Below are 227,192 nucleotides of genomic sequence, written 5' to 3' on the forward strand. Positions count from 1 at the left end.
GTTGAGTGAAAGCAGCCAGACCCGAAAGAGTATTTAATGTATGGTTTCACGTACATGAAGTTCAAGAACAGAGAGATTATTATAAACCAGGTCAGTGGTACACAGATTCATCATACCCGCATGGTGCAGGTACCCTGAGCAGAGAAAACCACCTAGACTCTGATCTGAAAACCTGTGAGTCCTGGCTGAGGCCAAGGCCAAATTGCCCTGTGGAAACCCAGCCTCATGCAGAAGAGCCTCCAGCCTTAGCCATCCCAACAGAAAGAAAGCCACTCAGATGAACCCCTCCCTTGGTCCAGCCCCTAAGGCCACCAAACAGTGAACAGGACCCAGATGCAGTGTTCACGTGTGGCTCAGGTGGAGAGAAGCTGATCAAGACACAGTATGCCCCAGTTAATGTAGCTGTGTCACAAATGACCCCAGAACTCAGTGGTGACCATTATTTATGTTCATGAGTCCTGTGGGTCAGGAATTCAGACAGGGACCAGCAGGGACAGCTGTTGTCCACTCCGTGATGCCCAAGCCTCAGCCAGAAGACTCAGATTCTGTGGCGGGGTCATCCGAGGCTCCTCACTCCACGTCTGGCACCTGGGCTGGGGGCTGCAATGGTGGGGGCTCCTTGAGCATCTGTCTCTATCTCCACGTGGTCTCCAACATGGCAGCTCAGGCTCCAGAAGGGGCATGTTCTGAGAGACAGAAAGAGAGAGAGAACGGCGGGTGGAAACTATCACCTTTTCCCAATCCAGCCTCAGAAGTCAAACAGCATGACTTCTGCCACATCCTAGTCACTAAAGGTGAGTCACTAAGGCCAGCTCACATCTGGGGAAGGGAAATTAGACTCCAGCTTTTGCAGGGGGGAGTGTTGTGGAGTTTGCGGGTGTTTTAAAGCCACCACACAGAAGAGAGCTGAGAGTCATCCATATTATAGGAAAAAAAAGTGGGAAAGAAAAGGCAGACCCAACTTGGAAGACAGCACAAGTCAGCAAACTCTAAACACTTTTGCCTGCAGGGCGACTTACCAGGAGACATGGGTCCCAGCATGTCAGTCCTTACAATAAACATAAAAGGACCACACCACCAAAAGACTGAGAGTCACACGTCAGATGCTAAGAGAAGGAAAACACAAACATTTGCTGCTTACTAGAGATGCACTAAAACACAAAGACACAATATGATTAAAAATAAAAAAGGAGGGGCTGGCCCCATGGCCTGATGGTTAAGTTTGGCGCGCTCTGCTTTGGCAACCTGGGTTTGGTTCCCATGGACACCACTCGTCAGCAGCCATGCTGTGGCAGCAACCCACATACAAAATATGTGGAAGAGGAAGATTGGCACAGATGTTAGCTCAGGACAAATCTTCCTCAGCAAAAAATGAATGAATGAATGAATTTTTTAAAAGGGAAAAATATATGCCAGGCATCTACCACCCAAAAACAAATAAATAAATGCTGACATAGCAATATTAACGTAAGACAACCTAGAGTTTAGGGCCAAAAACCCCCCACAGAATAAATAGGACCAGGAAGGAACACTACTTAATGAAAAAGGGTTTTTCAAACTTTTTTGACCGGGATTTGCAACTAACATTTCCCAAAGTAGTAATTTTAATACACGTGACACACTCTGAAATTTCTATTCTATTCTGTTCTACTACATTCTGTTTTGTTCTATTGTATTCTATTCCTCCATGTTTAAGAAAACACTCTCTTCTAAACTGGTTTTACAACCCACTAAATTGTGTTACCACTGTTTGAAAAACACTATCCAAGAAACTAGATAAACCATTAACATGTATATACCTAATAACCTAACCTTAAAATATAGAAAGCACCCAACTTCATCTATAGATTCAATGCAATCCCAATCAAAATCCCAGCAAGTTCTTTTGAGGATATACACAAACTGATTCTAAAGTTTATATGGAGAGCCAAAAGACCCAGAAAAGCCAAAATAATATTGAAGCAGAAGAACAAAGTTGGAGGACTGACACTACCTGACTTCGAGACTTATTACTCAGTAATCAAGACGGTGTGGTATTTGTGAAAGATAGAAAAATAGACCAATGGCACAGAATGGAGAGCCCAGAAATAGACTCCCATAAATACAATCAACTAGTCTTTGACAAAGGAGCAAATCAATTCAATGAAGAAAGGACAATCGTTTCAACAAATGGTACTGGAAAACTGGACATCCACATGCACAAAAATGAGTCTAAACACAGACCTTACATACTTCATAAAAATTAACTCAAATGGATCATAGACCTAAACGCAAAATGCAACACCATAAAACACCTAGAAGATAATAGAGGAGGAAACCTAGATGACCTTGGGTTTGGTGAGGACTTTTTAGATACAACGCCAAAGCCATAATCCATGAAAGAAAGAATTGATAAACTGGACTTCATTAAAATTAAAAACTTCTACTCTGCAAGATGCTGTCAAGAGAAGGAGAAGACAAGTCACAGACTAGGGGAAAATATTTATAAAAGACATTACCTGATATAGTTCTGTTATCCAAAATATACAAAGAACTATCAAAACTCAACAATAAGAAAGCTAAAAACCTGTTTAAAAAATGGGCAAAAGACCTGAACAGATATCTCACCAAAAAAGATATACAGATGGCAAATAAGCACATGAAAAGACACTCCACGTCATATGTCATCAAGGAAATGCAAATTAAAACAACAGTGAGATACCACCACTACATATCTATTAGAATGGCCAAAACCTGGAAGACTGACACCAAATGCTGGTGGGGATGTGGAGCAACAGGAAATCTCATTTGTTGCAGGTGGGAATGCAAAATGATACAGCCACCTTGGAAGACAGTTTGGTGGTTTCTTACAAAACTAAACCTATTCTTACCATACGATCCAGTAATCATGCTCCTTGGTATTTATCCAAAGGAGTTAAAAACTTATGTCCACACAAAAACCTTCACACAGATGTTTATAAGCAGCTTTACTCATAATTGCCAAAACTGGAGATGTCCTTCAAGGTGAATGAATAAATAAACTTCAAGACGAATTCCAGAAAATGGAATATTATTCAGTGATGAAAAGAAATGAGCCGTCAAGCCATGAAAAGACGTGGAGGAAACTTAAATGCGTATCACTAAGTGAAAGAAGCCAATCTGAAAAGGCTACATGCTGCATGATTCCAACTATAAGATATTCTGGAAAAGGGAAAACTATGGAGACAATAAAAAGATGAGAGGTTGCCTGGGAGTAGCGGGAGGGATGAAGGTAGAGCAGAGGATGGTTAGGGCAGCGAAACTACTCTGTGTGATACTATAAGGATGGATGCACGTCCTCGAACATTTGTGCAAAGCCACAGAATGCACAACAGCAAGAGTGAACCCTTCTGTAAACGATGGACTCTGGGTGATTCTGATGTGTAACGCAGGTTCTTCAACTGTGACAAATGCACCATCAGGTGGGGGATGTTGATATGGAGGAGGCTATGATGTGTGGGGCAGAGGGTATATGGGAAATCTCTGTACCTGCCTCTCAGTTTTGCTATGAACCTAAAACTGCTCTTAAAGTAAATATAAATAAATGATAATAAATAAAGCAATAAATAATAAAATTTTAAGTCTATTTTCTTTAAGAGATGTCAAACAAATTCACCACCCCAAAGAGAGATTGTAACTCACCTCTCTCAGAAACTGAGAGGTCAAGCTGACCAATAAGTAAATATAAATATAGAAATGCCCAGGGCCGGCCCTGTGGCCTAGCGGTTAAGTTCAGCACATTCTGCTTGGGCAGCCTGACTCCAGTTCCCAGGCATGGACCTACACCATTTGTCAGTGGTTATGCTGTGGCAGCGACCCACATACAAAAAAGAAGATTGGCACAGATGTTACCTCAGGGAGAATCTTCCTCAGCGAAAAAAACCAAAACCAAAACAAAAAAACAGGAAAGAAAGAAAGAAAGAAACGCCCAACAAGTCAGTGAGCTTGATCCAATAGAAAATGTAGGAACGCACGCGGCCCAGAGAAAACACACATTTTGTTTTCAAGCACACATGGCCATTTACAAGAATTGATGTGGTTCCAGGGCAGTGTCTCCACAACAGGGAAAGAGGCAAGGACCCAGCCTCTGATCCGGGGGAAGGGGGCACGAGGCCCACGAGGCTTTGGGGACGGAGTGGAGGTTTAGGTCTTAGATCAGACTGCAGCTGACAGGTGTTGAAGTGGGAGACCAGTTAGAGAGTGGCCTTGGCAAGCCGACTCTGCCGGCCTGTTCAGGGACAGGAGAGATGGAGAGGAGAGGTGAGGGGCTCTCCCGAGCCAGGGCCCCTAACACTGAGGGTGGGGGTGGGGAATCGACTCCTTTCCAGCCCAGGCGCCTGACTGGGTGCCGGTGCCCCTCCTGAGACAGAAGATGGGGGGAGGCAGGTGTGGCCACAGGGCAGGGCTCTGTGCGGGGTCTGGTGGGATATTGGGAGATGCAGACCACACGGGAGAGGGCTGAGGCTGGGGGTCAGGGAGCCGTGGGCGAACCCTGGACACAGAGTGGAGGACAAGGTCTAGAGCCCCCTGCTCCCTCTCGAGGAGACTGGGCATCAGGATGTCCGACACGCATGTGGTGAGCGCCTGCGGCATACACATGGCTCTTCCTGAGCGCAAATTCCTAGCCCAGCCATGCCCAACATGCAAGGGGGCTGAGCACGAGGAGTGCCCAGTGCAGCCTCGAGGAGGAACGTGTAGACAGACCACACTCTCTCCAGTATGCAAGGACTCAGGCTTTGCTCCCAGCAGACCTGCGGCCAGCCCGTGGGGAGGAGCAGGGGTCCCTCTGTCTGCCCTGTGGGCTGTGTTAAGAGGCTGCACCCATGCTCTTTGACCCTCTTTAATATGCTTTCAATAATCAAAGAACCGGGTTTTGAGAGTGTTATGCAAGTCGCTGCAGGATAAAAGTTGAGACTGAAGGGGAACCTTGACCCAAGGCTGGAACAAAACAGCCTCCACCAGTGGGAGCTCCACAAACTCCCCGCCTGCAAGAACTCCCACCTTCCCCAGAGCTTGGTTCTGGATCCTTCTCTTCACCAGCACTGCTCCTCCCGGCGTTAATGTCCAGGCCAAGGCTGCAGGAACCAGTGCACACGACGTGGCCAGAGGCCGCCACAGAGTCCATACCGTGCAACTCCACTATCACGGTTTGGAACGTCGGAGGAAACAACATGGGCTTTGAGAGTCAGGGTCCTTGTTGCCCTTGGTCCAGGTGCTGGGTGCAGGGGTCCCCGCTGGGAACTCACCCTTCTGAGTGACGGGTGCTTCTCCGTGCACATCCTCTGTTGCAATAAATAGGGAGCTAAGGAGTGTGCTGCCATACCCTTCCTGTGGGGTCTCACCTGGGGCCACTCCTGCCACGGTATCTGTGGGCAGCTCAGATCTGATGGCCCAGGACACAATTCTAGGGGGCACCACCATCCACCCAGCTGCTCAGGCCAGCCTCCTGAGCTCCCCTTTCCCAAGACAGGTCCCCTCCACCCGTCTTGGGCCATGGTGACCACACTGCTCTGGCCCTGGGCCCTCTTCGGTCCTCCTACTGCCCGCTCCATGCTGTGATCTCCAGCTCGCTGAAGCACTGACACCACCCGGCCCTCTCGTGCTCTCTGTCCCTGGACAGGGCTGTGCCGTCACTACTAGCCCGACACCGTCTACTCCTGAGACTGCTTGTTGGCTGGTTCACAGGCCCCGGAGCAGGAGTCTTGTGCCTTGCTCAGAGGAGTCAGCTCCACATGCCACAGAGTCTCCAGCCCCAGCCGCTCCACAGCTGAGGACATGGGAGTGGGGAGCAGCCATCCACCAGGTTTGCAGCGCCCCTGAGTGTCCCCGCAGAAGGCAGTGGCGGCAGAGCCTCCACCAAAAACACAGGTGAGGAAGAGCCACAGCGTGGCTGAGGGCTTTCCTCCTGACGGGTGTAGGGAGCTTCAAGGCATCGTTAGCAGAGGTATGGCAGACAAGTGACCCCTAGAAAGAGCTGTGTGGAGCCCGAGGCACAATGGATCCACAGCCTCTGCTCTCGGTCTGGACGGTCAAGGCCCTGTCACCAACAGCAGTCCCCACAGCTGTCCTGCTTCCAACTCGGGACCAACCAGAGAAAGCCGCATGTGCTCCCCACACAACTCTGGGACGCCCATCTCCTGCGGGCCGCCCGCCATCCCTCTTCCCCACAGGCCTCCCCGCCACCCGCCCTTGCCCGAAACAGCTGCCCCACCCCACAGGGAGCACCTCTGCTTGTTCTCCACCAGGGACTTGAGGGTGACAATCCCGCAGGCAGGGAACAGCTGCTGGAGACGTGGCAGGAAGACCCCCAGCTCTGGGCACCAGCAGGAGCTCCCACCGGGGACAGGAGCAGGGTGGAGAGAGGGCAGGCAGCCCCAGCCAGATGTCGGGGAAGGTTCACATCCCGACTGTGCCACCCTCTCCTGCCCGGCTGCCCCAGCTCAGCGGTATGCACAGGGGTTGGCCCTTCACACATCAGCACAGCAGCCCCACACGCCGTCTCAGGACCCAGTGTCTCAGCACTGCCACGTTACAAGTTAAGTCCGACCGCACGCAGAGACGTGAGGACCTGCAGCACATGCTCCACGGGCCGTGGCCACAGGTCAGGGCGACGACATGCCTTGGCCTCTGGAAGACGCTGCACACAGGAGAAAGAGGACGCCAGCAGAACCTCTGCTGTTAAAAACAGCTGTGACCTCGGGGCCCCCAGAGCACTTTCTCCAGGGCAGATGTCGGAGTGTGAGCACACGTGAGCCAACACTGCAGGCAGTGGGCACGCACTTACACGTGACTGGAGCATGAGCACACGTGAGCCGGCACTGCAGGGAGCGGGCATGTGCTTACATGTGACTGGAGCGTGAGCACATGTGAGCCAGCACTGCAGGCAGCGGGCAGGCGTTTACATGTGATTTGACCCCCCTACAACCTGTCATCACAAGAAACAAATTATGAAAAACGTTTTTATTTTAAATCAAAGTACCGAGCGGATACTTGCAAAACAACATACAAAGTAGAACTCAGATGCTTCCCTTCCCCAGGCTGCCTCTGAGCACCGACGGGAAAAACCAAACCTGACCCTGCCTTCCCAGCATTCAATGCACAGGCACTGGGACAGCCTGTCGCTCTGCCCCAAGGAGACTGGAGGTGGGGCGCGGGCTGGCGCCCACAGAGCGCACTGACCCCGTCCCCAGTGGCTGTTTCCTCGAGGACGGCGGACCCCTCCCCGCAGCCTGGGGCTTGAGCCCTGCCAGACACGGATGTCCACGAGTGAGCGGACCTAGGGAGTACTGGACACAGCCTCCCAGCCCTGCATCCGAACGTCCCAGGATGGAGTAAGGGGCTGGGTGTTGATTCTGAAGCTGTGTGTGATTCCGTGTAGATGGCTCTGAAGTGAACTTTCCGTCCAGCACTCCCGGTACAAGCGGGCTCCTCCAACTCTGACAAAGGCTCCACGGGCAAGACAGTTTTATCAGCGACATGGTATTAATACAGTCTGAGCTGGTGTGGACGGGTGGGCGGGCCAGGGGTACCCACACACAGGGTCACACTCCACGTGTAACAGGATTCATGACTCAGTGAAGATGAGCTTAAAAAAGGAGTATGTACACCGACGAGTAAAGAGCACGCTGCAACCAGCTGGCCCATGACAACAGCAGACAAAACATAACAAAGAAAACAAAACAACAACCTCAGTAGCTTGACGTGGGGCGAGGCCCTCTGAGGGGGTTCTGGGGCACTTGATGGGCGGAAGGACGGACAGAAGGAGCCCAGTTCTCTTCAGAGCATGAGGTGGGGTGGTGGCTTTTCTCGGGGGCCCCTCCCCCACTGTGGGTGGCAGCGGTGACAGAGCTGGCAGGTCGTCTAGGGGTGGCCGGGGACCCTGCTGGCGACAGCTTAAGGCCTACAGAGCGGCCCCTGCCTGGTCTTCCTGAGTCCAAAATGAGAACTGCAGATGCCCAGGAACAGCCCTTCCCAGGAGCACCCAGGTCCCCACCTTGAGGGGAATGGCCCGGCCGAGCCTGCCAGGCAGCCGCCTCACACATGCTGGGGCACCGGTGTCAGCCAGCAGGGTGCAGCCGCCTCCAGGTGGGGAGGCGTGGGGGGTCCCAGGCTGAGGCTGCTATGCTGGCCCCACCAGCAGGTTGAGCACAGGGGGCGACGATGAGCCCGTGATCTGAAGGGGCATCTCCACCCTGTGGGAACCCTCCACAGCTCCTGTCTTGTGCTAGTTAGGCTCCCACCCCCAGGACCAAAGCCCCAGGAGCACACCCGCCATCACACTCCCCTGGGGGGGCCAGTTCAGTGCTGGGGCCTCATAGGGGAGAACGGCAGACCTCCCCAGCACTTGGTCACCCACGGGCCATCCCAACAGCTGTTTTGTACAAAACACTCTGGAACCCAGAGCAGATTCAGGAAGCCTAGGCACTAAGCATCGTTTAGGTTGAAAATGCTACAAACTTGACTCTTCCTAGAAGCCTACTAAACAAGTCACTTAAAAACTCCCACAGTGCATGTACAGTGGCCCCTGAGCACCTGCCGGGTGAGGGGAGGTGGGTGTCCCCATTCTCGCCTGTGGGCAGAGAGAGGAAGCGCGTGCTGCTCGTGGCCTTCAGCCCCCTCTGCTCAGGCGGGTGCCCCTGGGCTCTGCACCCCAACCCCTGGGTGCCCGGGAGCCCCCAGACCTGAACCACGTGCAGACCTGCGGCCCCAGTGATGCCTGTTCCAGAGATGAGGAACAGGATGTGGCTGCACTAAACCTACAGAAAACTGTGGGAAGAAACCAAATCCATAGGATCCACGGGTTTCCACACTTGGGGACGGTTCCCAAGACAAGTGCTAGTCACGTGCCCCCAGGCAGCGCAGGCCTGCGGGTCTACAGGCACCCCCTCCCTGGCTGCTCCTGGCACCCGGCTGCACCTAGGCCTTGTCCCCTCCGCCTGGCTCCTGATCAAGGCCCAATGTGTAAACAGTATTAATAAGCAACAGATGGAAAAATATATTTCCCAAGAAAGAAGGGGAGAAGCTCAGAACGCGGGACAGGCGCCAGAGGCAGCTGCATTTTTGTCCCTCTCTCTTCTCTCCACTGTTTCGGTGGCTCCTCTTTGGTTCAGCAGCCCCACGTGACCCTCCAGACGCTGGTGCCATGTTCTGCCGGCCACGGCCTGAGGAGAGGCAGCCATCCCTGTGCCTGAGAGGGGCCTCGCCCTCTGCTGATGGCTACTTGTGCTCATGGCCCTCCGCCAGGGCGGCCACCTCAATGGTGGCTGTGTGCTCCTCAGGCCCCGGGGCAGCCACAGCGCTCTCCATGGCCCCCGTGGGCACTGTCACAATGGTGCTGCCCCCGGGTGACACCTGGGCCACGTTCTGCAGGGTGGGGCCTAGGCCGGGCAGGGTGAGCAGCTGCAGCGGGCTCACCACCTTGACCACAGTGCTGCCGTCCTGCATGGCAGCCGTGCTCAGCACCGTGAGACTGGACGCGTCCGGGTGGATCTCCACCGCACTAGGAAAGGTGGTGCCCGATGAGGCCAGCACTGTGTAGCCCCCAAGCAGTGGTGAGGCCGGGGAGCTGGCAGGAGCAGCCTGGGGGGAGCCCTTGCCCAGCAGAGGGGATGGCAAGGTGGACACCACTTTGCCAAGCGGCACGCTGGTCAGCTGGGAGACAGGCACGCCCGGGGCGAGGGCGATCTGCGCGGACTGGGCGAGCACCTGAGAGGCGATGGCAGCCGGCCCGGACGTGGCCCTTGCGAGCCGGGGCCGCTTCACGGGGGGTGGCAGGGAGACGGGCGTCAGCGTCATGAGCACATTGCTCAGGTGCTGCGACTTGTGCTTGAGCTCCTTGGCCCGTCGGCGGTGCTCGTCACACTGCTGCTCCAGGGCTGTGGGTGGACGGGGCAGAGCATCAGTGCAGGTATGTGGAGACAGAGCGTAAGACCATGCACACCCTGCGCTGACCCGGGGCCTGCCCTGACCCAGGGACCTGTCCCGCCAAGGCAGCAGAAATGCCGTCTCAAAGGCAGCACCTCTGAGCTGCCAGACCCGCCCATTCTCCTCAACAGCACCCTCCCTTTGCAGGGAAAGTTGCTCTTGTGACATATTAAGATAAAAACAGGTCAAACCAGCCCACTTTACACGTGCGCACACACATGCACACCCCCATAAGTCCAGGCACCAGGGGCACGCTGGGGAAGAGGCACAGAGGTCAAAGGTGAGCTCTGGGGGTCACAGTCGGCCTTTGCCGCGTCTCTAGTTGGCTCTTAGAAGTAACTATGTAGTGAGTCACCAAAGCACAAGACAAGTGACTATGCTCTCCACATGGCGGTCTGACTACGGCGGTCCAGGCACCACTGACTCCCTGCATGGCAGCACTAAGCACGTTCCTGGTCTGTCCAGGACTTCACACTCTGCCTCCACAGCCCTCTAAGGAAAAGCTCCCCTGCGTGGCTGTGACTAGGGACAGTCGTGCAGGCACACAGCCCAGAGAGGCAAGCCCTAGCCGCCAAGCCTGACTCTACCGCCTGGACGCACCCGCCAGGTCGCGGGCGTACTGCTCCCGTGAACGGTCCATCTGGCACTTGTGGCTGGCCAGCACCTTCTTCACCAGATCCAGCATGCCGAAGTTCTGCACGATGTTGTTGAGGAGGACGGCATCTTAAAGGGGCAAGGTGAGCACAGTGAGAACAGGACAGGACCAGGGCCGGCTCCTCGGGGCTCCAGACCAACCAGAGATGCCCAAGAAACACACACGCCAGCCTGGGAGAGGCGGGTCTTGCCTTCACCTCCTTCACCACCAGAAGCTCAGCCTAGCTTAGGACTCAGCTCCCTCCCAGTGGAAAGGCCTGGAGGGAGACGCTGCTGGGCTCAGCTCGCAGCTGCAAGGAGCAGGCTGCACCCGGTGGCATCCTGAGGTAGCCAGCCATCCTGCCGCTGCTCAGGAGTAGAACGAGGCCCCAGGGGCGGCACCCACCAAGGCCAGGGCAGACACACAGCCCCCTTACCTCGCAGTTGCAGGGGAGGATCCTGCACCCGCTGCTGCAGGCCTTTCATGGTCTCCACCAGCTCCTGGTGGAACTCCTGTATGACCTCGTCCAGCAGGCCAGCGTCCTTGAGCCCTCGCCAGAAAGCAAAGGTGTCATCTGTGAGGGAAGGAGAGGCTCAGAGAGCAGGAAGAGTCCTACATGGGCAGCCTCACCAGGGGCTTCCAACCACAGGGAGGAGCAAAGGACTGCCAGGGGGACACAGCTCTGGGGGTCAGCAGCATCCCCCTCCCACTGAGCTGGGCCTCAGTCAGCCTAGCCGTGTTCACATGCGAAGTCCAGGGGGTCGGCCCACAGGAAATGGCACTGAACACAGCCTCCAAGCACCTGGGGGACAGCTGCTGGTGCCCGGCCAAAGGCAGAGCTCCCCCCACTGCAGGGCCACTTTCTCCAAGAAGGTGATTCCACCGGCCCTGCCTGCATCTGCCTGAGGGTGAGCACCGGGGGGAGCCTTGCTCTGTTGCCGAGCACACCCGACTCCTGCCCCAGGCCCTCCACCCACAAGAAGCCCCGGGAAGGACCGGTACCTCCGATGGCCGTGGTCCAGTCGCTGGGGTCCTCGCAGGTCTCTATGGTGATGGTGGCAGGAGACCCATTCACTGCAACAAGATGGAACAGCGGTCAGCCTCGCCCGCCTAACCTATCCCCAAAATATGAGCTCTGAATCTCTCCTTTGCACCAATTTTCACAAAACTGACACAAACGTGCACTAGTGCGACAAAGGACTGACTTGCCTCACACTTGAAATTTATTTTCAAAATTTCCAATCACAGACACTTTCAAACACAAAGAAGAACTAAAAGATCTCCTCGAGCCCATCACACAGTCTCAACAGCTCTCAACATTTTGCTCTTTCCATTGCATTTATAACTTCCCCAGGAGCTTCCAGGACTCGACAGTTAGGCGCCAGATGGTAGCTCCTCCGCCTGTCTTCCTCTCCCGCGAGCGCGGCACAGGCCCTGCTGCACGCTGAGTCCGTCGTGCCTGGACTTCTTCCTCCCCTTGCATCTCGTTTCACTGAAGCCACCATGTGTCTGGGTATCTCTTGTGTTTGCATTCTCTACATCAGAAGACGTGGGGCTTTGAGAGACAGATGCTATCCTCTTTGGCCTAATCGATTCCCGCCCTCGGGCCTGCAGCATGACCTGGATGCCCCTGGCTTGGCCATCTGGCGCTGTTTCTATTGGGACCAGGCTTTTAAACAAGCCTGGCAGCCGGCTGGTGTCTGCGTGAGCTTCTCCCCCTCATGCTGGCCTCTTCCACACCCGGCAAAGACAACATGCTGGGGAATATCACACACTGGGAATGATCGGGGGTACAAACGGATGTTTTCACTCTGAGCTGATACAAAACCCTTGACTAACTCCACAACAGGCGAGGCAGCTGCTCTCACAGACTCTGGCTGAAGAAACCACCACACAGATGAGTTTAAGTAAAGCGATAGACAGACTGGCCAAATCATCAAGGGAGAACAGAGTTCAAAGAACTAAATCCTAAACCCGACGTGCACTTCACCGGACACGTGCACTGACAGGAGCGCTCAGAGCCCGGCCCTTCCTCAGAGGTCAGTCTGCTTATGATGGGCTGCCTGTCATAAGACGGAGCAGAGGGTCTGAACCCAACAACCCAACGTGACCCTCAGTTCTCAGGAACTGAGTCCAAGTTCTCAGGAAAGCTACTGGCCCACCGGGAGTGGAACACATGTTCCAATGTGTCTCCAGGAGGAGGGGCTGGGCTGTGATCCGGCCCCTCCCCACACTGCCTCGCGCCGTCCAGGGAACCAGACCAGGACCCAGCCTGGGGCTTTGGTGCAGAAACGCCTCATCACTGCCAACTGTAACCACTGCACGAGGAAAGAGCTGACTGGCAACCTGTGTGTTCCCGGAGCGCCCAAGAAGGACCAAACCAGAGCAGCTGTCCGCACTGCAGCCGCCAGCCCACTCAGGCAGGGCGCAGGGAGCACATCTGGGGTAAACAGCAGGACCTCGCCTTTGCCCCCGGCCTCCCTCTCGTTCCTCCCAAGTACAGGGCAAGGCCTCCCAACTGACCACTGTCTGGTCAGTGATAAGGACGGTTCCTGGACACACGGCAGCACGCCCAAACTGACCCCATGGAGTGACAGTGTAGGGGCAACCCAAGTGACACCAGTGGAAATGCAACACTGGGATCATCCCTGGGTGACACGAACAGGGAGCTCAGGACCTGATTTCACTCTCACTACAGCTTTAAAGAGCATTTCTCTACTCAAAAACCTGGAAAGAACTCATAGTCCTTCTACAAGTCGGAGCAAGAGATATCAACAGGGAAGAACAGCTAAGCACGTCGGTGGAAACCCAAGCGGCAGGGAGCACGCGCGCACACACACAAGCAGAGCGCCAAGTGCTGCAGGAAGAGTGGGCCCCCAGCTGGGGCGCAGCTGCAAGGGGAGGGTGGGGGTTGGACGGGACATGAGGGGAGCCCCCGATGGGTCAAACTTGGTGGTGTGGGCACTGGACTTCGGCCTTACTGTTCTTATATGCTTCTCTACATGAGATATTATATTTTACAACAAAAATGGCTTAAAAAGAAAAAGTACTTTAATCTCCCTTGTGGATGAAAACAGCAACTCAGCCAGAGGTGGCCACCGACACCGTTGGCCCAGAGGGGACAGCAGGCTGCCATGTGTGCACGCACAGAGGCCCAAGCAGCAGGCACATTCACCTCCTGTTCACCTCTGCAGGCGGGAGCCAGAGTGGGGCTGGGTCATGCTGAGCCAGCAAGAGCAAAGCCTCAGCCCCAGCACGTACCATCAGCCGTGGCAGGCGTGAGCGGGATGTACTCGGCTGACGTGGGGCTGCTGAGGGACACGCGGGCTCCCGAGAGGTCGATCTTGGTGCTGCGGCAAGTGTTGGAGCAGACCTTGTCGTGCTGGTAGAAGTCTAGCTCCCCGGAGTCCATGATCTTCCTGTGGCAGAGGAGGGACAAGAGTGTCACCCGCTGCACCCAAGGCCGCGGCCAGGGCGCCTGCGAGCGCGACTGCAAGGAACGGGGTCTGGGAGCAGATCCCAGGAGAGGTGGTGGCTACAGAGTGGTTAACCAAGGCCAAGCCTTCAGGAGGCGGAGGTGGGCTCCACAGAAGCTCCCAGACAGGCCTCTGTCACCCCTCCAGCACAAAGCTCTGAGCCAGCACGGGGACTTGCTGCAGCCAGGCAGCTGGCCCTGGTGGCCTGTGTGTGACTGTGGCCACAGGCAGTGTAACTGCAATGGCCAGTGCCCCCAGGGAGAAATGGGGCCCTGACTGGCGGGTGTCCTCGAGATGCTGGTTGAGCACTGTGGGGCTAGGCCTTTCCAGGATGCTCTGCCATCCGCAGGCCCCCGGGGAGCAGACCCACAGCTAACAAAGGCACTGGCAGTGGCACAGCCGCGTGCTATACAGCCAACTGTGAAACAGAGAGGTGCCAAGCCCTTCAGGAGGAGGCTTGCCCTCTGCCCACACACGAAAACCAGGACCCGGTGCCTCTGGCTTCCTGCAATCTCCAGGCTGCATCACTTCCGGTCCTCAGTTTTATCAGCAAGGGAATTCCCCCTCTGCACGTCCTCTGCCTTCCTGGAGGGCCCTTCCCAGGCCCTTCCCTCTGCCTCACACGTCTCAACACGCGCACCTTGACCAGTGCAAGGGTCACACAGCTCTGCAGAGTCAGGGCTCCAACCACGGGCTACAGGCACTCCCCGGGCAGCAAAGGCACAGCCAAGGGCAGCAGGAGCCGCTTCGAGAACAAACGCGTGGAGGACAGCAGCCCCTCCGGCAGCACAGCAAACCAACTCAGCCACACCAGACACCGTCAAACACGGCTGGCGTCTCCAGGCAGACAGGCAGCAGGCCTGCGGGGATGGGCACAGGCAGGAGGGCGGGAAGGCTGGTCAGAAGGCCAGGCCACATCAGGAGGGGCTAACATCACCACCAGAGCAGAAAGTGTGAGTGTGGGACCTGGGAGGTGGCCTCTGGGGTGAACTAAAAGCCTGGATAGCGTCTGTCCTAGGCTTCTCAGAAGGCATCCTCCTCCTTGTGTTGCAGTTGACAGGAAGAGGTCAGAGGCCATCCGAGACAGGGCACACACACCCAGGGCGGCCACAGAGCAGACACTGGCCCTAACACCAGCCCCAGCAGCTTCCCACAGACAGGAGCGAGAGGTCCCATGGAGGCCGGTATGGCCACTGGAGCCTGAGGAGTGACCCCTGGACCCTCAGCGTTCTCAGACCTGATGTCTACGTGAGGTAGCTGAGAACTGGCCCAAACCTTCCCACAAATTCCTAATGAATTTCAGAGGGAAAGGAAGTGTGTGGGGAGAACGTGGACGCCTGACCCCAGAGCACGCCCCCACTGAAGGCCGCAAGGGGCGCCAGCACTGCCGAGTCCACAACAGGCTGAGCAACCATCCAGACTCGAGGAGACTGAGATGCAGCCACCAAACGCAGATGCGGTCTAGACAGGACCCTCACCAGGCAGACTGGCCATGCCAGGAAAGACAGTGCAGACAACCAGCCAGACGAACACGCACCGCAGGCTAGAGAGAAGCAGGCCGTGGACCTGGCTCTCCCAGGCTGGCGACTGTGGTGGAAAGCCAGGAGCACGTTCTCATCCAGAGGCAGGAGGCTGCTCACCAATGACCTGTGTGCTTTGCATGTCCACTTCAGTAAGGAGTAATGCACATAAAGAAGAGCACAGAGGCTATGTTGAGAGATGACGCCTGGGGGCCCGTATGACGTGCAAACACTTATTACACTGTTAATATTTTACTGATGAAGTAGTCACAAGTTCCGCCAGGTAAAGAATTGGTGGAATCAAAATGAGACAAAAAACCCTCCACGTCTGACAGCGTTGCATGCAGGCTGGAGAGTGGGCCGGGCAGCCCCTGGGGATGCTACTGACTCTCATGTCCAAAATGTGCCTCCCTTTCAAAAACCAAGAAACAATGAAACAGCAGTGGCTACTGTGCTTCCGCCAGGAGGGGCGCATGACAGTCACGGGCACTTGAAGCTGTGTGGCTCGCCCGCCTCACCCACCTGAGCATGATGCCATTCATGCGGATGGCTCTCTTCCAGTCCTTCAGGGTGGACTTGCCGGCCAGGTGCACGAACTCCTTCGGACTGATGACGTGCTCGTCGTACTGTAGAGGGAAGCGCAGCAGCACAGGGTCAGGATGCAGCCCCTCCCTGCCCTTCTTTCTCGCCGGGCCTCCCGTCTGGAGCCCAGCCTGGGGAAGGGGCACAGACGGCGGGCAGAGCACCATGGCCCAGAGGAACAGCAGGCTGGCTCTCAATCTAACATTTAGGATTCAGCCAGCGGCAATCTTGATTTGGGAAAAAGAACAAGTCAGGGAGCAAAAGGGACGGCCCCCCTGCACAGGGGCTGGAGTGCGGAGCTGGCCTCCTCCTGTCAGCAGTGGCAGGCACTGCCCACGCCCAGGGGGGGAGCTGAGCACCTGGCGCTGTCTGCCTAAGGACACACCAGACACCAGGGCCAGGGGAGAGCTGAGGCAACCCCGCCATTCAGGGAGATGTGGTGCTCTCCCTGCAGATGGGAGTCAGCAAACCTTCTTAGGAGTGATTCATTCAACAAACAGCATACAGATGGACCCCAACTTAGAACGGTTCCACCTAGAATCTTTCAACTTTACCATGGTGCAAAAGCAATGCGCATTCAGCAGAAAGTGTACTTCAAATTTTCATCGTTTCCCAGGCTAGTGACATTCGGTACGATGCTGTCTGGTGATGCTGGGCTGTGGCAGGCGCAGCTCCCGGCCAGCCTGCCCTCAAAAGGGTGAACAACCAATACACTGACAACCACGCTGGACCAGACGGCTTTCACTTTCAGTCCAGGACTCAATCAATTACACGAGATACTTGACACTTTATTATAAAACAAGCTTTGTGTTGGTGATTCTGCCACCTGCAGGCTCATGTCGGCGTTCTGAGCACTGAGGGAGGTGGGGCTGAGACAGGAGGCTGGGTAGGTTAGTGGTGCTAAATTCATTTTCAACTTAGAGTATTTCAAACTTATGATGGGTTTATCAGGACATAACTCCACCATAACCTGAGGAAGACCTGCGCATGTCTTAGATGAAAATAACCTGAGACAGAGAGTACCAGATGAACTGTGAGTGCCCCTCACCCGGCCCAGCCCACTCCGAACAGTGCCCTTCACAGCACAGAACACGCCGAACTCTCGCACTGAGACGCACAGACATCCTTTTCAAAGTCAGGGGGCTGTCCTCCCCACTCACAGGGTTCTGGGGCCTGCTAGTTTCACCCAATGTTGGAGCTCAGCTGGCCTGAGAAGGTAAAATATCCTATTCAATCTTGTTAAATGAGCATTTATTAGAACCAAAGAATCAAAATAAAACTCTGTTTACTTAGAAAACAAGCAGGCTGCAGATGGAGTCACTGAGTCTCAGCAGAGACAGAAACAAAAGCTCCAACTGTGGCCTGGACGCACCACTGGACCCAGGCCAGGGCACTGGGGCTGCCTCCAGGGCCTCCCCTCCCTAGGCCCTCCCCTCCCTGAGACCTCCCCTCCCGGGGGCGACTTCCTCTCAAGGTGCCCTGCTGTCTGTGTTCAGGTCTAACCCAGATGATCCTGCCACCAATGCCTCAGCTCCTGAGTCTCCATCAGCTTGGGTCATGGCAAAAGCAACCAGCTGGAGAAGCCCTGCTGAAGGAAGTCATCTTCCCCATTTCCTGAGCATCTGCACACTGCCTCCCTGAGCCCAGGAAGCCAGTGAACCCTTCACTTGGCTGTTTGGGAGATGGGCTCTGAGCCCAGGCAGGCGGAGTCGGAAGACCTCTCTGGCCACTGGCCCAAGCCAGCAGGAAGTTCACACGGTGCCCAGGCTCTGCACACCCCCACATGTGAGCCCATCTCTGGCCATTGCCTCTGGCCCACCCCAGCAGCACCTGGATAATCCAGCTGCCACCTGAGCAGTGCATTTCTCACTGGGATTCTGTGCTCTCCTCCACCAGTCTGCCTTCTCCAGACGCCGTCGTCTTGCCTCTCTCTGGGCAGACGATTGCTTTTTGCCTTCCAGACTTTTCTCACTAGTCAGGAAGTTGCACTCTGCTCTTTGGTGGATGCTGCACCTGCCTCTGCTGTCAGGGTCCAGAGCTAAGGTGACTCCTTCAATCCCTCCTGACCTCAGTACACACAGCACTGGATGCTTCTTTAGAACCTTCCTAAGGCAAGCCACCAGGGTCACACAGAGTGGACCCCTTAGACTCACATTCCCACTTCCTTTACTCTTCGCACCTTCTTGCACCTAAAAACTGCCTGGAATCACTTCCCTCCGCCTGAAATACGTCTCTTAGAACACGTTTCTTCAGTGATGACTTGACGGTGGCAAACAGTTTTGTCTGAAAGTGTCCTTACCCCCCTAGTTTTAAAGAAAGTCTCACTGCATGCAGTGCAACATCCTCCTGCAGCCCAAGCAGGCAGCTCTGCCATCCTCCAGCTCCCACGGGCGCTGTGAGGGACTCAGCTGCCAGTGGGTTCCTGCTCCTGAGTCAGTGTCTGCTCTCGGCTACTCTAGGACCTTCTTTGCCTCTCACTCTGCAGTCCACTATGATGCTATCTCTGGTAAATCTCTTGTTTATTTCTAACTTTTTATTTTGCCATTATTTCAAACTTACAGAATAACTGCAAGAGAAGTACAAAGAGCACTACTACGCCTTTTCCCAGGCTCACCGACTGTCTGTGTCTGGCCCTGTGCTTCCTTGTTCTCCGTCTGTGTGCATGCGTGTGTGCACACCACTCCTCTAAACAGTGGAGGGTGAACTGCAGACATCAGGCCCCTGCTCAAGGCACTTCCTGTCTATTTCCTGAGAACAAGGCCCTCTGACGTAGCTACCTGCACCCCTTAGGATCAGAAGATTACTGTTAATATACCACCTAGTCCATAGGCCATGTTCAGATTTCACAAACTGCCCCAAGCAGAGCCTTAAAGCAACTTCTCTTTGATGTGGTACCCAGCCCAGACTGCGCACTGCCCCTGCTGTCACGTTCCTCCAGGCTCCTCAAACTGGAGCAGCTCCTCAGGACACTTGTCTTCCCAACCTTAACATTTTTGAAGCACGCAGGGCAAGTTTTTTGTAAATTGTCCCTCAATTTGTGTGTCGGATGACACAAATTTCTCACAAGTAGAATCAGGTTATGTACTTTTGGCAGGAATGTCACAGAATTCCTGTCACTCGATTAGGAGACCCATGTGGAGGTTTGTCCCAATCCTGACACCTAAATGTCAATCAGTTGGTTAAGGAGCTCTCTGCCAGGCTTCCCTCCCACTGCAAAATTACTGTTTTGCCTCTGTAATTAATACCAAATTGATGGGGATATTTGGAGACTTAAGTAAATACCCTGTTCCTCAACCAGCTTTCACTGATGAGTTTCAACACCCACTCAGCATTCTGGCTCCATCACTCCTTCTACATTTATTAGCTGGCATTCTAATGTAAGAGCTTTACTTCTCCCTATTTATTTGATATAAATGCCATGAAACACTGAAATAAATATGAACTCAACAAATATGAAACAAAAAATAAGAAACAGGTTCTTATTTTACTTGAGTTACAATCCAAACTATCATTAATTATTTTGATGTCAAACTGCCCCAGATGGAGCCAGTGGAAGGCCCTCTGAACTGCACTCAGAGCTCTTTGAAATGTGGTGGGTTTCTTTTCATCCATTCGTTCTGGGATCTGCTACGTCTCTTGAACTGAGGACGGGTTATGGAAGTTCCCTGACCTCCCTCTGCTCTCCTGCCAGAGCTCAGATAACGCATTCGACTCTCCTGCTTCTACTTTCCCTTTTTATTTCTGTGGTCTGTATTCTGGATAACTTTACCTCTATCTTCCAGTTCTCTAAATATCTCTTCAACTGTGTCTAATCTGCTGTGAAACTTATTCACAAAAATGTTCAATTTTAATTCTATTTTTTATTTCTAGTATTTTTTGAAATCTGCTTATGTTTTACTCCTATTCAAGCCTTTTATTCTTGAAATAAATCAACATCATTATTTCATATTTGTGCCTCAAAATCCCATCACCTGAGCATCTGTGGGGACTCTGCTGTCTGGGTGCCTGTGTGCTCTCACTCGGGCACTCTATTCCTGTGTGCTCATTCAGGCACTCTGTCGCCTGCGTGCTCGCTTGGGCGCTCCATCTCCTGCGTGCTCGCTCAGGCGCTCTGTTTCCTGAGCGCTCTCACTCGGGCACTCTGTTTCCTGCACGCTCTCACTCGGGCGCTCTGTTTCCTGTGTGCTCACTCAGGCGCTCTGTCTCCTGCATGCTCGCTCAGGCACTCTGTTTCCTGCGTGCTCGCTCAGGCACTCTGTTTCCTGCATGCTCTCACTCAGGCGCTCTGTCTCCTGCGTGCTCACTCAGGCACTCTGTTTCCTGCGTGCTCATTCAGGCGCTCCATCTCCTGCGTGCTCGCTCAGGTACTCTGTTTCCTGAGCGCTGTCACTCAGGTGCTCTGTTTCCTGTGTGCTCACTCGAGTGCTCTGTTTCCTGCACGTGCTTGCCTGAGTGCTGTTTCCTGCATGTGCTAGCTCAGGTTCTCCGTTTCCTGTGTGCTCACTGGTCTTGTTTGCTTTACGTGAGCAGCTCCTTCTTTTGGAACTTTGCTAATATTACTTGAAAGTTGAGATAAAGATGAGTTCCTCCAAAAATAATTTTTCATTTGCTTCTGTCAGATGCCTGGGGCAACTGCCAGCCAGGAACCGCTCACAACTAAACTCTCGGCTTGAGATTTTCAGATTGTACAGGCTACACAGGACTCCTCAAGAGGGTTCCCTCTTCACTCAGTGCTGAGACGTGAGGCAGGAGTTTTCACTCTATCTGGGGGGCTGAGCAGGGCTGGGAGGACATTGTCAGTGGCCCACCCTAACACTGTGGGGGAGACCCTGGAGGCAGCAGTATCACAGGGTACAACCCGCCAACAATGCTGCGGGGGAGCCCCGGGCTTCACCTCCTCATCTCCAGCTCTGCAAGGCAGAGAAGACCAGGGCCAGACAAAGCTCTGCAGGTGAAAACCGGGCTGCAGTTCTGCCTCTCTCCAGCCCCACCATCCTCGGGCCCTCGGCCTGAGTATTTCTTCCTTTTATTGCCAACTTAAGGAGACATCTAGAAGATGCTCTGTGAAAAGACTCTGACTAGCACTCTCGGCTGTTCTCAGCACCAGGTGGAGTCTGGGTACCTAACCCACCATGTAGCCAGGAAGAACAGCTTTCCCATCCCTCTCACTCGCGGAGACTGAAGGCGTGGTTCCAAAGCACATCCCTCCTTCAATCGGCCAGATAAAGCCGGCTTCCCAGCTTAGCATCATGGCTGCCCCGACATGAGCAAAGCTGCTTTCCAGCCTCCCTCCACAGCTGTGCTCCACTAACATGAATTACTATCCCAGATGCGTTCCCTCATGCCCTCAGCGACAATTCTCCCATCCCTGAAGGCTTATTCCTGGTCTTTTGCTCACCCGAGTCCCTGGGACTCTGCCTCCTGTACCCCAGCGCACAGGTCACACCCCTCAGAGCAAGCTCTCCCGTCTGCCTAGCAGTCACAGTGCTGCAAGGCCTGGCGCATGGGCAGTGTGTGGCTGCGTGGGACCCTCACCTGAACACACTTCACGTTGATGCCAGGGCACACAAACTTCCTCCAGATCAGGTTGGCTCGACTGTCCCCACAGGTAATGGGGTACACGATCTCTGCCTCCAGGTTCTCCTCCTCTTCAGCCATCTTCACTTCTCACAAAGCGATTGACAGGGAAAGGGAAAACATAGAAAATCAGTTACAACCCCTGCAAAGCACTTCCTGCAAAAGCACAAACACAGCTGCCAATCTGGAAACTTAACGAATCCAGGAAGGACCAGGACAGGACCCAGGTGGGGAGGTTCTCATCAGCCCTGAGTCAGAGTCTCAGATCAATTCACAAAACCAATTTAACAACAGTCATATCAGCATAATTACATTAAACTACGGTCCAACTGAAGAGCCATTTAAGGAAATAAAATCAAACTTTACTTGGAACAATTCTAGAGAAAATTATTCTTGATGTTTTAAAGTTCTGAGGCCTTTAACGTCAGGCAACAGGAAAACACCAAAGGAGCTAGGAAGCGTTTTCACTACCATTCGCTGATGGTAACCAACAGAGCTGCCAAGCTGGGGCTCTCCCCACCTGCCACAGGCGAGGCTAGTGCCATTCCAGGCAGAGCCAAGCCACCAGGAGGCCCTGGAAGCTGGGCCCCCACCACGCATGGGCCTATCTGCGGAAAAGCAGCGGAAGGGCCTGTGAACCGTTACCCTCTTGATCGGAGCACCGTCTCTGTGGGGAAAACCACCTCCACAGCTGCTTGCAGGCACTGGGTGAGAAGGCTGGCTCCTACCTAACACGGCTTCCTTGAGCTGCGATGATGCTGTGAAGGCAGCGGCCGCAGCTGCTGCCGCATTTTCTGTCTCCATGTTATCTTCTGTGAGGTCGCCCCTGGAAAGGAGGGGGAGAGAAACATCAGCACACCCAACAACGGTGGGCCTTGGGCACCCTCTGCTGCTGCTTCTGCGTTAGTCTGGAAGCCCAGTGGCCGTGTGGGTCAGGGGACCTTGCGCTGACGGTCCCTGTACCGCTACCCCCGAGCAGGGCTTTCTCCAATGGTCTCTTTTGTTCATGGCTGTGTCTCTGGTACCCACAACAGTGCCTGGCATGTGACACCAGCACCGCATGCTTGTGGAAGCAACAAATGCGTAAGTGGGTCTAGTGAATTCTTTAATAAAGTTTCTTCTGTACTAAAGTCTTTTATCGTATTATAATGATTTCACATGGTTATAGAAACTACCGAAAAATATAAAATTTTAGAAAGGAAGAAAAAAATCACCCATGGCATAAACAAATCAAGCAGAAAGGCAAAAGGTAAAACCATAAAAGTGTTCAAAGGAAAAAAAAAGAACAACTTTAAAATATTTCAAAGTGGTAAAAGGTTTTCTTATACAATACAAAACCAAGAAATAAAAAAGATGATAAATTTGCCTTAAAAAATAAAAATAAAAACCTTCTGGTGGGGGGACACCAATTTTTCTTTGAAAGAACTAGGGGGAAATGTGTCAACACAAGGAAGACAAGCAGCTCACTTCCTGGAGTTCCAGAAGGAGCCCCCCCGGTGTGAAGCCCAAAGTGAAATGGGGAGGCCACAACCAGAGACCATGCAGAATGGGGGCAGCCCGAGGCCTCTCAAGAGCAGTGCAGAAGGAGACTGCTCCAGCAGCTACAGCACCACCAAGTGGGCATGACAGACATGAGCCGTGAGGTGGGCGTGGGTGGACTTGTGACACCGTGAGGGGTGTGCCCACGGCCTGGAGGGCGTGCACCTCTGACCCAGGCACCCCCTCTAAGAACTAACCCCGCAAAGAAGACGTGCTGACTGTCTGAGACAGGAGGCTAGTCTGGCTTGTGGAACCCGGGAGCCACGTGGACAGGACAGGCTGGGCCCCAGGTGTGCTCACGTGACCACTGAGTGTGCGACATGGGCATTCTTCTGTCGGGCACAACAGTGCAGGAGGAGGTTTGCTCATGAACAAACACGCTCTAGGGAATGGCTCATGGTGTCCAACAAGTCCCTCAGCAAACACCCACGCCCGAGGCCTCCCAAGAGTGGCCGCTCTCCCACCAGCACGGCGCCAGCGCTCGCCTGACCAGTGGCCCCAGCCCAGGGTCTGGGGTAGAGACTTCAAGGACACAGCCCTGATTCCCCACAGCTCACCACACCCTCCCCCGACTGGGAGGAACAGGGACCCAAGATAAACAGCCAGGGCAGCCACCTGTTCTGGGGAACACTGAACCAGGGAAATGCTGCAAGCCAGGAGCCAGTGCAGACAGCATGGGAGACCCCAGGAGACGTGTAGGGTGCGAGCCAGGCAGAGAGGCAGGGGCCTCGCTGCCATGCTAAAGGGTAGGAACTGACCCCGAAGGCAACCGGAAGCCTTGGGATCTTTAACAGAGGAGAGACGTGGTCAGACTCCCATTTTAGAAGGACATGTGGCAGCGGAGCAGAGGAGGAATTTCAGGGGCAAGAAATGAGCTGAGAGAGCCGGCAACAGACTTCTGAGTGTGAACCTCAGCAGAGGACCCAGGGCCACTGGGAGAGTCCCCCTGTGGGAGGGGACACACCGGACTCTGTGGGCGCTGGGCTGGAGTGCACGACACACTTGGGGTGACTGTGGGACACCCAGCTAGTGTCTGGCTGGGGGGCTGAGAGGTGTAACCCACACGCTCAGACCCCCGGGGGCAGCAAGGCAAGGCCACAGGAGCACCCTTGAGGTCCCTGCAGTCACTGCCCCTAGGGTGGCCAACCACCTCAACTTCTAGCACCACAGACCAGGTTATAGCCTCTGAGCTTCCTATAAAGAAGTCACAGTACAGACTCTTTGGGGTCTGGCTTCCCTCCTGCCAACAGGTCTCGAGGTTCACTTTTGCTGTGTGGAGCCGCAGGACTTCATTCTGGTGGTTGGCTCGTGTTCCGTTCTGTGACTACACCATCGCTTGTTACCCACTGGGTAGATGTTTCTCACAGCGGATTTGCAGCTCAGCCAAGATCAGGGCTTGGCCCAGACGTGGGGTCACGGTGAAGCCCTGGCTGTAGAGGGGATTCCACGGGAAAGGTGACAGTGGTAAGTGAGGAGGAAAGAGCCTTTCTGAGCCCAGAAGTGCCAGCATCTGAGCAGCAGCAGAGAGAGTGAGGCCCCAGGAGAGAGGCCACCATGGAAACAGGGAGGGGTGGCCTGCAGTGCTGCCTGTTCCGGCTAAAAGATACCTGAGGATCTGCCAGAGACCCCTGGGGAGTATTCTCAGGGCGGGTGGGGGTGGTCCAGGCAGTGGCAGCCGTGGACACAGGAAAAGGAGCAAGAAATGCAAAGGCTTGGAGGGGGGGTCAGGCGGGAGGAGGAGCTCCTTAGGGAGGAGAAGAACAGGAGGCCTTGGGGACCGTGGGCGGCACTCAGCTCCTACAGAGAACCTGCCTACAGGGATCCGGCTGCCCAGGCCCGGAGGCTCCTCTCACAGCAGTCTGTGTCATCACCCCAGGGCCTGGCTGACCTCTCGGAGCACTGGGCCTGAGGCTCTTCCCACCCAACTCCTCCCATTGGGTCAGACGGGCACCACTGTCCCCTACACCCCCCCTTATCCTTCCCAGGTGCTTCTCCCAAGGAGCCTCCCGCACATCTAACTCCACCTGCCCCACGGAGGACCTGCACTGACAGCTCAGAGCATCCTTGGGAGCAGCCAACTGTCCACGAGGGGCTGCCCTCTCGCTTGCTGACGACTGCTCCTCTGCAACAACAGCCCCGGAGCACTGGGGATGCTGCCCAGTCAAGCCGCTGCCCTCCAAGTCTCCGAGGCTGTACTTCACCTCACACAGGCCAGAAATCAGAGCCGACGAGAAATGCCTACTTGGAATCTGGTCTGTGGGGCCATGAAGAGTCACTCTCGCATGAAGAATAACACCGACGGGGCCGGCCAGGCGGTGCAGCAGTTAAGTGCGCACGTTCCGCTTCTCAGTGGCCCGGGGTTTGCTGGTTTGGATCCCGGGTGCGGACATGGCACCACATGACAAGCCATGCTGTGGCAGGCGTCCCACATATAAAGTAGAGGAAGATGGGCATGGATGTTAGCTCAGGGCCAGCCTTCCTCAGCAAAAAGAGGAGGACTGGTGGCAGATGTTAGCTCAGAGCTAATCTTCCTCAAAAAAAAAAAAAAAGAATAACACTGAGAACATCAGCACTCCAACGGAGGTGGGTAAACTCAGAAAGGGAAGCTGTCCTTTTAAGCCAGAGCTCTGGGAGGTAGAGCAGATCATGACACAACAGGAGAATGTGCTCCTTACCACAAGAGAACAAGGACACAGGGTCAGAGTCAGGAGTGGGAGACAGGAAGAGAGCTCAGCAGTTCACAAGCCAGAGCCATGGCCCCTATCACACACTGCATGCAAGTAAGAGGCCACAGCCATCCACAGCGATGGCTCCCACCAAGACCAAAGGGCCTTCCAGGGAGGCAGACACAAGGGGCAGAGGTCACCGCTGCCCGCCTGCCTCTGTGCCCACCACTTTGCACACACTGCAGGAAGGAATCCTCCACCGCTCCTGCAAGAAGCCAATTAATTGGCATTTGCAGTTCAAACTTCATTCGAAAAACATCCATTTTACTTAAAGCAAATGTCTGTGGGGACGGCCGGCTATCTACACAGTGCTTCTTTCTTCTTCCTGGCCTTGGCCACGCGCGCCTGTGGACACGGCAAAGCGTGGGCGGGGGACAGCCCTAGCATCAGTGAGGAACATTCCCAAGTTCTCTCCCAAATGCCCAGGCAGGAGAGAACCCAGCGCCCACAAAGTAATTAACTCACTTCACTCCCCCACCCTTTCTTAAACATGCAGCCTACAAATCTCAACTTTTAACTAGCAGGATAATAGATAAAACTTCCTGCAGAAAAAGAAGATAAATATCTTCAGGTCCTTTAAGATAAACCTGCCTCCGCTGCCAGCATGCAGTTTTCCTCTCAAAGGAGGAGGCACACACACAGCCTCTCCTTCCCTCCATCAACGACTGACCCACACAGGCAGCACTTCAGTATCGTGGCACTATGACCACAGGATGCAGCCAGGCCCTAGGAGGCTTGCAGCTCCCACGCCTGCTGCTGGAACCTTCCACCATGAGGACAGCAAGGCAGGTGTCCTGGAGGGTGAGAGCCATGTGCAGAAGCCCCAGCCATCCCAGTTAGCACCCCAGACACTCCAGTGAGGGCATGCGAGACCACCCAGCTGGGCCAGCAGCACAGGCCTGGCCAGAACCACTGCCTGGTCAACCCAACAACTCCCAGGAGCAACAAGCAGGTGCTGTTTGCTTTAAGCCATTAAGTTTTATGGTGGTTATGCAGCAATGTACACAGAACCGCACCAAAAGTGGGGCACTGCTCCCCACCCTGGGAGAAGGCAAAGAGATGTCAGCAGGGCCAGCCAGGGGCACGAGTGGCTGTAGTAGGCTTGGAAAAGGGACCCTGGGCCATGCAGTGGGGGACCAGCTGGCAAAAATGTAAGCCACTGTCACTGAAGGTGGAAAACACCCTGACGGACTTGCGTATGGCTCTCATAAGGAAAATTTCAGGTGGAAAGCAGAAAGTGTCAACTGGCTCTTGGAGTGCAGGTGACAATGTGTGGGAAGAGGGCAAGTCTCCTGTGGGATGCAGAATTTGCAGGGAATATGGTGGCCAAACTGTGTTACATCTCCAGCTCCCACCTGGCAAAAGCTTTTCAAACTTAGAAATGGCCTCAGAATAACAACCAAATCAAGGACCTGGCTGCAGGACCCTCTGTTCAACCCTCAGAAGTTTCTGGCCAGGAAAAGAGCTCTGAGCACCTCCAGGGCACTGTCCCAGCAGCCTGCCCCTCAAGGCAGAGAGGGTCCACCTCAAAGAACCAGGATGAGCAGGAACTGAGTATCAGAAGATATGAACATGTGCCAACACGGAAAGGTGGAGACCACCAACTAACACAGGACGAGACCAGAACAGACAGCTGCACACATGGTGCGGTCAGAGCTCGTCTGCGCGACTGGAAGGGCTGGGGGCTGTGGGGTGCCGGAAATGTCCTAGTGCAGTGTCCCACGTCCGTGTCATACATGTATTGTGCATTCACACGTGAACAGACCATCTGGAAGGACCTGCTCTAGGGTCTTAGCTGCAGGAATCCTGGGTGTAGGAACGCACCCTGCTTTCCTTTTTGCTTATCAGTATTTTCTCATTTTCTACCCTATATATTTTGTAATAATAAGCTATTTTCAATTTTTAAAAATCTATTATAAACTCTTCAGTAAAATGGTAAATTAAACATGGGATGAGATGATCATTAACCCCATTTATGCCCCAAAACCCCAAACCTGGAGAGCTGGGGGCACTGGGTGCCTCTGGCAGCAGGAATGAGAGGAGTCAAGATAAGAAGACTTGGCTGAAAGCTGGGAAATGAGCAGTTACATCCCCAGACCATGAACACAACCCCCACCCCAGATCATACAGTCAAACACTGTCCCCAGCCCCACCTGGCAGAAGACCCTAGGAGGAAAAAGCAGAGCCCTGTCTATAGGCCCCCAAGCACAGTTGGGGTGGGCGTTGCCCTAACAGGGGAGGAGCACAGAGAGAACCCAAGCACCCCGGACAGTGAGACCCCTCCTACACCAAACCAGCTCCCAAAACACCAACAGCAGAGACGTATACCTCCAGGAAAGGGGGGAAGCGTGTTGCTGCACTGAACTGTGTCCCCAAATTCATATGCTAAAGCCCTAATCCCCAGTGTGACTGTGTCTGGAGACAGGGTCTTTAGGTGGTAATCAAGGTTAAATGAGGACAGAAAGGTGTGGCCGCAATCTGAGAGGAGAGAGGGAGAGAGAGCTCTCTCTTCACCATGTGAGGACACAGCAAGAAGGTGGCCATCCCCAAGCCAGGAGAGTCCTCACCAGAAACCGAACTCTGCTGGACCTTGATCTTGGACTTCCCAGCCTCTAGAACTGTGAGAAAATAAGTTTCTCAAGTGTCAGCCTCACCATCTATGGCATTCTGTTATGGCTGCCAGAGCTGATCAAGACACATTCTCTGGGAAACCTGACCAGCCCAAGCGGATAGACCTAGAGATGCTGATACCGATGGCGCCCCCCAAGAAAGGCCTGAATCACGTCACCCTACGGCAGTAGCCACAATGTTGGGGGCTGCAGCCGGGAAGACCCCATCATGGGACTGGATCCACTTGGAGGCCCCTTTCCTGCCAGGCCAGGAGCCTGGGTGGGGTGACTCAAAAGCTAGGCTTGACCGGGACCAGAGCGTCTCCACAAGAGCAGCCGTGGGCTGGGGCTCCTCAAAGTGCCCCAGGACACCAGGAGGAAGCAGCTGGACCTGTTCTGAGCAAGTGTCACTTCTGCCACACTGTGCATCTCAGCCCGTCCCAAATCCAAGGGAGGGGGCCTGGTCAACCCTCTTGGTCGGGAGTGGGAGGTCACTGCAGAGCATGTGGACTGGACACGCTGGTGTCACTGTCTGGAAATCTGCCCACAGCATGTACACAGACAACATACCTACTGGCAAGGGTAACTGGAGAATTTAGGTGGGAAAATCCAATCACAAGGTCCTGCATTTCCACAGACACGGTCACACGCTCTGTCAACGAAGCAGCTGAGGATCACATAAATTGAACTAGGAACCAACCAAGAGCTAAGCCTGCCTCCGCCCTGCCCACAGGAGGGCAGGTAAAAGCATCGGTCCCAGAAGGAGAGCTCCAGAGCAACAGAGATGAAGGCAAGGCCGTCCGGAGGCCCAGCCGGACCACAGAGCAACAGCAGCAGACTGCGCAAAGAAGTGAGACCCTGGTGTCCTCTCTGCGGCAACAGGAACCGCGGCTGTGGCCAGGCCCTGGTCTAGTCCTTCCTCGCAAAAGCTCGCAGATGGCGAAGAGGCCAAAGCTCGCCCCTACTGTGGTGACAGGCTGAGGTCAGTGGGAACACGCCACACACGGGACTGAGCACACGTGAGGCCAGCAGGACAACCTGCCTCAGCCCAACCCCTCCGGGCAGGAAGCTGAGGAGAGCTGGCCCCTCTGTCCAGGGCTGATCTGCCCCTTCACCTCAGCCCATCCAGTGAGGGGCAGAGGCAACAGGCAGTGCATGGGCAGGAGCTATTCTGCCCCACGGGACCATTCCACCCACGGGGATGGCAAAGGAAGCCACTTAGGTCAAACATCAACTTTTTTCCCAACTAACATTCTATTTGGATCCCCCTTGCAAGAGATGGGGAAGAGAACACTCACCGTTATCAGAAGGAATGTCGAGAAAACCTCTGGCTCTTCATCTTCATTTTGAAAAAACGGTTCCCAATTGTCACTGCTGTCCATCTTACCCAAAGAGAAACTATGTATTTTTGGAAATGAAAACCATGTGGCCAGGATGCAGAAGAAAAAGGCCAAGATGAAGTACTACCTCTCCTTCCTGGCTAGTGTGACACTTCTACTTTTCCTTCACACTCTCTGCTTACAAAGACCCTTGAGCCCAGCTTACAGTAACTAAGTAAAGGACAGTCCTGAAGTCCCCCCTTACACCATGCCCAGGATGCCCACCCAAGCCTGACCAGCCCTCAAAGGACAGAGGCCCGTCCTCACCCATGAGGAGCCAAGTTGGTCGTGACCAGTACAGTCTTCACCTCCTCCACGCCGCTGCCGTCCACTGCGGTGTCAGGCGTTGTCACCACCACCACCTCCTCCATGTGGACGCTCACATCCGGGGTTGCCATGGCACAGCTGAAGAGGATGCCCAGGACCAAATGCGTCACTCTGCCAGGGTCCCAAGTCCTGGAGGAAATAACAGGCAGAGCACAGGTCACAGGCAGCCTCTGCGTCCACACAGCACTTGCAGTGCCTGCAGCCGTATGCATCTGCACAGACCCGCCCTTCAGGCCCAGCCCGCCATCTTCGGACAGAAATGACGGCAAGAGAAGAGCTATTCCAGGGCTTCTGGTGCTAGTGAGGACGGAATAAGCACAAACCACCCGTCTTTGCTACCATAAGAGCTAAAATCCCTGAGCAGAAGGCACAGAGCTGCTGCAAGTGGGCCTGGAAACTCAGTGTCCACAGCAGGGGTCGGGAAAGGAGACCAGTCCAAGGAGACTCCTCGGGAGGTGAGTCTCCTGGTTTGTTACTTGTTCCTCTGTGCCCCCTGGCCTGAACTCAGAGGCAGCCCATATCCCAGAGCTGTGCACAGAAAGCACTTGGAGACAAGTTCCGTCTCTGGTCTGGGAGGAGGGAAGGGAAACCCACACAGGACACAAAGGGCGGAATTCCCTGCTTTTATTATCATTGTTGTCTTGCTGGCTCTGCCCTCCCACAAGCCCAGTCCCTGCTATAACCCTGGGATGGCGGTGGCCGGGCAGGTACCTGAAACTCAGGGACTAGAGGCAAGTTAGTCCAAAGACTGTAGGGGTCCCCACTTGTCCCGCTCTCTGTCCTCTGACATGTGGCCCAGAGCAGACCCGGTCCCAAGGTGTCACAGCATAGAGGACACACAAGAGCCCAGGTATCCAGCCAGAGGACAAGGAAGGGGACTCTGAGGTCAGAGGGTACAAGAGAGAATAGAGAGGAGGGAGGTGCTGAAAGGGATTGCACCCTAGAGTGTACAAATGCCTGAGTCACTCCATAACTGTCCGTGTGGGAACTTGATCCTAAGTGGCAAACTAAAGGTTTTGAGAAGTGACCCCCAGGACAGATCCAAAGGGCTCTGCCAACGCTCTGAAGACTGATCTGATGGGAGGACCACCCCAGGAGGGCTGGGAACCTACAGCCTGAACCAGGTCCATTTCCTGCTTCCACAAAAATGGTTACATTCTCCCTGAGGTTTAAACAAGACCCCAAGTCTCACAACAATATTCAAAGTATCCAGAACGCAATCCAAAATTATTTGACATACAAAGAACCAGGAAAGTCTGATCAACTCTTAAGGGAAAAAATAATCCAGAGAAGCCCACTCCGAGATGACCACTGGAATCCACAGAGACTTTAAACCAGCTACTACACATTGCTTCAAGACGAAGCCAGACATTCTTGAAACAAATGGAAAGAGAGAAAGTCTCAGCACTGGCAGAAGTTATGGGCAAACAGAAATTATTAAAAATATAATAACAGAAATAAAAAATTCACTGGATAGGATCCATATCAGAATGGAGATAAGAGAGGAAAGAGAGAAATAACAATAATGACATCAATAAAAATCATCCAATCTGAACAGAAAGAAGCTGGAAAAACAAAATGAACAGAGCTTCAGGGAATGTGGAATAATATCAAAAAGTTCGACATCTGTGTCATTGACTCAGAAGGAAAGAAGAAAAAATTGTGACGCTGGAAAGAAACTTAGAAGAAATAATAGCTGAGCACTTCCTGGATTTAGTTAAAGATATAAACTTACACACTCAAGCAACTCAGCAAACCTCAAACAGGATGAACTTAAAGAAATCCACGCCCAGATCATAATCCCATTGCTGAAAACCCAAGACAAAGTGACACCGCCTCAAAAGCAGCTGATAAAACACACATCACCTATGTGAGAACAACCCAGAGGACTTTGGAATTCTCATCAGAAGCGGTGGGGCCAGAGGCAGGGAAAACATCTTTAATGTGCTGAAGAAAAGAACTGCCAGTCCACGAGTCTACAAGTGAAAAAACCCTTTAGAAATGAAGGCAAAATAAAGATGTTAGCTCAGAGCCAATCTTCTTCACCAAAACCAGTAAAACCTGTAAAATGAATTTCTGTTTCCTGAGGAAGGTTAGCCCTGAGCTAACATCTGTTGCCAATCTTCCTCTTTTTTTGCTTGAGAAGGATTAGCCCTGAGCCAACATCTTTGCCAGTCTTTCTCTACTTTGTATGTGGGTCACTGCCACAGCACAGCTGATGAATAGAGTAGGTCCACGCCCAGGATCCAAACAGGTGAACCTGGGCCGCAGAAGTGGAGTACGCCGAACTTAACCACTACACCACAGGGCCAGCCCCTGTACAAGCACTTTTATGGCAGCTTTATTCATAATTGTCAGAAGCTAGAAACAAGCCAAATGACCCTCAGTAGACGAATGGATAAACAAACATACAACAGAATATCTATGTTGTATGTCCAACCATACAACAGAATACTACTCAACAATTAAAAAAAAAAATGAAACTAGGGGCTGGCCCCGTGGCCGAGCGGTTAAGTTTGCGCGCTCCGCTGCAGGCAGCCCAGTGTTTCGTTGGTTCGAATCCTGGGTGCGGACATGACACTGCTCGTCGAACCACGCTGAGGCAGCGTCCCACATGCCACAACTAGAAGAACCCACAACAAAGAATATACAACTATGTACCGGGGGGCTTTGGGGAGAAAAAGGAAAAAATAAAATCTTTAAAAAAAAAATAAAATGAAACTATTAATACGTGCAACAACCTGGATGAATCTCCAGAGATTTAGGCTGAGTGACCTGCATGTTGTACGAGTTCATTTACATGACATTTTGGAAAAGGCAAAACTATAGTGATAGAGAAAAAAATCAGTGGATGCCAGGGGTTAGACTGTTCTGTATTCTGATTGTGGGAGGGGCTATACAAATCTATACATGTGTTAAAATTCACAGAACTGTTCATCAAAAAACCGTAAAAGTTTATCTTACCATTTGAAAATCTTTTTAAAAAATTAAATTGGCAAAGAAAGCACTATTGCACCCTTGCATATATGGTCAACTGATTTTCGACAAGGGTGCCAAGACCATTCAATAGGGAATGGGGACAGTCTTTTCAACATATGGCATCGGGACAACTGGACAGGGACATCTACATGCAAAAGAATAAAGCTGGACCCTTATCTTACACCTTATACAAAAATTAACACAAAATGGATCAAAGGCCTAAATATAAGAGCTAATATGGTAAAACTCTTAGAAGAAAACATAGGAAAAAAAGTTCATAACAATGGATTTGGCAATGAATTCTTGGATATGACATCAAAAGCACAGGCAACAAAAGAGAAAATAAATGAATTAGATTCCATGAAAATTAAAAACTATTGTGCATCAAAGGACATTCTCAAGAGAGTGAAAAGGCTACCTATGCAAGAGGAGAAAATATTTGCAAAACATATATCTCGTAAGGGATCAATATCCAGAATATAAAAAGAACTCCTATAACTCAACAACAACAAAAAAACAATTTAAAACATGGGCAAAGGACTTAAAACAGCCACTTCTCCAAAAAAAATATGCAAATAGCCAGTAAGCCCATGAAAAGATGTTCAGCATCACTAGTCATTAGGGAAATGAAAAGTGATACCACTTCACACTCATCAGGATGGTTATTATAAAAAAACACAAACCAAAAAATGGAAAGTAAGTGTTGTCCAGGATGTGGAGAAACTGGAAGCTCGTGCATTGTTAGCAGACAAGTAAAACGGTGCAGCTGCTGTGGAAAACAGTTTGGTGGTTCCTCCAAAAATTAAACATAGAATTACCATATGATGCAGCAGTTCCACTTCTGGGTTTATTCGCAAAAGAACTGAGAGCAGAGTCTCAAAAAGCTATTTGTACACCAAGATTCACAGCAGCATTATTCACAACAGCCAAAAGGCAGAAGCAAGCTACGTCCATCAAGAGATAACTAAAGAAACAAAATACAGCCCATACACACACACAAAGTGATGTCACCCAGCTTTAGAAAGGAAGGAAATCCTGACACCGCCTACAGCACGGACGAACCCTGAGGACGTTATGCTCAGTGAAACAAGCCAGGCACAAAAGGAGAAGCACTGTGTGAATGCACTCACGCGAGGCACCTTGAGGAGTCAAATTCAGAGACACAAAGTAGGATGGTGGAGCCAGGGCTGGGGGAGGGGGTGGGAGTTGGCGTTTATTGGGGACAGAGTTTCCATTTGGGGAGATGAGAAAGTTCTGGAGACGGATGGTGGGGATGGTGCACAACAACGTGAATGTACTTAATGGCACTGAAATGTGCACTTAAAATGGTTAAGATGGTAAATTGTATGTGAATTTTACCACAATAAAAAACCCTTTTTAATCCTATTACAATAGAAAGACTTATCAGGACTAAATATAGACTACAAAGTAAAGAACATAAAAACTTTCCAGAAAAGAAACATTTTCAGACTTCATTTTATTTATACTTGTTAATGTGCGAATGACACCACCTGCCTAGCATTGTACCAAACAATGAGTGTGTCCTAGGATAGGAGCTGGGACATCGCTGGCCAGCAAACACAGGCACCCACCCAAGCTGGAGAGACAAGGGGGCCCGCCAGCACTCGCTCACCACAGAAGCTCTTCCAGAGGAAGCCATCCACGCCTGCCAGGCCTCTGAGCGCCCAGCAAGACCACAGAAATTCAGCCTTGGGAAATGAGTAAGAAAAACCAAAGTGGAGCAAACTGGAGTGGAGGGCCTGCCGGGGAGCCCTGGCCCATCACACACCGCCTATCACTCCAGACAGGAGACGGACTTGCACCTGGACAGGAAGCACAGCTACCTCACTGCTGCAGAAGATTTCTCTCCCGACCCGGCAACAGCCCAGCCAATGAGAAACACCGAAGCTCAGCCAATGAGAAACGCCACATCCCAGCCAAGGAGAAATGCCACAGCCCAGCCAATGAGAAACACCGAAGCTCACCCAATGAGAAACACCAAAGCTCAGCCAATGAGAAACAGTACTTTTCAGCCAATGAGAAAGGCCACAGCCCACCCAGTGAGAAAGGCCACGGCCCAGCCAGTGAGAAACAGTACATTTCAGCCAATGAGAAATGCCACAGCCCAGCCAATGAGAAACACCACAGCCCAGCCACTGAGAAACGCCACAGCTCAGCCAATGAGAAACAGTGCATCTCAGCCAATGAGAAAGGCCACAGCCCAGCCAATGAGAAACAGTGCATCTCAGTCAAAGAGAAATGCCACAGCTCAGCCAATGAGAAACGCCACAGCCCAGCCAGTGAGAAACGCCACAGCCCAGCCAATGAGAAACAGTGCATCTCAGCCAAAGAGAAATGCCACAGCTCAGCCAATGAGAAACGCCACAGCCCAGCCAATGAGAAACACCAAAGCTCAGCCAATGAGAAACAGTACATTTCAGCCAATGAGAAACGCCACAGCCCAGCCAATGAGAAGCCGCAGCCGCCCATCTGTCCCTCCCCCAGTGGACTTCCGTCTGGAGCAGCCCCGCCCTCTCCCTTTTCTGTATAAAAGGGGCTCCTACGTTGCTCTCTCGGTTTGCCTGCGGTTCACGAGGGTACCTGCCCGAAGCTGCAATTCTTCTGTCTATTCCCAAATAGACTCGTTCTGAGGGTAAGGTAACCGGTGAGTTTGGTTTTTAAGCTGACAATATTAAACACAAACACTAGTGATTAGATGCCAGGAACAAGAAAGTATTCCTCCTTTCCTGCTTTAACAACAAGCGATGGGAAGAAAGGCGGTGTAACAACATGAGGAAAGACACCATACTAGAGCCCTCGGCCGGTCCTGCCGTCCGTCCCCAGCGGGCAGCCCTCCGAGGCCGCCTTCAGATGCCTTTTCGCCAGAAAAGCCGCAACAAGGAATTCACGTACATAGACAGACGTACTGCTACTTCTAGAACATAACTTTTGCGTTTTAGATTTAGGCTTTGAAACAGAGTATTAAAGAAACAGTAAAAGTCCACTTTAAAACTGCCCTTATACTAACACTGATCCATGGTGCTGGTTTCTCAGCATTTAGCCACCTTGCCGAGGTACCTCTCTTTTCACCAGGTGGGCTCCGTCAAAGTCACGCTTCAACCAAAAGCTGCAGAAAGACAGGAGTCCACCTACAAGCAGTCCTTCTCACCCAAATTTCAAAACTTCACAAAACACTAAGTAGTGTAAATGCACAAAAATGAATTCTTGCCTCTCCAATGGCAACTGTATTAAGTTTTCAAAACAACACACACAAAAGGTACTTCACAGAAAGCAGTTCAAGTACCTGATTCGATGACGTTTAGACACAGGACCAGCACTGCAGCGAGCAATCCCCACGCCCCCGCTCCGGGAGGGCCAGCTCCCGACCCGAGCAGGATCCTCGTGGCCCCTTCACACACGGCGGAGCCGAGATCCAAGCCCCGTTCTAATCCTAAAGCTGGGGCTCCTTCCTAGTATGAACTGAACCCCAATTAATTTTGAGGCAAATGAGATATGTGGAAATATTTTTAAAACAGCATTTCTGGGCATAAATATGCAAAAACAAAACAAAAAGGCTAATGTGCAATCGGTATATCACATCCAGATCTAATTTCCCACGTCTTCTGCAAAATCACAAATATTTTCCTTTGACAAAAATACCACTAGAAACATAGCAGAAATCACATACCAGTGCCCCACAGGCATGATTTCTTCGATTTTCACATCGTTTCAAGTTTTCTGAAACGTGTCAGAAGAGGTGACCCCTGGACCCGGTCCCGCAGTGCTGCCTCTGCTGGAGAATCGGCTTCCGCAGCCCCGCCCTCCCCTGGGGGGCACAGATGCACCAGCTGCCCGCCTCGGCCACACCCTCCAGGTCACCCCCGCCAGGCTGCACCAGGCACGCGAGTGTCCAGCCCCCGATACACACGAATTTGTCTTCTGGCCCTGAAAAGATACTTGAGCACTCTCCCTTCCCAGTTCGGGCATGAAGTAGGTTATTCTTTTAAGGCCTAGGTTTGAATACAGTGTTATAAGTGTTCTAAATTCATAGAAACAGTTACATGTTTGTACATAAATATACAAATTCTTCCCCTGTCCAGAATGTCTTCCCAAAAAGTTTTAAGATACTTTCTACGAAAAAACAATTTCTGAACAAGCAGTCTGCTTACTTTATCTTGTGACATTTGGGGTTTACTGAATCCTTCTGATTTTACCTTAATAAGACTGAGGCACACTGCCGAGCAGTGTTGTGCTGCGCAGTGCTGACGGGAATGTAAACTGGCGCAGCCACCACAGAAAACAGTATGGAGGTTCCTCCAAAGACTGAAAATAGAACTGCCACACGATCCAGCCGTTCGCTTCTGGGTACACCTCCAAAGGGAGTGAAATCAGGGTCTGCGAAAGGTGTCCGCAGGCCCTCGCTCACTGCAGCACCGCGGGGAACCTGCCCAAACCCCAGCCGCGGCCGGGCGGAGGGGAGGGCGATGGGTGCACAGCCTTCACACACGGGAACCCCAGCCGCGGCCGGGCGGAGGGGAGGGCGATGGGTGCGCACGGCGGGACACAGCCTTCACACACAGGAACTCCTGCCGTTGGCGACACGGGCGGACCTGGAGGACGGTACCCTGGGTGGAATACGCCGGGCACAGAAGGACAAACACGACATGATGCCACTGACACGAGGGACCTACAACCGTCAAGCCCAGAGGAGCAGACACGGACGGCGGCGGCCACGGGGCGGAGGGAGGCGGCGGGAGCATCGGCCAAAGATACGAGGTTTGGGCCGCAGGGGCCGGACAGGCCCTGGAGACCCACAGGACAGCACCCGCCCAGGCGAAGCACGCGGCACCGGACACTGCAAAGGTCGCTACGAGGGCGGACGCCATGCGAAGCCTCCTCACCACGAAACAGGGACAAGGCAGGAGGAAGCCTGTGCAGGCGCGCGCTGCGGTGACGGTTCACGGGCTCACGCGGATCTCCAAACTCATCAAGTTATGTACAGCTTTTTGTACGTCAAAAAGAGGGACACGTAACTGTAACTTGTTTCTGAAACGCTAGCAAAGAACGAGAACCAGAGTTCGTTCTATGGGTAATGGGCCCGCTCTGATTGGATTCCTACGAAGGGTCTATATGGATACGGTTCCCACCAAGGGGTCCGAATCAATACGGTTGCCACCAATGGGTCTGCATCAATCCAGTACCTACCAATATGTCCACATGGATAGGGTTCCTACCAATGGGTCTGCATGCACACGGCCCCACCGAGGGTCCGCAAGGTGGGGGGGCCCGCATCCACACCGTTCCCCCGGGTTGGGGGAGGACTCGCGTCCACACGGTTCTCTGCGGGGTAAATAACCCGTACCCACACGGCTCCTGGGAGGGGAGGCGGGGAGGGCCCGCGTCCACACAGCTGGGGGTTGGGGGGTGGGGAGTAACCGCGTCCACACGGCTCCCCGGGAGTCTGGGGAAGCACCCACGTCCACGTGGCTCCCCGGGAGTGGGTAGGGCCCGCGTCCACACTGCTCCCCAGGAGGACGGGGGTTGGGGGGAGGGCCTGAGTCCACATGGTTCTGGGAAGGAAGACCCGCGTCCACACGGCTCCTGGGAAGGAGGCTAAGGACCCACGTCACATGGCCCCCCGGAGCCGGGGCGAGGACCCGTGTTCACACGGCTCTTGGGGGAGGCCCGCGTCCACACGGCCCCCCGGAACCGGGGCGAGGACCCGTGTTCACACAACTCTTGGGGGAGGCCCGCGTCCACACGGCCCCCCGGAGCCGGGGCGAGGACCCCTGTTCACACGGCTCTTCGGGGAGGCCCGCGTCCACACGGGCCCCGGGAGGGAAGGGAGGGCCGCGCCCGCCCGGGGCCCTGCCCCGCACCGCCCGGCCGCGCCTTCCGGCAAGATGGAGGCGGGCGCCGCCGCGACGCCGCCTGACGCGGGCCCGTGACGCCCGTGACGCCCGCCGCCGCCGCCCCTCCCCCGCTCCCCTCCCCCCGCCGTAACGTCCTGACGCTCCGCAGGGACCCCTGACTGGACGGCGCGCGCGGCGGAGCGGGAGGCCTCGCCGCGGGGGGCCGCGCGCGCTTACCTGGGCCGCGGCCGGGCCTGCGCGGGCGCCGGCGGGCGGGCGGCGGGTGCGCGGGCAGCGGCGGCGGCGGCGGCGGGCTCCGCTCCTTGTTGGGGATTCGGCGGCGGCGGCGGCGGCGGCGGCGGCCCGGGCGCGCGCTTCCTAGTGACGCAGGCGGCGGAGCCGCGCACGCACGGGCAGGGGCGGGCCCGGGGACTTGTTTGGCGCTCGGCGGGGAGGCGGGCGGCGCCGAGAAATAAGGCCCGGAGGGCCCCGGCGCGCTTGCGCGGGGCGGGGGCGGGCGGGGCGCGGGGCCCGCCAGGACCCTGCGACACGCCTTCTAGGTGCGGCACCCTGCGTGGGTCGGAGCAGGGGAACGTGAGCCGGGGAAGGATGCGTTGGGAGACTTGTTTAAGGGTGGGGGAAAATGCGTGAACAGGTGACGGACGGTGGATGCAGGTCGCCTGTCATCTGGAGGTGCGAAGAGCGCGCCCCCCCAGAGTCCGCACAGCCTGCGCCGAGATAGCGGCCGCCTCCGGGTGCTTCCGATCTGCTAGTTCGAGTCCTGCTGTTGTCACGTTTCATTTCCTATGGGACGCTCTCCTTTCTGAATCTGCACAGGGCCACGCAGTTCTTGGGAGTGGTTGACCCGGCCGCGCAGTCCAGTGCTGCAGCCACAGGCCACATGTGCTCATTTAAGTTAAAGGTCCGTTTCTCAGTTATCACTGCGCTATAAAAAACACCCAGATATAGAGTTGAGGACGCTCTGAGAATTGCTCTCTTTTTTTAATAACGGGTAAAGGACGGGAATATAAAGCCCTTGGATTTTCCAGAATGTAAGAAGATAAGCATCACTCGGCTTTGATGAGTGCCTTTCTCGGGAGCCAGGTACAGCCACTCCTTGCTGTTTGATTGAAAAGTGCAGTGGGAGGCCCTGGGTGGTGGTTAGAGCGACTCAGCTGCCCTGCCCAGAGCCGTCTGGTTTGAGGCATCCTGCTCTTGGCCTGGGGCCTCCTGGGGGGAGCTCTGCAGCGGTGTGGTGTCAGGCATTTGCCTTAATCTCCCTGTGTTCCGTCTCCCCCCCTGCAAGGGACAGTCAGAGTGGGATGCAGAGGGTGGCGGAGGCTGTCCATTTTCTGAACAGGGTGGGCACCCTTGAGCTCTCCTGATGTGCCCACTGTCATCGCTCTCACTGTTCACAGCTGCCAGAAAACTTATGCTCCCACTGAAAGGCTGCCGGACCCCACTCGGGGCACAGAGAAGGCAGGAGACAGATGTCTTGTTTAGGACGGAGCCTGGAACGCTTGCCATACTTCAGCAGGAAGACCTCTGCAGCCGCTTCCCAGAATGTGAAGTTTTCAAGCAAACTTCATTTCAGTGATGTTATCATTGGGAGAGTTGCACTTTTATTCTGTTTTCAGTAATGCAGACTGTACTCACGCCAGTGATGGAAAAAGGCCTTCTTTTTAAAGATTAGACTGTTGAGCCTATGTCAATACCGCTATTTTATTATCTGGTAAATATGAGACCAGGTGTACATGGTCTGTGTTTGTCATTTATCTGAATTTCCCTCTCCTCATATTCTGGAAATAAACACCAATAAAGTCAAAGGGAGAAGGCCCAGTTGGAGACAGGAACCAGACCTGCGTGGCAGGGGGCAGAGAGCACGCAGGTGGCAGCGAGCCTGCACCAGGGGCCCACTGCTGTCTGGTCAGAGTGAGCTGTGGCCACAAGCTCCGGAGTCTGAGGGCACCCCAGACTCCCCAATCTCCTTGCCCAACCTCGCCTGTTCCTGCCACGGGACGTCAGACTTGGCATTTGAACCTTTGCTGACCTCTTCTGTCTCTGAAAGAGTGAGGTCACAGCAGTGGGCTCTGCTTGGCTGGCAGGATGGGTTGTTCGTACTGGGGGTGGAGGTGGAGATGACCTGTGCACCTGGGACTCCCAAGGAGAGGGAGCTTTTGCTCTTGGCTTGTTAGAGAGAAGGGGAAAACATGCTCCTCCAAGCCACTGACTTCAGATCCCTGCCGACAGCCTGGACCCCCAAGAGGCTGTGAGGCCATGACATCCTCACCAGGCCTGAGGATGCTGCAGGGGCGCCCCACCCTGCCCTCTGCTCGGGCTCTGCTTCCCACAGCGACTGACCAAACAGGAAGCAGGACCGAGGCAGGCCCCAGCCCACCCCGTGATAACCTTTCCCCTCCCTCTACTGCTCCTCAGGCCCCATGCTCCTGGAGCCCCTGTCCAGGGGAGGCGGCACATGCTCTGGATTTTACAGAACCACATGTGGGTGAAAGATGGGCTCAAGCACAAGACAGACCCGTGGACTAATATAAGAGTGTGAAAAGTTCACTGGTATGGTTTTAGATTCACATTGCAGCTGACTCTTAAGAAACTACCCCTCATCAAGCTTTGGTTTAGGATTGAAGAACAAGCTATTAAAATACGCTTTCCTTTTCCAGACACATGTCTCTGTGAGGCGACGTTTTTTTCATATACTTCACCCATTCTCGTTAGTTTTTTTTTTTTAGGAAAATGTCATTGTTTTTCTGTTTTTTAAAGATTTTATTTTTCCTTTTTCTCCCCAAAGCCCCTTGGTACATAGCTGTGGATTTTTAGTTGTGGGTCCTTCTGATTATGCTATGTGGGACACTGCCTCAGCATGGCCTGATGAGCAGTGCCATGTCCGCACCCAGGATTCGAACTGGCAAAACCCTGGGCCACCGAAGCAGAGCATGCAAACTTAACCACTGGGCCACGGGGCTGGCCCCTGAGTGTATCATTTTTAAATGAATTACTTTTTTTTTTTTTTTTTGCTGAGGAAGATTAGCCCTGAGCTATCATCTGTGCCAGTCTTCCTCCACTTTATATGTAGGTCACCACCTCAGCATGGCTGAGGAGTGGAGTAGGTCTATGCCTGGGATGTGAATCTGTAACCCCGGGCTGCCAAAGTGGAGCACGCCAAACCTAACCCAATGCCACAGGGCCAGTCCCTAAATTACTATTTTTCAAATTTAAAGTTTAAATTAATTTTTAATTTTTTTTCTTTAAGATTGGCACCTGAGCTAACAACTGTTGCCAATCTTCTTTTTCCTTTTTTCTTTTTTTTTTCTTTCTGCTTTTTCTCCCCAAATCCCCCCAGTACATAGTTGTATATTTTAGTTGTGGGTTCTTTCAGTTGTGGCATGTGGGACACCGCCTCACTGTGGCCTAATGAGTGGTGCCATGTCGACGCCCAGGATCTGAACCAGTGAAACCCTGGGCCGCTGCAGTGGAGCGCACGAACTTAACCACTAGGCCATGGGGCCAGCCCCATAATTTTTAATTTCTAATGTAACTGTCAATCCATATAACTCACAGAAACAAAGCTCTTTGTGGGTTCTCCATAAATTTTTAAGATTGTAAGAGGTCCCTGAATCCAAAAAGTTGGAGTTTTCTCAAAAGTCCTAGTACATCCACAAAATAGATGGTTATGCAACCACTGAAGTGACGTTTATGAAGCCATAGGAAAAGTGCTAACATCACTGTGTGTGGTTCTCAGAGGTCTGCACGCTGGCTTCTTCACCACCACTGAGGGGGCAAACCCTCTTGAGGAGAAGGAGGACTGAGATTGGTGGATGGAATTTCCGGCTTTATACTTTGCAGGGATGCGATGAACACGTATTATGTTTGTAACCACAAAAAAATGTAAATGTAATAAAATAATGTGTGCCCTGTTCTCCTCATAGTGGACGTTGTGAAGATTAAAAACATTTCAAAGTTGTATTGACGAGCATGCAGTTTCTCCTAGGGCCAGGCTGGCTCCTCAAATCCATCACCGTTCTCTGGAGCATGACACACGTGTGTAATAAACACTCGCTAAACTCGTGTTGAATACACAGATAAACGCATGAGTGCTTTAAAGTTACAAATTCAAGATCTACAACTGCTGCTTTTGGTTGAATTGTGTCCTCCAAAGCTATGTTGAAGTCCCAACTCCCAGGACTTCAGAATGCGACTTTATTTGGAAATAGAGTTGTTGCAGATGTAATTAGTTAAAATGAGGCCATATCAGATTAGGGTGGCCCTCAATCCAATGACTGGTGTCCCAGAGACAGACACACAGAGGGAGTTGGCCATGTGACTACGGAGCCAGAGATTGGCGTGATGCCTCTATAAGCCAAGGGACGCCAAACATTGCCAGTGTCCAGCGGAACACCAGCACCAGCTCCCAGTCCCAGGGAGGACCTCTGCCGTGTGGAGGGGAGCAAAGCCCATCACGCACCGGCCGCCAGGGGTAGAGGTCCAAACACAGCAGAGCTGCCAAGCGAAGCGCAAGCACTGAGACAACAAGCTTCCCTCCTCAGAGAAGGGACAAGTAGGTCAGCCTCAGCAGTGGGCGTCGGTCCCCACGCAGGGTTGGGGGGGGCCTCCCCCCGGCATTTGGCCTGCAAACATCTTTCCTGTGTGCAGTAGAAGGACCTGGAGCGCCCCGTGGAGTCTGAAATGCTGAAAGCCGGGGGCCTGCTTGCGCAGAACACAAGCGCGTTCATTGAGTACCAACGGGGAAGGCTACCCCACACAGGCGGTAAGCCCCGCACAGGCTGTGTGGGCTCCTTGTCTGCTAAAAAGAAGTCTTCCAGGCCCAAAGCCGTTCTTAAGTGGCCCCGTGGGGTCAGAAGGCTGAAGCTAGGAGAGGCAAGGACCATCCCCTTACAGGATTCAGAGGGAACATGGCCTTGATTTCAGAGTCAGCTCTCCAGGCTATGAGAGAATACGTTTCTGTTGTTTCAAGCGCCCTTCTGACATGCTGTTCTTCTCACAGTAGGCCTAGAAAGCGAGGGTAACAGCTGCATAGCAAAATTACTTCTCTTCAGCAGAGAGAGAAATGGCTGTGGTTTGTACCCACTTTTTTCTGCTCTCACTTCTTGCAGCCACACCTGAGATCACCTGGCGAGGAAACGCGTGAGAGAGCTGGGGGAGGCCCCACTGAGGACAGGCGTCTGTTGGCGCCACCACCCACCTGCTTTGCAGGACAGCCTGTTTAGGTGCAGGCCCACCAAGGCCCCCAGGCGCTGAGTGAGCACCAGTCGTGACTGGATACACGTGGCCACTCAAGAGCCTCTGGGGCGGTTTTCAAACATGTCCACACATTCTGTGACATTCCTCCTCTCCAAAGGTGGATCCTCACCCCTCTCCAGTGTGGGCTATTCTCAGGACTCGCTTCTGACAAGTAGAATGTGGGTGACTTCCCACATTAGTTCACCCAGCTTCCTCTTTCCTCTCTGGACGGTCACCCCGGGGGGCCAGCGCCATGTTGTGAGGACCCTCAAGCAACCCTGGGGAGGGTCCACATGGTGAGGAGCTGAGGCCTCCTGCCAACGGCCTTGTGAGCGAGCCGTCTTGCAAGTGGATCCTCCAGCCCCAGTCCAGCCTGCAGATGACCGGAGCCACAGCTGATGTCCCACCTGAAATCTCACCAGAGACCCCGAGCCAGAACCAGCCAGTCCCAGCATCCCTGACCTACAGAAACTGTGAGGTAGTGTCTGTTGTTTTAAGCCCCTGCTTGGGGTGATTTGTGCCACGCAGTAGATAACTAATGCAACTCTGACTGGCTTCCCAGAAGGAGCCCCACACCCCACCTGGCTTTGCTTTGTTACAAATCAGGCTCTGAAGGATTCCCCATCCTCGCCCAATGTCAGAGCCTCCATGTGGTGACTGGCACAAATGCCACCTGCCCCTCAGTGCTGTATTAGGGCCCCTAAGATCAGCCTGGTCCTCTGGGAACGCCAGGGCTGTGTGCTTGTATGTGGTGTGCGTGCGTCCTGGACTCATAAAACCGTTTGCAACATATCTCCCTTCTCTCCTTGCTTCGCTTTGCACTCCTGCAGATTTCTGACGTCTCCATCTCTTTGGCAGTTGTGTGTCCAGGACTCTGACTTTCCCGCCTCTCCCTGGCCAGGGGAGGGAGGGGAGATGGTGAGAGCTGCTTGGAGCCCGGGCAAGTAGCCAGGACTGCCCCAGGGGAGGGCGGTGAGCGCAGGGGAGGTGAATGAGTCTCTCAGGTCCTGGGAGCAGGCACCTCTCCAAGGCCTGGACCTGAGGCCCATGTGTGGGCCTGAGCATGGACAGCGTGGGCATCTACCAAACATGCCTCCTCCCCAGCTGAGGGGCCCTGCTGGGCACCCAGGGGCTGCCTGGTCCCGTGAGACAGGCTTGTCCACCAACCTGAGTCAGGACGCCTGCTTCCTTCCACTCCGGGTGCCTGTCTTGGGGCCTGATCTGTGTCTGCAAATAATCAGCTGCCTGATGGGGTCCACAGAGCCATTGGGCACACCCCTGGGAGGCTAGGACCCCCCCACCACCACCACCACCACATCCGAGCAAGACCCCAGCCCTGAGGCTGTGGTGAGCAGGGCAAGCCTCAGACCTCAGACACCATCTTTCCTCCAAGCTGCAGCCTGCGGCCTGGACGGAGCCCAGCCAGCAGGAAGGCTTGGCCCAGGCACAGCCGTAGGCCCACCTCCTCCCTCCTGCCCCACTGCCTCCTGGGTCTCTAGAGAGGAAAGTGGGCTTGTGTGTCATTTACACGCTCATTTCTCAAAATCGCCATGGTCATTAGCACTGTCCATAATTGTGGTGATAAACACGCCGCAGTGCAGTTACAGGTGGCACTCACACACACACAGGCAGGGGCCTCGAAGCCGGTTCCCTCCCCACAGGTGCAGGACACACACGGGGACAGCTCAGCCGTTTCTTAAACACAGTTTTTATCTTTAATCATTCAGTTGGTTTAAGTTTTCACTTTCACTACATGGATGAGATGGGTGCATGTTACACTAGGCTTCCGCTACGAGAGAGCTGCCACCACTAGGGAAGTCCAGCCCTCAGTTCCCTTTCCACTTCCCTTTCTGAGTCCCACAAAGCCACAGTGGGCACCACTGGGTTCCAGTCCTCGCTTGTCGCTCCCTTGGAGGCTGGCTTGGTGGGGACAGGGAGAGGGGTCATGGGTCCCTACTTCCCCTTAGCCCACCACAGAGGACCAGTATCCACCCATGCTCTCTGGCTTGGCCCGGGGAGACCACCAGCAGTACCCCACCCCCCATGGGTTTCTGTAGGATGGAAGCCCGGGATACTGGGGGCTGCAACCACCTGGTTTCTGAGGCACTGGCTCTGGGTCCTGTGAGAACTTGTACTCTATCCCCTCACACTTTCCACCAAGAAGACGGTCAGCAGGGACCCGTGGGGTGGGGCTGCCATGGAGAAGGGGAGGATGCTGCAGTGGCACAAAGACCAGATACCTGCCACATCCAGGCAGGTGTTAGTCCTCAAAGGCTGGTGCTAGGAGATCTGGAGATCCAGGCTGAGGGAGGGAAAGGAACAAAACCCAGGAGGGTCCTGGCAGGAGGGGCCTAGAGCCAGGCCTCCAACCAGCAGGCTGGCCAGAGGGGCTACAGGCCAGGAAGGCCAAGGATGGACCAGGTGGGGAGGTGGCTTAGGAACCCTGCCCCCCCACCATCTGAATCTGCAGGCAGCTGGTCCCCTGCCCCTCCTGCTGTCTGCTCAGGGTTCCCTGAGGGGCACTTGCAGCTGCCACTCACTCACACCTGGCCACACCTGTCTGGAGGTGAGCCTGAAAGCCCCATGGCCAGGAGCATTGTGGGAGCATCTTTCTACCAGAGCAGAGGGCACAGGAAGGACAGGGTCTTCCAAGGATGTGGCAGGGGGTGCAGGGATGGCGGACAGTGGGAAGTGGGTTTTCCCCACACCGTTGCTGGGCCAGAGGCTCCTGGGAGGAGGGCACTTCTGAGTGTGAGGGGCTAGCAGAGGATGTCACACTGCCCACAACCCTCTAGACCATGGCAGCCTACTCATGGGTCCCTGGTGGAGTGGGCAGAGAATGCCCATTCCCCTGAAGACTCGAGCCAGGCCACACCCCACCTAACCCCAACTCCAGCCATGGACAATGACTGCAGGGTGCTCACTGCAGGCCAGGTGGTCTCAGAGGACCCCTGTGCAACCACATTAAAGGATGCTGCAGCCCCACCCACCAATTCTAAAAAGCTCCACTGCACACACAACTCCCAGGGCTGCCCACAATGACATGGTGACTTGGCCCCATGCTGCCCAGAGGTCCTTCTCCATCCAACACTTTCTTCTTCTGCCCACTCCTGTGTGCACAGCCCTCTTCCACAGGAGAACACGCAGGCAGTGTTACCTCAGAGGACAACCCAGCATAAGGACCCACATGCTCCTACCACCGTCACTGGATTTATTGAGGTCATCACATTCGCTAACAGGGCTGCCAAGAGGGGACTCCGCCACTGCCTGATCTGGTGCTGAACTGAGGGACCATGTGCCATGCCCTGCTGGCTCCTCCAGAGAGAGTCTGTGGTCACCGAATGGGCACAAGGACTGGACAACTCAGAGTGCGGAAAGAGAAGCATGAACTGGAGTGCAGGGGGAAAGGGAGGGAGCAGGAACAAAAGTTGCGTCTAGACAAAGTTGAAGAAAACAAAACCAAAACCCGAATGTCTTCTTGTCTCATCTCAGGATCCAGGTGCTTGTGTCCAAAGCCCTTAGCCGGACATCTCCTCTCGCTGCTCCTTGTTCCTGCGCACCTCGGCGGCGTGCAGCTCCTGCGAGGACAGCCGGCGGTGGGCGGTGCCCAGCCCGCCCCTACTCCCCGGGTTCCCGGGGTCTGGGGGCCCTGGTATCCTTTCCTCCCTGGACTGGGACGGCCCCAGGAGCAGGAGATGCCACCAGTGAGGACACCTTAGGGACCAAGACTCAGGAGCAACAGTGAGCAGAGGAGGCCCGTGCACCACGTGACACCATGTGGCCTGAGGGTGCGGGCTGGCCCTCAGTGCGCCTAGGCTTGTACCCAAACCAGAGCGTCGTGACTCAGGGAACTTACCACGTGTGCAGGCTCTCGCCCCGCCCCCACTAACCGGGTCCCACTCTGGGCGGAAGCAGAGGCCACTCCCAGGGGCTCGCCCTGGGCTGGTGCCAAGCAGGACAGGGAGTCATGGAGGACCGGGCTGCGGGAGTGCTGGTGAGGCCGTGCGCAAGAACCAGCCACAGGAAGGGGCTCCCACAGGAGGGACTTCCCCGGCCCCTAACCTAAAGCAGCTCCTCTCCTCTTCTAGCTCATACCTGGGATGCGCTTCCTTCAGAGCACTTCACAAGTAATGACTATCACTTATCACTGCGATTATTGACTGTGTCCCACAAGGACCGGATGTGGGCCTTCGTTCTTGCCCTGCTGGAGGCGCCCAAAAGACTGTGCGAGCCCCTCCTGAGGCCCCCACCGCAGCGCCGGGGCCCCTGGCCCCGCCCCGCTCAGGCCCCGCCCCCGAGCCCCGCCCCCGAGCCCCCCGCCCCGCCCATCCCGGGCCCCCGCCCCTCTCCGGGCTCCGCCCCGGCCCCGCCCAGGGCCCCGCCCCGCCCCCGCGCACCTTCTCCCGCAGCCGCTCGCGCAGCGCCGCCAGGTGTGCCTCGCGGATCTCCTTGCTGAGTTCCATCTTGTAGTTGAGCTTCTCCTCCGCCAGGCGGCTGAAGTTGTTGTTCTCCTCCAGCGCCTTATGCAGCACCTCGCGCTCGTGCTCGCGCCGCTCCGCCAGCTGCTTCAGCACCTGCGCCTCCTGCGTCTGCGCAGGCGGCGGGCGGGTGAGCGCGGGGGCGACGGCTGGGGCCGGCCCAGCCCGCTCCCTGCAAGATTTGCCCGGGACTCCTCGGGCGTTAGCACTGCAAGTTCCGCTGGCCCGAAGACCCCCAGCCCCAGGCAAACGGGAAGCAGCTCGCCCTTTCGTTCGTCCTTGGCCCGCAGGCTGCCCCCTCCTCAATGGGCTGAGAGGGCCCACGCGGCAAGGCTGGGTCGCCCCGCTCGGCTGCCGCCCCCAAACCGCTCCAGAGTGGTGAGCTCAGGGAATGTTGGAGGCGCAGGGGAAATTCTAATCTGTGGCCTGTCCCTGAGGCCTCCCCGCCTCTTCCCGCGGAGCACAAAGCAGGTGCTTGATATACTCCAGGTTTAGAGCTCCCTAAGGTGCTGGAGGCCGGCGGAAAGGTCCCCAGGGCCGCTGGGGAAGGGACGAGTTGGAGCCACCCAGTGGTAAGTAGCCGCCCTCAGCCTCCTTTAGAGGCTGCTGGTCCCACTCATGTGCCAGTCACTACTAGTTAACCCTGTGAAGCCTGGGTCCCCAGATCTCAGCGGGATCTGCTCTAAGGGGGATGAGCCACTGCCCCTGCCTAATAGGCTTGGGCATCAGGACTTCACTCCTGACAGCATGTCCTTTTCTCTGTGTGTTTCAGTCTCAGTGGGGATGGTGTGAAGAGAAGGGGTGGAAGGGGGTTGGGGACCACACCCACTTCTCCTAAGGTCCCCCTGAGCTCCCAGCAGGTCCTCACTCAGCCCCCAGCACGTGGGAGACCCTTCCTTCTCACTTCTCTGCCCAGGAGAAGGATGCCAGCCCAGCTTCATGTCCCAGGGCCCCCCTCCTGGAGCCACCTGACGCCCTGCAGGCCACGGCCAAGGGTACCCCCCTCCCACAGTGTCTCGGTCCTGTCTCCCTTCAGCTGGCTGCCACTGGGGATCCTTCCACCTCCCTGTCCTGTTCTGATCTCTCAGGAGGAACCATGAGACCCTCTCCACCCCAGGCCGATGACCAAGCAAGGGCTTGGAGCACCCTGCACCTTGGGGGCCCTGTCCATGGTCAGCGAGGCCTGACTACCTTCATTAGGACCCTGAGCAGGGGGCAGGCTCCTTACCTTTCTCCGCTCCTCAGCTGCCTCCAGCCGCTTCTGCACCTCCTCCAGAGAGGTGTCCTTCCTCTTGGGGGGAGAGGAGAGCACAGGGCTTTCCGGGGATAGGTCAGAAGGGGACTTGAGGATGACCTCGAAGCTCTGGCCAGAGGCCCTCTTGTCCAGCTGCTTCACCTCCATGTCTGCAGGGCAAGACCAGATGTAGCCTTAAGGAAGAGGCATGTTCCCAGCACACATACAAACCAAGGGCTGAGGGGGTGTGTGTGGCTGCTCATGTGGGCTTCCCAGGCCTGAACCTCCAGAGGCTCCCTCTCCAGAAGCCAGCCAAGCTGGGTGGTCCAGAGAGGCCATGGGAGTGGGGAGCAAGGTAAGGTGAGGGCAGGCACTGGCTGGGCAGGAGTGGGCAGCAGCCCGGGGCACACTCACCCCCATACTGGTAGATGGTGTTGGGGTGCGGCTGTGAGTAGAAGCAGGAGCAGATGAGCGACAGCACTGACAGCTCCTTCATCTTCTCCTTGTAGGCTGTGGGTGTGAGGCCAGCGTGAGCATGTATGACCGCCACCTCCTGACCCCACCTCCCTGGCTGTTCGGGCAGCATGCCTCTGGCCCACCTTTCCTCCCAATGGCTGCCTCCAACATGTCTCTCTGGAGCCTGTTTATCTCACTCCCTTCTGTGTTCCCACATCTCTGACCCTCTACACCTCTTCTGTCCCCCTCCTCCCTCCCAGACGTTGACTCTGCCTTTCCCTGGGCACACCTCCTGGTGGGTCTTCCTGCATTGTTCTCTCTGCTCCTGTCTCTTAGTCCCTGTCTCTTTCTCCCTCCATTTCTCTCTTGGCATGTCTGTCTCTCTCGCTCTCCTAAATTGCTGGCTGGACTTATGTCTCTGTATTTTGTTCCTTTTGTGTGTCTCTCCCTGCCTCTTTCTATGCCTCTCCTCATCCTTCTGTCTTTCTGGCTCTCTGTCACTGTCTCCGCCTGTATCTTTCTATGTCTCTGTGATTCTTTGTCACTGTATATCTTCCCGACTCTCACCTCCCTCTGCCTGTCCAAGAACTTCTTCTTCCCTCCTCCCTCCCCTTTCTCTTACAGGGACACTGGCCTGCTTGAGTAGACAAAATAAACTTACACTCACGACTGGGCTGGCACAGACGTGGAGCTGCTGTGGGCAGCACTTTCTTGGCTTGTACACTTGCATGAAGCCTCAGACCCTCCTGTCTTCACACACACACCCACACCGTTTAACCTGATAGTAGTGTGACCACCCCGATAAAGCCAAGCCCTCACGAGACGCATACTCGCTGCCCATCTAGGGCCAAAGGGAAGGGAGCTGTTCATTCAGCACCACAGCCTGCCCATAGCCTTGCAGAGGGAGTGCCCACAGCCAGCGTCCCCAGTGCCCAACCAGAAAAGAAGGTAAGCCTGGCTGCTGAGGCCCTGAGCCCTGTCAGGGGAAAGGAAGATGCCTGCTTTCACATTGGAAATAACTGAGCTATCTGTGGTCTATCTGTGGTGAGCCAAGCCCCAAAGGAGACCAGTTGGTTCAGTGTCTCACTAGTTCTCAAAAATCCTGTAAGCCCAAATCTGTCACCCCTGCTCAACCGGGATGACACTGGGCCCAGTGGCTTGGGGGACTTGCCCAAAGCTCCTTGAGCACAATCCCAGGTGGTCTTTTATTCCACCACTCCAGCAGGTCCCAGAGACTAGGAGGTCCGGAGACCCATGCAGGTGCCTCCCTGGCTGGAGAAGCTGGAATAGGTCTCCAGAGAATCTAGCTTCCACGAAGGAGAAAGCGTGACAGTTACCTCCAGCATTCTTCCAAGGGTCAGACAAGAATTTGGACAACAAAATTTCTGATCAAATTTCACACAGATCATGTTTTTAAACTGAGTTCACAAGAAACTGGGAAAAGTGTTAGTGTAGAAGTAGACACAGGACAGAAATGATCAGGCCCTTATCTGAGGGAAGAGCTCATGGTGAGCAGAGTCCTCCCACGACCAGTGCAGAGGATGGTGTTATTTGATCTAAACGTCCTGATGACCTAGGCTCTCTGGAGAAAGCTAAAGAGGTTGTAAAAGGAGTACAAAGGAATCCTGGGAGTGGAGAGAGAGCCTTTGGGGCTCGGAGGGGCAGCATCGCAAAGACATGTCTTGGTTATTAGCTTCAGGAGGCTGGGAGGAAGGAACAGGTGGACATGGGCCTCAAAGGGATTTTGGCCTGACTTGTCAATTTTATTTTTTCATGAGCAGAATCTATTCATGTAATACCTGTGTTATGAGCAGTTAGTTTTATAAAGGAGGCAGAGGGGTGCATCCCAGTACATGTGCTGGGGAGTTAGAGGGTATAAGACCACGCAGAGCCACCTCTTCAGGAGCAGCAGGCCAGGAGACATTCAGATAATTGGAGAGGCTGGGGAGGTGGCCAGCCTGTGCTCAGAAGGGAAGGTGGGGAAGGGGATCAAGAGACAGTCTGTACCCAGGGTTGGGGGCATGCCTTAGTCCTGGGTGAGGCCAGGAAGGAGCAGACGGTCTAACTCTGCTAGCACCTGCCACCCTGGCAACAGACACCAGGCCCCATCCTGACATTTCAGGGAGTCCTTCCTCATCACATGTCAAAACCACCAGATGGGTTCACCTTACATGCCAGGAACCTGGGGCCTCACAGCTGCTCAAGCTTCTCTCTGACTTGAGCCTGAAATTTTCCCAGAGAAGAAGCTGCAGATTCGTTACAGAGGAAGAACAAGCTCATGGACAAATGCCAGGGGAGCCCCCTTCCAGGGAACTGTCAGTTCAGCATGGGGGGAGGCTGGCAGCGGTTCAGGGGGCAGGATGGGGAACCTGGGCAGGTGTGAGCAGTGTACTGTCAGGAGAAGGAAGAGAAGGACGAGGGACTAGAGACTGAGGTCAGAGCTGTTGGAGGTCACGGCTCCCAGGGGACGAGTGTCCAGCTGAGAAGTGAGGGGCTGTGTTCAGCGGCTCCACATGGACTCGGCTCAGCAGCTGGTGGTCTGTGCAGATTTCCCAGGTTGGTTTTCCCAGCTGATGGCCCATGAGGAGCGTCCTTCTCAGAAGGAAGCCAAGTGGGAGGGGGCGCCCCCCAGGAGGGGTCTGGGGAGTGAGGCCTGCTCTGTGGTCTGGATGCAGGCTCCAGGGGGCTGGATGGCAGGTAGGGGATTGGCAAATTCAGAGAGAGCGAGCAAGGGGAAGCCCGCATGCACGTGTGTGTGCTGGAGTCCAGGGCCAGACCCAGCCGCCCATAAGGCAGGAGGTTGCGCTTGTGTCTTCAGAGCTGGAGGGGCTTACAGGTCACGTCCCATTGCAGAGGCGAGAGGTCAAGGCCCAGACCCATCCAGGCCACCTCTCCACAGACAGAGCTCAAGCCAGGAAGCCCCTCCAGGGCCTTGAGGCACACTCTCCCTTTTCTCCCTCTCACCTGGACCCGTCACTTCCTTCCCCATCACCGACTTCAGGGAGTCATTAAAAACACATCTCTGCCAGGAGGTGGATGGCTTTCATCTCCCTCTTTCTCTTCATGTTAAATGTTAAATGCGCAAAAATGCATATTGGCCTTTGGGATACCTTTGTCAGCCTCATTTCTACAGAGGCAAAAAAGAGGCTCAGAGAGGGCAAGTGACCCACCCAAAGTCACACAGCATACCAAGATGGGAACCTGGTCACAAGCCTAGGTCTCTGGCCGCACTTTCCGTTGGGAGCCTCATGGCGGGGGCAGGGGGGAGGTCTGTTCAGAACTGGGTGGCAGAGGGGCTACTGATGCCCACACACCCCTAGAAGGGCCCTGGAGGCTGCTGCTGACTGCTTCCTGACAGGTGAAGCTCGTCACCACGCAGGCTGCCCCTTTCTCACTAGTCAGAGTCACCTCCAACAGTGCCAGGAGCTCTGCATGGCAGGAATCGTTGGCAGAATGTGCCTTTCTCTGGGTGGGAAACTCTGGGAAATGTGGCTACAACAGTCACGCTGCCTGGCATGGACAGGGCACTCACCTCTTGCCACGCACCAGGCCATGCACCTTTCCTGAAATATCTTGCTCGACCCTCAGAACAAGCCTAGGGAGGTGCTGTCACTATCATCGCAACTCAGATGGGGAAACTGAGGCCCTGAGAGGTCAGGTATCATGTGCAAGGCCTCACAGCTGGACGGAGTTGCATAAGGAGCTGAATATGAGCAAGAGTCTACAAAAATGTGTGAAGAGCTGAGTGCCTGGGAGGACGCTGAGAGACGGCCATGCCTTCCCCACCAAGTTCCCAGAGTGTGGCCTGTCAGGAGGTGCTCAAGGGAAAGGAGGCGGGAAAGCTTTTCAGTGCACACAGGGTCGGAGAGCTCAGGTGAACCCTGCAGAGGCTACGAGATCATAACAGACGATGGTCCTTCACCCTGGTCACCAAGACCAAGTGGGCCACCAGTGAGCACAAGGAGACAGGCCACTTCCACATGGAAGGCCGGTGGCTGCTTCAATCAGAGATGTCAGTTAATAGAAAAGCCAGGAGCTGGCCCAGTGGCGCAGTGGTTAAGTGCGCACGTTCTGCTTTGGCGGCCTGGGGTCCGCCAGTTTGGATCCTGGGTGTGGACATGGCACTGCTCATCAAGCCATGCTGTGGCAGGCATCCCACATATAAAGTAGAGGAAGATGGGCATGGATGTTAGCTCAGGGCCAGTCTTCCTCAGCAAAAAGAGGAGGATTGGCAGATGTTAGCTCAGGGCTGATCTCCCTAAAAAAAAAAAAAAAAAAATAGAGAAGCCATAGCTTAAGTTCACTTAAACCCATTTTGGCCTCAATTGCCGGCACTCATGGCCAGGCATGTGTACGTGTTGGCTGCATGCTGTTGAGGGCAGTGCTGATGACAGAACAGGTAAGGCCCAGCCCCATGTGACACTGGCCAGGGGGCAGTTCAGCTGCTGGCACTGTGGCACGTCTGCGACGCCGTGGCCATGCTGAACAAAACTAACCGAATGCACTAATGGTTTGCCTTTTGGCACCACTGGCAGAACCCTTGGACCAAGTGTGGGTCAGCAGTACCCCAAAGTCCGGCCAAGAAGAGATGGCTAGTGTCAGGGGGCACTGAAGCTGGAGGGTCTGGGCCCAGCTCTGACGGCCATCAAAGATGTGGCTTGGTTGTGTCCCTTTACCACCTACTCTCAGTCTGCTTATCTGTCAGATAACAGGAAGGAGGCCTACTGAGTAGGGTTTTTACTAAAGGGGGTGAGAGAAAGGCTGAGAACTGCTCCCCACGAGTGGCTGCCCACCATCCCCGGCACAAGCACAGGAGCTGAGCAAGGACCTGCAGCCCCGCCTAGTGTGGGACTGGGCAGCACTCCGGCCACGGAGAAGACAGAGCCACCCTCATTTGTCAGGGGAGGGTCCTGTTCTGCCCAAAGCTGGTCCCCATATTTCTGAGGATATCAGAGAGAGGACAGCGGGGCGGATGAAGCCCAGATGGGCACACGGGTGGGGGGTGTGGTCAGCGACGCACGTGGTCCCCTCCCAGACTGGTGCAGAAGTCCCCTGGGGCCTGGAACCCGCAGGGCCTGGGGGCGGGGGCGGGGCGGGGCACACGTGGGTGGGCGGAGCTCTGGCGCCTCGCTCCCAGGGCGAAGGGAAGGGTGGCCGGGAGTGTGGTTCGGGCTGGAGGGTGGATGGGGTAGAGATAGGGCACCGCCTGCCCTGCCGTCCCAGGCGCCGCGTGCAAAGGTGAAGCTGGTCCTGGGGCGGCCGGACAGAGCAGAGCGTTCCGAAGGTGAGCGAACCCGCGTCCTCGCGACCAGGGTCGCCCCGCAGCTCCCCCGCGTTCAGTATCTACCCGCGTCGCCCCCCTCGCCCCGAGCCCGCCCCTTCGTCGAGCTCCGCGCCTGACCAGGCCGGGCCAGGAAGGAGGGGGTCACTGCCCTAGAGGACGGTGCGTCTGCAGCCTGGGAGACCGGGCGGCGGGGGAGGGACAGGTAGACCCCCGCCCGATCCTCGGAGGATTTGGAAACGGCAGCAGTCCCTCCCCCACCCCAAACCCCCTGCACAAAAGGTGGTGGCTTTTCCAACCAGAGCGAGTGGCTCCGTGTCGCAGAGGGTAGTCCCCCAGCCCGAAGCGGCGAGAGGAGGGGGCAGCGACGTGAGGTGCGGGCGCGGCTCTCCTCGCTCCCGGCTCGGGTCTCCCTCCCCCGTCCTCCCGCAGGGCTCTTTCCAGCCCGAGGGGCTCTCCATTGGCGCAGGGAGGGCCCGGGTCCCGCCAGCCCTGGGCCGGGGCTCCCGCAAAGGGTCCCACCCGCTTCCCTCCTCCTCCCCAACCCCCGCCCCGAGAAGGCGCGGCGGACCAGGGGCACGGGCCCGCGCCCGGGTCCTCGGAGCCACCCTGCCGCGGTGGCGCTCGGCCTGGCACAGCGGCACCTGGAGGGGCAATGCGCCCCCGCGCCCGACTCCCCCCACTCCCCGAGAGCGCTCCCCCGGCGCAGCCCCTGCCCAGCGGCCCACGCCCGCCCGCCCAGCCGGCGCCGCAATCCCTGCCCTTGGGGCACCGGGTTGCCTCAACCTGGCGGCCCTGAACCTCGGCTCTTGCGGGTTAGGCCCGGCCGCGCCCCGCGCCTTGTAGGGCGCGGGGTCCGAGATGGAAAAGAGAGTCCGCAATCGGTCCCAGCGTCAGGCGAGGGCAGACAATAGCCTCTGCTCAGATAATCCGCCGCCCGGGGAAGCCCGCGGCCCGGGTGCTTACCGGACATGGTGCTGGCCATGGTGCTGGCGGCGGCGGGGGCTGCGGAGGCCGGAGAGGCGCGGGCGGCGGCTGGAGCTGCAGTCGGGGAATGCTGCAGTGCCTGGGAGGGGAGGGAGCGAGGAAGGGCGGGAGGCGGGAGCGGGGTGGAGGGGGGGGGGCGAGAGAGAGAGAGAGAGAGAGAGAGAGAGAAAGGACCTGGCTGTGGCAGGGGCTAGAGCGTCAGAGGGAGAGGGGCGGAGGCACGGAAGGATGGGAAGGAAGAGACCAGCCTGGGACAGAGGGCAGAGGACTGCAACAAGAGGCCAGTCCTCCCACTGCTCACCACATGGACCCGATGCTCCCCCAACTTGGCTTTGTACAGGCTTGGGGGATGGTGGAGACAGTCCCCTTCCCCACGGTGGGCACTGCAGGACAGGCCCCAGTGCCTGGGCCGGGTGGGAGAGCTCTGCACTGAGGCTGCTGGAGGCTGGGAGGTGCCTTCTGTATGCCCAGGTCTGTGCTGAGGGGAAAGCTTGTCGTGGACAGTGGGGGTGGGTGCTAGTCTGGAAGGGCTCCAAGAGGCCTCCTAGAGGATAAGCAGATTCTGAGGCAGAGAAGAGAGTAAATGGGGGTGGTGAGACCTAGAACAAGGACTTTGAAGTGAGATAGAGGCTGGTTCTGACCCCAGCCCTGACATCTACTTGCTGTGTGACTGGGGGCAAGTTTCTGACGTCTCTGGGCCTCCATTTCTTGGGTGTTAAGATGAGACAATGATGCCATTCCCCAGATGAGGAGGAGAGCAGATGCCCACACTTGGTCAGTAGGTAGGCGTCCTGCCTCCTCTCCTCCTATGGGCTCAGGGTTCTGGTTGATACCCTCAACGGTAAAGCCTGGTAGAGATGGGGGTCCCTCTCCTGCAGTGACCATCTCACCTCACTTTGGGGATGGGAAGTCAAACAAATGGAGTGCTGTTCCTGTTTTAGGCGTGGAGCCACTGAGGCCAAGAAGAGTCCTTACTCCACAAGCACTTAAGTCCTAGTGCCAGGAATAAAGCTCTGGGAACCCTCTGGAACCTGCAGAGAGACGAGGTGGGCTCAGGAAGGTGAGTGACAGGGACAACTGAGGATCAGAGTCAGCCTGGAGCAGGCCCAGCAGTGCGTGTATAAACATACCTCCACGTGCACACACAGCAAGCCCATGGCTGGTTAACATATGTCCTGTGGTCTGCATGGTGTCTGGTCTGCTGTGGAGTCCCACAAAGCCTGCCAGAGCAAGTGCTCAATTCAAATTTGTTGACTTGGTTGAGATCCCTTGCTGTGGCCAGCCTCGGTTTCCACCCAGGATGGCCATGGCCATCTCTCAGGGTTGGTTCAGTACAACAGCATTTACGTGTTACAGCTTATAGGAGACTGGGCAGCTTCTGTGCATGATGTGCAACCAGGCAGCACGTGGGTCAGCTCAGGGTCTCGGGTCCTCAGCTCCACTTCTGGCCCAGGAGGTCACTGAGCCTCTGTGTCCTGGCCTTCCCTTTCTTGGGCTTCTGGGGGATGAACACCACTGCTCTCAGCAGATGGGGGTTGTGGAGGTGAAGAGCAGGCCTCCTGGACCTAAGACTTGCTAGCTGCTGGCTTTGGGCCATCTTCTAACCTACCTGTTCTGTGCTTCGTGTCCTTGTTTGTAAAGCGTGGATAATAGAACTTATCTCAGAGGTCGTTAGGAAGACAGACGTATCAGCGCAGGCATGGATGGTACTGAGCCCTGTGCCTGGTGAGCACTGAGCAAGTATGTGGCCCCAGGGTCCTCATCTTCTCCAAGCTCGCTGCTGGGTGTCTAAGACAGACACTACAGTGCCCTCACCGGAACAGGTGGGTGGGGTGGATGCCAGCCTATGCCAGGGGCTTCCCCTGGCATGATCTGACACATATCAGCATAGACACACCTGTGACATACATGTGCCATCAGCAGGACAACATCTGGACATGAGAGAGAGCCCAGGAGAAGCTCTGAAATCAGCATTGCCAGCTGGCTGTGGGCAGTCACTGCAGCATCAGCTTCTTTTATTTATTTATTTATTTATCTTTTTGAAGAAGATGAGCCCTGAGCTAACCGCTGCCAATCCTCCTCTTTTTGCTGAGGAAGCCTGGCCCTGAGCTAACATCGTGCCCATCTCCCTCTACTTTATATGTGGGATGCCTACCACAGCTGGTGTGCCAAGCAGTGCCATGTCTGCACCCGGGATCGGAACCGGTGAACGCCGGGCCGCCGAGAAGCTGAACTGCGAATTTAACCGCTGCGCTAGCGGGCCGGCCCACAGCGTCAGCTTCTTCCTGCTGCCTTGTGGGACGTGCTGGGGTCGCCTAGACAAACATCTCTGACCCCACAGAGCTGTGCGGACCCTGGGGCCCCGCTGTTGACTGCCAGCTGGTGCTAGGTCCTGGGGTTTCAGAGGGCCTGGCCCTCACCAGTGGGGGACATTGACTGGAAAAGCAGCGGGACCCCGGGTACACAAGGAGAGGAGCTGTAAGGCTCTCAGGAGCCGGGTCATAGGCGAGGGGCCGCCATTTGCAGCTTTTAGGGGGCGTGATCTGCTCAGACCGGAGTCTTAAATAGACCTGGGTGTTTCGAGAAACGAGAGGAAGCCAGTCAGGCCTGTGCAGTTGTCCTGGCAGCGGAGATAGCGTGCCCCGGGGAGGAGCAGCGGAACGGGGGCCCTGGTGGGGCGACGTCGAGGGAGGGGGCGGGCGGGCTCCCGGTTTCTGCCCGCAGGCGACGGAGGTGCGGGCCCGGGCTCAGGGTCAGCGGAAGGGCAGGGTGGGGCCCGGAACCCAGTGCTCGGGCAGCGCGCGGACCGGTCGGCCGGGGAACGGCTTCCGCCCGGCGCAAGGCGCGGCGGACCGGAATTGGGGGCGGAAGTGCAGCGCGCTGGGGGACGGCTCCGCGCCTCAGCCCGCGAAGTCCGAACCGCTGACAGCGGGGACGCGGTGGCGGTGCCTCGGCCGACCAGGGTGAGTCGAGGGCCCCGGGCGTGGAGGCCCCCCGCGGGGACCCCGGAACCGACGCACACACCCCTCCCCCGCAGAGCGGCGGCCGCGCTGGGGCCGGTAGTTCCCCCGCACCGGGCGCCGGGCTGCCGGGAGGGGCCGCCGCGCCCGCGTGCGGACCGCCCGCTGGTCCGGTGTCCAGGCGGAGCTGAGGCCGAGAGGGGTCGCGCGGCTGCGGGGGCCGCGCGGCTTCGCATCCCGGGTCCAGCAGGCGCTCCGCTCGCTCGTGGGCCCGGTGGCCCACCTGGGAGGGGTGGGGCTGGCAGGCCGGGGGAGCTGAGGGTTGGGGGCCCCGGGGGCCGCAGGTCCAGGCCACCCAGGCCCGGGAGGGGCTTCTGGGATCTGGCCCGTCCGGCTCTGGCGGGGGTAAATGAGTTATTCTTGCCCGGCGAAGCAGGTGTGGCTGTGCCCGGCTCTGGCTCTCGCGTCTCTCTGAGCCGGGTGGCCTCTCCCAGAGCAGGATGGAGTCGTGTGGGGCGGGAGAACCAGGCAGGGCTGATGCGTTAGGTGCTTCACCTCCCCAGATGCCTTGCGATAGGGTGTCACGGGCTTGCCTTCAGACCTTGGCCACAGAAGCGCTGCCGGAGATGGCTGGTCAAGTGGCCTGGCACTCCAGAAAGGCTGGCCACAGTCTTTTTGTCGTCCCCATCTCTGTGCCCTAGGGGTTCCCCGGGAGAACAGCATTGTGTCCCAGCGCCGCAGGCTGGCATCACTTACCTGGAGTGGCTGAGGTCCCGAGATGTGCAGAGGGTCTGTCTCACAGACCCAGACAGCCTGCATTTCAGCAACCTCTGTGCCCTCCTGAGAACAGGCCATTATGCCCAAGATAACCCTGAACGGTGTGACGGTGGACTTCCCTTTCCAGCCGTACAAATGCCAAGAGGAGTACATGACCAAGGTCTTGGAGTGTCTGCAGAAGGTAGAGCCGCAGAGGGAGGGGTCTGTACCTGGGGGAAGGGTCAGCCTGGGTAGAGCTTCCGAAAAGGCCTGATGTATTTCCACCTTCCTGTTCACTCCAGCCAGGTCCTGTGGGGTGAAATGTTCTCTTCTGGACACGGGACTCAGTCATAAGTAGGGCCAGTGGTCCAGGTAGGGTAGGAGACATGATAAACAAGGAAACAGAAAAGATAATTATGCATGGCGATGAAAGCTATGAAGAAAAGATGTAAGGTGATAGGCTTGGGAGCACCTTGGGGGCCTCTCTGAGGAGGTGGCATCTGAGCTGAGGCCAAGCGAGGAGGAGCAGCCAGCCATTTGAGGATCTGGACGAGGCGTTTCCACATAGAAGGACAGCCCTCGCTTTAGAAAGCCTTTAAACCTCCAGGGTGTGCAGGAAGGTGGAAGGGCTGCAGGTTGCTGTCCGCTGGGTGTCTTAGCGCACCCTCCTGTCCCAGCCCACGGCCCCAGCCCCTGAGGGCTGGGTCTGCATCTGGGCTCCTGGCTGCTGTTGTGGCAGTCGGGAGCCTGGTTCTGTGGCAGCTGGGAGCATAGCTCTGCCTTCCTGCATCCCCAGGCCCCCAGCTCAGGCTCCATCTGAGAGCTATGTAGGCCATCAGGTTCCCCTCAGGTAGTGTAAATGCCTGGATCCAGAATCATAGAACAATATCCTATTTTGGGGCTTGGCACCTAATTAATCATCTTACTATTTATATTAGTCTGCAAAGTAGTGTCCCGTTTTGGGTAATGACCTGCAGACTGTCTGCTAATGAGGACTGAGTTAACCACAGCCTTTGGGTTGAGGGTGAAAACACTGTCCTATGGAATTGCCACTATCACTCAGGGCTCCTGTCACCTCCTGGGGGGGGCGCTGCCCGCAGAGCTGCCCCGAGGCTGCTGGGCCGCCTGTCTCGGTGGGCTGTGTGGCCTGTAGCGCCTCTCCCAGCTTCCCTGTGACCCTGCTCCTGACCCCATTCAGAAAGTGAACGGCGTCTTGGAGAGCCCCACGGGCACGGGGAAGACCCTGTGCCTCCTCTGCACCACGCTGGCCTGGCGGGAGCACCTCCATGACGCCATCTCTGCCCGCAAGATTGCCGCGAGGGCACAAGGGGAGCTCTTCCCAGATCGCGCCTTGTCGTCCTGGGGGAATGCTGCTTCCGATGGCGATGGCGACAACACAGGTGACGCTCCCTTCAGTTCCTTTCAGCCCCTCTCCCTCATCCCTTGTCCCCTAGTCGGTGAGGAAGGGATGGAGCGGGTGGGCAGGGTTCTGAGCACAGCCAAACAGGGAGGGTTGTAGCTGCCATGTCCTTTCCCACCATTCCGGCTATAAACCTAGTGTCGGAGCCTGATGACCGAATTAGGACACTGCAGACACCCACTTAACCCATTCCTGGACGCAAGTATGGGGCGTCCAGTCAATGCTCAGCAGTCCTCAGGGTAGAGTTAGCCGAGTGCCCCGGGTTAACAGCATGCGGGAACGTTATCTCATTGAGCCATGACCTGTTTTGCTTTCTCATGCTTGGGCAGCTTGCTACACAGACATCCCAAAGATCATTTATGCCTCCAGGACCCACTCACAGCTCACACAGGTCATCAGCGAGCTTCGGAACACCTCCTACCGGTGGGTTAGGCGGCATTCACCCCGCCTCAGGGTAATGGGGGATGGCCTCGGCACGGTGGTTGATGGTGGTGTTCTGCCTGGGCCCCACCCTGAGGGCAGGCTGTTCTCTGGGGTGCAGGACAACAGCAAGGGCCAGGCTATCTCTGCTTCCCACGACTTGTAAGAAAGCAACTTTGAGTTTATGTGCTGACCTTGGGTTCACCCCCTGAGTCCCTTGCAGACACTGTGGTGTCAGCTGTGGGTGGGGGTCAGTGCAGCTGCTCACATGATGGGGGAAGGAGGGTCGGCCCCGTGTCGGAGCCCGGCAGAACTGCTGCAGGAGCCTTGGTGTCCCGTCCCGGCCTCCTGCGTGAGGGAGCACAGAGATGTTGGGGTCACTGTGGATGTTCAGCAGTCTCCTCCCATGTATCCCATTTCCCCTGCCTTGTCTCTGCGCTCACCCTGGGCCATGATTCAAAGTGGGCCACACAGCAGAGAAAGTCCCTCCCAAGCCCTGGGCATATTCTGGCCACGGACACTCTGTCTGGCTGCCCATGTGCACACGTGAGCCAAGTTTCCTGGAGCTCCCTGTGTGTCCCTAACAAGTCACGCTACTGGACAACACCATGGGCTACTGTCTGCTGGTTCTCGACCCCACGGCTCTCTCTTCTGCTAGGCCCAGGGTGTGTGTGCTGGGTTCCCGGGAGCAGCTGTGTATCCACCCTGAGGTGAAGAAGCAGGAAAGTAACCACATGCAGGTGGGTTCCTGGGGCACCTACCCCGTCTCTGGTTCTGCTAGGTGGGTGCTGCCTTGGCGTTGAGAGCCCCTGCTGTGCCACTAGAGGATGGCACATGAAGAGCTGGTGGAGGTGGAGCTGGGCCTCCACCAGAGGGTGGCTGGCGGTGGGCAAGGGCCAGAGTGGGGCTTGGCCTTCACACGCTGGGCAGCAGGGCTGGTGGTGTGCCCTTACTTGGCCATCGTGCTAACTGGGACCACCTCCTTTCTCTTCTAGATCCACTTGTGCCGCAAGAAGGTGGCGAGTCGCTCCTGTCATTTCTACAACAATGTAGAAGGTAAGATAGGGTTCATGGAAGCTGCGCCTGTCCGTCAGCAGGCAGCAAACTGGGAGTGGAGCCTCTGTGGCCTCTTAGGGCTGAGCTTGGTGGCCTCACAGCCTGGTGGCTCTTGCCCCCTGGGGCTCCAGTGCAGCCGCATCCTGCTCAGCTGGGTGAGGGAAGTACCTGGGCACTGTCTCTGACCAGGGACCTGCAGGGGATTGCGTGCAGAAGAGCTCGCACTGCAGGCCTAGGGAAGGCTTCCGTCTCAGAAACGCCTGCTGGCAAGGCTGGTCTCGCTTGGGACGGGCACTTGGATTTCAGGAGGGTCCCCACCATCCCTGATTGGATAGGAGAGGCTCCTAGGTCCAAGCTGTTTGTGCAGACACCATGGATTGTATTGAGCACCTGCATCCTTCTGGGAGTCTGGAATGTTGGTGCCTGCCAGGCAGGGGTGCCTGCGTGACCAGCCCCCCCAGTAAAAACCCTGCACACTTGGTCTCTGGCAAGCTTCCTGGTAGACAGCATTTCACATATTGTCACAGCTCATCCTGGGGGAGTCAGCTTGGGAAGGGGGTTCTGGAAGCTTGCTCTGGACCCCCAGACTCCTCAGGTGTCTTCCTTTTCCGGATTTTGCATTGTCCTTTCGCTGCCATGTGTCACAGCTTGGGTGTGGCTCTCTCGGAGTCCTGGGAGTCCTAGTGACACCTCTAGCCTTTGGTGCTGTGAGAACAGCCTCATCCAGAGACAGGGAGAGTGATGAACACGTGGTTTGTGACAATGGCCAGCCGAGTGCTGCTCGACGTGTGTGACTGCAGGCGCCCGTTGCCCTGTGGCCAGGACTCCTTGTCTCTTGTTGCTTCCTTTTCTGGGGTCCAGAGTGGAGGAGCTTGCCTCCACATCTCTGCCTTTGCAGTGCGTGGCTGCACCTCGTGTCTGTCAAGGACTTCTGGAGGCAGAGGTGATGGCAGAGAGGCTTCTCTGAGGTGTGGCCTCTACAGTTTCCTGTTTGCATTCAGGACTCTGTGGCTGGGGTGGGGGGTTGCACTTCTGTTGGGTCACGGTTCCCTCTGTTTCCTGCCTTAGGCTTGGGACACAGACCCTGAAGCAGCAGTGACATGGGCCCAGAGCACTCATAGGCGTTGGTGGTCTGTAGGCTGTTGTTTGCTCTGGGGTTTGGAGTACCCAGTGTGCCAACCTGTGCTGGGCAGAGGAGGGTCAGGACAGCACTGTGCTCCAGAGGCCTAAGCTGGGGTCCCTCACCGGCCAGCACAAGGCGTCCCTGTGCCCTGCCCTTGGAGAGATGGGAGGAGAATGTGCCTGATGTGGCATGGGCTCAGGCCCTCCAAGGGCATGACTGGCTGCGAGTCGAGGCTGCGTGGGGGCCGCTCCCTTGCACAGCTTGGCCTCTGCAGTGAGGACCCAGGCTCCTGGAGCTCACTGTTCTCTGCCTTCTCATTTGCTGCATTTTTTGGTCTGGTGGCACCGAGGACCCTCGGGACAGCAGTGAAGGTACATGGGAAGCATTGAGCATCGGCCTGGCCCCCAGTGACCCCAGATGAGGGCAGCTACCAGTCTCTCTGGCCTGTGTCAGCTGGTCCTAGCCCCAGGCAGGGGACAGCTGACTGCCTTGCTTTGTTTCCTCTGCCTGCATCACACCTGTAGGTGTCAGGGTCTCTGATGGCCCTTGTCCGCCCCTCTGCTCACAGCCGTCCCACCTCAGACCTGTCTTCGCACAGGCACTGGCGTCGTCCTCATGATGCTCAGTGGAGTGGTCCCCTCTCTGCCCCACCAGCCTGCCTCCCTCATCTACATCCCTGGCAAAGGTAGTGGGTTCAGGTGCCCTGTTCACCATGGGCCAGCGACTTTGAGCAGCACTGGGTGGGACCTGCTCCAGCCACCTTTCCACAGCTGCTTGTGGGTCAGCTCGCCGGCTCTGCTGGTCCAGCCCACATCTGCTGGGTCCCTTGCCTGCACTGCCCTTGCCTCTGCCGGAGGGTCCCTGAGCAGGCAGGGGCCAGGAGGCCAGGGAACGGGGTGGGAGCTGAGGGGAGCTTTCCATCCACAGTGGAGGTGCTGCTGGAGCTGGTGCATGTTGGCTCCCTGAGCCGCAGACCCCATCCCCACGGTCCTAGGTCCTGTGAGGCAGAGCAGGGCGGCTGTCCCAGCTGGCCTGCTGGCTCTGGCCTCCATTTGTCTCCTCAGTCACAACCCACCTACTCTGTTCTCAGTCTCACTGTGTGTAGGGGGAGGTCTGCTCACCATAAACCTGCACTCCTTGCTCTGTCTCAGCCTCCCCTGTCCCCCACCCCTGCAGGATGTGAGGGGGCATCTTCAGCAGCTGCCCAGCCCTCGGAGGAAGGAGAAAAGTGGGCAGAGACCCCAGAAGGGGTCTGAGAGGAGGGGGAGGGCTGTGTGTGGGAGTAAGGAGAGAAATGTAGAGCTGGAACCCTGCATAACCTCTGTCCTGGGGGGCAAGCAAAGGGCCCTGCTGCCCCCCTGCGGTGTCTCCACACTGAATCAGCCCTGGGAGACCTGTTCTGCCCCTTCTACCTGACTGCTCCCTCCTCACTGCCCCCCATCCTCATTGCCCCTCCTCCTTGCTGCCCCTTGAAGGAAGGTTCCTGAGCTCTCCAGCTGGCCTGCTGCCGAGCTTGGGATTGGCTGGTCTGTTGCTATGGTGACACTGAGTGTTGACTCTTCCTCCTCCCCTTGCCTGCTGTCTCTGGGGCATCTTGGGGGTGGGTCGCCACTGAGCCCGTGTGTTCCGGCCTCTGTAGTTAGAGGCTGGTCCTGGTGCCTGCCACAGTGGGGCCGGGAGCCAGGGCTTCACATGTGAATGTCCTGAAACTTCTTAGGGTGCTTGTTAGAGGGGACCCCTGGTCCTGCCCACCAGGACGTGGGCCCTGCAGTCGCTGGGGTAAAGCAGCTCCCCAGTGGATTCCTGTGGGCCAAGTTGGGGGGCCTGTACTCCTCCTTTGTGCCCTGGGCCACGCAGCCATTGCACCCTAATGAAAGGGCTCTGGGGCTGTTGGGCCTGGGGTGGGCTCTGCCTCGGTACCCCCTGCCCCTCCTGTCTGCCCAGCCTCAGATCTGTGCTCCATGCACTGTTACCGGCAGGCAGTGACAGCCCAATATTCCTGCTTCCGGCTCTGCGGAGCCCAGCTTGCCTTTAGAGGGAGACTCTGGGCCTGTTCTCACAGGTGGGAAAGGGAAGCAAGAGGAAGAAACTTGCTGCCAGTGAAGCCTAATTACAGGACAGATGCCTGCAGGGTTTGTGGGAGACACTGCGTGTTCTCAAGAGTGTCTGGGGTGGCAGTGACAGGCTGAGGGGCTGCCCGCCATCCCCAGGGGTCCCATCTCCTATTGATGCTCAGCCTCAGGCCAGCAGCCACCTTCTGGGGTGCAGAGCAGAGCTCCCTCAGGATCACTTCAGGTTCGGGGCCCTCCCTGGGGGACCCTGAGACCCACAGGGCAGGGATTCTCTCTGGTGAGTCTCGAGGTGGCTGGGTACCTCAGTCCTGCCTAAGTGAAGGTCCTGGGGTGGTGGCTGCCCACTGTGTAGGAGCCATTCTGTCATGCGTCTCACCCTGGGGTCTGGGGCACTCAGTGGATCTGAGGGCATGTATTCACTCCTGCTCGTATCCACAGAGAAGAGCCTGGAGCAGGAGTTGGCTGCCCCCATCCTGGACATCGAGGACCTGGTCAAGAGTGGGAACCGGCACAAGTAAGAGCCGTTGGTGGGGCCTCGGCCAGCTGCGTTTTCCCCGGCCCAGCTCTCCCATCGCATGCACAGGCACATGCGTTTCTTTTCTTTTCTTTTTTTTCTTTTTTAATCATGAAACTGACAGTTGTTCAGTATGAAGAAATGTCAGCACTTCTGAGGACTGTCAAATAGGAAGTGAGGACCCCACTCCCTTACCACCATGGGTTGTGGACCAATTTGGTTTTCAGCACCCAGGGGGCATGTCCTCTTCCTTCTCCCTGAACACACACTCTTCTCAAGCTGGCATCCCAGCTCTGAGCCTGCTGGGACCTCTTAGAGCTTCAGGGCTTTTGGAGTTGCGATAAGATAGGGCATGTGTTTTGTTTCAGATTACTTAATTGATCTACTCTGGAAGAGGGTTGGGGTTTTTTGTCTCACATGATGGAAACTGCATGGAGTGAATGGCACTGCAGCCAGCTCTCCTGTTGTCCTGCTCCGCTTCTGTCCGAGCCGCCTGTAGCACCAGGGCTCCTCCCTCTGCGTGCCCATCAGAGGACGCAGCATCCAGCCCAGCTTCAGGGCTGTGGCCCAGTGTCACTGCTGCCCGTCCTGACCACCTGCTCCCGCCTCAGCCTGTGGGAGCCCCTCTGAGGGCCTAGAATGCCCCCCCAGGCCTGCATGTGGTGCTCACAGTGCCTTCTTCCTCTCCTGCTCCCAGGCTCTGCCCGTACTACCTTTCCCGGAACCTGAAGCAGCAGGCTGACATCATCTTCATGCCGTACAACTACTTGTTGGATGCCAAGGTGAGGTCTCAGCCTGTGTAGCTGGTGATTCCTGATGTCAAAAGAATGTCCCTGGGTTCATGAAGGGCCGTCAGAAACTTTGCTGGTTCAGGTCCTGGGATCAGACCCTCGCTCGGAGCAGCAGGCATACGTGGGACGACCTGGCCTCCCTCACTGGTCAGGGCAGTTGTAAGCAGCCCAGGGCCATGGATCGATCATTCTGAACTCTCTGGGAGCAAGCGGACTGGCAGGAGTGAAGAGACCCCAAGGCTGCAGCCAGGGCCAGTCCCTGACCTTGTCCTGGCAGCTCAGCTTCTCTCTTTGCAGTTGGGCACCATAAGGTAGCCAGGGAGTATTCTCCTCTTGTGCTCATCCCTTGGAACGCGTGTGCATGCACGTCTGTGTGCCCCTCCTGTTTTAACGTAGGGGGCATCATGTTCCATGTGCTCAGTGACTTGTACTTCACATAAGGACAGCACTGGATGTCTTCCTGTCCGGCCTGTGTTGATCCGTTTGTTCCTGTGGCAGATGTTCACTGAGATCCTGCCATGCTGGGCGCAAGTCTGGGCACTGGGATGCAGAGGTGAGGGAGACCAGCGCCACCATGTGGAGCTTTGCGTCTAGTGGCTGGGTAGACAGCGGGAGAGTAAGCGCACGAGTTGGTGGTGTGTAAGGACCCTAAGGGGAACTGAGCATGCAGGGTGGAGACGGGGCTGCACCAACAGGGAGGCCTCTAAGGAGCAGCCGCTGCCTGGGCAAGCAGTGGGCACAAGTGTGCCAGGGCGTTGAACTCTGGCCTGTTGCCTGGAGCAAGTGGCTGGAGCAGAGCGGAAGGCGAGGTGCATGGGAGGGTGAGGGCAGGTCCTGAGAGGTGGCCCAGACTTGGGCACAGAGAGCCAGTGGGGTTTGCTGAGGAGTTGTATGTGATTCTTACAAATGAGTGCTTTCAAGCTGGCCGCCTGGGCCTGGGCCCCACCCTGGGATAGTCATATCACAACTGATAAACTGATTTTAAAACTTACATGGAAATGCAAAAGATCTAAGAGAGCAAGACGATCTTGACAAAGAAGGTCCAAGTTGGAGGGCTCGCAGTTCTGACTTCAGGACTTACTGCAGGGTGCAGAAATGAAGATAGGGCAGTGCCAGCCAGTGTTGCGGAGTAGTGAGTACAGAACAGACCTGCACCTGTGGCAGTTGGTGCTCAACAAGCTTGTCTAGGTGTTTCAGTGGGGAAAGGAGAGGTTTGGGTTCCTTTTCCAAAATATGCAGCTAGAACAGCTGGATGCCTATTCGGAAAAGAATGAATCTTAGCCAGTCCTTCACACAGTTAACCTGCGAGTAACAGCTGGAACCCTGAGACTCCCCGGAGAAAGCATGTGTCACTGCAGTTGCAAGGGCCATGGCTTCTTAGCTCAGATACACGAGACACTAGCCATAAAGACAAAAATCGATAAGTTGGTCTCTTGGAAAGAGTTAGGCAAATTAAGAAAATTTAAAGGCCAGTCACAGAAAGGAAAGAGGGCTCCTGGTATAGTTGTCCTTCAGAGGGCTGGGCCCAGAGGACTGCACCTCTCTTGTAACTCAACAGACAACCTAGCCGACCCTTGGCAACAGTCCGAACAGGCACAGCACCAAAGAGACAGACAGGTGCCCAAGGCAGCGAGCTTGTGGAAAGCATCCAGCATCACTGGTCCTGAGGAAAGCAGACAAGAGCCACAAGAGGGGACCCTGCATTCCCATCAAAATGGCTAAAATTAAGTAGACGTAGAAGAACCACTGAGGACATGGAGCATGGAGGTCTCGGCCGTTGTTGGTGGGCATGTGCCATGGCGCCCTGCTCTGGAGATGCCCCAGAGCCTTGCACAGCAAGTGCCTGGGGCTTCACTAACAGTTGCCTGAGCTGGGGATAGCCCCTGTCCATCAGCAGGTGGATGTCCCTAAGTCAGAGCCTACAGATGATCAAAAGGGTGACCTGCCACTACATGCAGCAACATGCGTGGGTCTCAGAACACACCAACCCAGAGGGGACACAGGAGGCCCTGCTGCCTGACTCCATTTCCAGGACAGCCTAGAAAAGGCAAATCCGATCTCTGCTCTCAAAAAGCAGCACAGAGCTCCTGTGGGTGGGGAGGGGAAGTCTTGTCTCCTGCTCTGGCTGGTGGCTGTGCAGCGCTCACATTTGTCAGCACTCATCTGCACACTTATAATGGGCACTTTATGGAAGTTGAACTTCAAATTAAGTTGATGAAAAGAAATACCGAGGCCAGATCCCACCCCAGCTCACTCCCATTGCACTGTCCCCAGGGGTGTACCAGGTGGAGGGCTGGTGTGGCCTTCCCCCTCCACTCTGGCTGTGCAGCGTGGGGCTGCCTGTCTGCTCCCTTGTCGCCAGGACAGATGCCTCAGGTCCACCTCCTCGGGGGGCGGGCAGTGCCTGGTGGCCGTGGCCAGCTGCCCCCCCAGCACAGGTGTGAGAGGCCCTTTCCCCATGCCTCCCAGCAGTGTGGTAACCAGCACTCAGGAGGCTTGTACCTCCCTGAGCCTTCCCCTGCCTGCCACTTGCCTTGGTCTCTCCCTTCCCTGCCTGGCCTCTGCAGGCCCCTAAGGGGCAGTGGCTGCCCTGCTCGGCTCCAGTTCAGCCTCCTTCTCCTCTTGCTCCAGAGTCGCCGGGCACACAGCATCGACCTGAAAGGAACCGTTGTCATCTTTGATGAAGCTCACAACGTGGTGAGTGTCCAGACGGCCTTCTCGATACCCACTGCCTCCTGCCCACTTTCCTGTGGAGAATGGTGCAGACCTGTCCAAACCCCGGCCTCCCTGGCTGTTGGGACCAAGTGGACCTGGGCAAGGTGCGCTGGCCGGCTGTGTCAGCCTTTTCCGTGAAACACCCCCACAGGCCCCTCCTGCCGTCAGCTTATTCAATCTCTTCCCTTCTGTCCCATGGTGGCCAGCTGGCCTGACACTTGCCCTCTGGTGGCCACACTTAGGCTCAAAGGGGCCACCGCCCAGCCCCTCCATGTCACCTGTACCCCTCTCCGCCCATTCCTGTGGCCTCTGTTCAGGGCCCTATGTTTCCAGGAGTGGCCAGCCTTGACCAGGACATGAAGAAAGGCTCCTCGGGGCAGCTGTGTTCATGCTCCGGAGCCTAGGGGAGGCTCCATGAGACTCTCGCATCCTGGGATGGCAGTGGCCACCTCAGCCCCAAGCAGTTGTTGCCATGGGGGATGGTGGGCCCGGTGGGTCAGATACGACTTTTGAGAGAAGCCAGAAATTTGGTTTTACTGGGAAATTTTCCAATTGTGAAATGTTGGCAGCTCAAGTAGAATTGTTTCCAGACAGTAGTGTGGCCAGATAGTCATCTCTGGACCAGTTTGTGAGCCTGTCTTAGAGACCATGGGGTGGGGCTGCCTTCTGCACCCTGCCGCATCGCTGCTTCCCAGAGTCCCCGAGTCCCTGTGCCTGCTCCACTGTAACACAGCATGCTTGGGCTTTCAGGAGAAAATGTGTGAGGAATCGGCGTCCTTTGACCTGACCCCCCACGACGTGGCCTCTGGACTGGACGTCATAGACCAGGTTTTGGAGGAGCAGACCAAGGTGGCGCAGCAGGGTGACCTGCTCCTAGAGTTCAGTGCAGACTCCAGCAGCTCAGGTGGGCTGATGGGATGGGCTGTGGAGTGGCCTCGTGTCCTGGAGGCCAGAGTCTGCCCAGGGACTTCTTTCAAGTTGACCTTTGGGGAGAACATCAGCTTCTTTAAGAGGCTTCTCAGGGCCTCAGGCCATTCCATCCTGTCCCAGCTGGTGTGGACTTCCCCGCTCCTGTGTGAAAGTGAAAACCAAGTGTTTTAACGATGAGGACATTTCCTAACGAGCTGTGAGCATTGTCTGCACTACCTTCCTCTCCTCATAGCTTGCTCTCCGGGGTTTGCCTCACACAGCGGTAGTCACAGTGCACATAGGCATTGTTGGTGGACCCGCTTGCTTTGTCCATGCATTCCACCCGGCCTCTGAGTGGCTGATGAGGGATCCGAATTGGCTCACGCAGACTGCTTTGCAGTAGATGTCCCCACTCTGTGGTTGCTGTGGGGTTTAGCATTTATACCCTGGACTGTGCCCATCGTCAGATGTTCTCCTGTGGGGTTTAGCATTTATACCCTGGACTGTGCCCATCGTCAGATGTTCTCCTGTGGGGTTTAGCATTTATACCCTGGACTGTGCACATCGTCAGATGTTCTCCTGTGGGGTTTAGCATTTATACCCTGGACTGTGCACATCGTCAGATGTCCTCCTGTGTCTTTCTCTCAGATGTGGGACATGGGGTGTGGGCGAGAACAGCCTCAGCTTCCTCGTTCCCTTTACAGTCATGCCCATGAACAGACCCCGAAGGAAACAGTCCCCTGGCGGGTGGGCTCCCTCTTTGTCCTTCTCAGCAGGCAACTCCTTCTGCCCTCTGGGCGTGGGTCTCTGGCCTCCTCTGATGCACTCGTGCACCTGCGTTGGTGCAGGGAGGGGTTGTAAATACATTTGTTTAGCACAGAGGTTCTGCAACGTTTTGGCTCCAGGACCTTTTACATCCTTAAAACTTTATATTCTTAAAACTCACTGAATTTGGTTTATGTGAGTTTATCAATAATCACTGTATTAGAAATGAAAACTGAAAAATTTTTAAAAATTCGTTTGCTTATTCATCTAAACAACAGACCATGACACGTTGTATTCGCTTCCTAGGGCTGCCGAAACAAAGTAGCACAAACTGGGAGGAGTAAAACAGCAGAAATCTGTCCTCTCAGTTCTGGGGGCCAGAAGTCTGAAATCCAGATGTTGGCAGGGTTGGCTCCTTCTGGAGGCTCCATGGGCATCTGTTCCAGGCCTGTCTCCCGGCTTCTGGTAGCTGCTGGCAGTCCTTGGCCTGTAGACGCATCACTCCAGCCCCTGCTCCCTTTTCACACGGTCTTCTCCCCCTGTGTCAGTGTCCAAATTTCCTCTTTTAAGAACGCTAGTCACTGGATTAGGGCCACTCTAGTCCACTGTGACCTCATCTTAACTTGAGTGCCTCTGCAAAGACCCTATTCCCAAATAAGCTCACAGTCACAGGCATCAGGGATTAGGGCTTGAACGTATCTTTTTGGAGGATATAATTCAATCTATAACATGTTAACAAAACACTTTTCTGAAAAAATAACTGTATTTAAAAAATTTGATGTGCTGTGATATCACACATCATATGCTGTGTGTGTTTTCTACTGCTGCTGTAAGAAATGACCAGAGACTTAGTGGCTTAAAGCAGCACAAACTTACTGTCTTACTGTCTCACAGTTCTCAGCAGTCCAAAATGGGTCAGCGGGCTGCTTCCTTCTGGCAGCTCCAGAGGAAAATCTGTTTCCTGGCCTCTTGCAGCTTCTAGAGGCACCCCATTCCTAGGCTCGTGGCCCCACAGCGCTCTAGCGTCTGCTTCCATCGTCCCATCCCCTCTGACTCTGGCACCCTGCCTCCCTCTTCCACTTGGAAGGGCCCCTGTGTTGACAGTGACCCACCCAGAGAATCCAGGGTCATCTCCCATCTCAAGGTCCTTGACTGAATCACACCTGCACAGTCCCTTTTGCCGTGGAGGGTGGCATGTTGACAGGCTCCCGGGATTGGGACATCTTTGGGGGCCATTTCAGCCTCCCACATGTGGCCTGTGGAAAATTGTACTGTATATTCGCAAGACAAGAGGGGGAAAGGCAGATAGTGTGTCAGTAGGAGGAGAGGCAGCAGCAGCGTGAAAACAGGTCTGGCCTGAGCCCTCCTGAATCTCTCTGGCCTAGGTCCCCAGGAGCCCCCCGCTCGCCTGGAAGCTTGGATTTGTCTCATGTGTCCTTGTGGTTTGATTCAAGTTGCTGTCTTTTGGCAGGAATAACCCAGAAGTTCTGTGTCCTCAGTCCAGCGTATCATGAGACTCAGCATGTCTGTCACATTATTGGCGATCACGGTTAAACGATGCCTGCCTGGTTTTTCTGCTGTGAAGTTACTGTTTTCCCATTTGTAATTCTTAACTAATTTGTGGCATCTGTTAATGGTTCTTCCCTGAATTAATAATTACCATGATGTTTGCAAAATGGCGAATGTTCTTATTCTTCATTCCTTAGTTGGAATTCTCCTGTAGGGAAGGTCTTTTACATACTTACGCCTCTATTTCAGTATCTGAGTATTTACATTCATTCACTCGCCCACACTCACGTGCCAGTGTGTGTAGAATGGTCAGCTCGTGCTCTCCCCTCCAGTTCTAGTCCAGTGCTACACAGCTCATTCTGGCTTTCTCCCCTCCCATATTTGTAATACCTTTCTAATCATAGAAAAGCAGCTTCCGTTTTCCTCAGTATTTTACTTACCTGTTTGATCCTAGAACACTCACATGGTTGTTTTAGAATTGCTAACCCACTTGTGAGGAATGAAAGTCTACTCAATAGACCTAGATATGTGTGCACATCCTTTTTGTCAGTAGTCTGAGACCACATGGTCAAAATACTACGTTCAAAAGTGTCTTGGGTTATTTCCTCCTGCTTCATTGTGGTTATATTATTCATTTTAGGCTCATTTGTTTCTGTTTGTATTTCGTTTTTTACTCCATTTTTCTCCATTCGTGATGATTTTATCATTACTGTTTTTTTGAGTATTCAAAACATTAACGTGGTTGCAGAGGTTGCAGTCGTAGTTCAGTCAAGGTAAGTGTCCTATTAGTTTCCGGTTTATTCTTTCTTTGCTTTTTTTTTTATTTTTTTATTTTTTTATTTTTATTTTTTCCTTTTTCTCCCCAAAGCCCCCCGGTACATAGTTGTATATTCTTCGTTGTGGGTCCTTCTAGTTGTGGCATGTGAGACGCTGCCTCAGCATGGTCTGATGAGCAGTGCCATGTCCGCGCCCAGGATTTGAACCAACGAAACACTGGGCCACCTGCAGCGGAGTGCGGGAACTTAACCACTCGGCCACGGGGCCAGCCCCCTTTCTTTGCTTTTTTTAAAAGAAGCAGATACAGGTATATTTTACTTACTCTTCTCTGTCTCCCACACACAGGATTGTGTTGTGTTTTGTCGACACTTGTCTGTATCTTGCTCTTCTGAGGCGTCCTGGGAGGCCTCACCTCACAGAGACCCCTCTCCTTGGCTCTTGGCTCCCTCCTCTGGATCTTCCATGTCTGTCCAGCCATTGGTGTGGCATGTAGATTGTTTCCAGTGTTTTGTGGTGACAGACTGTGCTGTCACGAGTAACCTAGTGCATCCGTACTTTCATCATGTTTGAGGTGTTTCTTTTTTTTTTTAAAGATTGGCCCTGAGCTGACATCTGTTGCCAATCTTCCTCTTTTTTTTTGTCCCCAAAGCTCCAGTACATAGTTGTATATTCTAGTTGTAGGTCATTCTAGTTCCTCTGTGTGGGATGCCGCCTCAGTGTGCCCTGAGGAGCGGTGCCATGTCCGCGCCACTGATCCAAACTGGTGAACCCCAGGCCACCAAAGCGGAGTGTGCGAACTTAACCACTCAGCCATGGGACTGGCCCCTCAAGGTGTTTCTTCAGGGTAAATTCCAGGCAGCAGGGCTGTGGAGTTCACAGTGACTTGTTGGCAGCCCTGTCAGATGCTGCAGACGCCCTGGTCACGGGGAGCAGTTTGCATTCCCACCAGCAGCAGGCACAAGCCTCTGTGTCCTAAGGGCCTTACCAGCAGAATATGACGTCAGTCTTTTTAACTCTTGCCATTTTTTTCTAAAGATTTTATTTTTCATTTTTCTGCCCAAAGACCCCCAGTACATAGTTGTATATTTTTAGTTGTGGGTCCTTCTAGTTGTGGCGTGTGGGACGCCGCCTTAGCGTGGCCTGTTGAGCGGTGCCATGTCTGCGCCCAGGATTCAAACTGGTGAAACCCTGGGCCACTGAAGCGGAGTGCACGAACTTAACCACTCAGCCACGGGGCCGGACCCTACCCTTGCCATTTTAATAGATGAAAATGGGTCTTGATGTGATTCTGATTTGCTTTTCTCTTAGAAGTGAAACTGAACATCTTTTCAGCAATTCAGGGACTATGTGTTTTCAATAATGGCTGTCCTAATAGATGTGAAGTGGTCCATGTCCTTAGTTATCACCTGCTGTCTTTGTTCTGTCCCGGGAGACCACAGGACACTAGTCCCCTCTCCTTACCCTGCTCTTATCGGGGACAGTTTCTCAGACTTTCCTTGTTTCTGAGGACCTTGATGCTTTGGAGGAGGATTGGTCAGGTGTTTGTAGAAAGTCCCTTAATAGGGATTTGTCTGATGTTTTTCTCTTGGATTTACTGGGGTTGTGGGAAGAAGAGCGCAGATATAAAGTGACCTTTTCGTCACATGCTATCAAGTGTCCATACTGTCAACTCAGTGTGACTGACAACTCTTGATGTCGACCTTGATCCTCTGGCTGAGGTCATCTCTATCAGGGTCTTCACCTGATAGGAAGGAGGGTCTGCCCCTCCTTTCCACTCTGTCCTCTTTTGGAGAAGGTCACACTTAAGAAGTGGGGGTTATTCACATAGGTGTCAATCTCATGACCGTGCGTTAGGCAGTGATTGTTTAGAAATGACACCAACAACACAAGCACCGAAAGAAGAAATAGATAAATTGGACATCATCAGATTTAAAGACTTTTGTGCTTTAGAGAACACCATCAAGAAAGCAGAAAGATAACCCACTGAACAGAGGGAATTTTTTGCCAATCTAAAATATGTCAGAAACTCTTATAACTCAAGGAGAAGATAACCCAGTTTAAAAATGGGCGAATGATATAAACACATTTTTTCAAAGAAGATGTACAAATGGGCCAGTATGCACATGAAGACACATCATTAGTCCTCAGGGAAATGCAAATGAAAACCACAATGAGATACCACTTCATACTTAGGAGGATGGTTATTATCAACAAGATGGACAGTGACAAGAGTTGATGAGGATGTGGAACAGCTGGAACTTACGTACATCACTAGTGGGAATGTGAAATGGTGCAGCTGCTATGGAAAGCAGGCTATTCCTCAGAAAGTTAAACATGGAGTTCCCATGTGCATTAGTCTGCTTGCACTGCCTCAACAAAATACCACAGACTGGGTGACTTCAACGGCACAGACTTATTCTCTCCCACTTCTGGAGGCTGGAGGTCCAAGATCAAGGTACCAGCAGGGTTGGTTTCTCCTAAGGCCTCTCTTCCTGGCGTGTAGATGGTGAGATCCGCTGTGGCCCTTGCTGGACTCAGGTGGTGGTGTGTTTTTCTCATCAGGAGGCACACAGCAGTGGGTTCACTGTTTTGATAGTAATGCCGTTATGCTCAGTGCCTAGATTCATTAATTATTGGGGGATTCTGAGGGGGGAGGGACATGCTGACTCTGTCATTGAATTGGTCAGGAATAATTTTATAAAGTTACCATTCACCTCATCTGCTGTTTGGTGATACCATTCTCTTTTTTTGAGGAAGATTATCCCTGAGCTAACATCTGCTGCCAATCCTCCTCTTTTTGCTGAGCACCCGGGATCTGAACCGGCAAACCCTGGGCCACCAAAGTGGAACATGTGCACTTAACTGCTGCACTACTGGGCCGGCCCCATGGTGATACCATTCTTGTAGGAAGGCAGGATAAATGCTTGATTCCCGCTCCCCCCCTTTATTTTCCCAATTTTCAAATTTGGGAGTTTGAATTTATTCCCAACTTATTTTTTTTAATTGAGTTCCTAATAGTTTACATCATTGTGAGATTTCAGTTGTACGTTATTTGTTGTCTGTCACTGCATAAGTGCTCCCCTTCACCCCATGTGCCCTCCCCCACCCCCTTCCCCTGGTCACCACTGAACTGCTTTCTTTGTCTGTGTGTTTGTTCATGTTCCACATATGAGTGAAATCATCTGGTGTCTGTCTTTCTCAGTCTGGCTTATTTCACTTAGCATAATTCCCTCCAGGTCCATGCATGTTATTGCAAATGGGATGAATTTGTCTTTTTTATGGCTGAGTAGTATTCCATTGTGTAAATATACCACATCTTCTTTATCCAGTCATTGGTCGATGGGCACTTGAGTTGCTTCCATGTCTTGGCTATTGTGAATAGTGCTGCAATGAACATAGGGGTACATATGTTACTTTGGATCGTTGATTTCAGGTTGTTTGGATAGATACCCAGTAGTGGGATAGCTGGGTCATATGGTATTTCTATTTTTAGTTTTTCAAGGAGTCTTCATACTGTTTTCCATAGTGGCTGCACCAGTTTGCATTCCCACCAGCAGTGTGTGAGGGTTCCCTTCTCTCCACACCCTCTCCAACATTTGTTATTTTTAGTCTTAGTGATTATAGCCATTTTAAGAGTTGTAAGGTGGTATCTTAGTGTTGTTTTGATTTGCATTTCCCTGATGATTAGTGATGTTGAACATCTTTTCGTGTGTCTGGTGGCCATCTGTATATCTTCTTTGGAAAAATGTCTGTTCGTATCCTCTGCCCATTTTTTGATCGGGCTGGTTGTTTTTTTGTTGTTCATTTGTGTGAGTTCCTTATATATTATGGAGATTAACCCGTTGTTGGATATATGATTTGCAAATATTTTCTCCCAATTGGTGGGTTGTCTTTTCGTTTTGATCTTAGTTTCTTTTGCCTTGCAGAAGCTCTGTAGTCTGATGAACTCCCACTTGTTTATTTTTTCTTTTGTTTCCCTTGTCTGAGAAGACATGGTATTTGAAAAGATGCTTTTAAATTTGATGTCAAAGAGTGTACTACCTATATTACTTCCAGGAGTTTTATGGCTTCAGGACTTATCTTCAAATTTTGATCCATTTTGAGTTTATTTTTGTGTATGGCATGAGATAATGGTCTACCTTCATTCTTTTGCATGTGGCTGTCCAGTTTTCCCAACACCATTTATTGAAGAGACTGTCTTTTCTCCATTGTATGTTCTTGGTACCTTTGTCGAAGATTAAGCTGTCTGTAGATGTGCGGTTTTATTTCTGGGCTTTCAATTCTGTTCCATTAGTCTGTGTGTCTGTTTTTGTACCAGTACCATGCTGTTTTGATTACTGTGGCTTTGAGGTACATTTTGAAGTCAGGGATTGTGATGCCTCCAGCTTTGTTCTTTTTTCTCAGTATTACTGTAGCAGTTTGGGGTCTTTGCTTGCCCCATATGAATTTTAGGATTCTTTGTTCTATTTCTGTGAAGAATGTCATTGGGATTCTGATTGGGATTGCGTTGAATCTGTAGATTGCTTTGGGTAGTATGGGCATTTTAACTAGGTTTATTCTTCCAATCCATGTGCATGGAACATCTTTCCATTTCTTTATGTCATCATCGATTTCTTTCAATAACGTCTTATAGTTTTCATTGTATAAGTCCTTCACCTCCTTGGTTAAATTTATTCCTAGATACTTTATTCTTTTTGTTGTGATTACAAATGGAATTGTATTCTTGAGTTCTCTTTCTGTAAGTTGGTTATTAGAGTATGGAAATGCAACTGATTTTTGTAAGTTGATTTTGTACCCTGCAACATTACTGTAGTTGTTAATTATTTCTAATAATTTTCTGATGGGTTGTTTAGGGTGTTCTTTACATAAGATCATGTCTGCAAACAGCGAGAGTTTCACTTCTTCACTCCCTATTTGAATTTCTTTTATAAAACTTTCTCTTGTCTGATTGCTCTGGACAAAACCTCCAGTACCACGTTGAATAAGAGTGGTGATAATGGGCATCGTTGTCTTGTTCCTGTTCTCATAGGGATGGCGTTCACTTTTCCCCTCTTGAGTATGATATTGGCTGTAGGTTTGTCATATATGGCCTTTATTATGTTGAGGTAATTTCCTTCAGTCCCCATTTTGTTAAGAGTTTGTATCATAAATGGCTGTTGGATCTTGTAAAATGCTTTGTCTGCATCTATTGAGATGATCATGTGGTTTTTATTCCTCATTTTGTTAATGTAGTGTATCACATTGATTGATTTGCGGATGTTGAACCATCCCTGTGTCCTTGGTATGAATCCCACTTGATCATGATGTAGGATCCTTTTGATATATTGCTGTATTTGTGTTGCCAATATTTTGTTGAGGATTTCTTCATCTATATTCATCAGCAATATTGGCCTGTAGTTTTCCTCTTTTGTGTTGTCCTTGTCAGGCTTTGGTATCAGAATGATGTTGTCCTCATAGAATGTGTTAGCAAGTGTTCCATCTTCCCTAATGTTTTGGGATAGCTTGAGAAGGATAGGTATTAAATCCTCTCTGAAAGTTTGGTAGAGTTCTCCGAGGAAGCCATCCGGTCCTGGGCTTATTCTTCAGGAGACTTTTGTTAGTGTTTCAATCTCTTTCCTTGTGATTGATCTGTTCAGATTATCTGTTTCTTCTTGGTTCAGCTTTCGGAGGTTGTAAGGGTCTAAGAATTTATCCATTTCCTCTAGATTGTCCCTTTTATTGGCATATAGCTTTTCATAGTATTCTGTTATAATCTGTTATATTTCTGTGGTATCCATTGTTATTTCTCCTCTTTCATTTCTAATTTTATTTTATTTATTTATTTATTTTAAAGATAAAAGCCCCTGGTACATAGTTGTATATTTTTTGTTGTGGGTTCTTCTAGTTGTGGCATGTGGCATGCCGCCCCAACATGGCCCGATGAGCAGTGCCATGTCTGCACCCAGGATCCGAACCAGTGAAACCCTGGGCTGCTGAAGCAGAGCACGTAAACTTAACTATTCGGCCACTGGGCCAGCCCCACATTTCTAATTTTATTTATCTGAGCTTTCTCTCTCTTTTTCTTTGTAAGTCTGGCTAGGGGTTTGTCAGTTTTGTTTATCTTCTCAAAGAACCAGCTCTTTGTTTCATTGGTCCTTTCTACTGCCTTTTTTGTTTCAATAGGATTTATTTCTGCTCTGACTTTTATTATTTCTCTCCTGCTGACTTTGGGCTTTGTTTGTTCTTCTTTTTCTAATTCAGTTAGCTGTAGTTTGAGATTGCTTATTTGGGATTTTTCTTGTTTGTTAAGGTGAGCCTGTATTGCGATGAATTTTCCTCTTAATACGGCTTTTGGTGCATCTCGTATGAGTTGGTATGGTATGTTTTCATTTTCATTTGTCTCCAAATATTTTTTGATTTCTCCTTTAATTTCTTCAATGATCCATTGGTTGTTCAATAGCATGTTGTTTAGTCTCCATGTCTTTGTCCTTTTCTCAGCTTTTTTCTTATAATTAATTTCTAGCTTCACAGCATTGTGATTGGAAAAGATGCTTGTTATTATTTCAATTTTCTTACATTTACTGAGGCTCACCTTGTTTCCAAACATATGGTCTATCCTTGAGAATGTTCCATGTGCACTTGAGAAGAATGTGTATTCTGCTGGTTTTGGATGGAGTGTTCTATATATGTCTATTAAGTCCATCTAGTCTAGTTTTTTATTTAATTCCACTGTTTCTTTGTTCATTTTCTGTCTGGATGATCTATCCATTGATATGAGTAGAGTGTTGAGGTCCACTACTATTAGGGTGTTACTGTTAATACCTTCTTTTAGGTTTGTTAATAGTTGCTTTATGTACTTTGGTGCTCCTGTGTTGGGTGCATAGATATTTATAAGTGTTATGTCCTCTTGATGGAGTGTCCCTTTGATCATTATATACTGTCCCTCTTTGTCTCTCTTTACCTGTCTTATCTTGAAGTCTACTTTGTCTGATATAAGTATCGCGACACCTGCTTTCTTTTGTTTGCCATTAGCTTGGAGTATCATCTTCCATCCCTTCACTCTGAGCCTGTGTTTGTTGTTGGAGCTGAGATGTGTTTCCTGGAGGCAGCATATTGTTGGGTCTCTGTTTTTTTATTGGAGAATTCAATCCATTTACATTTAGGGTGATTGTTGTTATATGAGGGCTTAACGCTGCCATTTTATCACTCGTTTGCCAGTTCTCCTGCATTTCCTTTGTTTCTCGTCCTGTGTATTTTGGTCTACCAATTGAATTATGTAGTTTATGTTGTGTTTCTTTGTTTTCTCCTTATTTATTATTTGTGTCTCTGTTGTGCTTTTTTGTTTGGTGTTACCATGAGGTTTGTATTCAAATCTCATAGATAAGATTGTCCATTTTCTGATGGCCTCTTATTTTCTTAGACTAAACTGATTCAGTCCCTTTCCTCTTCCCCTCCTAAGTTGTTTTTCTCACATCTTATTCCATCTTGTGTTATGATTTTATGGTTACAATGACAAGGTTATCTTTGTTTTTGGTGTTTTCCTTCCCTTTATCTTTAATGCTATACTTGAGTATTTGCTAACCTGTTCTGATGTATAGCTACAATTTTATGCTTTTGTCTACCTATTTATCTTCTTACTCCATGCTTTGTAACTCCTTTCTCTCTCTTTTTTTTTTTTCAGGTATGAGGGCCTTCTTGAGGATTTCTTGTGGTGGGGGGTCTCGTAGCTACAAATTCCCTTAGCTTATGTTTGTCTGGGAAAGTTTTTATTTCTCCATATCTGAAGGATATTTTCATTGGATAGAGTATTCTTGGCTGAAAGTTTTTGTCCTTCAAAGATTTGAATATGTCGTTCCAGTCTCTCCTATCTCCTAGCCTGTACGGTTTCTGCAGAGAAATCTGCTGAGAGCCTGATAGGGGTTCCTTTGTAGGTTATTTTCTTCTGCCTTGCTGCCCTTAGTATTTTTTTTTGTCATTTACTTTTGCCAGTTTCACTACTAAATGCCTTGCAGTAGGTGTTTTTACATTGACAAGTCTAGGAGATCTGGAAGCCTCTTCCACATGGATTTCCATCTCCTTCTCTAGGTTTGGGACATTCTTTGCCATCATTTGTTTGAACAAGCTTTCTGCTCCATTCTCCTTCTCTTCTCCCTCTGCAATACCTGTAATTCTTATGTTGCATTTCCTAATGGAGCCAGATATTTCTCAGAGACTTTCTTCATTTCTTTTTAGTAGTATTTCTCTTTCCTCCTCTGTCTGGAGCATTTCAACATGTCTGTCCTTGATTATGCTGATTTGCTCCTCTGTGATGTCCATTCGAGCATTCAGGGAATCCATGTTTTGTTTTCTCTCTTCCATTGTGTCTTTCATCCCCAATATTTCTGATTGATTCTTCTTTATAGTTTCAATCTCTCTTGTGAAGTAGCTCCTGAACTCGTTGAATTGTTTCTCTATGTTCTCTTTTACCTCGTTGAATTTTTTGATGACGGCTATTTTGAATTCTTTGTCATTCAGATTACATATTTCTGTGTCTTCAGGACCGATGTCTGGGTACTGGTCTGGAGATTTAACATGATGTTTGATACTGCTAGAGGGCATGGCTCTGTTTTTGCGCATGGTTTTATTTGGTCGCAGTTACCGCCTGTTGCCACTGGGTGTGGGTCAAGCACTGCATATTCTGAGCTCTCTGCATTCCGCCAGGATCCCAGGCACTGAGCCGGCACTGGGCGGGTTGTGGGAGGGGCGCTTTCTCCTGCGTGCTCTCTGGGTTTTCTTGCTCTGCCCTCGCTATCTGCTCTCCTGGGGTGTTGGCTTGATGAAGTCACCCCCGCGTTAGCTTTCACCTTGGTAGGGGCTTGCCCCTAGGCTGCGAGGTATCTCAGGGATCTTTGATGTTCCCGAGGACGAGTATCCCCTCCCCCGTTCCTTCCCTCTCGGAGGCCGCATGTGGTGCCGGATCCCAGTCTTTTGGGGAGGGAGCGAAGTTTTCTCTTACCCCGTTCCACCTGCTGTAAGGGGAGCTCCCACCTCTCGGCCCTCCGTCATAGTATGGCTGCTTGGATCTCTCCGATGTCTTTTTTGTTGTGTGTGGATGTGTTCTGTTGGAGTGTGAATATCTTTTTTGTTCTTTGGTGGAGGGGAGAGAGTACTGGGAAAGCTCACTCTGCCATGATGCTGACATCACTCCTGTATTCCCAACTTATTATTGGTCCCTTGTCACCCTCAGGAGGGGAGTAGTTTTTAATGTCATCAGCAGGCATGTGTATTTAAACACAGATGATGGTTTTAGTTCATTGTGAGTCTCATCACTATTGAACTCAGGGGTCCCATCTTCAGCTGTTGTCTCGTTGGCTCCTGTGTCCTTTTGACGTGGCCCAGTGGTGGCTGATGGGGAGTCAGCATGTTCCACACTCATCCGTGCTTTTCCTGCCTCAGACCTGGAATCAGCCACATCTCCAAGAAACCCTGGTTTCTTTTGATGGGAGATGGTATCGCAAGACCCACGGTGCGGGCACTGGGACGCTCCCTGTTGCTGGGTTGGTCATTGTCCTGGGTTTCCGGTGGATGGAGCTAGAAATCGTGTCCACATGTGCATGTTCACACAGTGTCTCTAAAGGCGAGACACCCGTAAGCTCACACTGCTGCTTCCAGGTCAAGTCCGGGCTGCAGGGGTTGTAGAGCCTCCTCTCCTTCCCGTCTCCTGGCCTCCCAACGTGGACACTCCAGGCACGGCTCTTCTGGAGGCGGGTGGTGGAGCTGGGTGGTGCAGGCAGTGCATTGCCCGCTTTTCTCTTGCCAGGGCTGAACATGGAGCTGGAAGACATTGCAAAGCTCAAAAGTAAGTGTCTCCCTCCCCTCCTGCTCTCTGCTTGGTGGGACCTGCCCCTGACCAGCCCTTGTCTCTCAGTGATCCTGCTTCGTCTGGAGGGGGCCATTGATGCTGTCGAGCTGCCTGGAGATGACAACGGCGTCACCAAGCCAGGGAGGTGAGGGATTGGGAGCTGACCCCTTGACCCCCGGCTCTGCCTGGTGCTGAGATGGAAAATGGGTATCTGGGGCTCTGTCCTTGCAGTGTTCCACCTGGCCCTGGCCACCCGGTGGGCGTTGCTGGTGTCACACACCAGTGGGGCTTGTTTCATGTTGGGAGGCCCAGGAGGGGCTGCCAGCTTTTCATTGGATGGTTGAGGGTGTTGGGACCACACGCTTGTTGGCACTGCTGGGGCTGAGTCTTCCTGGTCCAGCCCTTAGTTTCCAGTGCAGTCACCTTTTAGAACGAGACACCTGATTCCGTGTGCATCTTCTGTTAGGATGAGAAGTGCCACCTGTCACCTCTTTAGGCCTCTAGTTGGCCCAGAATGTTCTGAGCATTCCACAGACCTCCAGTCTTCTCAGCAGCCCGGGGCAGCAGGGTTTATTTCCTGTAGGCAGATGAGGGATCGTGGCTAGTGCACAGCTGACAGCTGTGCTGGGATCCAGGCCTGGGTTTGTTGAGGTGTGGAATGTTCCGGAATGGGCTGGAGCACTGGGCTGCCTGCCTTCTCCCTGAGCCCCTATCTGCTTCACTGTGCTCAGCCCCTTGCAGGGCCCCTAGTCACTTCCCAGATGAACCAAGCTCCTCTGCCTGCCCCATCCCGCCACCCTCCATGTGCCCAGACCCACAGGGCTTTCCCTGGTCCTCCTCCAGCTTCCGCTGCGCTCCTTACCTTCTCTTTCCACAGCTGCTCTTCAGGGTCCCTGCCCACAGCCACCGCCTCAGGGAGCCCTGATGACCACCTCCTGACCCCCATCTGAGGCCTGAGCCCTGGGGCTCTACCTTTTCCTCGGAAGGCAGGTCTCCAGCAAGCAGCTCTCCCCCAACCTGGGCTCTTGAGGGCAGAGGCCTCTTCCCTCCAGGCTTCGCCTCCCCCAGAGGGCTCACAGCTTGTTTCTGAGTGAAGGAAACTTGAAACGCCGCTGGCCATTGGGTTCCCACAGCTCGGCCTGGTCTCCTGCGGGCCTGAGCCTCCTCTCTTGTCGGCAGCTACATCTTCGAGCTGTTTGCTGAAGCCCAGATAACGTTTCAGACCAAGGGCTGCATCCTGGACTCCCTGGACCAGATCATCCAGCACCTGGCAGGACGTGAGTCCCCAGCCCACCCTGCGTCTGTGGCCACCTGAGGCTCCCTGGGGCCTTGGCTCAGGGCTGCAACTGCTGTACCCTCAGGAGCAGGGACTTGGCCTCTGGAGCTCCCTTTCTGATTGGGGCATTTGTGCCATGTGACCAGCACCATCCAGCTTTGGCATTTCCCTGTCAGCCCCTTTTAAGGAGAGCAGCGAGGGTCCTAGTTGGGTCAGTGAGCTCTGGGTCTCACTGGCCTCTCCCCCAACCTCCCCACCCTGCCTGTGGCCCGTGTCCACTCAGAGGGTTTCCATGGGACTACTTCCCAGAGGCTATGCTGCAGAACCCACTTCTGCTGGGGAGGGTCTTGTCTCACCTTGGACACTGGCCTTACCTCATTCCTGGGCTCTGGGGGGGCGCCCAAGCCTCCCCAGCCTTATTTGGCCACAGAGTCTCTTTTCTCATCCCACTGACCCCCCCCCCCGCCCCCCCGGAGTTACACTGTGAAGAGTGGGCAAGCTGCCCTCTGAGGGCTCACCCCATGGCCGAAACTGGGTCGAGGCGGAGCTTGGCGGCATGAGCTGCGCTGGCTCCTGAGGCCGAGGGTCTGGAGCCTCCCCTGATGGCGTGGGATGGTCAGTGCCTGTGCTCTCACAGGTGCAGGGCTGTTCACCAACACAGCAGGACTGCAGAAGCTCGCAGACATCATCCAGGTAAGGACCAGCCTTTGAGGAGGACGCGGCCTCTCCTTTCCTGGTGGAAGTTTGCGTGGGCACTTGCTTCTTCTTCCAGAGTGGTAATTGGTTCCTGATTTGGAGGCAGGACACAGTGCCTACCCCATGAGCTTCAAATCAGCAACCCGCAGGCTCCTTTCCACTCGTCCTGAGGGCACCCCGTGGCCTCCAAGGGAGCCGGCCATGCTGGCAGTGCCCCTGGTGTTTAGACAGGCCCAGCAGCTCCTGCCTGGCATGCTGCCCACACGTTTTCTCAGATTTTTTCCTGAAACAAGTTCTCAGAGGAAAGTCAAAACGTGAGCCTCTCACAGAGTGGGGGGCGTAGACTCTCCCCCTGACCCCATGTTCGCAGAGCGGGGACGCACTGTGACCCCAGCCCTGTGTCTGGCCACCAGGCTAGCCATGCCCAGAGAAGTGTTCCTACATCTAGGGTGTCCAGGTAATGCCCGTGGGCCAGTGTGTGGAGTCAGCAGGCATGGTCAGCACGTCCCCCGAGCCGGCCAGCCTCATTCTGGGCTCTGGGATCTGCTTTAGGGTGGGGTGGGGACAGTCGCAGGGGTGGCTGAGCCCCTCCTCTGCCACGTGCAGACCCCACTCTTCCCTGGCCAGGCCACCAGTGGGGACATCACGTGCCTCAGGCCTGCTGGGTGTCGCCCTCTCTGCCCCCAGCATGCTGTCCTCGGGCCCAACACAGCCACTTCCCCAGCTAAAGTGGACGAGCCAGAGCCTGCTCCCCCTCAGCTGGAAGGCTGCTTGGCAGGCTGCCAGGGGCCAGTGGCATTTGCAGGTGGTTTGGCCCCTCTGGCGCCTCACCAGGCCCTTCTGACAAGAACCCTCAGCAGCTGTTGGTCCTTGGTAGGTTTCTTGGTTGAGGCACGGGAGGTCCCGTGCCACGTCGTGCTGTGCGTGCCTTCTCTCCACACTGCACATCTAGCCTGGGGTGATCGGGGTGACTGGGGCGCTCGAGGTCGTGAGGGCTGGCGTGGGCACGCCTGGATGCGTGACGGCCTGACGGCCCTGGTTCCACACCAGCCTTGTTCACAGTGCGGCTGCTCTGTGTCTGTGCTGCTGGCCTTGGGAGGTCTGGCATGGGGTGGACGGGCAGGGAGGAGCCAGGAGGAGTGCAGCTGCAGCCCAGGGAGAGCCAGGTGCGGCTTTTCCACAGACCAGGCTCAGGCCCTGGGCCAGGGGCCTGGGCTCAAGCTACCTGCCCATGGCCAGCTCTGGCCTTCACCCCCAGGGGTTCAGTCTCCTCGTCTGTGAGTTGGGGCCAGGCTGAAAAGCAGTAAGCGTAACACTGGAGGAGGGATGTTCTGGCGTCTTGTCCTGGAGGGGCCAGGCTCTGCTCTCCTGTCCTCCCAGCACTTCTCTGAGCGTGCAGCTGGTGTCCATGGCCTGGTGTGACTGCTGGGCTTCTGGGCAACCCTGACTCCTTTGGCTGTGGCTCCTGGCTTCCCAGCTGCCCTGCCCCGGGCCCCTGCTCTTGCAAGGTGGGCCTGTCCCTCCAGGATGCCCTCTGCCCCCTTCTCCCCACCACTTTCCTCATGGGTCCCTGCAGATGAGCAGGCCAGTGCACCAGCAGCCACTGTCCCCTCTCCAGGTGCCTCGACTCTGAGGCAGCCCCGCAACTCCAGCCCTCCGTCTCGGTCCTGCACAGCCCTTTCCTCCCCGGATGCCCATTTATGGAGCAGGTTTCCCCTCCAGATTCTCTGGAACCCAAACACTGCTCACCCCATTGGTCTGGAATTTCCTTTGGCAGCTGCTCTCAGTAGCTCCTGGCAGATGACTCTGCATCCCCTGCCTGCCCAGGGTTGACTGCGGGCCAGATTGACATGTGGCCTGTCCCCTCCAGCCAGAAGAAGAAGTGTGACTGGTCAGTTGCTTGTTTCATAGCTGATTCCTGAGTCCTGCAGGTGCCAGTGTGGGGCAGCTCTGTGGGGAGGCAAGTGCGCTGGGCAGGTGTGGACAGGGACACGGTATGCTGCTGGCCTGGCCCTGGAGCACTGGCTGCCAGCTGGGCCTTGGCAGAGTGGTGGGCTGGCCAGACAGGTAGCCTGCGGTGAATACTCGAGAAGCTCAGGGCTGCAGCTCGAGACCCCCGGCTAAGCCGGAGATTCTGCAGCTCTTCAAAGTCAAAGCCCTCCAGGTTTGTGTGAGATAGAAGGTCTCATGCCAGGGCAGGTGGGCCTCGGGATGGAGAACAGGCGGCAACAGAGGGGAGCCCCAGAGGTGGTGTGAGACTCACTCAGCCGCTGAGCTAGCCCCGACAGGAAGCCCATGGTCCCAGGCGCTGTGGGCATCAGGCAGGTTGGGGGCCCAGCGAGCCACTTGGACAGTGCTGCGTGTAGAGCAAGGGAGACAGCAGTGACAGGTGCTGCCAGGCAGGCCACTGCTGGGCAAGGATGCTGGCCTTTATCTAAACTGTCTGTCCCTCAAGGCGTGAGGACCGCTCCAGGGCCAAGGCGCACTGGTTTGCCAAGGAAGCCATTGCCCCCAAGCGGCCTCACACCTGCTGCTGGCGGCCACTGGCTCCATGATAAAATTGCGTGTGCGTTTCCATTCCCACAGGCAGATGCTTGGTGAAGCGCAAGGCCAGTGTGCGTTTCCGTCCCTGCGGGCGGACGCTTGAAGTGCGAGGCTGGGCGTTTGGCCGCCTGGACAGTACAGATGGCTTTTGAAGCTCCTATCACTTTCAGTGTTCATCACGGACCACACCATCTGTAGGCCACGCTCTAGGCCGAACTGTGTGCCTATGCACGCACACAGACATGATACACCGCAGCCGCCACCAGGCTGTGCCTGGTGCTGCCCTGTGCTCTCCCACCACACACACCTCGGGGTAACCCAGATGCCTCGAGGTGCCTGCCTTCCTCTAGCCGCATGGGTTCTTAGGACTCAGGGCATCAATCCATGCACACAGCACACTCCTCCACTGGTCTCCTGTCTTCTGTTTTTATGAAGGGCTTGGGAGACGAGGCTTCACGTTGTCAGCTCACGTTTCTCCTGCTCCCTCGTGTGTTAGAGTCCCGAGGGCTCTGGGCCGTGATGATCACCTGCTCTTCTGCTTCTACAACACGCAGCAGAGTTAACACAGCTTTGCATGTGGCTTCTGACCCAGCTGACATCACCTGAGAGTGATGCGAGGGCAGAAGTCTGATTTATTCTTCCCAACACAGTGAGCCAGTTGCCGAGCATTGCTGACCATGCAGGGCCCCGACCCCAGCACTTGGGCCCCTGCTCTGTCGGCTCATTTGCTGCACGGTTTGTTTGCGATGGTTTTGTGATGTGTTTGGGTATCAGCCAGAACAAATTTCTCCTCGTGGTTCCTTTAAAACATGTCTTGGCATTTTCTCCACCAGGTGAATTTCAGAGTAGCTTGTTCACTGTGAGAACCCTGTTGTGGTTTTGCCTGGGATGCCCTGGACTTCCAGGTTATCTTGGGGAGAGCCAGCACCTGTATAAGAGCGTGTTTCTCCAGATTGGCCCGGTCTCTGTTCCCCAGGGAGGTCCAGTCTGCGTTCCAGAGGAAACGAAGTGCATTTCTCCATTTTATATCTAGTATCATATGCTTTCTGTTGCTATTGTGACAGGGGTCTTTTTAACCCATCAGTGCTTGTATGTAAGAAACCTAGCGGCTAGCCCCGTGGTGTAGTGGTTAAGTTTGCACATTCTGCTTCAGTGGCCTGGGGTTTGCCAGTTTGGATCCCAGGTGTGGACCTACACCACTTGTCAGCCATGCTGTGGTGGCAACCCACATAGAAAGTGGAGGAAGATTGGCACAGATGTTAGCTCAGGGCTGATCTTCCTTAAGCAAAAAAGAGGAGGATTGGCAACAGATGTTAGCTCAGGGCCAGTCTTCCTCAGGAAAAAAAACAAAAAAAGAAACCTATTGTTTTCATCTGTTGGTCTTGTATAAAGCTATCTTATTAAATTTTCCTTTTAGTTTTAGACGTTTCTCACTTGGTTTTCTTGAATTTTCTACGAAGAAAGTTCTATCGTTTGTAACATCCAGTGTTTTGTACCTTCTTCCCCAGTGTTGATCCCTCTTTACTTTTTTGTGGCTTGTTGCACTGGCTGAGTCCAATTCTATTTGTTTGACTTAGGGATCCTATTACTTGTGGGAGTAAACTAGGTTCCCCTCCCCTGGTCCCCTGACCCAGCCCCAGGGGAGAGGGGAGAGGGAAGCTGCTCCCCTGGGCCTGGTCCCTGTGAGGACATACAGACTGGCTGCTGAGGAGAGGGTCCTGCAGGGCAGCTGCACCTCCAGTGCAGTGAGGTCCCCAAGGGGAGGGGACAGGCCAGTGTGTGCTCCTGCCCCTTGGCCTAGAGCTCCTTGCTGGGGATTCTGTTGACTCGAAGGCAGGGGCAGGTGATGGCGATGCTGGGCGTCCACCTGTCTTTCTGTGTGTGGGGTCCCTCAGTAGGAGCAGTGGCCTCTCATGTGTCCTGTGTGACTAGTGTGTCCTGCTGACTTTGTCCCTCACCTCTGCCTTCCAGATTGTGTTCAGCATGGACCCTGCCGAGGGTGGCCCAAGTTCCATGGTGGGGCCAGGGGTCTCTCAGTCCTACAAGGTAGGGGCCACCTCTGGGGGGTGCTCCCGGGTGGGAGGTCTCAGCCCTACAAGCTGGGGGCCGTCTCCAGTATGCAGGGCTCCTGGGCTGGGCCTCAGGACACCTGTCCATTCCGCCCTTCCAGGTGCACATCCACCCCGATACCAGTCACCGGAGGACTGCTCAGCGGTCAGATGCTTGGAGCACCTCAGCAGCCAGAAAGCAAGGTGCAGAGCTGCAGGGGCCCGGACATACTCCGCTGCAGTGTGGTGGCAAGACCAGCTGTGGGTCTCCTGGCTGGCTGTTAGTCCAGGCCGACTTCTCTGAGTCCAGCCCTTTCCGGGTGACCTCTCCACTTGCCCTTTCAAAGTCAGGGCTGTCAGAGCTAGAAAGACCTCCAAGGAGGCCTGCCCAGAGTCGCCCCGTGGGTCTCCGCCAAACCAGGCCACGGCCAGGCCTCTTGCCCCACTGGGGACGTTTCTGTGAGAGATCGGCACACAGGGAGGCCCCGGCACGTCGTGTCGGTAAAGACATGCTGCTTTCATGCCGTGTCTAACCAGGAGGACAGACTCTGGGCAGGCTGGGGCCGAGGCCACTCCTCAGGCCTCAGGGTCACATCTGAGGGGCCCACTGGCTGATGGTCACTCAGGTCCTTCTGGTGTCGGCCCTGTTGCCCTGATACCCACTGTGAGCTCAGAGCCAGCCCTGTGTCCCACCTGCTCTGTGTTCCTCGTTGGCCTCAGCTGCTTCCACGTGTCCTGGCACTGGGCCACTGGGGATACTCAAGGATGGGATCTGTGCTGGGCACATTGCAGTTCTTGTATGGGGCTGGCCTGTCCTGGCCGTGGTGCGTGGGCCCTGGCCAGTGTCCTGGCTGCCCCAGGCAGAGCATATTACCTCCTCAGCTTGGCCTTTTGGGTGGCATTTGCAGCCCAACACATCTGGTCCAGCCCCCAGCCCTGCCAGCACACCCTTCCAGTCTCTCCAGACCCTCTTTGAGCCACACCCTTCCTTGGGCTGCCGTCTGCCGGCCCCGTGGAGCTGAGCGGGAAAGAAGAGCTGGGAGCACGGCCAGGTCGGTCGCCAAGCAGCCCACGTGCAGCCTCGGCAGCTCATTTGGCCTCTCTGAGCAGGAAGTGGCTTCCGTGAGAGTTGGGCAGACCAGTGCTCCCCTCACGCGGCATCCATGTGGTCACAGGAGGCAGTCTGTGCCTCGGCAGGGCCTGATGCCTTCCTCCACGTTTGCCCCCTCTCCCTGTGGGCGTTAATGCTGGTGGGGTACACAGGTACCGAGGGTAAGTGGGGTGTGGTACCCCTGTCTTCCGTGTTCCTCCAAGAGCACGTGAATTCTCAGAAACAGCCACTCCCTGGGTTGGGTGTTTGTAGGAAATTAGTTCATCTCTGGTCTTACTGGGAAGCTGGGGGTACATGTGAGCAAGGGGTCAGGTGGGGGTCAAGGCTGGGCCTTGGACAGAGAAGCCCTGCTCCCTGGTCCGCACACCCCTCGCTCCCGTTGTTGCTGTTACAGGGCCAGTCCAGGAGCCGCTCTCCCCATCACAGGGCAGATCCCCCTCCTCAGGGTGAGAAAGGCTTCTCTGGTCCCAGAAAGTAGTTTGTTCTTTTCTGGAAATGTCCCTGCTGACCTATGACCTAGTCTTGACTTTAGAGTCGTATTGAAAGTCATTCTACTTGACTGTTTTAATTTCCCAAGCTTCCGGTGCCAACCGGGAGTGAGTAGGAGGCAGGCATGTCTGTCCTGTGGGGGCCGTGCCCTCGTGTTCTCCCCCGGCGGCCAGGCCCCTGTAGGAACTGCCTGATCCCTGTGAACCGTGACCTTGTGGGCTGTGGCGTCACTGCTGGCTTCCTGCCTCCTGGGGACGCAGGCTTATGCTCCCTCTTTTGCAGTCCCGCCCGGAGCGTTGGGAGGCCCTGCTTCCTTCCCGGAGTGCGCTTGGGCCATTGCGCGGTGGCGGCCCCTGTGCCTGCTCTTTGCACCCTCAGCAGCACATTGACCTCTGTGGAAGTCTGGGTTTGGGGTTGGCTGCCTCTCTGGAGGTGACCACAGCATCTGCCCCAGGGGGGCTGCTCTGTCTATGTCCTGCTGCCAGGACCCCTTGGGGTAGGATCCCCGCTTGCACGTTCAGCTCAGGGCTCAGATGAGCCCCCCTCGATCAGACTCATGCACGTGGGCCACGGGGCCCAGCAGCTGCCTGTGGAAGAAAGACACGAGGATGGTGGTTGGGGCAGCGGCTGTGGGCCTCCCTGCGGGGTGCCCCCACATCCCAGCCTCACACTTGTCACCCCCCAGGGAAGGTGCTCAGCTACTGGTGTTTCAGCCCCGGCCACAGCATGCGCGAGCTGGTCCGCCAGGGTGTCCGCACCCTCATCCTCACCAGTGGCACACTGGCCCCCGTGTCTTCCTTTGCCCTGGAGATGCAGATGTAAGCGTTTCCCTGTGCCCCCAGGGGGTCCCAAGGTCAGCCTCCCTGCTATGGGCCGCAGGGGGTTCAGGGCCTCACAGGGGCCACCCCCTGCCTCCCTCCCTGTCACTGCCTCCAGCCCTTTTCCAGTCTGCCTGGAGAACCCACATGTCATCGACAAGCATCAGATCTGGGTGGGGGTCGTCCCCAAAGGCCCCGATGGAGCCCAGCTGAGCTCTGCGTTTGACAAACGGTAGGGAGCCTGGCAGGCACGGAGGGGTCGGGTGGAGCGCTGGGACCCTTGTGGCAGCAGCCTCCTGACTTTGTGCAGGTTCTCTGACACGTGTTTGGCCTCCCTGGGAAAGGCGCTAGGTGAGTGTCCACTGGAAGCCCTTGATCCAGGCTGGCCTGTCCTGGGCCTCCACCCCATTCTGTGGCATCTGGGGAGCCCTGTCTTGCACTCCCAGCTCCGTTCCCTGGCCTGCCTGCCCTCTCTGGGGAGCCAGGGGGGCCTGTGCAGATCCCCACTCCTGCTAACCAAGGCTGTGGCCCTTCCAGGCAACATCGCCCGTGTGGTCCCCCATGGGCTTCTGGTCTTCTTCCCTTCATACCCCGTCATGGAGAAAAGCCTGGAGTTCTGGCGGGTTCGTCCCCTCTCCGTGTGTCCTCCTGGGGGTGGGAGGGGAGCCCCAAATGGCCAGGGGTCTGGCAGGGCCTTTGTCTGAGATGGCAAAGGTGGCTGCAGAGCCACCCTCAGCTTGCCAGATGCGCTGGTGCAACGGCACCCTGACCCCACCTCCTCCCGCAGGCCCAGGACTTTGCCAGGAAGCTGGAGGCCCTGAAGCCCGTGTTTGTGGAGCCGAGGAGCAAAGGCGGCTTGTCAGAGGTCTGGGCCCACCTGCCCAGATAGGCCCCGCTGCCCATCATGGCTGCTCTGGGCTGGCTGCTTCCCTGACCAGGGGCTGTGGCCAGCTCCAGGCTGTTTGCCGGGCCTGGTGTCGCCTTTTAGAAAGTTTGGGCATGGGGCCGATAGCAGCAGGCCATCATGTCTGAGGGACTGCCAGGGAAGCGGGGCTCCCCCGACCCTAGCCCTGGGTCCCTGTTTTCTGGGAAACACTCTGGGTGCTGGGTACAGGTCAGCCTGGGAACCGATGCCATCAAGGAGCTTCCAGCACCCTGCTGGCCCACCTCACAGCTGGGACACCCCGTAGTCTCGGAGGACGAGACCAGGGGTGTCTCTCCCGGAGGAGGAAGGGCTGGGCACAGGCTGAGCAGCTTCTCTTCCCAGGTGATGGACGCTTACTACAGCACAGTCGCCTCCCCCGGGGCCAGCGGGGCCGTCTTCCTGGCTGTGTGCCGGGGGAAGGTGAGGCCTCAAACATCCACCCAGCACTCACTGGCCGGCCTTCTCCTGCCTAGTGCCTGTACCTGAGGGGGCTCATGGATTGTGACCTGAGGGCTGCACCACGGTGGGGACAGGCCAGTCCCCTCCCTCGGGCCCCACGTCCAGCAAACACAGGAGGGCACAGCCCTACTACCCTGGCTGGGGCGAGCAATGGGACCCCACTCATGGGCTGCCAGCAGGAAAGATGGAGGAGGTTTCAAAAGTGTGAGAAGTTGGTCATGGACTTCTGGGAGCCAAGGACCCAGGGAGGGCCTAACCCGAGGTTGGAGGTTTCTCCTGCCCTGACCATACCTGGGAGCGTGTGGCTGTGAGGATCTGGGCACAGGCAGACCCTTCGGGAAGGTCCCTGGGCTTGTGTGCAGGAAGTAGGGGGAAAAGAGTTCTCACCGTCCACCAGGTCAGCGAGGGGCTGGACTTCGCAGACACGAATGGCCGTGGTGTGATCGTCACAGGCCTCCCATACCCCCCACGCATGGACCCCCGGGTTGTCCTCAAGATGCAGTTCCTGGATGAGATGAAGGGCCAGGGCGGGGCCCGGGGCCAGGTGAGGTGTGGTGGGGCTGGGTCGGGGCAAGGGAGGGCTCCGTGCCCCCGTGACCAAGCCCCATGACCAAGTCCCCCACAGTTCCTTTCTGGGCGTGACTGGTACCGGCAGCAGGCATCCAGGGCTGTGAACCAGGCCATCGGGCGGGTGATCCGGCATCGCCACGACTACGGGGCCGTCTTCCTCTGCGACCACAGGTGTGGCTCTCCTCTGCTGCATGAGACCCCTGCCCTGCCACCTTTCAGCACTGGTTGTCCTGGGAGCAGCGCTGGCTGTCCCCTTGGCAAGTGTGAGCCCGGAAGGTGGGCTGTGGGGCAGGCAGGACTCCCGGGCTGATGGCCTACCACCCTGCTAGGTTCAGCTATGCGGACGCCAGAGCCCAGCTGCCCTCCTGGGTGCGCCCCCATGTCAAGGTGTACGACGGCTTTGGCCACGTCATCCGAGACGTGGCCCAGTTCTTCCGCATCGCTCAGAAAACCGTGAGTGCAGACGCCCAGCTGGCTGTGCCCTCGCACCCTAGCCGGGGAAGGGGCTGAGCGGGACCCCCAACCACCTTGTGACTATCCAGATGCCAGTGCCGGTCCCCCTGGCTGCTGCCCCAAGTCTGAGTGGGGGAGAAGGTGCTGTCACGGTGGCCGTGTCTCCCAGGCCCCTGTCCACAAGGAAAGCCAAGACTTTGGATGTGCACGTCCCTAGCCTGAGGCAGAGACCCACAGGTGCGTGTGGCCAGGCTGGTGGCATGCTGGGCCTGATGACTAGAGGGCCCTGCCAAGCCTGTCTGTTGCAGGGTGCTTTGCTGCCCACACTCATGTTCTCACAGGACCGCTGGCCACCAGGGACGCTGAGGGCAGCCTGTGTGTGGAGTATGAGCAGGAGCTGGTCCATACCCAGCGGAGGCCCATGGGGCTGCTGGCCGCCCTGGAACACAGCGAGCAGCTGGCCAGGGGGCCTGGGGACCAGGCCATCCCCCAGGAGGAGGAGGTGTGGGTGCCAGGGGCCCTGGAGATGGACACAGACACCTAGACCCTGCCTGTCTAGCCTTGGGCACCTCCACACTCACTCCTGTAAATCCCCTTGTCGGATGGGCAGTTGGAGGTTTCAGTCCTCGCCTGCCAGCACTGTGTACCTAGCATAGCCCCCAGCCCTCAGCTGGCACTCCTACACGCCCATTGTGGTCCTCTGTGGAGAGTCAACCTGACACTGTCCACTCAGGGTCCAGCGCCTGCTGCTCCCGAGGCTGGCCCTTTCTGGATGCCTGAGCTGTGGGCGGTCTTGGTCCTTCTGCCCCAGGGCCTTTGCCCAGAAACCCATGATTTCCCGGCCTGACCCGGAGCTCCCTACTTCCCACTGGCTGCCATTCCCTCCTCTGCTCCCTGTCTTGCTCTTGGCCCTGAAGTGGGCATCCTGTTCCTTCCCTCCAGTTCCCTTCAGTTACTGTAAAGCCACTTGCCCTGGACCCGCTCCCGTGCTTTGCCCCCTGCAAGCCACCAGGGAGGCCAATGATGGGACTTGGGGAGAGGGCCCTTCTCCCCACCCCGTGGGCCAGGCACAGTGTCACACGGGGCTTTGGGGACCCTGAGGGTGTGGGTCAGGACCACAGCTGTGTTGCCCTCAGGCACATCGCTCTACTTTGTCCCTCCTGAGTGAGAAGAGGCCTCTGGATGAGCAGAGAGGAGGAAGGAAGAAGATCAGGCTGGTCAGCGGCCAGGTACGTGAGCCACACACAGAGTGGGGATCTGGTTGGAGCCACAGGGCACATGTGGCTCTCAGTGCCCGTGCCCATGGCTGGTGGCCCCCAACCAAACAAGAGTGTGAAGTTTGAGTGGGCTGAGCCTGCTCACCATCCTAACTCAGCTGTCCCCACGTCTGGGAGCTGGGGTCCCAGGGAAGGGAGCTGGCTGGGCATGGGGCTTGGTCTTCTCATGGGGTCCTCATGCAGCTACAGGAGTTGAGGGGGTACAGAGTGGAGAGTGGCCCCGCTGTCCACAGCTGCTCCAAGGCCTGCTTCGCCCCCTCTTTTGTTTCGGCTGGAATGTTTACAGCGAGTTCCAGACACCATGCCTCTTCAGACTTTCCTCCAAACGAGGAGCTTGTTTGTCCTGCTGGCTCCCTCTCCAGGGCAAGCTCCAGGGGCCCCCTGCTATCCCAGCTGTTTGCGCTGCCCCGGTGCACTGGGACCGTGGCGCGCACGGCTCCCCAGTCTCTCATTTTAACTTTTTATTTGGAGGCCGTTTCTCACCTCCATAAGCTCACAAAAACAGCACAGAGCTCCCACGTGCCCTCCCCACGCAGCATCCGGTGGTACCCTCACCCATCTCAGACCTCCTTCACATTTCCGGGGCTCCTCAGCGTCTCCCCCACTTGGGGTAGCTCCTCCACACTTTGGAGTCACGCAAACTTGCGGTCAGATCCGAGGCTTTCATTTTGTTGCTTTGTTCCTTTGGGAGGGCACCTTGCGGGTGGCTGGTAATGTCCTCACAGACCCATGCCAAGCGGGAGTCAGGCCCCGGCCCTTTAAGCAGATTTGCTGTGGGCCTTCAGCTGGGCTGGCTCCCGAGGCGGGCTGGGCTGGGCTCTTGGCATGAGTGTAGATGCTGACGTGCCTGAGTGTGGGGAGGGTCTGCGTTCCCAGCCTCAGAGGAAAGCAATTAAGAGCGTCTGAGTTACAGCCCGAGCCAGGAAGCCTCCGGAAAGCCCCATGAGCTGCTGCCTTTGTCCATCTCCGCTGGCTTCTGGGAAGAACTGGGTGGTGCCCGGGGGACTGACCTTGTCAGGAAGTAGGCTGGGTGCCAGGGCCCTGGGCCTCCAAGGGCTGAGCTGGATAGGGACTGGGACGCCTGTCTGGTTTCCATGCTTCCTTGTCGAGAGTCCAGCGTCAGGGCCTGGGTTGTGCAGCAGAAATGGGGCATGGGGACGTTTTAAGTCCCCAGTACATTGGGGAGTGTCCCTTGCTGTGAGCTGACTGTCCTCTGCACCAGGGGCATTGCTGCAGCTGTGCCTGCCATGGGTGTGGTGCCTGGCGGGCAGCAGGAGCTCCCAGTCTGGGGACAGCAGACCCAAGCTCTCCCCCTTGCTGCTCTCAGAGGGCATGCCTGTTGCAAACTGGAGCTGCCATCTGTGGATTCTCTCCCAGCCCCACCTGGCTGCCGTGGGTGACCCCAACCAGGCCTGGCGCTGGACATGCCCCCCCAGAGACCGCCTTCCACGGGCAGCAGCCTCCACAGCAGCCTGCTGTCCCTGGGGGCATAGGAGGGTCGGTGTCATCTGACAGGGCACCTGGCCATGTGTCCAGCAGGAGGGACCAGCAGCCAGTGCACAGGCTGGCAGGGCCAAGCTGTTCATGGTGGCTGTGAAGCAGGCACTGAGCCAGGCCAGCTTCGACACCTTTGCCCGGGCCCTGCAGGACTACAAGGGCTCTGATGACTTCGAGGCCCTGGTGGCCTGCCTCCACCCCCTCTTTGCCGAGGACCCCAAGAAGCACAGCCTGCTCCAAGGTGCGCTGGCCTGTCCCCCAGGGCAGTGTCACAGTCATGGGGTGGGGACCACAGAGGACACTGGGCAGGCCACTGGGGTCCACGGTTGTCCCTGCTCCCTAGAAAAGGTGCAGGTGGGTGACCCACGGTCCAGAGCTCCCAGCCCTGCATGTTGGCTGCGGCATGTGGAACCCATGGGCCCAGATGCTCCTCCCGACAGGCTTCTACCAGTTCGTGCGGCCTCACCACAAGCAGCGGTTTGAGGAGGTCTGCATCCAGCTGACCGGCCAAGGCTGTGGATACCAGCCTGAGCACAGCCTTCCTCAAAGGCAGGGGGCACCACCAGCCCTGGACCCCAGCGGTGAGCAGGGCCCTACTCCGTCAGGACCATCAAAGTCAGACCCTGAGGGTGAGGCAGCACCTGGGGCTTTAGGGTGGGTCTTAGCTCGGCCCACCCTCCCTGTCTCCACATGGGGGCTGGCAGGAATCACCACTGCAGGGTGGTGCCATGTAGGGGAGGTATGGGGTCCCCAGGGCATGCACCTGGCGAATCATGCACGTACTGGGTTCTGGAGCCGTCTGCCCACTGTCTCTACCTGGGGTGGACCCTGCATCTCCAGAGCCTGGGAGTTTCTGTTCCCATGCGTTAACGAACAGCCCAACCTCCCTGAGAACAGGTGTCATGGGCTGAGGGGTTGGGGGGTAGGAAGACCCCTCCCTCTGCCCCCAAGGGGGTACTTTCCAGCTTGAGAGTTACTCCTCCCCCTACTGGGCTTGGTGCCCATGAAGTGTCCTCGTGCCTGGCCCTCCAGCTAAGGGATGGGCTAAGTCCTGCCCCCTCCCAGCACTCGGCCGTCATGGGAGTGCACAAGTCAGAGCCCTCCTGCTGCGGGCCGAGTCTCCCCTGAACAGGCCTGCCTCCTCCCCAGGGACCACTCCGACCCCCCCCCCCCCCCCCACCCCGGGAACCACCTAGGTAGCTACTTGTGTCTCCGTATTTCTTCAGGAAGGAGGGAGTTTGACCCCAAGCTGACCCTGTCCCAGGGTGCGGCCAGGCAGCTGGACCCTGGAGAACATCTGAACCAGGGCCGGCCCCACCTGACCTCCAGGCCGTCTTCCGCAGGTACCCTGGCCCTGAGGACGCTTTGGACCAGAGCCAGGAGCAGAGCTGCAGACCCCTGGGGGAGGAGTCACCTGGGGGGCTGCTCTGGTTCTGCACCCCCCAGAGCAAGGGAGGCTGATGGTGTGAAGGCTCCCCAGGAGTGCCCAGGAAGCCAGGTGGAGCTCTCTGGGCCCCTGGACCCCTGACACGGCCTGAGACACATTACCTCCCCACCAGGAGTCTCCAGCAGCCGTCCACAGGAGAAGAGTGGAGCCCCCCGAGCAGAACGGCAGGGCCAGCCTGCCGTGAGCGCCTACCTGGCCGATGCCCGCAGGGCCCTGGGGTCCGCAGGCTGCAGCCGGCTCCTGGCTGCGCTGACCACCTACAAACGGGATGACGACTTTGAGAAAGTGGTGGCCGTGGTGGCTGCCCTTACCACGGAGAGGCCTGAGGACTTGCCCCTGCTGCAGAGCAAGTGACTGCGGAGGGGTTCTGGGGGCAGGGGGCCAGTTAGGGGGCTGTGCGGGCAACTGGGCTGGGCTGGGCCTGAGCAACGCTCCACGCAGGGTTCAGCATGTTCGTGCGCCCGCACCACAAGCAGCGCTTCCGGCAGACGTGTGCTGCTCTGACCGGCCCACCCGTCCCGGGCACGGACACCGAGCCGCCGGGACCCTGGGAGGGGAGCCCTGCCGTGCCTCCTGACCCCACCCACGGGGCTCCTGGGCCAGGTAGGTGACTTGCCTAGAGCTCCCGCCATCCCTGCCTGTCACCCTGGAGCCCCACTCAGCTCTGTGGGGTGGGCAGCAGTGAAGCGCCAGGCACCCCCCAAACTCACTTCTCTGTCTCCAGGCCCCTCACAGCTGGACAAACCAGGGAGGACCCAGAGCAAGATCTCCTCCTTCTTTAGACAGAGACCGGTGGGGGGTGCGGGGTCTCCCAGCCGGCCCCCCGGGGCCCCCCGCGGGCACGCGCAGTCTGAGTGGGGTAGGTCTCGTGGGGGGCTGCAGGGACTGTGGGGAGTGGGGGCCAGCTGAGCAGCAGGCCCGTGGCACTCACGCGGCCCCCTTGCAGCAGGCTCGGCGTGCCCCGGCTGTGGGGCGGAGGACGCTGTCCTCTTCCAGTGCCCCTCCTGCAACTTCCACCGCTGCCGAGCCTGCTGGCGACGGCACCTCCAGGTCGGCCGCCCGACCCTGTGCACACAGCCCCATCCCCCTTGGACATGGCCTGCCAGCACCACCCCACCCAGTGGACAGAGTGGGGAGGTGGGTAGCCGTGTGTCCAGTGCCCTCTGTGTCTCCACAGGCCTCTAGGACGTGTCCAGCCTGCCACACCGCCACCAGGAGGCAGAGCATCATGCAGGTCTTCTGGCCAGAGCCCTGGTGAGTGTGGAGACACTCAGGCCCTGCAGGGTGTGTAGAGGCTGACCGCCCCACCCCGGACCAGGCTTGGACACTTCCTGTCAGGGCGTGGGCCAGACCCAGCACAGCAACCCCGGCCAAGAGCCCACCTTCGAGGGAGGCCAGTCCTGTGTCTGGGACAGCTCTGAGACAGCAGCAGGGTCTGAACCCACCTGCAAGAAGCCCTGAACCCCCCGAAGGTCTGGGGGCAGGGGGGTCAGCTGGAAGGTGTTTCCAGAACTTTACCCTGCTGCTGGCTTGTGGGGGGAGCCCTGGGGGCTTCGCAGCTGAGTCCACGACCGGGAACGGGGTCCTCCTCTGCTCCATCCTCTGGGGGACATTCTCAGGGGCCTATGCATGGGCAGGAGACCTGCTTTTAATCAGGCGACAGGGCTCGCCCTAATAAAGCTGCTGGCACTACTGGACGCTGTTTGCGCTGCTGGGCTTGGTGGGATTTGAAGGTTCCCTGAAGGAAGGATGGGGTGTCTGCAAGGGTCCCCCTCTCACCCTGTCCCTTGTGAGGGCGCCCTGAATGCTTCGTCCCAGCTCGGCTCAGCCTCTGTGACACAGATGAGCAGAAGCTGGACCCCCCTTCCACCCTGGATGCCAGGGGCGTTGGGTCACGAGCTATACTCCTAGTGTCGGGAAGGCTGGCCCTGCACTGGGCTCGCGGGGCTGGGTAGGCGCTCGGGGAGTGCTGCCCGAGGAAGGAGGGGCCCCAGAGCTGTGACGCTGCCGACAACTATATCAAAGCATCGCCCCCGAGGTCGCCGACCCCTCCCACAGGGGCGTGGCGAGGCCGGCCCATATAGACGCGGCACCGCAGCGGAGCCGGAGCGCGGGTGGCTGCAGGTAGGACTGGCCGAGGCTGTCCCCGCTCCAGGGCACCCGGAGGCCGCAGCCGCCACTCCAGCTGGGAGAGGACCATGTGGGCGCCCGAGCGGCCGCTGCTGACCCCGCCGGCGGCGCTGGCCGCGCTGCTGCTGGCGCTGGCCGTGCGCGGGGCGGCAGCGGGCGCGCCCACGTACCCTTGGCGGGACGCGGAGACGCGGGAGTGGCTGGTGTGCAGCCAGTGCCCCCCGGGCACCTTCGTGCAGCGGCCGTGCGGCCGGGACAGCCCCACGACGTGCGGCGCGTGCCCGCCGCGCCACTACACGCAGTTCTGGAACTACCTGGAGCGCTGCCGCTACTGCAACGTCATCTGCGGGGAGCGCGAGGAGGAGGCGCGGCCGTGCGGGGCCACCCACAACCGCGCCTGCCGCTGCCGCCCCGGCTTCTTCGCGCACGCCGGCTTCTGCCTGGAGCACGCGCCCTGCCCGCCCGGCGCCGGCGTGGCGGCCCCCGGTGGGTGCGGGGCCCGGGGGGGTGGCGTGGGCACTTCAGCCCGGCGAGGAAGACACCCCAGCTCCACTTGACTCCGTCCCCACCTCTCGTCCCCAGGCACTGCCAGCCGAAACACGCAGTGCCAGCCGTGTGCGCCGGGCACCTTCTCGGCCAGCAGCTCGAGCTCCGAGCAGTGCCAGCCACACCGCAACTGCACGGCCCTGGGCCTGGCGGTCAACGTTCCGGGCTCCCCCTCCCATGACGCGCTGTGCACCAGCTGCACCGCCTTCCCGCTCGGGGAGCTGGAGTCTGGAGGACCAGGTGACCCGGGGGTCCATGGAGTCAGCCTGTGCCCCTGCCGCTCAGCTCTCAGAGCTGAGTCCAGCCCTGGAACATGAGGCATTTAGCTGGCCCCTGGGAAGGGCCTCCAGAAGCCTTGTGAGGTCAAGGGGCACTGGAGGCCCCCCCCCACCACAGAGCCCTGGGGTGGTAGGGGTGCATTTTAGTGCTGGCAGGTGATGCTATCCCCACCCCACCCTCGGACGTAGGGAAACGGAGGCCCAGAGAGTTTAAGCAGCTTGTTTGAGGTCACACAGCAGTGAAGTGGCAGACCCTTAGTGAGGCTTCTCATCCTTGGCCACGGCCCCTCCCAGTCCCCCCCATCTTGCAGCCCCACTTCCCCCTCCCACTAGACTCTCAGCGGTCTCACCCGTTTCTTAGCTCAGGGATTTCCCCTTTGTCCTGCACCCTCCCAATGTCCCCATCAGGGACATCAGGGTCTGCGGGCTGACGACCTGCTGCTGGGCCTGACTGAGCCCCCGACCCCGACCCTCCTGCAGGAACTGAGGAGTGCGAGCGCGCCGTCATCGATTTTGTGGTCTTCCAGGACATCTCCTTCAAGAGGCTCCTGCGGCTGCAGCAGGCCCTGATGGGCCCCGGGGGACAGAGTCTGACACCCAGGGAGGGCCGAATGGCCTTGCAGCTGAAGCTGTGGCAGCAGCTCACGGAGCTCCGTGAGGCACGGACTGAGCCGCTGTTGGCAAGGCTGCTGCAGGCACTGCGCGAGGCCAGGCTGCCTGGGCTGGAGCGCACCATCCGAGAGCGGTTCCTCCTGGCTCACTGAGCACCCCCTTATTTATTCTACTCCCCGGCCATGCCCTCCGTGGGCACTGCCCCCAGCCTTGCCAAAGGAGGCTTCTGACCAGGCTCCTGTTGTGCTAAGAGTTTATTTTTTATAAAGCTGTGTGTCAAACTGAGCGCTCTGTCTGCTGGGAGCACAGTGGGGACGCCTGGTGGGGAAGACACCCAACGGGCCGCCCCAGTGCTCCTCAAGCCCTTGGGCTGCCCAACCCCCCATCCCCCACCAGAACAGACCCTTGATGGGGGAAGCATTGTTGATGATGGCCAGGTGGCAGGTGTGCCCCTTCCAGCTGTGGGGTGCGGCAGGGGTCCCTGAGGCTCACTCTGTGACCCCTCAAGTCATTCAAGGGTCAGGACAGCGTGGAGGGTCAGGGCTGGCCAGGGAGGGTCATTGTGGCAGACAGTGCCCAGAAGGGGCACATCAAGAAGTCCAGAGACTCCCTGGCACAGGACCCAGCTTGGACCGGCCAGTGCCAGACTGTGTGCCCTGGGTGGCCAGGAAACCCCATCCCTCTTACTCTGCCCTTCCTTCAAGTTCCACCCACTCCCAACCGATCCCAACCCGCTCCCAACCGGTGGGGATTTCCCAGAAGGACACCAGCCAGACTTCCTCCAAGGCCTGTGCGTCCCATGCTTTCTGGGAAACAAGGCTTTTCTGCTCCTGGGCAGGCTCAGATGAAGGCTTGACTGCTCCAGAACAGCCTGGGGGACTCCCAGCCCTCCCCTCAGGCTCTGGAGCCCCCTGCCTGACCCCCAAAAGGGGAAGGGAAGGGCCTCACAGCCGGTGAGTCACCTCACCTGCAGCTGGGTCCCCACCCCCACCCTGACTCATCCCTTTCCCAGCAACTCCTCGCAGGCCCCCACTGGGGAGGGAGGGCAGGCTGGAGGGACCTGACCCTCCAACACGAAGCCACCAGGTCTCTGGCTGTTGCCATGGAAGCAGGAAGGCAGTGCCCAGACAGCTGGGAGTCCACACCCAGAGCAACGATGGCCAGGAGCTACTCGGACCACCTTTATTTTGCATGCTTACCCCAGCCAGCACCAGCCAGACAGCCTCCTGCCCACAGCCTGGCCCACTGGATGTTGCCTGCTCCCACAGGGGCCGTGTGTATATGTGTGTGGGGGGGTCTCCACTCCCCCGCACAGGCCTGGAAAGGGATTTCTAGACATCTTGTCCCCAGACCTGAGGGAGACTCCACTCCTCACCCCAGCTGGGAATGCAGGCCCAGCACACCACCAATTCAGCTCCTTGGGGAGCTAGCTCACCTTCTCAATACACCCGTGCAACCGGAGTGGGCAACCATGGTTGTCCCATGTTGGTGGCAGGTGTGTGTGCTTAAGAGGGGACACCCACACCCAACACAGCCTCCTGGCTTTTCCCTTCTTGCTGAGGATCAAAATGACGCCATGTGGGGTTGAGGCGGGGCACATGGCCTCCCACACATACTTTCCCTGCCCCGTCTCAAGACTGCATCAGAACCCAAGGCCCTGCTGGCCTTCGGGGACGTGGACAAGGTCTCCCTCCAGGTGACACCAGCCCCCAGCCCACCTCCAAGATCACAGGAGGCAGAGGCTGAGGGCAGCCGTGGCCCCAGTGTCCTCCATGGGTGCACCATGCAGAGCTCCTGGAGCTCCGGAGGGTCCCACAGCTCTGGAAAGCCCTACTTCCAACCAGCTCCCCTGAGGCTGTGCCCCGGGCAGACATGCAAGCTCCAGAGGGAGAGTTAGCCTGCTCACGCCAAGGCCTCACCCCCAAGGCCCCAACCGGAGCCTCAGGGGTGGGGAACTAGGTCTGATGTGGCCACAGGCCCCACTGGGGGTCAAATAGGGCTTGTGTGGTGCCCGGTGGCCCTGGGGCCCCAAATCCCCTCAGCAGAAGCCTCCAGATGCCTACGCTTTTCCAGACACAGAGAAAAGTTTGTCTTAGAGAAAAAACAAAGCAAATGGAAAAACCAAAAGGCAAAGCAAACCCAGCCCCCAGGATTGGACGGCTGGTGCCAGCAGGAGCGCTCCTCTTGTGCCCGGGGACGAGCTGTGCGCCTACGTGATATCCCTCTGTCGTGGTGGCCGGTGCACATTCCGCACAACGCACTTCACCATCCACTCGATGCCTTCGCGCACCCCTTTGCTGTGGAGACAGTGGGCATGAGGCAGGGCCGGCCGTGCCCCCGGCCCACCAGATGGGGCCCTACTCACCCCGTGAGGGCCGAGCAGGCCTGGGTCAGGCAGTCGCGCCTGCCGATCTTGGAGGTGCAGTCGCTGAATGCTGTCTTGATGTCAGGGATCGAGAGACAAGTCTGTGGGGAGGCGAGGCCGTGAGGAGCAGTGCCCTGTCCCTCTGAGGCCATATTCCCGGCTCCAGGGCAGTCTCTAGAGCTGGTCTGGGTTGGACATGAGCTCGTGGCGGGGGGCTGAGGACAGGGTATGAAGCAGTGGTGGCCCCCTGGGGGCTTCTCTTCCCAGGAGGGGTCCTGTCTGGTGAGTGGCCTGACAGGGACATGGGAGCAGGTGGCAGGGAAGAGAGAGCCGAACAGACCACACGTGATCTAGGATGCACCCTGGCCCTCAGGACCGCTGGTGGTCATGACATGTGCTCCAGAAAAGGGGCACTGCTATACAGCACCCCCACCACGCAGACAGTCCATGCAGTCACCAAGCCACCCCACACCTGGGTGGACAGGTGCAGCTGACCAATGGCCTGTCTGTGCCCCTCCACTGCTGCCCCTGGTCCTGGGAGGTGCCAACCCCAAGAGCAGCACACAGATCAAGGGCTGTGCTAACTCCCACCTTGGGGTCCCTGTCGTTTCTCTCCAGACTATCACCTGAGTCTCCCCATCACGAGGCTGCCGGCTGCAAAGGGACACGCTCAGCCACCCTCCAGTGGAGAGAAGGCACCCAACGTGGCGGCAGAGGCCTGGGGGAGGGGCTCTGTGCACCCTGGGAAGGCCCAGCTTGGGTGTCCGAGGAAGCCAATGGCCCTCCTCTGGAACAGGCACCCCTGCCCCCTGGCAGTGGGGAGCTCACACCAAAGGGCTCACCTCAATGTCCTGCTTGTTGGCCAGCACCAGGATGGGCACACCGTCCAGGGCCTCACTCGTGACCATCTTCTCTGGCGGCGGAGAGGTGGCAGTGAGCACCCTTCCTCTGCCCTGGTGTCCCCACGTCCCTGCCAACCTCTCAGGCGGGGATGCTTTCTCTGGGCCAGGGCCCTTCTGACCTGGTGTGGGCCCAGCCTCCCCACAAGGCCAGCTCCAGACACACGAGATGTGCAGACTGGACCCGGCCATTTCCCCCAGCCCCCTCCCAGCCCTGGCCAGGCCACACCCACCGAATGCTTGCTTGGACTCCGAGAGTCTCTCCTCGTCAGTGGAGTCGATGACATAGATGACACCATGGCACTCTGCGTAGTACTGAAGAGGGGCAGAAATGGGGTGCTGAGCCATGGGCCCTCGGCTGCCCCAGGGCAGCCCTGACTAGAAGACCCTTCCGGGGGCGGGGAGGTAGGGTGGAGTGGAGATGTGCCCCCTACCCCTTCAGGAAGGGCTTCTGAGCTTGGGCAGGGAGTGGCCCCCTCCCCCACACCTCCCAGTGCTGCATCTCAAACCCCACTTCAGTGTCTGCTCCTGAGAACCGCCCATGACCACAGCCTCCTGGTGGCCAAAAGGGGAAGATAAGGCTTGGGGACTGGACAAGACCAGACCAAGCCGGTCCCTCTGAAGACCTGGAGGTGGAGAGAGTGCTCTGGTGGGTCCTTGTGCTGGCTCAGACAGTAAGCCTGACAGGTGAGGCCAACACCACGTTAGAAGCAGCTCTGGCCCCTACACAGGATGGCAGGGCAAAGACGGAACCGGCACTACCGAGCTTGCAGCTCTATACGCCAGACTGGTGCCAGCAGGGTGGTCAGCCCTGGGCTTGCTGACACCAATGGTGTCTGTCACAAGAGCCCCTGCAACATTTAATCACCAGAGACTGGGGCCTGGGGCCAGTTATGCGGGTGCGAATGGAACATAGGACCTCTGGGAAGACAGATGCACAAAGCGGGGACATCTGAGGGAGGGACGCCCTGGGCACAGGGCGGAACGGATGCAGCCACAGACCTGGCGAGTCAACCCCCTATCCTGATCAGAAGAGAACGTCAGGAGCACCCGCATTCTCGGGGAGCAGACAGCAGCATCTTGGCCACTTGGCCCCAGCTCTCCTGCTTGTCCATCAGAGAGCCCAGGGATCCAGAACAACTGCACATTTGACAGACCACCACACTGACTGCTACAGCAAGGCCATTCTGCTGACTGGGCAGGACGAGCCAGTGGTCAGCAAGCTCAGGGCCCTGGTGATGCACGTGTTCCCAAGGGTGGGAGACAACTGGGGAGGGGCAAGCCTGGTAGCCCTGGACAATTCTTGGGGTGCAATGAGCAGGGCACCCCCACCCCAGCACAAGACAAACTTTTCTATCTGCATTGCCACAGAGAAGGAACCCAACAAGGGGCCTCCAGTGTTCTGCAAACCACCAGCCCCACACACAGGAACTTCTCTGGCCTATGTGCTGGGTGACGGAGAGTTGCAGGCATTCTGCAGGGGCTCCAAGGAGCAGTCTGGCTGTCTTGGGGCTGAAACAAGGGAGCTGGCAGGCCCTACAGTGGAGGTCTCCAAAACAAGAAGGGCTACTGTGTGGGGTTTGCAGCAAACCCAGTGAGAGAATCACCAGGCAGCCACTGGGGCCCCAGACACTGGCAGAGGACTTCACTCCTGGTGTGGAACTGGGCCCTGGCAGATGGGTGCTGGAGCCACCACCATACCTGGCAGATGTACGGTGACAGCCCAGCAGTGGTGGCAGTGACAAGAGCAGCACGACTGGGGCTAAGTGTGAGCAGGACCAGGGCACAGCAGGCTGCCCTGACCCTACAGCACCTGCCATGCTCCCAAGCCTGACGGCTGCGTCACATGTGGTCACATGGGGGGGATCCTACACAACCAGCAGAAAGTGAGAAGGGCTCAAGCTTGGAACCTTGGCTTCTGGGTGGGCACACGCTGAAGTGTGTGGCCTGGAGGAACAGGAGCCAGAAGTCCTCCCTGTGACAGACTGCCAGGTGGTCCAACTAGTCCCGCATGTGGGTGGACGTGGCCCAAGGCTGGCCGGCATACAGACCCATGGACACCACCACACAGTCTAGATGAAGGTGTGAGGCAGACGTGAGGCAGTGGACACAAGAGTAAAGGTCCACCAGACATCCACCAGGGACAAAATGACTCAGCTGGCCCAACAGAGTGCTGCAGTGCTGGACTGCATGGGGACCAGGGACTAGGACGCAGCACTGAGGACCTGGAGAGGGAGTTAAGAACTCTACTTCCTACCCCCCGGGGACCCACAGGGGACTCTGCTGTCCATCCCCAGGCCTGGGCTCTGCAGGGCTGGGGGTGTGGTCAGCACCAAGGCAGCCACTCAGCAGGAGACCCCCTGAGTCACGACCCCTGGCTGCCTCCTGAGCACATTGGGCAACTAGTGTCCAGGGCTCAGCAGAGACCCCTCCCTGGCAGGAGGTAGGGCACCCACTCCCTGGCAGGCCAGGGAGCATGTGAGGAACCCAGGAGTCCACCAGAGGAGGGCTCAGCAGGCAGGGGCTCAGACCCTCATGACGAGGCCACAGCACGGGCAGGAGTGGCAGTGAAGGTGGCCACAACCAGCTGCAAAGCAGGCCTACAGTTTGTCCCTCTCTCCTTCTTCCAGCTTCCCCTCAGGAGAAGGCCCTGGTCTTGGAGGATCCACTCCCCAACGCAGGGCATGGAGGTGAGCAGAGCACGGTGGGCGGTGACTGCACAGGAACCTGTCCCTTGCTGCGGCCTGGCTGCCCAGTGGCAGGCTGTGTGCCCAGTCGTCAGCCTCTAGTTGGCTCCTGCAGGACCCACTTTGATCCACAAAGGGCCACCTTAGCAGATCACAGTTGCCTAGGGCAGCCCACCATGGTGAGCTGCCAGGCAGCAGGGAGTCCTGGCCAGCATGGCCTGACAGGGGGCAGCCATGAGCAATTCTCCTCTCCACAGTCCCTCCGGCCCCAGCATGGGAGCCCTGCCTGGTCCTGCATCCTCTCGGCTCCCTTCCCAGGTGCTGGTCACCAATACGCACCCCAACCTCTGTCTCAGCCTCTGCTCCTGAGACCCTGGCCTGTGACAGAACATCAGGATCTGTTTCACTCCCCACATGGGTCTGGGGTTTGGACTGCCTTAGTCCAACTTAAACAGCCACAGAGAGCCTATCAGTGATCTTTTGACCACAGAACATAAGCTACTCTCCTGGTTAGAAAAGAGAGCAGGAGAAGATGCTTTGAGGGGACTAGAAAAAGGTCACTAGGTACCTGCTACTGGAGTCACACCAGAAATCAGGGCCTGGGCACTCAGTTCTAAACACATGGGCTACCGGCAAGCGTCAGGGCAGGTATACCTGCGCCCAGCACTGGGCTGGACCAACCCACCCTGCCAATCCACCAGAGGGGGCTGCCCAGGGAAGGAGCTAGGTCTGCCCTGCTCACCACTGGACCCCAGTGCTGGGCGCAGGCTGAGCTGGATACAGACTCCAGCCTTGGGGTGTCGGGGCAGGAGCACCACAGTAGGGTCTGAGAAATGCCCCAAACCTACGGCGAAAGATGAGACAGTTACTGTGGGCTTTGAAGACATCCTCCCCGACGGGGAAGGGGCCACCATGGGGAACAGGTCCTAAGCAGGGGACACAGGCCCGGGTGGTGGAGCTGAGCACCACAGGTTTGGCACCTTCCCCACATCTGTTTCTTGGCCATGTTTAGCAACACAGTCTCTAAGCTAAAAGGAACCAAGTGTGTCCTCACTGTCGGGGGAGCAACGCGGGAACTGGCAAAGGACTAGGGGAGCGGACAGCTCAGGAACAAAGTGGGTGAAGGGAGCTGCTGACAGGAGGGAAGGACAATGATGCTGAGGCTTCCGGAGGAGAGAGAGGAAGAGGCCCAGGGGTGCCACCTGGGGAGAGATGGCCCGAGGGGCAGGCAGTGCACGGCATCCGTATTACCTTGTCCCACAGAGACTGCAGCTCCTCCTGCCCCCCTAAGTCCCAGAACAGGAGGCGAGACTTTCCCACATCGACAGTGCCAACTGGGGGGAGAAGAAAACGGGCGAGGCTGTGGCCTTGATCCATGACACACCATCTCCCAGCCCTCCAGGGAGAGTAGGCCACTCTGGTGCTCCTCCAGGACCGGCCCACGGAGCTGGAGCAGAGGCCTCACACACAGGGCTCTGCTGCCTGCCTGCTGGCCTGAGAACATCACAGCATCCTCAGGGGTCTGCCCCCCAAACCCACAGCCCTAAAGGACCCCCTTACTGTTTAGACCCACGGTGGTGGTGATTTTGGATAGACTCATGCCCTTATAGTTCTTGTTAAACCGGGTTTTTGACTGCTCCAGGAAGGTCTAGGGAGAAGGAAAGAGAGGTGTCAGATAGGGGCTGGAGAAGTTTCCAAGTCTGTTTCCCAAATATCCCCCCTTGGACCCATTCTTCTAAAACACAGCAAAACAGAACAGTGTCTTGCGTTTAAAGCAGCGGGTGCCAACTGTCCCGCGGCCTTAAATGGGGTTTGGATCCTGTCTGGGCAGTGGATGTGCAAGTGAAGGAATAAAATCAAAAGGACCAGGGGATGTGGGCACAAGAACGCACCGTCTTCCCGGCATTGTCCAGACCCAGGATGAGGATGCAGTACTCGTCCTTCTGAAACATGTACTTGTACAGGCCCGACAGCAGCGTGTACATCCTGCCCTGGGCACCGCGAGAGACCGGTCACAACGATCCGACGGCGCCCCCTCCCGCCAGCTGCCCACAGTGGTGGACGGCGCCCGCGGCCCAGCCCGCGGCTGCCCAGAGCTGGCCTGGGGCACTCCCGACTCCCCGCGCCGCCCGACCCTCTTCCCCGCAACTCTCCCCATCCCTCCGGGCGTCTCCCTGGCGTCCTCGCTCAGGGGCGTTCTGCCCCCAGAACACAGACCAGATCTCTCCTCCTCCTTCCCAGTCACCGCCGAGCCTCCCTCCGCTGCCCGCCCGGGCCCCCGAGGCGCTCCCCGGCCGGGTAACCGCGCCCCTCCCACCCCGGCCCGCGAGGAACAGCCGCCCCTGCCCGCCCGGGAAACACGGCGAAAACCCCGGACGCCCGCCTCCGGGAGCGGCGTACGTGTGCGGGGCCTCCCGCCCCGCCCGGACACCGGTCTCCGGGGCCCGCGGGCCGGCCGCCGCGACGGCGGAGCCCCGTCCGCCGGTCCTCGCCGAGGCCTCGGGCCCGCCCGGGAGGCGGAGACCCAAGCCGCCTACCTGCGCCCGCGGGCCGCCGAGCCTGACCCCGCGGACCCGCGCTGACCCGCTGACCCCGCGCTGCGCCCGACGGGTCGCGGGCCCAGGAGTCCGGAAAGGGGCGGAGCCGTCCCGGCGGCCCCCGCGCCAGGCACTTCCGGTGGCGGCCGCGCTCGGGAGGAAGCGCGGGTCGGCCGTGAGGGCGGAAGCGGGGCGCCAGGCCGCTCTAGCCGGTGAGGCGGCGGGCTCTCTATGGCCCGGCGGGGCGCGGAGGCGGGGGCGCGGCGCCGAGGGGGCCCGGCCGGCGGCGACGCCGAGGCCCGATGGAGCCGGCGGCGGCTCTTCCGCCTGGAGCTGAGCGCCGCTCCCCGCCTGTCTTCTCGACCCGGCGGCGGGACCGCGAGCTGCTCCCGGCTCCGCGGGCGGCCCTGAGGGGGTCCTGAGGGCCCCGCGCCCGCCGGCACAGGCTCCCGCCGGCTCACCGGCTTCTCTCCCCGCAGCGCCGGCTCCCGGGCCGACCCCAGCATCCGGGCCGCTTCCCGAGGACCCAGGCGACCCCGCCGCGAGCCCCCGGGCAACCGCCCCCACGAGCACCCGGGCGCCCCCCGCGACGACCCGGGCCGCCCCCCAGGGCCGGGCGCCCTCGGGATGGACGAGGACAGCCTGCAGGCCGCCCTGCAGGCCCACGGCGCGCAGCTGCGGCAGGTGGAGCGGGCCCTGCGCGCCGGCCTGGACGCCTCCGAGCTGGCCGACCTGCGCCGGCTGCAGCGGGACCTCCGCGAGCTGATCGCGCTCACGGAGGCCAGCCTGGCGTCCGTCAGGCAGAGCAAGCTGCTGGCCGCGCTGGACGGCGAGCGCGCGGCGCAGGACGAGGCCGAGCGCCCGGCCTTCCCGGAGGCCGCCGCCGAGGCCGCGGAGGGGCCGGAGGCCGAGCCCGAGCGCGAGGCCGGGCCCGAGGCCGGCGCGCCGGGGCCCGAGGCCGGCGGGGAGGCCGGCGCCGCGCTGAGCGGGCGCACGGTGAGCGCGCCCTACCGCAGCCCGTGGGGCGCGCTGGAGTACCACGGCGCCATGGTGGTGGGCGCCGAGGCGGCGGCGGGCGGCGCGGCGGGCGTGCGCGTGCTCTACCTCTACCCCACGCACCGCGCGCTCAAGCCCTGCCCGTTCTTCCTGGAGGGCCGCTGCCGCTTCCAGGAGAGCTGCAGGTAGGCGCCGCGGGCCGCGGGCCTGGCCCGAGGGTCTCCGGGGTCTCGGGTAAAGCAGGAGTGCGCAAGCGCGCCGGTGGGGAGAAGGGGCCCGGCTCGTCGCGGACTCGCCGTGGAGCTGCAGGGCGCGGCCGCCCGCGGTCCGCCTTTCCCGGCCCCTTCCGTCGGCTCTCCCTGCCCTGCGTGTCCCTGGGCCTGTCTTAAAGCAAATCCTGGGAAGTTACTGGCTTTCCATCTACAGAGACTTCAGGACGTTCCCCTAATGTAACTGATAAGGACGTTCTAAGAAAGTTAACCTCCGGGTCGTCGTTGCACCTAACAGGTGTGGCAGCAGTACCTCGTTCAGCTCACATTCCCACGTGGTTATGACGACGTCTCCTTTCTCTCAGGGCGTGACTTGACTTTTGCTTCTTCGTACTTTATCTTTGGAAGGGGTGTTTCCTGAAATTCCTAGTAGATGGTTTTCTTCTTTAGCTTATAGTCCAGGGTGCCGCTCTAGTTCTTTGCTCATCTTAGTTCTTTATAGACTTATTTGTCACATGCCCCTTTTTTCCTTCTTTCTTCCTGGGTCTCACTAAAGAACAGCACACGTGCAGAGCACTGCACGGAATCGTAAGGGCGCTCCCTAAGTTTGCGGAGCAGACTCCCGTGTCACCAGCAAACACCTCAAGGAAGGGGGTCACCCATCCTTTGTGCCACTAGTCCCTCTGGAGGGCATGTCCATGTCCCTGTGCGATGATGAGAGCTGGCACCTCCGGGTGCTGCTTGCTCTGCGCCAGGCACTGTTCCTAGAGTGTTGTGGTATGAACGTGTGTGCAGCCCCACCAGCTTGGTTCAGAGGACGAAGCTGGGCCACTTGGCAGTCTGGCTCTGAGACAGCCCCTGACCACTGTCCTTTCCAGTGCTGCTTCCTGTGTCGGCGTTAGGCCTCTCTGCCGAGTCCCACAAACACCCACCTTGCCATCCTGGGACTAAGTTATTGTCTTGCATTTGCTGGGGGGTTGTAAAAATAAAGTAGGCAATGTTGAAGCAGCATTTGACCCCCACTTTGCCACAGTCCCCTCCCCATTCTGAGAGGCTGTCGTTGTCACACTTTGGTGTGTGTCTCTCTCGTATGTGTGTTCTTTACAGGCATATGTGTGTCCATAAGTAGTACTTGTCTGTGCTTTGTTCTCTCAGTAAGTTCATTCTGCAACTTGCAGTTCTCACTAAGCACGTTTGTGGGAGACAGACTGATATTTATAGGACTAGTTGTTTGTTTTAATTTCTGTATCTCCCCTCAGATGAATATGCCACATTTTACTTAATCTGTTCCTTTCTGATGTTTCCCAATTTTTACTTATTTCAGTGTGCTGTGAAATTCCTAGTTCCTGTCTTCTTTTGTACCTGATGAGAATTTCCCTAGTGTGTAGCCAGCATGGAGGGTTGTGCACGTTTTCTGGTCTTGTTGGCGTAGGGTCCCTAGTCCCTACTCTTCCCCACACTTGCCCTCAGTAACATTATCTGACTGCAGATTTGCGCCCATTGAAAGCTGGGAAAATGGTATCTCGACTGAATCTGTATTTCTTTGGTTACTAGCGAGACTGAGCATCTTTTCATATGTTTGTTATAACTTAATCTCTGTATTTCATTCTTCTTATCTGTAAAACAGATGAGAATCATCTTTCACAGTTGTTGGGAGAATGGAGTGCATTAATATGTGCAAAGAATTTGGAGCGGTACCTAACGTGAGCACACAGGAAATTTTTAGTTTTTATCTTGTTATTGTAAAGTAAAATCAGATACAGGAAGTAAATACATAGTATAGGGAATTATTGGAACACCCTAATAATCACCACTCATATCAAAACTACACGTTTGCTGACCACCCCAGAAGCCCCTCCTGCACCTCACCAAATACAGTCTTCCTCCTCCAAAAATAACCACTATCCTGACTTTTATGATAATGCCTCCTCATGTTTTTTATGGTTTATTTCTCAAGGGTAGCTGTGGTGTAGACACTGTAATCTTGCTCACGTTTAAGCCTGCTGTGTCTCGATCTGGTGGTGTACACCCTTCTGCCTGCCCTTCCTGGCCTCACAGCCTCACTGTTGAAGGGCCTGACTCTGACCTGTCTTCACACACGGCTGGTGCAGCCCCGCGTGTCCGTCTGTGTGCTGCAAGCTGGCACCTGGACCCAGGGACTTGGTTACACTCAGGTCCTCGCCCTTTGGCAAGGCTCCAGGTGCTTGTTCTTTCATCAGGAGCACCTCACCTCACAGCGGGTTTTCTTTGGGGCTGTTAGCAGCCACTGAAGCTCAGTGCCTAGACCCACTGCTTCACCGGGGATCGCAGAATAGAGGTCTTTTAACTGTATCTGTTCATTTCATTTATTAGCTGGCATGTTAGAAAGAGACGCTTTCCCTTGTCTACAACTTGGCTGCCTGGTACAGTTCATACAGAAAAGGTGGGTTGCATGCTGGATTTTCCTGTTTTGTTTACTTAGTTCCCAAGGTAATGATTTGGTTCTCTTGTATCCTGAGAAGGTGATGAATTAGCTTTCAAAAGAATGCTTAATATCTTTACGGACTCACGGATTTAAATATATTTGATGAATTTCAACCTATTGAGATTCTGGTCCTTGTTGAGGCTCAAATATCCCACCTTTGGCAAGTGGGATCCTCGTTGGCTCCTGTGTCCTTTTGACGTGGCCCAGTGGTGGCTGATGGGGAGTCAGCATGTTCCACACTCATCCGTGCTTTTCCTGCCTCAGACCTGGAATCAGCCACGTCTCCAAGAAACCCTGGTTTCTTTTGATGAGAGATGGTATCTCAAGACCCATGGTGCGGGCACTGGGATGCTCCCTCTTGCTGGGTCGGTCATTGTCCTGGGTCTCCAGTGGGTGGAGCTAGGAAGTATAGGTGGACACACATGTATGTATGTGTGAGTGTATATATACACATACCATGTATCTCTGTTTTTAAGGACAAAATACCTTATGAATTCATCTGGATAGTTCCAATTTAAACTGAGGACTGCAGTGTTTTATTTAGTATTTTCTGGATCACATCTCTGCCCTGGATTTCCTTCTCCACCCAGGATTCTGGTGCTCAAGGACACAGGGGTTGATGGATTCCAAGTGTCCCCTAATTATGTATTTGTCGCATCCCATTTTACACACAGATGACACCCTCAGAATAACAGCACTCGTTCTTCAGTCGCGATGATTGAAAACTGTTTACAATGTTTTTACATGTACTACCTCCATTCTCCCGCCGTTATTATGATTGCACTAGAGCTGCACCGTCAGATCATATGGCCATCGTGTACCTTCATCTCCCTCCTACCCTCAGCCTCACTTCTGAAAGGAACTAGAAGGAAGGTGCTTTGTGCTCACCATCAGTCCATATGTTGGTGTCTTTCTAGTTATTTTGATTGTCTGAGGCTCATGTTCTAGTAGATTCCCCAGGAAGGGCTCACGGGAATACAAGAATACTATGTTTTATTGCGCTTTGCAGATACTGCGTTTTTTACAATTTGAAGGGTTTGTGGCAACGCTGCATCGAGTAACTCTGTTGGCACCATTTCCCCTACAGCATTTGCTCATCTTGTGTCTCTGTGTCACATTTTTGTAATTCTCACTATATTTCAAACTTTTTCATTGATATTATATTTGTTATGGTGATCAGTGATCTTTGATGTTACTGTTGTAGTTGTTTTGGGGTGCCATAATCTGCACCCATGAAAGACGGCGAACTTAATCGATAAATGTTGTGTGTGTTCTGACTGCTCCGTGAACCTACCGTTCCCCTGTCTCTGTCCTTCTCCTTGGGTCCCCCTATTCCCTGAGACACGGCAATATTAAATTAGTCCAGTTAATAACCTTACAATGGCCTTTAAGTGTTCAAGTAAAAGGGAGAGTCGTGTGTCTCTTACTTTAAATCGAAAGCTAGAAATGATTGAGCTCAGTGAGGAAGGCATGTGGAAAACCGAGATAGGCTGAAAGCTAGCTTCTTGTGCCAAACAACCAAGTTGTGAATGCAAAAGAAAAATTGTTGGAGGAAATTAAAAGTGAACACACGAATGACGAGAAAGAGAAACAGCCTTATTGCTGATATGGAGGAAGTTTTAGTGGTCTGGATAGAAGATCAAACCAACCACGACGTTCCCTTAAGCCAAAGCCTAATCCAGAGCAAGGCCCTAACTCTCTTCAATTCCGTGAAGGCTGAGAGAGGCGAGGAAGCTGCAAAAGAAAAGCTTGAAGCTGGCAGGGGTTGATTGATGAAGTTTAAGGAGAGAAGCCATCCCTCCATGACATAAAAGTGCAAGGGGAAGCAGCAAGTGCTGATGGAGAAGATCCAGATAAGATAATTTAATGAAGCTGGCTATTACTAAACAACAGATTTTCAGTGTAGACGAAAGAGCCTTCGGTTGGAAGCCTGGACTTTCATAGCTAGAGAGGAGAAGTCAGTGCCTGGCTTCAAAGCTTCAAAGGACAGGCTGACTCTCTTGTTAGAGGCTCATGTAGCTGGTGACTTGAAGGTGAAGCCAATGCTCGTTTACCATTCCAAAAACCCTAGGGCCCTTAAGAATCATGCTAAATCTACTCTTTCTGTGCTCTAAATGGAACAGCAAAGCCTGGATGACAGCACATCTGTTTACAACATGGTTTACTGAATGTTTTAAGCCCACTGTTGAGACCTGCTCAGAAAAAAAGATTTCTTTCAAAATATTACTGCTCACTGACAATGTTCCTGGTCGCCCAAGAGCTCTGATGGAGGTGTACAGTGAGATTAATGTTTTCCTGCCTGCTAACACAATGTCCACTCTGCAGCCCATGGATCCAGGAGTAATTTCGACTTTCAAGTCTTTTTATTGAAAAAATACGTTTAGTAAGCCTGTAGATTACATAGATAGCAATTCCTCTGATGGATCTGGGCAAAGTAAACTGAAAACCTGGAAAGGAGCCACCATTCTGGATGCCATTAAGAACATTCCTGATTCAGATTAAAGAGCTGCTTCAAGGCAAATGAAAACAGGATTGAAACAAAAAAACAACCCACTAACTGGGAAAAAATATTTGCAAGTCATATATCTGACAAAGGCTTAATATCCATAATATATAAAGAACTCTCGCAACTCAACAACAAAACATCAAACAACCCAATCAAAAAATGGGCTGGAGACATGAACAGACATTTCTCCAAAGAAGATATACTGATGGCCAATAGGCACATGAAAAGATGCTCATCATCGCTGATCATCAGGGAAATGCAAATCAAAACTACACTAAGATATCACCTTACACCCGTTAGAATGACAAAAATATCTAAAACTAATAGCAGCAAATTTTGGAGAGGTTGCGGAGAAAAAGGAACCCTCATACACTGCTGGTGGGAATGCAAACTGGTGCAGCCACTATGGAAAACAGTATGGAGATTCCTCAAAAAACTAAAAATAGAACTACCATATGATCCAGCCATCCCACTACTGGGTATTTATCCAAAGAGCTTGAAGTCAGCACTCCCAAAAGTCCTGTGCACCCCCATGTTTATTGCAGCACTGTTTACAATAGCCAAGACGTGGAAGCAGCCTAAGTGTCCAGCAACAGACGAATGGATAAAGAAGATGTGGTATATATATACAATGGAATACTACTCAGCTGCAAAAAAGAACAAAATCACTCCATTTGCAATAACATGGATGGACCTTAAGAGAATTATGTTAAGTGAAATAAGCCAGCGAGAGAAAGATAATCTGTGTATGACTCCACTCATATGAGGAATTTAAAATTATGGACTAAGAACAGTTTAGTGGATACCAGGGGAAAGGTGGGGTGGGGGGTGGGCACAAAGGGTGAAGTGGTGCACCTACAACATGACTGACAAACATTAATGTACAATTGAAATTTCACAAGATTGTAACCTATCAATAACTCAATAAAAAAAAAAAGAACATTCCTGATTCACGGGAAGAGGTCACAATACCAACACGAACAGGAGTTTGGAAGATGTTGATTCCAGCCCTCATGGATGACTTCGAGGGGTTCAAGACTTCAGTGGAGGAAGTAACTGCAGATGTGATGGAAACAGCAAGAGGAGTAGAATTAGAAGTGGAGCCTGAAGCTGTGACTGAATTGCTGCAATCTCACAATAAAACTCTTAACGGATGAGGAGTTGCTTCTTATGGATGAGCAAAGGAAGTAGTATCTCGAGATGGAACCTCCTCCTGGTGAAGATGCTGTGAAGACTATGGAAGTGACAACAAGGGACTTGGACTGTGACATGGACTTACTTGATGAAGCAGCGGCAGGTTTGAGGGGCTGATGACAGTTTTGAAAGAAGTCTGCTGCGGGTAAGATGCTGTGAAACATCGTTGCACACTACAGACAAATCGTTCATGAGGGGAAGAGTCAGTCAAGGTGGCCAACTTCATTGTTGTCTTCTTTTAAGAGATTACCACAGCCACCCCCATCCTCAGCAACCACCACCCTGATCAGGCAGCAGCCATCAACACTGAGGCAGGACCCTGCACCAGCGGAAAGAATATGACTTGCTGAAGGCTTGACAATGGCTAGCACTTTTAGTAACAATGTATTTTTTTTTTTTTTGAGGAAGATTAGCTTTGAGCTAATCCTCCTCTTTTTGCTGAGGAAGACTGGCCCTGAGCTAACATCTGTGCCCATCTTCCTCTACGTTATACATGGGATGCGTACCACAGCATGGCTTTTTGCCAAGCAGTGCCATGTCTGCACCTGGGATCCGAACCGGTGAACCCCATGTCGCCGAGAAGCGGAACGTGTGAACTTAACCGCTGTGCCACCAGGCCGGCCCCAGTAACAATGTATTTTTTTTTTAAGTAAAAATACCTTTAATGGAGATTCTAAAGTTTTCTAAGCAATCCATATTTAGATACATAGAAGACATTTACAGCCAGCACTTTTTTTTCCCAGAGCCTTCATTGCGACAAACGTCAACAAAAAAAATATGGCAGTCTTGTATTTTAAGCTCACGCTTTTGGGGATACATTCTCAGGTCTTCTTTAACGTGGGAACTGCAAATATAACGGCCATTACATGGTAATGGGAGTTAAAGAATGTGGAGTCCTCATGGAAAGATTAGAACACACTTTTCTATTAGTATGTTTGATTCTAATAATGCCGTGCTGTGAGTGCACTGGCTCTTCTTCACTTTGTAAATGTAACTGGGCTATGTGAAATTTGCTATCAACAGATCAAGATTTTGGAGTTTCAGTTATGGATGAAAACGGTCTCGATTCAACTTTTATTACCCTCATCATGAGTACGCAGAGTGTGCAGACAAAAGCTTTTTGTCAGCTAACTATATGAAAAGATAAACACTAATAATTCATGTGATCCAAAATGGGCAAAAGCAAAAGACTACCTTCCCCTCAAGAAGAAGAATTTCAGACCTGTGCAAAGGGCAACAATACTAATAAAAAAATTGTGTTTACTTAGAAGCATTCGGAATGTCAACAAAACAGTTGCAACTTTTTTTTTTTCAATTACAGAGTGGTGTTCAGTTAACAGAACAACAATTATTTCGTATAAGCTGCATGAGAGACAACTGAAGATGAAAAACTACCATCCCCATATATAACTAATTTGTGCTGTGCACCAACAAGAACCTGCTTTAAATTTCCGTGCCAATTTACAACCCCCATACTGTACCAGGCAAGGTTAGTGGCTATTGAAAATACCACCAGGACAGGGCTATCTAAAGACATATTCGGTAGTGTGTTAACTATACCAAAAAAGACACTGTACAGTTTAAAAACAAATCCTACACAGCCTTAAATTTCAATTTTTTTCTTTAAAAGGAGTGAGTTGTGTACAGGGGGGTTAAATGCTTTATAGACAAGGAAAAAAAACCTATGCTAGAACCAGCTTATTCATCATCATCATCTTCTTCATCTTCATCATCTTCCTCCTCCTCCTCCTCTTCATCTTCCTCGTCTTCCTCCTCTTCCTTCTTTTTCTTGCTTTTTTCAGCCTTGACGACTCCCTTTTTCGCTGCATCAGGTTTTCCTTTAGCTCGGTATGCAGCAATATCTTTTTCGTATTTCTCCTTCAGCTTAGCAGCCTTCTTTTCATAATGCTGCTTGTCATCTGCAGCAGTGTTAGTCCACGTCTCTTCCAGTTTCTTTGCAACATCACCAATGGATAGGCCAGGATGCTCTGCTTTGATTTTTGGGCGATACTCAGAGCAAAACAAGAAAAAGGCCGAAGGAGGCCTCTTAGGTGCATTGGGATCCTTGAACTTCTTTTTTGTTTCCCCTTTAGGAGGGGTATAAGTTTTCATTTCTCTTTCATAACGGGACTTGTCCGCCTTTGCCATGTCTTCAAATTTTCCCTCCTCTTTAGCAGACATGGTCTTCCACCTCTCTGAGCCCTTCTTAGAAAACTCTGAGAAGTTGACTGAAGCATCTGGGTGCTTCTTCTTGTGCTCCTCCCAGCAAGTTTGCACAAAGAATGCCTATGGTGACATTTTGCCTCTTGGCTTCTTAGGATCTCCTTTGCCCATGTTTAATTATTTTTCCTCAGCGAGGCACAGAGTCGCCCAGTGCCCATCTGGCTCTCACTTGCCCCGGCACTGTCTCTGTGGAGCTCAATGTACTGCAATGGCTGTCAGTAACAATGTATTTTTTAATTAAGGAATGTACATTGTATTTTTAGACATAATGCTATTGCACACTTCATAGACTACAGTATAGTGTAGACATAACTTTTATATGCACTGGGAAAGCAAAGACTTCGTGTCACTCGCTTTTTGCGATATCCGCTTTATTGCGGTGGTCTGGAATGGAGCCCGCAACATCTCCGAGGTGTGCCTGTACTGTTCCCGGAGATCTGGAATCTTGATAAGTTTTTGTTTGTCTTTTATAGTTGAAGGTCAATTTTGTTGGATATAAAATTCTTTGCTCACGTTACTTTCCTTGAATATTTTAAATATGTTCCTCCATTTTCTTCAGACATAAAATATTTTTGAAAAGTTTAGTAGTAATCTCATTTTATTTCCTTGTAAATCACGTGCTCTAAAAGTGTGAGGTAAGGGTCCAGCCTCATTCTCTTGCATGTGGACGTCCAGTGTCCCAGCACCGTGTGTTGAAAAGAACATCCCTTCCCCCTTGAATGGTCATGGCACCCTTATCAAAAATCTATTGGTTATATATGTGAGGGTTTATTTCTGAGCGCCGTCTTCTATTTTGTTGATCTATGTGTCTGTTCTTGTGCCAGTGCCACACCGTTTTGATTACTGTAGCTTTATATTAAGTTTTGAAGTCAGGACGTGGTAGTGCTCCAGCATTTGCTCTTTTCAGATTCTTTTGGGTATTCAGGATCCTTCGGAATTCCATATGAGTTTTAAAATCTGCTTGTCCCTTTCGGCATAAAAGACAATTGGGATTTCGATAGGGGTTGCATTGAATCTGTAGACCAGTGTGGGGAGTATTGCCATCCCAGCAGTGATCCGTGAGCAGGGAGTGTCTTTCCATTGATTTAGGTCTTCTTTAATTTCTTTCAATGGTATTTTGTGGTTCACAAGCCTTGGTTAAATTTATTTCTGAGTATTTTATTCACTTTGATGCTATTATAAATGAAATTATTAATTGCGTTTTTAAATTGTGCATTGCTAATGTATTAAAATGCAACTGATTTTTGTGTAACATTGCAGAATTCATTTGTTAACTCTAATAGAATTTTTTGTGGATTATTTAGGGTTTTCTATGTATACAATCATGTCGTTGGCAAATGGGGATAATTCTTCTTCCTTTCCAATTTGGATGGCTTTTACTTCTTTTTCTTGGTTAGTTGGCTTGCTAGAACTTCCCGTACAGTGTTGAGTAAAAGTGGCAAGAGGGGACATCCTCGTCTTGCGCCTGCCCTCGAAGGGAGAGCTGCCAGCCTCCCACTGCCAAGTGTGTGGTGGCTGTGGGCTCCTGTCATCAGGTTGAGGCAGTTTCTTCTGTTGCTGATTTGTGGAGTGTTTTTATCATGAAGGAGTGTTGGATTGTTTTTCAGATGCCTTCTGTGTATCAGTTGACATGATCATGTGTTTTTTTCCTTCATTCTGTTAATATGCTGTATTACATTGAATGATTTTTCATATATTGAGCCACCTTTGTGTTCCTGGAATAATCATACTTAGTCTTGGTGTAAAGTCCTTTTAATATGCTGCTGGGTTCAGTTTGCTAGTTTTTTGTTGAGGGTGTTTGCCTCTATCCTATCCCAATAAAGGGCTGTTTATCTCTTGTTTCCTTTTCTTGTGAAATCGTAGTCTGCCTTGGTCTCGGTAATACTGGCCTCATGGAATGAGTTAGGAAGTATTCTCCATTTGGGGGAAGAATTTGAGAAGGACTCGTGTTAATTCTTCTTCAAGTCTTTGATAGAATTCACCCGTGAAGCCATCTGGTCCTGAAATTTGTTATTGTTGGAAGTTTTTTGATTAATGACTCAATTTCTTTATTTGTTATAGGTCTATTCAGATTTTCTGTTTCTCCTTGAGTTAGCTTTGGTAGCTTGTGTTTTTAGGAATTTGTCCTTTTCATCTAGGGTATATAATTGTTCATACTATTCTCTTACCGTCCTGTTTATTTCTGTAGGGTCAGTAGTAATGTCCCCACTTTCTTTCCTGATTTTACTTATTTGAGTGTTCTCTTTTTTTTTCTTGGTCAGCCTAGCTAAAGGTTTGTCAATTTTGTTTTCTTTTGTTTTATTTATTTATTTATTTTTGGTTGTTGATTCTCTATTGTTTTTCTCTTTTTTATTTATTTCCACTCTAACTTTTATTATTTCCTTCCTTATGCTAGTTTTGGGTTTAGTTTGCTCTTTTTCTGATTCTTCAAGGTATATTGTAAGGTTATTGATTTGAGATCTTTCTTCTTTTTTAACACAGGCATTAACATTTATAAATTTCCCAATGAACACTGTTTTCCTGCATTCTATAAGTTTTGCTATGTTGTATTTTCGTCTCAAAATATTTTCTAATCTCCTTTCTGATTTTTTCATTCACCTATTGGTTAAGAATGTGTTGCTTTATTTCTACATATTTGTGAATTTTCCCAATTTCCTTGTCACTCATTTCTAATTTCATTCCGTTGAAATTGGAAAAGGTACTTTGTATGGTTTCAGTGTTTTAAAATTTATTGAGACTTATTTTGTGGCCCAACAAATGGTCCATCCTGGAGAACGCTCCGTGGGCACTTGAGAGGGAAGTGCGCTCTGCAGTTGTTGGGTGAACCATTCTCTGGACGTCTGCAGGCCTAGCCGGGTCACAGTGTTGTTCAAGTCCTCGCTCTCTTTGTGGTCTTTTGTCTGGCTTTTCTATCCATTCTTGAAAGTGGGACGTTGAAGTCTGCAGCTATGACTGTAGAAATGTTTATTTCATCCTTTAATTCTGTCAGTTTTCATTTTATATATTTTGGGGCTCTGTTGTTAGGTGTGTCTAAGTTTATGACGGTCATATCCTACTGATGGATTGACTCTTTTATCAATACCTAAGATCTTCTCTGTTGTGACTTAATCCTGTTTTGTCTGATACTACTATAGCCATCCATGCTCTCTTTGCATTACTATTTGCATGGAGTATCTTTCCTTTCATTTTCAACCTATTGTTATCTTTGGACCCAAAATGAGTCTCTTATTAATGGCATAAAATTGGATAAAATTTTTATCCATTCTTCCAATTTCTGTCTTTTAATTAGAGTTTAATCTATTTACATTTAAAGTAATTGCTGGTAAGGAGGGGCTTACCTCTGCCATTTTATTATTTGTTTTCTGTATGCCTTATGTCTTTTTTGTTTCTCAGTCACTCCATTACTGCCTTCCGTAGTGTTTGTTTTTTCCAGTGTATCATTTTGATTCACTCTGTTTTTCTTTTCTGCATATTTTTATGTTATTTTCTTAATGTTTATCCTGTAGATTATGACTAGTATCTTAAACGTATAACAATCTAGTTTGAATTAATACAATTTAGCTTCAGTAGTATAAAAAAACTCTGCTCCCATAAGGTCCACCCCGCTCCTTATGTTGTTAATGTTACAAGTTACATCTTTATACATTGTGTGCCCAGAAATATAGATTTGTGACTATTACTTGATGCATTTGTCTTTTAAATCATATAAGGAAAAAAAGATGAGTTACAAACCAAAAAATTGTAACACTGGCTTTCACGTTTACTGTGCAGTTGCCTTGCCAGTGCTCACACAGCCTGAGCTGCTGTCCACTGTCCTTCCATTTCGGTCTGGAGGACTCCCTTGAGTGTTTCTTAGGGCAGGTCTGTGAGCCACGAACTGCCTCGGCTTTGGTGGCACGGGAAGGTCCATTCCTCCTTCACTGTTGAAGGACGGTTTTGCCAGATGGGGAATTCTTGGCTGACGGTGTTTTTCTTTCAGGATTCTAAGTGTGCCGTCCCACTGCCCTCTGGCCTCCCTAGTTCCTGGTGGGAAGTCGACGCTCATCCTTACTGAGGCTCCTTGTACGCGGAGAGTCACTTCTCTTCTGCTACTCTGCAGGCTCTCTCTGTCTCTCATTGTGGATCTCTGTTTGTAGTCCTTCCAGTTAATTGAACTTCTTCAACTTGTAGATTCATATCTTTCATCAAATTTGAAAACTTTTCAGCCATTATTCTTCAATTCTGCAGATATTCTTCTGCTCCTTTCACCCCCTCCTCTGGGCTCCATTATGCATTTTTGGTTTCCTGTGGTTTTGGCCTTTTACTATGTCTTGTATTTTTTCTTGATAGCTGAGCGTGACATCCTGGGTGACAGGAGCTGCTGTAAATGGGCTGTTAGTGATGGGGGTCACAGTCCTCTGGTCAGACCTCAGTCTGTGGTGAACCCCTGCCCACAACCGTGAATGTCCTATGTGCTTCTCACTCACTCATGCACACACCCCCCCCCAGGCAGAGCGGGACGGCTAGAGTGCGTTGGGTCCGGGCGTTCCCCTAAGCCCCAGTTCAGTTAGGCTCCAATAAAACCCCGTCAGGTTAGGCCCTGGTTAGCTGCTCTCCCCTGAGGCTAGGCCTTGTGAAGGAGAGCAGTGTGGACGGCGTGTTCCGGAACGGTTCCTTCCCTCCTCTGCCAGAGCATGAGGGGCCGTTCTCCAGCACGCACCATGAGCGCCCGCTGGAGCTCCTGCCGCAGCGCTCACAGAAGTGTGGGCCGCAACTCACCCCAGTGGGCTTCACCTCTCAGACTTGCCCACTGGCCCCCAGCGACCGTCAGCCATGCTCGGGGTTCCTTTCTGGCGCTGGGTCCTGGGGTGGTTCGTGCTCCGGTCACTGTGACTCTGTACTTGCCTGCTGGTCTCCAAATTTGGGACAGCACTTGGCCCTGTGACTTCACTTCTCTTACAGATCTAAGAAGGTGGTTGATTTTTCAGTGTGTTCAGCTTTTCACGTGTTATCAGGACAGGGTGACTTCCCAGCTTCTGACAAGCCAGCCTGGAGGCCGGAAGCGTCCCACCTAGGACGTTTTCATTTCAGTCATTGGCTTTTTAACTCTGGAATTTCCATTTGATTCCTTTTATATAATTTTCACTTCTCTTCTGAGATTCTCTATTTCTTGAATCATTGTCATTATATTCATTTAATTCTTTGAACATACTTATATTATCTGCTTTGAAGTCTTTGCTAGATTCAACATCTGGGCCCACTCAGTCAGATTCTGTCTACTACTTTTTTTCCTAAATATGGGTCACACTTTCCTGTTTGCATTAATTGTAAAGTTTTACTGAAACTGGATATTTCAGATGCTATATATAGCATCTCTGTATAGTAACTGGATTCTGAACTGCTTTCCTGAGTATTTTGGTTTATTTTAGTACATTTTCTGGACCTAAATTACAAAAATTTCATTTTCAGGGTCTCCCTGTTAAGTACTTGGCTGGCCCGATGCCCGCTCCACCTGGGCCAGTGCCCCAAGCCATCAGTGCTGTCACTTTTCTCCGTTAGTTTTCACAAGGCTCACCCTTTTGGCTCCAAGGCCCCTGCCCCACTTCCACCCTCTGCTGCTCTGTTTGCAGCCCTGAGCTGTTGACACTCCTGTTTGCTGGTCCAGGGGCTGGGCAGGGAGCAGCCCCCAGTGTGAAGGCTGCAGACCCTCCCCGTGTTCTGTCCCCAAACTGGGCAGTTTTTAAAGAATAATCATTTCTCGGTGTCTTGTCTGCTTTAGTCGATTTCCACAGCTCTGAAGCTGTGAATTTTGTAATTTTGCTCAGCTTTAGCCTTGTTTTTCTGTGGGGAGGATTTTACCATCTTTGTACGTGGCTGTGGCTAGAACTCACCACCTTCTTTGTAGTTTCAAATGCTTTTTTTCAGGTTCAAGTTTTTACTTATTCTGGAACGTCTTTCCATGAAAGTTGTGAGGTGGTTGGTTGAGTTGGGGTGTTTTTTTATAGAAAACCAATTTTTTTCTTACTGTTTTTTTAAAGATTGGCACCTGAGCTAACATCTGTTGCCAATCTTTTTTCTTTTTTTTTCTTCTTCTCCCCAGAGTCCCCCAGGTCATAGTTGTATATTCTAGTTGTAGGTCGTTCTGGCCCTGCTTTGAGGGACGCTGCCTCAGCACGGCCTGATGAGCGGTGCCGTGTCCACGCCCAGGATCCAAACCGGTGAATCCCTGGGCTGCCGAAGCCAAGTGCGCAAATTTAACCACTTGGGCACGGGGCTGGTCCCAGGAGACCAATTTGTAGCTTTTTCCTTGTGAAATCCATAATCCATCTGTTTCTGACTTTGTAATGCTTCCCCTGTCCTGTGTGAAGTTTCTGTGTGCATGGGGCTCTTCCTGGGTGCTCTTTTCATTCCACTGATCAATTTGCCCATTCTCTTAGGTTTTTTTTTTTTTTTTTAAAGATTGACGCCTGAGCTAACAACTGTTGCCAATCTTTTTTTTTTTTTGCTTTCTCTTCTCAAATCCCCTCAGTACATAGTTGTATATCTTAGTTGTGAGTCCTTCTAGTTGTGGCATGTGGGACGCTGCTTCAACATGGCCTAAGGAGCAGTGTCACGTCCACGCCCAGGATCCGAACCAGCAAAACCCTGGGCCGCCGAAGCGGAGCATGTGAACTTAACCACTTGGCCACAGGGCGTGCCCCTCTCTTAGTTTTAAATTCATTTTATGGATATGCCACTAACTACTCCCCATGGTTGGAAATTTAGGTTATTTCCAAATCTTTTGTATTTGGTTAATATACTTGTGGCTAAATCTTTGCATACTTTCATTATTATTTTTTTTAGGATCATTTCTTAAAAGGACTTGCTGGGTTAAAGAGTAATATACCAAATTTTAAGGCTTCTAATGTCACCGAGGATTCCTGCAGAAAGGTTTACTTAGTGGTGTCTGTGGCTGTATGGACGTGTGTGTGCATGTGTGTGCGTGGGTTGAATTCACCCCTGGGTTGGCCTGCCCTTCCGAACACGCTGTTTTGCTGCTCAGCTGAACAGGGCTTTCAGCTATAGAGTCTCCATGGCAGTGTACGTTTGGGGCCCAGTCTTGCAGCTGCTGGTGCCACTCGGTCATTGGCAGTGCCCTGGGTGCCTGAGGACAGTCGTTGTGAGAAGGAGGTGCCTGGAATCCTGCTGGGGGAGGTGTCGGAGGCCATCTTTCTCCACCATGGGAGGGCACCATGGAAACTCTTTCCATTTCCTCTCCATTGTCTTCGCCACCGATTCCTGCCTAGAAAGACAGCCATGGCCAACATTGGCTCCATGTCACAGAGTAAATGCCAGCCCTCGATTGCTCTTGTTGGGTTAGAACAGCTTCCTCTTGAAGTTATGGCACAGTGGAAGTCAGTGTGTGGTTGGTTTCTTCATGTCTTTATTTGGCAAAATTGAAGATGGCAGGCCTTGGTCCCCACACTTCCTCCTCCTCCTCCTCCTCTTCTTCCTCCTCCTCCTCCTTTCTTCTCCCCACCCCACCCCCGTCTCTCTCGGTTTTGGTTTTAATTTCACTGGTTCACTGATACTAAGAGTTAAGGCACCAGTATGAGAACTGGATTCTCCCAGTCACTTTGTGGGGACTCAGTCCTGTGCGCACACACCTGCCTTCACTGTCTGTTCATCTCTGATGGAGAGGCACTGGGGACCTAGAGTCACAGGGCCGTCTGCTGGCCATGTGGTTTCTCTAACCCAGAAGGCTGGGGAGTGACACGAAGCATCTTGTCCTCTGAGTAGCCAGATCCACCCCCAGAGAAAGCATGAGAGTGCAAGAGGGCACAAGCACACAAGTGTGTGTGTATGTGTACATTATATACCTGTGCATGTGTGCATGCATGGGTATATGTATGTATACGTGTGTGTGCGCATGTATGCCTGTGCATAGGTGTGTTTGTGTGCATGGGTATGTATGTGTATATGTGTGTGTGTTTAGCGTGCACGTGTATGTGTGTGTGTGCATGTTTCTGTCTGTCTCCCTCTTTCTCCCTCCCTTCAGGGCAATGCCTAGGCAGGTAGACTTGGTTCTTCTGGGCTCACTTGCCGCTGATGGGCCATGTCTGAGCCCCCACCCTCTGTGGCCCTCTCTGCAGGTTCTCCCATGGGCAGGTGGTCTCTGTGGATGAGCTGCGCCCCTTCCAAGACCCAGACCTGAGCTCTCTGAAGGCTGGCTCTGCATGTCTGGCCAAGCAGCAAGACGGCCTCTGGCACCCAGCGCGGATCACTGGTGAGGCTGCCTGTGGCCTCCTTGACAGGGCCCTTCCTTGAAAGCCCTCTCCGTGCTTCACACGTGGTGTTCTCATATGACCACTCCTTTGGTTGGGCCTGGGGACCCTGCTCTGTGCCCAAGAGGAGAAAGACCACCCTTGCCTCGGCCCCACGTTGCTCCCAACTTCCACTGTGGCTTCTACCACCTGTTGAGGCTGCTGACCTGGCCTGTCTTTGTCCCCCCACCTCCAGATGTGGACAGTGGCTACTACACAGTCAAGTTTGACTCACTGCTGCTGAAGGAAGCCGTGGTAGAGGGGGACAGCATCCTGCCCCCACTGCGCACAGAGCCTGCAGGGTCCTCTGACTCAGACAGCAGCGACCCAGATGACCCCAGTTATGCCAGAGGTATGGCAGCGGCTCAGGGTCCCAGAAGCCAGGAGGGTAGGGACAAGGGGCAGCACTGGTAGCAGTCATCCTGAGAGGCCCCCAGCTGGTGGGGTACCCTGACTGTTAACTAGATGGTGAGAGAGCATGACTGCAGTGAGGTGGGCGGTGCTCATTAGGTGGACCCCCTGCAGAGGGGCACTAGTTGTTCCTGAGGAGGCATGGAAACCCCCACAGGAGGTTGGGGAGATGAGAGAGTGCGTGAAGAGTCTGAGGCAGGACTGGAGACCCACAGACACAAAGACCTGGCCCTTGTCTTAAAGGAGTGCATGTGCAATGATTACAGTCCCACATGATGCAAACCTGTGGCCGTGGCAACTGGAGGGCAGGGGGCCACTGATGCAGGAGCTGCTGAGGAAGTTGATGCATGGGAGGGGACTGGTGGGACGTGGAATGCAGGAAGGAGCAGCTCCTTGCAGTGGCTTCTACTTAGGGCCTGGGTGCCCTGCGGACGGAGGAGGGGCTGTGTCCAGACAGCTGGGGATGGGAGAGTTCCGGGAAGGGGCACTGGCTGGCAGTGTCCAGCCCTCCTGAGGTTCAGTTAGGATGAAGATGGGAGGTGTCCCCGTGGGATATGTTACATGAGTTGGTGGTTTCTGAAGCCCCATGTCCGTGGTGATGGAGGGGAGGACTGAGCTGAGCAGGTGAAGTCGGTGACTGCTCTCCATGAGGGGAGCGGGGCAGCTCCCCACCTGGAGAGGTAGGTCAGGGTGGGGCTGTGTTGGGAGGCAGCCATGCAACCAGGAGGGCTGGAGCAGACTGTGCCGGACTCTGCCACAAGCTCTGTCTATTGTCACGTGCCACCACCGGCCTGGGCAACCGGCAGAGAGCCCGAGGTGCTGCGGATCACGGCCCTGGCCCAGAGCCGAGCTGGAGCCCAGCCTGCTTCGTGTCCAGCTGGGCTGAGCCATTGCCCTTCATTTCCTGCAGTGATGGAGCCTGGTGCTGCCGACCATGGGACCTGCAGCTCTGCCTTCGCTGGCTGGGAGGTGCACACACGGGGTATTGGCTCCAGACTCCTTGCCAAGATGGGCTACGAGTTTGGCAAGGGTGAGTATGTGCTGCACCGGGGAAGGGAGGGTGCTGCCACCACACAGCCCAGGGGTCCAGCAGCAGTAGTACCAGCCCCGTGTGCCCCTAGGTCTGGGTCGACACTCCGAGGGCCGGGTGGAGCCCATCCACGCCGTGGTGCTGCCTCGAGGGAAGTCACTGGACCAGTGTGCAGAGATACTGCAGAAGAGGGCCAAAGGCAGCAAGGCTGGCACCAGCAGCCTCCCAAAATGCCCAGGGAGAGGGGGCAGGCCTAGGGGCCGCCCACCCCCACGTAGTGTCTTTGACTTTCTGAATGAGAAGCTGCAGGGCCAGGACCCTGAGGCCCTGGAGGCTGGGGCAGCTCCCCCGGGCAGGAAGAGCGGCACAGAAACATACCGAGGCACCACGAGCACCAAGCGGGCCCTGAGCCTGCAGCTTTTCCAGACTGAGGAGAAGATCGAGCAGACCCAGCGGGACATCCGGGGCATTCAGGAGGCCCTTGCCCGCAACACAGGCCGGTACGTATGGGGCCGAGCTCAGGGCAGAGGGCGGGTGCCCAGCCCACGGTTCACATGCAGGACCTTACCCTAACCCGGGGGTGGCGGGCCAAGTTTGAGGAGTGTCTGGATGATTAATGGTGATGGGCAGTGGCCACAGCAGCCTGAGGGTTTCATGGCAGCGACCCAGGAGCCCACGCTGAATGGTGGGCCCCTCTCTAGGCACAGCGTGATGGTGGCCCAGCTGCAGGAGAAGCTGGCGGGAGCCCGGCGGCAGCTGGGACAGCTCCGGGCCCAGGAGGCAGGCCTGCAGCAGGAGCAGAGGAAGGCAGACACCCACAAGAAGATGACTGAGTTCTAGAGCCCCTGCGCGCACACTGGCTGAGCCCAGAGACCCCTGCTCCCGGCTGCCTCAGGAAGACCAGCTGTTGCCCAGCAACCAGGATGCCACCAGAAGAGGGGCTAGCCTCCACAGCTGGCCTGCTTGCCAGCGGGGGCGTGTGGACACTGCTGAGTGGAGATGGGCTGCAGGGATCACTCTGGACACTTACTTGCCCGTCAAGTCCACCTGCCAGTGTCTGAGGGCATCTCCTGAGCAAGGACATTAAAGTGATTTTGTTGCGTGTCTTTCCGTGGAGGCTCGGCTGGCTGTGGGGTCTTTGGAGAGAGAGGAGTCTCTGCACCAGGCGGGGGGGCGGGCTAGAGGGGTCCCGAGTGAGGCTGCTGCCCCCTGCCCAGAGGCAGAAGGCCCAGGAGGACTGGCATTCTCCCTGCTCTCCCAGATGAGGCGGTCAGAGCCCAAGGTGCCCCACATGTTGCCTGACACCCAGAAATGGGTGGAGCGCGGTGCTGCAGTGGTGGGAGGAGACTGTGAACCGCAGCAGGCCTTGGGGAGTGCTGTTAAGGAGGCAGGAGGACCTGGGTGGCGTGGGTTGGGAGCCCGTGAGCCTGGGTTTAGCCCCAACACTCGGCGGCCATGAGACCGCCCAGTTCCCATGTGTGCTGGGCCTGTCTCCTCACCAGCTCGAGCCCCCCTCACCGTGGGTGGAGACGACGTGAGTTAGTCTCGGAACAGTGCCAGCTCGCAGCTCACACCCACCAGTAACGTCTAGACCCCAGGCGGGGGCCACAGCAGGTGGGTGAGGCCGAGGCAGTGGCTCTCCTGGGAGCAGCTGCAGCAGGGGGTGAGCTGCTGCGTGGGGAGATGCAGCAAGCTGCATGGGCAGGAAGTGAGGGGGGAGCTCGCTGAGGGCTGCATGAAGGTGCCGTTCAAGGTACCCGAGCTGCCTGGCCGACCCCAGGGGCTGAGGAGGTGCCACCACGCCTTTGGCCTGGGTAAGTCCTGCTCCGGCTTCCAGCCTGACCAGGTCCCCAGGCCCCTCCTGAGGGCAGCTGAGGGCTGGGCTCTGGGAGGACTAGGCCCTATCAGGTCAGTACACTGGGACCTGGGCTGGGACCAGGTTAGCCAGCCTGGGCCCTCTGTGAAGGAAGCCCACTCCCTGGGCCTGAGTGGACGGGCCCCACCTCCAGAGACCCCACCCGCCGTTTCTGCTGCTGGACTAAAGGCTGTGCTGATTGTGCAGTAGACTCCCACCCCAGCAGTTCTGCTGAGGCCTCAGGAAGCAGACAGGTCCAGGGGCAGGGACCGTTGGAGGTGCGGGGTAGGGAGCCAGGGAGAGGTGGGGTGGGGGCGGTCAGTGCCCAGAACAGCCCCTTCTGCCTGCTCCCCCTTTCCAGCTCCCCAAGGGGCCAAGCTCTGTAGAGGATGGATGGGCATCACCCGAGACAAGGCCCATGCCTGGGCAGGGCAGGGCCACAGGTGAGCGGCCTGTGGCTCGCAGGCCCAGGGGTGTGACCTCAGGGGCTTCCCCAGGTCTCAGGTTTGGGCTGTAGCGATCACAGCAGGGCCTGGGCCTGGTCACAGCTGCCCTGCCCCTCCTCACTGGCCATGCTCAGCCGTCACCTGGGTCATCCTTGCTGACCTGGGTACTCGTAGGGCCAGGCAAAGCACACCTCCTCACACCACCAGGAGCCCCCACCCAGAGGGTGGGCGCTGAGGCTGTGTCCTTGTGGTGTCTGTAGGGGGAGGGGCTGTGGAGCCTTGGGGTTTCCTGTGTGCTGAGTCAGTGTGCCCAAGGGGAGGAGACCGCCCGGCAGCATGAGGTACAGCAGTGGGGCTGCCAGGTGGGCTCCAGTCCCTCAGTCTGCCCCAGCACCCCTGTCTTCTGCCCCCAGGCCAGTCCTCAGCTTCACAGGATGGGGCCACAGGTGCCCGCAGCCCCTCCTGCCCTCTGGGTCCTGGGGTGCCTTGCCCTGCTCCTCTTGCTGTGGGCGCTGTGCGCAGCCTGCCGCAGGTATGTCCACCCCTGGCCTAGGTTTCCCGTGGGGCCTGGCTCAGCTCTGGGACCAGAGCGGGTGGGACTTCAGGCAGGTCCCATCCAGCTCTCTGCCCCGCCTCCCTCCTGGGCTTGGACCAGAGGCTGGCACCCCTTCCCCTGTCTGCTCCTTGGCCTGACAACCCCCACCCCCACATGTGCTCCTTGGCCTGACACCCCCCCCACCCCCACATCTGCTCCTTGGCCTGACACCCCCCCACCCCCACGTCTGCTCCTTGGCCTGACGCCCCTCCTGCCCTCAGGAAGCAGACACAGAGGCAGCAGGCCCGCCTGCAGGGCAGTGTGATGCGGGCTGAAGTGGTGAGTGCCAGGCTGTCCCCGGGGCCAGGGAGGGGCCAGCAAGGGACCGACCAGCCTTCCTTGCCCCCAGTCACTGCTGAGACGACCCCACCTCTGCTCCCTCAGCAAGTCGGACACCAGACTGCATGAGCTGCACGGGGGCCCTCGTGGCAGCAGAGGTGAGCTGAGTGAGAAGGGGCAGCCCGGTGGCGGGAGGGGCTTACTGCATGGCACCTTGACCTATCCCCTGACCCCACCCCCAGCCCTGCGGCCTGCCAGCATGGATTTCCTGCGCCCACAATGGCTGGAGGAGTCCAGAGGCACCATCAGGCCTCCAGCAGCCTTCTCACACCGGGAGCTGCCCCAAGCACCCTCCATCAGCCCCGAGGCCACCTATTCCAACGTGGGGCTGGCTTCGATTCCCAGGGCCAGCCTGGCAGCCAACCCTGTGGTGTGGGCAGGGGCACGACTGACCAGCAGCTGTGCCAGGCCTGGGCCTGAGGTCAGACCCGTGGTGGCTGAGTATGGTTGCATCCAGAAGCTCCAGGGAACAGGTCCAGGCCCCCAAGCCCTGGAGCAGAGGAAGGCCCAGGTGATCCCAGCTGCTGAGGTAAAATGGAGGGGGCCAGGGAGGGGGGTGGGACTGGGCAGATCCTTGGCAGAGTGGATGGTGCTGACCCCTCTCTGGGTCGGCTTCCTATTTCCAGGTGGACATCCTGTACTCCAAGGTTAACAAGCCTAAAAGGAGGAGCCCAGGACCTGTCATAGACCAGCCGGACCCCAAGGGCAGGGGTGCGATTCTGGTTCTGGGGAGTGACCGGGCCTATGAGGCCCTCCCACTGAGGGGCCGAGGCGTGGACAACAGCCTTCTGGAAAACGTGTATGAAAGCATCCAGGAGATGGGGGCCCCTGAGCGCCTGCAGCCGCCCAGCTCTGGCTATTAGCACGAGTGGACACGTGCAGGGCACACAGGCCCCTGGCTGCCTGCCCCAGACCGTGGAGGGCTCTCCAATTGCTCCCTGCCCCCAGCACCAAGCGCAAATGTTCCTTCCTCCACCCGCCCCACAGCCCACAGCACAAGTTCCAGATCCCAGGGCTGCCAGCCTGAGGGCCCCGGGGCCTTGGCTGCGTGGCCTCTCCGGGCCAGCGTCTCAATAAATCCCCTGCGCGGAGGAGGAACGCAGCCCTGCCTCACAGCCTCCTCTTCTCCTAAAGCCTGGCGGGGTTGGAGGGGAGGGGGGCTGCTGTCTGGAAGGAGGAAAGGCATCTCCCTGGCCTCGGGACAAGCTTTCTCCGGCCGGGGGGCCGGGGCCCTGCCAACCGAGGCCGTGCCGGCCGGTCAGGCTCAGAAGGCTGTCGGGAGGGCGGCGAGGGCGGGAGGCGGTTCCCTGGCCGTCGGTCCTGCGGGGCAGTGCCGCCCCAGGGTGGGACTTGGGGCCTGAAGGCCGAGGGAGGGCTCCGCCGCCAGCCCCGCAGTTACGTAAGGCGGGGGAGTGGGCAGTCGTGCGTTAAAGAATAACCTGCTCCCGGGAAGCCCGCCAAGCGGACGCGGCCCCTTCCCGGGCCGCCACGCCGCGAGGAAGCGGCCGCCGGGCGGCGGGGGCGCGGGGGCGCGCGGGTACCGGGCTCGGCCGGGCGGGGGGGCTGGGCCCCTTCCTCGGCCGCTTCCTCGGCCGCGCGGGAGCAGCCGCCCGGGGCGGGGCCGGAGGGGCGGGGCCGCGGGGCGCAGGCCAATCGGGGCGCGGCCGGCCGGGCCCCCTCGGAATGTTGATACCGCGCGCGGGCCAATGGGCGCGCGCCGGGGCGGGGCGCGCGGAGGGGCGGGGCCGGCCGGCAGCCTGCGGGCCGCGCGGCGCGGGCGGCGGCCGATCCAGGGCGGGGGTCGCGGCCCGGCCAGCCCGGCCCGGCCCGGCCCGGGGCCGCGTCCGAGCGTCCGCCCTCGCCGCTGCAGCCTGGCGCCCGGCCGGCCGGCCATGGAGGCCGAGCGCCCGCCGGCGCCCGGTCCAGGCTGCGGGCGCCCCCCGCCCCGCGCCGCAGGCCGGGACCCCGCGGCCGCCCCCGTGCCGGTGTCCGCGCCGCCGCAGGTACCGGGCGCGGGGGGCCGACCGAGCTGCAGCCGCGAATATGGCGTCGGGGCTGCTCGGACTCCGGGGGCGGGGCGGGGCAGGGGGGAGTCGCGCCGGTCCGCGCGTGTCCGTGGGGCCCGGGGGCCCAAGCCGGGCTCCGGGAGCGCTTCCCGCCGCGCGGGGCCGGGGGCGGGGCCGGGGCCGCGCTGGCCGCAGCGGGCGGGGCGTACCGAGCGGATCCTGGGCGGGGGTAGGGGGTTCCGGACCGCCGCCCCCGCTGAGCTGGCCCGGTCCACAGGGCCTTCCCGGGGGCGGCGGCTTTGCAGGCTTGGAGTTCGCGCCGGAGCCGCGGGCCGCGGACCTAGGGGCCTCGGGGACGTGGGCGGGGGCGGCGGGGCCTCCGACGCCGTCGGCGCACATCCCGGTGCCAGCGCAGAGGTGAGCCGGTGCAGTGCGCACACGTGCGCCGGTGTATGCGGGGGTGGGGGCGGCGCGGGCACGTGCCTCCCGATCCCCCCACGGCGGGCCTCGGTGAGGGGCGGGTCAGGGTCCCAACTGGGTTTCTGCTCCTTCCAGCTCTCCAGCCCAGAAGTTGAGGAGAAATGGTCAATATGTTAATATCCTTGTTTCCCACAAATCCTGGGGCCAGAGAGCAGATCTGGGAGGGAGCTGTTGTCAGTTTCTGTGCAGAAGAGGCTGCGCGGCCGGCTAGGGGGTCGACTGTCCAGGAATCCTTGGACTTCTGACCGCCATCTCCCCAGCCTGGCCGTGAAACCTGCCTGGGTGCCGGATACCGGGCTAGCTGCGCAGGCGGGGGCGGGCTCTGGCCTGGCCGCCTGGGGCCCCAGGACCCGCGTGTGCTTCAAGCCCGTCTCCCCTGGCTGCTGCTAGCTGCTGGCTGCTCCCGCCCTCCCAGCCTGGCGGTAGGCCCACAGCTGCTGTTGTGCAACCCTGGTTAATGTGTGATGGGGAGGGGGGGGCCGGGCCTGGCCTGGCCCCATCAGTGGGGCCTCAGACCCCTGTCCAGCACCAGGGTCTGAAGGAGCCACTGAGGAACAAAGCCCAGGCAGCAGAGAAGTCAGGCTTCGGGTAGGCCCCAACCCAGGCCCTGTTCCTGGTGGTTCCTGGAGATTTGGGGCTCTGCAATCTGAGCTGGGGGTGGAGCTGGGCCTCCCGCCCAGCTCCTGGAGTGAGGGAGCCTGGTACACACACACGTGCCCAGGCCTGCACGTGTGTGTGTATGCTGGGTCAGGGGAGGGGCCTGGAGTACTTGCTGGGCCCCACCCGTGCCCCGCCCCCATCTCCTCCAGAACCCCCCCAGGAAAAGCCAGGCTGGACGAGGTCATGGCTGCGGCAGCCCTCACAAGCCTGTCCACCAGCCCCCTCCTGCTGGGGGCCCCAGCTGCAGCCTTCAGCACAGGTGAGACTTAGAGCCTGGCATGGGGTAGGGGTTGGGGCAGGGCCCAGGACCACTGTCTCTCCAGAACCCTACAGTGGGTGAGCCCCTGTGGGGCAAGCAGAGCCCCCTCACCTGGAACACCACCTTCTAAACACACCTCTTGAGGCCTAAAACAGACATCTGGACCCCAGTGCCGCTCACAGAGGCCAAGCCACAGTGCCCCAGACCTGTGGGCCCTGTGATCTGTTCACACATCTCCATCTCGCAGGCATCTCTCCACAGAGAACTTCTCTGATTATCTTTCCCTGTATTGGGGAGGCTAGTCCCCTGCTGCTGGGGCCGGCTCCTCCTGGTCACTTGCCTTCTCCAGGAGGCTCTGCCCACCGAGCTCACCTGTGAACAGAGAGACAGGTGGAGTCTCAGCGTTAAGGGACTTGCAGCTGGCAGTTCCTGCAGAGCAGCCTGAGCCTGAGCTGCAGTCCTGACCCCAGCGCTGGTGTGTCCCCACAGAGGCTGGCGCGGAGCCCTGGAAGGAGGTCCTGGTGCGGCCGCCAGGCAGCTGCAGCAGCAGCAGCAGTGGGGACTGGGGCTGGGATCTGGCCAGCGACCAGTCCTCTCCGTCCACCCCATCGCCCCCGCTGCCCCTCGAGGCAGCCCACTTCCTGTTTGGGGAGCCTGCCCCGAGGAAGAGGAAGGTGAGCCTGGGGGCAGCCCTCAGGATGGGATGCACATGGGTGGCCTAGCCTGACCACTGGCCCTTGTCGCCCAGAGCTCGGCGCAGGTGCTGTTCCAGTGTCTGTGGAAGCGCTGTGGGAAGGTGCTGAGCACGGCCTCCGGGATGCAGAGACACATCCGCCTGGTGCACCTGGGGTGCGGTGGGGCTGGCAGGTTGGGGGGGCGGGCCAGGCGGGCCACCGCTTCAGCTCCCCCCCGCCATGTCCCCAGCAGGCGGCAGGCGGAGGCGGAGCAGAGCGATGGCGAGGAGGACTTTTACTACACGGAGCTGGACGCTGGTGTGGACACACTGACCCGTGGGCTGGCCAGCCTGAGCCCAGCATCCCCCATAGCCTCCGCACCACCTGCCTTCCCTAGCCTAGAGCTGCCAGAGCCCCTGGCCCGCCCCCACGTGTGGCACCGTGACCACGCCTACCAGGTGGGGGAAGCCACAGGCAGCAGCTGGGGTCGGTGCTCAGGGCGCCCCAGAAGGAAGTGAGGCCACAGCTGTGTCTCCTTTCAGGGCTGCCTGGCACCCGTCCGCCTGGAGCCACCACCCACCACAGTCAGGGCCTGCGTGCCCGCCCTGCCCACCAAGCTCGGTGCCAACCCGAGGTGCGTGTGTGTGGAGGACTGGGGCAGGCGCCAGGCAGGGAGGGTCCTGGCCTGACAGCGTCCCATGACCCCCATGTGTCCCCCAAGGAAGCCCCGAGGTGATGCCAAGAAGTGCCGGAAAGTGTATGGCATGGACCACCGGGACCTGTGGTGCACGGCCTGCCGCTGGAAGAAGGCGTGCCAGCGCTTCCTGGACTGAGCCCACCACCCTGGTGCCACTGCCCGCCACCCGGCAGGGCTTTTTAAAGGGGAAAATAAGCTACCCACCCCCCAGCCAGGGGCCTCTCCTAGCCGCAGAGTCTACTTTTTAATGTAGGGGGTAGCCGGTGACCCTGGAGCCCCAGAGGTGGAGGGGGGTCCCATCACTCAAAGTGCCTCTGAAGAAACCAGCCTTTTGCACTAAAGCCAAACCCCACGGCTGCCCCCTTGGCCCCAGGACCCTTGGGAGGGGGCCCACCCTCCCCGCCTCTCAGCTGGTGGACTTGTCAGGGTGCTGAAGGGCCTGGCTTCTGGGCCACACGGGGTCCGGTCCTTGATGCACTTTGAGGGGTATCAGGGAAGGCCTCCCCTGCCCGCACTTAACCTGATGGCTCTACGTTTGTGCCGCGTTTTCAAAGCTCAGGTGTCTCGCGTCTGGGCTCCACCAGGCGAGGAGAAAAATTAAAGATTTGAGTTTTTTCCAGAAGCTGGGTCTGCCTCCTGGGGGGGAAGGGCATGGAAGTAGGGGCCTGCCACAGGTAGGGTGGTGGGCAGGTGGGCCAGGGAGGCCGGCATCAGGCCACAAAGGGCTGGGGGTCACTCTCTGGCCACCTCTACCCAGGGTGAGGCCAGAGGAGGGGACACTGAAACACAGAAGGCGTCTGCTTGAGCAGCAATTTCCGAATTTATTGAAAGTGATCACTTTGCAAGAATGTCTAAGCTAACCCCATCACAGAAAGGAAACCCACAGGCAGGCCCAGAGCGTGCCCAGGCCGACGAGAAACCGCAAGACCACTAGAGAAAGTACTGATGACCTGTCCTATGGCTACAGAGAAGCAGACAGCAGAGCTGTGATTTCCCACCAACCAATACGAAAACCTTCTCCCCCAAATGTTAAACACATCTCCAGTACAAACACAGGTTTATAACAATTAATATAAAGTCGATATAATATAGCTTATCCCCAGAAAAAATCAACAATCTTCAAACACTGCCCCTTTTTTGTCTGTTTTGTTTTTGTTGACAGGTTGAAAGCATGTTGAAAAAATAAATATTTAAGAAAAGCACATACAGCACCCTCACCACACAGAGTTCTAAAAGGGCTGCATACAAAACACAACAGAGGATCTAAAAAATTAAAACCACCACCATTCAGTATGGCTTTCTTAAGAGGTGCACATGTCACAGAATGAGCAAAAATAAGATTATCTTTCATAATATTGCAAAAAGTTCCAGTTTTTGCATTTTCTCAGAGTTTTCTTTTTTAAAAAGCAAGATGTGCAAAGTTGGAAGCAGTAGCTGTGTCTCTTGAGTAAATAAAGGTCCCTCTTGAGTCCTGGCAGTGTTGTGACTGCTCCCCAGACCCAGAGTCAAACATACAACCTGGTCAGGATCCAGAGCTTGACACGAAAGTCGTGGTTTCCTTGCCCCACCCCCACCCCAAGAACTCACCACCCAAGTGACTGTTCCATTTGTGGCGTTGCCAACACCAAAATACAGGCAGACATAAACGGAAAAGTACAAAATGTGAAATGTAATCTACACAGTTTTTCCTCTTCGTAAAAAAATATTTATTAGTTTCAACATTGATTAAAAAAAAAAGATCAGTCACATAAAAAAAAGCCTCATTACGCGTCTTTTTCCTCCACGCCTCCCGAGAGGTGATGTGTTCATCTCCATCTCTGAAATCCAACACTCTCCGATCAGAAACCGCACACGAGAATAATGAACCTGCCACACAGCAGACGCCTGGGGAACCTGTGGGACAGGACACGGGACCCTTGGTTTTCAGTACAGTATTGGTTTTAAGGAGGAAAACGCCCTGTGGCACTGACAGCGAACCCCTAAAAAGGCCAGTGAGGGCAGTGCAGAGCGGGAGCGCGTTGGTCACAAAGAGCAGGATGTCCTGAGTGCGGAGGAAGAGGTGGCCGGGACGTGGGCAGGGCAGCCTGAGAGGTGGGACCGGTAAAAAATCCAGAGACACTTGTTGGTAACAAAGGTCTGGTTTCCAAATGCATTTTATAAGAAAGTCAGTCTGTTTACAAAAGGGCTTAGAAAGTGGGAGGGGACACAGTTCTGAGCCCTGCCGGGCGGGCCCCCTGGGGAAGGCAGAAAGGGAAGTATGTCCCCGAGCCCCCTTCCGATCCTCCGCCCTGCACTGGCCTCAGCAGAAGCAGCCTGCAGTCCGCCCTGCCCCCGAGGGAGTTGGGGAGGATCGCGGGCTTTTCTCTGAAGCCACCAGTGCTGAGGTGCTCACAGCCTCCCCGGCTGAGAGATGTGGGTGCAGGCAAGCCAGACGACAGCTCTGTCAAGAGCACCGCCTTCTCACCAAGAGAAACAGCGGCTGATCGTAATAAAAACAAAGCTGTGGCTTCTCCCCAGGCGCAGGCTTCAAGGACAGCACCGGCCGTGCGTGCACACAGGCAGCCAGGGAGGCTGGCACCCCGCGTGCTACTGGGGGCATGTGCGCCAGGCCACCAGCGGAACCTAAGTTAGGGTTTGTTTTGTGGGATTTCCCTTTTTCCACCCAGAGAGAGTAGATGTGACACAATGAAAAACTTGGTAAAAGCCATTTGGCTCACAGTCTGTGGAAAAAGAGAAAATGAAAGGCTGTCTCTCCAGTGAGGCCCCAGCTCAGCATCCTGAGGGGGTCCTCGCGCCGAGTGGGCAGGGTGGGAGAAGGAGACGGAATGTCTTAGTAAGGAGTGTCATCAGGGATGGCCTTAACAAGGAGGCGGACAGCAGTGAGGGGCATCCTCACAGGGTGATGCTGGCCCACTGGCAGAAAAAAGAGGGCGAGTGGGTCGTGGGCTCGTCCAAAAAGACAGCAGGGGGACGTGACAACAAGCCGAAAGAATGACGACTCTGTTTCCTCAAGTGAGAAAAATAATGCCAAACAAAGTAACTATGTAACTACCTCAAAGTCTCTACTCAAGAAGTTTGGTTACCCGCCAGGGAGTGAGCAGCACGCGGCAGTTGAATACCACCTCCAGTGTTAGCAGCGACAAAGGCAAGCGCACCCAGGAGGTCAGCAGGAGCGGCCTGGGCGCGACGGGACGGCAGAGCTGAGGGGACAAGGCCAGCCCCCGGCTCTCCAAGGAAGTGCACACAGAACAAAGAGCCGAGGCCCCCCAAAGGGACCCCAAGTGGCCTGCAGTGGGAGCACGGAGCCCTGCCTGGGAGGAGCGGGTGCTTCAGTCCCCACGCTGCCGCCTCCCCCCGAAGATAGCACCTGGGAGCGCTCGGCTGCAGCAGGGGCCTCTGCAGCTGTTTTGTGTAGAGCACCAAAGTCCCGAGGCAGGTGGGCCGTGGCTTTCTGTACACAGGCCTGAATTCTGCAGGCTGCACAACGGGGCAGAGCCACGAGGGCAGGAAGCAGCAGTGGCCACAGGCAGTGACCAGGCTGCTGAGAAGGGGGGATGGAGGGGAGGGCAGAAGGGAGGGAGGAGGGTGGACTCGAGCACTGGACGCCAGGACTCGGGTATAGCAAACTCTCCTCAACGTCTCTTGGACCTGTGGCCTCGGAGGCTGCGCTCGGGGGCCGCACTCGTGACCCCAACCAGCGCTGGCCCTGAACTGGCCACTGGGCCTCCCTGCGTCCAGAGGCCAGGCGGGCCACACGGGCTCCTCTGATACACCACCCACATGCACCTGCCAGGGACCCCTATCTGTCCCTGGGACTGTGGGAGCACACGCCCTCCCTGTGCTCAAACGCACCCTGCACGCCCACTTCATGTTGGGTCCCAGGGCCCCCCCGGGAGCTGGGGTTGCACCTGCCTCTGAGCCCACAGGGCTGGCTTCTGTGTGAGTCTGGGGGCCGGAGCAAAATAGAAGGGACCCAGAGGAGGGGCTGTGGGGGGTCAGCATGGCCCTGTCAGGCGAGTGAGGACCCCTGAGGATGCACACACAGTGGGGGGCCTAGGAGATCCAGGCGAAGTCCTTGTCGGGACCCCCAGACGGGCTGCGGGGTCCCCGTGGCGAGTCCTCGTCATCCTTGTCATCCCCCAGCAGCGCGTCCTCGGGGGCCAGGCCCACGTCGTCCTCATCCTCACCCAGCTCCTCCTCGGCCTCCCCACGTGGGTCCTCGGTGTCCTCCAGGTAGGGCCCGTCACCTGTGAACAGCTCGGGGGAGCCCTCGGCGCCACCACCGTCCAGGGCTCCAGCCACACCACGGCCCGCGCAGTCGGCACACACGCCGTGGCGGCGGGACCCGTGCTTGATGCCCACGCTGGCGGCCGACATGAACACACGACTGCACAGCTTGCAAACGTACTTCTTGTCCTTGCTGTGGACCTGCAGGGGACGGACAGTCAGTGCAGGGGGAGGGGCGGTCAGTGCGGGACGGGTCCCACAGACCCGGATGAACTTGCGTCCTCCCAGCCGCATCCCTCTGAAAACCCTGCACCGTGAAGACCCACTGCTCAGCCATTTGTTGCCAGGTGCTGCCCCACAGGTTCTGACTCTAGAAATGGAACTCAAATGACTCGGTCCCGGGGACCCTTGCTGGGTCTTTTTTGTTTGCTATATTTTAAACCCAGGGTTTCCTTGACCCCTCCCTACCCCACACACACACAAAAGAACAAAAACTCCAGGCCAAGCAGCAGGGACAGTGACAGTGCGCTGGGTGAGCAGGCAAAGCGAGGCTGGGCAGTGGGGCTGCTGCTGAGGCCCCTGAGGCCTGGGGCTCCCAGGCAAGGGAGCCAGGGGCCACCAGGACATCCGCCAGCGACTCAGGAGTCGCAGGAGCCTCTGGTCAGGACCAGACGGCTGGGAATACATCCGAACAGGCAAATGGAAGGCAGAGAGAGGAAGGATGCAGGCGCCATGGCAACCAAGGCCCAGAGACCCACAGTCCAGACCCAGCCCTGACAGCTCTGCCGCCACTGGCAGGAACAAGGTGATGCCTCGATGCTGCCTGCTGCACTGGGGCTCAGTGACCCCCAAGAAATTAAAGGGGAAAGTACGATCCCCTCCTCAGAAAAAGGCAAGCCCTCCCACGTAGTCACAACATCTTCAGGGATTTATGACCCTTCCTGTAGCCCAACCATGAATCCAGGATAAAAATCCTGCCCCATCCAAAGTGAACAGTTCTGCTAAAGAAAGATGCGGCTACCCACATCGCTGTTGCAACGACTTTCCAGCACTTGTGTAACAAACAAGATACAATTCTCCTGGAAGAGAAACAAGGGGCACAGGCGTACATACCCTCCACATTTCTGTCAGTCATTTGGTAAAATAAGTCTCTACGGTTTCCTACTTGGATTAAGGGGATGCTGATGGACAACTAGAGAAAAAGCCATTCTCAAGTCACCGTGTGGTCGAGCTGGTGCTCCCAGCTCCGCAGACCTGCCTCTCCACACCCAGGGCTCCCCTTGCCTCCTCTGCTTGACCCCCTGCATGGGAGACATGAAGAGAAACGGGAAGCCCACGGCCTGCCTCCTGTGGCTACTGGGGACACTCAAAGGCTGGGGCCCATGGGGCCAGCCAGGGGGACATGGGCATCTCTTATTCAGCTGGGCTAGGCCCCGACTCCAAGGGCTGTCTCTTCCTCCAGGTTTTCGACCTGACCCCAAGGGAACTCCCCAAATAAGGGTCCCAACTGGGCTGGAAAAGCAAAACAAATGACCAGCTACGATTACCCAATATAGAGAACAGACTGGAGGATCCAACAAGAGCCGAACCTGGACGGCACCCCAAGGCGAGACAGGGCCCCTCACATGCGGGTGGGGGACAGGCAGCGGGCTCTGCTCAGCGCATGGACAGGCGTTTGGGGCTCACCCTGACAGGGGCCAAGCCTGAGGGTCTCGCCTTGGCCCCTCCCAGACTTTCACCGTTGTGCCCGGGCATGCCCAGGCCATCCTTGCCATCACGACAGGGCTGCTCCAGACAGGCCTGGCTGGTCTCACCTTCCCACACCTCCTGGTGGGTCTGCTCCTGACGGTCAGCAGGTCAGCATGCTGCAGGGGTCTGGCCAAGCCTGCACACCCCGCAGACAACTCCCAATACTCCTGAGATTCCCAAACTCATAAAACCACCCAAAGTCCTGTCCCCTGCCCCCACAGCACATGCTGAGGGTGCCAGGCAGCTACAAGCCCAGAGCGGCCTCCACTGCCTCCTGCTTAAACCACTGCAAGACCAAGCCAGCCCCCTTTGGCCCTGCATCCCACCTCAAGTGTGTGTCCAAGAGGGGCTCTGTCACCACATGTGGCCACAGTCCAGCCCCTTGACTCCGAGCTGCCCAGCCTTCCTGGTTTATCTCAGCCACCCAAGGGGGACCCTCACCCTGTTTTTCTTTTGGCGAATCTGTATCCCTGTTTCAAGGATGACCTTTCCCATGGTGGCCAAGCAAGTCCATCCATCTCTCCTGCCACCTGATGACTGTGAGCGAGAGACAGGCCATCAGACACCTAACAAGGGTCAGTGGGGAGCAGGGCTGGGGTCCCTGCGACTGCAGGGCGGGAGCTCAGAGAAGTGACCTCATGGTAGCACCGGGGGTCTGAGAGGGAGGTCCCAGCAGAGGAGGAAGTACTTGCCAAGACCACACTGGAGCAGAGGGGATCCCAGAGGGAAACCCAAGAGCTGGGGCTGGGGGTGATGTGGCCCACCTGCCTTCTGCACCCAGACCCGGGGGGTGGAGCCTGTGCAGAGGGACACACGGGTCGGGGCGGCTCCCCCTGCTCACTGGGTCTTCCCACCACAGAGTGGACTCCACTTCAGGGCTTCCAGGGCATTCTGGACACCTCATGCCCCCATCCCACGTGCCTGGACACCTCAGCCCAGTGCAGAGCGTGCCCTGGCCGACCCCATGAGGACCCCATGCTGACCTCTGTGTTAGCCCCATACTAACCCCATGCCAACTCCCCCCACACCAGTGAGCCCTGTGCTGACCCCGGCTGAGCCCTGTGCCGTCCCTGTGATACGGACCCCACACTGACCCTGCGATGACCCAGCTCTGACCCCACGCTGACCCATGCCCCCTGCCCGCGCTCACCAGCGTGTGCCGCTTCATGTGCTCGCGCCGCGTGAACTTCTTCCCGCAGATCTCGCAGGGGTAGGGCCGCTCGCCGGTGTGCGAGCGCATGTGTCGCTTGAGGATGCACTGGTGCATGGCCGAGAAGCTGCAGTAGGGGCACTTGAACTTCTTCCTGATCACCGTGAACTCGTTGACTGAAAGAGAGCGGACAGGAGTCACCGCGAGGCCCTGTGCAGGCCGCCCACCGCGGCCAGCAGCAACCAGAGCAAAGGGCTTTGCTTGTGAGGTTTGGTGTCAGAGGACCGGACAGGCCTGGGCCAAGGCCAGAGGCCACCGCTTCCCCTTTTTAAGAGAGTACATTTCCTCAGACAGCCCAGTGTACACACCAGCCTCTAAAACACAGTGACGGCCACACACAGAATCACAACAGAAAAACACAAGTAGAAAACAGGTGAGACCAGAGAGCACCCGAACCTGCAGCTCTGCCCACAGCCACAGACCAACAGTGCCCAGGAGCCGGTGGCACTCAGCTGCCCCAGCCAACCACCCACACGCCAGCGCCGGGCCCGTGGATGCCCAGGCAGAGGTACAGCCTGCCACACCGTGAGCCACAGCGCGTGCGAGGCCGGCTCAGCCCCAAACGCACCACGAGAGTGGGGAGCGGCCTCTGTGAGGCGTGGCTCGTCCACCAAGTTCCCTCCCTTCCACAGTTCAAGGACGATGCCACGGGCCCCCGAGTGGTCACCCCTGTGGCCAGCTGGGCCTCATGGCTGCAGCCACATTGCACATCAGGATTCGGCCACACCCTTGGAGGCGTCTTGTCCCACATTCCAGGTAGTCTCTCGGTGGCGGTCGGGGGTTTGGGTCCCGTGGTGTGAGCCTCACTGTGCAGGGCCCCACTGGCCCCTGGGACAGCTCACCCCAAGGGGCACCCTTTGCACTGAGCACTCACAGACACCACGGGCACCCCGTCTGGAGCCTGCAGGGCACTCATCCAGTACCTAGAACCCAAAAGGCCCTGGGGTCAGTCATCCTAGACTTCACCAGGATTGCTGGGGGCAGCTGAGTCCTACCGCGTGAGGGGCCCAGGTGACAGACACTGTCCTTCAGGGTCTGGATGCAGCTGCTGGGCCCTCACGCCACCCCACAACCTGGAGGGGTACAGGGGGCACTCTGCAGGCTGTGTATCGGCACAAGCACCTGGAAGACAGGACACAGGTCCCGGTAGTCAGAAACACTGGACCTGGTCAGAGGCAGGCTGCCAGAACAAACACCAGCAGGAGGGGCACACCTGGCCAGGCCAGAGCCGCCTCTCTCCACGCCCTCAGAACACAGCAAATGGCCATGCGTGGCAGGCCCTGGCCACGGTCACAGCTGCCCCTGGAGGCCCTGCAAGGAAGGCAGGTAAGAAAACAAACGCCACAGAGTTACAGGGTGTGGGGAGGAGAGGAAAGCCCTGGGCCCTCTCGCTGGAGGGAACTGGCCAGTCTGCTGGAATAAGGACCAGACAGTTTAGTCGAGCTCTGTCCCCCTAGCCATGGGCCACCTGCTGCGTCACACAACAGCAGGGACCCCTCATCACCATCCCCATGAAGCCTGCCCCAGGGGCCCCCGACTCCGTTCTGTGGCTCAGACCCCAGCCACGGCCACATCGTCATGGAAGTGGTGCCAGCGGGACGGTGCAGAGCAGGAACACCGAGCTCACAGGCCCGGACGCCCAGGTGCCGGGTGCATGTGGAGTTGGTCCTCGCTCCCGCACCTCCGTTCCTGACACATGCTGGTTAAATTCAGGGAAAACACTGAGCGGAACATTTCATGTTGCGTCCTAAATAAGCCATGTATCTTCTCTCAAGAACCCTCAAAAGGTGTCTAAACAATCAAGCAACCCAGATTCTTTTTTTTTTTTTTTTTAAGATTGGCACCCGAGCTAACAACTGTTGCCAATCTTTTTTTTTCCTGCCTTTTCTCCCCCAAATCCCCCGAGTACAGAGTTGTATATATTTTTTAGCTGTAGGACCTTTTGGTTGTGCTATGTGAGACGCCGCCTCAACATGGTCTGATGAGTGGTGCCACGTCCGCACCCAGGATCCGAACCAGCAAAACCCTGGGCCGCTGAAGTGGAGTGCGCGAACTTAACCACTCGGCCACGGGGCCGGCCCCCGACCCAGATTATTTCTTATTTTCCAGTGAGACCATCTGTGAGATCCGCCACAAACTGCGTCCAGACTCCTGCGCCAGGGGCTCTCAACTCTGGGGTCTCCCCGACCCCCTGGACAGTCAATCCACACCAGGGACACGCCTCCTGGGGTGACCTGTGTCCACACTTGGCCAGACAACTTCACCAGGGTGAGGCTATCACGGCCAGGACTGGGCTGTGTGGACTTCACCAAGCTCACAGCCACTCCCCAGAGCCCGGCTGCCTGCTCACCTCACAGCTTTTACGCACATAAAAGGGATTCCCCACCACGCCTGAGGACAGAGCTCACCAAGTCTCTCAGAATTCTAAAGGATTCTAGGAAGTAAAGGCTTTAGGTGCTTCTACTCTGGGCGTGCGCGCGCGTGTGTGTGTGTGTGTCCCTGTGTCTCTGTGTGTGTGTGTGTGTGTGTGTGTGTGTGTCTGTGTGTGTCTGTGTGTGTGTGTCTGTGTGTGTGTCTGTGTGTGTGTGTGTGTCCCTGTGTCTCTGTGTGTGTGTCTCTGTGTGTGTGTGTGTGTGTCTGTGTCTGTGTGTGTCTGTGTGTGTGTCTGTGTGTGTGTGTCTGTGTGTGTGTGGCTGGGAGCTGGGGGCGGGAGGGAGGCACAGCTTGGTCAAGAGGCTAAAACCAGAACCCTGTGGAGAACCTGGAAGGCACTCAGGAGACGAGAAAGCCTCCCGGCCCCATCACACATGGTGCCCGTGGACACTTTAACGTCTGTCTTTCGAGTCTCTTTTCTGTGCATAAACATATAATTTTTTTTTTGAAAGATTGGCACCTGAGCTAACAACTGTTGCCAATATTCCTTTTTTTTTTTCTTTTCTGCTTTTTCTCCCCTAATCCCCCCAATGCACAGTTGTATATTCTTAGTTGTGGGTCCTTCTAGTTGTGGCATGTGGGATGCTGCCTCAAGGTGGCCTGACCAGCAGTGCCACGTCCATGCCCAGGATCCGAACCAGAGAAACCCTGGGCCGATGAAGCGGAGCGCGCAAACTTAACCCCTTGGCCACAGGGCTGGCCCCTAATTTTTTAAATTACAGAATTGAAATTATAACGTACGCAGTTACATAGAACATCCTCCACTTACCACTGTGACCGCTTTTCATGTTGTAATTTTAACTTTTATGTTCTTAAATGTTTGAATATCCCATAATTTATTAAACGGAGAGCTTGTGGTTGGATATTTAAACTGTTTCCATGTTTCCACCCTTGTGAATGATGCCTCAGTGAAGTTCCTACAACGAATATTTGCCTCCATCTATCAGCTCTTAAAGGTAAATTCTGAGAAGCGGGACATGTGGAACTGCTCTCCCACTGGCTGCTCCCTCGGCCACACTCCCTTGGCCCTCCCAACGGCCCGAGAGCACAGGAAGCTCAGAGCCGCAGACACGAGCACGTGGCATGCGGCCACGAGGCCTGGGGGACGTCTGCCCAGCCGGCCGCACCCATCACACCTGGCAGCTCCAGAGGAGGAAAACCTCACACTCTTCTTTACTCAGCCTCCCATCCCAGCGCCAGGTCAGCCTGGACCTGCCCTGCTGTCACCCTCTACCACACGGCCACAGGGTCTCCTCCACACGATGAGTCCAATTTTCTATTACCAACAAAAAGAGCCATCAGGCCACCTGCTATGAGGTGGAGGTGGAGGACAAGGAGGGAGCTTTCAGGTTATTTTACTTAAAACAACTTTTTTGGAATGTATTTATTCATGGTTTCCATTCTGCTATAAACATGAAAATTAACATTTTGAATTATATATTCTAGTCTTCTGTATTTAACAATTCAGACCTACATGTTAAAAAAAATACTTTTCTCCATACAGAAGTGCTGTATTTTTTCCCTAGGAAAACAATTAAGAATGCACAGACATGAGAATGACTCACCCTTAGTGACCCTCCCGCCTAAGCTGGGCACGACACATGCGGCTGCAGACGGTCCACTGAAAACACACTTTCTGAAGTTACTCTGTGATGATACCTTTTGGTGTTTTCTTAATGTATTAACTTCCTGTCGCTGCCATAATGAATTACCACAAACTAGTGGCTTAAAGTAACAGAAATCTGTCCTCTCACAGTTGTGGGGGCAGGAGTCCTCAGGTGTGGGAAGGGACGAGCTCCCTGCGGAGGCCCTAGAACCGGGTCCTTCCTGCCTCACAGCTCCCGGGGCCCTAGGTGTTCCTGGCCTTGCGGCGGCATCACTCCAGCCTCTGCTCCCTCTTCACAGGCTCCTCCTCTGTGTCTGCGTCTTCTCTTCTGTCTCTTACAAGGACACTTGCCATGGGATTTACGGCCAACTTTGATATTCCAGGACGATCTCATCTCGAGAGCCTTGATTTCATCTGCAAAGATCCTTTTTCCAAATAGGGGCACAGTCACAGGTCCCAGGGATGAGGACATGGACTTATCTTCGGGTGGGGGCACCCGGAAGTCCACTACACTCAGTGAACAGTACTGTGATCTCCGAAGGACACTTTCATCAGCTACTTTGATTAAAATAACTTCACACTGGCCAGCCCTGAGGGTCTGGTGGTTAGGACGCGGCGCTCTCGCCACCGTGGCCCGGGCTCCTGGCCCGGTCAGGGAACCGCAGCCCCGTCTGTCGGTTGTCACACTGTGGTGGCTGCGTGTGGCTGTGATGTTGAAGCTCTGCCACCGGATGTCAAACACTAGCAGGGTCACCCAGGTGGACAGCTTCCGGCTTTCGGCAGAGTCTCCAGACTAGACAGACGGACCCGGCCAGCCACTTCCAAAAAATTGGCCACGAAAACTGTATGAACAGAGGCAGAGCATGTCTGATAGAGCGTGGGAAGGGGAGAGGATGGTGAGAGGATGGTGCAGAAAGACGGGCAGGGCGCCCTCTGCTGACACCGGGTCGTAGGAGTCAAGTCGACAGCACTGAATACAAAATATTATTGTTAAGAAGCCAACACTTCTAGAACTTGTGGTTTCCGGTCCATGTATCTTAGAAAAATCCTCCACATCATAGAGTGTCACTCTTATAAGCACTAATAAAGCCTAGAAAACCCACATGGCAAGGGAATAACTGAAATACATGAAAAGGCACAAATATCATTAAATTGAAACAGAGGCGCTCCACTCATCTGCCCTGAAACTGGGCCCTTGGGCCTGGAATCGAGTATCCAGGACAAACAATGAGCTCGAATAACCAAGAATCAGGGTTTGAGCAGCTGGCACTGGATTATGGAAAACATGAAGCTCAGAAACATCCGGCTACAACTTTACAGAAACGTATCAACAGGAACACTGCTCGGGAGTGCGGCCTAACAAGTGGCCCCACCGCCACGGGAGGCGCACAGCCCTCCCGAGGTCTCCCGGCACCACACGTGACCTGGGCTCTTCGCGGCCACGGGTCCTCCATCCTGTCTGCCCCCCCGCACACTGCAGGAGAACCGGACCTGTCATGAACATCCACCATACAAGCGGACAGTCCAGAAACACTTCATGACCACATCGAAGACTCCAGAGACCACCAGTCAATCAAACAGGACTGGCAGGTGGCAGGGGTGCGACGGGGCTTCTCCAGAAGGGCACGCGAGTCTTGCACCACGAGACCATCCCAGGTTTTTGTTCTTCCTTCAAGTGAATTTCAGAAATGGATCCAAACGTGTGCCATACTTTGTTTCTCTATCTACAATTTATTAGGCTGTCACCTATTCTGTTAGAAGATAGTGAAGCTATGATGCATCCAAATTATCTTCAAAAGGCTTTAACCTAATGCGAAGTGCACACTCCTTCAGTGTACGGTGGAGTGGATCTGCACCCATGCAGGACCCACCTGCCCCCACCTCAGTCAGGACGCTGCACACTCGCAGCACATGGGAGGCCCCCGGCCCCTCCTGGTCAACATCCCCTGAGCAGTGACCACTCTGCCCTTGGTCACCATCATTTGCTGTATCTGCACATGTGGGATCTCACACTCAGTTCGGCTCTGTTCACTCGGCATGGTCTGCAAGCGCCCCCACACAGCTGCTGGAGCAGTGGCGCACTCTCGTTTGCTGTTGCATCCGCGGCATGACTGCAGGACCAGTGCCTGTCCCACGGCTGATGTGCACCGGACCTGGCAGGCAGTGGTACCCACGTGGCTCTCACGCACGTCTTCTGGTAGACAAGGCTCTCGTTTCTGTTGGACGTACACCGAAGAGAGGAGTTTCTGGGCCACGGTGTATTCGTATGTTTGGTTTCAGCAGACAGGGCCGAGCAGAGCCCCACAGTGGCTGCACCAATTTGTGTTCCCACCAGCCGTGCATGAGCACTCCAGCTGCTCTGCATCTCCCCGAGACACAGCACTGCGGCGGGTCCCGTCCACCTCCGTCAGGGGTGGGAGTGCAAACGCCACAACGTGACTTGAATCTGCACTTCGCAACGACGGCAGCACTGAGCCCAAACGGGGGTCATTTGGACGTCTTCTCCTGTGAAGTGCGTTCAAGTCTTTTGATTATTTACTAAGTGGGCTTTTCCCTTGGTTTTCCTAGTTTTATGTATGCTGAGTATGAGTGCTTTGTCAGATATGTTTATTGCCAACATTTTCCCTAGTCTGTGACTGGCCTTTCACTCTCCTAATGGTGTCTTTTAGTGAGGAAATTAGTAATTTTAATGAAGCCCACTTTACCAAACTTCTATTATTAGAGCTCTTCCTGAACTGCTTGAGACACGTTTGCCCACCACCGTGATCATGATGCCTTTCTCCCACGTCGTCTTCTAGGAAACCTTGTGCCTTTACACTTAGGCTTAGGGTCCATCCTAAATTAATTTTTGTGCTTTGCGTGAGGTTGGAGTCAAGATTCATGTTCACCCTCCTGAGGACCTCCAGTGCAGGCAGAACCACCGAGAAGACCATCCGCCACGGAACCCCAGGGCCACCTCCCACGTCAGGCGCCACAGTCTGAGCCAGTCTGCCCCGCCAGCTACTGCAGCTCCGTGCGTCTTGCTACCAGCTGACACCTGTCCTCCACGCTCTTCCTCTTCCAGATGGCCTGGGCTGTCTGCCGAGAACAGGCCTCTTGCTGTCCGCATTCTGAGGCGTGGACATCTGGGGCCTTGCTGACCCTGGGGGGACGGCCCAGCCCGGGACAGGCCAATTCCAAGGTAACACATAACTTTCCTGCACCCACCCCCTCTACCATGCAGTCCTCCACTCTGAGTCACTAACTGCCCTAACCACCCTGGGACCAGACAGCCAGGGCCGGCCCCTGTGCCTCGGAGCAGCCGAGACTGTTCAAACAAGCCAGTCCAAGCCCGCTCACTCTGCCTCAGCTGTCCCTTCCAGGCTCTCGCCCCGTCTTCCCTCACTCCCCTGCCTCCTGGCCGACCGCGTGCCATGCTGGGCCTCCTTTGTGCTTCAGTTTTGGTATATTGGGTATTGTGTTTTCAAGGAATTTGCCCATTTCCTCCAACTTGTCACAAGTATCAGCATGAAGTCATTCATAATATTCTCTTTCTATTGTTCTAATCTCTGCAGGATCTTAGGAATGATCTTTTTTTTTTTAAAGATCGGCACCTGAGCTAACAACTGTTGCCAAGCTTTTTTTTTTTTCCTCTCCTCAAATCCCCCAGCACATAGTTGTATATTTTTAGTTGTGGGTCCTTCCAGTTGTGGCATGTGGGACGCCGCCCCAACATGGCCCGACAAGGCGCCATGTCCGCACCCAGGATCCGAACCGGTGAAACCCCAGGCTGCCGCAGCAGAGTGAGCAAACCCAACCACTCAGCCAGGGGGCCGGCCCCAGGAATGATCTCTTTTTAACAGCTTTCATTGAAAATTGGCACTTTCCTCTATTTTTATTGATCACTTTTGATAAGAGTTTATTAGTTTCATTAATCTTTTCAACACACTGCTATTCGGCTTTGTTCATTTTTCTGTTGTACGTCTACTTTCTATGTCATTGACATCTACTCTTTATTTACTCCTCTTGCTTTCTTTGGGTTTAACTTGCTGTTTTTTCCCTCACTTCTTGACCCTCAAAGTTAGAGCCTTCCTTCTTTTCTAGTAAATGCTACTAGAGCCATAAATTCCCCTTTAACACCGCTTATGCGTATCCTGCAAGTTCTGATATGCTGTGTTTTCAATGTCATTCAGTTAAAGATATAATCCCCACTGTGACCTGCTCTTCCAGTCAAGGGTCATTTAACAGTACGTTGTGTGATGTCCTAACACTTGGGGATATTCTAGTATCTTCCTGTTACCGATTTTATAAGTTTAATTTCACTGAGGTCAGAGAACACACTATGATTTCAGTCCTTTGGTATTTGTTGAGACCTGAGTTACAGCCCCGATTGGTCTATTCTGTAAACGCTTCCTGTGCGCTTGTTTGGTGTAATGTTCAAATTGGTTAATTGTGTTATCAGCCAACCCCTCCGACCACAGAGGCAAAACTCCTAAACAAATAGCAAGTTGAATTCAATGATATAAAAAACAAATATGGGGCCGGCCTGGTGGCGTAGTGGTTAAGTTCATGTGCTCTGCTTCGTGGCCCAGCATTCACAGGTTTGGGTCCCGGATGCCGACCTAGCACTGCTTGTCAAGCCATGCTGTGGCGGCATCCCACATGCAAAACAGAAGAAGATGGGCACAAATGTTAACTCAGGACCAATCTTCCTCACACACACAAAAAATTAATAATAGTACCTCATGAATAGATGGATTTATTCCAGGAATTCAAGGTTAACTTAACATTTGAAAACTGTGTTCAAATCTTCTCTGTCCTCATTCTAATATTCTGTCTGCTATTCTATCAATGACTGAGGAGATGTGTTAAACATCCCCAGGTCTAACTGTGCGCTTGTCTCTCTCCTTTCAGTGCTGTCCACTTCTACTGCATTCACCTCAAAGCTGAGCATGCACATTCTGCATTGTGACATTTCCTACTGAACTGCCTCTTCCGTCATTATGCAGTGTCCCTCCTGAGCAACACTTCTGGAAGTCGACTGTGTGACATTAATATTAACGACTTTCTTTAGTGTTTCCCTGGTTTGTCTTTTTTACCTTAAACCTCTCTGTGTTCTTACCTATAAAGTATGTCACCTACAAACAGCAAACTTTTCTAAAGAGCAGGCTGGAAACGTTTTCTTTATATTGGTTGCTCCGTGCACATGTCACAAGAGAGGACGGATGCAGCTGGTGTAGGCCACCGTCCTGCTGCTTGTCTTCTTTCTGTCCTGCACGTGTTTCGTTCCTGTATGCCTCCTCACTCGCCTTCTTTCAAACTAATCAAGTCTGATTCCACTTTTCTCTTCATGAGCCTGTGAGCTGTCCTTTACTATTTTGGTCACTATTCACGTGACCTCACAAAGAATGCAGGAGCTGTGCAACAATCTCGCCTCCCCTCCCACCTTTGTGCTGGCAGCATCATGCATTACACTCCTTTTTCTGTTAAAAACCCACAGAAATGACCAGTGTTGCTTTAAACCATCCAGATCCTTTCCTGACTTGCAAGGTTACCCACCCTGGTGCTTCTTCAGTCTCTTCTGTCTGGGAAAATTCTTCTTCAGCCCGACGGCTGGTTTTTCATACTTCTTGTCAGCTGGCAAGGAATTCTCTCTGTCCTGTTTGTCTGCATGAAAGGGTCTTCATACGGCCTTGATGCACGAAGAATGTTTTTGCTGGGTACAGACTTCGAAGTTGGCAGCTCTTTCTGCAGCTCTTCTGAGATGTCGTTCGTTGTCATCTGGCTTCTGTAGTTTCTGCTGAAAAGTCAGCCATCAGTCTTATTCCTCTGAAAGGAATGTTCTTTTTCTCCAGCTGCTTTTAAGATTTTTCTTTCTGTCTTTGGTTTTCAACAGTGTGACCACAATGTGCCCAGATGTTGTTTTCTGTTGTTGCTATTTGGTATTCATTCTTCTTCGGGTTCACTGGGCTTCTTGAATCTGTAGACTGATGTCTTTCAACCGTTTTGGAAAATTCTCACCTGCTGTCTCTTTGGATATTACTTCTGTTCCATTTTTTTCTCCTCTCTTCTCTGAAACTCCAATGACACATAAATTAAACATTTTCACTATCTTCCATGTGTCTCTGCTTTTTTCCCATTCTTTTTCTCTGAGCTTCAGCATGGATATTTTTCATTGCTCTGCCTTCCAGTTCACTAACCTTATCTTATATTGTATCCAGGCCATTATTGCACTATCTAATGAATTCTTAATTTCAAATATTGTATTTTCAGCTCCAGAATGGTCACTTGACTCTTTTTTTATAGATTCCAGTTCTCTTGAAATTCTCCATCTTTTAATCCATTTCATTCACCATTTCCTTGAATGTGTCATCAATATCTTCAAGTCCCTGTCTGAGAACTACAATATCTGACCTGGTGGGCTTTCTTCATTTGGCTCTGTTACTTAGCAGACACTGTCACTTTCTATTAAATGCCACATGTGAATGAAACAGCAGAGACACTGCACGCAATGTCAGTATTTCTAAAGACAATTAAGGTTGTTTTTATCATTGTTTTCCTTCTGTCAAGCAGACAGATTCAGGAGGACTACCTTGACCCTGTGGAGCTTCATTCCAGCTTTTCTTGGGGCTGGTCCAAATCAGTCTTGGTTTCATTCCCAGGGAGTGACTCTCACTTCAGGGTGTGGCCCTTCTGGGGTCTCAACTGGAGGCCCAGGGTGTCCCCGGTCTCCTCGACCTCGCCTGGGCTTGGCCGCCCCATCGCAGCGCTCCATGGCTGCACCTCCCCACCTCGCACCGCAGCCTCCCAGGGTATGGTCAGCTGGGTTCTTGGGATGTTGCTCTGTGATGAGCTTGGAAGGTGAAGGGTTTTGTAAGCCAACTTGGGAGCTCATTCTCTGTGGCTTCTTGCTTTTTTAGGGATTTGCTTCTCAAGTCCCAGCTACCTGGGCTGCCCTGAAGGGCAACGTCCATCTCCCTGGCACATAACACTGCTGCTCCCTGCTCGGCCTCTGTTTCCCACTCCAATGTTTGAGAAACATGACAGAGAAAATCCAGGGTGAAAGTACAGGTCATTTTGTGTTCTTCTCTTCTCTCAAGGACCATGGTCCTTCATGTCCCACCTGCACCAGCTGCTCTCCAGGATATGTGTATATGCGGGTTTGGCGGCTTTTTGCCACTGTTTCAAATAGTTTTTGCCTGGAGGGTAAGCCCAAGACAAGCTAGTCATGGTTGAAGCTGGAAGTTCAAAAAGTTTTCTGCAAAATATTTTCTTTGAAACAAATTAATGCCTTTTCCTTAGCACGTAAGTTATGTGCAACTGGCAAACTGACAATGATCAATACTGTACTATACATTTTAAATGCAGTTTAAATCGGTACGTGAACATCCCCAAGTGAGCACAAGGCGTCATTTCTACACACACCCCTACAGCACATGACTGACACCCACGTTTGTGAGGGCACCTATTCACATTTTGTGAAAATGGTAGATACGATGAGAAGTCCAAAATGAATTTTTAGACATGGAGCAAGTTTTGTGGCAGTAAATAGACCTAAATAAAGAACCACCCTTTTATTATTGCAATTCTCTGTGTTCAAGAAAGATTAATGTGGGGCCAGCCCGGTGGCGCAGCGGTTAAGTTCACATGTTCTGCTTCTCGGCGGCCCGGGGTTCGCCAGTTCGGATCCCGGGTGTGGACATGGCACCGCTTGGCACGCCATGCTGTGGTAGGCATCCCACATATAAAACAAAAAAAAAAAGTAGAGGAAGATGGGCATGGATGTTAGCTCAGGGCCAGGCTTCCTCAGCAAAAAAGAGGAGAACTGTCAGTAGTTAGCGCAGAGCTAATCTTCCTCAAAAAAAAAAAAAGAAAAGAAAAAAAGATTAATGTTACATATCAATAAAATTTTTAAAAAACTCTTTGAAATTAATCCCTGAGACACAGTATTTCAATGAGAAATTCAATTAAATATAAGAGATACAATACCTAAATGAATCTGCTGAAAATTTCCTATGTCGGATGACTATATAGTTTTAAGGGACATGATGTTAAATGTAAGAACAAAATTGGGTGGCTATCTATCCTAAAAATGTTTCTTACATCCTTTATCATTTTGCCATCTACCACAAACCTATTTCTTTTTTAGGAGCATTTCTTTATTTTTCATTTGTTTTCAAAAGAAATTCAATTTATTTAAACTAAAAAAACCAAACCAACAATTGACCCATTTCTCCCACCCCCACGCCTGCCTCTGCAACCACCAGTCTGTTCTGTGTCTGAGCTCGGTTTCCTTGCTTTTTAGATCCACATATAAATGATCACTTGGAATTTGTCCTTCTCTGTCTGACTCATCTCACTTAGCACAGGCCCCCGAGGTCCATCCATGTTGGTGTAAATGTTCGGATGTCATCCTTTTTCTTGGCTGAGTAACATTCTGTCGTGTATACACCACACCTCCTTTATCCATAATCCATCACAGACACTTAGGTCATTCCCACATCTTGGCTACTGTCAATAACGCTGCCGTGAACAAACCTATTTCTTTCGGGTACTACGGTAACTGTCTGACATCCTCTACCTGTTTGAGGAAATGGACCACAGCCCTTCAGCACGACAGCACAGAGACACTCCCCAGAACGCAGGCCTCCTGTGCCTGGTCCACACTCCATCCAGCCCAGAAAGAACCCCTCGAGGACCAAATGAAGGAAAAGCAGCCACGCAGCCTCGCGCCCCAGCCCGGCTAACTCAGAACCTACACACGCAAGAACCTTGAAGTCAGGCAGTTGCCTGTGTTCCTTTTGCCACAGTGTGTCCAGGTTTGGATCTATAATCCCCGAGAGATCCCATTGTGACCAACAGAAAAAAAAGGGAGAGCTTCCTTTTCTCTAGAAATGACGTTCAAACACAAACGGGCACTGACATAAACCCACGAGGCAGCTGACCTCGCAGACGGGCAACACGCACCAACCGGCCTGGAGACGCCGCCCGCCTGGGGCAGGGGGCACCTTGACAGCAATGTCCTAAGCCTCTCTGAAAACCCAGCCTTTCTCCGTCTTCAGAACTCATTTAATGAAGATAAGGCCAAGGAGCGGGGCAGGCAGAGGCTGCTGGGCCACACATGGACCACGCCCCGGCCACCGTCACAGTCGGCGGGGATGGGCATCAGACTGATGGGGAAGCTCCTCTCTCCAGAGACCCATCCATGCCCTGCTGGAGGGCGCGGCTCCCATTGTCCCAGAACCTGGCGACAGGGGCACCTGCTTCCTTCCGGAGCCCAGCTGCTGCTAGGCAAAAGGTGAGTGTCCGCCAGGCCCCAGCACCGACCACGTCCACGACCACCTGCTCCGCGTGAGCAGGCAGATGCGGACCCCGTACATCCAACGGAGGTGGACAAGCAAACGCAAGGCGCTCTTTCTGAAAAGAAGCAGTTTTGGTAATTCTCCGTCAACACCGTCACCTTCACACTTGGAGAGAGACGCCGTGTGATGCACAGAGCAAGGAAGTGGGGGCTGGGCTTCGTCCTCGGATCTTTCTAGAAAGTAATGGGGTCAGAGTGATTGGGTTCCTCTCCCCATGGATGGTGCGCGCTTTTCTGCCTCTCCACTCCTGCTCTGCCCCCGTAAGTCAGCAGTCCTACACCATCCCGGTGAACTCAGCCCCTGTCGCCTAGAGGCGGGAGGTGCACCTGCCCCACATGCACACAGGCTGGGCACAGGGCCTTCACCTGGCCGCTGGCAGAGGATGCGAGAGTGACAGCTTTAAAGGCACACACCAATGCCTGCTCCCAGCCCCTGCAGGCTGCTCCCACCCCGACGTGGCTTTGCGGTCACCCAGTGGCCACTGGACCTGAATGCCAGGCCTGGCCGCAGGAGAGGCACATGTGAGCGTCCAGTGCTGAGCAGACAAAGGCACCTGTTCCAGCCTGTCCGGCCTCAAAGCCACTCTGCGCAGGGAGGCGTCTGAGTCCACGGGGACATTCTCCTCGTGGCTCCACAGCTGACTTCAGGGTACAGCTTTGGGCCCCCCAGGGGCTCTCGGGAAGTTCATCCAGGCCTGTGGGAGGAGCGCTGGCTGCACAGCGTGCTGGAAGAAGGACTGGACATCCTGGACGGGCAAGCAATCCCCACAGAAACCCACCCGGGCATCAGCTGGGGCCAACTCCAGAAGAGGCCTCACCACTGAGCCCAGGTCTCCAGGTCTCGAGAGGCGTCGATCTAGAACGAGAGACAGACAGGTTACAGGCCATCAGGACGCGGTGAAATCGAGCAGACTTAGAGCAGACACGTTCCGCTGCCTCCTACTCACCAGGTGCCTGTCCAGCCACCACAAGGACAACTGTCATGTGTCTGGAAAGGAAGGCTACAATTAATCCTCAGCGAGCAGACATTCAAAAGAAAACCCACATTAACAGAACACCAACGCCCCCAAACCATCCTGCCAGGACAGACCACCTGGGAACTGTACTGATGTCAAAATCCAGAATATGTGGTCAAGCTCTTCTGAAAGATTTATTTTTCTTCGGGGAGACAAACGAGCCTAACAGACCTGTCCTCACATAAACACCCCGTGGCTTCAGGAGCAGGGAGGGAGCCGGCCCCGGTTTCTCTGGGCCCCTGAATGGCAATGGTCAGAACCGCCATCGGCAGGACCGGCTTAAGCCGGGTCAGCACCACTGATCTCGAGAAACTGGTGTCTTTAACCCACTGCTATATGAGTCGAACGTCTTTACGTGAGGGAAAACAACTCCTCAAAAACATTTTAATTTAGATATAAAAACCAATTTAATTTCATGTAACACATTGCTAAGGGAGAGAAGCAATTATTACTGCACACGCTGACACTTCGTCCCCATGACGCAGGCTCTGTTTCCTGGCTGGGAACAGGGCGTGGAGAGCAGCTGACACTACAGAGGCTCATTCCCGCCCTGAGCTTGAGCTGTAGGGCACTGGGTCCAATGGGACTGGTGTGTGGGACCGGCGGCTGGTTGGCTGCCCGGGATGTCGGCCGCTCTCTGGTCTTACCTGGGCCAGGGGGTGGGGTCTCCCTGGGCTCGGGCTGGCGAGTCACCAGAGCGGGCCACCGGCTCTAGTGGAGGAGGGTAGAGGGGCCGGAGGGAGCCGCTTCCCTCTGCTATCGGCGTCCCCCCACGAGTGACTCGGGCTGGAGCCAGGCCCTGGGAACACAGGAAACCGGTCTCACCACGTGGACGGACGCCAGCTGGCGGCTTTCAGAGGCTCCGGAAGCGCCGTCCTGGATGTTCCACGGTGAGCAGAGCTGCCAGTGGAGGCCGGGTCTCGCTGGAGGTGGGTGTGTGGGCACTTTATCAGCTCGCCAACCCCAAACGCCAGGGGTCTCCGCCTGCGACTGCCTGGGTGGGGCCTCTCCCGGAAGCACGATAGCACAGAGGTTCTGCGCAGACAGTTGGATATGTCGCACAAAGGCAGAGCACACGTCCCCGCAGCGAGCAGAACCATCTTCGGTCACGGCCACACCACCCTGAGCACGCCCAGCTCGTGTGATCTCAGAAGCTAAGCAGGGCCGGCCGGTCAGGACGTGGATGGGAGCAATGATTCTGGAAAGCACTGCAAGGTATGTCAACTTGGCTTTTTACCTGAAAGTGTGGCAGTGTCTCCACCAAACACCCTTTCACGGGAAACTGTCTGAAGTTCCAGCATCAGTCCAGAAGCAGGGAAAGGTCCTTGATTCATTTTTAAACCCATAAGGAAATAGTCTTTACAGTGCAATCAAAACAAAAGCAGCCCTAGCCATCTCCACTCGCGTCCCCCACGCCCCGGACATCCGGGCAGCCAGCAGGACAGGAAGGCCCAGCGTGGAGCACCCCACCCACCTCGCCCCAGGCTCTCACGAGTCCGCCCTCCCGTGAAGAGCCTGAGGGGACTTCGCACGTCCCTCCCGTGAGGCAGGACAGCACCGCCACGACGGCTGGGGAGAACCCTCCACTCTGTCAACAACAGTGTCGAGGGCCGCCAGCTGACAAGTAGGACGATGCTCTTGTGGTTCAGGTTGTGGTGCGGCTGGAGTGACGGCCAGTGGCACTCACCCTCCTGCACCCACAGGGCTGCTGCGTCCTCGTTTGTTCCCTGAAATCACGGCTTCCTGTGTCCTCAGGGCGTTTTTCAAGGGCCCACCCAGATCAATGCACACCCACAACACAACTGGTAAAACAGGGCCATGTTTTGAGCCACAAACGATATTTTGAACAGGTTGTATTCAGCAAACAATGACCATTAACAGGTAGGATGCTGGCCCACTGCGGACAACTCACAGAGTAAAAGAATCAAGTTGAAGGACTCAAAATAAAAAGGACAAAAGTTCTCTAACGGAAAAAGCAGTCAAAGGGTGATGACCTAGTGATAAAACCACCTGTGGATTTAGTAGCCAAGTCACTGTCATTAGACCCATGAAATAAGGACTCTGTTGTTCTAGAAGCTTCCAGAGCCATCCAGAAAGGATCTCTCCATACGGGCTGTTGCTACTGCCTGAGCAGTGCTCACATATTTAATGGTTCTCTTAATTCAAACATCTGCAACTACTACCACTTTCTTCTGCGAACTTGCCGTGAGCGGCCTACCCTGAGCAGACGAGGCAGAGTCAGGGGCTCGGGGACCCCCAGCGCGCCCTGCACCGCGGAGCTGACACTGTCAAACATCACGTCCCTAAAGTATTGTCTTCTCCTCGATTCTCCAACCACGAGCCACGTCTGCTGGGGTGTGGGCCCAACGGGCACCCCAAGTATCGCAATAACAAAAGGCTTGGCCCTGGAAAAGCTCACCATTAACAACCAGCCTGAGCAGCTGGAGGTCGGAGCCAGAAACAAGGCAAAGCCCCCTGCCCCCCACAGCGGCCCCCACACTCGCCGGCCCTCACACCGACCAGGAACGAGGGACGCCCTGCGACACAGCACGCGTCTCCTTCCCTGGGCCCCTCTGGGAGGACGTGCAGCCACGCTCACTGGGGCCGAGGAGTCTCCAGCGCTCTGGGAGGCTGGGGCGTCCGGCGAAGGGAGGCAGGGTGCGTGCGTTGCCTCTGCTCTGCCGTGAGGCCGTTTCTTCTCTCTTCAGACATGTGATCAGCTTCCTCACACCCACACGCCCGCGCTCCCCAGCCTGGCGGTCCAGTGGAGACGACAGCCACCACTCGGGCACCTGGGGCTCGGGGCGCCCCCAGCTGAGCCCGCAGTGGAGCCCACAGGAGGAGGGTCCCCACGGGATGCAGCGGGAAGGCCGTGCGGAGCCTGAGACCAGGCTTGCTCATCACAGCCGCCTGTCCGTGGGGGGCAAGAGGAGGAGCCGTCACGCTCGCAGCATCTTCCAGCATCTTCCCTGAGCAGAAACCCACTCCCCGCGACGGCATGTGTGAACCCATGGCTCAGAGACAAGCCACCGAGAGCTCCGTGGGCCCGGCACTTCCTCACACGCGCCTGCGACTCAGCGCCGCAGGGCAGCCAGGCAGACACTGTCGGGCCCCGAGGCTCGGTACCCACTCCTGATCTGGTGTGCAAACTCGTGAGTCGCTCAGCTACTCTTCATGCTCTCCGGGCGCTTGGAGAAGCCACCACAATCACATCTCAATCACGGGACAAGCGGCTCACAGCCTCCGGCCGCCGGCACACCCCCTGCCCACCCACCAGGGTGCGATGCCCGCTATGATGAGTGCTGACACAAAACTTTGGGAATAAAGGTTTTTTCTGGATATTTCCAACTCTCATTTTAGCATATGCCCAGAAACAGGCAGATTTTACTTATGATGTCAGGAAATAATACTTTAAGACAACCCATTCCCCACCCAGTTCTCTAGCCTCTGCTGGCTAAACGCCGGGAGCCCACACGATGTCTCAGTTCAGCTCACAGCCCGACCGGTAAGGGTTCCGCCAACTTCTCACCCCGACTTATGGAAAACTAAAGGGCAGACTCTTACAAGAAAGGTGGGGAATTTAGAATACTAAAAGCAAGGAGGTTAAAACACAATAGCAATAACGGAGCACCAGACCCCACGAGCCGACCTCACCTGGCAGTCGGCACACGCACTGCAAACAGATGGGACAGGGCTCCCTTCCCGGCTCTCAACTCAGCTGCGACGGGAGCTGTGTGACGGCAATGACAACGCAGGAGCAGGCGTGGCTGCCCGCTCCAACGTCCAGACTCATGAAAGACACAGTGGACAGTGACCCACACTGGAAGAAATAATCTGAAGACAAAAATCCACCCATCATGGCCGCATCCTACAGGGTCACCACCCGCCCCATGACCTCACTCAGGTGCAGGACTCGCTGCAGGAGCATCTGGGCCTCTGCTGGGGTGGGACTGAGACAGAGGAGCCAAGGCCGGAGGGGGAGAAACCACCCAGGGCAGCCACGATGGGAGTACGCCCATCTCTCCCTGCTCCGCAAGCTGCTTGGGGTCCCAGAGGCCCAAGAGCCAGGCCCACAGCCCACGGGTCCTACTGCTGGACCGAATGTGGGTGGAATCAGTGTTTGGGGGCTACCCAGGCCCCCTGGTCCCATTCCTGGGGTGGTTCCCAGCAGAGACGCACCAAAGGCCTCCTGGACATGCCCACAGTGGGGGCAAGGCTGCCAGACATGGAGACAGTAGGAAAAACGCCCACAAATCAGCCCTCTCATTCCAAAGTCGTTCTCGATGACAAACACAGACCAGCCACGTCTGGGGGCGCAGAGGGGAACTGGGCCCGCCCCCCTGGAACTGATCACACACGGAGTCCACGCCTGAATTAGGAGCATCTGGAAGGAGATGAAGCAGGCGTCCAGACCCCGAAGGGAGAACACTCCGCCAACCTCCCCATACGGCCACAGAGTCCCAGTCACATCCCAGCCGCTCCTTCCCCGACAGCCAGAAATCCTGTCCAGTCGTCCCCTCAGTGGAGGCCCGTTGCTGGCCTCATCTACGCAAATTCCACGCGCCCCAAATGCCCTGGAACCACCTCCGGGACGTCCCGGGATCATCACAAGCCCAACAATTTCCACCGACAAGCAGGAGTGCTGGGTCCGCGGCGGAAGGGACTGATGTTCTGAGCGCTGACCATCTGCACTTTGCTCACGTGTTTGATGCTTTTACAAACGCTACTCGGCTTCAAATTCACACCTGTGTAAGCGATGCTACCCCCATTTTTCAGATGCAGAAAACGAAGCCTAAACACGTTTCTAAAAGCATGCCCAAGACTACGCAGCTAGTCAGCGCCGTGGGATGCTCAGTCCCGGGTCTGACTCCACCGCCCACCTCAGGCCCTGGAAACGGCTCTGAATCAAGTACACGAAAATAGAGAGAACGTAACGTCACTTTCCATTTTAGTCTTTATTAGCCACAAGTAATTTTCATCACTCCAACACAAAAACTGAGGATATTTTAGCGCTCATGAAAACAAAGTTGTAAAAATATTGTTTTTTAAATTGGAGAAAAATTAAAGATACACTTCCGAAATCCCCAACATCCACAGTGGCGGCAGATAGCCTCTGCTTCATCCACTGGCCCTAGAAAACCACTGCAGCCACACACACTCGCCCCCGGGGGCCTGGGACGGGGCGCCCCCCACGCCACGGAGAGAAACGGGGCAACACCTCGTTCTCTCACACCCACAATGAGCACCAACCAAACTCAGCATTTCCCCAGGATGGCCGGTCAGCGGCTCCTCCTGCAGGACCCAGACAGCCGCCATGCTCCCCGAGCATCCCCAGCACAGATCTTGAGGACCTGCACCGAGGAGAGCGGCCCATCCCAGGCTGACACCTGGCAGGCACAGGCAGGTGGAGGTGAAAGCTAAAAGCCCTCGTGTCTTGGGAGAAGGAAGTCTCGGCTGAGCCCGATGGCAACCACTCGGCCATACCCTAGCCGCTCCTTGGTTAGTCTGCCATCCGCTTCCGGGCAACTGGAAGTCAGCTGGAGACATTTACCTTATAACCTCCTTGTAAAAATTCATGTATGACCATCATCAGCTGGTGGAAACAGCGAGGACAGGCACCCTGCTCGCCCGCAAATGCACCACGGTCAGAGCGGGGACCAGCAGGGGGAGCCCGCCGCGCGAGGCCCTCCGTCCTGACTCGCCGGCTCCGTGTGCATGCCCAGGTGCTCAGGCTGAGGTCGGATGCCCCATTTCAAGTGGGAAACGGTGGCTCCCCTTCCCGTTGCCCTGACAACCCACCTTCTCTGTGCAGCAAGGCCAGCGCAGTCCACCCGGCTCCTGTGCGACCCCCGGGACGGACCTCAGGGGAGGTTGGGAGGGGACCTGAGCCACAGCTGGCCGTAAGGACAGACGCCCCACCCTCACCCCGACTCATCACGGTCTGACGGCCCCTCTCGACGGAACAGAGCAAATAGAACAGGCGGCGCCTGCACTTACGGGCCAGGGAGTGCGCGCCCTTGGGCAGGTACTCCAGCAGCAGGGAGCTGTCGTCCCCCAGCACGTCCGCCTTGAGCGACAGCAGGCTGTTCTTACTCATGAGCGCCGCCCGCAGGTTGGCCACCGCGGTGGCCTGGTGCAGCGCGTCGTCCTTCTCCGGGGTTAGGGGTGGGCCCAGGTAGCTGGCTTCTCCTCCCAGGAGGCCCTCGTCCACGTGGGCATAGAGCTCCGCCCTGTCCCCGCGGCTGTCTGAGCCGCTGGCTTCCGTGCTGGTCAAGTCCGCGTCTGGGGGGAGGAAACACACAGAGAACACGCAGGTCATTTCGAGACTCCAAGCAGGAAACAGGCACGCTCAGGAGAAGCCAGCGTAACGAGCTTCCTGACACCCAAGCCTGTCCTGCCAAGGCCCCAGGACGGTGGCAAAGTCACAGCCCACACCTTGGGTTGGGGGCTCAACTCAAAACAATGGGGGCCAGCCCCCCAGGACAAGGGGCCGAAGACCTGATGCAGGCTCAGTTCTGGGCCGAGGGTCAGAGGCCGCTGTGCATCTGCAGTGTTTTTGTGTCTCAAAGAAGAGACGACACCCACATGGACAATGAGCCAAACTACAAGCTCCTGGAAAATCACCGTGATCTCAGACCTGGCAAAGGGTTCTCAGACAGGACACCAAAAGCACAGCCACAAAACAGATAAACTGACTTCATCAAACTTAGAAACTCCGATGCCTCAGAGCACACGATCAAGAAAGTGAGAAGACGACACACGGAATGGGAGAAAATATTTGCAAATCATCTACCTGAGAGGAGCTCCCACCCAGAATACACAAGACACACAAACAGCCGTGAGCAACGCTCGCCATCATTTGTCATCAGAAAAATGCAGCTCAGAACCACAATGAGGCTCCATCTCACACCCACTAAGACGGCTGGGATCGAAAAGTCAGATAATAAACATTGACAAGGTTGTGAAGAAATGGAACCCTCGTACGCTGCTGGTAAGGATGCAAAACAGTGCAGCCGCTGCGGAAGAGTCTGCTGGTTCCTCGAAGGTTAAGTACAGAGTTACCATACGGCCCAGCAACTCCACCGCAGGAGTGCACCCAGGAGCCGTGAGCACGTGCCACAGAGAACCTGCAGCTGTTGTACCTTCGCGCTCACAGCAACATCGCTCATAACAGCCAAAACGTGGACCAACCAAAGGCCCATCTATTGATGAATGATAAGACGTGGTCCATCCACATGCTAGAATATTACACAGCCATAAAAGGCACAGAGTGCTGGCACATGCTACAACACGGACAGACCTCGAAAACATTATGCTCGGTGAGAGAAGCCGACACAAAAGGACACGCATGGTAGGATTCCACTTACACGAACTATCAAGAAGAGGCAAATGCAGAGACCGAGGTAGATTGGGGTTCCCAGGGGCTTGGGGGAGATGTGACCGCTAGGGATAATAAAGATGCTCTAAAGGCGACTGTGGTGACGGGCGCGCCGCTCTGTGAATACAGTAAAAGCCACTGAACTGCACACTTTAAATGGGTGAATTGTAGGATACGTGGATGATGTCTCAATAAAGCTGTTACTAAGAGAAGGAGACGGGACAGTCTCGAGTCATCAATTCAACAGACTCGACGAGCGCCGAGCTCAGACCAGCACGAAGTCAAGGCATGACCCAGGAGCTCCCCTCTGCTGGGGAGACGCACGGGACGAAAGTGCCCCAGACCGTGCTGGCCGGGCAGCCCCAGGAGAGGGCTGCTGCCCTACAAGGGCCCCTTGGAACACGCGGAAACTCGAGAAGTCTAAATAGAAACAGGCAGACCCTCCACGAGACAGAGGCGGGAGGGTGAGGAGGGACGTGCGGCCCAGGCACTGGCCACGCGCACAAAGGGCAAAGCGTGGCCTCTCCTGCCAGGGACGGAGGGTGCCCGGCATGTCCTTTCCACTCCGTCACTGTCCTTGGAAAGGAGGGCGGAGAAGGGAGCGCCCAGGAAGGCGGAGGGTGGCACCAGCCGTGGGAAGGAAGCTGGGCAGGCCCCAGGGAAGCAAGAAAGGAGGCAGGCCACTGGTCCCGGAGGAAGCGAGGCGATGGCAGCGAGGGGTGGAGCTGGGTCCCGGAAAGGACAGGCACCCTCCTCAGAACTCCAGGGAAGCAAGGGGCAGCACCAGGCTGCAGAAGTCACATGACGCCCAAATGCAGCTCGGGCATCAACCTCAACATCACAGAAAGTGGAGACGGCCGGTCATCCTCTGCTGTCACAGAAAATTCTGGAAAATCGTGCCCAAGTCTGCTCACGCTGCTGTGTCTGCCGGTGTCCGGAGAAGTCCAGGGCAGAAGCACATGTCACACGGCAACACAGCGATGCTACCGCCAAACGCAAATGTGGGAAATTCTACAGCTTCTTCAGCCAAACACGGCTGGGAACACAGGGGTTTGGGGCTTCGACAGTCAGAGGCTAAAGAGGTGCCGCGTGCAGCGCCACGTGCAAACACCCGCCCAGAGACAGGGGACAGGGAGCGCCCAGCTGGCCACTGCTGAGGGACTGCTAACTTCCCGGGGTGTGCTGCGTGTCCAACGAGCGCCTCCCTTTTAGAAGCTGAAACGCCCACAAACACAGCGACGGGAACGTCTGTGCCGACCTCTCTGAAACTGAGTGACAGAGACGCAGTATCGATTCTCTTCTCCTCCACGCACATCGTGAAATTTTTCATAATAAAAGTTGGGGGGGAGAGTCTGAAAGACAAGAACTGTTTGAACAATCCAGCATTTGCCAGGAAGGCTCAGACGCCAGCCGTGAGGAGAGAGCGCGAATGAGCCAGCCCTCAGCGGACGCCTGTGAACCCAACAGAAGTCACGACCCAGGAGAAAAGCTCCGCATGGCCTTGGCCTCGCTGTGTTTAAGAGGACGAGTCAATGGTGGCTCCTCACTTCTCTGGGGACACCGACGGCGGGAGACAGCCTCGTCGGGGATGGGCACGAGTGAAGATCCCTCAGACTTGGGACGTGGGACCACGCGGCTCCAAGCTGGATCTCAGATCGCTGACGAAAATCCATAGCCCCTCAAAGTCTTAGTCCCCACAGTTCTAAACACTCAGAGCCACTCGGGGGCGCGGGTAACAGACCTGCCACCTAGAGGGAGTTCCCTAACGCCAGCACTTCCCACTCCGTTCCTTACGTGAACTAAATCCTAGAAATGATTTCCTGTCATCAACACGTAAGAAGAAAAGAAAACCACATTAACCTGAAAGATGGAACGTCTTGCAACGGCCAACTGAGACACTCTTTCACTGTGAAAAGCGCTGAGCCAACGTCGGCCCGTGAACTAGCAGCACCCCCGCAGCCCACAGAGCAGATCCTGGTGCTTCTGCAAAGCCCTGGGCTGCAAGGGGGACCGGCCCAGGTGCAGAAGGATGGGGTCACAGGTGCTGGTCCCCCACAGCCTGGAGGAGACCCTGTCCCGTTAGTCTACCTGCATCTATGAGGGCAAGGCGCCACGGCCAGCAGCCAGGGGGCACATCTCAGTAAGAAATGGGGACAGCAGCTGGGCATCACCTGGTCAGGAGGCCTGAGCCCGAGACGGCCATGCAGATGACAAATGTGTTCGGCGTTTTGACGCCCCTTGAGCTGCAGGGAAGGCGAGAATGAAGAATGGGGCAGAGGGAGAGTGTTTCTGAGTCTGAAGGTGAATGGAAGGGGCAGGAGGGGACACGGCCACACAATGCGGGACCCGGCCCAGGAGGCAAGCTGTGGACAGCGAGGGTGGGGGGCCCCAGAGGCCAGGTCACCTCCAGGAAAACCTGAAACACAAACCATGAGAGGAGAGAGCCAGGCACCCTGGAAAGGGCTGGAACCTTCCCTGCGAGACGCAGAGAAGCCTGGGGACAGAGATGCCGAGGCTGTCCCTCCTGTCCCGAAGCGGCTCAGCCAGCATGGACCGAGCTCTGGTCGTGCCCCTGTGTGCCAGCCCGCAGAGAGCAGGAGCGACTTCCATGTGTGCAGGGCCGCTCCTCCCTGCCTGCAGTCAGCAGAGGGCTGGCAAACACTCAAAAAGTAACTGAGGCTGAAGTGGCTTCACAACGCATCCCATTTTGGAGGAAATTACACGGAGCTGGGGAACCCTGGGCAGAGGCCGAGACCAACCCGGCCAATGGCCAGTCCCCCACATTCACCAAAAATGCTTCTGACAGCTTTCACAAAACAGTTCAGTAATTGCCAGAGAATGAATTATCAGCTGTGGTCCCTGGACAGGATTCAGGATCAGGGCCACAGAGTCAAGGCAGGCAGTGCTGGGAGCCAGGGGCCAAGGCACCTGGGGACACTCGGCCACGACCATGTCTGCAACCACCCCCTGAAACAGAAACGTGTGCCCATTCACACAAACCCTCTGAACACTCCACACAGGCCAAGCGTGGTGAGGACTGGACAGTCCAGGCGCAGGGAGGGCCCAGCTCAGGCAGAGCAGCTCAGCATTGGGGTCTCGAGGGCACTGGTCCCCAGCGGGGTAGGCTGAGAGGCCACCCATGTCCAGACCCGAAGGCCACCCCCCTCCACAGGACAGTGAACCCTTGGTGCATCATGCAGACAGAGTCCAACTTGAGGAACGTGTGACCCCTGCCAAGGACCTGTGACCCCGGGAACACTTTCGGGGGATCGTCCCCACAGTGCTGACTGCTTTTGGAGGCCTCTGAAGGATATTTTCTATTTTTTCAAACTATAAGCTTTCTAATATCTTTCTGCCAATTCCTCTATGGTATATCAGTATTAATTTTGCATTTCTAGCAACTAAATGTAGGGATTAAATCAACATTTAAGTTAAGGCTTTGTTTCAGTCAGCTGGGGCCATAACAGAGCACCGCGGACTGCGTGGCTCACACACTGCCCTGGCAGCTCCGGGGCCGCGAAGTCCAGGACTGAGGTTTGCTGGCTTTGGTGCTGGTGAGAGCTTGGCTTGCAGACAACCGCCTGCCTGCCTGCCTGCTGTGTCCTGACGTGGCTGTGCCTTGGCGGGTGTGTGTCGACAGAGGGCGAGCTCTCCGGTGTCTGTTACAAGGACACTGATGCTATGGGATCAGGGCCACACCCCCAGGACCCCACTGACCCCTAATCGCTTTCCTACAGGCCCGGTCTCCAACACAGCCACACCGGGGGTCAGGGCTGCAACATCCACAAACATTAGGTCCGTAGCAGATTTAAAACTAGAAAACACCAGATGTTAAAACCAAACTTTTAATTAAATTATATTAACAATTGAAGTTCAAAAGGTGTAAAAGAAATCAGGATTAGCTGAAAGATCCTCCACGTGTGAGAAGCTGGAACCTGGTTTCAAGGAACATCTGGGATCCACTGGTTGGGAAGCGCCGGGAAAAGGTGAAGTGGTTTCTTTCCTCAGGGGAATGAGGATGGTGCGGGTCACAACTCCACTCACGAGGAGGGATCCAAAACACGACCGCCAACCACCCTAAAAATGCTAATCACTGCTGATCAAGGGTCCACCGCACACAGATGACAGCAAAGGAGTTTTTTAAAATCCCTTTAATTGAAAAATTCCCAAATGAATATTCACGACTCAGAAAAGCTACCATTTGTTACAGGAAATCAAAACCAAAAGCACTGTCAAACCGTCAAATCGTCCTGGGTGAACCCGCACCTGTAACAAGGGACCTGCGCTTGAGCAAACCAGGGGACGTGGAGGGACCGGGGTCACAGCAGAGCTTCTGACCAACACACGGAGATGCCCCAAGCCTGCGGCCCCCCGGACAAGACAGCAGGAGCCAGGGGCGCCTTTCCAAAGCCCCAAGTCTTCCACGGCACCGAGGTCCCAACCTATGTCCCAAGTTTCTGGAAACAGCACTGGGACGCCTCCTAACGTAAGGATAATACCGTTCAAATAAAGCTTCCAAGTAACTGGCCCACTCTCAAGACTGGAGCTGTAAAGGAGAACGAACAGCCGCACCACATCCGACACCCCGAGAAAAATCCACATGACGAAGGCAGAGCCCGCCCGGCCTCGGCTCGTCCTGCGTCCACGCCAGCAGTGACTTTCGGAAGAGGCGGCAGGGCTGGTCTTTCCGGAACTTAGCATTCTTCAAATGAGGAAGCAGAGGGAAAGTGCCCAGGCGGGAGTCTGAGGCCGACCCCGGACCCTCCCAGGTTCTAACCCCCATGGAGCAGCGGAGGCCTGGGTCCAGGCTCCGGCGGAAGCACCGAGGGACACCATGCAGACAGCTGGCATGGGCCTCAATGAGAGGTGCCAGGAGCGTGAACAAGACGCCCATCGCCTCCCGGTCCTTCCAGACCTCAGCTGGAGTTCGGAAAGAGGGATCCAAGACGACGGTGTCAAACATGAGATTCCACAAACAGCATGGGAAGTCGAAAGCAAGCTTTATACCACAACTAGTCCATGTGTAGATAGATTAAAGAGTTTGATGTTAGGAAAACCCACAAAATTCGCTCTTATTAGATTATTCTTATGAAAAAGCTAAAACCATTCAAAACACTCAAGGGGCACTGTGAGCAACACAGCAGCTCTCTCGATTAGGAGCAGCCACGGCTGCGCTGCAGCAACTTCACATTTAGGGGTTAAAGTAAATTCAGAATGCGTTTCTTGCTGAAGTGCCTACTGCCAGGCGGGTCCCAGTGGGCGGTATTCCACTGCCAGGCGGGCGGCAGGATGCTGATGACACAGCGCTGGATGGCGGCTCAGGCCTGTAGCTCCAGGAACTGCCTCCACAGTGTCACTCAGCCATAAATGTGTGACAAGAATTGTCCCCACACCGCCCAAAATCTGTTCCAACGCAAGGATGACATTTCCTGACACCCAGGACTCCAGGGCCAGCGGTGACCCACTTCGAGAGCTGAGGACGGCGCACGAAATCCCTCAAGAAGCTGCCCGCGTTGATCCACGCCAACAGCCGATGCAACTCTCCCGACCCTCCCGCATCACCCGACACTTTGCCTCCGAAGAGCTGTCTGGGCAAACTCAGACGGTGACAGACACTCTAACTCCTCTGAGCTCCCCCTGAATTCCACCAAGAACTTCAGGAAAGGCCATTCGAGCAGCCCTGCCGCCCACGAGCCACGGCCGCTTCTCACACACAAACTACCCTGTGTGATCTGAGTCCTGGCGAGGACGCCCCAACCCCTGGGCGAGGCTGTGTCTGGACAGGAAGGTTCTGGAATAAACCCCTCATCTGTGAGGCCAGAGTACCAGACGGGACCCCTCCCGAGTATTTGTAGGACTAGGGCTGCGCTGTTTACGAAGCACTCATGAGCACCCAAATGCCCAGTCTTGCGTCTGGAAAATGGGCTGGGCTCCAAAACCCATTCATAAGCTAGGAACTTAGGATGTTCCCTCCATCTGGAACCACCACATGTGTGTACACACACATCCCCTTCTCAGGAGCAGCGTGGCACCCCTCGCCTCCCAGCACGCCACCATCTACATGTCTGATACTTGTCTCTCCCCTAGAATGGGGGGCAGAGATTTGTTTGATTTTGCAGGGCGGCGGGGGGGGGTCACTGGAGTCCCCAGCCCCCGGATCAAGGTAATACTCTCAGGAAATATGTTTTTCATTTTTTTTTATTGTGGAAATACACATAACATACAATTTACCATCTTAACCATTTTAAGTGCACATTTCAGTGCCATTAAGTACATTCACGTTGTTGTGCACCATCCCCACCATCCGTCTCCAGAACTTTCTCATCTCCCCAAATGGAAACTCTGTCCCCAATAAACGCCAACTCCCACCCCCTCCCCCAGCCCTGGCTCCACCATCCTACTTTGTGTCTCTGAATTTGACTCCTCAAGGTGCCTCACGTGAGTGCATTCACACAGTGCTTCTCCTTTTGTGCCTGGCTTGTTTCTCTGAGCATAACGTCCTCAGGGTTCGTCCGTGCTGTAGGCGGTGTCAGGATTTCCTTCCTTTCTAAAGCTGAATAATATTCCTTTGTCAGGATGGACATTTGGGCTGCTTCAGTAAATATTTTTGGAATGAATGAATGAAAGAAAAAAGGAAGGGAGGAAGGAAGAAAAGAAAGTCACACCATTTGTCTGCAAACAACATCACAGACAACAGCCCTGGCTCCTCCCCACCCAGGCTGCTCTGGGTGGCGCATAGGAGGCCCAGCCGAGGTCACTCCCACATCAGGGCTTTCAGGAGCCTTTCACCTATAGCCAAAAGTTGAGTTCAGGGTCAGTATTTTTGTTCATTTTGTGGGAGAAAACATGCCAGTAGTGCCACTTGGAATTTCCAAGTATATAAACCACATTTGTAGCTTTATAGAAAGGGGACAATCATTTGTGACCAGTTTGGGGAACCCAAGAACGTGGAAGCTGCCTCCCAATGCCCCTGACGGCCCCAAGGTCTTGGATGCCCCTCATCCAGGACCTCACACCCAAGGACACCCCCTGCTGTCATTCCCAAGGCTGCATCCCAGGCTCCACACTGGCTCAGCCCCACCAGACACCCAGTGCCCCCTGCCAGGCCCCCACCCAGGGCACCCACTAGTCCGCCGTCCTCTGCTGGGGGCTGCATCCCCACTCTATGTTCTTGCGGTAGACACATTTGTCTGCTTGCGTGGGGACGGGGACGACGGAAGCTCTCTGGGGAAAGACACCTACGTTCCCCGGTTTCCTCCTGGGACTCCCTCGGGGCACGCAGTGGGGTGGGAAGGCACACGGGTCCCCTGCAGGGCACCTGGTGACGCTGCAAGTGGGCGTGAAAGAGTGCTACCTGCCCTCTGGACAGACATGAGACACTGGCACTGCTGGGCGTGCAACAGGGAGACCTGCTCCCGACACAGGGACAAAGTTGTGAGCAGCTGCTCTGCAGGCATTGCACGCACGTGTGCAACACAAGAAACCACCACACGCCCACTGCACGGGGTGACAGAAAAGGCGCTCAGGGTGACCTCCTGGTGCTGACCTCTTTTTAATAAAGGAAGCAAACCAGATGCGAAATATCGACATCTAATTGTAGAGGGCTGCATGTTAAATGCAAACATTGATTCTGGAGTGGAAAACACGGCTTTTTCCCTCTTCCTGTAAGTGACATGTTTGCGCATTTTGAAATTTTCGCTCACTTACAATTGTTAGCTGAAAAACAGAAAAGAGATTTTAATTAAAATTAAGTAGAATTTTTAAACAATTAAATAGATCACGCAGTGTTAGCTGCAAAGTGGGGTATAGACAGAGGATGAAACAGCAAAGAATGCACTGGCGCCGTGAGGGCCGAGAGCTCGGGGCCTGGGGGAGAAGGGCCAAGAGGGAAGGGGAGCCGGGCTCACGACTCGGCCTGGTCGAAAGCAAGCATGCAGTGCCTCAGATTCCCCCAGATCTCCACTAATTCTTAAAAACACCCTTGAGAGCGTTTCTACAGATGTCACAGCCCTGCCTGACGTCTCTCGTCCAGGAACAGGCACCCCATGTTCACCGATGTGCACGCAACAACACAACAGAAACTTCCGGAACTTCTGGACCAGTGGAAAGTGGAAAACCAGCAAGGCTGAGCAGCGGTCACCACAGACTCCACCCCGTGGCGGCTACAGCTCAAACCAGACCTGGATCCCGATCCTGAAAAGCGGTTGTACGTCCACTTTCACCAGATCTCACAAACGGTGAAAACAAAGTTCAAAAAATGTGAAGTTCACAGAAATAGAAGTGATTTCTCTAAAATTCACCCTCTTAATTTGTGTTTAAAATGTACTCTCCATTTCCTACATGTCGTGCTTCTCTATCCAAGTTAAAACCAAGTTTCCTCATTTTCTATAACTATTGATAAGTTTAACATTATATAAGAAATCCCCTTTAATTAAAAAATATAAAAGACAGGTATTTTGGAAAATGGAATAACTGGACGTCCATATGCAAAATGTGAGCCTGAAGCCTGACCCCAGGCCACACGCAAAAACCAACCTGAAACACAGACGTACTGTTACACCTAAATCTATAAAACTTCCAGGAAAAAACAGGAGCAATCTTTGCAACTGTAGGCAAAGATTTTTTAGTTAAGACCCAAAAAGCATGAACCATAAAAGAAAAAAGTTCGCAAATTGGACTTCAACAAAATTTTAAATGTATTCTCCTCAAAAGACACTGTTAGATGGAAAAGCGAGCCAAAGCCTGAGGAAATGTTTGCAAAACACGCACCTGATGAGGACGTGGAACCGGGATGGCCAGAGAACTCTCAGCTCACAAGGAAAAGTGGGCAGAGACTTGAAGACATGCCCCCCAAGGAGGAGAGCTGACGGCAAGGCCGCGCTGGCCATCACCAACCGGAGCCCCAGCACGCACCCCGCGCACCAGCGAGGTTGGCGTTTCCATCTAACGACATAAACAGCCTGCAAGGCCCCTCACAGAGCAAGACAGCACACGGCTACTAAACCCGCGGAAAGAAGCTAATGGCCACCAAAGAAACACAAATTAAAAACCATAAGAGATGGCACTGCACACCCTCCAGAATGGTGAGAAGCTTCAAAACGAACGTCAGCTGTCAGTGACGACGTGGTGCAAACGAAGGTGCCACGTGCTGGCGCGGCGAGCAATCACACAGCACCAAGGCTGCAGGTCCCTACACGGAGACGCACATCCAGCGCCCGCACTGCCTCTCCCAGGCCTTTCCCTGAGAGGAGAGGAAACATCCACACAGAGACATGTCCTGGGATGTTCACAGCAGCTTTACTCATAATAGCCAAAAATCGCCCAAGTAACCCAAATGTCCATCAACAGGTGAATGAATAAACAAATTGTGTTAAAGCCAGAGAACAGAATCCTATTTGGCAATGAGTGAATCATTTATTTTATTTATTTTATTTTTTTGGAGGAAGATTGGCTCTGAGCTAACATCTGTTGCCAATCTTCCTCTTTTTTTTTTCTCCCCACAAAGCCCCAGTACATAGGTGTATAACCTAGTTGCAAGTCATTCCATTTCTTCTTTGTGGGACACCACCACAGCACAGCTTGATGAGCGGTACCATGCCCACGCCCAGGATCCGAACTGGCGAATCCCGGGCCACTGAAGTGGAGCACACGAACCTAACCACTCAGCCACGGGGCCAGCCCCATAAGTGAATGATTTATTGATGCACATGGCAAACAAACAAAGCTCAAAGTATGCTGAAGTCATAGGCCTGGAGGCAGGCTGGGGGCTGCAAAGACTGGAGAGGGGAGCAACCCAGGGCCCCTCAGGTGGCGGGACCTTTCAGATGCGGCTGAGTCGGGGTGGGGTGGGGGTGTCAAGGTCAGTGTCCTGGTCATGACAGTGACTGTAATTTCCAAGATGTTACCATGGGGAAAAGTTCACAAAGGGCACACACAGGAGCTCTCCATGTTATTTCTTACAATTGACTGTTAATCTACAATCATCTCAAAATTAAAAAAAAAAAGAAAAGGTTAATAAAAGAAGCCAGACATGGGCACACACATACGGTGCTCTGCGCTCACAGTGTCCAAGCTGGACACTCTGGTGACAGGCATCGAGGGGCGGTCTCCGGGTCCCAGGTGGTTGTGGGGCTGATGGGAAGGGGCAGGAGGGAACGACCTGGGTGATGGAAGTGTCCTCTGTCCTGATGACAGAGGTGCACACATTTGTCAAAATTCATCAAACCCACCCACAAGAGCGGCTAAAATTAGAACGATGGACAAGAGCAACGCTGTGGAGGTTGTGGGGCAGGGGGCACGACCTCTCAGGGGAAAGTCTGGCAGTTTCTTATAAAACTAAAGTCACCCCTTCTCAATGACCCAGATGCCCCACTCCTGAGTATTTACTCAAGAGAAATGAAAACATACGTCCATACAAGAGGCTTGCCAAAAATGGTCACAGAAGCTTTATTCATGATGGAAAAGGCTGGCAAGAGCCCAGATGTCAACTGACAAGAGCCGGGATAAACAAACAGCCGTGTATTCGGGCAATGAGAGACTCCGCCCAACCAGAAAAGGCTGAGCCACAGCAAGACGGTGAAAGCAGCATCCTGCGAAGGGCGCCCGTTGTGCGGCTTCGTTCACATGAAGCGCTAAACAGGCAAAGTCAACCTCGGGTGGGAGAAGGTCAGTCGTTCAGGGTGGGGGGGATCCCGAATGGCCAGAGGCACACGGGATGCCAGAGGGAACGTCCTGTCCCCTGTAGGGGTTTGGGCGCCTGCATTTATCAAAACCTTATCGAAAGGTGCGCTGGGCATTACTGCATTTCATGGTGTGAAAATCACCTTAAAAATGTAAACACAGACTGAACCCTAAGGAACGGAACGTTAGCATCTGGCACGGAGCGTCCAGGGACGAAGGGCACCGTTGTCTTCCTCTTACCCCGAAAGGCCCTGAAACCCACGGTGGGTTTGGGATGATCAGATGGATAAACAGTTAATAAAGCAAATGCGGCAAAACGTGCCCAAGGGGAGAATCAGGCAGGAGGCACTTCTGCTTTTTCGACGTTTCTCTAAGTGTGACTATTTTCCCAATAAAGTGCTGGGGAGGGAAACAAAACATTATTCAAACTGTACACTTGAAATCTGTGCACTTTATTGTAGGTATATTATACCTCAAAAAATGGAAAAAAGGCAGAGCAGTCTTCACCAAAAACCCTCATTATTATGCACACCCCCTGGGGGGCAGCCGATAGGAGGCCCTAGACGTGCAGATCCCAACCTCCAGAGCCTGAGGATACACACCTCACACGGCAAAAGGGACTGTGCAGGTGTGATTCAGTCAAGGACCTTGAGATGGGAGATGACCCTGGATTCTCTGGGTGGGTCACTGTCAACACAGGGGCCCTTCCAAGTGGAAGAGGGAGGCAGGGTGCCAGAGTCAGAGGGGATGGGACGATGGAAGCAGACGCTAGAGCGCTGTGGGGCCACGAGCCTAGGAATGGGGTGCCTCTAGAAGCTGCAAGAGGCCAGGAAACAGATTTTCCTCTGGAGCTGCCAGAAGGAAGCAGCCCGCTGACCCATTTTGGACTGCTGAGAACTGTGAGACAGTAAGACAGTAAGTTTGTGCTGCTTTAAGCCACTAAGTCTCTGGTCATTTCTTACAGCAGCAGTGGGAAACCAATACACCCCTGGAAGCCCCCTGGGCAGACAGCAACAACACACACAAGCACCGAGCGGCACGCGCTGAGGGCTCCAGCCGCACTGATGGAAACAGCCCCGAACACCCCAAGTTGTGTTCACACAGCAGGACCCGCCTGCGTGGGAAGGAGCAGGACGGGAGCTTTGTCCTGCCACGGGCCGGCAGAGACACCAGAACACAAAGGCCCCAGTCGGGACAGCCCTTCTGGGGGAGGTGGTCCTGGACGGCCGCGAGCAGCTCGGCCAGCAGAACAGCTGGGATTTTGCACTTTGCTGGTGTGTATGTTATACCTCGGTTCTTAAAAAGCTTTAAAAAGCAGTGGCGTGAAAGTTTTCAAATTAACACTTAAAACTTACACTATTCCTTTAAAATCTCCATTTAAATCTAAGTTTACAAGCTGTGCTTTTAGGTTTCCATCCATCTCTCCCTCACTCTGAGCCTCCCAGCCCCTCCCGCCCGCGGGCTGAACGCTCCTTGCTGTGGCGCACAGACCCAAGCAGCTGGGGCTCTGGTACCCCCGTCGGCACCCTCACTCACTCCGGGGCGCCACTGTCACGGTCTACAAGTTCAGATCAAAACAGGATCCAGCGGGACAGTGGCACGTCTGTGGACCTACCACGAAGCAGCAAAGGCTACACTTCCGATGGAGAGCAGCACAAACTTTATCTCCAATACACTCCTAGGGTGCAGCCTCCAGACCCTATGTGATCTCAGAGCAGGACCAGGCAGTCACACCTCCTGCAAAAATGCATCCTGGGAAAAACGAGTATCAAAAAACTACCACCAAGTGCTGCTCAGCAGCAGAGCGATCAGACCAACTCACCCTGCGTCCCACTGCCGGCCCTATCCTACCGTGTCAGGGAAATGCCAAGCCGAGCCTCGGCGATGCTTGAAGGAGGGCGTCTGCCGTGCTCTCTGCGTCGCCCAAGCCTGGAGAGCCGCTCGGCTCGCGGGCCTTCCAGAAGCACGTCCTCCTGCTCCAACAGCACAGCCTCACGACTGGGCCTGCCTGGTCCTTCCTCAACCCAGAAGGCTCTCGAGTTCTTCCTCAGGGCGTGGCATGATGGGGGCATCGCCCCAGCTCTGCTGGGCGCCCCCCTGGGTGACACACAAGCCACTGAGCAGCACCCAGCCTCAGTTTCCACACCTGGAGAAAGGGTGAGGCCAAGAAGGACGTCCATGACAGCGCTTCAAGTGCTCATCCTTTGTGAACTCAACTCCTAGAAAAGCCAGTTGCCAAAGGAAGACACTTCCATTTGAGCAGGAAAAGATGCCGCCCAGCTGGCTCTGCAAATCCGAGGTGACGAGGCTCTTCCATTCAGGACAGTGGTTCCAAAGAGCAGCCTCGGGTCACGGGAGAGCCACCAGAAGTGCAAACGGCGAAGCTCAGAGGGGAGGAGCCCCCCGGAGACGGGCGCCTGCCCTGGCCCCTGGCGGTCGGCCCGTCTGCTCCCTCTCCACCCACCAGATCCCACCCGCGTGGCTTCTGCTCTTCTTCTGCCTGTTCTGTGTCACCAGTGCTTCGGGCTCTCCTGGAACAGCATGAGGACACACCTTGCTGCCTCCCATCCTGGCAGCAAGTCCCCCGCCATGGCCCGTTCTCCACATTCCCGACCAAACCTTCCATTGGAGAGGGCCGCTGTCTCTGCTGGGGCACCAGCTGCGGCCTGGGCAGATGACAGCGAGGTCCCTCGGGACCGATCCCAGGTAACTCTGCTCATGCCTGAAGGACAACATCTGGGGGTGCAGTCGAGCTCTCAAACCTCTGAGAGCACTGAGCAGCAGAGAAGGGGATGGGGGGGTGGAGCCCCCAGGTCTCGGAATGGCCCCTCGGTCGTGGTGTCGGAGGCAGAGCCAGTCCCAGCCCCGCAAGACTGACAGGAGGACACAGTGTCACCTTTTGTTCAGACCCTTCTACCCCTAAAATACAAAGATCACACTAAGCAAGCTGATTTTCTTTAACAGAGATGACCAAATCTGTTGAAACAACAGAGGCGGAAAGGCAGCCTCTTCCCGAAGTGGATGGCGCACCTGCGAGTCTCCCCAGGTGCCAGGAGGGTCAGCCTGGGCACTGGGCGCTCCGGCCACTCCTCACAGCTCTGGTCAGTTTGTGGAACCAACGTGCAAGTGGACTCAGACACACTCACAGGTTCACTGCTTCCTGAAGCGAGTCCTCTGCGCCCTGTGGCTCAGGACACAGTGCCCGTGGCCAGGCTAAGAAAGCCCGGGGCCTGTTCCCCTTCTCACCCTCATGAGGGGAGGGGGGCCCCAGTCTCGGACCTGCCACATGCCAGCTCCTGCTTCAGCCCCAGCGATGAGCTCCAAGGAGCTGGGAAGAGAACTTGTGAACTCGGCAAAGGCAGGCTGGGCCCGTCCTGGGGCCACAAGGAGAGTCCCCCAGCCTGAGAGCTGTGCCACCTGCTCCCCTCCCCCAGCAGGAAGGAGGCTGTGAGGGCAGGAGCCAGGTGACTACAGAGACACCTCGCCCACCCGAGGCAGCTCTGTGGTTCCAATGCACTCAAGACGCCCAGTACAGCAAGGTCCAAGCTTAGCTAAAGGCCCCGTACAAACACGTACCTTACAAACCCACGTGTTTCATTCTCACTGAACTAGTGGCTACAACTCCGCCTCATTGAGGGCTCACAGCCACCCTTGGGACGGCAGACAAGGGATGAGGCCGGAGCCCAGGGAAGGTGAGGGGTGACAATGCGAGCCTGACCACAAGGCCTGCCTGCATCCACAACCCAGCTGTAACCCACAACAAACCAGCACATTTTATGCCGTTTCCCACAAGCAGTCACACAAATGAGCTACCATAACTCATAAGCAAGTTTCAGGGGATGTTTTCTTAGAAGCTGCCGGGTTACAATGCTTTTTCCTTGGAAAATCACTCTTAAATGCTAACAGGCCCCAGAGTCACCACAAGCCAAGGAGGGGACACACAGAGGGCACAGGGCGGGCAGCCCTGGCCGCAGGGCTGGACATCCAAGCATCCACGTTTCTTTGGAAAGGAGCCTTTTCTCTTTAAGTGGAATGAGAAGTAAAAAATACTCGCCTGTAAGGTATAATAAATCTTCAATGAAAACACACTGACCCCCACTGGGGATCAGAATTTACGCCTCCAAATCCCGGCCCCAGGGCCAGGGCGGAGGACTCGATGGTCACCAGAAGGCGGCAGAAACCCTCCCACGCGAGCCCACAACCTCATGTCCTTGCCTTAGCAACTCAGAATCATCCACCAGAAGTGGCTCACAGTTGCCGTGGTAACCAAGGGATTTAAGACATTAACAAAAGTACACAGCCGAAATCACTTGTTGGATTCCAAAAACACCTTCTGCTCGACAACTGCATTTAAAACATCAAACCCACGGGCTTAAGGAGCGTACCATTTCTTAACTGTTGAAAAACTCTCATATCTAAAGGCCTCCAGCATCACAGCCTATTGGCGACTCATGACACACAAGCAGGTGTCCCGGGACAGGAGGTGAAGGTACCACTCCACCAGCCCCCTCAGAAGCTTCCGCACGAAGCATCCGTCCTTAAGTCATTCATCGTGGACTGCTGCTTTTCAGGTTCTAGTCAGAGCCAGCGAAAGATTACGAACCAAGCTGGGAGCAGACGGAGAGACCACGGTCACTCACCAACGCCTGAGCACCTCTCCTTCCCAACAGCCAGTAGGGAGATGGACAGTTCTTCTATCTGCTCAGAAACGTAACCTTCTTCTGACTTAAGTTCAGTTAAACTCCAAGGGTTCTGGGGGGCTGCCCGCTGGGGACATTTGCAACGTCTGGAGACATTTTTGGTTGTCAACCAGGGGGTGGGTAGCTACTGGCGTCTGGTGGGTAGAGGCCAGAGATGCTGCTAGCATTCTGCAGCGCCCAGGACGGCCCCACGGCAGAGAGTCATCATGCCGAGGCTGAGAAAGCCTGGGTAAACCAACTTGTACTGAACATCCAGGGGTCTGGCCCTGTGCTCAGGGCTGGGAACACAAAGTAACAATGAGAATGTGAATGAATAATAAAGGCTACAGCATATCCTGGGGAGGCACTGCTTAATGGATACAGACTTTCAGCTTGGGAAGATGAGAAAACTCTGGAAATAGTGGTGATGGGTGCATAACAGTGTGAATGTACTTAACGCCAATGAATCGTACACTTACAAATGGTTAAAAGCGTGAAGTTTATGTTATGTACACTTTACCACAATGATAAAAGCTGTAGTGTATTGAGCGCCCCAAGGGGGGCACTCTCGCCACTGAGGAGAACAGGAGCCGGCTCACCCGGGGCCCAATGGAGCCCTCTGGGCAGGGGGAGCGGGCGGCCTCCCCCCAGCACAGGGTGCTCAGTGTTTGCGGCCTTTCTCAGAGCTTACTGCCCCCACTCCCTGGTTTGCAGCCTTCTGTCCACCTCTGTCCGTTCACACAGTCCAGTGACTTCCCACCTCTGTGCTGGAGGGGCCTCCCCACAGCGGGCAGTTGCCAGGAAGCCTCCATTCTGCTCTGGACCAACCCCTGTTCCTCCACCCTTCCTTACCCCAAACGCAGCCCCCAGGTCTCCAGCGCACGTGCAGGGGTGCAGGGGTGACAAGCTTGTTCCCAATCTGCCACTCAGAAAGGCTGGGAGTCACCGTAATGGCCACGTGCTTGGCGCCGGGAAGCACGTCTGCTATTTAGGAAACATCGAATTTGCTGTTTCCTGGTCTGAGTGACAGACACAAACTGTCCTCTCGAGTGGAGGAGCAGCTTCAACAGAGCGAAGCTCAGAGCCCGCTTGAGCCTCCCAGGGGTCAGACTGGGGTCGGGAGAGTCCCCCGTATTGTGCAATGACAGCCACTGGCTGTGAGAACAGAACACCACGTCTGTGGGTCCGACATGGGAGCCCACGCTTGATGGCAAACAGCAAACACCCCTCGTTGTGAGGGGCTTCGTGGCTACAAGTCCTCAAGCCCCAGGTTGAGGAAATTTTTTACCGAGGACAAAACTCATGCTCATGAATCTTTTGTTCACAGCAATGACCACAGCACAGCACACGCCCGCTGGACAGAGAACCCAGAGCTGAAGCCGCGTGACTGGGGAAAGGTCAGCACGCAACATTTGGTCCCTCCCTCCCGCCTTCACATCACCTCATTTAACGCACTTTCCATCTTTCTAAAATTTTAACATTTAAATCTTTTACAATCCGGTCACCCCACCAGTGCTTAGGAAAGCCATGCCCCATAAGAGAAAGCAGGCCGTGCCTGCCACTTGCACATCCTTATGCTGGGGGCTCCTGCCAGGCACCACCTCACTCCTCCAGCTGTGGACCCCGCAACTCAAGTACCGCCCAACTTCAGAGCAGCCCTACCCCAGTGCCCTCTGTGTGTCGGTGACGCCGGTGCTGTACTGATGGGGACGCCTGGGCCCTTGGGACACGTTGGTCGAACTCCCTGAGCTCACAGCAATCTACTGTGAGAGGAGGTGACCCACTGGAAATGCAGCACTTTGTCTACAAGAGGAACAGCCATGGGGCCACCAACACACAGTGCACCTGGGCCACTAACGGCCCCACGGTGCCTGAGCCCCGCCTGTAACAAATGAAAGGCTTACTTGAGTCTCGGCTGCTGAACGGCCACCCCGATGTCGGAAGGAAAGACGGCACCGGGGAACCGGCCCGGCTGTCGTCCTCCGCCTGCTGTGTGATGTGCCGGACAGTCTCTTTGTTTTTCCGATTCTTCCTTCGGCCTGTGGGCTGCCAACCGTCCCCTCCAGCCTGCTCTGAGAAAGAGTTCTGGATCACACCGTCCCTGGCAGAAGGCAGCTCGCTCCCTCCATAATGAGATGGCGAGATCTGCTCTTCCTTGATACGCAGAGACCCGTAGCCCACGTCGCCAGGCCACAGGGACTGCGAGGAGACATCGTCAGGGCCGTCGGCCTTCGGCTCCTGATCCTCTTTCCCGTAGCTGCTTCCGCCTTCGTGGCAGCTGGCGATGGCCGAGTCTCCAGAAGAATTGGCAGGACTCGTGCGCCGCGCCAACCACGGGGAGATGCTCCTGCCGGCCATCACGGCAGAGATCAGCGCGTCTGTACTGCTGCCCGACGGGGTGCCGAGCTCAAACTCCGAGAGCTCATCGGAGGCGTCTGGCTTGATGCTGATGTCCAGCGCCGCCTTGATGAAGTCGTGGCATGCCTGCACGATGTCCGTCATCTGCAGGAAGCTGGCAGCAGACATCACTTCGATGACATTCCTGCTGGTGAGAGCCAGGTGGGCGGAGTACATGAAGTCGATGATGGCCTTGAAGCCCTGGGCAGTGACGATGTCCAGGTGCGTGACTGTGGCCTGGTCAGATGTCTTCTGCACCTGGCAGTAGAGTGTCTTGAAGTAGCGGCTGCTGCCCAGGAGGACGTTCTTGTGTGCCTTGAAGACCTTGCCCTCGACGACGACGCAGACGTCACACAGGACGCCGTGCTGCCTCTGCTCGTTGAGCTCACGGAGCAGCTGCCGGTAGTGGGATGCGATTTCCATATCTTCCTTTCGGTTGTTCATCGGGAAGTCTGGTTGCTGGACGCCTCTTCTACAGACTCTGTGGGGGCAAAACCAAAGAGTTACCCACACGGTCGACACAAACACGCTAGGCGGGAGTCAGGCACTGACTGCATGTGAGGAAGGTGGGCACGCAGGCCTGTGCACGGTGCACATCTGTGCAGGGAGCAATCTGTGCACGGTGCACACCTGTGCAGGGAGCACACTAGCACGGGACACACGCCTGTGCAGGGAGCACACCTGTGCATGGGCACGTCTGTGGAGGGAGCACTCTGTGCAGGGAGCACACCATGTAGGGAGCACACCTGTGCACAGCACACATCTGTGCAGGGAGCACTCTGTGCACAGCACACGCCTGTGCAGGGAGCACAACAGCTCAGGACACACACCTGCGCAGGGAGCACACCTATTCACGGTACACGTCTGTGCGGGGAGCACTCTGTGCAGAGTGCACGCCTGTGCAGGGAGCACGCCTGTGCATGGTACACACCTGTGTGGGGAGCACACCTGTGCACGGTGCACGTCTGTACAGGGAGCACTCTGTGCACAACACATGCCTGTGTGGGGAGCACACCTGTGCATGGTGCACGCCTGTGTGGGGAGCACGCCTGTGCATGGCACATGTCTGTGCAGGGAGCACGCCTGTGTGGGGAGCACACCTGTGCATGGTGCACGTCTGTGCAGGGAGCACTCTGTGCACAGTGCATGCCTGTGCGGGGAGCACACCTGTGCACGGTGCACGTCTGTGCAGGGAGCACTCTGTGCACAGTGCATGCCTGTGCGGGGAGCATGCCTGTGCATGGTGCATGCCTGTGTGGGGAGCACACCTGCGCGGGATGCATGCCTCAGTGGGGAGCACACCTGTGCACAGTGCACATCTGCATGGGGTGCACACCTGGGGGAGGAACACGCCCCGTGGGAGGCCTGGCTGCTGTGCTAGGGCAGAAGTGACAGCAGCGGGGCCCAGAGCACTGCTCGCAGAGGGAGTGGCTGTGCCTTCGCTGGAATCTGAAGCAAGTTTCCGGGTTCAACGCTTACCATCGTCAAAATGGACACAGAGCTCTGAACAGAATCCTCACACAGCATCCAAGTCTCAGAACAAAAAACAAATATTCCAGAAACAAGGAAAACACCCATCAGTGGGTGGAGTCACCTTCTTACCCAAATGGAAAATCTAGGCTAAATGACCCAAGTGTCCCCTCATCTCCCACCCTTAAAAGAAAAAACAAAAAACTGACCTCCTACACAAACAAAACCCACAGAGCAGCAGACAGTCGCAGCCCCAGCCCCACAAACTCCCAAAACTCCAGCTCAAACGGCCCAGAGGGAGGAGGTCAGCCCGCCTGCCGTGGGCTCCGTGGGAGGGAGCCCTGCGACCAGCTCATTCCCAGGCAAGGCGCCCAGCGCGGGAACCCAGGAGAACAGAGACTCCCGGTGCTCCCTCGGTGAGAGCAGCGCCACATCACAGAGTCTGGAGGCTGAATCCTCCTCGACCGCGCCCCCCGCGGCCTCCCGACCTCCGTCTCTCCTGGGATGACCAGAACAAAGTGCCACAGACAGGGGACAAACAGCAGAACTTGAGTCCGGCAGTCTGGAGGCCAGAACCCGAGGCCAAGGTGTGGGGGGCCACACCCCCTGCAGGCTCCGCGGGAGGAGGTGCCTGAGACCTCTCTCCGCTGCTGCCAGTGGCGGTAGCCATGGCCTTCTGTGGCCTGCAGACGCCTCGCCCCGTCTCTGCCTCCAGTCCACACACCTCCCTGTGAGTGTGTCTGTGCCCCGTGTCCCCTTCTCACAGGGACACGGTCACACTGGGTTAGAGGCCACCCTACTCCACTGAGGCCTCATCTTAACGAATTAAACCCAAATTGGGTCAAATTCTGAGGCACCAAGGGTCAGGACTTCAACAGATGCATTCCGGGGACATAGTCACCCCATGACAGGCCCTGGGAAAGACAAAGTGGCTGGGGTTGACCTTCCCTATCACATGCTCCACTTTCCTGCTAAGCAGCAGGGCTCCCCTGAAAACCAAAGTGTGTCTAATAGGAGAAAACTAGGCTGTGAAACGCAAGGACGTCTGCACCTTTCCCACGAGGGGCCTCTGGGGGACGCACCAGGGTGACCTCAGACTCGGCTTCATTTACCCACGTTTGTTACAACATGGGCCTTCCTTCGGTCTTTACAACATGTCCTGAAATGTCACCTAAATCATCGCAAAACGCCCTTGTGAAAAAGGCAGTTACTCTGCTTCCCGTTCCACAGGCCAGGCAGACGAGGCAGGAAAGAGTGAACCAGACAGCAGGGTCCCGGGCACCATCCCACTGACCCCTCCGCACCCTTCCTGCTGGTGGCCCCTGGTGTGATGGCCGAGGCCCTGGTGACCACCTGCTGCTGCACGAGTCCCTCATCTGGACTGAGCACTCCCTGTGGCCAGGCGGCTGGGCCACAGCCGAGGACAAAGGCCACCCCCAAAAAGGGCCCCCAACTCAAGACCCGAGGTAGACACGCTGCCTCTGTCATGTCTCAGCCTTTCGGCCACAGCAGCTGAGCCTGTCCCCAATGAGGACGGGCCACCGAGGAGACCTATCCTGCAGGGAGGGCCACATATCCACGGGTGACACCATGGCCCTCGACCTCGAGCGCATCAGACCCCGGAGGACGGGTTCTAACCAGATGCTGCCCCAGGGTCTGAGTCGGGCGGGAGCAGGGTACGAGAACAAATGTCCAGGCCTGGCTTTATTCCTCATGCCTGGCCTTAGACGCAGACTGACCAGGCATTGAGGGAGGGACCAAAACACTTCAAATCAAGGAAAATGACCATTTAAACTCAAGGCATCAGTTTAATGCCTCGCATCCATACGAAGTGGCAACCGGTTCCTGGGCACGTGTCTGGAAGAGTCAAAAACGTCTGCACCCTGTGTTCAAATCACGAAGCTGTATGTCTCATTATCTGATTTAATATATGAACAGTAAGTCTCTTTTCTCGCCAGTAAAACAGATCCTTTAAGAATTGGGATGAAAGGGAAAAGAAAATGTCATTTTACAGAAGCAACAACCATCTCTCAAGGCTTGCATTTCTAAAATAAGTTCAACTCGTGGAAAGTTTTGAAATAAATTATTATTCAACCAGGGCAGCTTAAAAGTCAGTTATGCACTTCAGAGGGATTTTTCAGTACAACAAACAATACAATTTTTATTAGGGAATAAGGTTTTTTGTACACTAAAAAGAAAAGGAATCTAAAATAATGGAAAATAGACGAGTCTGGTACGGAAATCTTAAGGACACACACGACTTATCCACGCCCAGGGAAGCTTCAGGAGAGCAGTGAGCTCCAACATAAAGCTGACAATCTCTCCGCATCAGTAAGATGCTCACGGAGGCCCCGCCCTCATGGCCACAGCAGAAGAGCGGCCACCCAATGGCCGGTGCCCAGTTGCTTTTTGGCAGCTGCAACTCTAAAAATAGAAGCTTCCTGGCAACACGGCCAGTCGTATCGTGTAGCAGCTTGACAAGTAAGATGCAGACTTGAAACTAAAGCCTCTCACAACAGTTTTTCTTTGAAGGCAAGGATAGCAAAGCCCCTGCCCTGCCCTGGAGGAGTGCACCATCTAATGGACACACCAGTTCCAGGAACACACACCTGCTCAGGGAACACACACCTGCTCACAGGACACACACCTGCTCAGGGAACAACCTGTTCTGGGAACACATACATGCTCACAGGACACACACCTATCCAGGGGACACACACCTGTTCATGGGACACACCTGCTCACAGGGAACACACACCTGCTCATAGGACACAAAACTGCTCAGGGAATACACTCCTGCTCATAGGACACATGCCTGTTCATGGAACACACCTGCTCACAGGACACACGCCTGTGAAGAGAAGCTGACCGTCATCTCTGAGCTACCGGTCCTGCTGTGCAGGTCTCAGGGCATCTTCATGGATTCAAGGGTCCATGTGTGGCACCCCTGTGAAGAAGGGGCCCTGTTAGAGAGGAGCCTGCGGTCCATGAAGGGACACAGATGCCAAACCACCGTCCAGTGAGGAGCTAAGGGCTGGGTGAGACTGAGGAGGCCAACAGGCTACCTGCTGCCACACTGGTATCCGAGGCGGCACAGGGTGACACAAGGACGACCTCGAGGCTACACCAACTCTGTGCTGTTTTTTCCAAACACCACTTCTGTTTCTATTTCTCCTGTAGGTTCTCTACTATCTATTTTATTTGTAGCTCACTAACCTCAAGATACTTCAGTTTCAGACAGAATCACTTATGAAATGTTACCACTTTGGTACCAAAACAACTTGAACCCCTACTCCAGACCGAACTCCAAAAGTCGAGTCGCCCTGAACAGCGCTGGGAGCTCGTGAGCCCCACTCCGGGTAACCAGGGACACGGTGAGTGATGCACACGACCCACACGTCTGCTAGATGAAGGGTGCCAGCCGGGGCCTGTGCCTTCAGGGCAGCCAACCTGCCTGGCACTCCTGGGGCCACTTGCAATCCCACAGCCTCCAGGAAGGGCAGAGGTTGTCCCCATCTGCAAGCCAGGGGAACTGAAGCTCAGAGACCCTAAGCACCTGGCCAGCACAGAGCAAGCTTCAGAACCATGCGTGCATTTGATGCCAAAGCCCCAGGATGCCCGGGAGCCTTGCTGGGCCACGCTGGCTTCAACAACCGATGCGACACAAAGTCTCAACTCTGCTCGGTGTGGGGGCCCAGGGGCAGCGAGAGAACACGACTCCAACATTCCAGTAAAACAAGCCACACACAGACCTGAGCGCCGGAACCGGCTCCCAGCACCTCCTCTCTGCGCAGCGGGCGCACGTCCTGCCAGCTCATGATGCAGGCGTCCAGATGCCGCAGGGAAAGGCAGCTCCCTCACCCATCACTTACATGGTGTGGAGCCCTCAGCACCCAGACTCATCTTGGAAGTTACAGAGCACGTTCCCGAATCTTCTACCAGCATCCGAAGGTGAAGGGTTCTCTTCAGAGGCATCAGTAGAAGCTACCCTATCGAAGACAGACGTTTATCATTGACTCCAGCTCCTCCAGCTGGCTCCTGATGCTTCCTTGTAAAGGCCAGATGATCACTATCTCAAGATGCACGGGAGCCACGAGACGTGGACGCTGCTGTGAGCAAATTCCATCTGCTGCCTGTGTGCTCAGAGCACCAATTCCAGGAGCACGGGTTCTTTTTCCCTTCGTCCCTAAAGGGCTGGGAAGGTGATTTGTTCTAATCAAACTGTAAAGAAGTGGGTGCGACTGAGACTGTGTGCCCCTCTTACATCCAAACGAGTGCCAGGTCTGTGCCAGGACCTGGGCCTGCGGCCGGCCGGCTCCTCCCCAGGGCCCATCACCGAGTCACCTTCAGGAAAAGCCCACCGCTGACTGGGAACAAGCCAAACATCACGCAAACCTATGTCACCACACCAGATCTCCTCCCACCTTCTTACCACCAACATAACTTCTGTATTTCATTTAGGCTCAACTTAAACTTACTTAAAATTTTCCAGAAAATGTAATCTAACAGACAAATATCATTTTAAAGTAGAAGCAAGATACCTTTGTGCTAGAACCAAACCGCTCTGATCCCGGCCTCAGTGGCCAAGCGGCTCCCCTCAGGCCCAGCTGGGCTCCCGGAGGCGGAGGGAGGAGACCCAGAAGACGCTGAGCTGGGTTTAGCTCTGCGGCAGTCGTGTGTCCCTTAACGACAGAGACACGCTCTGAGAGGCGTCGTCAGGTGATGTCGTCGCTGTGTGCACATCACGGAGTGAACTTACACACACCTGGATGGCACTGCCTGCGACACTCCTGGGCTCCAGGGTACTAACCTAGGGGATGGTGGTCGTCTACACGGTCCATCGTCGACTGAGACTGTGTGACTGGTTCCAAAGCTGCTCTTTGTGATTGTTCTGGTGAGCTTCTTTAAAGGGGCCACATTTTGAACAGACACACCACAAAGCAGATGTACAAATGGCCAAACAGGGGCAGACGCTCTACTCCACAGCCCTCAGGGAAACGCAGACACAAACTGCCTGGGAGACGCCCCTCAGAATGGCTAAAACTGAAGGGAGTGACCACACTACGTCAGCAGGATGTAGAGCAACGGGAACCCTCACACTCTGCTGCCGGGGATGCGACACGGTGCCGCCATTTTGGAAGACGGCTTGGCAGTGTCCTCAAGGTTGAACAGACACCATATGAGCCAACAATTCCAAAGGGAGGTGCTGACCCAAGAGAAGTGAACACAGGTCCACACGCACTTACACGCGTTCACAGCAGCCCCATTCAGGACAGTCAGAACCTGGAAACAACCCAAATGTGCATCAACAGGTGGACAGACCAACAAACGAGGGTTATCCCCACGGTGGGACGCGCTGGGCAGGAACAACTCAGGTGCCTCCTGCCGCCTTCCTGTGCCGACAAAACATCACTTCCATAGGCACAGTGGATCTCAAAATAATCATGCTGCATGAAAGAAGCCAGACTAAGGGAGGGTGTGCGTCCTCTGCTGGGAAGCTGGAAAATGCAGACGCCTCGACAGGTACAGGGACAGAACCAGGACCGCGGCCGCCTGGGCTCAGGACACCCGGGGGGAGGTAAGCGTCCTGCCTGGTGGTCTCACCAGTGTGAGCAAGCTCGTCGAGTGACACTCTTTAAATGACAGCAGTGTGTGGCATGTAAATTATACCTCTATAAGGTTAACCAGAAACCTACCTTTCTGAAAATATTCTCACTCAACTACAAACTTGTACTGATTTATTGCCCTTTGTTGTGGGTTGAACTGCGACCCCCAAAATCCATTTGTTGAAGTCGTAACCCCCACGACCTCAGGAAGTGACCTTATTTGGAAAGGGGGTCGTGGCAGACGTAATTAGTTACGATGAGGTCATTAAGGTGAGCCCAAACCTGATGACTGGCGTGCTTATAAGAAGAGAACAGTGGGACACAGACACTCTCGTGAGGAGAGGCCTGTGAAGGTGGAGTCTGCTGTGGGTCCAGGATCTGCCAGAAGCTAGAGAGAGGCCGGGGCAGAGCCTCGGACCTCGGACTTCCGGCCTCCAGGACTGTGAAAGAGCAGACCCTGGTCGCCTCAGACACTCGGCCTGCGGTCCTCTGCTGAGCAGCCCCAGGACACACGCACACCGCGCTTATCTTCCGAGGACACCACAGAGGCCGACAGAGCGACGGCACACCAGGAGAAACACTGCTCGTTCCACGGGAGGAGCCATGCTCTGCCTGACCCCACGTGTCCCAGGGGAACCAGGCCATCGAGGGCAGACCTCAGCACGCCTGCGTCACTCCCCACACACTGAGGCGTCCAGACAGTGTACCATCTTCTGAAAAATCTAGGCTAAGACACCAACATGAGAAGTCACTTCATAAATCGAGTTTTATATGCATGGTATTATTATTGTTCATGGTTGCATTTTAAAATTTAAAAATGAGTTCCTGACTGGAAAAAACTACTCTGAAATGTTAACAGAAGACCTCTTCAGATGGCAAGACGGGCAGGGTTCGATCCAAACCTTCTCTGGTGAGCACAAACTGACACCCTTGTTCCCACACTGAAGCCAGAGAGAGCAAAAACATAAACCTGGGACCCACCCCGGCCCCCTGTCCCTTCCCGGCCCCCTTCCCTGCCCGCCTCTGTGTCCCCTCCCTGCTGCCCTCAGGTCTGGAGGCCCTGCCAGCCCAGCCCTCCCCCTCGGCTCCCTCGCCCTTCCTCTTCCCGGCTGCTGCCTCTCTGGGTTCCTGGTTCCTTCGCCACCACGGGGCCCAGAGCACCTCTCCCACCTCCCTACCTGGCCTCCCTACCTGCTTAACTGTCACTTCCTCTCAGGGGCACATCCCCCACCCTGACCACATAGGGCCCGATGTGTGCTGCAGCCTCAGGCGCCCCCATTTCCAAACTCCGTTGGGCAGCGGCCCCTCCCTGCCTGCTCGTCTCATGTCACACAGCTGTCACGTGTGGAATGATCCACTGAGCAGGATTCTAACCGTGGGAGCAGAATCTGTTACAAGTCAGCCCCTCGGTGTGCAGAAGCCTGGGGCGGGCCCCAAGTCTGAGGAGGCCCTCCCACCTGCCCAGACAGGGCTCCCCGCTCAGACGGCCAAAGCCAGAGCAGACATGACTCCAGGTCAGCATACAGATGCTGTGCAGACACTCAGGGAGGGACGGGGCTGCGGGCAGCTTCCCAGAGTTGGGTACAAACCAGTCAAGCCGGGAGAGGGGCCCCAGTAGGGAGCAGCCCACATTCAGAGGGTGGCGTTGGCCTCCAAACAAGGCCCCCAGTGAGCCACCACCCCAGGGGTCAGGGTCTTGGGTGGCCTCTCCCATGCCGATCCTGGCCTGGGACTGAGCAAACCAGGCCTGAGCCTTAAGGTGGCTGGGCAGCATCCACCTCTGCACTTTCATGAATCTGTGCCCAGCAACTCAGCTACAGGAACAGAGACCTGAGATGGCGTGGAGAGAAAGGCATGGCCACCCCAGGGTCCCAAGCAAGCCCAACAGCACGAGGTGCCAGACCACTGAGCCCCCCACCCTGGCCGTTCCAGCCCAGCCCCAGAGGACCGTGGCTCCACCGGAGGTCGCAAGGACAGAAGAACCACCCAGCCGAGCCCCGTCAGCCACAGAACCTCGAGACAACAGGCCACTGGTTTCAGGATGTTCGGAGCACGGTGAGAGAGCAGTGGGAAGACGCAGGAGGATGAAACCGGGCAGGGCCAGCAAGAGGCCCTGTAATGAGCCAAGCGCAGGGGCCAGTAGAGGGTTCTGCCAGGCGTCAGGAAGGTTCTGGCAACAGCCACCAAGTGGGGGAACCCAGAGCCCAGCGCTTCAAGGGGAAACATGAGTCCTCGAGTGCAGCCACCCAGTGGGGTCCCAGACATCCTAACAGGTTCTGGCACATGGGAGAGTGGCCCAGGGCCCTGGGAACAAGACGGGGGTCGGGGGGCAGAAAAGGACAGAGCAGGACTGGGAGCGGAGAGCAAGGCCTCTGATAAAAGTCAGAGCCAAGGCGTCATACCCGGTGCCCTGAGGGACGAGACAGCTGTCGGCTTCCAGGTCCTCTGCTTCTGCAGGTGGGAAGCTGGTCTGGGGGCATTTCTTTGTTTTGTAGAGTAGGGGAGAGAAAGGGGAAGAGGTCACCTCTCTATGCACTTCCTGCTAGACCTGAGTCCTGTTCTGGACCTTTCATCCTTAAAACACGCTTGATCTTTTTTTTTTTTAACTTTTTATTAAGATTATCATAGTTTATAACCTTGTGAAATTTCAGTTGTACATTATTGTTAGGCATGTTGTAGGTGCACCACTTCACCCTTTGTGTCCTCCCCCCACCCCCCCCTTTCCCCTGATAACCACCAATCAATTCTCTTTGTCTCTATAAAACACGCTTGATCTTAATGGGCAGCTAAACTCCTTTAGGTCATGCATGAAGCATCGGCAACACAAACACGCTCGTGTGAACAGCTCACATCCACACAGGCAAATTCTGCCACGGAATACAAGAGTGGTGGTGAGCCACTTTCAGGTGCCAGACACTGCCTCCTCTTCCAGGAAGCCTCCAGGTGCCCGCCTCACAACAGCACACATGGCGCCTGGTGCCTCCATGCCTGATGCTGTCCTGCCTTCCCTCCAAATCTGGGAGCCCTCAGTGCAGGGACCACAGCTTGATGCTGAACAGACTCAACGCATACTCTCAGGGTCAACAAAACTATACACCTTTTCACATTAAATCTGCAATATTGAAATCTTATATTTTAAACTCAAGAAATATTTTTAAAATGTCCCATATTAAGTGCTGGCCAAGTAGAACGAGACAACAAACTCCTGACCCTGGACAGTGGGTGTGAAGATGGACAGTGAGGCTGAGCAGCCACACACATGGTGACACGCCAGCTCCAAGCCGCCAGTGTCACAGGAGCCATGACTCCAGACAGGGCAGCACACGTGCTCCGGGTCTTACAAGTCAGAGCGCGACGCCACGTGTGCAGCTCAGGGGGACTCTGAGGTTCCCTGTCAGTCTCAGCAAAGTCGGGGGATGGACACCGCCGATCAATGTTCTGCAGTGACCTGTGTCCCCAAAAGACATGTTGAAGGCCCAACCCCCAGGACCTGTAAAAGGGGACCTAATCTGAAACACAATCTTTGCAGATGCAACCAAGTTAAGATGAGGTCCTGGCCCAAGAGGACTGATGTTCTTACAAAAAGGGGGAATACGGACACAGACGCTCGAGGGGCCACGTGGAGACGGCGGCAGAGACGCCACCACTGCGACCGCAGGCCCAGGACACCTGGGGCCCCCGGAGCGAAGTGGCAGGAAAGGGTTTCGCCCAGAGCACCAGGGAGCGGCCCTGTCCACACCTGGACTCCAGAACTGCGGGGGGGACCTTTCCATCGTTTTAAGCCTCCAGTTTGTGGCTCCTTCTTACAAAAGCCCTAGGGAAAGCCACACATCAACTTGAAAAAATTTATTTTCTTAAAAAGAAAGCTGACCAGCTTAACGAGGCAGAAAAACTGTTTCTGAGAACTTTAAATGTGAGATATACTGTGACTTGAAATGTTAACTCTATAGACACCTGTGCTCCTGCCACCAAGAAAACACAGCATGTAAGAGAAAACGAGCGCAGTGCCACGCTGGCAGGCAGGACGGGTCCTGTGCTGTCTTTTTCAATTTCTTGCTTTGAAACACTTTCCAACCTATGGAAAAGTGTCAAGAATAATTCAGTGAACTCTCACCTCCCCCTTAACCAGATCACCATTTTTTAACGTTTTACAACATTTGTTTACATTAGGTAATATGCTGGAACCTTTAGTCAGTCCCTTTTTCTTAAAAGTTTTATTACTCGAACAGGAGAAGCCGCCCATCTACGAGAGGTGCCGCATGGAGTGGCCGTGCGGGCCTGGACCATCCTGGGCAGGGTAGACGCGTCGTGACCAAGTCCCCACCCACCTCTTGGGCGGGAGCAGACAGCAGGAGCCGTTCGTGCCACCCGAACCAGCACAAACGTCGGCTCCAGTTTCCAGCAGAACGTCCAGCAGCTGATCGGACGGGTCCCAGCTCCGTTCCTCCCTTGTCACTTCTGCAAACGGCACAGGCCCTTCAGAAGGTAAACACCCTCAGATGCTGAGCACCCAAAAGATGGGTGGAGGCTGCTGAGCGAGGGAACGTAGCTGCCTGAGCAGGGGGCAGACGGCCACACAGACAAATCTTGTCTCCACCCCTGGCCTCCTGTGACCGATCTGTCCTCAGTTTCCCCAGTCTGCATCACCATCAGCAACACAGCCAGTCCCAAAGCTGACCAGGCCTCAGCAATGAGCAGGTTATAATGGTCCCTGGCACTCCCACAGTGGCCAGCCAAGCCCCTGACCACGGTGGCTGAGCACTGCACTAGCTGGGGACACATGCCAGGCCTCAGGGGCCCCAGGAAGGGGGGCCGAGGTGGGACGCATCCAGCCGGAAGCGGGTGCCAGCCTGGGGGTCACCTGGACCTATAAGGAGCCAGCCAGGAGCCAGCTCAGTGGGTGTGGGAGGCCGTGGGGGAGGGGCCTGGAGGAGGGGCTGGTTCTTCCCACGAGGGCAAGAAGGTGCCAGGGGAGGGCTGGGAGGTTCAGGGCGGGCACTCTGTCCCCCCTTCTCTGAGGTGTGAGGGAGACAGAGCCTCTCCCTGGGAAAGCCCCTGTCTGTAAAGTGCTAGCTGGACCGGCTCCAAGGTGCTTTAAGAAATGAAACTCATGATTCACCAGGAAAGACTGGGACCTGCCAACTAGAGTCCGGACTCAGGACTCGGGGACGCACCGGGGAGGGCCACTCAGGGCTCTTGGGGCCGCGGGGGCCCACAAGGGGCTCTCCAGTCTGCCCTACCGACAGTGACCACACCACTGAAAGGGCCAGCTCAGCAGGGCAGCCCGCGGGGAGGGGTTCCCCAGCAGCCCCGGTCACAGCCACGTGTCCCTCCCGGTGACTTCCTCGTCCTCAGGGCCCTGCTGTGGGAATTATGCCCACACAGGGTCATGGGGTTCAGCAAATGCTTGCTGGGATGGTGGGCAACCCTTTGTCATGACAACCACCCCGCAGGTTCTGTGCCCCACGGGCCACTCCCGCCTTGCCCTCCTCACCAAATGCACCCTTGCTCCTGCACAACCCTGACGAGGGAAGGCGCAGCCGAGGCTGCGGAGCTGGAAGGTCTGGGGGCTGCAGGGTGGACCCCACAGCCCTCTCTGCTCCTTCTAAAATCAGAGTTAATCCTCTGACTTAATGTTAAAACTTTCAAGGTGTCTGGGCAAGGCCTAAAAGAAACACAGCGAACAAATGTACTAGACTCTGAGAAAAGATTTCCAAGAAAAAGCTGAATGTATGAAGCTGGCAAAAATTAATGTAAAGTCCTAAAAACCCAAAGATGGTGGCGACTGCAACTGGAGAGCTGCAAGCCGCGGGTCGTTCTAGCACGCAGCCCGCAGCGAGGCGGGGCAGAGACGCGGCCCATCTTGGACCACTACTTCTACCCCAAGGAAAAAGCCCCAGTGCCCATTTGTCCCAGGGCGTCCCAGCTGCCATTCAGAACAGCAAAAAGGGAGGAGCCACCCAGAGGCCACAGTCAGGGGACAAGAGGCGGGAAGCGGGAGGCCAGCTCAGGGGCAACGGGCGTCGCCCACGTCGACACCAAGACACTTAGAAGAAAGAAACGGGGAGAAATCAGAGCGGAGGACATGGAACCTAGGATGTCTGCTCAAATCCCCTTTCCCTCCAAAGGAAGTTCCTTATCTACAAAACTCCAAGAAGTTGCGTGGGGCAGGGTGACACCATGGAAATTAACGTCCAGGAGGCAGAATTCAGCCTAAAGACAGGAGAAACCCACACTTCCCTTTCTTCACTCCTCCTGGGAGCTTGAAGGTGTGCGGGGTGGGACACCACGAGGCAGTCAAAGTTTCCTAACAGGACAGCACACGTTGGCCTCCTTGGGTCCCAGAACCCCACACGGCCCTCAGGGGTGGGGGTCCATGGGGGGGCCACTGGGGGCCAATGTCTCATCTAAACCTTAGAACTACGGGGCCCCCAGGGGATGCAGGCTGCCCCTTCCTGCCCCACCACCTGGAGTGCCCGGCACAGAGGCCTCCCACTCCGACTCCTAAGGAGCAGACTGTGGGGCAAGGCGCTCTGGCGGTACGACTGTCACTTTCTCTACAACTATTTCCCGAGCCTCCGCACTGAGGCAGACAAAGAGCGAGAGGGGAGGCCGCCTCGCAGGCTCCTCAGACACTGCAACACCGTGGACTGATGGTCCAGGAGAGCAGGCAGCAGCTACTTGACTCTTCCCACCACGACCTTGAGCTGGATGGCAAGGCTGACGGGCACACCCACGAGGCAGTGAGCACCCGGACAGTCACTGCCCCGGCTCTGCAGCGACCTGCCGCCTCCTTCTCCTGGTGGAGGCAGCTGCCAACCAACTGCTAACGGCTGACCCAGTGGGACCCGGTGCTCACCGACGTCAGGGTCCAGGCAGTGGACAGGACAGTCAGAGGAGAGACCACAGGGGACATGATTTCAGCTCTCTCACCTGCACAGGACTCAGGAAATGGTGGGTGAAAAGAGACGGATGAACAAACCCAATTTCCTCACCAGCTCTGACAAAATTCCAGCATTTTCTTCATGAGACAGAAATCCTAAAATCAAGCCCCACATCATCTCATCAGCTGCCACTGTTCCCGAGGGGCCAGCTCACACATTTTCAGACCCAGTGTTGGCTGTGGATAAAAATGATTTATCTGGGAAAAAAACTAAGGTAAAAATAGCTCATGACTCCAAACAAGCTGAGAAGCATGTATTAAAATACTCAAAAGGAAGATCCTGCAAATTAAGGTCTTAGCACTGACCCACGAGAGGGGTAATCTTTTTGTAACAAAACTTCTCACTAACAGGAAAATTCCAAATTCGGGCAAAATTACACTTCCACTTTTCCCACATTAAAAAAAGAAAAGCAAAGGTAAATTTAATTTGTTTTAGTTCAAAACCAAATGATCAATTTAAAAGAAGAGAATTGAGACAATTCTCTTAAGTTAAAAAAATTCACAAGATACTACTGTACTTTATTAACCAATAGCAAATCTAAAATTTTTAACATAAAACTTACATAGGTGATAGTTATTTTCAAAGTTACATGAGCATCTCCTTAACAAAAGGCACACATATCTTTAAAAGCAGGCACCAAAAATACAAAAACCGTAGTCTTTAAAATACTATAAATCAGAAATTCTGACATAGATGTCATTTTTACACTTCAGATGCCGGGTCCAAGACACGTGGGGCCCCAGGAGATGCTGACAGGGCTCTGCCTGCCCCAAGGAAGGTGAGCCGGAGCCCATAGCCTCCATCTGGTCCTACAGCCCTCACAGGAAAATGGGGTGGGGCTTCTTACAGTCAGAGGATGAAACGAGCCAGACCACCACGTAGGACCAACAAGCTCCAATGTTTCAACAGACAAATAGCACAAAACAGAATGGACGAGATTTCAGAGGCACCACCCCAAGTGCCATGAGTGGGCCTTGTCTGGACACCAGTTTAAACAAACCAGCATGAAGACGCGCACGACGCAGCCTCGGATGTTGAAGCACGCTGGGATGGCGGCACGGGGAGGGCCTCACTGGGTGCACAGCTGCACACGCCAGCCACGCACCGTGAAGCACTGGGAGGTAAAAGAAAAGGTCTGCACTTTGCTTTCAAATACTCCAGAGCAAAACACCGAGGGGGAGAAACGACCGCGAGGAACAGGCAGTGGGGTCACTGTGGTGGATGCCAGGCATTCCCGCCAGGTCTGTGCACGTCTGAAAACTTCCAAAATAAGTTCTTAAATCTAATTAGGTTGTGAAAGAACATCACTTTTACAGAATTGGGAGAATATGCGATCGAGCCACGCAGAAGCTGCAAAAGACTCTAACCGGATCCTGCAGACCACGGTTCCGAGCTGCCACAGGGCCCGAGGTCAACAGGGGCAGCATGGCCCCGTCCACTGTGAGACCCACACGGGTCTGCAGAGGGACCCACTTCCGTCCCACCCCACCAGGCAAGGGTCTTATTTGCAGGGTGACCCTGCGAGTGAATCAAGGTGACAGCAGCGACCCCTGCCCTCCCCTCAGTACACGGCCTCCAACCATCTGCGTGCCCTCGGCACCGACAGGAGAGGGACCACACCTTTGTGAATGCGGACACCAAGCCACAGGCCACAGCTTCTTCCACATCCCCACGGCTGCTGCAGGCCCCACAGAACACTCCCATGCTCATTCCTGCTTCAGAATTACAAGTTTCAGACCCTCCACTTAATGACATTATTTGATACATTAAGTTCCACACGTTATTTTAGCTTGAAAGAAAGTTTTCTAAATTTCGACGACTGTATTTCAATAGCCGCTGTCCTTCGTTTTCCCGTGTATCTTACGGGAAGCAATAAAAACGCTATTCTGAAAAGGGGCCCAGGTCTCACCAGCTGCCTGGGGGTGAGAAGAGTCCCCAGGTCTGAGCTGGTGGGCAGGTGGCACATGTGCGTCCAGTGCAGCACAGACAGTGCCCAGAGGAGGGCCCCGCAGCCTGCTTCGGAGCCCCCTCCAACTTCCCCTGCCAGACACCCTCGGCTCCCCCTCTGCTCACCCTCTACCCAAAAGTGCCTGACCCCCATCACACGGGCCCTCCTCTCTCCACAGCAGGGTGGCCGTCTGTCTCTCACGGCCTCTGTCTCTGCTCTGTTGCTTCCCCTGCAGGGCACTCAATCCAGCACACAAGGGCCTGGCTGGCTGTTGTGTTGCTGCAGGCTCGGGGCCGAGTGCAGGTTTGCTGGACATGTTCACTGACGTGCTAGGCACTTGTCACCTCTGCTATACGGTCGAGGGAACAGCAGCTGTGAGCAGTGACAGCTGGTGATGGACAGAGAAGCCTCAACAAACTCTGGGATTGAGAAACATATATGGAAACATGTCAGGCAAATAAAAGCCACAGTGGTGTTGTGGGTTGAATTAAGTCCCACAAAAAAGATACGTTCAAGTCCTAACCACCGGTACCTGCAAATGTGACCTTATTTGTTAAAAGGGTCTTTGCAGAAATAACCAAGTTAAGATTACATCATTACGGTAGACCCTAATTCACTATGACTGGCATCTGTATGAGAGGAGGGACATTTGGACACATGGTGAGAGGCCATGAGAACACGAGGGAAGAGACTGGAGCGATGTGTCTTCAGGCCAAGAACACCCAGGATTTCTGGCAGCCACTAGAAACTGGAAGTGACATGAAGGATCCCCCCCGGGAGGATCTCTGGAGATCTCTGGAGAGATCCCTGGAGAGAGTATGGCCCTGCCCGCACCTTGATTTAGCACTTCCGGCCACCTGAACCATGAGACGATAAATCTCGATTGTTTTAAGCTACCAGGTTTGTGGTCCTTTGTTACAGCAGCCCCAGGAAACTGAAGACTTACAATCAGACGATGGAACGGCCCTGTGAGATGGGGCATGAGTGGTTCTTAACCCAGATCTGCACAAGGCCCGCCCCCCCCTCCGATTCAGTAGTGTGTAATGGGGCTGGAAGATACATCTGTATGAAGTTCTCCAAGGGGTTCTGAGGTGAGAACCATGGATACAGTCCACCCCTTCGGCCAGGAAAGCCATGTGGCAAAGCCACTCGCACCCAGAACTCAGAACCCAGAACCTGGACAGGGACTACAGCACAGCGGCTCAGCCAGCCACCCCCTCTATGCCTGGGCCAGAATGCCAGAGCTCTCCCAGTGGGCCACTGGGGGCAATGTGGGGTGCATGTCACGTGCCCGAGTGAGTGTGACAAGTGTGGTGCACGGCTGCTCCTGAGGCAGAGAGCAGATGGCAGAGAGCAGTGGAGCCCTGAGGGGTGGTCCGCACACCACAGCCACACCCAGGACAGCTTCTGGCCAACTGGCGGGCAAATCTTTATCTATCCTCATAGTTACGTGACCATGTTAGTGTATGTCAAGAAAAATAAAACTGAGACATCAAACTCATGATTTCATGGCTATTCTTGCTCCTTAAGACAAGGCAAAAATAAGTTTAAGTAAAAAGTGAGGTCGTTGAGAACGCTGTCAAGCAAACGTGGTTAGCATACAGGTGAGCTGAAGAGGCCGTGCCCGCCCCACCGTGCTGGCTCAGGGGAGCAACACGTCCACTGGTCAAGGAACACACCCGGCGTCTGACCGACCGCCGGCCCTCTGCGCTGGCGCAGGTTTGCCGGACGCAGTGAAGGCCTGTCTCCTGGTGCGGACACTCCCCGACCTACTTCTCAGCACCTGAGTGCTCACGCATGCCCTGGAACAGCACGGCTCTGCCCCACCGCAAGAGCCCTGCTCATGCATGAGCCACAGTCACCGGGCCACACAGCCCTGCAGGCACTGGAACCTTCTGCCCTCCCTTCCTCCAGGGGTTTTCCACCACGTGTGCAGGGTTTCCACCACGCTGAGGACAGTCATGGCCACGAGGCCTGACGGAAGACGAGGAGCAGGGCAGCCAGAAGACCACTGTTCAACACCCCAGACGGCCGCTCCACCCTCCAGTCAACTTCAGGGAGCGACTCAGGCCGACTTTAACTAAAAGGGGTGTCCAAGGACAGTGTCACCTTTTCACTCCTTGTTCTTGTCTCATTCTGCCAACAATGTAAGAAAGAAAAAGGAGGGGCCAGCCCAGTGGCACAGTGGTTACGTTTGCGTGTTCAGCTTCAGTGCCCCAGGGTTTGCAGGTTCGGATCCCGGGTGTGGACCTACACACCTCTCATCAAGCCATGCTGTGGTGGCGTCCCACATACCAAATAGAGGAAGACAGGCACACATGTTAGCTCAGGGACAATCTTCCTCACCAAAAAGGAGGAAAAAAAAAGGAAAAGTGAAAATGTACCCAATATTAAAAACACTTTGTTCAGTCACGCAGCAGGCTGGGTACGGCTCCAGGTACTGCCCCGTGGACAGCGTGTCTGTGACAACTTCTGAAAAGTTCTTCAAACACTCAGAGGTGGAAGAAAAAACTCTTCGTACAAAATGAAAGTGATGAAGAGATACAGACACGCGTTTCCAGATCACGTCAGGCAATGGAAAAACAGGAAGCTTCGCTTTTACGGAGTTACCCACGAACGACCAAAACAAATGCAAAGGCGACAATCTAGAGTTAGACTGTGCTTTCACAATACGATGGCGAACAGAACCACATCAAAGACCAGGACGCTGCGCAGCTCCGGGCCAGCACCTCGCCCCTCAGGAAGCGCCCACATGGCCTTCAATGTCCGGACTCCCTCAGCTTCCCTTCAGAAATCAAAAATCACGGACGGACACACAGTCAGTAACAGTCACTTCAAGTCACAGGGAAGAGCACCTTCGTGCTGTTACTGAAATGCTCAGAAACAGGAAGATCTGCAGCCGGCCCGCGCGCTCGCCCCCAGAGGGCTGGGCCCGCACTCAGGACTCTGCAGGACGCTACCTCCTCAACTCTCCCTCCCATCCAACAAGTCTGTACAGGAGGCAGCACCTGGAACTTCCTCAGCAGCGATTCTTACTGTGAACACTGTAGAAACGAGAGAAGCAGCGCTGATGGCGGGGCAGCGCCTGAAACAGGGACAAACGGGAGGGGAAGGGGCCTGTCCAACCTTTCTGAGCATGAATGCCAGGAAATACCCCCAAAACCTCTGCTGGTGCACACACATGCCCCCCAGGCCCTGGTGTCTGAGGGCTCATGGGCCCCACGCACAAGAAGGATGCAGGAGGCGGTTCACACGTTAATCGTCAGGAGTTCTCTGGTCAGCCACCGACACGGGCTGAGTCCCATACAGCCCCGCAACCCCTCTCCTCCCACATCTGGATCCGAAGATGCACCATCAAGTCAATGCTGCCATCAGGACAAACTGGAGTGGCACCAACCACCATGCACGCACAGGGTGCGCGTGGGATCCAGGCCCATCTGACGAGCATGAAAACACGAGGGAGAGAAAGTCAAGCTGGCGAGTCTGCGAACTCCAGACCAGGACCCTGCGTCCTCCCTGTCTGAGGCTGCACCTGCCATCACGCCCCAGAACGAGGGCTTTATTTCCTCAAAAGTAGAGCATCTGACTCTGCACCGCCTGGGCAGGTCCCCCTGGAGCATGGGGCATCGCCAGTCCTGCAGTTGGTCTACAGATTCTGCGCTAAAACTGGAGGACCAGGAACTGAGCTGAACAGCCAGTCCCCCTGCCGTTCTGGGAAACTGCAGCCCTCTGCAGCCAGCTCGTTCTCCATCTCTAAATGAAGCTGAGTAATTCCCACTTGTTTCAAAATTTTCTAAGCTGGCTTTGAACTTCCTAAACAAAAGGATACTGTCACTCAAAACCTTCATTATTTTAAAGGGGATGGGGTGAGAATGCAAAATAAACCTTTTCCAGATTCGAATAGGGACAAGGCTGCCCACGGACCACGCTCTCTAAAGCTCTTTTTGGGCGCGTGCCCGACGGCGGAGGCGCTGTCATTTCACTGCACGCCACCCTGGGCCTCCCCCGCCTTCCGGCTCTTCCTGCCCGGAGTCTGCAAGACAGGGGCCACACCACCACCTAAAACCACACGCTCGTCCTCTTCCTCCCGGGTTCTCCTGGCCACCCACATGATGGCATTTCCAATCATCCCTGTCTACCCTCCGTAATCAGCTCCCTGCCCTCGCCCTCAGCGCCCTGGGTGGGGCTTCTCTCCTCTGCGCAAACAGCCCTGGGTGTTGGGCGAATGTGACGCTCACTTCACATGCCGTTCCTCTGCCAAGAGAGCTGCTCAGTGGATCGTGAGTGTGTTTCTAGAAAGCCTGTCTGTCTGCATCTGCCCCTCCACACCCCAGAAACCAAGGACCAGCTCCTCATGGGTCACTTTAGTGGGGCTGTTTCTGGGAAGCCTTCTGGAGAGCAGCAAATCGCCACGAAAGCAGGAAAATGCTGGGCTGGCGGACTGCCTGCTCCTCTGCCGGACTTGAGGGTCCTCAGTTTGCTCTGTGCCCCAGGCAGGTCCACATCACCTAGTGTCCAGAGTGGGATGGATGGAAGATCCAGGTCAGACCTCCGTCTGCCAGGGGGCCCACAATGACCACGAAGGTGACTGGCCCAAAGCCGCCTGGGCCATGCTACCCACAAGCCCACCTTTCACGGACGCAGCTCCTGACATGTGCCACTCTCCAGCCCTCCGTCTGCAGCCAGGCCGAAGACTGCCTTCTTTCTGCCCTACGAGAAGGAGTGCGACACAGGCCTGGGGGCCTGGCCGCTGTGTGTCAGTGAAAGGGCATTTCAGCTCCCCACGAGGGGCCATGCTTTCTGCGGAGTCGCAGGTGCTGATGTTGGGGGGGGGGGGGCAGAGAGGGAAACAAAAATGTCTTATGAATAAATGTCTTATGAATAAAAAGCACCCGTATCCCATGCCATCCAAATGCGGTGCCAATGAGGACCCTTTAAAAAACGACCGTTCCCACACACACGTGGACCTGCAAGAGCCGCCCGCTGCTGACAGGGAAGCGAGAGGAAGACGCCGCACACCTGGCCCACGTGAACCGGCAGGGACCGGGTGCCACTCGGGGCCAGGACACGGACTGAGCAGTGGCTGGAGTGTGGGCATGCAGGACATGACTGTGCAGAAGCTGCCTGGCCCCTGGGGTCCAGCACGGAGCAGAGAGGGTCTGCACAGACACCCCTTCCCTCCAGTCCTCTCAGAAATTCAGATGCCCCCTCCCCAGCCAGTGGTCTACGCTCTGTCCCCCTCCAAGCTCTCAGCCTTTCCCACCAGCATTTGTTTCCCACACCGGGTCACGTCAGCGGTTCCTGTGTGCCCCTGACCCATCCCAACAGATCACCAGCCCCTCTGTAGGAACTCTGTCCCCAAAGTGGCCTAAAGGCTGGTCCACAGCAGGTCCATGAAAATGCCAAACAACTGTCATGAGTGAAAACCCTGGTACTGTCACTCTGATACGACTCAAAAAACACATCTGTCACAGCACAAAGGCTCTGAGGATGCTGCTGAAGACACAGTAACACGGTTCTCAACTTTTTTTTATTATTTTTATTTTTTCCTAGGAAGATTAGCCCTGAGCTAACATCTGCTGCCAATCCTTCTCTTTTTGCTGAGGAATACTGGACCTGAGCTAACATCTGTGCCCATCTTCCCCTACTTTATATGTGGGACGCCTACCACAGCATGGCTTGCCACGCAGTGCCATATCCACACCCGGGATCTGGGCCAGCGAACCCCGGGCCACGGAAGCCGAATGTGCACATTTAACCACTGCACCACCGGGCCAGCCCCGGTTCTCAACTTTCCATTCCAAGATACCGAAGTTAGTAATTTTTAAGTCCAAATAATGTTTAAAAATACTTAGTAATTTTTTAATCTAAAGACTTAAATGGCACTTTTGATAGATACTGAAGAGAAAACTTTGCATAAGTCACACTAAGGTCAAATTTGACTGATCTGGCTCGTTTTTATCCTTTACTATAACAACTTTTTAGTTTAATAGAAAATGTTATTTCCCTTTTCCACGACTTTTCCATCTACAACAATTCCCACAGGGCGTCTTCTGCCATCACCAGCAAACCAGACCACAGAGCCTGAGTGTGTGCACGTCAGGAGCACAGAGCAGTTAAGCTGGAATGGCAGAACAGAAGGAAAAGCCTTCCGTGATCCCAGGGTCTGACCCCAGCGGTCATGGCTGCACCAGAGCCAGAGCCGAGGGCAGAGGACACAAGAACCAGGACGAGGACAAGACAACGTATTTCAAAGACTTAAATAAGCCTTGTGGCCTCAACAGAGATTTTTAACCATCCATTTATTCTTAGGAGTCAGGCCATTCAGGCAAACTTGTAGCAACAAGAATAATCTTTTTTTTTTCTGGGAAGGGGACAGATTCACAGGGAATTCTTGACAATCTACTATCACTCGACAGACTTTAAGATAAAATGTGTTAAGTCAGAGAGAAAAAAAAAGCCTACATTTTTATGACAACATGAGTTGGGCAGGAACATGAAGCTCCCAGAACAGGGACCACCGTGGCAGGTGCTGTGACACTGGGAGTGGGGACAAGGAGCAATGGCTTCTAGAACTCTCCTCTCACTTTAACAGAGCAGCCGAGAGGGCACCTGAGCACAAGCAGCATCAGCAGAGGGAGGTCTCGGCTCGGCTCACGCTCTCGGGTCTGCAGCACTTCCTAAACACCGCGCACTAAGTGGGGCTCCTCAGCTCTCAGGGGCTGGTCCGAGACCTCTGGCAGAGAACAGAGCATGAACACTGCACAGCTGTCCCAGAAACCCAGACCACAGGGACAGACTGGCCCACTTTCCCTTCTTTAGAAAAACCCCCACATAAGGACAGTGTTGGAAAGTTCACTCTTGCAATTTAATTTGGTTTAACATGTTTGTAAATAATACACCCTGATATGTCAGACGGTATTTCCTCCAAGTCCTTACAGCTGTTCCACACACTCTTGGGGTTTCCCTCGCCCTTTGTGAGCGAGTGGCTGTCACCAGGGCACTGGGTCACCTTGATCCTGGATAACTGAGTGGGACACACAGCATCCAAGAGGGCTGGTGCCTCTGCAGGTGCCGCAGTCCTGAACATCAGAGAGCAGACGTGGACCAAGGTTGGAGCACAGAAACAACTTATTTTCAAACACAAAACAGCTAAACCTGAACAGTGGTCATCTCATCTAATCAAAACAAGATTCTCATCTCCAGGAAGACGTCAGTGAGAGGCTTAATTAAATGTCCCACGGCTGGCCTCCAGGAAAGGCTGCACTGCGGGTTTCTGAAGAGCCTAAAGTGAATCCATTTCCCATTCTCTAAAGAGACCTCTCCCCACAGCCCCACACCTTCTTCCCTTCAGGAAATAACTACCAACATTTTAGGGGACACAATGTTTAAGCTCCTACTTAAACCTTCAGTAACTTCTGCCTAAGTAGGCTATCATTAGCTTAATTCTTTCTGGAATAACAAATCTCCAAAGTTTTCAGTTTGATAATATCTAAAATTATCATAAAATATACCAAACGGAAGGATTCTACTGTGATAATATTGTTTACTTCATTATTCATGTGAAAAACCTTTCTATAAATTTCCTGTTGACGAACAAACTATTTTCCACTCTTGCAGAGCGGAACATTGCCTTGCTCTGGCAGCATGTGGACCAGCAACGGAGTGAATCCACAAGACTGCTACCCAAACGGGAAGCCGGCTTCAATAATAAACCCAACATGAGAGATTCTACAATTGATACAATTAAAGGCTCGCGAGTGCTCCCTGCACAGGTGTCTTCGCCCAGCCGTTTGCTAAACACGTTGCCTAATTAGCATTTCTTTAAACAATGCTGATAACAATCTTGCCACTGTAATCCAGGACAAACGCGTCGCTGAGATTGTAGAAGGAAAGCGCGAGGAAATTCACTGAGAATCTCAGTCAAACTTTCGTTTGTTTATATTTCCGTGGTGCCAGAAAATATCTGTTCTTCGCCCCATTTGGTTTGCACCCAGGCTCGTCGGTCCAGCCCTATTGTGCGTAGTCCGTTAAACCTATAATAAGGAATTTGTTAGCGGAGCTGGGGGAACCCCAACTAGCCAGAGCTCTCCTCCTGGCGCAGAACATCCCCCACTGCCATCAGGATTGAGTTGTCAGACACCGACTCGTGCCACCCTGCGAAACTGACATATCTATTTACAGAGAAACAAAGACGCGGCTCGCGGCGGACCCCACTCCCTCCGCGCGCCCCGTCCGCTCCGCGCGCCCCTTAGCGCTCGGCGCGCCCAGTCCCCTCCGCGCTCCTCCAGCCGCCCAGCCCCGAGGCCCCTGCGCCCCGGTTCAGCCAGTAATTAAAATGGAGACGAGGCCACTGCCCGGCTTCAGGGGGAGACAATGACCCCCAAGGCCCGGCGGGGAGCGGGGACCCGCCCGAGCCCACCTCCCGCAGTTCTGACTCTTGGCAAACTCGGCGCGGGCGGGTCCGGGTGCGACTCCGCGGCGCAGGCGGGGGTCGCGCGGGGCGGCGGGGCCGGAGGGGTGCCAGGATGCCCCCGGGCTGCCTCCTGGGGCCGGGCGTTGACGCAGCAGAAATTACCAGCTGGAAAATTCCCCTTTTGGAGGTGACGGGGGAGGGACCGCGGCGGCGGCGGCGGCGGCAGGAGGCGCGGAGGGCGAGGGGCGCGGGGCAGCCCCGCGGCCGCCTCCGCCTCAGCGCGCAGCCCCGCGGGGACCCCGCGCCGCCCCCGCCCGCAGCGCCCCGCCCCGCGCCACCCGAGCTTGGGGACCCGCAACGGCCGGGCCGGGGTCGCTGCCACCGCCCCCGGAGCCGCAGCCCGGCGCGCCGATCGCCTCCAGGAGGGCGCCCCCGCGGGGCGGGGCGCGGCGGGGCGCGGGGCGCCGGCAGCGGGGGCGCGCCCGGCTCCGAGCGGCCCCGGCTCCGAGCGGCCCCCGCCCAGCCCCGGCCCGGCCCCGCAGCGATGCGCCGGCCCGGCCCGCGGACAATGAGCCGGCGCCGCTTACCTGTGACCCCATGGGGCGCGGGCGAGGGCGGGCGCCGCGGCCGCCGGACCGGAGCCGATGATCGCCGCCGCCGCCTGGCGAGCGCTGCGTCCGGGCGGGTCCGAGCTGCGCGCTCGCCTCGGCCGCTGCGTCCGTCGGTCCGTCCGTCCGTCTGTCGGTCCGTCAGGCCGGCGCGCGCCCCCGCGCCCGCTCCAACCCCGCGGCCCCCGCCGCCCGCGCGCGCGCCCCGCCTGCGGACCCCGACCCCGCCCCCCGGCGCGCGCCCGGCCGCCGCTGATTGGCCCGCGCCGCGCCCCGGCCCCGGCCACCGCCCCGGGCCCCGCCCCCGCCGGCCCGCCGGCCGCCCGCCCCCGCCAGACCCGGCTCCGGCGCGCGGCGGGAGGGGGCCGCGGCGGGGTCGGTTCTCCTCGCCCCCCCCGCGGGCGGCCGGACAGCGGAAGTGCGGGCTGGAGCTCGCTGGGCATTGTGGGAAGCCCCCTCCGCTGGGCTGGCAGGGGGCGGGGGCGGCGCGGCGTGGGGTCTCGGGCGCCCGCTCCCCTTCCCCGGGGGCCGAGCGGCGGCCCCCCGCCCGGCTGGGAGATGCGGGCGGGGGCGAGGGCACCCCAGGCCCTGCCCGGACTGCGCACCCCGGCTTTGCCCGCACGCCTGTTCCTCGGGAGCGCGCGGGTCCCCGGGCCACAGGCTGTACCCGCGCACCGACGCGCAGTCGCACCGCGCGCGTCTCTCAAACTTCGCGACTTCCCCGCCCGCCCAGGCGGCCCGCTCTGCCGCGAAACGCGCTCCCACGGCCGCGCAGGGGCGCCTGGCCGAGAGGGCCTAGGCACCGCGCGCCCGCGCCGTCTGGGGACCTAGTGCGCCCAGGGAGAGGCGCACCTGGGGGCGCGGGCCACGTGACAGTGCCTGCCGCTGGGGCTTGGGTTTGGCCAACTTAAAAGCACTGGCGGCCACGCGAGTAGGTCCTTTCCGCTGCCTTGTCTGTCCCCTGGGAGTGTGGGTCCCCGCGAAGGGGCGGGAAGCAAGCGGCCTGGGTCCTGCCCCGCAGCCCCCACCCCTCGCCAGCGAGCCACATCTGCTGCCCCCCATAGGCCCTGCGCGTCCCATCTCGCCCCCGCTGTCCTCGAGCCCTCAGGCGGGCGGAATGGGAAGCGTGGCCCCGCATTCCCGGCTGGCCTGTGAGGGGGTCAAAGGCCAGCTCGCTTCCTCTCTCGGCGCGGCAGTGGGAAGGGAGGTGAGCCTGTGGCTGGCCAGCCGCGCAGGGGAGTCAAGCACGACTGGGCCATCCAATGGGGAGACGCCGCGGGCCATGCGCGCCCTGCTTCCCTGTGCGGAATTCCTTGGGAGGTGGGAGGTGGCGGGCCATTATGGATGCTTTCTCAGGATGTGTAAGGAGGCATTCACTGGGCTGCAGTGGGAGGGAAGGCTGGAGGTGGGGGGGGGGGGGGCATTCTCCTTGAGTGAACAAGGGTGAGCACGATCTGGCAGCCAGCGATGAAAGGCTCGGACACTCCCTCGCTGCTGGCGGCGCCTGGAAATGGCTGTGCCGACACTCACCCCACTCCCTTCCCGCTGCCTGGTTGGCACTGCCCACAGGCCTTTCTTCTGGGGACACTCTCCTCACATCCCGCTGGTCTGGAATGACAGGCCCGAGTTCCCCCTCCCTCCAGAGGTGGGGCCTGGGCACAGCTGCCCTGAGAAGCGCAGCGATAGGCCTCCAGGAGGGTCTGGCTGGTCACCCGCCTCCTCCCTTTGAGGGCACAGCCAGTGCTCTCTGCAGGAGTCCCCGCAGCTGCCTGCCCAGAGCACAGTTGTGGCCCATGGAGGAAAGGAGGCCAGAGAGACTGAGGAGGGTCCGTGGGTTGCCCGACCAAATTGAGGAGGATCAGACTCCTGAGGCCTGCCCTCCTCGCTCAGAGAGAGTCCCAGTCTCTCCCAAGATGGCTTGACCCCCCCCCCCCCAGACACTCCCAAGGAGAACAGCATTGCTGGGATGCTGTGTCCATCGTCGGTGCAGGAACGGAGAGCCGCAAAGTCTGCCTCGATCAGAGGCCACAGTGGTGCTCAGTCATTGCTCAGGAGGCCTGCGCAGGAGACCTAAGCCTTCATCTCACCCATAGTAGGGCCCACCTGCCAGCCTGGGGCTTCTGATTTGTGTAGAAAGCCTTGCTGAGTTCTGGAATGAGTCCCTGGGGCCCTGGGACTCTCTCTCCCCATTTCCCTACCCTGCATGATGATGAATCGAGGTTACATACACCCCTCCCCCCAGCAGTCCTGCCAGTGATTGGGGACAGATTCCCACCTTTTTTGCACCAAGAACCAGCAGAAGGCCAAGCAGTCTGAAGATGAAGCTGATACACCAAAAAGGCAGAACAAAGAACAGTCCCAGAGAGCCCTGATCAAGCCATGCCTAAAGCCCACCCTACCTCCAGACAGTTACTGTTCCGTGAGCTAATAACTTCCTTTACCGTTAAAAAAGAAAACCAACAGCAGCAACTGTGGCCTCAGCAAACCCGAGAAGAGGAGGAGGATCATGGAGCTGGAATCCCTGAAGGAACCTCGGTGCAGCTGCTCTGATGGGGAGATGCTGGCAACGTGGCCCCAGGAACCCCACGTTCATCAGTGCTCAGCATTGGCTAAGCCTCTACTAGGATTGGGCTTGCATCAGACAGATGCTTCCAGGCTGGGTCACAAATCCTCCCCTCTTGCTGGGGTTCCATAGATCCCAGTGCCCGCAACGTGCACAGCTCCTCATCCCTGAGGCCAGCAGAGACCCCAGGAGGGATCTGCTGCCTGACGACCAGCTGACCCCTCACCATGTGTAGACCGGCAGCCTGGTGAGGGCAGCTCCAGCTGGAGGCGGCTCTGGGAACAGGTGAGAACCGAGAGCGAGAGTTGGCCTCAGCGGCACACTTTGTCCAGGGCACCCAGTATCCAGGGCCAGCACAGCCAGCAGATGGGTGTCGGGAGTGTCCAGGAGATGGGCCCTGAGAGTGCCCTGATGAACTAGACATGGTCCCTGCTCTCGCTGAGCTAGTGGACAAGACAGACCAACAAATGGTTGGTCTGGACTCTGCACCGGTCACCGTGTGTGGTGGTCATTCCGGAAAGTCCCCCTCACCATGTGTGTGAGTGTGTCTGGAGCCTGCCCAAGGGACACCTCGAGCCCTGTAAGGGTCTGGGGGCCTGGAGAGAATGAGCAGCAGCAGGCCTGGGCTGGGGCCCACAGATGCACCAGCTGATGGCAGCCCCCCAGAGGTGCTGCCTCCACCCCCACCACAGACCCCGGGCCTTTGAAGGGCAGGCTCAAGTCGGTGAGCCGCGTGACTGGCGGGGCCCCGGGAAGGTCCTGGCACAACCACCTGCGCTCACAGCCCTCTGCCTACCCTCTACCCCCACTTTGTGGCTTCAGGGGGACAGAGGAGCTGAGAGGGGACCCAGCCCCATGCCAGATGCTCTGATGCCACCAAGAGAGCAGGGACCTGCCTCCCACAGGTCTGCTCCTGTGAGGCCTAGCCTGGGAGGGGCTTTGGGAAAGAAGATGAGAGGAACAGCAAAAATCCCTTCACATCTTCCTTCCCAGTGTACGCTGGGCCACCTCCCCTTGCCAAGGCCTTTACACCACCCCCACCTTCCCCCAAGGCCACATTCCCCATCCACCCCCAGCTGGGTTTCCAGGCCATCTTCACAGTGGTCACTGGTCAGGGAACCTGCCTGTTTATTCTCCAGCCAGTGGTGTTGCTCAGCCGTCCCCATGGCAACAGCCCTGGGAGTCCTGCCCCCTCCCAGGGAATTGCCCAGAACCTGTCCCTGCCCTCTTCCAGCCTCTGCTGGAAGCCGGACAGGGAGGGAGAGAGGCCGAAGGCAGGGCTGGGAGGGAGGCACAGGCAGGCTGAGGATGCCTGGGCTGTGCGGCAGGAACCACCCTCTGCGCGTCATCCTGGGTCCTGCGGGTGGACCAGAGGCCAGCCCTGGCTGCAGCGAGCCCCACCCGTGGGGTGGGGAGGCTGCCTCGCCGAGGCTGGAGCGAGGCCCGGCCTACTCCCGGGCCTGGCTCAGCTGCGTCTGGTGCCAGCTGGCCCTGCCCTCTTGCTGGGCCTCCTGGAGACCACCCTCCACAGCCACTCAGGGCCAGGGGCTACCTGCCAAGCCCACGGCTGCCCCACCCCAACTGTCCTCTGGGCCTGCACCCCTGCCAAGCCCCAACTGCGGCTCCAGCTGCCGCCGCCAACTGTCTCCCCATCTCCATTCCAAACGCTCACCCCCAACCGTCCTTCCAAAGGCCACTGCCAACTGCCAGCCCTTCCTTCCTGAGCCCACTCCTGCCACCCACGTCCTGGGACCAGGCCTCTGCTTCCCAGACCTTCCCTCCAGGACACAGGCTGGGCCACACTTGCCCTGTGCCTGGGCAGGGGCCGGTGTCAGAGGACAGGGGCAGAAAGCTGGAGAAGGGGGTGGGGGTCTGGCAGACAGAGGGGGTGGGGAGGGAGCAGGGCAGAACCACCGTCCTTGGTGCCAGCTGCATGACCAGGCCAGCACCCGGAGGGACAGCAGCCAGGGCCTGGCCTGGGCAGGCCCCAGGGGCTGTGGGGTGGAGCTGGGCCCTGTACTCTGAGGGTCTGTGAACAGTTCAGCCTGACCAGCGACCTTGGCCTGATCTGGCAATGATCAGGGCATTTTGCCTCCCTCCCCGACCAGGCCTCTCTCTGGAGGCCAGCAGCCTTCCACAGCCCCAGGTGGGCCCAGCTCCTGGGTCTCAGCTGTCTGAGGCCAGCCTGAGCTTGGAGGGGTGGCCCTGGCCTCCCTCCTTTGTTGCCACCCCAGGACACTGGGCCAGCCCGGGTCCCTGTGTCATCTGACCCCTGGCTACTGGTATGGTCCAAGCCTTTGCCTTGCTGCCCCCTCTTCCTATCTCACTTCTCTTTCCCTATTCATCCCTGGTCCCTGTGGAGGCCTCGTGTCCTCTAGGGGAGCCTCCCTGATCCCACCTTGCCTCATCCACAGCCCCTGCTCCCCCTGGCACACAGCAGCCACCCTATCCGAGCTGTTCCTCGCCTTGCCAAGCCAGGAGGCTCTGCTGCCCATCACAGGTGCAGGCCTGGGGCTGTAATTCCATCTCAGGCGGGCTCTGGAAACTGGGAGGCCCGGGGGACCAGCCAGTCAGCGCTGGAGCAGGGCAAGGGGGCCGGGGCCTCTGTCCCCGCTGAGGAGCGCAGCTGCTCCCTGGGGCCTCAGCGCTGAGGCTCGCGTTGCACAGCCCGGTGATTGCTGCAGATACCACCACAGGTGAAAGGGACACCAGCTCTGCCCTGTGTCCCATCCAGGAGTTGCCGGGCCAGGGCACAGTGGGAGGTACTGGGGGACGATGTCAGCCAGGGCCTGACCAAGTCCAGTCCCGGGAGGAGAGGGGAATCGTGTTTGCTGAGCACCGGCCAGTGGGAAGTGGCTGGGCAGGGCTTGCCGGGGCCACCTGGCTGGCCTCCTGTGCTAGACCTGGAGAGGGAGGAAAAGGAGGCGACTGCGGCCCCCAGAGGCCTGCCGGATGAGGGACTCTGTCCTGCCCAGATGGGGAACAGGCCCCTCCCCTCCCACCAGGGGAGGGTCTTCTCTGGCCCTTCAGTGAGCAGAAGAGGCCCCAACAGTGTCAATGCCAGCCTGCTGCCTCGACCTTGTTTGTTCATTCACTCCCTCACTTGTTCAGCAACGCTCTTGGAGCATATGGGACATACCCCATGCCAGGACGTCCGAGCCTGGAGAGCAGGACAAAACCCCTCGTATCCTGAGAGGGAGCCAGGCAACGAACAGGTCAGCCAAGAGGCTGACAAGGGCACTTCCAATGGCAGAAGGGACCTGGGAAGAGGGCTTCTGGGAGAAATGGGTGATGCTAGGACTGGGGCAGGGATAGTGCAGGTGGGATGGAGGGCTCAGGAAACAAAATGATGGGGCCAGGACTGAGGGACGTGGGAGCTGACAGGAGAGATGGCCAGAGCCGGAGCCATCTGAGCATCAAAATAACATGGTGCTGGATTATAAGCGTGAAGCAAAGACCCACGTGTGCGCCAGTGTAGACACGACAATGAACTAAACTCAAGACAGAGCTGCCTTCTGGGACTCCAAGTGACGTGTGCAGGTTCTGCCCTCCGGGAGAAAGAGCTGGAGTGTGGGCTGTGCTGAGGGACTGTCCTCTGAAGGAGAGGCAGAGGGAAAGTGAGGACGACACCTGGTGGGTGGCATCTTAGCCAAGTGACCATGGTCTGCGTCACAAGGGGTGTCATGGGGTGTCGGGCACCACCAACGTGATGTGATGAGAGGGACACCACACCCCTGCTGTGTTCTCCCCCAAAACTCATAGCCCTGGTCTAATCATGAGAAAATACATCAGATAAATCCAAATTGAGGGACATTCTACAGAATGCCTGACCGGTCCTCCTCAAAACTGTCACGGTCACGAAAAACAAGGAAGTCTGAGGAACTGTCCCATCCCCGAGGACCCAAGGAGATGTGACAACTCCATCAATGGGATAGAGTGGGACCTGGGTGGGACCTTGGAACAGAGGAAGGATGTTAGTGGAAAAACTGGAAAAGTCCAATAGAGTCTGGACTGCATTTTCTTTCTTTTTTTTTTTTTTTTTTTTTTTGAGGAAGATTAGCCCTGAGCTAACATCTGCTGCCAATCCTCTTCTTTTTGCTAAGGAAGACTGGCCCTGAGCTAACATCCATGCCCATCTTCCTCTACTTTATATGTGGGACACCTACCACAGCATGGCTGCCAAGCAGTGCCTGGGATCTGAACCAGTGAACCCTGGGCCACCAAGAAGCAGGACATGTGCACTTAAGCACTGCGCCAGCAAGCCAGTCCCTGGACTGCATTTAAGAGAGGTGTAGCAACAGGGGCTTCTTGGTGTCAATAGACAGGCCACAGTGATGCAGGATGACAGCACGGGAGGAAACTGAAGCCAGGGGAGGGGTACCCAGGAACTCTCTGTACCTCGAAACATGGCAACCTTTCTGTACGTCTAAGATTATTCTACAATGAAAAGTTTATTTTTAAAAAGCAAAAACTTCAAATCCCAAGCAATTAAGTAAGTGAACAAAATCTCCTCCTTCAGGGTCATGTTGGGGGTTAAGCAGCCTCTCAAGGTCCATCTCAGCCCAGATGCTCATTTTCAGTTTTAGAATTTGAAGCCACAGGATGCTCTTGGCTCTGCCCACCCTCAAAACACAGGCAGGCCGCAGGGGCCACCAGACCACTGTCCACACATGACCCACAGGCTGTAAACCGTGGACTCGCATGAAGGCTCAGCCAGCACTGTGCTGAGCCTCAACCCAACCTCAGCCTGGCCTCCACCTGCACCCGGCCTGTCCCCGAAGGTGAGCCTGGCCCTGTGCTGAGTCTTTGCTCGAGAAAACGAATGCTGCCAAGCCGCAAAATGTGCTTTGTCCCAGCCAAACACTTTCAGTCACTTCCACTCACTCCTTCTGGAATTTTCCATCCCTATTGCCCTCTTTTTGTCTCTTCTCCCTTTAAAAGCCCCGGTCGTCTGTCTCAGCAGGAGTCGGGTCTGTCTGTACCCCCTGTCTGGCCCTCGCTGCAGTGGGTCTCGCCGCCTTTAGCAAAGGTCGGTACTGTTTCTCAATACAGTCGGCATGAGCCTCCGTCTTCGCCTGTGCGTGTGGGGCTGTCTGTGTGTTTGCACACGTGTCTGTGTGGGTGCACATGGGTCCTGGGGTGTGTCTGCGAATGGTGTCTGTATGTGCCTGTGTGTATGTGTCTGTGTGCACCTGTTCAGAGGTGGCCATATGTGTGCAGGCGCGTCTGTGAATGTGTGACATTTCATGCCCTTTCCTCCCTCCCAGCTGAACAAACACACGCCCGTGAGCTAGGCCCAGTTCTGGACACTGGGCAGGAGATGGTCCTGCACAAGCCTCAGCAATGAAGGCCAGCCGCACCTCTAGATAGGGAGGTGGAGGGGCGAGGACAGAGCGGTCAGCTGGAGCCGGGCAGGGGTAATCCTTGGGGAGATGATTTAAAGGCCTGCCGGGGCCGTGGGGATGAGCCCGGCTCCAACTGTTGCTAAGTGTGGGCTTCTGGGTTTGTCCACAGGCCACAGTGCTGTGGAACGGGAGACAGACTTGATCTGATAACGACGCAGAGTGACTTTTCGGGTGCAGAGCCAATGTGCCCTGGTGGGAGCAAACATGGGACACGAGGGGAAGCACAGGGGGTGCCTGCCTGTTCTCGGGACAGGAAGTCGGAGTGGTTGTGAGTGTGGAAGCCACGCAGGTGCTGCCACCCAGGTTTGAGGAGAGAGGTCAGGGCTGCAGGTTCAGCACGGGGCCGGGGAGGCCTCCAAGGGAGTGGAGCAGGCTGGGGTCCCTGTGACAAAGGGGAAGTCCCTTCCCGGTGATCACTGGGGCAGACTGCCCCCGTCCCAGTATGGCTGGGGTCAGGAGAGGTCGTGTGGCAGCAGGGTGACCCCAGGGTACTACTCCCTCATGCTCCCTGGGGGTTTCAGATGTCACTTGGGCAAGGCCAGGTCAGAGCCCCCTCCCCAGGGTGCCTGGGCCCAGGGCAGCTCCACAAGCTGTGTCTGGAGGAAACGGTGCCTCAGTCGCCCTGATCCAGACTTCCAGTTGGCCCAGGACTCCCTTCTCCAGCCATCCTTAACCGCAGACCCCAACATCCCCTCCAAGACCCCCCCACCATGATTGAGGGCTGGGACACCAGCGTCTGTTGTCTGGGGCTCAGGGCCCCCGTTAGGGACCCCTGGAGGTTCTCAGGACCTCCAGTCCTGCCCAGGTGGGACCACCCCTGATGGACACTCCCTCTCCCCAACAGCTCCAGGATGAAGCTAGCCCCGAGTGCTAGCTGGTGACGCTGCCTTCCACGGAGGCCCCACCCAGCACAGTCTGAAGGGAGAAGGGAGCATCTGGAACGAAGCAGAATAGTGCCTCCTACCCCCACCGTTGGCAGGGCAGGCCTCCCTCATTCCTGCCTTCCACTCTGCTTGGGAGCCTGGGCCCACCTCCCTCACCACCCATCGTTTGAGCTGCACCTGTGGCTGGTCTCATGACACATGGATTCCAAGCCTGCACACCCTGCGTTGGACAGGAGATTGCCTGCTGAGTGGGCACCCACACCTGCACTCAGACCCTGCCTACCACCAGTCTCCCACGCCCACGGCCCAGCCTGCCAGTGCCCAAACACTGCTGGTTCTTCACCATCCCAGGGCCTTTGCACCTGCTGTTCTTTCAACCTGGAATGCCTGTCCTGTTCCTACCTACCTGGCAGTTCTCAGCCATCCCTGAGGACTCACTCTCAACCCAGGCCCCCCAGCCTGCCAAGACACAGTCTCCCCTCCTGATCCAGGAGAGAGAGGACCCCGCCCAGACTCTGGCCTAACACCTGTGCTTTTTGTCTGTCCTTCACCCTCTCCTGGTGCACCACGTGGCAGGGCCATATCTGATTCCCTTTGTGGCCTAGGTCCTGAGGGCTCTGGGCCAGCCTGGCCAGGATTGGGATCCCCACCAGCTGTGTGGTTTGGTAAGTCACTTACTTCTCAGAGCAGCGGTCTGCACCTAAAGACCTTCCTGATGGAGCCAAGGGGGCTGAGCAGGACGGCCTGACACAAAAGCCACCCCAGAAGGCACTGCCTTTCTTGTTGGCATTATTGGCATGAGGGCAGTTTAACAAACACCAGTGCAGGGCGGACGCGTGGAGGTACAGGGCCCGGTGGGGGAGCTGAGAGCAGCTCTGTGGCTTTCTGCCACAGTTTCGAGTCTTGGATGTCCTGTGGGCACCTCCTTCCTGTTGGGATTTGGGCTGGAGTCATCCTGGGATGCTGCTGGGAGTCCCAGGGCTGGCAGACCCCAGGCAGTGGCCATGTTGGAGGACAGCGGCTTGCCTGATGCTAGGAACTGGGCAACTGCGCATGACTGGGCAGGTGCCGGGCAGCGAGCAAGAGTTGGGGGCAGATATTCCTCCTCTGCACCCCCCACGATAGGCTCAGGTAGGGTCAGAAGGAAAACCCGCGGTGAGGGGCTGGAGGGGGCTTGGGACCTTGGCCAACGCCTCGGGGGAAGGGGATGCCCTGCCCCGGGGGAAGCCTGGTTCGAGCCCCTCTGCCTCACAGCCCCCAGACCCAGCCAGGGTCCAGGGCTGCTCAGAGCCCCCTTCCCTTGGAGCCATGCCTGGAGGCTCTGCTGTCTAGGAGTGGTTGTGGAGCACCAAGAAACAGGTCTCCAGCCCAGCGGCCACAGCTGCGTGGGGCTCTCGTCCCTCCTCCCCTGGGGGGTCCCGGTGCCGGGGTGGTTTTGAGAACTAGAGACTGGAGGCCTTATCAGACCACAGGTTTTCCTGAGGAAGGAAGGGTGGGTGTGGGCCTCCGGGATGGGGCGCCTCCTCTGGGCGTGCCTGGCCTGGTGGAGGGTGCACACACATGTTGCCCATCCCTCCTGGCAGGAGGACAGCCTCTCCCTGGGAGACCCCAGCCCAAGGCCCAGCCCCTCCAAGGACAAACAGACCCAAAAGACCAGACAGACCCGGTAGGCTGGACTCAAGTTTCAGGAACCTCCAGGAGGTGCACCCTGTGAAATCATGGGCCAATCCCAGCCTTTCTGGGAGAGCGTCCATAGAGGCCCCAGAGGGATGGTGGCTAGTTCCAATGCAACTCCACTCCTAGGGGTGCCCAAGGGAAATCTGGACTCAGGTTCACCAAAACCATGTACAGAATCTTCAAGGCCACCCTATTTGTCACAGCCCCAAAGTGGAAAAACCCAGACGCCTGTCAGCAGCGGAGCAGACAAACGCAGCTGGGTCCATCACACAGCAGAACGTGGGACAGCCTTGAGAACCAGCCACCTTCCGCTCTGGGAGCCACTGTGGACGCCTCGCCACGTGTCGTCCAGGCTAGGGCAGAACTGCTTCCACGACAGGCTAAGTGCAGAAACAGGTGGGACCAGTGGAACCAATAGAATCAAACAGTGATAGCCTTTGGGGTGTGGGCCCAAGGAGGCTCCTGGGGCTGACCATGTCCTGTTTTCTTGATCCAGGTGCTGGTGACAAGGTGCATTCAGTTTATAAAAATTCATTAGGCCATATACTTAAGGTATGTGCACTTTTTCTGTATGTGTGTGCTACTTCAATACAAAGTTATACAAAACCCCCCAAAAACCCTCCACTGACCGCACCCCACTAGGGAGGAGTGTTCCCTGGCACCCTCTGCTTCTGTGGAGGGAGTGGACTGACGGGGGCCAGGAATGGGCGGGAAGGGCAGGAGAGGGTAGCCCCAGGGAGAGGCTGTCAGAGAGGGGCTGGGGGCCCTGCCTACTCTGGGGACAGAGGCCAGGAGCAGGGCTCGGGCTAGGCTAATTGCATCAGGACCAGCTCTGCCTTTCTCCAGAGCAGGGCCCAGAGCAGCCAGGCAGGGTCGGGGTCCTGCAGCCTCACAGGTGGGGCCAGGCGGATGTGGAGCCCGCCCTGCTGGAGCCTAGCCGGCTGGCCTTGGAGTGCTGGCGCAGACCCGGGGGACCGCCCGCCGACTGCTGGGCCAGGGGTGCCTCCCACCCTCCTCCCTCTTGCTGCCTGCGGGTGCCTCTACCCCTTCCGCTTCCAGAGGCCCCAGGGCTATTTTTAACTCAGCGGAGCTGCCCTGCTAAAGGTGGACAGAGCCCTGGGGGGGTGCGGAGAGAAGGCACAACAGCTGCCTTCCTGCCCCAACCCCTCCTGGGGTCAATGCTTTCTTGGGTGGGGGACTGGTCATTCTTGACCTTAGAGGGAAAACAGCACTCCACCCCACAAATATAGATGTGCACGGAGGCCACATAGATACCCTGAGATTCAGACGCAAGCCCAGCATGCAGACTCAAACACACGTGCACTCACACATGCACATACTTGTACACACACACAGTGCCTGGGGACCTCCTCAGAAACATACCAGATGCACGAGACTCAAGAGACAAATACAGACACACACAGACAGATCTCCACTCAGTCCCTCCTAGACACCTACCCACCTAGAAACACACACACTCAACACACACACACACACTCATGGGAAGACACACACAGAGGCCAAGAGACCACCAGCTGGGGTGCAGGGACCACCCTCGCGTCACAGTCATAGATTGCTGGAGAGGAGGGGCCTGCACCTGGGGTGCTCAGCCCATTGTCTCTGCCCCGAGTATCAGCCCAAGTTTCCCACAGCCCACTTCAGGCTGAACTCTGGGGATCTCAGCACCCTTCCCACCTGAGTTCCCCCACCCGGGGCCTCGCTCTCCCCACAACGAGAGGCAGGCTGGTGGCAGGAGCAGAAGCTGAGCTGAGATGCACCCCTCTTCCCAGACATTCGCGCCCACACACCCTGAGGACAGGAAACCTGGCAGCTCACGAAGAGGTGGCCTCAGAGCCTGCTCATCCCTTTCCCCTTCCTTTTCCCTGCTCCTCACTCCCTTCTCCTCCCCTGGTCTTTGTTCCTTAGAGCAGTGCCCCCCCCCCCCCAGGGGAACTAGAGTCTGTCCTGGAAAAATCCCAGGTGTTAGGCTGGGGGCCTCTGTCCCCTGTACCCAGGTCCAGGGGGGAGGAGGGAACTGGGAGAGACAGGGCTCAGGACCCAGCTGTAGGGGGACAGCTGGCTGACTTCCAATTCCTCTCCACCCCCACATCCCCACCTCCATCCCTGGAGGCCCCAGAGGGATGGAGGAGGGCGGGGAGCTGGCCTGGAGGACAGGACATCCTCTTGGCAGGACACAGGACGCCTGGCCGGAGGTTCCCAGCCCCAGTCAAGGCCACAGGGGGAAAAGGTCACTGGGGCCTGGGGCTCGCCAGTTCCAAGATTGGCCTGTGCCTCAACAGCCAGTCCAAGTGACTTCGAACAACGGCTTTGAGAAGGACAGCAGAGCCAGCACCCATGACACAACTCAGGCCCCTACTCCCAGGCTCCACCATGGCCAGCCAGGATGCAGAGTGGCCACACACCCACCGTAGGTGGCACCAGCCCCAGGGCCCATAGGCCTGCCACTTGCAACGTGGGGCACCTCTACCTCCACAGCTTTGCCTTCACCTCTCATGATGGGGCCCGCTCCTCCAGCTGGGTCCTGGGGCCCACTGCCCTAGAGGGGGGCCTCAGCCTGGGCCTGGCCCTCCCTTGCCCAGGACAGGAACTTCAGGGACAGTCCAGCTGAGGTGAAGGCCATGGGAACCCCTTGCTCCTGTAGCCCCTTCCCACGGAGAGCAGCAGCAGAGCCTGGTCTGCCCTGAGTGGGCACTGTAGGCTGAGACAGGCTGGCAGTTTGCTCACTGGTCTGGGGGACAAGGGTCTTAGGAGCGCTTGAGGCAGCAGATCAAAGGACTTCCTGTGGTTCCACATCAGCTGCCAGGACCAGGGGGACTCGCCCACCAGGCTCCCTGGGCTTCGCCTATTGGGCGGCGGTGAAGCCAGACCAGAGAACCCCTGCTGTTCTGGGAGACCTGGGGGCCTCCCACTCCTCCCACACCGGTCTCCTGGCTTCAGCCTCAGCCATACAAGTGCTTGCTGGTCATTCACAGCACATCCTGTCAGTCTGTCCAGTTACCCAAGCAGGAAGTGACGTCTCATCTAAAACAGCCTCTAACAGTGAATCACCTCAACAAACAGGGTAAGTCTGAATTTGCCTGTCTACCTAAGAGTTCAAGTCACCAAAGGGGATGTTAGGCAGAGAGTTACCATATGACCCCGCATTCCGCTCCCAGGTGCCCACCCAAGAGAAATGACACCTCTGCTGAGAAGCCAACCGCCAAAAACCAGCTCTTACAACTCCCAGCCCTCATCTCCTTCCCCATCATGGCCCCTCCTTATGCTTCTCATGATTCCAGTCAGTCTTTACATCTTTTTATAAGTTGAGCTTTACTGAAGTATAATTTACATATAATGATATTCACCAATTTTAAGCATACAACTTGACGAGCTTCGATAGTCGTATGGTCATGTAACCACACCCACCACCATGCTGTGGAACACTCCCATCACCCAGAAAGCCCTCTCAGCCCCTGGGCACTCATTCTCTCCCCCAGCCCCTGCCCACCATTGATCTGCTTTACGTTACTATAGTTTTGTCTTTTCTTGGATTTCACATAAACATCAAGCAGTATGTGGTCTCTTGTGAACGGCTTCATGAACTTAGCATAACGCTTTTGAGATTCATTCTGTACGTATCAGCAGTCCATTGCTCTTTCTACTATGTGGATGGACCTCACTTTGGTCACCGTTCACCAGCTCATGGACATTCAAATGTTTCCAGTTTGGGGACATCATGAATAATGCTGCTGTGGACATTGGAGGACAACTTTGTGTGAGCGTGTTTTGTTTCTTTGGGAAAATACCGGCGGGTGGGATTGTCGCGTTGTTATACTTCTCGTTTTCTAAATCTTTTCATGTGTTTGTGTTCAGTCTGCCCCATCGGACTGTATGCTCCCCAAGGGCAGCGGCCTCACTTGTGTTGCTTATCGCCATGACCAGAGCTCAATTAAGATTCCTTGCCAAGAGTATATTCTCAAGCTATTTGTCCACTGAGTGAATGAATGAATGATGGTGGATTTTGGTGATGCTGATGGGGAAGTGATGACAGAGCTGGAGGCAACAGAGGTGTTGATGGTGACGGAGGGGACTGTGGTTAGGTGACAGTGACAGTGGCTGTTGGCAGTGATGGAGGTGAAAGCTAGAGTCACCTCCCTTGTCCCTCCTGGAGATGTCAGTTACCAAGATTCCAAACTCCCCTGGGAGATGGCCTGTGGGCCCCTCTTTGAATGCTTCCTCCACCTCCTCACCTCAAAGACCTCCAGTCGCCCACTCAGAGTCAGACCTTGGAGCAAGCTGTCACCCACTCTGAAATAACTGTTCCCACCTTCTCCCTCTGTGGCCACACCCCCAGCTTTCCACACAGCCATGACATCTCACCAAGCCCTTCACTCCAGGAACAACTCTCCTTTCTCCCAAACACGTGGACTGCCCCTCTCTCTGGCTTCCTTCTTATCCAGTTCAGATTCTGTATTTTCTCTTGCAAATACCAGAAGTATTAGCATTTCTGTCCTCTTGGGGCATCATCTGGAAGAACTTGGACCACCCACTTTCTCCTTGCCAACACCTAAGCCACTGCTCACTGCTGGGAAATCAGCCTGGGAGGGCTGGTGCCACCAGAAAGTGGGACCTGGAGTGGACCCTCAACACTCCTGGTCCCATGATGCCCCCCAGGGGCCCCTTCTGCACTGCCTGCCCCATATTTCAGAATCCACCGAGATCTGTGCTGGCCCTCGGGCTCCGCTGCCTTCCCTGCCTTCTCTCCAGCACGCTCACCCTCCCCCATCCATCCTCCACAGAGCAGTGACCTTTCTGAAATGCAAACATGAGTCTGGAACTTTCTTGTTGAGAATCTTTCAGTGGCTTCCTTTCAAACTCCTGGCCCCAGTCTACAAAGCCCTACCTGATCTGCCCCTGCCCTGGCCTCATTCCTGCACCCCTACAGGTTCCAGCCACACTGGCCTTGTTATTCTTCCAAGGTGCCAAGCTCCCTTCAGCCCCAGGGCCTCTCCCAGGGTCAGGCCCCCACTCCACAATCCAATTCATGGGCTAATTCTTACCCATCTTTCTGGTCTCAGCTCCTGACCCCTCTCCTGCCCTCTCTCCTCCAGGTTGGTGGCCACTGGTGTTTGTTCCCTGAAAGCCGGCAAGCACCCTGGGGGCAGGGATGGAACAGACCATGCTCAGCCCTGTCCCCAGCCACCAGCACAGCCAGCCCTCCCTTGGTGAATGTCTGTGGAATGAATGGTTCTTGTTGAGCGTGGTGAAATGGGCATTGGAGGGTAGGGCAGTTCAGGCCATCACCAGATGCAGAGAATGCCTGAGGGAGAAAGAACTGCCTTCCTCTGGCCCTCCTGGTGTCCATGGCCAGAGACCAGCCCAGGCCCAGGAGGATGCCATAGCTGAGACAAGGGGCAGCCCACCTGGCATTCGAGGCCCAGCCTAAGGGACCCAGGAGACTTTCGCCCCATGCAGGTCCGAAGACACCACCTGGGACTTTCCAGCGGGCTGTGTCCGCTGACTGG

The 227,192-nt window shown here is 55.6% G+C and overlaps 9 protein-coding genes, 3 long non-coding RNA genes, 1 other non-coding gene and 1 pseudogene across 90 annotated transcripts; 8 read left to right on the plus strand and 6 right to left on the minus strand.

The window, feature by feature from the left end:
• Positions 1–6,963: 6,963 nt before the first annotated feature.
• On the minus strand, positions 6,964–39,520 carry GMEB2 (glucocorticoid modulatory element binding protein 2). Of its 14 annotated transcripts, none has more exons than XM_070247538.1 (11): positions 38,192–39,223; positions 37,505–37,900; positions 30,252–30,440; positions 22,460–22,557; positions 21,690–21,817; positions 16,095–16,198; positions 13,838–13,995; positions 11,579–11,650; positions 11,013–11,150; positions 10,543–10,665; positions 6,964–9,893 (listed from the first exon to the last, which is right to left on the minus strand). In XM_070247538.1, the coding sequence occupies exons 3-11, from the start codon at positions 30,380–30,382 to the stop codon at positions 9,235–9,237; spliced, it is 1,611 nt and encodes a 536-aa protein (XP_070103639.1). In that variant the 5' UTR covers positions 30,383–30,440; positions 37,505–37,900; positions 38,192–39,223; the 3' UTR covers positions 6,964–9,234. The 14 variants fall into 14 exon arrangements, with proteins under 14 accessions (XP_070103639.1, XP_070103637.1, XP_070103643.1 ...); XM_070247536.1 differs by having other exon boundaries at positions 37,505–37,915; positions 38,192–39,205; XM_070247542.1 differs by lacking the exons at positions 37,505–37,900; positions 38,192–39,223 and adding an exon at positions 39,380–39,520 and having other exon boundaries at positions 21,690–21,812; positions 22,377–22,557.
• Positions 39,521–39,647: 127 nt separating this feature from the next.
• On the plus strand, positions 39,648–43,123 carry LOC102148701 (uncharacterized). Of its 2 annotated transcripts, XR_011430947.1 has the most exons (3): positions 39,648–40,064; positions 40,161–40,246; positions 40,561–43,123. It is a non-coding gene; the product is annotated as an uncharacterized lncRNA (long non-coding RNA). The 2 variants fall into 2 exon arrangements; XR_001379517.3 differs by lacking the exon at positions 39,648–40,064 and having other exon boundaries at positions 40,107–40,246.
• A 2,967-nt stretch (positions 43,124–46,090) lies between these two features.
• On the minus strand, positions 46,091–57,267 carry STMN3 (stathmin 3). The gene is made up of 6 exons (XM_023626958.2): positions 57,136–57,267; positions 56,814–56,913; positions 50,525–50,620; positions 50,105–50,280; positions 48,796–48,987; positions 46,091–47,976 (listed from the first exon to the last, which is right to left on the minus strand). The coding sequence occupies exons 2-6, from the start codon at positions 56,830–56,832 to the stop codon at positions 47,917–47,919; spliced, it is 543 nt and encodes a 180-aa protein (XP_023482726.1). The 5' UTR covers positions 56,833–56,913; positions 57,136–57,267; the 3' UTR covers positions 46,091–47,916.
• On the plus strand, positions 49,313–51,236 carry LOC138920250 (uncharacterized). The gene is made up of 2 exons (XR_011431109.1): positions 49,313–49,448; positions 50,620–51,236. It is a non-coding gene; the product is annotated as an uncharacterized lncRNA (long non-coding RNA).
• Positions 57,179–101,748, plus strand: RTEL1 (regulator of telomere elongation helicase 1). Of its 50 annotated transcripts, none has more exons than XR_011431094.1 (36): positions 59,667–59,797; positions 60,496–60,752; positions 61,749–61,950; positions 62,300–62,393; positions 63,049–63,130; positions 63,386–63,446; positions 67,080–67,155; positions 67,853–67,937; positions 70,578–70,643; positions 71,412–71,565; positions 84,400–84,438; positions 84,508–84,586; positions 85,621–85,718; positions 86,355–86,410; positions 90,929–91,003; positions 91,128–91,209; positions 93,291–93,423; positions 93,542–93,655; positions 93,734–93,774; positions 93,961–94,046; positions 94,211–94,288; positions 94,691–94,768; positions 95,205–95,351; positions 95,433–95,548; positions 95,707–95,830; positions 95,920–96,067; positions 96,139–96,332; positions 96,967–97,059; positions 98,644–98,845; positions 99,045–99,233; positions 99,831–99,947; positions 100,164–100,401; positions 100,493–100,654; positions 100,776–100,910; positions 100,998–101,101; positions 101,229–101,748. XR_011431094.1 is itself a non-coding variant. In XM_023626938.2 (36 exons), the coding sequence occupies exons 2-36, from the start codon at positions 60,651–60,653 to the stop codon at positions 101,307–101,309; spliced, it is 3,927 nt and encodes a 1,308-aa protein (XP_023482706.1). In that variant the 5' UTR covers positions 59,667–59,797; positions 60,496–60,650; the 3' UTR covers positions 101,310–101,748. The 50 variants fall into 50 exon arrangements, 40 of the variants coding, with proteins under 40 accessions (XP_070104079.1, XP_023482706.1, XP_023482707.1 ...); XR_011431097.1 differs by having other exon boundaries at positions 99,045–99,185; XR_011431098.1 differs by having other exon boundaries at positions 98,647–98,845; positions 99,045–99,185.
• A 1-nt stretch (position 101,749) lies between these two features.
• On the plus strand, positions 101,750–103,902 carry TNFRSF6B (TNF receptor superfamily member 6b). The gene is made up of 3 exons (XM_023626953.2): positions 101,750–102,667; positions 102,764–102,967; positions 103,486–103,902. Exons 1-3 carry the CDS (start codon positions 102,250–102,252, stop codon positions 103,767–103,769), a joined length of 906 nt encoding a protein of 301 aa, XP_023482721.1. The 5' UTR covers positions 101,750–102,249; the 3' UTR covers positions 103,770–103,902.
• Positions 103,857–113,626, minus strand: ARFRP1 (ADP ribosylation factor related protein 1). Of its 11 annotated transcripts, none has more exons than XR_011431107.1 (8): positions 113,225–113,626; positions 111,461–111,554; positions 111,129–111,216; positions 110,820–110,902; positions 107,115–107,196; positions 106,825–106,890; positions 105,983–106,083; positions 103,857–105,914 (listed from the first exon to the last, which is right to left on the minus strand). XR_011431107.1 is itself a non-coding variant. In XM_070247989.1 (8 exons), exons 2-8 carry the CDS (start codon positions 111,551–111,553, stop codon positions 105,827–105,829), a joined length of 606 nt encoding a protein of 201 aa, XP_070104090.1. In that variant the 5' UTR covers position 111,554; positions 113,225–113,626; the 3' UTR covers positions 103,857–105,826. The 11 variants fall into 11 exon arrangements, 6 of the variants coding, with proteins under 6 accessions (XP_070104090.1, XP_070104088.1, XP_070104086.1 ...); XR_002803002.2 differs by lacking the exon at positions 113,225–113,626 and adding an exon at positions 112,106–112,239; XR_011431104.1 differs by lacking the exon at positions 113,225–113,626 and adding an exon at positions 112,106–112,239 and having other exon boundaries at positions 111,461–111,559.
• MIR8963 (microRNA mir-8963) lies at positions 104,187–104,327 on the minus strand. The gene has a single exon (NR_127967.1). It is a non-coding gene; the product is annotated as a microRNA mir-8963 (primary transcript).
• Positions 112,733–132,526, plus strand: ZGPAT (zinc finger CCCH-type and G-patch domain containing). Its single transcript, XM_023626951.2, has 6 exons — positions 112,733–113,286; positions 129,809–129,942; positions 130,176–130,331; positions 131,301–131,420; positions 131,512–131,920; positions 132,122–132,526. The coding sequence occupies exons 1-6, from the start codon at positions 112,733–112,735 to the stop codon at positions 132,258–132,260; spliced, it is 1,512 nt and encodes a 503-aa protein (XP_023482719.1). The 3' UTR covers positions 132,261–132,526.
• LOC111770056 (high mobility group protein B1 pseudogene) lies at positions 119,868–121,914 on the minus strand (annotated as a pseudogene).
• A 147-nt stretch (positions 132,527–132,673) lies between the features above and the next one.
• LIME1 (Lck interacting transmembrane adaptor 1) lies at positions 132,674–135,757 on the plus strand. Of its 3 annotated transcripts, XM_023626955.2 has the most exons (7): positions 132,674–133,034; positions 133,637–133,718; positions 134,135–134,253; positions 134,538–134,595; positions 134,666–134,753; positions 134,838–135,184; positions 135,282–135,757. In XM_023626955.2, exons 2-7 carry the CDS (start codon positions 133,665–133,667, stop codon positions 135,516–135,518), a joined length of 903 nt encoding a protein of 300 aa, XP_023482723.1. In that variant the 5' UTR covers positions 132,674–133,034; positions 133,637–133,664; the 3' UTR covers positions 135,519–135,757. The 3 variants fall into 3 exon arrangements, with proteins under 3 accessions (XP_023482723.1, XP_023482725.1, XP_023482724.1); XM_023626957.2 differs by lacking the exon at positions 133,637–133,718; XM_023626956.2 differs by lacking the exon at positions 133,637–133,718 and having other exon boundaries at positions 132,770–133,234.
• A 589-nt stretch (positions 135,758–136,346) lies between these two features.
• SLC2A4RG (SLC2A4 regulator) lies at positions 136,347–140,053 on the plus strand. Its single transcript, XM_023626952.1, has 8 exons — positions 136,347–136,658; positions 136,939–137,078; positions 137,951–138,060; positions 138,550–138,734; positions 138,809–138,909; positions 138,988–139,192; positions 139,277–139,368; positions 139,456–140,053. The coding sequence occupies exons 1-8, from the start codon at positions 136,362–136,364 to the stop codon at positions 139,565–139,567; spliced, it is 1,242 nt and encodes a 413-aa protein (XP_023482720.1). The 5' UTR covers positions 136,347–136,361; the 3' UTR covers positions 139,568–140,053.
• A 179-nt stretch (positions 140,054–140,232) lies between these two features.
• On the minus strand, positions 140,233–211,319 carry ZBTB46 (zinc finger and BTB domain containing 46). Of its 3 annotated transcripts, none has more exons than XM_023626949.2 (6): positions 211,118–211,317; positions 185,654–186,627; positions 167,010–167,294; positions 146,558–146,733; positions 145,849–145,944; positions 140,233–143,859 (listed from the first exon to the last, which is right to left on the minus strand). In XM_023626949.2, the coding sequence occupies exons 2-6, from the start codon at positions 186,588–186,590 to the stop codon at positions 143,485–143,487; spliced, it is 1,869 nt and encodes a 622-aa protein (XP_023482717.2). In that variant the 5' UTR covers positions 186,591–186,627; positions 211,118–211,317; the 3' UTR covers positions 140,233–143,484. The 3 variants fall into 3 exon arrangements, with proteins under 3 accessions (XP_023482717.2, XP_070104085.1, XP_023482718.2); XM_070247984.1 differs by lacking the exon at positions 211,118–211,317 and adding an exon at positions 187,626–187,740; XM_023626950.2 differs by lacking the exon at positions 145,849–145,944 and having other exon boundaries at positions 211,118–211,319.
• Positions 211,320–221,649: 10,330 nt separating this feature from the next.
• On the plus strand, positions 221,650–225,647 carry LOC138920252 (uncharacterized). Its single transcript, XR_011431114.1, has 4 exons — positions 221,650–222,063; positions 222,164–222,219; positions 224,661–224,749; positions 224,844–225,647. It is a non-coding gene; the product is annotated as an uncharacterized lncRNA (long non-coding RNA).
• The last annotated feature ends 1,545 nt before the right edge of the window (positions 225,648–227,192 follow it).

Source organism: Equus caballus, chromosome 22, assembly GCF_041296265.1.
Source record: "Equus caballus isolate H_3958 breed thoroughbred chromosome 22, TB-T2T, whole genome shotgun sequence".
In the NCBI taxonomy this organism is placed as follows: domain Eukaryota; kingdom Metazoa; phylum Chordata; class Mammalia; order Perissodactyla; family Equidae; genus Equus; species Equus caballus.

Coding starts and splice junctions, on each gene's coding strand:
- RTEL1 (XM_023626938.2), top strand. CDS start 60,651: ATGCCCAAGATAACCCTGAACGGTGTGACGGTGGACTTCCCTTTCCAG. Junction 67,938..70,577: donor ACTACTTGTTGGATGCCAAG/GTGAGGTCTCAG, acceptor CTCTTGCTCCAG/AGTCGCCGGGCACACAGCAT. Junction 84,439..84,507: donor AGACATTGCAAAGCTCAAAA/GTAAGTGTCTCC, acceptor CTTGTCTCTCAG/TGATCCTGCTTCGTCTGGAG.
- GMEB2 (XM_070247532.1), bottom strand. Junction 22,558..30,251: donor ACCAACTTGGCTCCTCATGG/GTGAGGACGGGC, acceptor CCTCCTTTCCAG/GGGCGACCTCACAGAAGATA. Junction 10,666..11,012: donor TCCTCCCCTGCAACTGCGAG/GTAAGGGGGCTG, acceptor TGCCCCTTTAAG/ATGCCGTCCTCCTCAACAAC.
- LIME1 (XM_023626955.2), top strand. CDS start 133,665: ATGGATGGGCATCACCCGAGACAAGGCCCATGCCTGGGCAGGGCAGGG. Junction 134,596..134,665: donor GTGTGATGCGGGCTGAAGTG/GTGAGTGCCAGG, acceptor CCTTGCCCCCAG/TCACTGCTGAGACGACCCCA. Junction 135,185..135,281: donor AGGTGATCCCAGCTGCTGAG/GTAAAATGGAGG, acceptor TCCTATTTCCAG/GTGGACATCCTGTACTCCAA.
- TNFRSF6B (XM_023626953.2), top strand. CDS start 102,250: ATGTGGGCGCCCGAGCGGCCGCTGCTGACCCCGCCGGCGGCGCTGGCC. Junction 102,668..102,763: donor CGCCGGCGTGGCGGCCCCCG/GTGGGTGCGGGG, acceptor TCTCGTCCCCAG/GCACTGCCAGCCGAAACACG. Junction 102,968..103,485: donor GCTGGAGTCTGGAGGACCAG/GTGACCCGGGGG, acceptor ACCCTCCTGCAG/GAACTGAGGAGTGCGAGCGC.
- ZGPAT (XM_023626951.2), top strand. CDS start 112,733: ATGGACGAGGACAGCCTGCAGGCCGCCCTGCAGGCCCACGGCGCGCAG. Junction 113,287..129,808: donor CGCTTCCAGGAGAGCTGCAG/GTAGGCGCCGCG, acceptor CCCTCTCTGCAG/GTTCTCCCATGGGCAGGTGG. Junction 131,921..132,121: donor CTTGCCCGCAACACAGGCCG/GTACGTATGGGG, acceptor GCCCCTCTCTAG/GCACAGCGTGATGGTGGCCC.
- STMN3 (XM_023626958.2), bottom strand. Junction 50,281..50,524: donor CACCATCTACCAGTATGGGG/GTGAGTGTGCCC, acceptor CTTGCCCTGCAG/ACATGGAGGTGAAGCAGCTG. Junction 48,988..50,104: donor CAGCTGAGGAGCGGAGAAAG/GTAAGGAGCCTG, acceptor CCGCCTGCGCAG/ACGCAGGAGGCGCAGGTGCT.
- ARFRP1 (XM_070247987.1), bottom strand. CDS start 112,611: ATGCTGGGGTCGGCCCGGGAGCCGGCGCTGCGGGGAGAGAAGCCGGTG. Junction 107,197..110,819: donor TGCAGTCTCTGTGGGACAAG/GTAATACGGATG, acceptor GCCCCTCTTCAG/TACTACGCAGAGTGCCATGG. Junction 105,915..105,982: donor GCCTGCTCGGCCCTCACGGG/GTGAGTAGGGCC, acceptor CTGTCTCCACAG/CAAAGGGGTGCGCGAAGGCA.
- SLC2A4RG (XM_023626952.1), top strand. CDS start 136,362: ATGGGCGCGCGCCGGGGCGGGGCGCGCGGAGGGGCGGGGCCGGCCGGC. Junction 137,079..137,950: donor ATCCCGGTGCCAGCGCAGAG/GTGAGCCGGTGC, acceptor CATCTCCTCCAG/AACCCCCCCAGGAAAAGCCA. Junction 139,369..139,455: donor AAGCTCGGTGCCAACCCGAG/GTGCGTGTGTGT, acceptor GTGTCCCCCAAG/GAAGCCCCGAGGTGATGCCA.
- ZBTB46 (XM_023626949.2), bottom strand. CDS start 186,590: ATGAACAACCGAAAGGAAGATATGGAAATCGCATCCCACTACCGGCAG. Junction 167,295..185,653: donor GTTCAGCAGCCGAGACTCAA/GTAAGCCTTTCA, acceptor TCCTCCCCCCAG/ACGCGGACTTGACCAGCACG. Junction 145,945..146,557: donor ACATGAAGCGGCACACGCTG/GTGAGCGCGGGC, acceptor TCTCGCTCACAG/TCATCAGGTGGCAGGAGAGA.